The sequence below is a fragment of the Oncorhynchus nerka genome, linkage group LG9a, assembly GCF_034236695.1.
Source record: "Oncorhynchus nerka isolate Pitt River linkage group LG9a, Oner_Uvic_2.0, whole genome shotgun sequence".
Classification (NCBI taxonomy): domain Eukaryota; kingdom Metazoa; phylum Chordata; class Actinopteri; order Salmoniformes; family Salmonidae; genus Oncorhynchus; species Oncorhynchus nerka.
In genome coordinates this window covers 18,124,495-18,412,852 of record NC_088404.1, presented here as the reverse complement: position 1 = coordinate 18,412,852, position 288,358 = coordinate 18,124,495, and the positions used below count along the sequence as shown (strand labels likewise).

The following is a 288,358-nucleotide window of genomic DNA, read 5'->3' as shown; positions in this document are numbered from 1 at the left end:
AGTCCTAGAGGAAAACCTGGTTCAGTCACAAGGTGACAAATTCAACTTTCAGCAGGACAATAATTAGCAAAAATGTCTAAAAACATGTTTTCACTTTGTCATTATGGGGTATTCCAAATAAATCAAATCAAATGTTATTAGTCACATGTGCTGAACACAACAGGTGTAGACCTCACAGTGAAATGCTTACTTATGAGCCCTAACCCTAACCAACAATGCAGCTTACGGATAAGAATTATAAATAAAAGTAACAAGTAATTAAAAAAGCAGCAGTAAAATAACAATGTCGAGACAATATACAGGGGGTACCGGTACAATGTGCGGGGCACCGGCTAGTTGAGCTAATATGTACTGTACATGTAGGTAGAGTTATTAAAGTGACATGCATAGATAACAACATAGAGTAGCAGAGGCGTAAAAGGGGGAGGGGCAATGCAAATAGTCTGGGTAGCCATTTGATTAGGTGTTCAGGAGTCTTATGGCTAGACTTGGTGCTCCGGTACCGCTTGCTGTGCGGTAGCAGAGAGAACAGTCTATGACTAGGGTGGCTGGAGTCATTGACGATTTTAGGGCCTTCCTCTGACACCGCCTGGTATAGAGGTCCTGGATGGCAGGGAGCTTGACCCCAGTGATGTACTGGGCCGTTCGCATTACCCTCTGTAGTGCCTTGCGGTTGGAGGCCTAGCAGGCGCCATACCAGGCAGTGATGCAACCAGTCAGGATGCTCTCGATGGTGCACCTGTAGAACCTTTTGAGGATCTGAGGACCCATGCCAAATCTTTTCAGTCTCTTGAGGTTTTGTTGTGCCATCTTCGCAACTGTCTTGGTGTGCTTGGACCATGTTAGTATGTTGGTGATGTGAACAATAAGGCACTTGAAGCTCTCAACTGCTCCATTGCAACCCCGTCGATAAGAATGTGGGCATGCTCGGTCCTCTTTTTCCTGTAGTCCACAATCATCTCCTTTGTCTTGATCACGTTGAGGGAGAGGTTGTTGTCCTGGCACCACACTGCCAGGTCTCTGACCTCCTCCCTATAGGCTGTCTCGTTGTTGTCGGTGATCAGGCCTACCACTGTTGTGTCATCAGCAAACTTTTGATGCAGTCATGAGTGAACAGGTTGTACAGGAGGGGACTGAGAACGCACCCCTGAGGGGCCCCTGTGTTGAGGATCAGCGTGGCGGATGTGTTGTTACCTACCCTTACCACCTGGAGGCGACCCATCAGGAAGTTCAGGATCCAGTTGCAGAGGGAGGTGTTGAGTCCCAGGGTCCTTAGCTTAGTGATGAGCTTTGAGGGCACTATGGTGTTGCAGCTGAGCTGTAGTCAATGAATAGTATTCTCACATAGGTGTTCCTTTTGTCCAGGTGGGAAAGGGCAGTGTTGAGTGCAATAGATATTGCATCATCTGTGGATCTATTGGGGCGGTATGCAAAATAAGTAAAAAACTAAGTTACAAAAAATGCAAATAAACGAACATAAAACACATTCGGTTGGGCACACGTAAAACATCTGCCTTCTTCTCCGGCGCCATTTTTCCCTTTGTGTGTAGATGGGTTAAAAATATATAATGTAATCTATTTTGAATTCAGACTGTTACACAACAAAATGTCAAGGGACAGGGGCAGGAGGAGATGTTTTTGCCAGCGCTGCAGATGGCTTTATCGGGCGCTAATACAGGACTATTAAAGGCCCAGGGCACTACTTTTGCAAGAAGAAAAATATATATATATATATATTTTTTTTTTGTTGTTGTTATTATTCAGATTTTTCAGGGGGTGCTGCAGAACTCTCAGAACCCTTACTTCCCATGGTGTTGTATAACTACAAAATGCATCATGAAGACACTATCCTCCAAGTTATACATTGAAGATGTATCAACATAAAATATGTTATGAAGCAAGTGTATCAACAGTAGGGATTTCTTCTTTGTTGAGGATTCCAGTTTATGATTCCACCCTGAAAAAAACACTAATATCTCTTTTGGTAACTGATGAAAGATCTTTGAGACATGAAGACATTAATTGAGATTTCGACAACAGGGCTGCAGCAGTGATGAGCATATTCAAATGGGGCTTAAATGAGATGCAAAGAAGAAAATAACATATGTCAGAACATACACTAGGGTCAGACCCCACACTTCTGGAGTTAAGAATAAAGCACTTATCTCAAACCAGACAGGCTTATGTCATCTGCCCTTACATTCAGAGGCTCTAGCATATGATTGTTTGAGGAATGAAAGAGCCATTTTGGCATCGGCGGTGGCGGCCGTGAAAGAGAGCTTCTGTTCTGTACCATGGCCCCATGTTGTCAAAGCCTCCGACAGTCACCAAGGTCAGAGGAATTATGATTAGACGAGCGCTCTGCCTGATGTTTGAAACAACGATATGGCCTGGATGCTCATTGGAGAGGTGCCATGGTTCCATATTCCTGCCTGACCTCCGACCTCTGGATAAAGCGCTCCTTCTTTCTGCGATAATGAAACTGGATAGCTCTGAGGTGAGACATGAATGTTTTGTTAACAGGGGAATATCTGTGTTGTTTTCTTAGAGGTACATCTTGGCTAGATGGAGGTCTTGGTGTGTGAAAGTCTGACCTAGGCCAATCTCTTACAGCTTCACGTGGCTTCATCAGGCCGGGCCCAGGTGCCATAAATGGAATAGGCTATCAACAAAATGGATGCTGTCAAGAAGAAAGGAAATCAATGACAGAGGAAACATCACCAAAAGTCTCAAATTCTCAATGGCGAGTGCAGCATTCAGAATTTTACCAAGGTATTTGCCTATGGTCACCAGGAGTGTGTGTGTGTGTGTGTGTGTGTGTGTGTGTGTGTGTGTGTGTGTGTGTGTGTGTGTGTGTGTGTGTGTGTGTGTGTGTGTGTGTGTGTGTGTGTGTGTGTGTGTGTGTGTGTGTGTGTGTGTGTAAGAACTCACCCTCCCTGTGATGTGTGTGTATGGGAGAACTCACCCTCCCTGTGATGTGTGTGTATGGGAGAACTCACACCCTCCCTGTAATGTGTGTATATGATGCAAGTCACTCACCGTGGACAGAGGCACAGTGTCACTATTCAGGGACAGCAGATCACAGCAGGCCAGTAGGTCTCCCCATCGCTGAGACTGGGACTGGGGATAGTACTAGGAATGAGATCTTCTATTCAAATCCTGCTCAGATATCTTTAACTCTTTTATCCAAAGCGACTAACATTGGTTCATATCATATGAACTTCAATTCAAGATGCTAGGCTATGCAAATCTGAAACATCTCTTACACAAGTCCACACAATTGTGTTTGTCTTGAATGAATGCATAACTCAATTACCAAAATGAAACAATAGAGTGGGCCACCGTCGGCACTCAACATTATACAACCTACCACTATCAATTCCAATAAGATCCCTGTGTTTCAAATGTGCTTTAGTGAGCCACTGAATCATCATATAAGAGAGTTTTTACAATTCAACAAAATATCAGTCGGTCTGCTTGTGTGAGAGTCAGTTATTCCTATGAAGGTACAAAATTAAGCGCCTGACTGGCCTGTAGAAAACAATTAGGCTGCAGTAAAAGACAGAGGCAGCAGGCAGCAGTTAAACATCTCATAGTGGTGTGATTGTCCTTTAGCTGTTCAGACTGCCGTCCCACGAGAACTAATTATCCAGACGAGGCTGTAGCACACACACACATGCACAAACACACACACACACACACATTTACACTTTGCACAGAACCATTGTTCAAACACAGAGTAAAAATGCACTAAACATTTTTGAGGCTAAACACACAGAGGCTATCATCACTCCAATCAGTTTGATTTCAGTTAATCATGTCTATGTGCTCAAGTGTCACTGTGTTCCATAATTATGACACCATTTGAAAAGAGACACCATGTCTGCCTTTTCATTCAGATCTAATAATCTGATTTAAAGTAATGAAAAACACAAGTATTTGCCAAGCGGCTAGTAGGGATCTGAGTAGCATACACCAAAGACTGGTTTAAAAGCTTGGCCCTTCAGAGTTTGAACTAGGCATAAATAGGGATATGGCACAATACAGTGATATAAAATCCACATTTGGTGAATGAGTGAAAAAGATGTATAGTACTTGTCATTTGCTCATTCAGTTTTCATGATGATCAGGCACACAAACAGAATGTTTGTCCTAATGCTAAAATATTGTACTGCAGTGGACTAAATCTGGGTTACACAGAGGGTTTCTGAGTAGTGTTTTTATTTTAAATTATTTTTGTGCTTTATACTTTTCCACAATTTTGTGATATCAATTGGTAGTTACAGTCTTGTTCTATCGCTGCAAATCCCATACGGACTCGGGAGATGCGAAGGTGGAGAGCCCTGAGTCCTCCGAAACACGACCGTGCCAAGCCGCACTCCTTCTTGACACACTGCTCGCTTAATCCGGAAGCCAGCCGCACCAATGTGTCGGAGGAAACACCAGACAACTGGCAACCGAAGTCAGCGTGAATTTGCCCGGCCCACCACAGGAGTCCCCAGAGAACGATGGGACAAGGACATCCCGGTCGGCCAAACCCTTCCCTAACTCGGACAACGCTGGGCCACTGCGATGCAGTGCCTTAGACCGCAATTCTGGGTAGTCCTAGACAAATCTACTTTGAAACAAAAGTATACAACTCACACACAAGGTTATGGGCTTAAAAAATAGAAGACAACTGTATCATGTCAAATGTAGAGTTGAAATGTATTCAATTTTGAGTTTGCATCCCAATATTACACTTTATATGCATCAAAGAAGACTAAAATATAACAAAATCGTTTGACATGGAAACACTAGATTTTCGGCGTAAAAAAAAGAAAATGTTTATTAATTATGAAATTATGAAAAATATGACTAACATTCCACCCATGAGACCACTAGAGGGCGAGTTGGTCATTTGACTGCAGGAAAGCTACAGAGCAAGTTTCGTGAAATGTTCTGTTTAAATCTGCGGTTACGATATGAGTTGCAGTCATGTACGTCAATTCTATTTAATACACAACTGAGATTATGTAAATTATCCACTGGGTTTATATTGGGAAGATAAATGCCACTAGAAAACAAGATGGAAGACATTCCTACATATATGACACAGGGGACTCTAATTGGTAACAGTGACTGACAAATGCTGTACATCAAAATTTCCCAATTACTCAAATACCACCACATAGACCATTAACAAGGACACACAAATGAAGTGTGAATGCAGTATGATACCCGAGATGTGAAGGGCACTTAGCGCAGTATGGGGATGAAGAAGGAGGGAAGGAGATGATTATGCCAGCTGAGTTGAAAACATACAGGATGTCACCCAATCATTGGCAATGGAAGGAGAACAGTGATTTGCAATGCCTTGGCAGCCAGGTAGCACAAAGGGAAGAGAACTCTGACAAGCAAATGTACACCTCGGGGCTATTGCTAAGCTCCTCTGTTGTTGAAATTTGTGTTGACATTGTTTTGTCTGGCTTTCACTTTTACTATTTATTTTACTATTTATTCACTTTTACTATCTGTTCATCTCCATCTTGAGTCTTAAAAAAGTTAAATGGAGAATTTTTGCAATGGTTGCTTTACAAACTTATCACACACATCATCAAGCATACAATTGAAGTCGGAAGTTAACATACACGTTAGCCAAATACATTTAAACTCAGTTTTCACAATTCCTGACATTTAATCCCAGTAAAGGATCACCACTTTATTTTAAGAATGTGAAATGAACAATAGTAGAGAGAAGGATTTATTTCAGCTTTTATTTCTTTCATCACATTCCCAGTGGGTCAGAAGTTTATATACACTCAATTCGAATATGGTAGCATTGTCTTTAAACTATTTAACTTGGGTCAATCGTTTGGGAGCCTTCCACAAGCTTCCCACAATAAGCTGGGTGAATTTTGGCCCATTCCTCCTGACAGAGCTGGTGTAACTGAGTCAGGTTTGTAGGCCTCCTTGCTCGCACACACTTTTTCAGTTCTGCTCACAAATTTTCTATAGGATTGAGGTCAGGGCTTTGTGATGGCCACTCCAATACCTTGACTTTGTTGTCCTTAAGCCATTTTGCCACAACTTTGGAAGGATGCTTGGGGTCATTGTCCATTTGGAAGATTAATTTGCGACCAAGCATTAACATCCTGACTGATGTCTTGAGATGTTGCTTCAATATATCCACATAATTTTCCATCCTCATGATGCCATCTATTTTGTGAAGTGCACCAGTCCCTCCTGCAGCAAAGCACCCCCACAACATGATGCCCCGTGCTTCACAGTTGGAATGGTGTTCTTCGACACAAGCCTCCCCATTTTCCTCCAAACATAACGATGGTCATTATTCCCAAACAGTTTTATTTTTATTTCATCAGACCAGAGGACATTGCTCCAAAAAGTAGGATCTTTGTCCCCATGTGCAGTTGCAAACTGACTTTTTTTATGGCGGTTTTGGAGCAGTGGCTTCTTCCTTGCTGAGCAGCATTTCAGGTTATGTCGATATAGGACTCGTTTTATTGTGGATATAGATACTTTTGTCCCTTTTTACTCCAGCATCTTCACAAGGTCCTTTGCTGTTTTTCTGGGATTGACATGCGCTTTTCGCACCAAAGTACGTTCATCTCTAGGAGACAGAATGCGTCTCCTTCCTGAGTGGCATGATGGCTGTGTGGTCCCATGGTGTTTATACTTGCGTACTATTGTTTGTACAGATGAACGTGCTACCTTCAGGCATTTGGAAATTGCTCCCAAAGATGAACCAGACTTGTAGAGGTCTTGGCTGATTTCTTCATGATTTTCCCATGATGTCAAGCAAAGAGGCACTAAGTTTGACTCAAATTATGTCAATTAGCCTATCAGAAGCTTCTAAAGCCATGACATCATTTTCGGGAATTTTCCTAGCTGTTTAAAGGGCACAGTCAACTTAGGGTGTGTAAACGGCAGGGTAGCCTAGTGGTTATGCTTGGCGTAAAAGCAACACAGCTCATCACCCTGAACACACCATCCCCACTGTCAAACATGGTGGTGGCAGCATCATGGTTTGGGCCTGCTTTTCTTCAGCAGGGACAGAGAAGATGGTTAAAATGGATGGGATGATGGATGGAGCCAAATACAGGACCATTCTGGAAGAAAACCTGATGGAGTCTGCAAAAGACCTGAGACTGAGATGGAGATTTGTCTTCCAACAAGACAATGATCCAAAACATAAAGCAAAATATACAATGGAATGGTTCAAAAATAAACATATCCAGGTGTTAGAATGGCCAAGTCAAAGTCCAGACCTGAATCCAATCGAGAATCTGTGGAAAGAACTGAAAACTGCTGTTCACAAATGCTCTCCATCCAACCTCACTGAGCTCGAGCTGTTTTGCAAGGAGGAATGGGAAAACAATTCAGTCTCTCGATGTGCAAAACTGATAGAGACATACCCCAAGCGACTTACAGCTGTAATCACAGCAAAAGGTGGCGCTACAAAGTATTAACTTAAGGGGGCTGAATAATTTTGCACGCCCAATTTTTCAGTTTTTGATTTGTTAAAAAAGTTTGAAATATCCAATAAATGTCGTTCCACTTCATGATTGTGTCCCACTTGTTGTTGATTCTTCACAAAAAAATACAGTTTTATATCTTTATGTTTGAAGCCTGAAATGTGGCAAAAGGTCGCAAAGTTCAAGTGGGCCGAATACTTTCGCAAGGCACTGTATATACTGTATATATAAAAAATCTCAGTTTACATTGGTGCGTAACGTGCAGAAATGTTTTGATTCCAAAACATCCGGTGATTTTGCAGAAATACTCACAATAAACATTGATAAAAGATGCAAGTGTTATTCACAGAATTAAAGATAAATGTATCCTCTATGCAACCGATGTGTCAGATTTTTTTAACAACTTTACAGAAAAAGAATAATCTGAGAACGGCGCTCAGAACCCAAAGAAATAGCCGCCATTTTGGCGTCAACAGAAGCTACAAAATCACTATAAATATTCACTTACCTTTGAATATCTTCATCAGAAGGCAGTTCCAGGAATCCCAGTTCGACAACAAATGACTGATTTGTTCCATAAAGTTCCAAAAAGCCCATAATTTAGCCACTTGTTGTTAGTTTGTTCAGCCCAGCATTCAATCCTCAAAAAGTACGAGCAATTCCTCCAGACAAAAACTATGTTACAGGTTGTAGAAACAAGTCAAATGATGTATGCAATCCATATTTAGGATGTTTTAAACATTAAACAGCAATAAGGTTCCAACCGGAGAATTTCATTGTCTGAAGAAACGCATTGGAATGCAAGTACACTCTCTCGTGACCGCACGCAACGAGACCGAGGCTTTCTACCAGACCACCCACCTAAAGAGCTATTATGAGCCCCTCCTTCATAGTAGAATCATACAACCAGAATCTAAAGACGGTGACATATTGTGGAAGCCCTAGGAAGTGCATGCTCATCCATATCTAACATGGACATCCAATGGCACTGTTTTCTATATTGAGTTCTCACTTCCTGTTTGGATTTCTTCTCAGGTTTTTGTCTGCCATATGAGTTCTGTTATACTCACAGACATAATTCAAACAGTTTTAGAAACTTCAGAGTGTTTTCTATCCACCAGTAATAATACTATGCATATATTCCCATCTGGGAAAGAGTAGGAGGCCGTTTACTCTGGGCACGCCTTTCATCCAAAAGTGAAAATACTGCCCCCTAGCCTCAACAGGTTTTAAGCAGATGAGACAATACCTACAGTATTAATCAACACAGCATATAAAAGTCCTAATGTATACACAGTCATGTTTGCGAAAGCTCCAAGTTGTCCCACACTAAATCATCGTCACTCAAATGTTCACCATCCCCCAAAACACTCAGTGATGATAGTCTCATGTCAGTAATGGGCAGAGCATAACATTTTTCCTCAATTCAGAAAAGTAAGGGACTTGTGCTCAGAATGTTGTCAATGATTTTATCAGCGTCACCCTCATTGGCTGATGTGCAATAAACAGAGACACTCCCATGAACAACTGTGTGCACCATACAATAAAGGACTAAACAATACTGGTGCAATGACAACATTGTCATGTTGTAGGAGGGTGCGGCCTTTGTGTTAATTTAAAGGAGTGTCATTCTAAGAAAAGGTCAAACATGATTATTTTTTAATACTGGATGCAGAGACATAAACATGGTATCCATGAGTTCATCTGACTCTGGAGAATTAGGTAAAGGGCTTCATTTCCAAAATCCCCAAGTATCCCTTTAAGTCTTTCTTGACTTTCACTTGGCTACTGATCTGACCCAAAATAGTCTGTTCCACCAAGATGAACATTGCTCTAAAAGACCCCTTAAGACTCCATAATTGTATTATATTTATTCAGATAATATTGAGTTAATATTTGTACCTTTCTGGTTACAGAAATTAGCTTTAATGTTTGCCACAGGGTGACTGTGTCACGTTCTGACCTTAGTTCTTTTGTTATGTCTTTGTTTTAGTATGGTCAGGGCGTGAGTTAGGTGGGTAGTCTATGTTGTGGTATGGTTCTCAATCAGAGGCAGGTGTCGTTCGTCGTCTCTGATTGAGAATCATACTTAGGTAGCCTTTTCCCACCTGTGTCGTGTGGGTGATTATTTTCTGTTCAGTGTTTTTTCAGCACCATACAGGACTGTTCGTTTGTCGTTTTATTAGTTTTGTTCAGTGTTCAATTACTTTATTAAAAATATGAACACTTACCACGCTGAGCATTGGTCCTCCTCTTCTTCCACCTACGACGATCGTTACAGACTGAGTGTTGAGTTTCCTGTCACTGAGAAAAGGAAATGTGTATGTTGAACAATGGACACTGTGTATGCATGCCAGTCTCAAGGCTATGAAAAACAGCTGTACAGGCAACTGGCAGAGGGGAGAAGGATGCAAAAAAATTCTACAAAGATAAACAAATGAAAACAAACCTTGTTATAAAAGGCCACAAACAGAGGCCTTTGGTGACAACTTACACAAAATAGTGACTTCAAACTTTGAGGACATCTGCATCACTCTGTCCAACTAAATAATACAGTGTCTGCGTGAGAGTGAGAGTGAGTGAGAAAGAAAGAGAAAGAAAGTGAACACATTTACATTTGAAAATGAATGTATCTTGTTCCCCAGAGATGAACCAATGCCTTGGCATCACAGAGAGATACAGTAGATAGCATTTAGTGTAACTAACACACCATGTCATACTAATCTTTCCTTCCAGACCAGAGAGAAAAGCAGAGACCTCCAGGCTGTAATAGAGGTGCTTCTGCTAAGGAGCTTTAATAACAGCCATTTTATGCTATTAACGGTGTATGTAAGTAACCATGTTAGGTGGTTCTGTTGTTATGTCTGCTACTATGGTTCTCTCTACTACCGTGTCATTTGGTCTACATTTGAAACCCATTGTTGCCATATGAGAGACCATTTTGGGATGGTTAATAATGGACCTGTCAGACATTTTAAAGGTCATTAGAGAAATGCACATTTTGAAAGGCAGACTTTAGACCCCATGACACTATTTGCAGTTGATATCAAAAGAAGGGACAGTATCACCGTATTTTTGTTCACATGTGATAAGACCTAAACCAGAGGTTCCCGACAACTAATATATAATACATCAAATACATATTCAATTTTCGAAGCATGTATGTCAGTTTCGATTGATTTAAAATGTCCATTCATCTAACTCTTCTCACAACTTTGTCAGTGTTTAAAACATGAGATGCCTTAGGTATGAAGAAGGTTGTAACCCTGAGCTTAGCATTTCTAATATAAGTCATCAATAACATAAAGTACCATTTCAATGAAGTGCTTGTTGGCAGTAGCTATCTATTTGTATTGTCAAATGTTTTAGGTTAAAATGCAAAGTGTTGAAAGACTCTGAAACCAGGCACAGATTGCTTTCACTCCAAATGCCTCTATGACTCACAGAGCAGCCTAATGTTGTAATGATCCAAGCTCGGGCACTAATGATTATTATCTAACATGGCCAGAGCTATTGGACACCCACAGACACATTCACAGCCAGCTTTAACATTTATGAGAGATGACAGGAGGACAAAATGAAACAATTTATTCCCATGATGGAAAAACAATCATGGCTTTCATTATACTTAGCTTGCCCTATCTGGCTAATGCTCAGTAGCAAGTCACCAGATGTATTTAAAAAGCTGGGAGACAGCTTGGTGACTGCTGTTGGAATGACTACTATAAAACTCTGCCATCTGTATGTAAATACACCAGATATTCATATTATTTGGTTAATTTAGTAAACCTGGAGAATAATAAGTTGCAGTTAAATGTGGGGTTGATGGGTGTATGAAGAAACATAAAGTATGAAATAAATGATGAGACAAATGAATAGGTCTTACTCAAGATCATTACTTTGCCAAAAGTTTACCTCATAAGTTCATGCAATCTGTGTTCTCAGGCTTAGCTACCTCATACGCAACATGGTGACTGAGTCCCAAATGGCACCCTATTCCCTATACTTTTTACCAAGACCCATAGGTGCCATCTGGACACTGTCTCTCTGTGCAGACACAACATTGCCATAACGCTGAAACGGCATGAATAAGGTAGTAGAGTAATGATGCTAAAGTCAGAGATCATCTGTTTACTGTCCAACTAAACTAGCCAAACGAACCATCCCAAAAACTGGGCCTGTATTGTTCGCTTCACTTCTCTCAGCCCAGGCGTAGAAAACAGAATCATTTTGATTCACTAAATACAAGTAAAAGTCGACAACCAGTTACTTTGAGTGGCAAATAGAAGACTCACTGTATTAAGCACTGGGATTTTCCCCTTCATCAGAAGCATCATGCATCCCTATCATCCTAAACGGATGTCAAGAGCTTGGTGTGCCCGCCTGAATTTCACAGGCACCACAAGAGGCTGGGGAAACACTCAGCTCAATTTAAGTCTCATCCAAAGAGCTTACAACTGTAATTAAATCATTAAATTCTTGTCTACGCTTCACAGAGCGTAGCCAACTTGACTTCCCACCAACCTCATTTTCTATTTGAACAGCAAATAATGATTTTCTGTCAGTCTAATTACAAAGTTCAACATCTGATCATACCCAGCATCCGGAGGGGAATTATCACATGGACCGGTATTAGACCTCATTACCAACTTGAGTGCAAAATTATTACATCTTGTAATTGGATGGTGAGATTTATCAACACAGTAGATCATCAGGCCAGAGCTGCTTCGTGTTCTTTTGTAATCACAGGCATGGTTGAACTGGCTAATCATCCCAACTTGGTTGGAAAAGCAAACTAAGAATTTTGTTAAATTAACCTGTAACCTATAGCTCAGAATGTCAACGGTTATAAGTTTTGTTTTTGCAGTAAGGGCTTAATGCATTGACTGGTTGTTCCAAGCTGTTTAAATGGTGTGTCATACCTTTCACTTGGGTAATCTGTGGTGGAGAATAGAGAGCAGCCTAGAGCAGAGCCACATTTTCTGGGGTTTGTCTCAAATAGATTTAGATTTGAGATTTTATTAGGATCCAATGGCAACAGCTAGTCCTACTGGGGTACAACATTTAACAAAAAATACATGACTGATAAAAGACTTTACAATTTACATACATTTAAAACTCTATTCCCTATATAGTCAGGTTTGGGGAGTAACTGATTACATGTCCTCTGATTACAAAAAAATGTAATCCGTTACATTACCAGCAAAAAATATTGTAATCAGATTACAGATACTATTGAAAAACTATATGATTACTTCTTGGATTACTTTTACATTTAGAAAGAAAGAAAAAAAATTATACATGAAACCTTTGTGTTTTCTCAATGACATTTGCTTCAGCATTGAAAAAAGGCGCACATGTAAGTTTGCTCCACCTGAGCGAGTCTGACCATAAGTCAGAGACCACTATGATAAAACACCAAATACGTTTGATGGATCCTTTTTCACTTCTTCTAATCCTTCATAAATGGAAAGTAATCCAATTACATTACTGAGTTATGTTACTCATTACAATTTTGGACAGCCCACTGGGTACAGGCGTCAATTTAATATCTATTTCACATTGGTTCAACTGAATTTCATTGAAATTACATGGAAACAACGTTGATTCAACCAGCTTGTGCACAGAGGGAGGTAACTAGTAACTGTAACGGATTACATTTAGAAAGCAACTTACCCAACCCTATATATAGTGAACTACTATTGGCCCTGGTCAAAAGTAGTGCACTAAATAGGGAATACACGTAGGGTGCTATTTGGGGAGCAGCATAATAGTGATGTGCTCTGGTCTGGTGAGCACAGGCGAGAGACATTACTGAAAGGTAACTGGCTGTGAAGCTGTGATGGGAGGGAGTATTAGATCTACTGAGTCTAGGGTAAGTCAGCACACAATGCTTTGGTGCAATTGTAGTACCTTGATGGATGCTACTTCAGCAATTCAACAGTCTTTTTAGGAGGGGAGAGACCCTAAAAAGGAATATATAGTGTTTGCTTGATAATTAAATAATATTGTACTATGAACCCCTTCTCAAGATATTAACTTGTTGTAATTCGTACTGATTGTACAGGTTATTTGACTCAGTAAAACATGAATTTGAAGTGTAAATTAGTTGCCACAGGTGATCCTAGCATCCTATATATTGGTATTGCAACTCTTCCAATCAGAAGAGAACAGGTAATGGAGTTGGTGATTGATCCTCACGGTCAGTATTAGTCTCACTAAGAGAATCAATGCAGCTTGAAGACAACACTGACACAAATCAGAAATCCTAAAGGCTTGATGTGTAGCATTATAGGCTTGACTACAAATCCCACAACCCCATATACCATTCCATCCCAAACTCGATGCCTTTCCCCCTGCTCCCTTACCAAATTGAATTGAGTAATATTATAGCTGCAGATGGAACAACTAATATTTATCTGGGTATACTTATCTGGCATCACTACAGACCCTGGTTCGATCCCGGGCTGTATCTCAACAGGCCGTGATCGGGAGTCCCATAGGGCGGTGCACAATTTGCCCAGCATCGTCTGGGTTAGGGGAGGGTTTGGCTGGGGTAGGCAGTCATTGTGAAATAATAATTTGTTCTTAACTGACTTGACTAGTTACAAGGAAGGTTAAATGAAAAAATTAAATAAAAAACATTGGAAGGAGGTGGGGTATTGGCAATTGAATGTCTCACCTAAAAACGAATACCCAGGTGTGAACACTAATGAACTCAGGAAGATATAATGAGGATAGCTATAACAGAAATACAAATATTCCACCCACCCACCCTGATCTCAACTGAAACAGCTTTTTCACATCCTGACAAGAAAAGATGTCAATCTGGCAGGCACTCTAATTTGCCTCTGTCTGGAGTTCCAAGTTCTCCTACTTATTCCAATATTGATCAGGCATAGAGCTGAATCAATCTCCATCTTGTTACAAGACCGATTCCTGTGTAGTACAACGACACTGCAGCCTGTAGTGAGTCACTAGCTGTGCAAAGTGACTTCACCGTTAAATCAATGTCTGTTTGTTACTGATACGAGGTGGGATAGAACATGAAATGACAACAGTGGTAAAGTTATATAAATGAGACAGCTCTAGCACAGGTATCCTGAGTTATTGTGGACACGTTCTCTTTTGCAATGATGGCCCGTGGTTGTGTTTTAAAGAGGGTGAAAGAACTTTTGACCGTGTGTGTGTGTGTGTGTGTGTGTGTGTGTGTACAGTATTGTGTCTGAAATCTCAATTGACCGCTTTAATCAGATGATTACTTAACAGAAACTGAAATGAGACTTTCTCTCAAGCGAGTAAAACATAATAGATGGGATCACACCATGTGATCAGGAGAAAATGCATATCTAATTTCGTTATAAGGTTGATGCTCTCAAAAATTAGAATGTAATTGCTAAAATTAAAAGATGTCTCTGAATCATTCCCAAGAGTTTTATTTTCCTGTTTGCAGAAAAGCTGAATTGGTGTCATCCTGTGGCATCTTTCTTGATGTGCCACATGAAACAATGCTTTTTGTATAATATAAGAATAGATCCTTTCAGAGAGGATAAGATCAAATAAAATACATTTATTTTTAAAGAGGATTTAGGTTGACTCATCATATGGTTTTATGAAAAGATGTTTGATTCTGAACACTAACCCACCTGTTTTGAGTCCCATCTGTTTAGATTTTTTTTAAATTGTTGTTGCCTGTTTTGCATGTTATTTTCACATTAACACATGTGACATATCAGTCTGCAAACAATGTTAAAAACCCCCTCATAGCCTGGTTCCTCTCTAGGTTTCTTCCTAGGTTCCGGCCTTTCTAGGGAATTTTTCAGAGCCAACGTGTTTCTACACCTGCATTGCTTGCTATTTGGGGTTTTAGGCCGGGTTACTGTACAGCACTTTGTGACATCAGCTGATGTAAGAAGGGCTTTATAAATACATTTGATTTTATTTTATTTTTGCTTTCTTGAGTAAGGCAGCTCCCAAATGCAGGTGTTTCAGCCTAGCTCAGTGCTTTCTGTGGTGGTGAGGCAGCCAGTGGAAATACGTAGCGTAGGGGTTGGTACTGTTCTCTAGTTGTGCTGTGTTTGGCTCAGTGTTCTGTCACCCATGGGGACACTACGTCACCGCAAAATCTACGTGGAGAGCTCGAAAAATCAAGCCCCTTGGGTGCTATCATAGATTTACATTAGAAGTGCCCATCCAAGAAGGCTCAAGTTCATTGGCCACAGATAAAATGATTTCAAATCACGTTATATCTACCGTAGATTTGATTGGACTGATGTCAACATCATAGCTTTCATTGTCAGCCTATATGCCCCAATTATTTATCCTACGGTTCTGACTTAGTGTAGAGGGAGTGCACTGTAAGAACGGCCCATGTTCGGAATTCTGTCGCTGTACATTTATAAAGTGCTGAACAAATAGTTATATCTCTACGTCAGTCCTAGCTCGCTCATTGATGTCTTAATAGAAATTATGGCTGGCCTCTTATCCACTTGTTGCCCCTTTATGCCATAGTTGGTACATCTCAATTGTCAGTAGAAACCACATTTGTGTAAGCAAGTCAGCAATACCATAAAAATAATTGTTAAAAAAATAAAATAAACAAGTCAGTCATATCAGCTGTTTACTAAAAGGCAGTAAAATGTGGCTGAATGAACTGTTTTGCTGCCAGACAAGGCTCCGCTGACAGTTTGTGGGCACCGTTTGTCACCGTTATAGTGCAATTAATGTATTGTTTAGTGTTGTGTTGTGCAGTGTGGTGTAGTGTAACTTTGCTGGCATGCATCTAAAAACATTTATTTTTTTGCTGCACCAAGATTTACATGCTAAGATCGCCACTGGTCTTTCTATAAACGAGGGTACTAGTGAGCCTTTCTTGTAGTGGACAACTGTTTGAAGCTGTTACAAAGTCATTAATAATAATTTGCCTTTTTTATTACGTGAATACATTAAGATATAAAAGGGGGGGGCCAAGATACATTCAATATAATGAATTAGTTGAATCAACCCCTATGTTCAAACCCTTTCTCAGTCTTCACAGATTTGTCAAAGAATTGTGTGACATAAACCATTACCTTTCATTTCTGATACTGTTTGTTATATCATATACTAAGCATTTGACAATTGAATTACACATTGAATTTGATCCTGTAAAATTCCTGGATATTGCTGTCAGACTTCTTTTATATGAAGATCTCGAAGTGTACTGTAACCTCACAACATTTCATATCTCCCAGTTACTTTTGAAAACAGTTCTCATGGGCACACATCCAAGATAATGTATGGATTGCAAAATCAAATGCTTCTGAAAGAGCCACTTTTAACAAGATGAATCAAAATAAAATCAATACTGTCATTAACAGGGTTCTTCAATAATTATGCATATAGTTGTTTGATACGCATTTGATGTCTAACTGTTAAGTTACATTGTCACAGTTTTTTCTATCGAAAGAGAGGACCAAAATGCAGCGTGGTTATCTTTATACATCTTTAATAAAGATAATAACGTGAACAATATACAAAAAACAATAAACGTGAAAAACCAAAACAGCCCTATCTGGTGCAACAAACACAGAGACAGGAACAATCACCCACGAAATACCCAAAGAATATTGCTGCCTAAATATGGTTCCCAATCAGAGACAACGATAAACACCTGCCTCTGATTGAGAACCACTCTAGGCAACCATAGACTTTCCTAGACAACTCCACTAACCACAATCCTATTACCTACAAAAAAAATAGACAAAACACACCACTTAAATCACCCATGTCACACCCTGGCCTGACCAAAATAAAGAAAACACAAAATACTAAGGCCAGGGCATGACATACATGGGTAAATTATCGTGCAACATCAACCAAGTCAGGAAATTATTTTCTGAATGACAGTCAACTGATAAAAAGCTGGTGTGATACTGCACGCGACAGCCAAAATGCGAGAATTAACATTTATCTGAAAAATTGACAGAATATTTTGGTGTCTATGTTGTTATGGCGTTCAAGATAATTAGCTTATGTTGTGGACAGCGTAAACTAGTGGGCAGTATGAGCAGAGATTACAATCTGGCAGCGTGGAAGTGGCAGGGATAATGATTTGTAGAGGTCTTGATTATGGAACAGGTTGCATCTGCTCTGACTCCAGCACACCTGTCTCCGCCCACACAATCATACACACACACAGAGAGGGAGGGAGAGATTGTACTGGGGGAGTGGCGGCAGGTTAAGGAGACACAGGATGAGCGGTAGATGGCGTGGCAGGAGCAGATGTGACAATTAGCTGCCTATACCATGCCACAGTGTCAAGATAAAGCAAGATTTCTCCATTTCTGCATATGATTTAGTCTGTATTGACTTATTAATGAACTGCTGTTACTGTAAATGGATAGCTGACTGATATATCCTAGCTACCTAGCTAACCATTGGTAATCTTATTAAATTATGCTATACAGCCAAAACAGTATCTATTGCTAGACTAGAGATTTGCCCTAGCTATAGTTAGTCAGTGGTTTCACATCTAACTAGCTGGACTGAAGCAAGGGTGTGAATAGTAGACATGTAAATATATATTTTCACTGTTTACAGCAGGTCTTCAGCAACCCATAACATTATGATAAGCCTGATAGAGTGCCATGTGTGTCCAGCTTACAACTCTGCACACCCATCAATCCCTCTCAGATCATCAGTGTTGTCACGAACCGGCTCAAAGCCCGTAACAAAGGGAGACAAAGTGGAGATAAGGAGTAGCAATATATATATTTATTAACTAAAGCAACCAAGTATAATATACAATGGTGTGTGTAATCAGTAATCAGTAGTGTAAGTGAGTGTTTTGCATGCATGAATGTGATAATGCAGGGTGTTGAAAGGTGCCAAAGCAAACAAACAAACAAAAGGCCACCAAGAACCACAACACAATCTACAAAAGGTGTCTGCATGGAGAGAGTCTCCTCCATGAATGTGGAAGAGGTCTATTTATCCTGGGAGACACCTGGCCCAGGTGTTTCCCATGTAGCTGACGACCCTCTCAACTCCGCCCACCGGCATCCTAATAAGGAAACAAGAACAAAGACAGAATACGGCAGACAGAGTGGGAGGGTCGTCACATTTCCCCCCCATAAAACCGGGGACCAACAAGGACCCCGGAACAACATACTGGCCTCCCGCGTCCTAAATTGACACAGGCCTCTCCGTCCCAAATTGACACAGGCCTCTGCGTCCCAAATTGACGAGGGGTTAGGTGTTCACACCTCCTGCACCAACCAACCTCCTCCTCCCCAGACCTCAGCAACCTTTGTGCATAGGAAGCAATATTTTAAGAGGAAAGAAGAACACAAGACCAGGAGGGAACAGACAGGAAAGAGAACATGACAACCCGAAACAATGGTCAGTCATGTAAACATTCAGGAACATGGCACAAAAGACCAACAGCTACAAGCTCCAACGAAAAGAACATCAGGGTCCTTCTTAATTTTTACAACTCACAACAATTCATAGTCACTTCCAGCGATTCATAGTAACTTCCAACGATTCATAGATTTCACGTGCCCTACTCGTCAGTGGCACCTGCCAATAGCCTTTTAACAGGTCAAATTTGCTCACAAACTTAGCTGCACCGACTTGATCAACACAGTCCTCCATCCGAGGAAGAGGAAATGAATCTGCTTTGTGACACTTTATCTTACGGTAGTCCGTACAAAAACGGTTTGTTCCATCCGGTTTCCTGATCAAGATACAGGGAGAAGCCCAACTGGAGAAAGAAGGCTCTGCTATCTTACTCTCCAGCATGTACTTGACCTCAGCATCCAGACAACGTAGTTTCTCTGAAGAAACTCTATAGAACCGCTGACGAATGGGGTCAGCACCTCCAATGTCAATATCATGTTCTATTAAGTTTGTACGTGTAGGTGTATCAGAAAACAAACCTGGAAATCTCTGAATCAGACCAACCATCTCTTTCCGCCCATCAACAGGTAGGTGAGTGAGAAGACTGTCTAAAATATCCAGTGTTTCTGAATTTTTCAATCTACCCTGCAATATACAATCGTCAGGACCAGGAACATCTTCCTCCTCATGCACAGATCTAGCACGACAAGAACCCAAGGAAACAACGGTATCAGCCAAAAGAACAGGTTTACCGTCCTCTGTAGAATCCCACTGTTCAGTCTCAGAGGAACGTGCATAATAGGGTTTTAACAGATTTACATGGCACAGCTGGTGTGCTTTCCTCCATTCTGGAGTGGCAACTAGATAATTTTGCTCAGTGTACTGGCGCACCACTGTATATGGACCTTGAAACTTGGCTTGAAAAGGAGAACCAACAATTGGCAGCAGAGCAAGAACCTGGTCACCTGGACTAAAGTGACGAGGCTCAGTTCGGCGATCAAATATGCCCTTCATCCTCTCCTGTGAAGATGATAACTTCTCTTTAGCCATTTCACCAGCGGTGTACAGCCGTCGCCGGAAATCACACATACGATAACAGGGACTGAGGAGGCTCGGGAGACTTCCAGTCATCCTGGAGAACAGATAAAAGTCCACGCCCCCTATGTCCAAACACAAGGTCATTTGGACTGAAACCTGTGCTCTCCTGTGAAACTTCCCTAGCGGCTAACAGTAAACAAGGCAACCCCTCCTCCCAATCCTTATCCATCTCAGTACAATAAGCTCTCAACAAAGACTTAAGTGTTTGATGGAAACGTTCCAGTGCTCCTTGACTTTGCGCGTGATAGGTAGATCCTTGATCACTCTGAATGACCTTTGGGATTCCAAACAATGAGAGAAACTGAGTCAAAGCTTTTAACACCGATTTAGTCGTGATAGATCGGAGAGGATAGGCAGCAGGAAACCTAGTGGTCTGACACATCACAGTGAACAGGTAACTGCTACCCTTTTTAGAATGAGGCAGAGGACCCACACAGTCAATAATCAGATACTCAAAAGGTTGGCTGAGTACAGGAATAGGAAATAATGGTACTGGTTTAATAGCTTGATTAGGCTTACCAGTTAATTGACAGGTGTGACAAGTTTTGATAAAATCAGAAACATCCCTCTTTAATCTAGGCCAAAAGAAATGTCTTAATATGCGATTGTAGGTTTCCTCACCCCCATATGTCCAGCAACGTCGCTGTGAGAAGTTTCCAACACCAACTCATGAAGCTTAACTGGTACAACAACCTGACTAATTGCCTCCCCCAGAAAAACATTATCATGAGACACCCACTTTCTCATCAGGACATCCTCTTGGAAAAAATAGCCATGGGCGACATCTCCCAACTGTTCTATAGGCACAATTTGATCACGCAACTCTTCCAACGTGGGGTCATCCCGTTGCGCATTGATTAGATCTGAGCGGGTTACAGATAACGGGATAGCAGGGAAAACAGTGACATACTTTGTATTATCATTAGTCGGCGCAGTGACCAGTTCGCCACGGCTCATAGAACGTGTCACTGCACACACAGAGAACACCTCTGGGAAACTCTGTACACTCTCATCAGGAATCCCAACAAATGACGGCTTAGTGGAAACCACTGGAGATGGAAACACGACAGGCCATACACGCTCACCAGCCAAGTTATTCCCAAGGATAACATCGATACCCTCAATAGGCAACGAAGGACGCACACCCACAACAACTTCACCCTTCACCAGCCCACAATCCAACATCAGTTTATGCAATGGAACTGACAGAGTGTTCAAACCTATTCCCCTAATTAGAACACTATTCCCCGAATCAGTCTCAGCAGAAAAGGGTAACAGACTCCAACACAAATGATTCAGAGGCACCTGTGTCTCAGGATCTTCACTGGCACAAGGTCTTTACTTCCTAACATAGACACAAAACCTTCCGTAATGAAAGGTAAATAGTCTGGATCAATATGGACTTTCACATTCTCCTGGGCCTGAGGAAATGAGTCATGAATGAACTGATGTGGAACAGGTGCAGCTAACGCAGTAGGCTTAGATTTAGCGTAAGCACCCCTTGACCTGAGAAGTGGACATTCGTTTTTCCAATGACCTGAACCTTGACAGTAGTGACACTCCTGCCCAAAGTCAGCTTTACCATGGGAGTCAGGTTCAACCCTAGTTGAATAGAACTCTGCCCGAGAACCAAAGTATCTCATACGGGGTTCTGCAAAGACACTTTTGTGAGTCAACACATACTAGTCTGCCAAAACTGCAGCTTCAGCAACATTCTTTACTTTCTGTTCATTAATATACGTGGCAATACGATCAGGAATTGTGTCCTTAAATTGCTCTAACATAATCAGATCACACAGCCCTTGGAAAGTCACAACTGCAGAGGCGGAACACCAGCGATTAAACTGTAAAGACAACTGTCGCGCAAACTCAACATGAGTTTGGTTATCATCCCTTTTTAAAGTTCTAAATCGTTGGCGGTAAGCCTCAGGGACCAATTCATAAATCTGTAACACAGCTGTTTTAACTTTATCATAACTGGCACTATCGTGTACACTAAGAGCTGAATATGCTTCCTGCGCTTTACCAGTCAGCACACACTGCAACATTAAAGTGCGGTCAGAATCAGGCCAACTCCTAGCGTCAGCAACCCGCTCAAACAACGAAAAGAATGTCTCGGGGTCCCTTTCATTAAACCGAGGCAATAACCGTAAGTTCCCAACAATATCAAATGTCTCTGGGGCACGACCAAAAGCGGAACTACCCCTAGGTAAATCTGGGTCACCTTCCCAAAACAAACTCTCCCCTGAGATCTTTCCTTCCCTAACCAACTTTATACGTTCTTGTTGCAATTTGATTTTAGCACGCTCCATATCTTGTTTAAATGCCAATTCCTTTTCATATTTTACACGATCATGCTCTAGCTTCTCACGATCATGCTGCCGATCATGCTCCAGCTTCTCACGATCATGCTGCCGATCATGCTCCCTCTTCTCACGATCATGCTCCAGCTGTAACAAAAGCAGTTCTTTCTGCTGTTCAAAAAGAAGGCTACTAGGACTAACCGATGGAATGTCCATTGTAACGTTATGGGGAGACGACAAATCCTCAGCAGAGGCTGGCCCAGTGGTAATTTCAAGAATACCACTCTCCATCAGATTGGCCTTCAATATCAACCTAATAGAATTCTTTAGACGTTTATCACTAATCTCAACCTTGTAGTGTTCCGCGACCTTCAACAGCTGTTCTTTAGTACCTAAAACTAACAATTCCTCTGATGGAGAGCGAATGAACTTATCTACATAAGACGCCATAATCACAAAAAAAAAAATTCTCGCTCTTCCCTTCTGCTGAGCACACCAGACCACAACCCGAGAATTGACAATCACCCTGAGTACCACAGAAGAGAGATGAGATACGGAGCTTCCCCAAAACCTACAATAACTCAACCCTAGTCTTCGTGCAGATTTGCGGCTGTGGCCCCGAGACAACTGCTCAGTCCACAGACACCACACAAAAATAACAAACATTAACCATGCCCAACATATTCCAAAAAATGAAACACGTCGCTAAACCTATCAGGGGAAAAAGGCTATAGCTCCGGGTAGCAAGTTTCACTACCCTACACAATCTCCTACCGAGGTACACAGCCGATTTACTCACCTCCTCAGACTGACTTCCCAACAGAAAGTAGAACAAGAGTTTACAGGCTAGGCAGGGCCTGGAAACTAACCATTATCTCTCTCCAACGCAGCACACAAACCAAACAACAAAGGCAACCAATACTGGGCCTATCAAACTCAACCACAATATGCAAACACGTACCTCCACGGTCTCCCAAACCAGTAGTTCAAAGATCCCGGACCAGCGCCCACTTGTCATGAACCGGCTCAAAGCCCCTAACAAAGGGAGACAACGTGGAGATAAGGAGTAGCAATATATATATTTATTAACTAAAGCAACTAAGTATAATATACAATGGTGTGTGTAATCAGTAATCAGTAGTGTAAGTGAGTGTTTTGCATGCATGAATGTGATAATGCAGGGTGTTGAAAGGTGCCAAAGCAAACAAACAAACAAACAAAAGGCCACCAAGAACCACAACACAATCTACAAAAGGTGTCTGCATGGAGAGAGTCTCCTCCATGAATGTGGAAGAGGTCTATTTATCCTGGGAGACACCTGGCCCAGGTGTTTCCCATGTAGCTGACGACCCTCTCAACTCCGCCCACCGGCATCCTAATAAGGAAACAAGAACAAAGACAGAATACGGCAGACAGAGTGGGAGGGTCGTCACAGTGTCTAGGTGTTGTTTCTGGACAGGCCATGGGTATTATGGTACCGCAGTCAGTCAGGCACCGTCTAAAAATGTTAAAGGGGCAGTGAAGTTAAAAACGTGATTTGCCTATTTTTTTAATGATATATCCACACACACACTATGAGGTAGAGCTTGGACGATATCAGTATTGCGTTGTTTTTTTTCCATGGCAAGAATTTTAACACGAAGCAGACCAAACTCTTTCATCGTTTAAAAACCTGCTGTATGTGAAATATTGTGTGCTAAAGCTTTGAAAATAAATAAATGTGACTCTGGATGACAACATAATGATGTTTGTTTCTAACATTAGGGCTGTTTTTCTAAAGAAGTTAAATCCACTAAGTGTTTTGTTTCATTTCCACGATACTAATGATTATCGTGATACTGGTATCGTCATGGCCCCGCTATGAGGTCGAAATAACACTCTGAAATTGTGAAAATTATGATAATGCCCTTTCTGTGTAAGAGCAGTTTGAGAAAATTGCCTGAAATTTCCGCCTGTGCTGACGGGATGGAAGTTTTGGCACAATGTCACAATGTGATCTGATTTTAATAGACCAATGACTGTTCATCTGGGTAAGGGGGTGGGCTCTAGACCATCCTACCAGCCAATCAGGGCTGTGAATGTAAAATCGTCACATTTGTTTTCCAATGCCCACAAGATCAGACTGAGCATTTCAAGGGCAAAAGGAGGCTCAGGGAAATAAATTGTAAAAAAATAGTTATTTTCATTAAATAATCACACACAGTGATTTATTAGACATACAGTGAATATTTAACATTTAAATTACAAAGACTGCATGGAGGCTTTAATAGCTGCCAAATACTTGCTTCCTATGTCCTTGGGAGAATCTCAATTGCATTTCCTTGATTCCTCACATCCTCTCACAAAACCCACTGGATGAGAAGGTCAGAGGTCCCCTTCCCCTCACCTTCTTATCCAATGGATTTTGAAAAGGAGACGAGTAGAGATGATGAGGAGAGAGGAATCAAGGAAATGTAATTGAGATCCTCCCCATTCCTCACCTCCATCTCAAAGCACATTGGGGGAGAGGAGTGAAGGTTCCTTCTACAATGCACTATCAAAGAGAGGCAAGGAGTGGAGGAATCAAGGACAGAGGAAGCAATAATTCTACAGCTATTTTTCAGCCACAGACTCACACATAATGCATGAAGATTTGTACTGATTATAATTATTATATTTCATTTTTGGTTGTTATTATTATTGTCAATGATTTTGTTGACAGAACCCATTGTATCATGTTATCACTATATTATTATATCAACTATTAAATTATGTTGTTTATCTCTTTCATTCTTAAGGAATGTTTAGTATGGCTATAAATAATAGAGAAGTTGACTAAAGAACAAAAAGACCTGGTAACTAGGCACGACAAAGAAACATTTATTTTATTTGATGAACCTTTATTTAACTAGGCAAGTCAGTTTAGAACACATTCTTACTTACAATGACAGCCTACCAAAAGGCAAAGGCCTCCTGCAGAACAACATGGTAGCAGCACAAATATGGTACAAACATGATTGGGCACAGACAAAGGGCAAGAAAGTAGAAACACATATTACACATATGAAACACATATGAAAGTATGTTGTTCTGTAATGAGCAACCTTACCTAAGGCCTGAAGAGTTGTGTTAGCTCCCCAAGATAATACCTCAACTTTAACTCGGTAGGCTAAAACAATCCTGTGGTGTGCAGGAGAACTGGCTTTCTAGGGGTAGCCTGTCATGATGATTGTACCATCCCATTACCATGCAGCACTAACTACATGTATTTGTAGGGAATTTATTAAATGAGCCTATATCCTGTATTATGTCAAACAAATTAAGCCTGACTTTGAGATATCCTGAGCCTTTATGTTCAGAGTGACCTCTGCACCTTGTCATCTTTTCCCTATGCAGTGCACTACATTTGACCAGACTCCTATGGGCCCCGGTCAAAAGTAGTGCACTATAAAGAGAATAGGGTCTCATTTGGAACACAGCCAAAAGGACAAACCAATTTACTAATGATCAATCGCTGCTCTGTTGACTTCAAATGATGCTGACAGCTAAATGTGCTTCTTTCCAAAGGAATCAAAAGCATGACATGTGTTCCTTTCATTTGGATTCCATTTTGAAGAGCCTGGCTAATAAAATTAGCATCTGATGAATAGTTGTTGTTGGAAGAAAACAGATGTTTATCAGAGGAAGACTCTTTAAAGAAAGATAAAACAAATTAAGCTAACTTTTGGGTGGTTTTGTGGAGCAGATTTGGTCATATTGAGACACTGTAAGGAGTCTGAGAACGGTATAGAAACCACTGTGTTTTGAATGATATTTGTAACTTACCGTAATGATCAAGATAAATGAATCTATGTGTCTGTTGTGGTCAGGAATTAAACGTATATTGAAAAGAAATATCAGCCACCATGCTACGAACCTTAAAAACATATTTGACAGCGGAACATTAGCGTAGGTCTAAGTCATGTTCTAATAATTGGTGCTACACATGTGTAGAGACACAGTGAAACAATCCTAATTTTTCACCTCATCAGAACCACACTCCATTGTCTCGACCAATTTTCAGTCACAAAAGCTAATTTTGATAAGTCTCAGATAAGATAACAGAAGGGGAATTTGTTTTTTTAAACCAGCTTCCCTCAAACCAGAAAATCAACACATTCAAAGAGCATATTTTAGTTGTGGAGCCGTATCGTACTGATACTGGATCAGCCAGGCAATTTATTCATTGTTTGACAAAAATGATTCCGAAATTTGCCAGAGGAGAAAGAGTAATATAATAGAGAGAAAAAACCATAGTATGGAAATGAATTGCAATCAGCCTCATTTTCATATCTAAAATCAGAATATTAGCAAGGTATATAGCCTTTAGCATTGCTCCCTGACCTTGAGCCTATATAACAATACTGTATGTCTCATCAAACCAATACTATACTATGGATCCAATAAAATATATTGTTAAAGCCCACTAGGTGATTTGTACAGCCCTTTTTGGTAATTTAAATTAATTACATACTCATTGATTATCAAATTCAGGAGTGGGGCTTTAAGGGTAAAAATATTCAGAAACTGGTCTCTAACAGCCGTATATTCTGATGATAATTAGTAAGGTCTTCATATCGCATTTCCCCACTGCGTCCAGTGAACATAACTAAGATATACAGCTAAACCAGCGCAGTGACTCTGCCTCATTTTACATTGAGCTGCCAGCATGTGCAACATTATCTTCACATAAAGCTGATAAATCATACACAGTCTAATTCATCATGACATGAGAGGGACAGAAAGAGAGGGGGAGAGAGAAGGAGACAGAGACAGAAAGAGAGATAGACATAGGAGGAGAGAGAGAGGGTTGGAGAGTGAGAGAGAGGACAATGAGAGAAGAACGAGAGAGAAAGAGAGACAGGCAGACAGACAGACAGACAGACAGACAGACAGACAGACAGACAGACAGACAGACAGACAGACAGACAGACAGACAGACAGACAGACAGACAGACAGACAGACAGACAGACAGACAGACAGACAGACAGACAGACAGACAGAGATGTTGAGAAAGAGATGAGCGTATTACTCCGGCTCTCTGAAATGATAATGAATGAGAACCAGGAAGGGGTTTGACTCACATCATAACGTAAATGCTGAAATGTAAATAACGCTGTGATGATCTCTGTGGTGCCATAAGGTTCCTTCATGGGACATTAGCCACCGCTCCTCTAACAGGGCCAGTAGGGCTCACAGGAGACTCATTTATATGTCAATAGACATCTGGGTGGAGTGATAACAAATGGCTATTAACACAGCAGGCTTTAAATATGGCTTCTATGAGCTGGGGTTACAGCTCTGATTGATGTACTGTGAAATGTGTGACCGAAACACAAACAGTAGGTGTAACTCAACTGTATGTGACCAAAGCCAACAGTGCTAATGTTATTGTAACTATGGTATTATGTGACCAAAACGAATAGTACCTCTGTGTAATGTACAGCACCCAATGACACAGGAAGGACAAAAAGATCATCAAGGACAACAACCACCGGAGCCACTGCCTGTTCACCCCGCTACCATCCAGAAGGCGAGGTCAGTGCAGGTGCATCAAAGCTGGGACCGAGAGACTGAAAAACAGCTTCTATCTCCAGGCCATCAGACTGTTAAACAGCCATCGCTAACACAGAGAGGCTGCTGCCTACACACAGACTTGAAAGCATTGGCCACTTTAATAAATGCATCACTAGTCACTTTAATAATGCCACTTTAATAATGTTTACATATCTTGCATTACTCATCTCATATGTATATACTGTATTTTATACCATCTTGCCTGTGTCGCTCTGTCATTGCTCAACCATATATTTTATATGTATATATTCTTAATTCATTCCTTCACTAGATTTGTGTGTATTAGGCAGTTGTTGTGGAATTGTTAGATTACATCATAGATATTGCTGCTCTGTCGGAACTAGAAGCACAAGCATTTCGCTACACTCGCAATAACATTTGCTAACCATGTATATGTGCCCAATAAAATTAGATTCGATTTGATTTGTATGACACGGCTGAAACAGAACAGTGACCACTGTGTGAGCACAGTTAAAAGAAGTGCTGTCATTCTCATTGCTATGTGACAATAGAAGGATAATTCAACCATAGGTGACCACAGCTGGGGGAATAACTATAGCAGATATGATATAAAAAAAAGTTTTAAATAAGTAAAGACAACACCAACAAACAAAACAATGGAAGCTAGCACATATAACAAAACAACATGGAACAGACTAGCATAGCAGAGTGAACGGTCCTGAAGGAGCTCTCGATGGATAGCCTGTCTTCTCTCTTTCTCATCAACGCAGCACAATCCCTTTGTGGCACATTTATTTCTTTATCTAATAGAAAGTAATGATACAGACTGTGTCTCCGGCCCTCTTTGACAGGACCCCAGGCCTCCAGAGGGGAAACACACAAACACAATAAGCATAAATGCATAAATGTCAGGCAGCGCAGCTCTTTTTGGCTGCTGAGAATGATGGCTAGCTTGTTGCTTATCAGAGCCCTATAAATCTCCATGGCTGGGTGAGAGATGGGAACAGTTATCACCTCATGGCAGAGACTATGTGAATGGTGCCTGACAAAGTAGAGCATCTCTTCCAATGATTTATTGTTGGGGGGAGGGGGGGGGGGGGGTATTTAGCAATACAAGAATGAAGGAAATGGGGAAAAATTAAGAAATTAAAGGAATTGTGAAGGAAAGAGATAGGGGTAGAGAGAGGGAAGAGGGGGAATTCTTGGTCTGGAAGTAAACAGAGATGCCCAGAAGTATTCAAGAGTGTTGGAATGGGACAACATGATAAAGTGCAAACTCTTCAAAGTTAGAACGGTATACACTCGTAAATGGCTAATTGTTCAGTTACCTATTGTAATCCAAAGAAGGGTCACCAGCAATACGACTTGCTAATATACCAGGAAACAAATCTGACATGAAGATGACCTGAAACTACATATCATGGGATGGCAGGTTTACTACTTTATCATGAAATTTGAAGAAGCCCCCATTGCTAATTTCAACACTGATATAATGCAGGTACATCTTAGGCAAATTAACTTGGATCAACTGAAATCGTGACTCAATGATTCAAACAAGTATAAAGAAAAGTGTTAACATTTGGAATATCATGGGTAGCTATATCCATTGCCATGATGCAGTTCATAAGCTTGGGCTGGCTGGGTCGACCAGAAAATGATTAGGCCAATACGCCTATATGAGAGCATACTGTAGCCTACTGTGGAAGTTAATATTATATGGTGGCAGTGCTCAGCTCCTGTCACAACACTGACTTACTGAAGCAGCCTTTTCTCAGCTGTCTCCTGGCTGGTGAAGTTATATGGAGGCCTGTGCTCCGGCTCCACCACACTCATCATTGCCACTACAGGGACAGGAACTGACTACGTTGGGGAACACAGTGAAATATAATTAGGACTGTCGCACTCACACAGCACAGAGTCTTCACACTCCATTGATCATTATCTGGCTTCAAATCAACTGAAGCGTTTTAGTTCTGGCAAAAGGAGGAGGGGAGCGCATCACAGACTTATTGCACAGATAAATTATTAATGTGTCGTTATACAGTACATCCAGAGGAAACTAACAGTGATTTCATTTCTATAAATAAGTGGTAGCCAGTAAAGACAGAATACCAAACGGTCTGTTATTCCCTCCAGATAGGGAAGAATTATGCCTGGATGTAAAGGCTACAGTAGCCTAGTTCATTATAGCCTCAAAACAAACACAATGTGTGCTCAGCTCAGTTTGAGAGGGAGAGAGATAGAGAGAGAAGGTAAAAAGGAAGCTGTCACATTCTGCTAATAAAATGGTTGATTTGTTTGTTTTCTCTGCCATCACACCTCAAATGTCACGTCCGGCCAAACACCGGCTTCTCATTAGCTGAGCTAATTAACTTTGCAACTGTCAAACTAACAGACGCTAACGAAACTGACGGCGGGAAAAGAGGCGGTTGAAGGGTGCTTATAACTCAAGAGGCTAACAACAGCTGACACGACGCTCCCTTGGATGCCGGGAAGAAAAAAGGGAAATGTTGACATCAAATCGAGTTATCTCCGAGAGGAAAGGGAGAAAGGTTTGAGGATGGAGAGAGAGGGAGAGATAGACAGAAAGAGAGAAAGAGAGAAAGCAAGCCAAGGCAATCTCATCTTTAATGCTGGGTTATTGGCACCAGGCAGAGTAGGCTTTGTTCCCGCTGTTTGCTCTGGCTTTGAGTCCGTGCCTCTTCACGGTCCCTCTGTCGGAGCCAGTAAAGAGGCTGTGAGTGACTCTCAATCTAATGATGAATAGTGCCCCGGGAAGCAGTGGGAGATTACTCCCCTGAGAACCTGAAAGCCACGGCCGCTGTGATTTATGACATATTTATCTGCCGCTATCTGAGGTGGCTGTCATCGGCCGGGAGAGTGAAGGAGGAGATGAGGGGATGACGGGCCGGGAGAGAATTATGCAGCTATAATTGTCAATCATGGGCAGGATTGAGCGGTGAGCGCTAGCTGTTTTCATAACAGAGGTGCATAAAGCTGTCTCGGAGGGCAGGGGGGGACTCTTAAACGAGAATGATATCCACGTTATATATATTTATATATAGCATTACACTTAGATATCTTCTCCTCCTCAAATTATAATTATATCCACATTATTCTTCACCCAGTCACCCACTGAGGTGATCACTTTAGTGTGTAAGGCCTCTGCCCATGGCAATCTACAGCCCCAACATTTACTATGGAACTGAGCAAATATGTGCAGATCTCATCCAGATGTTCATCATTCATATGTAGTGAGCTAAGTGTTTGGATTGTTTGCTTTTGTCTGCTTCAAGTGGCGCAAAACTCCCCCAAAGTGTCATTTGTCATTTTCCATGTTTGTAAACAGTTAATAGGCTTATATATCTGTATTTTATTTATAGATGCTTCGTAGATCATTTTTGACATTCACTGTACTTACTCTTTCATTTACTTTATATATGAAACCATACAATAAAAATGTTTATATGTCCCCTTTAATTGCACCTCTTAACACAGCTGAATTTCTTTGTCTCAGTCTATTCAGGCATAAATACGGGGATCAAATATTTATGGGATGTGGAAATAAAGCTTTTCAACTCTGAGTAAAAAGTAAATAGCCACATTTATTTGGACAGCCTCCTCCTTGCACTGCTCAGAATGGTTTGGTTGTTCAGTGCGGTAAGCAGCAGCTCAGCTGCCAGAGAGAGTGAGATCCCAGGACTGCCAATGAGCCTGATTACTGTGTGTGCAGTCAAGTAGAAAACTCATTAAACAACGTATAAGCCCCTTAATCAAATCAATAGCCAAAGCAACTCCAAACTGAGTAAAGCCTCAGTCTTTTCTCATTTAATTATGAGTATAAAGTCAGAGCTGGGATGATTTTTGTCTCTTTGGTTTAGCAGTAGGCCTAATGTTCTTGAGCAAAGGTGCATGGTCGTTGAATATTAAATATACAAAAGTAATGGCATTGTTATGACTGGTAACGCCACTTCTGTTTTTGATTTTGTTATTCATTTTGTAGAATTTATTTATGTATGATACAAACTCTAATATGTGTGTTTGAGAGAGTTTCTAAACACACGCTTGCGAACATGTCTCTGTGTGCCTATAGGTGTGTGTGTGTGTGTGTGTGTGTGTGTGTGTGTGTGTGTGTGTGTGTGTGTGTGTGTGTGTGTGTGTGTGTGTCTAGTAAAGTGCTGATGGACTGGGGAACTGGTGCGGGTAATTAACTCACTGAATGTGCAGATGTTTCTGAGGACTCATGGCGTTAGCACGCACGCACGCACGCACGCACGCACGCACACACACACACACACACACACACACACACACACACACACACACACACACACACACACACACACACACACACACACACACACCAGCATCTGCCTAAGCACCTTCCTGAGCATGAGGAGCTCAATCTTTTCCACTTGACAGCAGTGCAAGTGAAGCCATTTAGTGGCAGCTGGTTCGGCATGGCCAGGAGTAGATGGGTTGGAAAACCCTGTGTGCTTTAATTAATTGAGGGGAGATTACATGGTCTTCCAACCATGTAGTTTGTCATCAGAATCCATTACACATTGATATTAGACGTTTCTCCACAGTGTCAACAGCACTTTAGAGGGCAGCTGAAGTTTAAGAAGTGTGAAGGAAGTTTTCTGCTGAGACCTGATTATAGTGGTAAATGGCATTATGCAAAAAAGAGGTCAGTTACAATCTAAATTGTCTTGTCAATTACAGCCATTGTCACAGAATTTGCTGTAAAATAACATAATGTGTTCAGACATATTCTAGCACTTAAATGGAAACAGATGAGTTGAAAAATCCAGATTATCCAAGACCTCTACAAGTATTGTTTAAGTTTGACAAGCATTTCTGAATCTTCACCCTCACCTGAATTGTGGAGAGTTCACTATTCCGCAATGTGATTTAACTTCATAGCTTCCAAAGGTCTCTCCTCATCTCATAGTTAAATCCATAACCACTGTTGTTTACATTGATGACCTGTCAGCTGCAGGCACAATTTAATGACCAGCAAGACTGCACTTATTCTGCACCACTTTACTCAAAGCACTCTTAAAGACCTCTCCTATGGGTTATTATTGTCTCTGTCAATGATAGCATTTTTTATTTGCTACGTTTGTAAATCTCTGACTGCATTGCTGGGGGAGATTGAGTCCGTTTAACATCCACAGTCTGGAGACAGACCTCATAATGGCAGACTGTAAATAAAACATAAAGCTTTCGTTCCAAATGGCTCCCTATTCCCTAAATAGTGCTCTACTTTTGACCTGAGCCCCTTGGGCCTTGGTCAAAAGTAGTGTACAATAAAGGGAATAGGGTGCCATTTGGGATGGAGACCAATTATGAGCTCTCTGAGGTGGAATCTGCCCATTATAATCACATCAAGTGTTTGTTTACTGGAACAATGGGGCAGAATGTTAGAATGTTCCATTACCTTCTGGAACTGAGGAGATAATAATTACAGGTACAGAATCTATCTTCCTCTCTGTTGGTCTTGTTTCTTACACTTGGCACTTCCAAAACGAGGAAGCAAAGATGTCTTTGACTTTATCTCTCTAGAAGCTCCCGACTGTATGGCCTCTTCTAAATCTTCTGAAATACCTCAGTGTCTCTGTGACAGGGAAGAGAGAGAGCCGGGAGAGACAAAGGGGCAAAAGGCGGTTGACAGCAAAAGCATAGTAAATATTTACCATGTGTCTGTTCCTTTTTGAGTATAATTCAAAATAAGCTGTGCTCTTTGACAGTATTTTTCATGGAGGAGCCAATTCAGTAGGGAGCGTTTTAACAATTTCAAAGTTTAAATGTCTACGTTTTTTTACATTTTAATTGCTACACTCATCTACTTAAAACAACATTCAATGATCCCCCAGAGACCGGAATAAAAACATTGTTTTAACAGTGACATTTCTTTCAAGAGTTTTTGAGTTTGAGTTCAGACTCAAAAAGGAATAGTTTACAAATGAAAAAGCACAAGTGACACATTGACTTTATTTTTTACGTTAAAAGGGAAATTATTTATTTTTTAAATGACAAACGATCCATCTTTCTTTTAGTGGAAATTAGAATATGTCAGTCTCAGAATTATCTCATCTGATTAATTTACAATTAATGACATTTAGCAAATGCTGTTATCCATAAATGTGATGATTCATGATTTATGAAACACTGTCAAAACCCCCAACAATGATACCTGATTGAATCTGAATATGTGGGAATAATTTAAAATCAATGTCAATTCATGTTGCCTTCCTCGTCTCTGACGTTTTTTGTCATAATGGGATTATTATTGCATATAAACTTTATTGGACATCTATTAAGAGTAACCTCTATTCTTCTAATAATACCAACGGACATTATTGGCCAATAATCCCTTTGACAAATGAAACAGGATTAGTTGAGATTAACACCTTGGCATTTGTTCTATGAACAACAGCTGCAATATGATAGCTGTGATCACAATGACATTGTTTTGGGTAAAATTACATGTGTATCCCAAAATATGCACTACTGTCTAGACAGTCAACATTTAATTGAAATTCACATGCAGGAGATGTTGGACTTGGATTGATTTTCAGTTTTTCTTTACTGTATAAAGGACTTCGAGCTCAAATAGACAGGGATCCAACGGTGGAGAGGATCGGTGACAAACAATAATAGGACCCATAAAAACACAGGAACCATAAAAACACAGGACCCATAAAAACACAGGACCCATAAAAACACAGGACCCATAAAAACACAGGACCCATAAAAACACAGGACCCGTAAAAACACAGGGCCCATAAAAACACAGGACCCATAAAAACACAGGACCCATAAAAACACAGGACCCATAAAAACACAGGACCCATAAAAACACAGGACCCATAAAAACACAGGAACCATAAAAACACAGGTCTTTGGACCAATATTTAAAGGTATTTGGCCTTGACCATCCTGAGAACCCTGAGTGCCAACAGCATCAAAGATGCTCTCCCGCCAGATCCACCAGTCTAGTCCTAATTACCCCTTAGCCTTCTGCCACCATCTTCCCCACCTGCAGGGTCAGACGAACAGACAACAAACAATACCTCCTCATTCCCTGGTCGTCTGCCAGGGGCGGCGTAAAAATGGAGTAGAGACGTACGGCAGCTGATAAAAAGCATAAGCCAGTGTGAGTGGACTGTGATTGGAGATGAAGGGATAAGAGAGCTACAGATGTATGATCTTAATTTGATCACTCTTTTGTTGCTGGGAATTTTCCTTCACAGCAAGAAATGCAAACTAAATCTATCAACCCCTACCAAAATGTCCATGAATTATAATCCACATAATAATTCACATTTCCTGTTGCTGCAGGATTATTTTCCTGTTGGAGCATACTAGCCCAAATTAAGATCCTACATCTGTATTAATTTGCCCCCTTGAGATATAACTAAGAGGTAAAATGCAGTCCCCCTGTAGTCTAAAATAGAGAGGCGTTGAGTGGTTAAGTGGGTGGTGGTAGTAGGTCTACTGTAGTCTAGGCAGTCACAGCGGTTGAATGTGTGCTAAAGTCAGTGCAAGCCGTTTCATTCTGTCTCTTGCTCTTCAGTAAATCTCAGTTGATTAAACGTTGTTATCGGAGGACAACTGAGTCCCACCGTCATAATTAAAGAATAACAGCGTGCGACATTCTGAGAAGGCAAATGGTGTCATATGCTCTCCAGACCAGCTGCCTGCCAGCGCAAACATCCGACCGACACTTATCTGGTTAGGATTTATTGAGCTAAGGCTGAGCTGAGCTGGGTCCTGGAATCTATGGTTAACTGCCTTATGAAACCAGACAAGCCCCTCTCACATTAAGACTGAGCCCAGGGCTGTTTAAGAACACTACCTCGGTCTGCTGGCGATTAAAGTTCCTCACAGTCATTCATTCATTCACGAGGGATTGGCGGTTATTGTCAGTTCCAGACAATTGGAATTAGGCATGAGATTTAGAATGCATGCAGCAGATTACATTTAACTGATCCATCAGTTAAGTGATGGTATGATGGTGTAATGTGCAAATGGGGATGCAGCTGTTAGTCTGCTATCAATACAGGTCAGGTGTCCTGTACTTTGAAATGGCACACACATACATCCGCAAACAGCAGAGACAACAACACACAACACAACTACAACTCAGACGTCAACAAATCAGTTTGTGAAATTGCTGTGTTAGCTCCAGTTCCTGATATGTAGACCTTGTGATTCCTTCTAAAACAGTAGATTTAGCTAGAACGCATGCATTGGAATCTTTGATTTGGCAAGACCTGCACAGGGGTTTCTGGTGGGTTGTTGTCCCTCCGGGTCTTGTCAGAAATGCCACACTCATACTATACTGCTCAGGTAGAAGACAACAATATTGATGTCCCTGAACTCTAATGAATGTCTCTTGTCTTGTCCTGTCCCAGAAAACAAGATTGACATCACAGAACTCTCCACTCTTAGAAGAAAAGCTTCCAAAAGGTTTCTTCAGCTGTCCCCATAGGAGAACCCTTTTTGGTTCTGCATAGAACACTTTTGGGTTCCATATAGAACCCTATCTGGAAAGAGTCCTACATGGAACCAAAAAGTGTTCTTCAAAGGGTTATCCTATGGGGACTGCCAAATAACCATTTTAGGTTCTAGATAGGAATGAATGTCTCTTGTCTTGTCGTTTTCCCTTGTCAGTAAAGTACAGTGTTTACATTACCATGGGGAATTAGTACCATATCCTAATGGGAATTTGTGTATGCATGTGTTCCTGGCTGTGCAAAGTTGAAAATAAATAAATACATGGAAACCCACCCAGACTGGCCAAGGGTAATTATCAAAGGGAGAATCTCATTCAGTCCGCGACCGACAGATATCTCATCTCATTACATGATCAAACCACATATGGGCCAAAGCCAGCGTTACATAGCCCCACTACGACACTGTAGCCTGAACTTCTAGCCAGCTGGCGTGTTCCTCTGTTCAATTAATGATGTTCAGAGCCGCAGCCTAGCAGGTGAAAATGTGCCGCTACAATTATTCAGACCGACGCTGGAATAACAACCAGGCAGCCCACCAAATGGTGCTGTCAGCCCCCGGGTTTAATTGCCTTGGCACCGGTGCCAGCTATAATCACCTGTCAATGCAAACAACGGCTGCATCTGTTTACACGTCTGTCAGAGGTGCCAGAATGCGCTGGCCTTCGGGACGAGACAGCTTTCACCGAAGATCGCGACCCAGACACAAAAGGTCACGGACCCTCCTGCTTTAGAAGTCATTCACCCAGCAGGAATAAAGGCACTCAGAAGGAAGAGGACCAGTGGTGGTGGATGAGAAATGACGCCCCCGTAAATGTTACGGTGCTCTTGAATGATGAAGTTTTCTTGGATGGAAACATAGAATTCTTGTGAACTATTACAGATGATGTGCAGTTCCTGCACAAGACGTGCCATTTAATGAATAACTTTCTACCCTGATGTGTGATGTGTGTGTGTGTGTGTGTGTGTGTGTGTGTGTGTGTGTGTGTGTGTGTGTGTGTATTCTGGTTGCAGAAGAACCAATATACAGTCTTAGAAAAAAAGGTGCTATCTAGAACCTGAAAGGGTTCATCGGCTGTCCCCATAGGAGAACCCTTTGAAGAACCATTTTTGGTTCCAAAAATAACCCTTTTGGTTTCAGGTAGAACCCTTTTGGGTTCCATATAGAACCCTCTGTGGAAAGGGTTCTACATGGAACCTAAAAGGGTTCTACCTGGAACCAAAAAGGGTCTACCTGGAACAAAAAAGGGTTATTTTTGGAACCAAAAATGGTTCTTCAAAGGGTTCTCCTATGGGGATAGCCGATGAACCCTTTCAGGTTCTAGATAGCACCTTTTTTTCTAAGACTGTATATTGGTTCTGTATATTGAATCATCTGATTCTACCTGGAACAAAAAGGGTTCTCCTATGGGGACACCCGAAAAACCCTTTAGGAACCCTTTTTTCCGAGAGTGTAGGCCCAGCCATCCCAACAGAGTATTTTGACAGCCAGACCCTATCCCCCCTTCAGCCACCAACCCTTCAGCCACCATAGGTCACCCCATCCCTATTCCCCCCAACCCCCAGGTCTGACCCCCACCACTAGGCCCAGCGCCTCCACAGAAATGGCCACTGACAGGAGCAGCTGGGTCTCCCCTCGCCAGATTGATGAATTTTTCATAACGGCTTTCTTTCCCCAAGTCACCGTTCACCTTCAGCATAATTTATTACCTGCTCAGGAGCCTTGAACAGACAATATGCTTGAAGTGAACTGGAACAGTGTGGTGGATTATAACCAGTCCCTAACAACAAAGGCATGTAAATTCTTTACACTGTCATATCTACTGATACTATATATTCTAGCGCATAAACAAAAACTCATCACAAATATATATTTATCTCAACAAGACTTTACTATCAACCAAAGGCTACAGAATCATACTGTTTGCTTGTATGTTGTATCTGAATAACGGGGGCCCTTGTGGTTGTAAAATATATCATTTCCAAGTAAGGATGCATATGGTGGCAGTCTGACAACTCCACACTGACACTACATATACTTAACCTCTCTGCAGCTTTGAGCATACCGACAAGCACTCAACACAGTACATTAACATTAGCATTGACATTGACCTTAACCTCATCTTCCTCACCATTTAAACAGCCTGGTCAATAACCAGCAGTAATTAGTGTTCAGGGCAGACTGGGCTACATCCCACATGGCACCCTATTACCTGTAGTGCACTACTTCTTACCAGAATAGGGAATAGGGTGTAATTTTGGATTCAGACTGGGTCTGCTGCACTGTGCTCAACTGTCTTGGGAGTGTAGTGTCAGACAATGAAGCTTCTCATTAAAGTCATTGGATATGCACACAACAGTCACTTTTTGACTTGGTTATGCAGGCAGGCCCAAGAACATGTTGTCAGTTGCCACACCATCAGGAGATAATTGTGAAAATAGATGATTAGATCGCTTTATTGTGATATCAAAAATCAACATCTTTAATATCAATATAAAACTGCTGCATTTCTACAACTATGTGACTGTATTGTTTACTGGTTAAGTCTCTTGTGGCAGCAGAGAATACTTTGACGATGTTAAAAATCAACTCTTGAAATGTCCCTGTTCCATAAACAGAACAAAAATATTAGATTAGTGACACTTTAATATATACAAGCTATTCTAAGAAACGTCTGTGGTGTCAAATCAAAGATTAATTCATGTGTGTAAACACCACATCAGACACAGCAACGGACACAGTCTGATCCAGTAATCAGTCATTAACAAGAACAGACAGTGCGTGCGTCCCTATGGGCCCTGGTCAAAAGTAGTGCACTATGTAGGGAATAGGGTGCCATTTGGTATGCACACACTTTGACTCATGGACTACTTAAGCAATAGGGTCAGAGTAGGTGAGGTATATGGCCAAAAACCCAGCTAAGGGGCTGATCGTAGGCACCACGCAAAGCCTTATTGATATTATAAACTGGTTACCAACATAATTAGAACAGTAAACAATTAATTTTGCGTCATACCTGTGGTATATTGTCTGATCCAGGACCCAAACATCTCGGTTTATAATAAGTGATAATTAACGTATTGCTAATTTAGAGGGGACATTCATCTTAAACCTAGTTGATATTCCTGGATGTCGGGCCGGGCCAATCGGGCCAATCGGGCCCTGGCTGCAGTTTTGTATTGTATTGTAACAGCTCAGTCAGCCTTGTCTATAAATCACACAAGTCCCTGTGGTGGTCCTCCCACACACACAAGCACAAACGCACATATGCACGCACTCTCACACACACACACACACAAGCCATTGCCAAGCACTCCATCACTATGGCATTTATTCTGTAAAACCACCATGAAAAATGAGTATGCCAACAGACCTCTTCTGCTCTCTCACAGTGATACCCAATAGAAGAGTCCACTAATTGTTCTTTCAGTCCGGGGGGGAAGTGCTATTCATTGGTCTAAACAGCAGGGTTGGCAGAGGTGAAATCACTCCTATGAAGATGGATCTCTCTCTTTCTCTCTGAATGTGTGGCCTAGATTTGATGGAGAGAAGTCCAGTACAGTACAGTGATCTCAAGCTTCTCGTGGCCCAAGTATATGTACTCTTAAAAGAACAATACAACCGAGTTACCATTATGGTACATACATGGCTGACCATTTACCATTTTATCATGACAAAGACAAAGAGCTAAGGGACATCATGTAGGATACTAAACTTCCCTTTGTCACACATATACACTCAAAGGATATTTTCATTGCTAAGTCAATCACGTCATATGACAGAACACACAAAATTATACCAGAGTATTGTTTTTCCTTTACTTTCTATGTGAGTTGAGTGAGGCTACGCAATGACATTAGACAACCTGCAGATGATTGAATTACATTATCTCTTTCCCGAGAATATACTGTCAATATTCTACCCAGACATCAATAAGTTAACCTTCCTTAGTGTACAGAAGCTTCTCCGATACAGTCCACTGAAGCTATCTAAAAACGAATCACTACAATAACACTAAAGTGCATATGTTTATGTTAATATGAAACCAATTTAAAACTAGACTGCTGTAGAAGCGGTGACCCAAAACGTACCTACAAACGTCACGCTCATAGACACCTTTGAAACATGTGTAGCAGGTGTAGCGTGGCAGAGGTGAATGAATATTCAACATTACGACCTATAATAACATAAGGCTGCCATGGCCCTGCGCTGCGCTGCATGAAAACAAACACAACAGAACAGTAACAGGACAGGACAGAAGGCTAAGCCAGAAGAAGTGTGAGTGAGGGAGTACGGCCTCACAGATAGCGGTAACCAAGTGCCACCTAGTGTCACATGGGATTTCTGTGTCTAGGCCTAGTTCTCTTCCCTGCTGTTACTGTAGCCTAGAGTTAATTTTCCAGTTATTTCAAGAGCCATGTTGTTGTATCTAGCTCTGTCTGGTCTGCTTCTCTGACCCTGTTCCTCAAGGATCTAAATACAATAGATGGATAGGGGCGGCAGGTAGCCTAGTGGTTAGAGCGTTGGCCCAGTAACCGAAAGGTTGCTGAATAGAATCCCAGAGCTGACAAGGTAAAAATCGTTCTGCCCCTGAACAAGGCAGTTAACCCACTGTTCCCCGGTAGGACATTGTAAATAAGAATTTGATCTTAACTGACTTGCCTAGTTAAATAAAAAATAGATAGATAGATAGATAGATAGATAGATAGATAGATAGATAGATAGATAGATAGATAGATAGATAGATAGATAGATAGATAGATAGATAGATAGATAGATAGATAGATAGATAGATGTGAATGTAGGACTACAGTATGGATGTGGCATGCCTATAGGGATAACATAACAATAAATGAGCTATACCCGGATAAAGTATGTAAAGTATTCACCCTTTCTTCTGACCTTGTTCACTTTTTTATTTTCACTCGTTTCGTTTCACTAACCTCTCTGGTTTCTAACCGACAACAGGATCTGACCCGCTGCCCCTAGTGACACTCATCTGAATAAATTGAATAGAACCAGAGACAGCTAGGACACATTGGGGGGGAAATCTCCCTATATTACAATGGGGGAGGGAGGGGAAAGGAGGTGCGAAAAAAGTGCCCTTTACATGCTCGTCTGATCATGTGCTTGACAGTTCTGTTTTGCAGTGGAGGGGGTACGGCCTGTTGAACAAAAGGCTGAAAAGCATCATGGAACTCAACGACAGGCCAGCTCTGACAGTCAAACTAACACTGACCTGACATACAGACAGATAGGCAGACATGACTTGCCTTCGCTCCACGGCAGACCAACCGCCAAAACGAAAAAGCACCCTGACCCACTCCAACCCTCCAATAAAGGAGAGATGGGGGGGCAGAGTGGGGGGGGTCAAAGGTTAGGACTTAAGGAGGCAGCCATGAGAGGAGACTGTCATGCCCCAGTGCTCTCTGCGTGGCAGGCCTGGAGAGGAGCATGCAGAGTGAACTCATTCTGTCCAGTCCGGGTCTCATCTCAGCCTTCTAAATTAGCCCCATTGCCAATTCATGAAAGGCAGAGAGCTGACAGTCTGCCTGTCAAATCCCTGGCTGTAAACCAGGGCTCTTTTTCCATCTCAGATTACAAATAGGCCTACATGCAAAGTTTTGGGATTATGTATAGAACAGGACCTGATTGGTGGCCCTGCTGCTTCCATTCACAGAGGGTGGTCAGAGGGAAAGAAATGGTCCCATTTCAGATGAAAAGAAGAAACATACAAAACATGAAAAGGCATAGAAAGAATAGCATCAAACATAATAACATTCATTAACTTCATTATAAAATTCACTAAACATTTAGGCTACAGCATTACTGATCTTGTAGGCCTACGTTAGAGACAGTATAAAAGACAGACACACAATGCATAAGAACATTAACTGAATTAATGTGCAAATAATGCCAATCAGCATTACAAAGTAGGCTACTGTACCAAATACTTTTAGATACTGACTGCACCAAAGATTTTGGAATATATTAATTTGCCTCTTCCTCTCTGACTGTAGGCTACTCGTCCACTCCTGAAACTACATATCCAATGATTATTTTGAAATGCATGCACACATGGGAACAGGAAGAAGGTTGTTTACTAGCAACTATCGCTGAGTGAAATGTTTAGGGAATTGATAGTTAACTGTCCAAATAATTATGTATGTTTTACACTTTGGACAGATATTTTTAAACTTAACAATAGCTAGCTTGCTTAGTCAATCTAAAACTAGCTAATTGATAGCCAAACCTAGCTACCTAGACTGTTTATGAGCTCAGTCTTTTGACCTAGAAAGATAGAAACTGATTAAGCTAGTAGGGAAAGAATAAGATGCACACCTATTCCAGACAGTGATCTAGTAGTTGCATGGTTTTCCTCTGTCCTTCCTAGCTACAACAAGTCACATTTAGCTATTAAAGCAACCAAGTATTACAGTGGGGCAGGCTGTGTCCTTTTAGGATGATGTGTCTTGTTAGTTGTCTTTCATAGATGGGTTGTAACTATAATGTCTCTCAGCCTTTATTTCCAGATTGAACCATGTCTTCATTTGCTGACGAGACGGCGGGCGATGTGCTCGTTAAAGACATCACCCTAAACCTTCCTCAAGTTGGAGTGGGATTACCAGGTTAGTAATGGCTTGAACTTCACCTTACTTTACTTTACCTTATGTTTGTCTCTAAACTGGCGGTAACTTCCTGGCTCTGTTTGCAGAGTCACTGATGGCCCAGAATGTCCGTGCACAGCAGGCGATCTCGCGGGTGAGCAGGGAGGAGCTGGAAGACCGGCTCCTACAGCTCCATGAGGAAAACCTGCTCCACAAACAACACACCCAGAAACAGGAAGACAAAATCAAGAGGTGGGAACTGCACCCCTGCATACACACACAAACAAATACACAATAAAGGTTTCAATCCCAATGCATACCCCTACAGTATCAAACCTTAGAGTCTGAGGATTCTTCATATGTGGATTTCTTAAATATATATATATACATTTTTTTTGTTGGGGGGGGGGGTATTTTTAACCCCTTTTCTCCCCAATTTCATGAAATACAATTGGTAGTTACAGTCCCATCAGGCCCATCGCTGCAACTCCCCTATGGACTCGGGAGAGGTGAAGGTCAATGCATCCTCCGAAACACGACCCTGCCAAGCCGCACTGCTTCTTGACACACTGCTCGCTTAACCCAGAAGCCAGCCACACCAATGTGTTGGAGGAAACACATCCATCTGGCAACCGAAGTCAGCTTGCAGGCGCCCGGCCCGCCACAAGGAGTCGCTAGAGTGAGATGGGACAAGGAAATCCCGGCCGGCCAAACTCTCCCCTTAATCAAGACGATGCTGAGCTAACTGTGCACCGCCTCATTGGTCTCCCGGGCACGGCTGTGACACAGCCTGGGATCGAACCCAGGTCTGTAGTGATGCTTGAAGCACTGCAATACAATGCCTTAGACAACTGCACCACTCGGGAGGCCATATGTGGATTTGTAACCCTTTCTCCTATTCCCATTATATGGATGCTCTAACTTATTTAATTTCACCTTGGCTTTTCACAGGACGGCCACCAAGCTGGTGCACTTAGTGAAGGACTGTTGGCGGGAGGAGCAAGTATTTGCAGGCGTGGTGCATCCAGGGGGCTGGGACATGGAGCTAGAGGATATGATGGAGGAGCTGCAGGAGAAGGTGGACCACTTCGAAAATAAGTGTATGCGTCCAAAATGGTACCCTTATTATTCCCTGTAATAGTGCACTAGTTTTAACTAGAACTCAAGAGTCAAAAGTAGTGCAGGGAATAGGGTGCCATTTGGGACACAGACAGTGTTTCCATGTGTTATCTTCTGGGATTTTAAATGCGCATCTTATCGATTGTATGTTTTGTTTATTTGCAACACCAAATAAAATTGAATTCAAGGTCCAGGAGCTGCAGAATGAGGCCCTGAAGCAGTGTCTGCTGGCCGCCAAACAGCAGCTGCAGACGCAGAGCAAACAAACCACCCCCTACTGCTATGTCCAATTACGTGTCAACACGGGCTGCGGAGGCTGAGGGAGGACACGGTCACACCCCTCACTGCTCCCAGAGGTGAATAGAAATAGAATAGATACTTTATTTTCCATTTGGTTAGAACGGAAATGTATCTTCTGCCTTTTCCGACACCAGAGCTGAGATCCGTAACCTGTATGTACGGTTCTCATCAGCTACACTGTGAAGGATTCAGTGCCTCTGTAGTGTTTTTGCTCCATGTTAGCAACATTCCATCTGTTATAGTAATGCCTTTCTCTCTCTCTCTCTCTCTCTCTCTCTCTCTCTCTCTCTCTCTCAGAGACCAGCTGAGGAGGAAAGAGAGGGGGTTTGAATAATCACTCCTCCACCTGTGAATCAGTAGACCACTGGACAGCGGTAACATATACTACTGGTAAAAAGTTTTAGTCACCTACTCATTCAAGGGTTTTTCTTTATTTTGACTATTTTCACTGGCCTTTACAATCCCCCAACCTCAACAAAATTGAGATGGTTTGGGATGATTCTGACCACTGAGTGAAGGTAAAGTAGGCAACAAGTGCTCAGCCCATATGGGAACTCCTTCAAGACTGTTGGAAAAGCATTCCAGGTGAAGCTGGTTAAGAGAAGCTGGTTGAGAGAAGAGTGTGCAAAACTGTCATCAAGGCAAAGGGTGGCTATTTGAATAATCTCAAATATATTTTTATTCATTTAACACTTTTTTGGTTACTACAAAATTCCATGTGGCTTCACTATTATTCTACAGTGTAGAAAATAGTGAAAATAGAGAAAAAGCCTTGAATGAGTAGGTGTTCTAAAACTTTTGACAGGTAGTGTAGCTTCTCTGTATCCTAACAATATACTCTATTCCAACAACTTCATTGAGCACGTTATTGCAAACATTTTGAAAAAGTTGTAGCAAAAAAATATAAACTCAGCAAAAAAAGAAAGTTCCCTTTTTCAGGACCCTGTCTCGTAAAAATCCAAATAACTTCACAGGTCTTCATTGTAAAGGGTTTAAACACTGTTTCCCATGCTTGTTCAATGAACCATAAACAATTTATGTACATGCACCTGTGGAACGGTCGTCAAGACACTAACAGCTTACAGATGGTAGGCAATTACGGTCACAGTTATGAAAACATAGGACACTAAAGAGGCCTTTATACTGATTCTGAAAAACACCAAAAGAAAGATGCCCAGGGTCCCTGCTCATCTGCGTGAACATGCCTTAGGCATGCTGCAAGGAGGCATGGGGACTGCAGATGTGGCCTGGGCAATAAATTGCAATGTCTGTACTGTGAGACGCCTAAGCGCTACAGGGAGACAGGACGGACAGCTGATCGTCCTCGCAGTGGCAGACCATGGGTAACAACACCTGCACAGGATCAGTACATCTGAACACCACACCTGCGGGACAGGTACAGGATGGCAACAACAACTGCCGAGTTACACCAGGAACGCACAATCCCCCCATCAGTGCTCAGACTGTCCGCAATAGAGAGAGAGGCTGGACTGAGGGCTTGTAGGCCTGTTGTAATGCAGGTCCTCACCAAACATCACCGGAAACAACGTTGGTTTGCCTATGGGCTTTACCCACCATCGCTGAACCAGAAAGGACTGGCAAAAAGTGCTCTTCACTAACAAGTTGTGGTTTTGTCTCACCAGGGGTGATGGTCGGATTCGCATTTATCGTCGAAGGAATGAGCATTACACCGAGGCCTGTACTCTGGAATGGGATCGATTTGGAGGTGGAGGGTCCATCATGGTCTGGGCCGGTGTGTTACAGCATCATCGGACTGAGCTTGTTGTCATTGCAGGCAATCTCAACGCTGTGCGTTACAGGGAAGACATCCTCCTCCCTCATGTGGTACGCTTCCTGCAGGCTCATGCTGACATGACCCTCCAGCATGACAATACTACCAGCCATACTGCTCGTTCTGTGCATGATTTCCTGCAAGACAGGAATGTCAGTGTTCTGCCATGGCCAGCAAAGAGCCCGGATCTCAATCCCATTGAGCAGGTCTGGGACCTGTTAGATCGGAGGGTGAGGGCTAGGGCCATTCCCCCCAGAAATGCACTTGCAGGTGCCTTGGTGGGAGAGTGGGGTAACATCTCACAGCAAGAACTGGCAAATCTGGTGCAGTCCATGAGGAGGAGATTCACTGCAGTACATAATGCAGCTGGTGGCCACACCAGATACTGACTGTTACTTTTGATTTTGACCCCCCTTTGTTCAGGGACACATTAATAAATGTATGTTAGTCACATGTCTGTGGAACTTGTTCAGTTTATGTCTCAGTCGTTGAATTTTGTTATGTTCATACAAATAATTATACATGTTAAGTTTGCTAAAAATAAACGCAGTTGACAGCGAGAGGACGTTTCTTTTTTTTCAGAGTTTATATTGTGGATTGGAAATGATGCAGACAATTACATAGATGGAAGCTAAAGTCTATTTGCAATGTTAAAGCTGATCTACCCCCTCTGTAATTATTTGAAATTGTAAATAACGTACAAAATACACACATACACTATATGGGGAATAGTGAACAAAAGCATACCCCTGTATTGTGTTGTGGTGTCTCCAGGTCTACTATCAAGGACAAGGTGGAGATGATCCGGCTGCAGAAACAGCTAGGTGAGAAGGGCAACGCGTTCACTGTGCTCGAGGGCAGATTCCTACAACTCCAAGAGGTGAAACACAACAGCACGTTACAGGAGACACTAGTTGATTAGCAAATGTTTTGGTCTCCCCAGCGCACTGTAATCAATAGTCGTCATGGAAACTTCAAATAACTTGTTCTTTCGAAAGAACACATACTATTTAAACCCAGTCACCATGGTAATGACCCCTATGTTGTGATTGCAGAGTCAGTAGACCCTGAAGGCCAGTCATGAAGCTGTGATGACCAAGATGGACGAGCTCACGGGCCATCTGAAAGATAAGCAACTGAGGAGTCTTGGCCTGGAGAGCCAACTACAGGCCAACTCATTCTCATAGAGGAGGTAACCTTGCAATAAATTTAGGCTGGTTTCCCAGACACCGGTTAAGCCAAGTCCTCGACTAAAAAAGCACTATCAATGGAGATTCTCCATTGAGCATGCTTTAAAGTCCTGGACTCGGCTTAATCTGTGTCTGGGAAACAGCCCTTTGGTTTAGCCTTTTAGTAGACTCTCTTATCAAGAGCAATTTGATGAGGCTGATACAATCTCAACAACGTAGGGAAACTTTTGGCTAACCTCTTGACTAATTAACTATCCTCTTTTAAAGGAAACACAGTTGCAGGAGCGAATCCATGATCTGGAGAAGGAGAGAGAGCTGCTAAAAGAGAACTGTGATAAACTAATTAACAGGTGAGGGATTTGACTCCACGTTTGTATTTTTCTTTGCATGTTGAAATCCTACATTGAAAACTTTTTTCCGCATGACCATTTTGTGGATTACATTTGGTTTTGTGTTCCCGGTGCTTTCTATGTAATCCGAGAACAGAAATTTGGGACGTTGCTGAAACTACAGTTAGTCCAGCTAGAGGTGGCACTGAAGTCTGACCTGACAGACCAAAACAAGATTCTGGACAAGATCAAAGTTGAAAGAGGTATCTGTCGACCAGGACCTTTGTGTCTTTAAAATTGTTGTGTGTGAATTCAGATTTACACATTTTTTTATTTTCATTTCATGTATTATTTATCTGCCACCCACTTTAACCAACATGTTTATAAATTGTACCCGCAAAACACCAGTCTCAACGTCAACAGAGATATGGCTTTTTCTTTTCAACTCTGCCTAGAAGGCCAGCATCCCGGAGTCGCCTCTTCACTGTTGACATTGAGACTGGTGTTTTGCATGTACTATTTAATTAAGTTGCCAGTTGAGAACTTGTGAGGTGTCTGTTTCTCAAACTAGACACCCTAATGTACTTGTCCTCTTGCTCAGTTATGCACCGGGGCCTCCCACTCCTCTTTCTATTCTGGTTAGAGCCAGTTTGCGCTGTTCTGTGAAGGGAGTAGTACACAGCATTGTACGAGATCTTCAGTTTCTCTGCAATTTCTCGCATGGAATAGCCTTCATTTCTCAGAACAAAAATAGACTGACGAGTTTCAGAAGAAAGTTTTGTTTCTGGACATTTTGAGCCTGTAATCGAACCCACAAATGCTGATGCTCCAGATACTCAACTAGTCTAAAGAAGGCCAGTTTTGTTGCTTCTTTAATCAGAACAACAGTTTTCAGCTGTGCTAACATAATTGCAAAAGGGTTTTCTAATGATCAATTAGCCTTTTAAAATGATAAACTTGGATTAGCTAACACAACGTGCCAGTGGAACGCAGGAGTGATGATTGATGATAATGGGCCTCTGTATGCCTATGTAAATATTCCATGAAAAACCTGCCGTTTCCAGCTACAATAGTCATTTACAACATTAACTATGTCTACAATTTGATGTTATTTTAAATGACAAAAAGAAAATGTGTCTTTCAAAAACAAGGACATTTCTAAGTGACCCCAAACTTTTGAACAGTGGTGTGTGTGTGTGTGTGTGTGTGTGTGTGTGTGTGTGTGTGTGTGTGTGTGTGTGTGTGTGTGTGTGTGTGTGTGTGTGTGTGTGTGAAAAATGTCATCTCTGCCACATGTCAAAATGTGTATAATTGCAGGAAATTAGCTTTAAAATAGCAACATTTTGTCACTGTAGCCTACAGGAGGTTCAATCTGCAAGTGCTTAATTGGCCACGCCCATGGCCAGACCCAACCATGCCATACCACCTAAGCCCCATTTTGATCCAGAAAAAAAACCCTGTAATCATTACGATCGGGGGACCCCATTTGATTTGTAAGTCAATCTCACTCAAATATATTAAAAACTGCATACATTTATTGCCAGCCTATGGAAAAATGTGTGGAATTGCAGTACATTTGCAATTAAGACTGCTGATTTTCCCTCCACCCATGGCAAAATTAGTAGAATTCCAGCAAATTAGTTATACTACTTTAAAATTGTCTCTCCGCCCCATGGCAAAATGTGTAGAATTGTTGGGAATTAACTTAAAAACATATTTTTTTTCTTGTCACTGTCGAGGGGGGTCGCTAAAATGTTTTGTGCTTGAAAATAGAACTTGGTTCTATTTGTGAAGCTTGAAGGTCTGCAAGTCCTGCCTCTCCCATCTCATCATTGGTTTTTAGGAGCATATGCCCTTGTGAGTGATTGAAAGATGAACTGCGGTCCACACTCCAGTCCAGTTGGTGGTGGTAATGTACCTTAGAGTTGTTTGCCAACCACCATATAAAGTCCAAAGAAGAAGAAGAACTCTGAAGGAGGAGAGATTACTAGAAAGTAACTTGGTTTACCCTTTTATCTGTGGATTAATTGTCAGAGTAGAGGAGGACCTTGTGCATTTCAGGCAAAATAACAACCCAATGTTTATATCCTAGGACAAATTAGCTAGCAACCGCAAGATAGCTAGCTAAATTGCCATACGTGTTTGCTTTTAGACCTGTCCCCAAATTAATATAGTTGGTTCACAGTTAGTTTTGATATTTCAACCTGCATGTCCTGATTGCGTCTGGTGTGGGTGGACAAATTCAAGATGCGCGCGATGCCGCACGCTGACGCACGTGTCCGCGAGCGGTCTGGTCAGCATGTTATCCGTCCCCCTCTTTCCATTTCTCCCTCCCCCAAATGCAGAAGAGGCGCCAGCAGCAGAAGATGAGGATCAGACTGAATCGATCCTCTCAGACAGTGATGACTGCATTGTTCCTGGCCAGTCCTCCATGGGATGGAAGGTGGGTAAACCAGGGATACAGGATAGAACCTAGCCTGTTTACCTTGTACAATTCGATGAACCTCAGTCCGTAGAGGATAGGAGTATAGTACCGTTGGATAGGAAGTACTGTATCAAGGTTATTGGGCTCGTTGTGTTTATATCAAGGCCGTTGGATCTTGAGGGTCCAGCATCACAGGAATAAAACAGCAACATCCAGATGAACGCTGTACATCAGCTTTGGAAAGACAAGTTTTTTCTCAACAAGTCTAGTTGCCTTTGTTTGTTTTTATTAGATTTGTATTGTTTATCTTGCCAACGCCATTGTTTGGACGTACCTCAAGTGCTGTAGGTATATCTGCTTCATGCTGAGGTTTGGTACTGATAGCCTTTAACCAGTTTGGCAGATGAGATTTTTTTCTTCTTATTGAAAGCACAAAACAAAACACAGGTGTTCATGAATCATTCACGGTGTGGGTTTGCACTGTAGAGATATGATGTCCTATTTAATATTAGCAGCATTATTGTTGTTGAAGGATAGAAAAGCTTAGAAAGATAGCTAGAAAAATATTTCTCACTGATCATCTGGATGGGAGCAATTGTTCTGCAAGTGAGTTGCTTGTATGTCCCTTTCACATCATCTGCTTAGAATGTTGTTTGACAATTTACTTTGATTATTGTAGAAGTTTATATTTCAGTGTTTTAACCTTTATTTAACTAGGCAAGTCAGTTAAAGAACAAATTCTTATTTTCAATGATGGCCTAGGAACAGTGGGTTACCTGCCTTGTTCAGGGACAGAAAGACAGATTTTTACCTTGTCAGCTCGGGGATTTGATCTTGCAGGTCCACCACTCTAACCACTAGGCTACCTGCCCCTTCAAACATATTAGGAAGTATAAAAAATATTTATTTCTGTGCACTTCTTGCAACAGATTGGACAGCGACAATGGCATTAAGCCAATCAGAGCACAGGAGAGTGGAGCCTTCAGGCAAATGCCAGGCTAGTTAGACAGACATGGTTCCAGCCGTCCATCACCTAAACAATATCTGTTTCTATCTGAGGCGGAGCTGTTGTCTGAAGAAATGGATATCAGAGAAGACTTATATTTCTTTAAGTCTTTCAATGTTTTGACTAGAGCGTGTTGTTTTCTTTTATGCATTTTATAAAATGTTCAATTACTTACTGACATGGGGCCATGACTGTGTGGAATACTTTCGTCATTACTACCCTGGCTGGTAGGTTAAGATTCTATGGTGTGTTCCTATAGACCCATCATCAGCCTACTGAATAGGGATCCACAACAGCAATAATAACCACTATAACCAAAATCCAATCCAAAATCTGAGCGTGTGCGTGTGGAGATCATGTCTCAGACAGTGAGGCCTGAGTCTCGGGCGGCAGCAGACAGCACCGTGGTCAGGCTGTTTGTTGAGTACTCCCTGTTGGACATTCCCTCTGAGGAGACCCCTCTCTCCCTGCCCAAGCCCCCACCTGGCAAGACCAGCCACTACAACTACAGCAACGGTAAGGGATAATGGAGTGTTCACATACACACAGTCACTCACTCATACACTGACTCACTCACTCATACACTGTACAAAACATTAATAACACCTCCCTAATATTGACTTGCACCTCCCTCAGAACAGCCTCAATTCGGCAGGGCATGGACTACAAGGTGACTAAACCATTCCACTGGGATGCTGGCCCAATTTGACACCAATGCTTCCCAGAGTTGTCTAGTTGTCTGAATGTCCTTTGGGTGTTGGACCATTCTTGATACGCATGGAAACTGTTGAGTGTGAAAAACCCAGCAGCGTTGCAGTTCTTGACTCAAACCGGTGCACCTGTGTAACGGCTAGCTAGTTAGCGGTGGTGCGCGCTAAATAGCGGTTCAATCGGTGACGTCACTTGCCCTGCAAGGGCCTCTGCTTTTGTGGAGTGATGGGTAACAATGCTTCGAGGGTGACTGTTGACGTGTGCAGAGACTGTTACATTGATGCTGTTGACCCGGATCACTGGTTGCTGCGGAAAAGGAGGAGGTCAAAAGGGGGGTGAGTGTAACGGATGTGAAACGGCTAGCTAGTTAGCGGTGGTGCGCGCTAAATAGCGTTTCAAATGGTGACATCACTTGCTCTGAGACCTTGAAGTAGTGGTTCCCCTTGCTCTGCAAGGCTTTTGTGGAGCGATGGGTAACGATGCTTCGTGGTTGACTGTTGTTGATGTGAGCAGATTGTCCCTGGTTCCCGCCCGGGTATGGGCGAGGCGACGGTCTAAAGTTACACCTGGCACCTACTACCATACCCCATTCAAAGGCACTTATATATTTTGTCTTGCCCATTCACCCTCTGAATGGCACACAATTGTCTCAAGGCTTAAAAATCCTTCTTAACCTGTCTCTTCCCCTTCATCTACAGTGATTTGAAGTGGATTTAACAAGTGGCATCAATAAGGAATCACCTGAATTCACCTGGTCTGTCAGGTCATTGATAGAGCAGGTGTTCATAATGTTTTGTCCACCCAGTGTAAATATTCTGTTATTGTCCTTGATGGAACCCATGCCAGTGTAGAATTTTAGCTTCCGATTAGGTATCTAGAGAGAAACTGACAGGCTTGATGGAGCAACTCTGAAATGTTTCCTGGGTCAGGTGTGGAGTGTCAGATGTGATTCAGTAAGCCATGCCTTGTTTCTACTGACAGTGATTCATGTGGACATAAAGAATAACAAGACCAGACGGGTGATTCTGAGGGGGGTACTAGATGGACGCAACCCACAAATGGAAAGGTTAGGAAAAAATAGTGTTTTGTACATTACCTGTGCATGCATATAAAAAAATAGACAAAGCTGAGATTTCCCTAGCAAGACTGAAAGTAACAGACAATATTACTGCCAGGTAGAAAAAAAACTAAATCAATAGACCAGATAGTGATGAGCTATGTATTTCTCTGTGGCGTCGCTCTTTTTGGCAGACTGTAGATTTGTGAATATACAGACCGTTGTCTGACAACTGACCTGTTGTGATTGGTCCTGTCTGACTTCTGGTGAGTGGCCTACTTTACGATCCCTAATATCCTGGAGGTGTCCGGGGGTGTCCTCGGATGGGGCCACAGTGTCTCCTGACCCCTCCTGTCTCAGCCTCCAGTATTTATGCTGCAGTAGTTTATGTGTCGGGGGCTAGGGTCAGTTTGTTATATCTGGAGTACTTCTCCTGTCCTATTCGGTGTCCTGTGTGAATTTAAGTGTGCTCTCTATAATTCTCTCTTTCTCTCTTTCTTTCCCTCTCTCGGAGGACCTGAGCCCTTGGACCATGCCTCAGGACTACCTGACATGATGACTCCTTGCTGTCCCCAGTCCACCTGGCCGTGCTGCTGCTCCAGTTTCAACTGTTCTGCATTATTATTATTGGACCATGCTGGTCATTTATGAACATTTGAACATCTTGGCCATGTTCTGTTATAATCTCCACCCGGCACAGCCAGAGGAGGACTGGCGACCCCACATAGCCTGGTTCCTCTCTAGGTTTCTTCCTAGGTTTTGGCCTTTCTAGGGAGTTTTTCCTAGCCACCGTGCTTCTACACCTGCATTGCTTGCTGTTTGGGGTTTTAGGCTGGGTTTCTGTACAGCACTTTGAGATATCAGCTGATGTACGAAGGGCTATATAAATACATTTGATTTGATTTGATTTTGGAGCAACAGCAGGACCTGATTGAGACCAGCCTGAACAGTAAGTATTGTGTGTGTGTAAGTCGCTCTGGATAAGAGCGTCTGCTAAATGACTTAAATGTAAATGTAAATGTAACCTAGGTGTTTATGTCAACTTGTGCAACAGGAAGTAATCTCTCTCTTTTTCTGTGTGTGTGACTCTCTGTCTTCCCTCCTTTTCTTTTACTTCTTCTCCCTTTCTGCTCCTTCTCCCCCTCTTTGTCTGTCTGGGTGTGTAGTTGTCAATGTGCAGGACAGCAGTGTGGTGATGGGTAGTCTGTGTGTGTCTATAGAGGGACTGTAGGCACTACTGTCTATCATGGAGGACCCAGACCATAACCACTCCTCTCTTCTCACTGGAATCAGAGGCAGGGGGTTAAATCACACCACACATTTCACTAGTGCGAAAGACTGCACATCACTGTCTCCTGCATGCCACAAGACTGTGTTGGCTCACTGAGCTAAAGACTAGGTATTAGCTAGCACAAGTCTTCTGGTCTCAGGCAAGGTTACTTATCTCATAAATGTGGTTCACCAAATCACCACTGTAACACTATCAATACATTTTACTGCTGTTTACACATGCAATCATCAATTTACTTATTTATTCTGGAAGCTACAAGAAGTAAAACTTGAAACGTAATGGTGAATATGGTCTATTAACTTATTTTTCTATGTTATGATACTGTTATATATATATATATGTATCAAATCAGTCATTTGCCAGTTATACTGTATTTAGGTACTGCATTGTATTTATATATATTTTTTATAGTTGAAAGGGATTGTTTTATGAGACAACTTGGCACTCAATGTCAATGGCGTAATGTATGAAATTGTGTTTGTTAAACAGTGTGTTTTATAGGGCCCCGTGACATTGGCTTTGATGTTCCCTTATTATAATTTTATAATTAGCACTTTCAAAATCCTGTTTAGGACATTTCAAATCAGGAGTAATGTATGGTTTGTGAAAATGTGTACCTCCAGAACATATTTTAGATCAAGTTTATATCTGAAATTAGGTTGTTTGGTAGAGGTATAGAATGTCCAAAAAAATGTTTTACGTGTGTCTGTATTTTAGGAGTATTAAAGAGTTTAGTTTTAGTTTTTATATTTTCTCCATATTGTATTGGTTTCTATCCATTAGTTTAGTTTTAATGATTGCCAGCACAACCTATATTTGCAAACATTATCCTTTTGGCATATGTCAAGTATTTGGCAGGATTTCATATCGCAAGGTTCACTTGCTCCGATAACATGTGCTCAATGTCCCCTACGACGTTTCCCATGGCAATTGGTGCCCACTCATTTGTCTTATAAAGCCCTTCGATATCAGGCTCATACTCATATTAGAAAATCCTCACATTCTGCTAATGGCCTGTGGTTGAGGGAATTTGGGTGCTTTCATAAATTACCTTAAATTCACTATGAAGTGCCAGAGTGCGCTCTGTGCGTCTAAATTCAGAGCATTTTTCTCTCAGAGTGTTCAGAGAGCACACTAGACGCTCTGGCTGAGGAGTAAGGTTGATCCAAGCATTCTGACCTCACAATGACAGTCAAGCACCCAAGCTAACTGTCAAAAGTTGGCTAACTTGCCAACTACTTCCAGACACTCTGAACATTTTACTCAACCTAGTGTAATATTCATATGTTTAAACAAATGTGGAAAATGGAATCACTTTGCAAAAGTGTGCAGAGCTTACCGTGGAAAAACAGTACACACAGTGAGTGAAGATGAAATGTCAATCAAATAGTCAAACGCTGATGAACTGTTTATTGAATCAGTGACACAGAAAAGTCAAATATCAGAGACAGAGCAAGCCTTTGCTGACGTTGAGATAGGAACACAAGGCACAGAGCTAAAGTTCAAACTAGACACTGGTGCACAAGTAAACATTATTCCTCTGAATAAGTACTGCAGCTTGATATCTGAGTGTGAGCTACAGCCCACCATGCACAGACTGACTGGCTATGGTGGTGAACAGCTCCCAGTAAAAGGCACATGCACTTTCAAATGCAAATACAAGGAAAGTGACATGATGTTGGACTTTTATGTTGTTGACACTAGAGCACCTGCAGTGCTAGGTCTTAAAGCATGTTTAGACATGGACCTCATCAAGATATTTTTTTCAGTGACAGCACCAGTAGAGACAGAAAATGTACTGGAGGAGTTTGCTGATGTTTTTACAGGAATAGGATTATTCCCAGGAGAATGTACCATTCACCTTGACCCAGACGCAACCCCTGTGGTCTACCCACGAGAAAGATTCCCCTTGCTCTCTGTGCCCGTCTGAAGAAAGAGTTGGAGAGCATGGAGCAATCTGACATAGTCACCAAGGTTACAGAACCAACTGACTGGGTAAACACGTTAGTGGTGGTGAAGAAACCACGCACAGGCAAGTTCCGAGTATGCCTCGCCCAAGAGACTTGAACAAGGCTTTCAAACGCCCCCATTATCCTTTACCGACGCTAGATGGCATCACACACAAGTTAGCGGGAGCACACTACTTCAGTGTCATGGACGCTGGATCAGGCTACTGGGCTATCAAGCTCACAGAAGAGTCATCTAAGCTCACAACATTCAACACACCGTTTGGACGCTACAGGTTCCGTCGCCTGCCTTTTGGGATTATCTCAGCCCAAGATGAGTTTCAGCGAAAGATCAACGAAGTGTACGAAGGCCTCGACTGAGTTGTGGCAATTGTGGACGACATCCTTGTCTATGGTCGAACCAAAGAGGAGCACAACCAAAACCTAAGCGCGATGCTGAAAAGGTCCCACGAGAGAGGAGTCCGGCTCAACCCCGATAAGAGCACAGTCGGCGCTACAGAGGTCAGCTACTTCGGACATCTTCTCACAGCGACTGGAATCAAGCCAGATCCACAGAAGATCTCAGCCATAAATGAAATGGAGCCACCAAAGAACTGTGCAAAGCTGGAAACAGTGCTTGGCATGGTCAACTACTTAGCCCAGTTCGCACCCAGCCTCTCCAATGCTAATGCACCTCTGCGTCAACTGCTAAAGCAGTCCAGTGAGTTTCTCTGGGACAAGCAAGACGACATTGCTTTCCAGAATGTGAAAGACTTGATCACGAGAGAACCAGAACCAATTCACACTCTCCAGGAAGTTTCTTACCTATAAGGACAGCAGCCTCAGTGAAGACATGGACATGCAAGTGCACACTGTGTACAGCAACTTACCAGTTAGTGACACAAAACTGAAGGAGATCCAAGCAGAAACAGAAAAGGACTCACAACTCGCACAGCTGGGGAAAGTCATACAGGATGGATGGCCTGAGGAGAGGAGAAATTGCCCTCAGAACATCTCAGAATTCTGGAAACATCACGATGAACTAACACAGATCAACTGAATAATTTTCAAAGGAGAGAAAATCCTCATTCCTACCAGTCTCAGAGAAGAGATTTTGACAAATATCCATGCTGGACACATGGGCATTGAAAAGTGCAAACAGAGAACACGGGACATTTGGTTTTGGCCTGGAATGTGCAAACAAATAGAGGACATTGTTGGTAAATGTGCCATATGTCTTGAACGAAGCCCCTCAAACACCAAAGAGCCAATGTTACTTCACTGTATCCCAGACCGACCCTGGCAGGTCGTGGCAACTGATCTGTTCACCTGGAACAACGAGGACTACATCATAACAGTGGACTACTACAGCAGATACTTCAAACTCGATAAGCTTCACAACACCACATCTGCAGCTGTGATACACAAGCTGAAAGCAACCTTTGCCAGGCATGGTATTGTAGAGACTTTAATATCTGACAAGGGGCCCTGTTACAGATCAAATGAGTTTGAATTCTTCACAAAAGCATGGGAGTTAACAAATGTCACCACAAGCCCACATTCCCTCAAAGTAATGGCCTTGCTGAAAAGTCTGTGCAGATTGCTAGATCACTCATGGACAAAGCAAAAGCAGACAAGAGAGACCCCTACCTCAGTCTCCTTGAATACCGCAACACTCCAGTTGACAACTTCAAATCACCAGCCCAGCTGTTGATGAGCCGCAGGCTTCGCGCAATCCTTCCCAGCACCAACCAGCAGCTGCAACCTGAGGTCAGCTACAAGGAAATGCATGAAAAACATGCACATAGACAAAAACAACAAAAGCGATACTACGACAGGTCAGCTAGACCACTGCCACCACTGATCGACGGAGAGTCAGTTAGAATCCAGGAGCATGGCCTCTGGAAGCCAGCAGTCGTCAGCCAGCCAGCTGACACTGAACGTTCATATCACTTCCGCACTGCAGAAGGAGCGGTGTACCGCCGCAATCGTTGTCACCTACTGAACACAAAAGAACAACACACTGATGAGATGAACTGTTCCCCTGAAAGAGAACGTGATGGACTACACACACACACACAGCACAACATACAACATACTTACCTGCAACACCACAAGAGCTGTTGACTGACACAGAAGCATGCTCAGCATCATATCGCACAAGGTCAGGAAGAGAGGTCAAGCCCAGAGCTGTCCTAGACCTTTGAAATGTCAAAGGGTGTAGGTGGATCACTGCCCTAAAAGAGTTCCAGACTGTAAACTTATTATAGAAAGTTCACTTGAAATGCTTTGGTATTGTATTTGTTTGAAATACTGTGAAAGCGTAGTTGCTGAGAATCCCTTGTTCGAAAAGTAACAGTATGTTACAGTATGTATTGTTTCAGAGTCTATGTTGATTCAGTTGGTGTAGTATGCAATATAAATGGTTACTCACCTTGAGTTCAAACTACAGAGCATGTATTCAAAAGAAACCCTTAGAATATGTAAACATTTTTATTTTGTTTTAAAACAAGGGGTTGTAATATTCATATGTGTAAACATACTGAATTACAATTGGATGCATTTTACCGCCGTATCATACTGTGCTATGACTGGTTAAGACCACCCAGATGGTTAGGTCATGGCCAGTTGATCATGGTTGGAGATACAATAATGTTTTCAACAATGTTTGCTTTCAAAAGCAGCTCAAACAAAGAACATGTAAGAATGAACTATAGCCATTGAATTCTACCATGCAAATATTCACAGGTTTCCATTGTTATGAACGTTCTCAAGCCACCCTCTATCGGAGGCGCCATAGTGGAGCCCTAAAGTCGTGATTAACACAGTAATTCTGGACAAAGGCTAACAAATTTAGTTTAAATTACACTATAGTGCCTGGAAATATGATGACATTGCTAAAGTAGTCTAGTAGTAGTCTAGTTTTTAGTAGGAAACAATTTTGCCAGCATTATTGTGACGTCAAATTTACTTAAGACATGGCAATGTTGTCATTAGCTAGCAAAGTTCGTGAAAAATAGCTCGCAATGCTAACGGTAGCTATCTAAAATTCGGTGTCCTCTTAATCTTATTTAACCTTTCGTTAACTAGGCAAGTCAGTTAAGAATAAATTCTTGTTTACAATGAGGTCCTGCCAAAAGGCAAAGGGCCTCCTGCGAGGACGAGGGCTGGGAGTTAAAAAAATACTAATAATATAGGACAAAACACACATTACGATTTTTTATTTATTTTATTTCACCTTTATTTAACCAGGTAGGCTAGTTGAGAACAAGTTCTCATTTGCAACTGCAACCTGGCCAAGATAAAGCATAGCAATTCGACACATACAACAACACAGAGTTACACATGGAATAAACCAAACATAGTCAACAATACGGTAGAACAAAAGAAAACAAAAAGTCTATATACAGTGAGTGCAAATGAGGTAAGATAAGAGAGTTAAGGCAATAAATAGGCCATGGTGGCAAAGTAATTACAATATAGCAATTAAACACTGGAATGGTAGATGTGCAGAAGATGAATGTCCAAGTAGATACTGGGGTGCAAAGGAGCAAGATAATTATATAAATGCAGTATGGGGATGAGGTAGATACGTAGATGGGCTCATTACAGATGGGCTATGTACAGGTGCAGTGATCTGTGAGCTGCTCTGAGAGCTGGTGATTAAAGCTAGTGAGGGAGATATGAGTCTCCAGCTTCAGTGATTTTTGCAGTTCGTTCCAGTCATTGGCAAAAGAGAACTGGAAGGAAAGATGACCAAAGGAGGAATTGGCTATGGGGGTGACCAGTGAGATATACCTGCTGGAGCGCGTGCTACGAGTGGGTGCTGCTATGGTGACCAGTGAGATGTGATAAGGCGAGGCTTTACCTAGCAGAGACTTGTAGATAAACTGTAGCCAGTTTGGCGACGAGTATGAAGCGAAGACCAACTAACGAGAGCGTACAGGTCACAATGGTGGGTAGCGTATGGGGCTTTGGTGACAAAACAGATGGCACTGTGATAGACTACATCCAGTTTGTTGAGTAGAGTGTTGGAGGCTATTTTATAGATGACATCACCGAAGTCGAGGATCGGTAGGATGGTCAGTTTTACGAGGGTATGTTTTGCAGCATGAGTGAAGGATGCTTTGTTGCGATATAGGAAGCCAATTCTAGATTTAATTTTGAATTGGAGATGCTTAATGTGATTCTGGAAGGAGAGTTTACAGTCTAACCAGACACCTAGGTATTTGTAGTTGTCCACGTATTCTAAGTCAGAGCCGTCCAGAGTAGTGATGCTGGACGGGCGAGCAGGTGCGAGCAGTGATCGGTTGAATAGCATGCATTTAGTTTTACTTGAGTTTAAGAGCAGTTGGAGGCCACAGAAGGAGAGTTGTATGGCATTGAAGCTCGTCTGGAGGTTAGTTAATAACACGGTGTCCAAAGAAGGGCCAGAAGTATACAGAATGGTGTCGTCTGCGTAGAGGTGGATCAGAGAATCACCAGCAGCAAGAGCAACATCATTGATGTATACAGAGAAGAGAGTCGGCCCGAGGATTGAACCCTGTGGCACTCCCATAGGGACTGCCAGAGGTCCGGAAAACAGGCCCTCCGATTTGACTCACTGAACTCTATCAGAGAAGTAGTTGGTGAACCAGGCGAGGCAATCATTTGAGAAACCAAGGCTGTTGAGTCTGCCAATAAGAATGTGGTGATTGACAGAGTCGAAAGCCTTGGCTAGGTTGATGAATACGGCTGCACAGTAATGTCTCTTATCGATGGTGGCTATGATGTCATTTAGGACTTTGAGCATGGCTGAGGTGCACCCATGATCAGCCCTGAAACCAGATAGCATAGCGGAGAAGGTACGGTGGGATTCGAAATGGTCGGTAATCTGTTTGTTAACTTCTTGCGTCGGGCCATCCCGGATCCGGGATCGTGACTACAGCCTCAAGCCCATTACCATAACGCAACGTTAACTATTCATGAAAATCACAAATGAAATGAAATCAATATGCTAGCTCTCAAGCTTAGCCTTTTGTTAACAACACTGTCATCTCAGATTTTCAAAATATGCTTCTCAAACATAGCAAAACAAGCATTTGTGTAACAGTATTGATAGCTAGCGTAGCATTTAGCGTAGCATTTAGCGTTAGCATTCAGCATGCAACATTTTCACAAAAACCAGAAAAGCATTCAAATAAAATCATTTACCTTTGAAGAACTTCGGATGTTTTCAATGAGGAGACTCTCAGATAGCAAATGTTCAGTTTTTCCTGAAAGATTATTTGTTTAGGACAAATCGCTGCATTTTCTGCGTCATGTTTAGCTACGAAAAAAACCTGTATCCAGGATTGTGTAAATCTATCCGCAAGCTCATTAGCATAACACAACGTTAACTATTCATGAAAATCACAAATGAAATGAAATCAATATGCTAGCTCTCAAGCTTAGCCTTTTGTTAACAACACTGTCATCTCAGATTTTCAAAAATATGCTTCTCAACCATAGCAAAACAAGCATTTGTGTAACAGTATTGATAGCTATTGATAGCTAGCGTAGCATTTAGCGTTAGCATTCAGCAGGCAACATTTTCACAAAAACCAGAAAAGCATTCAAATAAAATAATTGACCTTTGAAGAACTTCGGATGTTTTCAATGAGGAGACTCTCAGTTAGATAGCAAATGTTCAGTTTTTCCTGAAAGATTATTTGTTTAGGACAAATCGCTCAGTTTTCTGCGTCACGTTTAGCTATGAAAAAAACCTGTATCCAGGATTGGGTAAATCTATCCGCAAGCTCATTAGCATAACGCAACGTTAACTATTCATGAAAATCGCAAATGAAATGAAATAAATCTATTTGCTCTCAAGCTTAGCCTTTTGTTAACAACACTGTCATCTCAGATTTTCAAAATATGCTTCTCAACCATAGCAAAACAAGCATTTGTGTAACAGTATTGATAGCCTAGCATAGGATTATGCCTGGCATTCAGCATGCAACATTTTCACAAAAACCAGAAAAGCATTCAAATAAAATAATTTACCTTTGAAGAACTTCAGATGTTTTCAATTAGGAGACTCTCAGTTAGATAGCAAATGTTCAGTTTTTACAAAAATATTATTTGTGTTGACAAATCGCTCCGTTTTCTTCATCACGTTTGGGTAAGAAAAAAAACGAAAAGTAAGTCATTAAAACTTTTTTCCAAATTAACTCCATAATATCGACAGAAACATGGCAAACGATGTTTAGAATCAATCCTCAAGGTGTTCTTCACATATCTATCGATGATAAATCCTTCGTGGCAGTTGACTTTCTCTTCTGAAGAAATGGAATGCGCATGGACCTAGAGATTACGCAATAATTTCGACACAGGACACCGGGCGGACACCTGGTAAATGTAGTCTCTTATGGTCAATCTTCCAATGATATGCCTACAAATACGTCACAATGCTGCAGACACCTTGGAGAAACGACAGAAAGGGCAGGCTCATTCCTGGCGCATTCACAGCCATATAAGGAGACATTGGAACACAGTGCCTTCAGAATCTGGGGCATTTCCTGTATGAAACTTCATCTTGGTTTCGCCTGTAGCATTAGTTCTGGGGCACTCACAGATCATATCTTTGCAGTTTTGGAAACGTCAGAGTTTTTTCTTTCCAAAGCTGTCAATTACATGCATAGTCGAGCATCTTTTCGTGACAAAATATCTTGTTTAAAACGGGAACGTTTTTATCCAAAAATTAAAAGAGCGCCCCCTATCTCGAAGAAGTTAACTTGGCTTTCGAAGACCTTAGAAAGACAGGGTAGGATAGATATAGGTCTGTAGCAGTTTGGGTCTAGAGTGTCACCCCCTTTGAAGAGGGGGATGACCGCAGCAGCTTTCCAATCTTTGAGAATCTCAGACGATACGAAATAGAGGTTGAACAGGCTAGAAATAGGGGTTGCAACAATTCCGGCAGATAATTTTAGAAAGAGAGGGTCCAGATTGTCTAGCCCGGCTGATTTGTAGGGGTCCAGATTTTGCAGCTCTTTCAGAACATCAGCTATCTGGATTTGGGTAAAGGAGAAATGGTGGGGACTTTGGCGGGTTGCTGTGAAGGGTGCCAGGCAGTTGACCAGGGTAGGGGTAGCCAGGTGGAAAGCATGGCCAGCCGTAGAGAAATACTTATTGAAATTCTCAATATAGTGGATTTAATCGGTGGTGACAGTGTTTCCTAGCCTCAGAGCAGTGGGCAGCTGAGAGGAGGAGCCCTTGTTCTCCATGGACTTTACAGTGTCCCAGAACTTTTTTGAGTTAGTACTACAGGATGCAAATTTCTGTTTGGAAAAGCTATCCTTAGCTTTCCTAACTGCCTGTGTATATTTGTTCTTAACTTCCCTGAAAAGTTGCATATCACGGGGGCTATTCGATGCTAATGCAGAACGCCACAGGATTTTTTTGTGCTGGTCAAGGGCAGACAGGTCTGGAGTGAACCAAGACTATATCTATTCCTAGTTCTAAAATGTTTGAATGGGGCATGCTTATTTAAGATGGTGAGGAAGGCACTTTTAAAGAATAGCCAGGCATCATCTGCTGACGTAATGAGGTCAATGTCATTCCAGGATACCCCGGCCAGGTCGATTACAAAGGCCTGCTCGCAGAAGTGTTTTAAGGAGTGTTTGACAGTGATGAGGGGTGGTCGTTTGGTTGCAGACCCATTACTGATGCAGGCAATGAGGCAGTGATCGCTGAGATCTTGATTGAAAACAGCAGAGGTGTATTTGGAGGGCGAGTTAGTTAGGATGACATCTATGAGGGTGCCCGTGTTTACGGATTTGGAGTTGTACCTGGTAGGTTCATTGATAATTGGTGTGAGATTGAGGGCATCAAGCTTGGATTGTAGGATGGCCGGGGTGTTAAGCATGTCCCAGTTTAGGTCACCTAGTAGCATGAGCTCAGAAGACAGATGGGGGGCAATCAAATGGTATCAAGGGCACAGCTGGGGCAGAGGGAGGTCTATAGCAAGGTCAGTGAGAGACTTGTTTCTGGAAAGGTGCATTTTTAGAAGTAAAAGCTCAAATTGTTTGGGTACAGACTTGGATAGTAAAACAGAACTATGCAGGCTATCTCTGCAGTAGATGAAACACTGCCCCCTTTGGCAGTTCTAACTTGGCGGAAAATGTTATAGTTAGCGATGGAGATTTCAGGGGTTTTGGTGGTTTTTCAGAACCAGGATTCAGACATGGCTAAGACATCTGGGTTGGCAGAGTGTGCTAAAGCTGTGAGTAAAACAAACTTAGGGAGTAGGCTTCTAATGTTAACATGCATGAAACCAAGGCTTTTACGTTTACAGAAGTCAACAAATGAGAGCACCTGGGGAGTGGGAGTGGAGCTAGGCACTGCAGGACCTGGATTAACCTCTACATCACCAGAGGAGAAGTAGGATAAGGGCATGGCTAAATGCTATACGAACTGGCTGTCTAGCACCTTCGGAACAGAGAGTAAAAGGAGCAGGTTTCTGGGCACGATAGCATAGATTCAAGGCATAGTGTACAGACAAAGGTATGGTAGGATGTGAGTACATTGGAGGTAAACCTAGGCATTTAGTAAGGATGAGAGAGATATAGTCTCTAGAGACGTTTAAACCAGGTGATGTCATCGCATATGTAGGAGGTGGGACAACATGGTTGGTTAAGGCATATTGAGCAGGGCTAGAGGCTCTACAGTGAAATAAGACAGTAATCACTAACCAGGACAGTAATGGACAAGGCATAATGATATTAGAGAGAGGGATGCATAGCCAAGTGAACATATGGGTCCAGTGAGTGGTTGGGCTGACTGGGGACACAGCGATTCAGACAGTTAGCAGGCCAATGCTAACACGCTAACAGTTAGTAGGCCGGGGCTATACAAGCTAGCAGTTAGCAGACCGGGGCTGGCAAGCTAGCAGTTAGCAGACCGGGGCAGGCAAGCTAGCAGTTAGCAGACCGGGGCAGGCGTGCTAGCAGTTAGCAGACCGGGGCAGGCAAGCTAGCAGTTAGCAGACCGGGGCAGGCGTGCTAGCAGTTAGCAGACCGGGCCAGGCAAGCTAGCAGTTAGCAGACCGGGGCTAGCAAGTTAGCCTTTGGGGGGCGTTGCGATGGGGGTAAGTCTGTTTGTGCCTCTTCGTGCGGTGACGTCGTGGAATTAGTAGGTTTCCAAGTAGCTCTAGATAGCTAGCAGGCTTAGCAGGTTAGCAGAATGGGCCTACAGCGGGCGTCACACCTGAGGGGCCTGTTGGAATCCTCGGGCAGATTATGTCGGTATTCCAGTCGTAGAGGATCGGCGGGGTTCCGTGCCCCGTACCGGCAGTAGAAGGGGTCCAGATATTGTAGCCCAGGAGTGGGCTTCGGTGGTAGCATAGGATCCCTGGCCGGGCTAGCTTCAGGCTAATTGGTGCTTTTTCTGGGATGGAAACGCTAGCCAGGAGTGTCACCCGGGATTGCAGTTAGCTAGTTGCGAAGATCCAGATGAAAATGTTCAGAGTTTGCGGTAGGAATCCGAGGATATGGAGAGAGAAATAGATCCGTTATGCTCTGGTTTGAGTCACGTTGATCGAACTGGCGAGAGCTTTCCGAGCTAAAGGTTAGCTGATGACCGCTAGCAATGGTTTGCTAACTGTTAGCTGGTTGGTAGTTAGCTGGCTAGCTTCAGTTGAGAGACTCCAGATACGAAGTAAATAGAAATACTTGAGAAAAAAGCAGATCCACGCCACATTGTGTGAGGCGGGTTGCAGGACAGTATTTAGAAGTTGAGGTTTAGGAAAATATTTTTAAAAGATATGCGAAGAAAAAGATGTTAAAAGATATATACAAGGGACATGACAGGACAAAGACGTCTGACTGCTACGCCATCTTGGAAGAAAAAAGTAAAATGATGAGAGAGACACCACAAAACTATATAAAGAGAGGCCTAAGACAACAACATGTCATGTCTTGCAGCCATGCTAACAAAGCATGGTAGCAACACAACATGACAACAACATGGCAGCAGCACAAAACATGGTACAAAACGTATTGGGCACAGACAACAGCACAAAGGGCAAGAAGGTAGAGACAACAATACATCATGTGAAGCAGCCACAACTGTCAGTAAGTGTCCGTGAGTGAGTCTTTGAATGAAGAGATTGAGCTATAACTGTCCAGTTTGAGTGTTGTTTTGCAGCTCGTTCCATTCGCTAGATGCAGAAAACTGAAAAGAGAAGTGACCCAGGGATGTGTGTGCTTTGGGGACCTTTAACAGAATGTGACTGGCAGAACGGGTGTTGTATGTGGAGGGCTGCAGTAGATGTCTCAGATAGGGGGGAGTGAGGCCTAAGAGGGTTTTATAAATAAGCAACAACCAGTGGGTCTTGCGACGGTATACAGAGATGACCAGTTAATAGAGGAGTATAGAGTGCAGTGATGTGTTGTATAATGAGCATTGGTGGCAAAACTGACGGACGAATGGTAAAGAACATCTAGCCTCTCGAGAGCACCCTTATCCAACGATCTATAAATTACGTCTCGTAATCTATCATGGGTAGGATGGTCATCTGAATCAGGGTTAGTTTGGCAGCTGGGGTGAAAGAGGAACAATTACGATAGAGGAAACCAAGTCTAGATGTAACCATAGCCTGCAACTTTGATATGTGCTGAGAAGCCCAGTATAACGTCTAGCCATACTCCCAAGTACTTGTATGAGGTGACTACCTCAAGCTCTAAACCCTCAGAGGTAGTATTCATACCTGTGGGGAGAGGGGCATTCTTCTTACCAAATCACATGACCTTTGTTTTGGCGGTGTTCAGAACAAGGTTAAGGGCAGAGAAAGCATGTTGGACACTAAGAAAGCTTTGTTGCAGAGCATTTAACACAAAATCCGGGGAGGGGACTGCTGAGTATAAGACTGTATCATCTGCATATAAATGGATGAGATAGCTCAGGCAGTAGGAAGCTATGTTGTTGTTGAGAAGAGCGTAGGGCCTAGGTTCGAGCCTTGGGGTACACCCTTGGTGACAGGCAGTGGCTCAGACAGCAGATGTTCTGACTTTATACACTGCATTCTTTGAGAGAGGTAGTTAGCAAACCAGGCTAAAGACCCCTCAGAGACACCAATACTCCTTAGCCGGCCCATAAGAATGGAATGGTCTACCGTATCAAAAGCTTTGGCCAAGTCAATAGCAGCACAACATTGCTTAGAATCAAGGGCAATGGTGACCTCATTGAAGATCTTTAAGGTTGCAGTGACACATCCATAACCTGAGCGGAAACCAGATTGCATACCAGAGAGAATACATCAGAAATCAGTCAGTTGATTAGTGCCATGTTTTTCCAACATTTTTGATAAACAGGGCAAAATAGAAATAGGCCTATAACAGTTGGGATCAGCTTAATCTCCCCCTCTAAATAAAGGACTGTGGCTGCCTTCCAAGCAATGGGAACCTCCCTAGAGAGGAGAGACGGGCTTGGCGATGATAGGGGCAGCAACCTTTAAGAAGAAAGGGTCTAAATCATCTGACGCAGATGTTTTTTTGGGGTCAAGTTTAAGGAGCTCCTTTAGCACCTCGGACTCAGTGACCACCTGCAGGGAGAAGCTTTGTAACGGGGCAGGAGAAAAAGCGGGAGGAGCTTTGGGGCTAGTCGCATTAGAAGGGGTGGGAGATGAGGAAATGTTTGACGGGCAAGGAGGCCTGGCTGAGTCAAATAGGAATCCTGACTTAAGGAAGTGGTGATTAACAAGCTCAACCATGTGCTCCTTGTCAGTAACAACCACATCATCAACATTCAAGGACATGGACAGCTGTGAGGAGGAGGGTTTATTCTCCAGGTCTTTAACCATTTTCCAGAACTTCTTGGGGTTAGACCCACAGAGAGAGAACTGCTCCTTAAAGTAACTAACTTTGGCCTTCCGGATAGCCTGAGTGCACTTATTTTTCATTTGCCATTCTGAGTATGCGTGTGCTGAGCCCTTCGCCAAATGGAATTCTTGAGGTGGAGTAACTTTATACTGCATCTAAAGTCAATCTGGCTGTATCAAAATGATAGCAAAAAGTAAATGTAAATAATAAAATATACTTAAGTATCAAAAGTAAAAGTATAAATCATTTCAAATTCCTTATATTTAGCAAACCGGACAGCGCCATGTTCTTGTTTTTTTATTTACAGATAGCCAGGGGAACACTCCAACACTCAGACATAATTTACAAATTAAGCATGTGCGTTTAGTGAGTATGCTAGATCAGAGACAGTAGGGATGACCAGGGATGTTATCTTGATATGCGTGTGAATTGGATCATTTTTCTGTCCTGCTAATTAAAATTTAACTTTTGGGTGTCAGGAAATATGTATAGAGAAAATATTATATTATTTTCTTTAGGGATGTAGTAAAGTAAAAGTTGTGAAATATATAGATAGTAAAATACAGATACAGTGGCTTGTGAAAGTACTCACCCCCTTGGCATTTTTGCTATTTTGTTGCCTTACAACCTGGAATTAAAAGGGGGTTTGTATCATTCGATTTACACAACATGCCTACCACTTTGAAGATACAAAATATTTTTTTATTGTGAAACAAACAAGAAATAAGACAAAAAAACGAAACTTGAGCGTGCATAACTATTAACCCCCCAAAGTCAATACTTTGTAGAGCCACCTTTTGCAGCAATTACAGCTGCAAGTCTCTTGGGGTATGTCTCTATAAGCTTGGCATATCTAGCCACTGGGATTTTCTTGTTGCTTTAACAGTATGCTTAGGGTCATTGTCCTACTGGAAGGTGAACCCCCGTCCCAGTATCAAATCTCTGGAAGACTGAAACAGGTTTCCCTCAAGAATTTCCCTGTATTTAGCACCATCCATCATTCCTTCAATTCTGACCATTTACCCAGTCCCTGCCGATGAAAAACATTCCCACAGAATGATGCTGCCACCACCATGCTTCACTGTGAGTATTGTTTTCTCGGGGTGATGAGAGGTGTTGGGTTTGTGCCAGACATAGCGTTTTCCTTGATGGCCAAAAATTTTAGTCTCATCTGACCAGAGTACTTTCTTCCATATGTTTGGGGAGTCTCCCACATGCCTTTTGGCAAACACCAAACATGTTTGCTTCTTATTTTCTTTAAGCAATGGCTTTTTTTCTGGCCACTCCTCCGTAAAGCCCAGCTCTGTGGAGTGTTTGTCTTATTAAAGTGGTCCTATGGACAGATATTCCAATCTCCACAGTGTAACTTTGCAGTTCCTTCAGGGTTATCTTTGGTCTCCTTGTTGCCTCTGATTAATGCCCTCCTTGCCTGGTCCATGAGTTTTGGTGGGTGGCACTCTCTTGGCAGGTTTGCTGTGGTGCCATATTCTTTCCATTTTGTAATAATGGATTTAATGGTGGGATGTTCAAAATGTTGGATATTTTTTTATAATCCAACCCTGATCTTTACTTCTCCACAACTTTGTTCCTGACCTGTTTGGAGAGCTCCTTGGTCTTCATGGTGCCACTTGCTTGGTGGTTCCCCTTGCTTAGTGGTGTTGCAGACTCTGGGGCCTTTCAATATATATATATATATATATATATATACTGAGATCATGTGACAGATCATGTGACACTTAGATTGCACACAGGTGGACTTTATTCATCTAATTATGTGACTTCTGAAGGTAATTGGTTGCCCCAGATCTTATTTAGGGGCTTCATAGCAAAGGGGGTGAATACATATGCACGCACCATTTTTCCGTTATTTTTGTATTCTTTTTTATTTTTTTCACTTCTCCAAATAAAATCCATTTAAATTACAGGTTGTAATGGAACAAAATAGGAAAAAACGCCAAGGGGGATGACTACTTTTGCAAGGCACTGTACCCCAAAAAACAACTTAAGTCATACATATTTTTACTTAAGTACTTTTTTATTTGCCTCCTTTTGAATGGTATTGTATTTCCAAGCAACTGTAATGCACTTTTGATTAAATCTTCATCAGCGCTCATTGACAGTACATTGAGTAGAATGCTCAGTTGGTCATCTGTCCAAAACGAATGTTCAAAAAACCATTGTGACGATACACGTAACCCATGAATTCTGTGCGTTATATGAAAATAATGTAAGCTCTAGAATGCCCTTCAAGCAAATCAGAAACAAGTATTCAACGATGCCATTGTATAAGCTTTGTTACACCATTTGAGAACTTTATCAAAACTCAGGGGCTCCCGAATGGCACAGCGGTCTAAGGCACTGCATCTCAGTGCTAGAGGCATCACTACAGACCCTGGTTTGATTCCAGACTGTATCACAACCGGCTGTGATTGGGAGTCCCATAGAGGTGGTGCACAATTTGCCCAGTGTCACCCGGGTTAGAGTTTGGCCAGGTAGGCCGTCATTGTAAATAAGAATTTGTTCTTAATTGACTTGCCTAGTTAAATACCTTTATTTAAATACAATACAAATTAAAAATGCTTGTCCCTTCCCATGCCACTCATTGCATAGCAATCTAATCTAGTGGGACATCCCTTTGTGCTGATAAACATTGTTGTGTTTTTCAACAATGAGTTGCCTGACAAAATAAGATGCCATTTAATAAATATTAGATGCAGTGTTGATGGAACAAAAGAACCACAAAGGATTTTCACGTTTTACATTGTATAATTTCAATCTGCATATAGCCGCAAGTAGCCCAACCGTCCGCCTGATGGCACTATTACTGCAGATGACAAGCGATGTAAAACGAATAATAGCGACATCTGGCGGCCTATCGGGCTAAAATGCAAGTTGTTACAAAGTTGCTACCAAGTTTCCTGCACAGCACTTGAACGTTGACTGGCAGGCACGTGGGTGGTGGTTGCTACAAAGTTACACCCTATAGTGGCCAGAATGGGACATTTGTCAAAATATCCATCTAAAAAGGAAAGTATCAAAGTTATCAGATGTATTTTGGTATGTAGTGGCTGGCATACGTTGTTGATCGTCGAATGTTGAGTATAAACACCCGAACGCATTTTTTGTGGGAGGAAACCTCCTGTACGCATGATGTTGCATTCACCAAACAACATACCATCCAAAATGTGACGTTGTACTGTACGCTAGCATTTGGCGTAGTCTTCTACGCACGATAGTAACTTTCACTCAAATGACATTTAAATGGCTACACTGTACAGCACTGTATATCGGTGCTCAAAAAGTACGAATAGTAACATTGTTTCCATGTACTTTGTAACAAACCGCGCTTGAGTCGACTCTGCTCTGCAACCTCATTGTTATTTGTACACGAATCTATTTGCCCCGACGTTTTTGACACACATTTGAAATGAACGAGGAGGAAGCCTTTTTGCAGAAAATAAGGCTGGGGTTTGAAGAACTCTGTCGAGCTTTGAATATGGACGTGGAGGCGAGCAACGAAGCATGGAGGAGTTACGAAAGCATAAGAAAAAAATACACATTAGAGGTATGCCTAATTATGTCTGTTGTATTGTATATTGTACAATATATTATAATTGTTCCTATTTTGGCAACCGGTTTAGCAGTAGTTCACGTGTAGTCTGCCTCGCCTCTACCTTATATGACACATATGTTAAGTCGTGACATTTTCTATTTAAAGACGCAGCTTCTAATATGTTTTGTAGATTTGCATAAATATAATCATAAAACGGCATTATTGCTAATATTTGTCTATGGAAAGGGGAGGAGTTTTCCAATGTTGGTCAGGTTTGGAGGCGGACCAATCTCAGGGTCTAGAATAGGACTAGGTTAGGACTAACACTGAGTATGATCAAACGTTTAACATAATTCAGTTTTTAGCCTATTATGTTGTTGAAATGTTCTATAATATATTGTTATAATATAGTCCGCAACCTCTAAATTCAAATGACAGTGTGCATTTTACATTGGCCTAATTAAATAATGTCCGTAGGGATATGCAGTGGTGTGCCTATTTCAAGTTTCAACGTTTTATTGTCACATGCACAGGATACAGCAGGTGTACAGTACAGTGAAATGCTTAACTTGCGAGCTCATTCTCTGCAATGCAGAATAAAGGTAATAATATAGCTCAGAAGAAAAAAACACATGAAATACGAGATAAGAAATAGATGAGGATGCAGTTATATAAAGGTCAGTGCCAGTACCATTAATATAATCTGCAGGGGTACTGGAGTGATTGAGGTAGGTATGAACATGTGAAGTGTGATAAAAGTGACTAGTAGTAGCAGTATAAATACCAATGGCAATAATGATAATCATAATAATTGAACAGGGGTAGAAAGTGGCTGGTAGCAGGATAATTACTAATGGTAATAATCACCACAGCAGCGAATGGTAATAGTAGTCATTATAATCACTATGTGTATATATATTTGTGTACATCTTAATGGTTTATTTTGGTTGCATAAGGTAATATGAAGAAAATAAGAAACCCCTTGAGGGGAGAATTTCCAACATGACAACTCTAGTCCCTGGCCCCATCAGTTCTGACTTACTATTGAGAGAGAACCCTGTGACAGAACAATCATTGAACCTCTCTCACACTCTCGTTCACGCATACACACACACAGGGCAGTGACCTACACTGGCTGGCCTGTGCCATTTATGTGGCCTGTAGAACACCAGTACCAACAGTGGATAAGGGTACTGCAGAGGGAAACTACGTCTCCCTGACCCGAATACTCCGCTGTTCAGAACAAAGGTACGTACGCCCATGCACTTATCTAAATGGTCTGGTTTGCCAAATTCAGATTAAGCGAAATCCTCAACAAAACAGTGTGTTTAATGGAGATTACACACTGAACGTGCCTCTTAATCCAGGACTAAGCTTATTCTGTGTCCAGGAAACTGGCCCTAAAGGTATCCCACATCATACAGTACACAATTTACTGTAGGACCCAAATCCTCATCCAAATTCATCATTGACTTTCATACATGTCTATATGGTATCTTGGCCAGATCTTAGATTCTTGTTCCAGCCTGGTTCTTTGTGCAATAAATTATGTATTAATGTTTAAAAATGCTGAACAAATTACCACACATCAACTAATCATATCTATTTGTTGTAATGTATAATTTAAAGAACAGTAAAATACAGTACTAATGGAATTACCCAAACAGTTGCCCTGTTCTCTGATTCCAGCCTCATTGAGTTCTTCAACAAGATAAAGAAATGGCAGGATATGGCCAGTCTTCCTCGGGACTTCCGCCACAGCACGGAGAAGCTGGAGAGAAATTTCACAGTTTCCGCCGTCATCTTCAAGAAATACGTCCCCATCTTCAAAGCCATCTTTAAGGCGCCCTCGGATGAACCGCCCAGAGTCCACAGGAGCCGCAAACAGAGGTGAGTCAGTTGTTGATACTGTAGATAGATATGAACTTCTGATGCTTTACTATTTTATACTGTAGTTTGGCCACTCTTGAAAAAGCCAAGGGGTTTCTTTCCTGGTGCCAGCCTGATCGCGCAATATCTCTGATCAATGCGGTCATTCTGCTTGACCAGGCTTAAGCATTCTGATTAATCTTATGTATGGATTTATTATGATTTAATTTATGATTGGGCTTATTGAGATTAAATTTATGTATGGATTTATTCTGATTAAATTTATGTATGGACTTATTCTGATTTAGACGCCATCCCTGCACCGTTGCTGAAGTCTTCAACTTCTGCTGGATTCTGTTTGTCCACGCTAAAGGTGAGTACGTCTGTTTTGTTCATTGTAAAATACAGGAGGAGAGGACAGAGGGAAAGGGCTAGGGCTCAGTGGGGTACTTTGAAGGAGAAAAGGCTGGTTTGATTGTATTTGAAGTGTTCGCTGCTTGGTTACAGTCAAAGTATAAGTCAGTGACAAGGGCTAGGTACTCTACACTGGGCATGCCAAGGCCTGCACTGATGTCTTGACATCAGCAGGAGACCAGGTGCAAAGGCAAATACTGTAGATGTGTCCTTTTTATATCTCTTTAATCATTAATAATAACACACAAACACACACAGTCAGATCCTTCAGGGTGTATCCATTATCTTGGCAACATATTGCATTGGGGCAGGTCAGGACTTGCCTGTGTCACAGCCTGGATTTAGCACTGCCAGCAGGCACATGTGTTTATAATAGTTGGCAATACGACAGAGCAGCCTATTTAGCTTGGAAGCCAGTGATTGCTACATTCAGATAGATACATTTGCGGTGACATTTTGGTACGCTAATTGCAGCGAGCAAAATCAATGTTTGAGGCTACCAGCACTACTGCAGTCAATACAAGACCTCAATCCTTCAGATTAATTCTATTCAACAAGCTTTATTGGAATGACCAGATCATTGAGGGGGATTCCATTGTCCGTTGTGTCAAAGCGTCTGTAGAAAAGTCTTTAGAAAAGCACAATAAAATCCTATGTATGATTATGTCTCCTACATTTCTCTGACTTGTCGCTTCTCTCTCTCTCTCCCTCTGCCAGGAAACTTCCCTATGATCAGTGATGACCTAGTGAATTCGTACCATCTCCTTCTGTGTGCTCTGGACCTGGTCTTCTCCAACGCCCTGCTCTGTAATACCAGGAAGGAGCTGCTCAACCCCAACTTCAAAGGTGCACTCCCAGCCCACGCCTATATCCCCTCCATAGGCCTACATCCCCTCCGTAGGCCTATATCCCCTCCGTCGGCCTGTATCCCCTCCGTAGGCCTATATCCCCTTCGTAGGCTTATATCCCCTTTGAGGACCTATATCCCCTTTGTAGGCCTATATCCCCTCCGTAGGCCTATATCCCCTCCCTAGGCCTATATCCCCTCCCTAGGTCTAAATCCCCTTCGTTGGCCTATATCCCCTTCATAGGCCTATATCCCCTTCGTTGGCCTATATCCCCTTCATAGGCCTATATCCCCTTTGTTGGCCTATATCCCCTTCATAGGCCTATATCCCTTCCGTGGGCCTATATCCCCTTCGTTGGCCTATATCCCCTTCATAGGCCTATATCCCCTTCGTTGGCCTATATCCCCTTCATAGGCCTATATCCCTTCCGTGGGCCTAAATCCCTTCCGTGGGCCTAAATCCCCTTCGTTGGCCTATATCCCCTTCATAGGCCTATATCCCCTTCGTTGGCCTATATCCCCTTCATAGGCCTATATCCCTTCCGTGGGCCTAAATCCCCTTCATTGGCCTATATCCCCTTCATAGGCCTATATCCCCTTCGTTGGCCTATATCCCCTTCATAGGCCTATATCCCTTCTGTGGGCCTATATCCCCTTCATAGGCCTATATCCCCTTCATAGGCCTATATCCCCTTCGTTGGCCTATATCCCCTTTGTTGGCCTATATCCCCTTCATAGGCCTATATCCCTTCCGTGGGCCTATATCCCCTTCGTTGGCCTATATCCCCTTCGTTGGCCTATATCCCCTTCATAGGCCTATATCCCTTCCGTGGGCCTAAATCCCCTTCGTTGGCCTATATCCCCTTCATAGGCCTATATCCCCTTCGTTGGCCTATATCCCCTTCATAGGCCTATATCCCTTCTGTGGGCCTATATCCCCTTCGTTGGCCTATATCCCAACAATGCAGAGAGAATGTTTTTTGAAACAGTAGAAAAAAATAGAGGAATAAAAAATACAAAATACACAAGGAATAAATACACATTGAGTAAGAACTTCGCTATTTACACGGGGTACCAGTACCGAGGCAATGTGCAGGGGTACAAGGTAATTGAGGTAGATATGTACATACAGTGCATTCAGAAAGTATTCAGACCTCTTTACTTTTTCCACATTTTGTTACGTTGCAGCCTTATTGTAACATTTTATGAAATTGTTCCCCCCATAATGACAAAGTAAAAACAGGTTTTTGGAAAGGTTGGAAAATGTATGAAAAATTAAAACGAAAATATGACATTTACATTATTATTTGGGGAGTTTCTCCCATTCTTTGGAGATTCTCTCAAGCTCTGTCAGGTTGGATGGGGAGCGTCGCTGCACAGCTATTTTCAGGTCTCTCCAAAGATGTTTGATCGGGTTCAAGTCCGGGCTCTGGCCGCGCCACTCAAGGACATTCAGAGACTTGTCCCGAAGCCACTCCTGCGTTGTCTTGGCAGTGTGCTTAGGGTCTTTGTCCTGTTGGAAGGTGAACCTTCGACATAGTCTGAGGTACTGAGCGCTCTGGAGCAGGTTTTAATCAAGGATCTCTCTTTACTTTGCTTCATTTATCTTTCCCTTGATCCTGACTAGTCTCCCAGTTCCTGCCACGGAAAAACATTCCCACAGCATGATGCTGCCACCACCATGCTTCACCATAGGGTTGGTGCCAGGTTTCCTCCAGACGTGACACTTGGCATTCAGGCCAAAGAGTTCAATCTTGGTTTCATCAGACCAGGGAATATTGTTTCTCATGGCCTGATAGTCTTTAGGTGCCTTTAGGCTAACTCCAAGTGGACTGTCCTGTGTATTTTACTGAGGAGTGGCTTCCATCTGGCTACTCTACCATAAAGGCCTGATTGGAGGAGTGCTGCAGAGATGGTTGTCATGGTTCTCCCATCTCCACAGAGGAACTCAGGAGCTCTGTCAGATTAACCGTCGGGTTCTTGGTCACCTCCCTGACCAAGGCCCATCTCCCCCGATTGCTCAGTTTGGCCGGGCGCCTTGGTGGTTCCAAACTTCTTCCATCTAAGAATGATGGAAGCCACTGTGTTCTTGGGGACCTTCAATGCTGCAGACATTTTTTGGTGGACTTCCCCAGATCTGTGCCTCGACACAATCCTGTTAAGGAGCTCTACGGACAATTCCTTTAACCTTATGGCTTGGTTTTTGCTCTGACATGCACTGTCAACTGTGAGACCTTATATAGACAGGTGTGTGCCTTTTCAAATCATGCCCAATCAATTGAATTTATCACAGGTGGACTTCAATCAAGTTGTAGAAACATCTCAAGGATGATCAATGGAAACAGGATGCACCTGAGCTCAATTTCGAGTCTCATAGCAAAGGGTCTGAATACTTATGTAAATAAGTTATTTCAGTTTTATTTTTTTATGCATTTGCTAAAATTTCTAAAAACTTGTTTTCACTTTGTCATTATGGGTTATTGTGTGTAGATTGATGAGGATTTATTTGTATTATTATTTTTCATTTTTTGAATAAGGCTGTAACATAACAAAATGTGGAAAAAGGGAAGGGGTCTGAATGCTTTCCAAATGCACTGAAGGTAGGGATAAAGTGACTAGGCAACGGGATAGATAATAAACAGGAAATGCAGCATATGTGATGAGTCAAATTTTTGTGAAAAACAGGATCAATGCAGATACTCCATGTAGCTATTGGTTAACTATTTAACTAACTATTTAGCAGTCTTATAGCTTGAGGCAGAAGCTGTTCAGGGTCCTGTTGGTGTTTAGACTTGGTGCATCCGTACTGCTTGCCATGCAGTAGTAGAGAGAACAGTCTATGACTTGGGTGGCTGGAGTCTTTGACAATTTTTAGGGCCTTCCTCTGACACGCCTGGTGTAGAGGTCCTGGGTGGCAGGGATCTTGGCCCCAGTGATGAACTGGGCCGTACACACTAGAGGTCGACCGATTATGATTTTTCAACGCGGATACCGATTATTGGGAGGACCAAAAAAGTCAATACTGATTAATCGGATGATTTTTATATATATATTTGTAATAATGACAATTACAACAATACTGAATGAACACTTTTATTTCTCTCTAAACCATTTGTATTTCATATACCTTTGACTATTGGATGTTCTTATAGGCACTATACTATTGCCGGCCTAATCTCGGGAGTTGATAGACTTGAAGTCATAAACAGCGCTGTGCTTCAAGCCTTGCGAAGAGCTGTTGGCAAACACAGGAAAGTGCTGTTTAAATGAATTCTTACGAGCCTGCTGCTGCCTTCCACCGCTCAGTCAGACAGCTCTATCAAATCATAGACTTAATTATAACATAATAACACACAGAAATACCAGCCTTAGGTCATTAATATGGTCAAATCCGGAAACTATAATTTAGAAAACAAAACGTTTATTCTTTCAGTTTAATACGGAACCGTTCCGTATTTTATCGAATGTGTGGCAACCCTAAGTCTAAATATTGCTGTTACATTGCACAACCTTCAATGTTATGTCATAATTATGTACAATTCTGGCAAATTAATTACGGTCTTTGTCAGTAAGAAATGTCTTCACACAGTTTGCAACGAGCCAGGCAGCCCAAACTGCTGCATAAACCCTGACGCGAATGCGCTTTTGTTAAATCATCAACCGTTTGGCGAAGTAGGTTGTGATTCTATGATAAATTAACAGGCACCGCATTGATTATATGTAACGCAGGACAAGCTAGTTAAACTAGTAATATCATCAACCATGTGTAGTTAACTAGTGATTATGTTAAGATTGATTGTTTTTTATAAGATAAGTTTAATTCTAGCCAGCAACTTACCTTGGCTCCTTGCTGCACTCGTGTAACAGGTGGTCAGCCTGCCAAGCAGTCTCCTCATGGATTGCAATGTAATCGGCGTCCAAAAATGCAGATTACCGATTGTTTTAAAAACTTGAAATCGGCCCTAATTAATCGGCCATGCCGACCTCTAGTATACTCTACCCTGCGTATGTAGAGTATGTTAAATCTATGGTACGTTTGTGTATACAAATATGCATAGTTACTGAAATACCTTATCACGCATCTAATGCAGGAAGCTATTATGTCTCCTCTGATCCACAGGCCTTCCTGAGGACTTCAGTAGTAAGGACTACAAGCCCACTGCAGGGCCTTACTGCTTCATAGAGCAGCTGTGTGAACTGCATGATGGCCTGGTGCTGGAGGCCAAAGGGGTGAAGGAACACTTCTGGAAACCCTTCATCAGTAGGCTCTTTCATAAGAAGGTTAGGCAAACACACACACACACACACATGGGTCACACAGACACACATACAGATGCACTCAAACACACGCACAGGCATGTACACACACACACACATACACACACAGGCGCGCCTCAGTCCTACTTGTATGCTCTGCCTCATCTTGGATATTCTGTGTCCTCAACAGATTCTCAAAGGGAAAGAAGAGAGCTTGACTGGCTTCTTAGATCCTATGAATTTTGGAGACAGTTCGTATGTGTCAATCCTATAAGACTATATTGATAGTCTTTTGAGTGACATTACTCATATATTTGTGTATACATTTGTTTGTGTAGTGTGTCCATAGGCCGTGTGTATGAGGAGCATGTTCTGGCCACTGGAGGTCTGGATGATAGGATATTTTTGGGAGAGGGCACCCCAGGCCCGTGTCTCTGTAAGGGAGCGGAGAACCAGGACGCCTCAGCATACAGACTCTACAACAGTCAGACTGTAAGACACACACACACACATCCGTTACTTGTGTCTTTGAGTCTGAATTCAATCATATGTACAGTAATCCCTGTGTTATGTCTCCTGTGTGTGCACTGTAGGCCTCAGTCCTGAAGGTGTCCACTTTCTTTACGGGTCGTAATTATGTCCAGGACAACAGTCTGTGTATGCCGGTCTCTACTGCCATGCAGAGTGTTGGTCGACTACACAGCCTGCTCACTGGACTGAAGCGCGGCCCCAGCCGGAGACTCAAAGACTTACTGAGGTATTGCACACCATACAAATAATACATTTACAGAGTGACTACGGATACGGAGTTTCTCTATCACAATTTGCCCAGGCAAAAATGACTGATATTTCTGTGCATGAGCAGGATTGTTTTTTATTTAGCTGAGTGCCCACTCCGCTGCCAATGTAGCTGCTGTGCTGAGTGCTGCGCTGCCTCTCCCCCTTCCTTCATCGCCTTTGTCTGGTCGCTGGTGTAGCCTACAAACGTCATGTTGTACCCAAAACTGTTCTCACTATTGCGTTCCCTGTCTCAATAAGCAAAAGCACCATTTCATGTTCCTTTTTCAGGATGGGGTAGGCTACATGCAGCTATTTACATGTTTCACACAAAATACATTATCGACATGTTCGTATAAACTTTGTTGTCAGTATTGCAAACATAAGCACGACACAAACAGGCAGTCTGGCGATTTCATTATCTTCTTAGCTGCTGAGTTACATGCAGCCACAGTTGAAGTCAGAAGTTTAGATACACTTAGGTTGGAGTCATTAAAACTTGTTTTTCAACCACTCCACAAATTTCTTGTTAACAAACTATAGTTTTGGCAAGTAGGTTAGGACATCTACTTTGTGCATGACACAAGTCATTTTTCCAACAATTGTTTACATACAGATTATTTCACTTGTAATTCACTGTATCACAATTCCAGTGGGTCAGAAGTTTACATACACTATGTTGACTGTGCCTTAAACAGCTTGGAAAATTCCCGAAAATGATGTCATGACTTTAGAAGCTTCTGATAGGCTAATTGACATAATTTGAGTCAATTGGAGGTGTACCTGTGGATGTATTTCAAGGCCTACCTTCAAACTCAGTGCCTCTTTGCTTGACATCATGGAGAAATCAAAATAAATCAGCAATGACCTCAGAAAAAAAATGTATAGACCTGTATAGTCTGGTTCATCCTTGGGAGCAATTTTCAAACGCCTGATGGTACCACGTTCATCTGTACAAACAATAGTACGCAAGAATAAACACCATGGGACCACGCAGCCGTCATACCGCTCAGGAAGGAGACGCGTTCTGTCTTCTAGAGATGAACGTACTTTGGTGCGAAAAGTGCAAATCAATCCCAGACAACAGCAAAGGACCTTGTGAAGATGCTGGACGAAACAGGTACAAAATTATCTATATCCACAGTAAAGCAAGTCCTATATCGACATAACCTGAAAGGCTGCTCCGCAAGGAAGAAGCCACTGCTTCAAAACCGCCATAAAAAAGCCAGACTACGGATTGCAGCTGCACATGGGGACAAATATCGTACTTTTTGGAGAAATGTCCTCTGGTCTGATGAAACAAAAATAGAACTGTTTGGCCATATTGACCATCATTGTGTTTGGAGGAAAAAGGGGAGGCTTGCAAGCTGAAGATCACCATCCCAACAGTGAAGCACGGGGGTGGCAGCATCATATTGTGGGGGTGCTTTGCTGCAGGAGGGATTGGTGCACTTCACAAAATAGATGGCATCATGAAGATGGAAAATTATGTGGATATATTGAAGCAATATCTCAGTCAGGAAGTTAATGCTTGGTCGCAAATGGGTCTTCCAAATGGACAATGACCCCAAGCATACTTCCAAAGTGGCATACTTCCAAAATGGCTTAAGGACAACAAAGTCAAGGTATTGGAGTGGCCATCACAAAGCCCTGACCTCAATCCCATAGAAAATTTGTGGGCAGAACTGAAAAGGTGTGTGTGAGCAAGGAGGCCTACAAACCTGACTCAGTTACACCAGCTCTGTCAGGAGGAATGGGTCAAAATTCACCCAACTTATTGTGGGAAGCTTGTGGAAGGCTACCAAAAACGTTTGACCCAAATTAAACAATTTAAAGGCAATGCTACCAAGTACTAATTGAGTGTATGTAAACTTCTGACCCACTGGGAATGTGATGAAAGAAATAAAAGCTGAAATAAAAAATTCTCTCTATTATTATTCTGACATTTCACATTCTTAAATAAAGTGGTGATCCTAACTGACCTAAGACAGGGAATGTTTACTAGGATTAAATGTCAGGAATTGTGAATAACTGAGTTTAAATGTATTTGGCAAAGGTGTATGTAAACTTCCGACTTCAACTGTATATCTGCATATATGGCCTGTGGCATAGCTATGGCTGCTTAGAATGTTCGTCTGCCCAGAGGTGGAACGCAGCAAGACACAGACATGCAGTCTAAACAGCGATTGAATGTTCTCTTTTCATCATCATTGCAAACACTGGCTTGGCTGTGCAGGAGGCAGACAGGCAGTCAAGTAGTGTTGTTTTTTCAGGAACTACGATATAACAGCAGGGGTGTTGTAACAGCTTGGGTGTTGCAAAAGCAGTGGTGTAATAACAGCACTGGTGTTGTAACAGCACTGGTGTTGTAACAGCAGTGGTGTAGTAACAGCAGTGGTGTAGTAACAGCAGTGGTGTTGTAACAGCAGTGGTGTAGTAACAGCAGTGGTGTAGTAACAGCAGTGGTGTTGTAACAGCAGTGGTGTAGTAACAGCAGTGGTGTTGTAACAACATTGGTGTAATAACAGCACTGGTGTTGTAACAGCAGTGGTGTAGTAACAGCAGTGGTGTAGTAACAGCAGTGGTGTTGTAACAGCAGTGGTGTTGTAACAGCAGTGGTGGAGTAACAGCATCGGTGGAGTAACAGCATCGGTGTAGTAACAGCACTGGTATTGTAACAGCACTGGTGTTGTAACAGCACTGGTGTTGTAACAGCAGTGGTGTTGTAACAGCACTGGTGTAGTAACAGCACTGGTGTAGTAACAGCACTGGTGTAGTAACAGCAGTGGTGTAGTAACAGCAGTGGTGTAGTAACAGCTTGGGTGTTGCAAAAGCAGTGGTGTAATAACAGCACTGGTGTTGTAACAGCAGTGGTGTAGTAACAGCAGTGGTGTAGTAACAGCAGTGGTGTAGTAACAGCAGTGGTGTAGTAACAGCAGTGGTGTTGTAACAGCAGTGGTGGAGTAACAGCATCGGTGGAGTAACAGCGCTGGTATTGTAACAGCACTGGTGTTGTAACAGCAGTGGTGTAGTAACAGCAGTGGTGTAGTAACAGCAGTGGTGTAGCAACAGCATTGGTGTTGTAACAGCAGTGGTGTAGTAACAGCAGTGGTGTAGTAACAGCAGTGGTGTAGTAACAGCACTGGTGTAGTAACAGCAGTGGTGTTGTAACAGCAGTGGTGTTGTAACAGCAGTGGTGTTGTAACAGCAGTGGTGTAGCAACAGCATTGGTGTAGCAACAGCAGTGGTGTAGTAACAGCAGTGGTGTAGTAACAGCAGTGGTGTAGTAACAGCAGTGGTGTAGTAACAGCAGTGGTGTAGTAACAGCAGTGGTGTAGTAACAGCACTGGTGTTGTAACAGCACTGGTGTTGTAACAGCAGTGGTGTTGTAACAGCAGTGGTGTAGTAAGAGTACATTCATCTGTGTTGTCTTGTGTTAGGTCGTGTGCCAGAGACCCCAGTGAGGTCATCTCCACTAGGCTGAAGGACATGTGTCAGCTCTTCTGCCAGCACTATGAGGGCAACTGGGAACAGAACGCAGGACTGGGGAAAGACATCGCAGTGTACTTCTGCCTGGCAGAGGCGCTCTACTATAAAACCCTGGAGGCCGTCATTGACCAGGAGAAGAAGAGACTGGGCAACTTGGATCTCTCTGTGAGTCTGCTCTTGTGTTTTTGGCTCACAGATGTGTTTAAATTGATCCATATGTTGAGATATTGCATGTTATGACACCGTTGTCCCTGCCAGTCTTGCTTGTAAAATATGAACAATCAACCCTGTGTTCTGGTGTCTGTCCTTAGGGTATTCTGGAACAGGATGTGTTCCAGCGCTCTCTGCTGGCCTGCTGTCTGGAGATTGTCATCTTCTCCTACCGACCCCCAGGGGACTTCCCACGAATCATACACATTTTCCAGCTCCCTGCATACCACTTTTATAAGGTACATAATTGTACTTATATCTGTATTTGTACTTTATATTTTTATTTTATTTCACCTTTATTTAACCAGGTAGGCTAGTTGAGAACAAGTTCTCAGTTGCAACTGTGACCTGGCCAAGATAAAGCATAGCAATTCGACACATACAACAACACAGAGTAACACGTGGAATAAACAAAACATACAGTCAATAATACAGTAGAAAAAATAAAACAAAAACTCTATATACAGTGAGTGCAAATTAGGTAAGATAAGGGAGTTACGGCAATAAATAGGCCATGGTGGTGATGTAATTACAATATAGCAACTAAACACTGGAATGGTAGATGTGCAAAATATGAATGTGCAAGTAGAGATACTGGGTTGTGAAGGAGCAGGATAAATAAATAAATACAGTATGGGGATGAGGTAGATAGATGGGCTGTTTACAGGTGGGCTATGTAAAGGTGCAGTGATCTGTGAGCTGCACGGACAGCTTGTTCTTAAAGCTAGTGAGGGAGATATGAGTCTCCAGCTTCAGGGATTTTTGCAGTTCGTTCCAGTCATTGGTAAAAGAGAACTGGAAGGAAAGGCGACCAAAGGAGGAATTGGCTTTGGGGGTGACCAGTGAGATATACCTGCTGGAGTGCGTGATACGAGTGGATGCTGCTATGGTGACCAGTGAGCTGGCTTTACCTAGCAGAGACTTGTAGATAACCTGTAGCCAGTGCGTTTGGCGATGAGTATGAAAGCCAACCAACGAGAGCGTACAGGTCGCAGTGGTGGGTAGTGTATGGGGCTTTGGTGACAAAACGGATCGCACTGCGATAGACTGCATCCAATTTGTTGAGTAGAGTGTTGGAGGCTATTTTATAGATGACATCGATAGGATGGTCAGTTTTACGAGGGTATGTTTGGCAGCATGTGTGAAGGATGCTTTGTTGCGATATAGGAAGCCGATTCTAGATTTACTTTTGGATTGGAGATGCTTAATGTGATTCTGGAAGGAGAGTTTACAGTCTAACCAGACACCTAGGTATTTGTAGTTGTCCACGTATTCTAAGTCAGAGCCGTCCAGTGTAGAGGTCGACCGATTAATCGGAATGGCCGATTAATTAGGGCCGATTTCAAGTTTTCATAACAATCAGAAATCGTTTTTTGGCAGCCGATTTGCTGATTTATTTATTTAATTTTTTATACCTTTATTTAACTAGGCAAGTCAGTTTAAGAACACATTCTTACTTTCAATGACGGCCTAGGAACGGTGGGTTAACTGCCTCGTTCAGGGGCAGAACGACAGATTTTCACCTTGTCAGCTCGGAGGATTCAATCTTGCAACCTTACAGTTAACTAGTCCAACGCAATAACGACCTGCCTCTCTCTCGTTGCACTCCACAAGGAGACTGACTGCCTGTTACGCGAATGCAGTAAGCCAAGGTAAGTTGCTAGCTAGCATTAAACTTATCTTATAAAAAACAATCAATCATAATCACTAGTTAACTACACATGTTTGATGATATTACTAGATATTATCTAGCGTGTCCTGCGTTGCATATAATCTGACTGAGCATACAAGCATACAAGTATCTTAGTTTCTGACTGAGCGGTGGTAGGCATTTATTTATTCTATTTCTGCCGCCATTGTCGCAACCCCTATTACCAGCCTGTTCAACCTCTCTTTCATATCGTCTGAGATCCCCAAGGATTGGAAAGCTGCCGCAGTCATCCCCCTCTTCAAAGGGGGAGACACCCTGGACCCAAACTGCTATAGACCTATATCCATCCTGCCCTGCCTATCTAAGGTCTTCGAAAGCCAAGTCAACAAACCGGTCACTGACCATCTCGAATCCCACCGTACCTTCTCCGCTGTGCAATCTGGTTTCCGAGCCGGTCACGGGTGCACCTCAGCCACGCTCAAGGTACTAAACGATATCATAACCGCCATCGATAAAAGACAGTACTGTGCAGCAGTCTTCATCAACCTCGCCAAGGCTTTCGACTCTGTCAATCATCATATTCTTATCGGCAGACTCAATAGCCTCGGTTTCTCGGATGACTGCCTTGCCTGGTTCACCAATTACTTTGCAGACAGAGTTCAGTGTGTCAAATCGGAGGGCATGCTGTCCGGTCCTCTGGCAGTCTCTATGGGGGTGCCACAGGGTTCAATTCTCGGGCCGACTCTTTTCTCTGTATATATCAATGATGTTGCTCTTGCTGCGGGCGATTCCCTGATCCACCTCTACGCAGACGACACCATTCTATATACTTTCGGCCCGTCATTGGACACTGTGCTATCTAACCTCCAAACGAGCTTCAATGCCATACAGCACTCCTTCCGTGGCCTCCAACTGCTCTTAAACGCGAGTAAAACCAAATGCATGCTTTTCAACCGATCGCTGCCTGCACCCGCAAGCCTTCCGACTAGCATCACCACCCTGGATGGTTCCGACCTTGAATATGTGGACATCTATAAGTACCTAGGTGTCTGGCTAGACTGCAAACTCTCCTTCCAGACTCACATCAAACATCTCCAATCGAAAATCAAATCAAGAGTCGGCTTTCTATTCCGCAACAAAGCCTCCTTCACTCACGCCGCCAAGCTTACCTAGTAAAACTGACTATCCTACCGATCCTCGATTTCGGCGATGTCATCTACAAAATGGCTTCCAACACTCTACTCAGCAAACTGGATGCAGTCTATCATAGTGCCATCCGTTTTGTCACCAAAGCACCTTATACCACCCACCACTGCGACTTGTATGCTCTAGTCGGCTGGCCCTCGCTACATATTCGTCGCCAGACCCACTGGCTCCAGGTCATCTACAAGTCCATGCTAGGTAAAGCTCCGCCTTATCTCAGTTCACTGGTCACGATGGCAACACCCATCCGTAGCACACGCTCCAGCAGGTGTATATCACTGATCATCCCTAAAGCCTACACCTCATTTGGCCGCCTTTCGTTCCAGTACTCTGCTGCCTGTGACTGGAACGAACTGCAAAAATCGCTGAAGTTGGAGACTTTTATCTCCCTCACCAACTTCAAACATCAGCTATCCGAGCAGCTAACCGATCGCTGCAGCTGTACATAGTCTATTGGTAAATAGCCCACCCATTTTCACCTACCTCATTCCCATACTGTTTTTATACTGTTTTTATACTGTTTTTTTTATTTTTTTTTATTTACTTTTCCGCTCTTTTGCACACCAATATCTCTACCTGTACATAACCATCTGATCATTTATCACCCCAGTGTTAATCTGCAAAATTGTATTATTCGCCTACCTCCTCATGCCTTTTGCACACATTGTATATAGACTGCCCATTTTTTTTTCTACTGTGTTATTGACTTGTTAATTGTTTACTCCATGTGTAACTCTGTGTTGTCTGTTCACACTGCTATGCTTTATCTTGGCCAGGTCGCAGTTGCAAATGAGAACTTGTTCTCAACTAGCCTACCTGGTTAAATAAAGGTGAAATAAAAAAATAAAAAGGCAGAAGCAGGCGCGTAAACATTCATTCAAACGGCACTTTCGTGCTTTTTGCCAGCAGCTCTTCGTTGTGCGTCAAGCATTGCGCTGTTTATGACGTCAAGCCTATCAACTCCCGAGATGAGGCTGCTGTAACCGAAGTGAAATGGCTAGCTAGTTAGCGCGCGCTAATAGCATTTCAAACTTCACTCGCTCTGAGCCTTGGGGTGGTTGGTTCCCTTGCTCTGCATGGGTAACGTTGCTTCGATGGTGGCTGTTGTCATTGTGTTGCTGGTTCGAGCCCAGGGAGAGACGAGGAGAGGGACGGAAGCTATACTGTTACACTGGCAATACTCAAGTGCCTATAAGAACATCCAATAGTCAAAGGTTAATGAAATACAAATGGTATAGAGGGAAATAGTCCTATAATTCCTATAATAACTACAACCTAAAACTTCTTACCTGGGAATATTGAAGACTCGTGTTAAAAGGAACCACCAGCTTTCATATGTTCTCTAGTTCTGGGCAAGGAACTTAAACATTAGCTTTTTACATGGCACATATTGTACTTTTACTTTCTTCTCCAACACTTTGTTTTTGCATTATTTAAACCAAATTGAACATGTTTCATTATTTACTTGAGGCTACATTGATTTTATTGATGTATTATATTAAGTTAAAATAAGTGTTCGTTCAGTATTGTTGTAATTGTCATTATTACAAATACAAATGTTTTTAAAAATTGGCTGATTAATCGGTATCGGCTTTAATTGGTCCTCCAATAATCGGTATAGGTATCGGCGTTGAAAAATCATAATCGGTCGACCTCTAGTCCAGTGTAGTGATGCTGGACGGCCGGGCGGGTTTGGGCAGTGATCGGTTGAACAGTATGCATTTAGGTTTACTTGCATTTAAGAGCAGTTGGGGGTCACAGAAAGAGAATTGTATGGCATTGAAGCTTGTCTGGAGGTTAGTTAACACAGTGTCCAAAGAGGGGCCAGAAGTATACAGAATGGTGTCGTCTGCGTAGAGGTGGATCAGAGAATCACCAGCAGCAAGAGTGGCATCATTGATGTATACAGAGAAAAGAGTCGGACTGAGAATTGAACCCTGTGGCACCCCCATAGAGACTGCCAAAGGTCCGGACAACAGGCCCTCAGATTTGACACAATGAACTCTATCAGAGAAGTAGTTGGTAAACCAGGCGAGGCAAACGTTTGAGAAACCAAGGCTGTCGAGTCTGCCAATAAGAATGTGGTGATTGACAGATTCGAAAGCCTTGGCCATGTTGATGAATATGGCTGCACAGTAATGTCTCTTATCGATGGCGGTTATGATATTGTTTAGGACCTTGAGCATGGCTGAGGTGCACCCATGACCAGCCCTGAAACCAGATAGCACAGCGGAGAAGGTACGGTGGGATTCAAAATGGTCGGTAATCTGTTAGTTAACTTGGTTTCGAAGACCTTAGAAAGACAGGGTAGGATAGATATAGGTCTGTAGCAGTTTGGGTCTAGTGTCACCCCCTTTGAAGAGGGGGATGACTGCAGCAGCTTTCCAATCTTTGGGAATCTCAGACGATACAAAAAAGAGGTTGAACAGACTAGTAATAGCGGTTGCAACAATTTTGGCAGATAATTTTAGAAAGAGAGGGTCCAGATTGTCTAGCCCAGCTGATTTGTAGGGGTACAGATTTTGCAGCTCTTTCAGAACAGCTATCTGGATTTGGGTGAAGGGGAAATGTTGGGGGCTTGGGCGAGTTGCTGTGGAGGGTGCCTGGCAGTTGACCGGGGTAGGGGGAGCCAGGTGGAAAGCATGGCCAGCCGTGGAGAAATGCTTCTTGAAATTCTCAATTATAGTGGATTTATCGGTGGTAACAGTGTTTCCTAGCCTCAGAGGAGTGGGCACCTGGGAGGAGGTGCTCTTATTCTCCATCGACTTTACAGTGTCCCAGAACTTTTTTGAGTTTGTACAACAGGATGCAAATGTATGTTTGAAAAAGCTATCCTTAGCTTTCCTCACTGCCTGTGTATACTTGTTACTAACTTCCCTGAAAGGTTGCATATCATGGGGGCTATTCGATGCTAATGCAGAACGCCACAGGTCTGGAGTGAACCCTGGAGTGAACCCAAGGACTATATCTATTTCTAGTTCTATATTTTTTGAATGGATCATGCTTATTGGGGCGGCAGGGTAGCCTAGTGGTTAGAGTGTTGGACTAGAAACCGGAAGGTTGCAAGTTCAAACCCCCGAGCTGACAAGGTACAAATCTGTCGTTCTGCCCCTGAACAGGCAGTTAACCCACTGTTCCTAGGCAGTCATTGAAAATAAGAATTTCTTATTTCTTAACTGACTTGCCTGGTTAAGTAAAGGTAAAAAAAAATTTAAACTAGTGAGGAAGGTACTTTAAAAGAATAACCAGGCATCCTCTACTGACGGGATGAGGTCAATGTCATTCCAGGATACCCCGGCCAGGTCGATTAGAAAGGCTTGCTCGCAGAAGTGTTTTAGGGAGCGTTTGACAGTGATGAGGGGTGGTCGTTTGGTCGCAGACACATTACGGATGCAGGCAATGAGGCAGTGATCGCTGAGATCTTGATTGAAAACAGTAGAGGTGTATTTGGAGGGCGAGTTAGTTAGGATGAGATCTATGAGGGTGCCCGTGTTTATGGATTTGGGGTTGTACCTGGTAGGTTCATTGATAATTGGTGTGAGATTGAGGGCATCAAGCTTAGATTGTAGGATGGCTGGGGTGGTCTATAGCAAGCAGCAACGGTGAGAGACTTGTATCTGGAAAGGTGCATTTTTAGAAGTAGAAGCTCGAATTGTTTGGGTACAGATCTGGATAGTAAGACCGAACTCTGCAGGCTATCTTTGCAGTAGATTGCCACACCGCCCCCTTTGGCAGTTCTATCTTGGCGGAAAATATTATAGTTAGGGATGGAGATTTCAGGGTTTTTGGTGGTTTTCCAGAGTCAGGATTCAGACACGGCTAAGACATCCGGGTTGGCAGAGTGTGCTAAAGCAGTGAATAAAACAAACTTAGGGAGTAGGCTTCTAATGTTAACATGCATGAAACCAAGGCTTTTACGGTTATAGAAGTCAACAAATGAGAGCACCTGGGGAGTGGGAGTGGAGCTAGGCACTGCAGGACCTGGATTAACCTCTACATCACCAGAGGAACAGAGGAGAAGTAGGATAAGGGTACGGCTAAAGACTATACGAACTGTCCGTCTAGCACGTTCAGAACAGAGAGTAAAAGGAGCAGGTTTCTGGGCACGAAAGCATAGATTCAAGGCATAGTGTACAGACAAAGGTAAGGTAGGATGTGAGTACATTGGACGTTAACTTAGGCATTGAGTAATGATGAGAGAGATATAGTCTCTAGAGATGTTTAAACCAGGTGATGTCATCGCATATGTAGGAGGTGGAACAACATGGTTGGTTAAGGCATATTGAGCAGGGCTAGAGGCTCTACAGTGAAATAAGACAGTAATCACTAACCAGGACAGTAATGGACGAGCCCTAGCCGGGCTAGCTTCAGGCTAATTGGTGCTTGCTCCGGGATGGAAACGCTAGCCAGGAGTAGTCACCCGGGATTGAGGTTAGCTCGTTGCGAAGATCCAGGTGAAAAGGTTCAGAGTTTGCGGTAGGAATACGGGGATATGGAGAGAAAAATAGATCCATTATGCTGTTTTTTGAGTCACATTGTACAAACTGGCTAGAGTTTTCCGAGCTAAAGGTTAGCTGATGACCGCTAGCAGTGGTTTGCTGACTGATAGCTGGTAGCTAGTTAGCTGGCTAGCTTCAGTTGAGGGATTCCAGATCCAAAGTAAATAGAAATACTTTAGAAAAAAACAGATCCACGGCGCATTGGGTGAGGTGGGTTGCAGGAGAGTATTTAGAAGTTGAGGTTTAGGAAAATATTTTTAAAAGATATGCAAAGAAAATATGTAAAAAGATATACAAGGGACACGATAGGACAAAGACGTCTGCTACGCCATCTTGGAATCATCACACATACTGTATTACATTTACATTTAAGTCATTTAGCAGACGCTCTTATCCAGAGTGTTGACTGTTCTAGTCACAAGTAATTGATGAGACTGTATGTAACCCCTGTCTGAGTGCTTCCATGTGTTTATATATCATATCTGTGTAATGTATCTCAGGTGATCGAGGTGCTGGTGCGGGTGGAGCAGGGTCTGTTCAGGAAGGTGGTGAAGCATCTGAACCAGGTGGAGGAGCAGGTTCTGGAGAGCCTGGCCTGGAGGGGGGGATCCCCGCTGTGGGACAGCGTCAGGGGGGCCAAGAACCAACCACCCTCCTGCCAGGAGGTAAGACATCCACAGTATCCCTCCCAATCCCTCATCACTTCAACAGACAATAAAATTATGCCAAGTCTCACTTCTCACCCACATGCTGAAGCATGTGAACCCAAAGGAATACTGAATTCAATGTCTTGAAAAAGATGGACTGGACTAAAAAAAAAATCTCATTGATGTTCAGGTGATGCCACCACAGCATCTGGAGGATGGGGACGGAGCCGCCCCTCTCACCCCCAGCAACCATGGCACTGACCTGGGCGCCAACTGTGGTGGGAAAGGTTAGTCAGTTAGCTTTCTATTCAGAAAGTCAGTTTGTCATTTAGCTCAAAATCAAATCAAATTTTATTGGTCACATACACATGGTTAGCAAATGTTAATGAGAGTGCAGCAAAATGCTTGTGCTTCTAGTTCCGACAATGCAGCAATAAAAAGTAATCAAACAATTTCCCAACAACTACCTAATACACACAAATCTAGAGGGGTGAATGAGAATATGTACATAAACTCTGCAAAAAAAGTAACGCCCTCTCACTGTCAACTGCGTTTATTTTCAGCAAATTTAACATGCGTAAGTATTTGTATGAACATAACAAGATTCAACAACTGCGACGTAAACTGAACAAGTTCCACAGACATGTGACTTACAGAAATGAAATTATGTGTCCCTGAACAAAGTGGGGTCAAAATCAAAAGTAACAGTCAGTATCTGGTGTGGCCACCACCATTAAGTACTGCAGTGTATCTTCTACTCATGGACTGCACCAGATTTGCCAGTTCTTTCTGTGAGATGTTACCCCATTCTTCCACCAAGGAACCTGCAAGTTCCCGGACATTTCTGGGGGGAAAGGCCCTAGCTCTCAACCTCCGATCCAACAGGTCCCAGACGTGCTCAATGGGATTGAGATCCGGGCTCTTCGCTGGCCATGGCAGAACACTGACATTCCTGTCTTGCAGGAAATCACACACAGAACGAGCAGTATGGCTGGTGGTATTGTCATGCTGGAGGGTCATGTCAGGATGAGCCTGCAGGAAGGCTACCACATGAGGGAGAAGGATGTCTCCCCTGTAACGCACAGCGTTGAGATTGCCTGCAATGACAACAAGCTCAGTCCGATGATGCTGTGACACACCACCCCAGATCATGCCGGACCCTCCAGCTCCAAATCGATCCCACTCCAGAGTACAGACCTCGGTGTAATGCTCATTCCTTTGACGATAAAAGCGAATCCGACCATCATCCCTGGTGAGACAAAACCACAACTTGTTAGTGAAGAGCACTTTTTGCCAGTCCTTTCTGGTCCAGTGACGGTGGGTTTGTGCCCATAGCCGACGTTGTTTCCGCTGATGTCTGGTGAGGAGCTGCCTTACAACAGGCCTACAAGCCCTCAGTCCAGCCTCTCCCAGCCTCTCCCAGCCTATTGCCGTCAGTTTGAGCACTGATGGAGGGATTGTGCGTTCCTGGTGTAACTCTGGCAGTTGTTGTTGCCATCCTATACCTGTCCTGCAGGTGTGATGTTCAGATGTACCGATCCGGTGCAGGTGTTGTTACCCGTTGTCTGCCACTGCGAGGACGATCAGCTGTCCGTCCTGTCTCCCTATAGCGCTGTTTTAGGCGTGTCACAGTACAGACATTGCAATTTATAGTCCTCATGCCTCCTTGCAGCATGCCTAAGGCACGTTCATGCACATGAGCAGGGACCCTGGGCATCTTTCTTTTGGTGTTTTTCAGAGTCAGTAGAAAGGCCTCTTTAGTGTCCTATGTTTTCATAACTGTGACCGTAATTGCCTACCTTCTGTAAGATGTTAGTGTCTTAACAACCGTTCCACAGGTTCATGTTCATTAATTGTTTATGGTTCATTGAACAAGCATGGGAAACATTGTTTAACCTCGCCAACAGCCAGTGAAAGTGCAGGGCGCCAAATTACAAAAAGGCTTTTCGGCGAAAGCGGAACATATCATTATGTTAGGTCAGCAACTAGTCACAGAAAGCCTTCAGCCATTTTCCAACCAAAGAGAGGTGTCACAAAAAGCAGAAATATAGATAGAACAACAGCCTAGTCCACTTGTTGAAACAGCTCTTATTCGACACCCTTCCACAATAGAAGCCTCAAACAACTTTCTAAAGACTGTTGACATCTACTGTAAGCCTTGGGAAGTGCAATCTGGCCCCATAGACACAGCACATTGGATAGGCAATCACTTAAATGAAACCACAAACCTCAGATTTCCCACTTCCTGGTTGGATTTGTCTCAGGTTTTTGCCTGCCAGAGTTCTGTTATACTCACAGACATCATTCAAACAGTTTTAGAAACTTAAGTGTGTTTTCTATCCAATACTACTAATAATATGCATATATTAGCATCTGGGACAGAGTAGCAGGCAGTTTACTCTGGGCACCTTATTCATCCAAGCTACTCAATACTGCCCCCCTGTTACCAAGAAGTTAAACCCTTTACAGTGAAGATCTGTGAAGTTATTTAGATTCTTACGAATTATCTTTGAAAGACAGGGTCCTGAAAAAGGAACATTTCTTTTTTTGCTGAATTTATAAATATATGGTTGAGCCATGGCCAAGCAGCAAAGGCAAGGTGCAATAGATGGTATAAAATACAGTATATTATGTGGGCATGATCATATGTGATATGAATAATGTAAGATATGTAAACATTATTAAAGTGGCATTATTTAAGTGGCATTGTTTAAAGTGACTAGTGATGCATTTATTAGTGGCCAGTGATTGGGTCTCAATGTAGGCAGCAGCCTCTCTTGAGTTAGTGATTGCTGTTTAGCAGTCTGATGGCCTTGAATTTTTCAGTCTCTCGGTCCCAGCTTTGATGCACCTATACTGACATTGCCTTCTGGATGGAAGCGGGGTGAACAGGCAGTGGCTCGGGTGGTTGATGTCCTTGATTATCTTTTTGGCCTTCCTGTGACATCGGGTGCTGTAGGTGTCATGGAGGGCAGGTAGTTTGCCTCCGGTAATGTGTTGTGCAGACCACACCACCCTCTGGAAAGCTTTGCGGTTGAAGGCAGTGCGGTTGCCGTACCAGGCTGTGATACAGCCCGACAGGATGCTCTCAATTGGGTGACAAGCCAAATTTCTTCAGCCTCCTGAGGTTGAAGAGGCGCTGTTGCATCTTCTCCACCATGCTGTCTGTATGGGTGGACCATTTCAGTTTGTTCGTGATGTGTACGCCGAGGAACTTAAAACTTTACACCTTCTCCACTGCCGTCCCTTCGATATGAGTAGGGGGTGCTCCCTCTGCTGTTTCCTGAAGTCCACGTTCATCTTTGTTTTGTTGACGTTGAGTGAGAGGTTGTTTTCCTGACACCACACTCCGGGGGCCCTCACCTCCTCCCTGTAGGCTGTCTCATCGTTGTTGGTAATCAAGCCCACTACTGTTGTGTCGTCTGCAAACATGATGATTGAGTTGGAGGCGTGCATGGTCACGCAGTCATGGGTGAACAGGGAGTACAGGAGGGGGCTGAGCACGCACCCTTGTGGGGCCCCAGTGTTGAGGGTCAGCGAAGTGGAGATGTTGTTCCCTACCTTCACCACCTGGGGCGGCCCGTCAGAAAGTCCAGGACCCAATTGCATAGGGTAGTTTTGAGTCCCAGGGCCACCAGCTTGATGATGAGCTTGGAGGTACTGAGCTCTAGTCAATGAACATCATTCTTACAAAGGTATTCCTCTTGTCTTGTCCAGATGGGATAGGGCAGTGTGCATTGTAATGGCGATTGCATTGTCTCTGGACCTGTTGGGGAGTAATGCAAACCGAAGTGGGTTTAGGGTGGCCGGTAAGGTGGAGGTGAGATGATCCTTGACTAGTCTCTCAAGGCACTTCATGATGACAGAAGTGAGTGCTAGTCATTTAGTTCAGTTATCTTGGCCTTCTTGGGTACAGGAACAATGGTGGCCATCTTGAAGCATGTGGGGACAGCAGCCTGGGATAGGGAGCTTTTGAATATGTCTGTAAACACACTAGCCAGCTGGTCTGCGTGTGCTCTGAGGACGCGGCTAGGGATGCTGTCTGGGCCGGCAGCCTTGCGAGGGTTAACACATTTTAAATATTTTACTCACGTCGGCCACAGAGAAAGAGGGGGGGGGCAGTCCTTGTTAGTGGGCCGCGACGATGGCACTGTATTATCCTCAAAGCGGGCAAAGAAAGTGTTTAGTTTGTCTGGAAGTGTGGCTGGTTTTCTTTTTGTAGTCCGTGATTTCCTGTAGACCCTGCCACATATGTCTCATGTCTGAGCCGTTGAATTGCGACTTCACTTTGTCTCTATACCGACATTTTGCTGTTTTGTATGCATGATCGAGTGTATTACACCCACGCGTAGTGCAATCAATATGCTGATAGAATTTAGGTAGCCTTGTTCTCAAACTTGCTTTGTTAAAATCCCCAGCTACAATAAACGCAGCTTCAGGATATATGGTTACCAGTTTACATAGAGTCCAGTGACGTTCCTTGAGGGCCGTTGTGGTGTCTGCTTGAGGGGGAATGTACACAGCTGTGACGATAATTTACAATAATTCCCTTGGGAGATAAATGGCTGGCATTTGATTGTAAGGAATTCTAGGTAAGTCGCTCTGGATAAGAGCGTCTGCTAAATGACTTAAATGTAAATGTAGGTCTGGTGAGCAGAAGGACTTAAGTTCCTGTATGTTGTTATGATTACACCATGAGTCGTTAATCATGAAGCATACATCCCCGCCCTTCCTCTTCCCAGAGAGGAGTTTACCTCTGTCTGCGTGATGCATGGAGAAGCCCGGTGGCTGAACCGATTCCGACAACATATGCAGAGAGAGCCATGTTTCTGTGAAACAGAGAATGTTACAATCTCTGATGTCTCTCTGGAAGGTAACCTTTGCTCGAATTTCATCTACCTTGTTGTCAAGAGACTGGACATTAGCGAGTAGTATACTCGGGAGCGGTGGGCGATGTGCACGTCCACGGTGCCAGACCAGGAGGCCACTCCGTCTGCCCCTTCTGCAGTGCCTTTGTTTTGGGTCGGCTTCTGGGATTAGGTCCATTGTCCTGGGTGGTGGTCCAATCAGAGGATCCGCTTTGGGAAAGTGGTATTCCTGGTCATAATGTTGGTCAGTTGACGTCGCTCTTATATCGAATAGTTCTTCCCGGCTGTATGTAATTAGACTTCCTGAGATAACAATGTAAGAAGTAATACATAAAAAAACTAAATACTGCATAGTTTCCTAAGGACTCGAAGCGAGGCAACCATCTCTGTTGGCGCCATCTTGCTGCTATTCCCAGCCATCAGTCATCCAGTCAGGCAGTAAATTTATCAGTCTGTTGTGTAATAAATTAAAATAGTCAGTCAGTCAATGGGTTACAGTCAGTTGGTTACTCAGTCAAGTTAACCATGTCTCTCCTCCCTTTCCTCTCCCTCCCAGGTGTGTCCACCTCCACCACCACCATGTTGGACCGCTACAGCTGCCCCACCACGGGCTCGGCCAGGAGACGGCTGTTTGTGGATGTATCCTGCGACGCCCCCTCGGACCCCTCCACCACCAACCTCACTACCAACCTCAGGACCTCCCAGGCCATCCCTGCTGGACAGACTGTGGTCACCATGGCAACGGCCACAGTTACCGCTAACAACGGACAGACGGTCACCATACCTGTGCAAGGTGACATTTGCAGATTAATTACTGTACAGTATGTCATTATGTTTTCTTGTACACCTTATGCCCCTTCAGCCAAATTACTGTGTGACTCCTATATACATTATATAGGGAGATTTCTGACTCCAATGCAGCATGCAGGTTGCTACACTATGATAAATCCTATACAATTATTACATATGATTAATTAGCAATATCATGCCCTCTGACCTTTTTAGGAATAGCCAATGAGAACGGAGGCATTACCTTCATCCCTGTCAAGGTAAGTGTGACGGGACAAGGTACGCTCCAGCCCCTGTCTGCCCAGTCCCTGACTGGCACTTTGACCAGCCAACCACAGACCACCACCCTGAAAAGTCCCACTCTCCAGGGCAGCCACGCCGCCGGCAAGCCAATCGAGAAGCCGGCAGCCCAGGGCCCGTCCAATAACAGGCCTCAGAAAAAGAGTTCCCTCTCGCTGTTCTTCCGCAAGGTAAGGGAACACAAACACCATATTCATCTGGCACGGAATTTAAAGGGATAATTCAGGCATGTTACAAATCTAACTCATCTTTTGGATATGGAGAAAGTTGTTTGGATCTGTCCTAGTAGTCTGTTTCTGCCCTAGCTTTAAGAACGATACAACTATAGCGCTTCATACCATAAATTATAGATTTTTGGTTGAGTTTAAAGACTTAAAGCCACTGTGCTGTGCCAACAGGTGTACCACCTGGCCAGTGTGCGTCTCAGAGACATGTGTGCCAAGCTGGACATCTCTAGTGAGCTGCGGAGGAAGATCTGGACGTGTTTCGAGTACTCTCTGGTGCACTACACAGAGCTCATGATGGACCGACACCTAGACCAGCTCCTCATGTGTGCTGTGTACGTCATGACCAAGGTAGGTTAGAGTGTGTGTGTTGGATGTTTGTATGGGGTGGGGGTTATGGGGGTGTGCGTGTGCATAAGGTACTGTACCATGCAGTTTATGTGTAGCATGCAGATTGTTTGTGTGTCCTCTTCCTAAAGACTTGTATTTGTGTTTCCTTCCGTTGTTAAGGTGACCAAAGAGGACAAGTCCTTCCAGAACATCATGAAGTGTTACCGCTCTCAGCCCCAGGCTAGCAGCAGCGTGAGTAATGTAGTAGGGCCTTATGGCTAGGGTCAGGAGATTTTCCTGACCTGACCAGTAATAACTCCAGGCCCTAGTTTGAGCCTATTGTACTGTGGCAGCGTCATTATTTTTCCCTTATAGACACTGAAGTATTGTCAGTTGGAAGGAATAGTGGCAAAGCTATCATTGGACCACCAGCTGTCTGATTTTGTTTACCAGGTCTACAGGAGTGTGTTGATCTCTGGGAGGAAGAGACGTCACTCAGGAAGCAGTGAGAGAAATGGACAGAGCTCTCCTACAGAGACCAGCCATGAGGGTAGGAACACAAACACACACACACACACTCACACACAAACGCTATTTTCCATCTCCCTTTCTCTCTACGCCCCTTAGGAAGTGGAGACAGCAGCCCCGTACCCATGCGTTCCACCAGCGCCCTACCCACTCCTCAGCCTGGCAGCACCCCATCCACCCCCACCCTGGCCCCCTCCACCTTCCTCTCTACATCCTCATCCCTCCCTCCCTCCCAGCAGCAGGATGATGAAGGGGGAGTGATGGTGGGGGGGAGGGTGGAGGAGCGAGGAGACCTCATCCACTTCTACAACCGGGTCTACATCAAACAGATGCGCCACTTTGCCCTGCGCTACTCGCCCAGCTCATCCTCTGCAGGGGTGAGCGAGAGAGAGAGAGAAAAGAAGGAAGTTATGTTTACAAACTAGCCTCTATTCTGCAAACCTTTCACTTTTTGCATTGTCTTTTGTTTTGAAAACTAACTCTGCTGCGTGTGTTTATCCTTGACAGCTAGAGTCTCCTCCCCTGTGCCTGTACCCCTCCCTGAGGACCAGCTCCCCTCGCAGGGTCCTCCTGTCCCACAACCACTCCATCTATATCTCCCCCCATAAGGCTAGTGACAGCCCCCCCACCGCTACCGCACAGGACAAGATATTCTACTACATCTGCAGCGGCCCAGCCAACGTGAGTCACAAGTACACACACATACATTACTCATGCACACAATGTACACTGGTTCAGCACAGTATTTTTCAAAGCCTTACAGTGGCTAATTGATTAGTTGAATCAGGTGTGTTAATGCTGGGGTAGAACAAAAGCCTACACACCCTATTGTGGAGCTTCAGGACCAGGTTTTGATGGCGTCTCGTACTAGTGTCCTTAATCTAAAAACCCTAACTGTTTCTGGAACCGTACCTGACCTGTGATGATGATGATGATGATGATGATGAACCTCCCTAACCTGTGTCTCTGACCTCTATCTCTTAATGTGCAGCGCCTGGCGGAGATCAACAGTATGATCCGCACCGGGGAGACGCCCACCAAGAAGCGCAGTATGCAGCTGGAGGAGGAGCCATCTCCCAAGAGGTTGTGTCCGGACAACCAGACAGCCCTCTTCCGCAGGCTACAAGACGTGGCCAACGATCGTAGCTCCTCCCACTAAGGTTGAACACACCCCCTTCAGAACACACCACTGACTGAAGTCGGTAGTCACCATACTAGACTGCCATGTTAGAAACAAATAAACTGGCAACATCATCAATTTCAAAATTGATGAGGATACATTTGTTTTTCACAAAGGATAAGATCTTCTAGTCTAAGGTTAGTATGATGGTTTCATTTCAGAGTTATCCTAGTGGTTGGTAGTTAAACATCAGATTTTATGTTACTTCCGTCTATTCTAGCATGGCCAGATTGTGTCCCATGACGCCATATTTTTCTATATACACCGAGTGCACAAAATATTAGGAACACCTCCTAATGTTGAATTGCACCCCCCATTTTGCTCTCAAAACAGTCTCAATTCATTGGGGCATGGACTACAAGGTGTCGAAAGCATTCCAAAGGGATGCTGGCTGATGTTGCCTCCAATGCTCCCCACAGTTGTATCAAGTTGGCTGGATGTCCTTTGGATGGTGGACCATTCTTGATACACACAGGAAACTTGAGAGTGAAAATCCCGGTGGCGTTGCAGTTCTTGACACACTCAAAGTGGTGCGCCTGGCATCTACTACCATAACCCGCTCAAAGGCACTTCAATCCACGTCTCAATTGTCTCAATGCTTAAAAATCCTGCTTTAACCTGTCTCCTCCTCTTCATCAACATTGATTGAAATGGATTTAACATCAATAACGGATCATAGCTTTCACCTGGATTCACCTGGTCAGTCTATGTCATGGAAAGAGCAGGTGTTCTTAATGTTTTGTACACTGTGTATGTCCAGAGTCAAATGAATGTATTTTGTCTAGAATACACAGCAATTACAGAATGGACTGCCATTGGTGTGGAGCTTTGCAAGTTTGTGTATATGGTGGAGAATAATTCAAAATCACATGCATTTTGAAGTGTATTCTATCAGTGTTACTAACTTGCTCATGCCCACAATTTAGCTGTTCAATATACTATGAATGAATTCCTTTCAGTGTTTTGATATTATTCTTGAGAAAAAATCCATCATTACACTCATATTCAGTATGTATTTAGGATTTCATATCTCAGAAGTTTATAAGATTCATTTTTTTATTGAGTTGCGTCAGAATAGAAGAAAGCACTTAACAATGACCATGTTCTTAAAATATTTTGTACTTTGTTTGGCCTTGAGTACATGCAAGCATTACAAATACGTATTTTTAAAGCTTTTGTAACACCAGAGAAGATGACATGGTGTTGTTAACTCTGCCGGGTTTCTTTTCCAAAGTCTTTTGAGCTTAGTTTTATTTTGTTATTTTGTGTACAATTGTTTAGCTAGGCAGGTCAGTTAAGAACAAATTCTTATTTTCTATGACAGCCTAGGAACAGTGGGTTAACTGCCTTGTTCAGGGGCAAAACGACAAATCTTTACTTTGTCAGCTCGGGGATTCAATCTTGCAACCTTTTGGTTACTAGTCCAACACTCTAACCACTAGGCTACCTGCCGCCGTAACATATTTATGCTATTTTTCTAACTTTAGATATGTTAGCAAAAAACAGTAACTTTCCATTTTACCAATGACAATACTTAGTAGTAGAATCACTGACAACAATATTTGTTTTCTGTCTCATGTAGCTTCCATTAATTATAAGGTAATACTTTTAGTATCCAATACATTTTATAATTGTGTTGATAGTCACAATGGCATGTTATCGTTTTGATGATCAGCAACTAAAAAGTCATGGCAAATGTCTTTTGTCTGAACATTGTTGTAAAATAAATAAAAAATAAAGCATATTATTTTATCGTAGGCAGTGTGATTAGTGCCTTTATCCGTTTCTGAAGCAATTAATTTAAGCGATGTAGTACATGTCATTGTTTAAATTGTCTTTCCTTTAAAAATAATCATCCTTTGGAAATAAAAATATCTACTTAGGAACCATACATAAGTGCCCTTAATTCATCACGAGATGTTATGTTTGTGATTGTCAGTAAGCTCACCACTAGATGGTGCTGTATGTATATCCAGTAGTAAAATACTATGGTGAGAAGATCTGAGGTCTTTATAAAGTACAGAATCACTATGTCAGCACCATAGATCAGTGGCTCGTGCCAAATGGGCCATTCAAGTAATCTGTATTGTCTGTAATTGTAGACTTCTATAATGTGTGAGGAGTATACAGGAGGACAGGGATTGTGCTTTATGTGAAAGTCTTTGTTGTTACTTTTCAATTAGGCATTCAACCGTCTCCACATGTACATATGTCAATGTTGTTCCTTCTCTTGTGTTGCTAGTGCTTTTGTCTGGGAATACCACGAGCCAATAGTTTATCAGATCATAATAATAAGCATTTTCTCTACATAACATCTGATTTGTAAGGGGGACAGTCCGACCGCAGCTGTTGAAGATAGCCAGGGCTGAAACCTGACTAGGTCATAAGCAGCAGGGAGCATAGCGATTAAGAGCGTTGGGTCAGTAACCAAAAGGTTGCTGTTTTGAATCCACGAGCTGACTAGGTGAAAATTTGGTCGATGTGCCCTTGAGCAAGGTCAATTAACCCTAATTGCTCCTGTAAGTCGCTCTGGATAAAAATGTCTGCTAAATTACTCAAATGTAAATAAGCAATGTGCCATGATCCCATCTCTTAACTTCAATGGTACAGAATACAAAGCAACCTGTTCCTGCTCTTGACCTGAAATATGTCACGGTTACGATAATCACAACAGGGACAGTGGTGTGTTATGTTGTGACTTTGACAAAGCTCTGTCCACAGCAAAGATACCTTGGGTAAAAGATACATTCAATAAACCCAACTAAAAGGCATTCACACAACAAAATGGGACTATGGCTATGTCACAGATGTAACTAATTGCCTATAATTTAAATTAATTAATTGACTATTTAAGTGGTCATTTGTACTATATTTAACCCTTTGTTCTGTCTTGTTGAGAAAGTGGTGAATGTATTTGACAGACAAAAAAACTACAAGGAAAGCAGACGGCTGCTTCCTGGGCTGCACCACTTCCTGTGCTTTTCACTTATTTTCTTTTGAACCGTTTTATTTGCATGGTTTATTGAATGCTTGTTTCTGAGAATGTGTGAATGTGTTCAGATAATTTCCCCGGCTGAGAGGTGAACAACTGTATAAACCATTCTATTATTTATTAAATGTGTACTCTTTTGTGTTAGCTTCTACTTCATGCTGCTGCTTCAATTTTCCACCTTTTTACATTTGGCAGGATCTGGGCCACTAATGCTGTGTTTACACAGGCAGCCCATTTCTGATATTTTTCCTCTAATTGGTCTTTTAGTGGGCAGATGTGGAGTAGATCCAGTTTTCTCTCAATTGGTGGTTCTGGGGGTGGCTGGAGCAGAATATGTAACTATCTTGTTGGAGACAAAGTGTTGGCTCTTATATAAAGTTGTGATTGGAAAAGAAGCTCATTCATTTCATGGTTTATTGGTCAATTGAGGAGAAATGAGCAACAACAACAACCAAAAAGACTCCTGGGCTGCTTCTCCACCACTGAAGCTGGGTGCTTCCTGAAAGAACACGAAAGCTCTACCTCCCGTGCCTTTGGCTTCTTTTCTAAGATATGTTTTAAGGTTTTTTTCTGGGGTCAGGTAATTAATTGCTCCTACTCAAAAGGTGAACTGTCTAAATGACGCCCAATCATTTATTAAATTAGTACACTTTTTGTTTGCCTTTACTCCATGCTGTCAAGCCTTAACCTGAAACCCACAAGGGAATAGGCCAAGAAACACATGGAGGCGTCAGCTTGAGGCAGATACTAAGAAAACCGGCATAGGGTGGAGCTGGAGAAGACTGCCCAGAACAGAATGTGATGGAGATTTGTCAATGGCCCTATGTACTTCCTGAAGAGTGATAGTAAGACATGATTGGCTCATGGTAAAAAAAGCATCATGCTGTTTTTGCTCCTACTGTACTACTGTGACCTAAACTCAGGCAAGATGTCTCTCTTAATTCTCCATGTCCTTCCAGACCCTTTGGTGTCTTCAAATCAAGTCAGATACCTTTTGGCACTCAAAATGCACCTGCCACTGTGCTACAAAATGTTATTTGCATGAGGTTGTGAGTGTCACAGAGCGACAGCACTCTCATCCTTATATTTTAATGTTGATATTCACCTTTTAAATACATTTGTACATAGCATCGCTCCCTCTATGGATTTGATGTGTCTGTTATACAGATGTAAAAAATAAATATTCCTGTAGCAACTGGATTTTTATGTTTAGTCCATAATGGTGCATAATCAGTGGTTAGGCTATTACCTACAAACTCAACTCTGGACCTCGAACCCAGTTCCACTGCAGTTTTACCTGGGACTCCAGGTGTGTGCCATTAGTTATCAGGTAGAACAGAAAACCAACAGGCTCCAGACCTCGTAGGGCAGGTCTGGGCATCTCCAGTCCTCGGAGGCCTGATTGGTGTCACACTTTTGCCCCAGCCCCAGCTAACACACCTGACTCCATCAACTAATCATGATCTTCAGTTAAAAATGCAATTAGTTTAAATCAGGTATGTATGCTAGGTTGGGGGAGAAGTGTGACACCAATCAGGCCCCCGAGGACTGGAATTGTCCAGGCCTGTCGTAAGGTAGGAGTTTAATACCCCTGGGCTACTATCTGGCCAAAAGTAGCCTACATGAAACGTGCAATACTATTAATATACACTGCTCAAAAAATAAAGGGATCACTAAAATAACACATCCCAGATCTGAATGAATGAAATATTCTTATTAAATACTTTTTTCTTTACATAGTTGAATGTGCTGACAACAAAATCACACAAAAATGATCAATGGAAATCAAATGTATCAACCCATGGAGGTCTGGATTTGGAGTCACTCTCCAAATTAAAGTGGAAAACCACTCTACAGGCTGATCCAACTTTGATGCAATGTCCTTAAAACAAGTCAAAATGAGGCTCAGTAGTGGGTGGCCTCCACGTGCCTGTATGACCTCCCTACAATGCCTGGGCATACTCCTGATGAGGCGGGCGGGCCAGTCCATAGCATCAATGCCTTCCTCTTGCAGGAACTGCTGACACACTCCAGCCACATGAGGTCCAGCATTGTCTTGCATTATGAGGAACCCAGGGCCAACCGCACCAGCATATGGTCTCACAAGGGGTCTGAGGATCTCATCTCGGTACCTAATGGAAGTCAGGTTACCTCTGGCGAGCACATGGAGGGCTGTGCTGCCCCCCAAAGAAATGCCACCCCACACCATGACTGACCCACCGCCAAACCGTTCATGCTGGAGGATGTTGCAGGCAGCAGAACGTTCTCCACGGCGTCTCCAGACTCTGTCACGTCTGTCACATGCTCAGTGTGAACCTGCTTTCATCTGTGAAGAGCCAGTGGCGAATTTGCCAATCTTGGTGTTCTCTGGCAAATGCCAAACGTCCTGCACGGTGTTGGGCTGTAAGCACAACCCCCACCTGTGGACATCGGGCCCTCATACCACCCTCATGGAGTCTGTTTCTGACCGTTTGAGCAGACACATGCACATTTGTGGCCTGCTGGAGGTCATTTTGCAGGGCTCTGGCAGTGCTCCTCCTGCTCCTCCTTGCACAATGGCGGAGGTAGCGGTCATGCTGCTGGGTTGTTGCCCTCCACGTCTCCTGATGTACTGGTCTGTCTCCTGGTAGCGCCCCCATGCTCTGGACACTACGCTGACAGACACAGCAAACCTTCTTGCCACAGCTCGCATTGATGTGCCATCCTGGATGAGCTGCACTACCTGAGCCACTTGTGTGGGTTGTAGACTCCGTCTCATGCTACCACTAGAGTGAAAGCACCGCCAGCATTCAAAAGTGACCAAAACATCAGCCAGGAAGCATAGGAACTGAGAAGTGGTCTGTGGTCACCACCTGCAGAACCACTCCTTTATTGGGGGTGTCTTGCTAATTGCCTATAATTTCCACCTGTTGTCTATTCCATTTGCACAACAGCATGTGAAATTTATTGTTAAACAACACAATGTAACTCCAAGTCAATCACACTTCTGTGAAATCAAACTGTCCACTTAGGAAGCAACACTGATTAAGTGTTCCCTTTATTTTTTTGAGCAAATATAAACATATGTTAGTGTGGGTTTTCAGTGAATTTATGTAAATCAGGAAGCTCATCTGCATTCCCTGACGGGCAGTAAAATTCTCAACAACAAAAGAGTGATCAAATTAAGATCCTACATCATTAGGAATGGCAGCTTAAATAGAAACCCAGCATAGAAAAGAAATCAACATAAAAGACCCATTGCTTGTTGAAATTATTACTAATGCAGTCCATTGTAAAGTACAGTATTACACATTTCAATAACCCTTGGAGAAATTGAAGGGGGAAATGCTAATTGGGTTTAGTGGTAGGATACAGTGCATTTGGAAAGTATTCAGACCCCTTCCCTTTTTTTCACATTTTGTTAAGTTACTTGTTCTAAAATGTATTAAATTGTAGTTTTCCCCCCTCATCAATCTACACACAATACCCCACAATGAAAAAGCGAAATAAGGTTTAGATTGAAGATGAAATATCATATTTACATAAGCATTCAGACCATTTACATACAGCCTTGAGTCTTCTTGGGTATGACGCTAAAAGCTTGGCACACCTGTATTTTGGGAGTTTCTACAATTCTTCTCTGCAAATCCTCTCAAGCTCTGTCAGGTTGGATAGGAACTTTGCTGCACAGAGATGTTCGATCGGGTGCAAGTTCGGGCTCTGGCTGGGCACATTCAAAGACTTGTCCCGAAGCCACTCCTGCTCCTCCTGTACTTTGCTCTGTTCATCTTTCCCTCAATCTCTCAAATCCTGTTTCTCATAGTCTGAGAGTCATTTAGGTGCCTTTTGGCAAACTCCAAGCAGTCTGTCATGTTCATTTTACTGAGGAGTGGTTTCCATCTGGCCACTACCATAAAGGCCTGATTGGTGGAGGGCTGCAGAGATGGCTGTTATTCTGGAAGGTTCTCCCATCTCAACAGAGGAACTCCGGAGCTCTGTCAGAGTGACCATCGGGTTCTTGGTCATCTCCCTGATCAAGGCCCTTCTCCGTGGATTGCTCAGTTTGGCCGGGCGGCCAGCTCTAGGAAGAGTCTTGGTGGTTCCAAACTATTTCCATTTAAGAATGATTGAGGCCACTGGGGGACGTTCAATGCTGCAGACATTTTTAAGTACCCTTCCCCAGATCTGTGCCTCGACACAATCCTGTCTCAGAGCTCCACGGACAATTCCTTCAGGCCTTATGGCTTTGTTTTTGCTCTGACATGCTCTGTCAAATGTGGGACCATATCAAATCAAATTGTGTTAGTCACATGCACCGAATACAACAGGTGTAGATCTTACAGTGAAGAGCCCACAACCAACAATGCAGTTTTAAAAAATACGGACAAGAATAAGAGACAAAAGTAACAAGTAATTAAAGAGAAGCAGTAAAACAACAATAGTGAGACTATATACAGGCGGGTACCGGTTAGTTGAGGTAGTATGTACATGTAGGTAGAGTTATTGACGTAACTATGCATAGATGACAACAACAGAGAGTAGCAACGGTATAAAGAGAGTGGTGGTAATGCAAATAGTCTTGGTAGCCATTTGATTAGATGTTCAGGAGTCTTATGGCTTGGGGATAGAAGCTGTTTAGAAGCCTCTTGGACCTAGACTTGGCGTTCCGGTACCGCTTGCCGTGCGGTAGCAGAGAGAACAGTCTACGACTAGGATGGCTGGAGTCTTTAACAATTTTTAGGGCCTTTCTCTGACACCGCCTGGTATAGAGGACCTGGATGGCAGGAAGCTTGGCCCCAGTGATGTACTGGGCCGTTCGCACTACCCTCTGTAGTGCCTTGCAGTCGGAGGCCGAGGAGTTGCAATAACAGGCAGTGATGCAACCAGTCAGGGTGCTCTTGATGGTGCAGCTGTGGAACCTTTTGAGGATCTGAGGACCCATGACAAATCCTTTCAGTCTCCTGAGGGGGAATAGGTTTTGTCAGGCCCTCTTCACAACTGTCTTGGTATGCTTGGACCATATTAGTGGTCGATGAGAATGGGGGTGTGCTCGGTCCTCTTTTTCCTGTAGTCCACAATCATCTCCTTTGTCTTGGTCACGTTGAGGGATAGGTTGTTGTCCTGGAACCACACGGCCAGGACATCCTCCCTATTGGCTATTTCGACAGTGTCTGTGATCAGGACTACCACTGTTGTGTCATCGGCAAATTTAATTATAGTGTTGGAGTCGAGTCCTGCCTGGCCGTGCAGTCATGAGTGAACACAGGAGTACAGGAGGGGACTGAGCACGCACCTGATTTGAAATCATTTGTCAGCATTCTGTTAGTATTGCCATTAGAGGCCTATCATTCTATTTCTGTTTCATTGGTCTTTTCTGTGCTGACATCATGAGAAAATGACACTGTCCAGACCAGCTGTGTTACAGTGGTCTGGACAGTGTCATATAGTGCACTACCTATGGCCCCTTATCAAAAGTAGTGCACTATATAGGGCATAGGGTACCATTTGGGACGCAACCACTGACTGTACAACAACTGGATTAACTGGTACTGAATATGACTATGAATTCTGTCCGCCAAGCATGGCACGCTGCCCGCCTGGCACATGCTGGTACACCATTGTTCACAAATTATGTCTCAGGGCAGCCGGCTGATATGATAATCGAGAGTAACTGATGAGCCATTGTTTGTGTTTATCTGTGTGTGTGTTTCTGGTTTTACTATCCTTGTGGGGACCAGAAGTCCTTCAAGGATAGTCCCCGCAAGGAAAAAGGCATTTTAGGCCTAAGGGTTACAATTCGGGTAAGATTTTGGGGTTACAGTTAGGATATATATATTTTGTGGTATTCCCAATTTTGTGGTATCCAATTGTTAGTAGTTACTATCTTGTCTCATCGCCACAACTCCCGTACAGGCTCGGGAGAGACGAAGGTCGAAAGCCATGCGTCCTCCAAAACACAACCCAACCAAGCCGCACTGCTTCTTAACACAGCGCGTATCCAACCCGTAAGCCAGCCAATGTGTCTGGCGACCTGGTTATCGTGCACTGCGCGCCACAGGAGTCGCTAGTGCGCGATGCGCAATGAGACAAGGTTATCCCTACTGGCCAAACCCGGACGACGCTAGGCCAATTGTGCGTCGCCCCACAGACCTCCCAGTCGCGGCCGGCTAAGACAGAGCCTGGGCGCAAACCCAGAGTCTCTGGTGGCACAGCTAGCACTGCTATGCAGTGCCCTAGACCACTGCTCCATCCGGGAGGCTTTTGAATGGGTATCAATTGGATAGGATTTTTAATGGGTATCAATTGTTTGGTCCCCACAAGGACAGTAAAACAATGTGTGTGTGTGACTCAGCACTACAAGAACAGATACGATGTACAGTGCATTCGGAAAGCATTCAGACCCCTTCCCTTTTTCCACATATTATATATGTGACCAATAAGATTTGATTTGATAAAAGTTATAAGTCCATAGCCTTGCTGTGTGTACATCAGCCTGCCAGCTTTGGGCCAATTCAGGCCTCAGTCTCACAGTTGATTAATATTTGGTTTCAAAAGTGTCACGCAATGATGCATGGTCCCTCTACCAATGCAAATTAAATCTATTAGGAGGTGAATAGCCTCTAGTGAAGATTGTAATGACTGAGCAGTAGATTTGCATATTTATATTATAGGTTACTGATAAAAGGTATAGCTGCAGATAGTAGGAGATGCATGTGTTTGTCATTCACCTTAACTGAACTGGTATTAACCACTTGCTTGGACAACACAGGATTCTTACTAAGATTTTCAGATGGATCCAGTAGGCTATACCCTATCAGGTTTTAATCATTATTATACAGGCATTATTCACAATGCATGGGTAATGCTGTTATTTACAATAACAGTTTCCTCTACTATGTGTCAAGTTAAAGAGCAGAATAGGGAGTGAATGGGGGGATATATGCTGTATCTCTCTCTCTCTCTCTCTCTCTCCTTCTCTATCCTCTCCTTCCCCGTTCTCCCCCCACTAATCTCAGTGAAGCTCAGGTGATCTCTCTCTTGCTCCTCTTGGGTGGATCAAAACCTTCTGAACGGCAATGTTTCACCTCTCTCACTATCTTCTTCCATGTCCACCCTCACCCCCACCACCCTGCTCAAATCCTTTGTCTCTTCTCTGTGACGCAGACACCACAGCAGCACCCAGCTATTACTATTCAGAAAGCACACTGCTCTCTCACTGAATGAAACACCACACTAGCGCTGTGTCCCAAATGGTACTTGATTCCCTGTGTAGCGTACTTCATAGGGCTCTGGTCAAATGTGGTGCACTATACAGGGACTAGGGTGCCATTTGGGGCGCATCCAACGGTTGTTTTTAGGGTTACCTATCTCTCTCAGCAGGATTGTTAAAGGGCTATCTGTCCCTGTCAATCATCAACTTGAAACATTTTTCTAAAACTCCAAGTAATGCACTATATAGGGAATAGAGTGCAATTTGGGACACATCCCATGTATTGGAGGTCAGAGGCCTGCTGGTCAGAATGAAATACTGTCATCTCTTTTGTACATCAACTGGGTCGAAAAGATACAAGATTACTAGAAAACAAACGCAGTCCAGTAGCCCTAGAGGAATGCAGCCCAGGTGCAGACTCTCCTAGCCACAGGCTACCATAATAATGAATTAAAACATATAAGCAGGGGGCTGCTGTGTGTGACAAAGTGGAGATCAGGTGTTTAGTGAGGATATGAGGTTAAGATGACAGGTGCTGAGTGATATTAGGATAGACAGAGAACTAGCCAACCCTGAGGGAAGGATAACTTATACACCGCTACACCTGATACAATGTCACTCAAAGTAGAGCTTACCCGACTGTATAGGACATACTGAATAAGAAAGGTATTTTGGATGTTGGCTCTCTGTTTTTGGCATATGCCTCAATGCAACATTGAGAGATGAGATATATTGATTGATTTAATACAGGTATGATCAACAGTGAGCTTGTAAAAGGAGAGGGCAGCTTACAGCAGTGAGAGGAGTGAGGACACAAACAATAGTATTACTGACACACCACTAAATCCATATCTACTAATATCACAGACATGGGCTGTTATCCTATGATGAGGGCAATGGTGTGATTCGTTGATAATGGAAGAAGAAATGATCATACAGTATGACTGATGACAGACGCATCAACACAATGCTATTTGTCACTGTTAACTAACTAAATCCACACAATGCGGTTTTATGGATTCAGGCAGTGACTGATAAATACATACCTGTATAAAATCAAGCAGACTTGAAAGATTATGTTAACGTTAAGTGTCAGTTATGAGGCCCCAGCCCTTACTAATGGACGAGAAGAGAAATGTCTGGATGGAAGAACAGCTTCATTTATTAAAGATTTCATACATGAGGTTATTTGTAGAAAAATGCAAAGTGCAGCTAACAGAAAACATTTACAAAAAAGTAGCCCACCAAGTAATTTTAAATAACTGATTATTATTAGTATGGAATCACCCTTCTAGTCATACTTTCAACAAAGTAATACTGTTAAGGCTTCATGAAGCCACAATAAACCTTCATAGACCCTTTATGCCTGTAAAGATGACATTCACGAGTTGCAGTTCATTTGAAGTGAGGCCTATAACTCTATTTAGATAATAACACAATTCTTGTCATGTTCAAATTGAGAGGCTATACAGTACTAGGTGACAGAACTAAGCCAGCTATGAGCGTTGAGCTATCAGAAGGTTGACAAATATGTACCAGGCCTAAGCTGCCTGCTGCCAACCTCGCTCTAGAAACACAGGCATAAACAGTGCCGGCCCGGCCGGGTCACCATGAAACAGTTGACCCATGCAAGTTTATGATCAGAAATTATCTGTGCAATAGGCACGTCAGATAGACACAAAAGCATAAGAACAATGTTGCCAACGCTCTGGTTCGGGGAAGGGGGGTTAGATTTTCACCCTGCCGGAGATTTGGCAGGTCTTCTGTTATTGAATATTTCCATTGTCACTGCAACAAAAGTGTGATGATCACTGTTCAAATGCTTACAAAGGAAATGCCATCTTGCAAACAGCATGCTGACCTCTGCAGTTTTGAAGAGAAATATGCAATGATTAGAAAGGCACGTTTGTTTTCCTGCGATGAGTTTAAAAAGTTCACTGTTGGGTTCATTGTGTGCCGCTTCTGAAACCCCAACCTGCCTTACTCCTCTGTCTGTTCCACTTCAATGTATTCTGAAAAACACTGAAAATATTTAAAAAATCCACTGGAAACCTGGACAGAGATATAATCATTTTGTAATGTATTCTGACACTCCAGTCCAGAGTATTCTATGGTTCTATTGTGGAACGAGTCAACACCAAGGACATTATTCCACTGTGAAGCACATACACTCACTCACTCACACCCACACAAACCATTCATTTGTAAGATTGATATCACCAGAGATATTTTCTGCGGTGTCAGACTCACATTCAGAAGATTATAAAATGTGAACTAGTTAACCAACTGTTTCGACTTTATCTGTTATTTATTGGCAAGTCAAGGGCAAACTCAGTCTGACAATCAATACATATTGTTGAAAACCTTTCAGCTTGCCAGTATCTAATTTCTCAGAAAGAGAACATCAAAATTCTCCAAATTTTAACATGGCTTATGACTTAAGTTATATCTCAAGTGATAACACACTTGAACAAATTGTATTGTGTGTGTGTGTGCGTGTGTGTGTGTCCGCATGCGTGTGACTGATTCATCTCTGTCTCTATCAGATATATATCTTTGAAAAGCTTCAGACCAACTGGCCTTTGTTTAGGGCTCTGCGATGGTTCATTCCAGTTGATTACTCATGTTCTAATGCTAATGACAGAGGGCTGGTTTAAGGTTTCAGCCCTGTCAGCTGGTCAGTGGGACTGTGACATATGTGCAATAGGTTGTGACAGTGGCACAGGGACCATGTCTCTTTCACAGGAGATTTGATATGTGGGATGAATGTGGTTACTGTCAATGGACATATTAGTGGCCATTATTAGTCAGAGGTGTTGTGCATTTCGTTCAGCTTTTCACTGGGCTCCTGCTACAGCCATACAGGCTGCATAGATGACTCAATGGGGTAGTGTTTCACAACCAACGGGAAGTCAGACTGGTGGTGCATTTTATAACAGGTTTACTCCCTAGTGTAGAACAGGAGACAACAGTCCTGGCTCAAATCTACATTTGGTGAGTTATTGTATCAACATGAAGATATTCAAACAGAAAACGTTTCAGAATTTATTGAAAATGTGAAATTAAACTTGCAGCAATGTTTGAAAAACCAAAGCCATAATACGGTCATTGGTCTTCGTTTAAACACTGACAAATTGACAATATGATAGCAAGACAATGTTGAGTCCAGGTGTCAAGATAACCACACATAATATCCCGAGTGACTGACATCGCATTGTCTCCAATTTAACAGTGACACGGTGTAGCACACAACAGGAAAGACAACAAGTCACTTTGAAAATTCATCTGCTTTAGAGCAGCATGTCTGCATTAGCTGTTACCTGGAAAGTGATATGTCATATCAAATGAACACAGAGTATCTTCAGCAGAGGGCATCAGATGCGGGTGTGCAAGCACACACACACACACACCTGAATTCTGAATGTGGTGACCATACACCTCAGGACAGAAACAAGGGCATCTAGAAGGAGCATCTAGAAGGACAATCATTCAAAGCTATATCCCATCTCAATCTCAAAAATGTTAATTTGAGGTGCAGCTTTACCGTTAACCTGTATATCAATTGTTACTGAACAGGGGTATTGCGATAAGTGTCCACAGCATATCATAGAATAGGATTCTACAACCACTGAGGTACAGAAGTTGTGAAATAATATTGTTCTATAATGGCCACTCATTTTCTGAAAACCAATGGCAAAGTGATTTACAATATATTACAGCACCTTAAGTAACAGTTTACAGTTCATCTACATGTACAATATATGTTGCCTCCTTATTTTATGCTGAACATCATTATTACATACTATTCATATGTTGTTGTTTTGAGAAATATCAAACTAACACGAATTACAATAGAACATTGATATTGACACACATAAATGATCTATCCATGTATTTTACAAAGATATGACAAGATACTATATGTTACAAGTTGAATTCCTCTTCAATAACATCAATACTTAAAAAAAAACATAATTACAGATTATAGGCTTTTAATTTGATCACCCTTTTGTTGCTGAGAATTCTCCTGCTCAGCAGGAAACACAAACTTGTAGTGTATTCAAGGTTTTATAAAGCGCTTCTAAAGTTTGTAATTTCCACTTTAAAATGTCAGACTTTTAAAAAACTTTTATTTAATTTATTTAACCTTTATTTAACTAGGCAAGTCAGTTAAAAATCAAAATCACTACATAAAGAGAGACCTAAGACAACAACATAGCATGGCAGCAATACATGACAACACAGCATGGTAGCAACACAACATGACAACAACATGGTAGCAGCACAATATGGCAGCAGCACAGTTTACAAACATAGAGACAACAATACATCACGCAAAGCAGCCACAACTGTTAGTAGGAGTGTCCATGATTGAGTCTGAATGAAAAGATTGAGATAAAACTGTCCAGTTTGAGTGTTTGTTGCAGCTTGTTCCAGTCGCTAGCTGCAGTGAACTGAAAAGACGAGCCACCCAGGGATGTGTGTGTTTTGGGGACCTTTTAACAGTATGTGACTGGCAGAACGGGTGTTGTATATTGAGGATGAGGGCTGCAGTAGATGTCTCAGATAGGGGGGAGTGAGGCCTAAGAGGGTTTTATAAATAAGCATCAACCCTTGCGAAGGGTATACAGAGATGACCAGTTTACAGAAGAGTAAAGAGTGCAGTGATGTGTCCCATAAGGAGCATTGGTGGCAAATCTGATGGCCAAATGGTAAAGAACATCTAGCCGCTCGAAAGCACCCTTACCTGCCGATCTATAAATTATGTCACCGTAATCTAGCATGGGAGGACGGTCATCTGAATCAGGGTTAGTTTGACAGTTTGGGTGAAAGAGGAGAGATTACGATAGAGGAAACCAAGTCTAGATTTAACTTTAGCCTGCAGCTTTGATATGTGCTGAGAGAAGGACATTGTACCATCTATCCATACTCCCAAGTACTTGTATGAGGTGACTACCTCAAAAGCTCTAAACCCTCAGCAGTAGTAATCACACCTTTGGGGAGAGGGGCATTCTTCTTACCAAACCACATGACCTTTGTTTTGGCAGTGTTCAGAACAAGGTTAAGGGCAGAGAAAGCTTGTTCGACACTAAGAAATCTTTGTTGTGGAGCACTTAACACAAAATACGGGGAGGGGACAGCTGAGTATAATACTCTATCATCTGCATATAAATGGATGAGAGAGCTTCCTACTGCCTGAGCTATGTTGTTGATGTAAATTGAGAAGAGTGTGGGGCCTAGGATCGAGCCTTGGGGTACACCCTTGGTGACAGGCAGTGGCTGAGACAGCAGGTGTTCTGACTTTATACACTGCATTCTTTGAGAGAGGTAGTTAGCAAACCAGGCTAAAGACCCCTCAGAGACACAAATACTCCTTAGCCGGCCCACAAGAATTTAATGGTCTACCGTATCAAAAGCTTTGGCCAAGTCAATAGCAGCACAACATTGCTTAGAATCAAGGGCAATGGTGACATCATTGAAGATCTTTAAGGTTGCAGTGACACATCCATAACCTGAGCGGAAACCAGATTGTATACCAGTCAGTTGATTATTGCCAAGTTTTTCCAACACTTTTGATAAACAGGGCAAAATAGAAATTGGCTTATACCAGTTAGGATCAGCTTGATCTCCCCTCTAAATAAAAGACGAATCGTAGCTGCCTTCCAAGCAATGGGAACCTCCACAGAGAGGAGAGGCAGGTTAAAAAGGTCAGAGATAGGCTTGGCGATTATAGGTGCAGCAACCTTAAAGAAGAAAGGGTCTAAACCATCTACACCCAGATGTTTTTTGGGGGTCAAGTTTAAGGAGCTCCTTTAGCACCTTGGACTCAGTGACCGCCTGCAGGCAGAAGCTTTGTCGCGGGGCGGGGGCGAAAAAGAGGGAGGAGCATCGGGGCTAGTCACATTAGAAGGGGTGGGAGATGAGGAAAAGGGCAAGGAGGCATGACTAAGTCAAATATGAATCCTGACTTAATGAAGTGGTGATTAAAAAGCTCAGCCATGTGCTTCTTGTCAGTAACAACCACATCTTCAACTTTAAGAGACATGGGCAGCTGTAAGGAGGAGGGTTTATTCTCCAGGTCTCCAGGTTTTCCAGATCTTCTTGAGGTTAGATCCACAGAGAGAGAACTGCTGCTTAAAGTAACTAACTTTGTCCTTCCGGAAGGCCTGAGTGCACTTATTTCTCATTTGCCTGAAAGAGAGCCAGTCAGCCTGTGTATGCATGTGCCAAACCTTGAGGTGAAGTAACTCCGCAAGATCAAGGTCGAACCAGGGGCTGAACCTGTTTTTAATTCTCATTTTCTGTATAGAGGCGTGTTTGTTAACAATATCACTGAAAATATCAAAAAATAAGGTCCAATCGTCTTCGATAGAGGGGATCAAGCTGATTCTGTACCAGGACAGGTCATGATGGAAGTTTTTTAGCAAGCGTCTATGACAAATTAGGACAGGTCGTTTCACTGAGCAGCCATTACGAACACAGGCTGTAAAACAGTGACCACTAAGGTCATTACAGAAAACACCAAACTGATACCTATCAGGATTATTTGTCAAGATAACATCAAGGAGAGTAGCCTTTTCTGGGTGTTTGGAGTCATACCTTGTGGGATTGATAATAAACTGAGAAAGCTGTAGGGAGTCCCATTTGTACACAACCAGTAGGCTACTGTACACAACCAGTAGGCTACTCTACCCATGTGAATAGGTAATAAAAATTGAGTCCAACTCTAATAAGCACACTGAAAATCAGAGAGACTTTCCTAGCCACTTGACTCCAAATAAGGTTATTATCATTTATATACAAACTCCAAAGAACTCTGTTTATTCCAACATCGCAGTTAATTTCCTCCTAAGATAATATTCAGACTCTTTAATTTGTAATAATTTCCTTCTTCTCTTCTATCAAACGAGTGAAACAGAAGTGAGTCGCTCTTTTGGTATCATCTTTACCAGGCAGCGCAAGAGCAGCATTGTGTTCTGTATGGTGAAATTTGTCCCGACCAACATTTACGCCCCCTATGGGTGAGCTGGCCCCATGCCCCATTGGTCCAGAGAGGTGAGGCCCACCTCCGACTGAGATATCATTGGTCCTCATGGCCAAGTTCTTAGAGAAGGAGTTTGTACAGTGGTTCCAGATAAAAAAGGAGTCTCCATTACTGGACCTAATGTCTGGCCTCTGGGGAGGCTCTGGTAGCTTCACATGATGAGTTCCCATAAACATCAATGGTCCGTCCACAGACAGTCTGCGTCCTCGCCTGGTGGGGGTGCTACACCACATGTGAGTTCCCATGTGGACCTACATGGGGAAGAGAGCAATGGTGAGTCACTCCTTTTATGAAGACAAATGGTTCGATATACTACATTTCTCGTGGACAGAGTACGTAACATAAATGGTATCGTAACATCTGTCAGAAGACTAACAAGCAACAGTTGTTCCGGTGAACTGGTTTTTCACCACTGATTAGTTGGAAAAATCAAGATTTTGCAGGTGTGAGCATCTTTTGAAATTCAGAACGGGAGGGGACATTTGGCCCATAGACTTGAATCGAGTAACTGGCGCAAGATTTCCGTTCTGGGTTTTCGAAATTATATATACTGAATTAATTAAGAAAAAAAAAGCTGCACTTGGCATGATTTTATATCAAGTGTCCATCTCTTTCACAGTTTTCACATTTTGTTTCTTGACAATCTCTCTAAACCCTATCTCATAAGTGTAAAAGTGGAATGTACCTTCAGATTTCCTTTGGTGGTGAATGCCCGACCACAGACAGTGCAGGCAAACGGCTTCTCCCCAGTGTGAGTCCTCTCGTGGATTGCAGGGCACTAGAAGAAGAGAAGGTTTTCCCACAAGTGTGGCAGTAATGCTGCTTGGGAGTCCGTCGAGGTGGCGGAGTGGGAAGCGCTGGGGAGGAAGAGGCAGAGGACGTCCTCAAACGCAAACTGCCTAGAAGATCCCTTGGTACCCCATAGCGGGAACTACCCAGGAATCTGTTCACTTCTGTCTTGATCATTTGGGTGCTCAGAGGATGTACAGAGTTGTCGGGGCATGAGGCAATGCTGGGAGTGGTGGGCTCAAACAACTTGGATGGCAGGTCCCTCATCTGATGTGTTAGCATGTGCTGCTTGAGGTTCCCCTTGGTGGAAAACCCTCTGTTGCAAGCTGTACAAATAAATGGTCTCTCCCTGGTATGGCTTCGATAATGGATGTCCAAGGCACTTTGGCAGGCAAAGGTCTTACCACAAATATCACATTCAGTGTTCTTGAATATGCCTAGTTGTTCACGGAAAGTGTAGACCATGTTAGTGGGATCCTTCAGTGGGTTTAAAGATTTTAGATGGTCAAGGGACACGAGTGGACCAGTGCCAGTGAACTGCAAAAGGTTTGGATTGATATGTGCCTGGGATAAAGCTTTCTGGTACATTTCCTCAAAGCTTGTGGGGCTAGAACATACTGGAACACCCTTGCTTTGGGAAAGAGACTGCTTGTCAACGGTATTCTCAGAAACAGCAAGGCTCCCACCACTTCGATCACCTCCAAGAGATGACGAGTCATAGACCTTCGTCTTAAACCAGTTGACCTGCTTCTCCTCCACTGGCTTATGATAGTTAGTTGTCCTTTCGGGATCAGAGGAGCCTGCTCCTGTACTATCAGATGGAGAGGAAGACATGCTGCCGGACGAGGAGTTATTAAACCTAGACATGCCTGCGATCTCACTGTCATTGAAGTCTAAATCATCAGAAGGGTTCTCCAACTTTTCTAATTTCTTCTCATCTATTGAACCTCCATCAGACTCCATTGACATTGGGTAGTTCTGTTCAGAAAGAGGGGTGTTGGGAATCTGGCAACCCATATGCATACGGATGTGCTGCTGAAGGACAACAGCGTTAGTGAACTTCCTCTGGCAGATAGGGCAGGAGTGGTGGACCCTCAGTGGCGGTGTGGTGCGATGAACCGCATGGTGCGTCTTCAGGTTCCCTTTGGTGGAGAACGCCCGTCCACACACTTTACATCTGAAGGGCCGCTCTCCTGTGTGGGTGCGGTAGTGCATCTTGAGGGCACTCTGACAACTGAGTTTGCGGTTGCAAATGACACACTCATTGGGGTCTGTCACCTTCTTGTCAATGTTCTCAACCAGCTGCTGGAGTTTCAAGGTCTCTGATGTCTGCATGGGATCAAGGACTCCTCCTCTGAAGGGATGTTTGGTCTTGAACTGCTCCAACTTGATGGGATTTGTGCTGATGGAAGTGACATTGACGGATACATAGTCAGCTGATCTTTCTGTTGTGGAGCTCATCTTTGAGCTAAAGGTCAAGGGAGGTATAACGTTGTCTGTTTTCAGATTCATGGTGTGGAACTTTGGGACTTTTCCAGCCTCTATCAAGTCTACGCTCTTTACTGCACTAGATGAATCACGTACAACTGGACTGGAATATGCAGTTATTGAAACAGGCTGCTCCTCTTTCTTGATGAGAAAGGGAAAGTTGGGTGATCCAGTTTGGAGCAACAGGCCTACAGAAGTAGTCAAGGTGGCTAGGGATGGTTTAGTATCCTGCCAGCATGTAACTGTTTTTTCTGGTGGTATAGACATGCCATAAGGGATTCCTGTGCTGGTTGGGATGTTGTCCAGGTGTTCTGGAACAGGGTAAGGGTTCATTTGGGTATGGGGGAACCTCTCTTTGTGCCGCTGGAAGTGTACCTTCAAGTTCCCACGGGTGGAGAAACGATTCCCGCAGATGTTGCACTTGTATGGCCTCTCCCCAGTGTGGGATCGCAAATGGATCTGTAAGGCACTGTCACTCCCAAAAACCTTAGCGCAAAACCTGCATTTATGTTTAAAGAAGGCCTCTTTGGAAGAGCTTTTGGGTTCGAAAGAAGTCACATTGGATGGTTTTCCTTTCCTTTGTCCGGCCAGCGCCTTTAAGGCATTCAGGTCCTGCACAATTGTGCCAATGCTTGGTCCAGCGCTAGAGAGTGTTTGATTGCTGGGTGGTGGCTGAGGTAGATGTGGTGTATTTGATCGGTTTAGCAAGCTACCTGTGCCAAGTGCCGGTGAGTTCCTTATGGTTTGGGCTGAAAAATTGAGTTGAGGGTACAGACCGCTAGCATGAGTGTACTTCTTTCTAGAGTGGGGCTTACTAACTGCTGAAGCTATGTGTTTACGTATACTTTGCAAGGGTTCAGTGCTAGAGTGTACAATACTCCTTCCAAAGGGGCTCTGTGGTAATTGTACTTTTGTTGTTAATCGTTTAAAGTGTCCGATGCTGGCAGACTGGCTGGCGAGACTCTGGGCTAACCCAGCAGCTGCCGCTAGCTGCTGGGAGAGATGGGAACTGAGGGTTGTCAACTGGCTGGCCTGCGTTGATGCTAGACTAACCTGAGGGCAGCTGATGGGTGTTTGTGTCAGTGTCTCTGATACCTCAGACCTCTGGGAAGCAAATAGTAAGACCTGGTGACGAATCTGATCAATCAGCTGCAGCTGGTGAATCTGATGCAGCTGCAAGGCCAGGAGTTGTTCCATCAGAGAAGAGACAGCCATCTTACCGCTGCCACTGCTTCCAGTGTCCGATCGGCTCTGCTGGGGAAACTGGGCCACTGCCACTTTAGTGCTTTCTAGGTTTTCAATGATGACATTGCTGTTGAACCATGAGAATGTCCCCTGATGTTCCAACAGATCGCTGCCAGGTTGAGGTAGTGAAATTGGGAGAACTGAGGTACATGAAACAATGTCAGTCTTGCTGTCAGTACTGCTTTTCCGGCTGCTACTGATGCTACTGGGGCTATCTAGCCGGCAATGGCTATTGTTAGTTCTTGAAACATTCATGGATTCTTCCTTCACTTCTGACTTCTCCTCCGACAGATCGCCGTACTCCTCCATTTCAGAGTTGTTGACTGTTTCGCCTGGTTCCACTGCTTTACGAGGCGACAAGGCTAGATGGAATATTTCAGCAGACGACACTGGATCTTCATTATCATTGACGATCAGGACTAAATGATTGGGAGAGCAATCTCTGACATGTAGTTCCAGATCTGATAGTTCAACAAACGCAGCACAGCATCTGCTGCAGACATGAGTACAAGAGACCAAAATGGGGGGAGTCGCTAAACTGTCATGGGTGCCCCCTGAAACAGACAAGAAGGAGGTAAAGGTTATTTATATATATACAGTACCAGTAAAACATTTGACACACCTACTCATTCAAGGTTTTTTCTTTATTTGTACTATTTTCTACATTGTAGAATAATAGTGAAGACTTCAAAACGATGAAATAACACATATGGAATCATGTAGTAACCTAAAAGTGTTAAACACTTTTTTTTAAAAGTTGCCACCCTTTGCCTTGATGACAGCTTCACACACTTTTGGCATTCTTCATGAGGAATGCTTTGCCAACAGTCTTGAAGGAGTTCCCACATATGCTGAGCACTTGTTGGCTGCTTTTCTTTCACTCTGCGGTCAAACTCATCCCCAACCATCTCAATTGGGTTGAGGTCGGGTGATTGTGGAGGCCAGGTCATCTGATGCAGCACTCCATCACTCTCCTTCTTGGAGGTGTGTTGGGTCTTGGAGGTGTGTTGGGTCATTGTCCTGTTGAAAATCAAATGATAGTCCCACTAAGCACAAACCAGATGGGATGGTGTATCGCTGCAGAATGCTGTGGTAGCCATGCTGGTTAGGTGTGCCTTGAATTCTAAATAAATCCCAGACAGTGTCACCATTAAAGCACCCCCACACCATCAAACCTCCTCCTCCATGCTTCACGGTGGGAGCCACCCATGCGGAGATCATCCGTTCACTTACTCTGCGTCTTACAAAGACTCGGCCGCTGGACTCATCAGACCAAAGGACAGATTTCCACCGGTCTAATGTCCATTGCTTGTGTTTCTTGGCCCAAGGAAGTCTCTTCTTATTATTGGTGTCCTTTTAGTGGTGGTTTCTTTGCAGCAATTTGACCATGAAGGCCTGATTCACACATTCTCCTTTGAACAGTTGATGTTGAGATGTGTCTGTTACTTGAACTCTGTGAAGCATTTATTTGGGCTGCAATTTCTGAGGCTGGTAACTCACTTCATCTTAAAGTAATTATGGACTCTCGTTTCTCTTCAATTATTTGAGCTGTTCTTGCCAAAATATGGACTTGGTCTTTTACAAAATAGGACTATCTTCTGTATACCACCCCTACCTTGTCACAACACAACTGACTGTCTCAAACGCATTAAGAAGGAACGAAATTCCACAAATTAACTTTTAACAAGACACACCTGTTAATTGAAATGCATTCCAGGTGACTACCTCATGAAGCTGGTTGAGAGAATGCCAAGAAGTGTGCAAAGCTGTCATCAAGGCAAAGGGTGGCTACTTTGAAGAATCTCAAATATAAAATATATTTTGATTAGTTTAACACTTTTTTGCTTACTATGTGATTCCATATGTGTTATTTCATAGTTTTGATATCTTCACTATTATTCTACATTGTAGAAAATAGCAAAAATAAAGAAAAACCCTGGAATGAGTAGGTGTGTCCAAACTTTTGACTGGTACTGTATATTTGAGAAATTACATTTACTTTTGATACTTAAGTATATTTAAACCAAATACTTTTAGAGTCAAGTAGGATTTTACTGGGTGACTTTCACTTTTACTTGAGTCATTTTCTATTAAGGTATCTTTACTTTTACTCAAGTATGACAATTGGGTACTTTTTCCACCAATAAATAGTACTGCAATTTCTAAATAAACTAATACGTTAAATGCAATGAATTATTGACTATAAAAAAATATGTATTACCTATTTAGCCAGGAATAGTAGAAAGTGTTAACTCGTAATTTATGACTACATAATTTCTGTTCAATTGAAAGGGGCAGACACACAGATTTCATGTCTGACATGAAAATTGAATTGTGATGACTGTTTTTGAGACATTATTAGTAATAAAATGAAGGCTATGGACAATTAGACTAACAATAATATTTGACATTTAAAAAAAATGAAGCCTCCATTGTCAATCATCACACAATGAAAGAAGTCATCATTTGCAACTTCTGTAAGCCTAAAATTGCCCTAAACATAGTACAGAATTGCACACAACTATTAAATTATCTTCATATCATTTTCAATTGCATCATATGTTCCCTTATAACCATTTAGCCTACAGTTTCGTCCCTAACTTACCAATGCGTTCCGATAAAGCCAAATTATGATCCGACTGTACATGTTGAGGCTTTGCTTGTTTCCTGCGCGACATGATGATGTCCCAGTTCCACACATCAATTCAGACAGAAGCGAAAATGTCAAAAGAAATATGCTTCGGAAGTTCGGAGTTATGGAAGCTGAATCCATTCATACAGTTTGTTGTGTTCAATGAACTCTGTAGTAGTTATTGCCAGCTGACAGAGCGCGCACCACCGTTTTCTCTTTCGTGGAGGAGACGGCACTTGACAGCGCGCGCAGAGTTGACGACGCGCGCGCATTTACAGTGTATGTCAAGGCAATCCGCTGTGGGTAGTGTCCATATTCCAACTGTCCAATCCTTGGAAAAAGTGAATAAACATATTTTGAAATGTAACAAACGTCACCGTTTTATTGAAATGATGTTGATAATACTGAAATGTATATCTTACATTCAATTAAATAACTTGAAACTCGAAAAGCTCATAAGAAGTACTTAAAAATAAGTTATTGTGTTCAAATCAAATGTATTTATATAGCCCTTCGTACATCAGCTGATATCTCAAAGTGCTGTACAGAAACCCAGCCTAAAAACACATGGTGGCTAGGGAAAGTCCCTGGACAGGCTATAACCTAGGAAGAAACCTAGAGAGGAACCAGGCTATGAGGGGTGGCCAGTCCTCTTCTGGCTGTGCCAGGTTGAGATTATAACAGAACATGGCCAAGATGTTCAAATGTTCATAAATGACCAGCATGGTCAAATAATAATAATCACAGTAGTTGTCGAGGGTGCAGCAAGTCAGCACCTCAGGAGTAAATGTCAGTTGGCTTTTCATAGCCGATCATTAAGAGTATCTCTACCACTCCTGCTGTCTCTAGAGAGTTGAAAACAGCAGGTCTGGGAAAGGTAGCACGTCCGGTGAACAGGGCAGGATTCCATAGCCGCAGGCAGAACAGTTGAAACTGGAGCAGCAGCACGGCCAGGTGGACTGGGGACAGCAAGGAGTCCTCATGCCAGGCAGTCTTGAGGCATGGTCATAGGGCTCAGGTCCTCCGGGAGAGAGAAAGAAAGAGAAAGAAAGAAAGAGAGAATTAGAGAGAGCATACTTAAATTCACACAGGACACCGGATAAGACAGGAGAAGTACTCCAGATATAAAAAACTGACCCTAGCCCCCCGACACAAACTACTACAGCATAAATACTGGAGGCTGAGACAGGAGGGGTCAGGAAACACTGTGGCCCCATCCGATGATACCCCCAGACAGGGCAAAACAGGAAGGATATAGCCCCACCCACTTTGCCAAAGCACAGCCCCCACACCACTAGAGGGATATCTTCAACCACCAACTTACCATCCTGAGACAAGGCCGAGTATAGCCCACAAAGATCTCCGCCACGGCACAACCCAAGGGGGGACGCCAACTCAGACAGGAAAATCACATCAGTGACTCAACCCACTCAAGTGACGCACCCCTCCTAGGGACGGCATGAAAGAGCACCAGTAAGCCAGTGACTCAGCCCCTGTAATAGGGTTAGAGGCAGAGAATCCCAGTGGAAAGAGGGGAACCGGCCAGGCAGAGACAGCAAGGGCGGTTCGTTGCTCCAGAGCCTTTCGTTCACCTTCACACTCCTGGGCCAGACTACACTCAATCATATGACCCACTGAAGAGATGAGTCTCCAGTAAAGACTTAAAGGTTGAGACCGAGTCTGCGTCTCTCACATGGGTAGGCAGACCATTCCATAAAAATGGAGCTCTATAGGAGAAAGCCCTGCCTCCAGCTGTTTGCTTAGAAATTCTAGGGACAATTAGGAGGCCTGCGTCTTGTGACCGTAGCGTACGTGTAGGTATGTACGACAGGACCAAATCAGGGAGATAGGTAGGAGCAAGCCCATGTAATGCTTTGTAGGTTAGCAGTAAAACCTTGAAATCAGCCCTTGCCTTAACAAAAAGCCAGTATAGGGAGGCTAGCACTGGAGTAATATGATCACATTTTTGGGGTTCTAGTCAGGATTCTAGCAGCCATATTTAGCACTAACTGAAGTTTATTTAGTTTTTTATCCAGGTAGCCGGAAAGTAGAGAATTGCAGTAGTCTAACCTAGAAGTAACAAAAGCATGGACTCATTTTTCTGCATCATTTTTGGACAAAAAGTTTCTGATTTTTGCAATGTTACGTAGATGGAAGAAAAAAGCTGTCCTTGAAACAGTCTTGATATGTTCGTCAAAAGAGAGATCAGGGTCCAGAGTAACGCCAAGGTCCTTCACAGTTTTATTTGAGACGACTGTACAACCATTAAGATTAATTGTCAGATTCAACAGAAGATCTCTTTGTTTCTTGGGACCTAGAACAAGCATCTCTGTTTTGTCCGAGTTTAAAAGTAGAATGTTTGCAGCCATCCACTTCCTTATGTCTGAAACACAGACTTCTAGCGTGGGCAATTTTGGGGCTTCACTGTGTTTCATTGAAGTGCACAGCTGTGTGTCATCCACATAGCAGTGAAAGTTAACATTATGTTTTCGAATGACATCCCCAAGAGGTAAAACATATATGGAAAACAATAGTGGTCCTAAAACGGAACCTTGAGGAACACCGGAATTTACAGTTGATTTGTCAGAGGACAAACCATTCACAGAGACAAACTGATATCTTTCCGACAGATAAGATCTAAACCAGGCCAGAACTTGTCCGTGTAGACCAATTTGGGTTTCCAATCTCTCCAAAAGAATGTGGTGATCGATCGATGGTATCAAAAGCAGCACTAAGGTCTAGGAGCACGAGGACAGATGCAGAGCCTCGGTCTGATGCCATTAAAAGGTCATTTACCACCTTCACAAGAGCAGTCTCAGTGCTATGATGGGTTCTAAAACCAGACTGAAGCATTTCGTATACATTATTTGTCTTCAGGAAGGCAGTGAGTTGCTGCACAACAGCCTTTTCTAAAAATTTAGAGAGGAATGGAAGATTCGATATAGGCCGATAGTTTTTTATATTTTCTGGGTCAAGGTTTGGCTTTTTCAAGGCAGGCTTTATTACTGCCACTTTTAGTGAGTTTGGTACACATCCGGTGGATAGAGAGACATTTATTATGTTCAACATAGGAGGGCCAAGCACAGGAAGCAGCTCTTTCAGTAGTTTAGTTGGAATAGGGTCCAGCATGCAGCTTGACGGTTTAGAGGCCATGATTATTTTCATCATTGTGTCAAGAGATATAGTACTAAAACACTTGAGTGTCTCTCTTGATCCTAGGTACTGGCAGAGTTGTGCAGACTCAGGACAACTGAGCTTTGAAGGAATATGCAGATTTAAAGAGGAGTCCGTAATTTGCTTTCTAATAATCATGATCTTTTCCTCAAAAAGGATTATGAATTTATTACTGCTGAAGTGAAAGCCATCCTCACTTGGGGAATGTTGCTTTTTAGTTAGCTTTGCGACAGTATTAAAAATACATTTCGGATTGTTCTTATTTTCCTCAATTAAGTTGGAAAAATAGGATGATCGAGCAGCAGTGAGGGCTCTTCGATACTGCACGGTACTGTCTTTCCAAGCTAGTCGGAAGACTTCCAGTTTGGTGTGGCGCCATTTCCGTTCCAATTTTCTGGAAGCTTGCTTCAGAGCTCGGGTATTTTCTGTATACCAGGGAGCTAGTTTCTTATGAGAAATGTTTTTAGTTTTTAGGGGTGCAACTGCATCTAGGGTATTGCGCAAGGTTAAATTGAGTTCCTCAGTTAGGTGGTTAACTGATTTTTGTCCTCTGACGTCCTTGGGTAGGCAGAGGGAGTCTGGAAGGGCATCAAGGAATCTTTGTGTTGTGAATTTATAACAAAACTTTTGATGCTCCTTGGTTGGGGTCTGAACAGATTATTTGTTGCATTTGCAAACGTAATAAAATGGTGGTCCGATAGTCCAGGATTATGAGGAAAAACATTAAGATCCACAACAGTTCACTGTTAAGTGTTTGATATTGTAGTCTGTTTCTAGTATCCAGCATGACTTGAAGTCATCAATGCTGGCCAGCAATGCTATTGGTTACCAAGCTATTGTATCAAAACTGAAAGGGTGGCGGAAGAGAGTGAGTATGAGTGTTTGTACCGATCAGTGTGGGATTGTGTGTAGGCAATCTGCTGGTGCAATGTCACACATCAAAGTCTGTGAGTGTGTGCAATCAATTGGCTGAAACCGTTTCAATGATTATCACACTCATTGGTAACTCATTCATGTTAAAATTATAAGTCTGTTTCCATTTTTTTTGTGTAGCCTACTATTCCCATACATTATCATTAACTGGCACCTTTTTTCAGTGTTCTCATGAACAAAAACATGGATGACCTGAGTCAGTCAACCAACTACCCTAGAGGTTTGGAATTCACCTCCCCCTTTGAAGCTCTATGAACATGACAATTACTGTCCACTGGATCCTTTGAGTCATGTCTGATTCATTTCACAGCTCAAATACACAAATACATATCTGTCTGGTCTGCCTTTTTCACAGGTAGGGGCTGACAGGGAGCGTGCCAGGTGCTCCTTGCCTCATCCTATGACTCACCCACCTGCCGTCATTAGGTATGAAGGGGCCTGATAGCACACAAACATCCCAGGCCCCAGGGCCTTAGCAACAGACTCAGGGGCCAAACGGTTACAGCACAGTGAGTCGTGTAAACAACAAAAAAACAGTTTCTTGCCCACCTTAGCTACCTTCCTGTGACCAACGCTGTGCAGGCTACCTTTGTATGCCCCAGGTACAACTTTGAGCCAGTGTATGAATCAACATTAGAAACAGACAACAATGTCTTGAGTCATTATGCTTTTATGTAAGGATGCATTTTTGGCCTAAGTGCTGAATACTGAGGTAAAAGTTTTAAGTGTAATTTCTTGGTGGTGGTCAACACTGTTCCCTATAGACATCCCTTGAACACCATTACAATTCCCCCTGAAATCTACTTCTAGAGACATTTAATAAACAAATAGGGACAATCATTCATTTTGAAGATTGGATGACTGAAATATTATATTATTTTTGTACATTTCCCCCATATTTCCCCTGCCTCAACTATGACAGGCAGAATCCTTTAGGTTCCATTGCTTTTCAAAAGTTAAGGTTTCTAGTTCTGTCCCCCTTCTCTTCTGAAAGGTGCAGCCGTCAAACCCTAATCTCTTATTGTCTCACAAAGTTTCAGAAGGAAAGTGTCTGAGTTCTTCTTAGGTGGAGTAAAATAACACACACATATATATATATATATATATATATATATATATATATATATATATATATATATATATATTCAATTCAATAATTTATTTTATTTATTTAATAATATATTCAATCATTTGTTCCTTCTCTCCAGCAAACTAAAATCAAATTTTCCTAATTTCCTAAAGAAATTATTGTAAAGCTGAGAGAAAAATGAATGTTTCAAAACATTGATGTCAGATTAGTGATACAAGGTATGTGGTCGACAGAAAGATGTATAAAACCCAGCTTGTTGATTTCATCCTCAATCATTCATTGCTTCATGTTCCTATGCTTTTTGTGCAACAATGCAAGGGATTGTTAGAATGTTTCCTGCTCTCTGCTGATTAAAATGTTAGTTATTTAACCTAATCTGGCCTTGAGGTTTAGAAAGGGAGTTAAATGTGGTTGTGACAGGCTTTTCTTTGGAATATCACCGCATCTGAATGGACAAGAAGCACAAAAGAGATCTGTAAAGGTCTATTTAAACAAAATTGAAAAGACTAAGATGGCAGTCAGAAGGGTCAAAGAGTTAGAAAAAAGTGAGAAAAGATAATAAAAAATATGATCACATAATCCCTCTGAAAAATATTCCACAGGAGCTCTGTTTCCATAGTGATGATGTCATTTGACAGCTGGAGATTGATGCTGACAACACAACAACCTTGGTCAAGTTGGTCTTCCTGTTTATAAAAATACCAAATTGAACCATCTCCCCAACCTAAACACCCAGGGTATTTTGTAGCTCCTCCTAGCATAATGCTCACCAAATTTACAGTTTTGTTTTAAAGGTAAACATGGAGTTTGTGACATAGTAAATCATGCCATTAAAATAAAGGAAGGAAGACAAACAAGACCAAATGCTTCCTTTAAATGACCGGTGGAGTTTATACTATCCTGTCAATCTCTGACAGTCAGGTCTTAAAACCCACCATGTTTACAACACTAAGCCCTAGATACATGCACTCCACAGATATGTGCTCAACTGGAGTAAATTATCGCCCTGCCAGGGAAAAGTACGTCTTTACACAATTTATGAGTGACACACCATTCACATTGCCATGCAGAGCTAGAGCCATATCAAGGCATACATGTTTTAATACACATGACAAACACTAACCTAATTCCCCTATGATAAAAAATGGTCTCTATACATTGATAAACTCCTCATCCAGCTGTGCTACTAGTCAGAAATTTTACTAGCCAAGAAAGCCTTAGATTCGCTCAGCTTGCCGCATATAACTCATCAGACACCACAGCCCTAAGAGACAAGATGGCTTCCCATTGACTGCACTAATTACTTTGACATTTCTCTTAACAGTTGACCATGACATTTTTCATACAGCCCACACTAGAAACTGTTGATAGATTTTTGTTTTGGATTAACACACAATACTCCCATGAATACAGATGGCAAGCACCAACGTGCACATTTATTCTGGTGAAGGCCTTATCCATTAGCAATTGGCCTACAGTGTTCATAAACATCAAATGTATTCAATTTAACACCAATCATTTTCAAAATGGGTCTGACATTTCTGGTTAATAATAAAGGGAATGTTTTAGCACCCAGAGAGACTGGCCAGAGATCAGATTTGATTGATTTCACAGGTTTAACCCCATCAGTTGGCAGAAGCTGATAACTGTCATGTAAAATCATCCCACTCTGACATAACTAATCGATTATTATCATTATTATTATCTCTCAACAGACAGCTAACTCGAGATGAGATGAAGATCTATATCAGATCTTACAGTTTATGTGGGACAAATATAGTTGAAAAAGCTGTTATTGATTATAACTGTTTACATTTGAGTATTGCGCACTGCTCACAACTTATACCCTATTAGTAATAACCCATTACTGATATCTGATTTCAAATGGCAGCTTGCATTAGTAGCTCAGCTGGCAGGCTAACAGTCACAATGAGAGACTCATCTCTCGCAGCTGTCTTTATTGCACACTGTACACACTGGCCTCAGAACAAACAGTGAATTATACTGTCACTGGTACAAACAGAGAGAAATGTATCATCAAATCTAATAATTAAATCCAAAGCATCCCCGGCCTGCTTGATGAAACAATAGACCCTGAAATGCCATTGTTTTCCTCACAAGCATTGATTTATGTGCTTATGGCTGTATTGGACAGACAGACACTGCATCGTTTCATAACGGGATGCTGGTTGGTGTCAGTCTCACAGTTTATACACTGACTGGAACTGTGGCTCATATCTGAGCTGGAGATGGATCTGATGTTACAACCTGGCCCATACTGTTATGAAGGTGAGTGAGGACCCAAAAGCGGTTTAACAAAAACAGAGTCCTTTAATGTCAAAACACAGGGAAGACATAGATCCTCTTCAGATGTATTGAATAGCAAAATAGACAACCCGCAGAGAGGGCGACAAATAAATCATAAAGTCCTTCTGATATTACAGAAAAGTCCCCTTCTTAGCAGCAGAGGAGAATAGCAGGGTTAGCGGCGACAGACTGCTGGTCTCTCTGGGTAGGCGCGGGTTGTAGATGACAGAGGTACCTGATCGCACGTAGCATCAGATGAACAGGCAGATTCCGACAGGACGAGACAAGGGTGAAGCAAACGTGACGATAGTTTGGTTCTGGCATGAGAAACTCAAAACGAGAATCTGACAAAGACAGAAGCAGGAACAGAGAGAGAAATAGAGAACTAATCAGAGGGAAAAAAGGGAACAGGTGGGAAAAGGGTGAACGAGGTAGTTAGAAAAGATCAGGAACAGCTGGGGGAAGGAAAGGAAGAGAAGGTAACCTAATACGACCAGCAGGGGGAAACGAAGTGAAGAGAAAGAACAGGAACAAGACATAACATGACAATACATGACACATACGAAAAATAAAATATTTCAATAAAATATGAATATATTTAAATATATTGGGGAAATATATTTAGCAAATATATAAATAAAATATATGTACATACAGTACCAGTCAAAGGTTCGGACACCTACTCATTCAAGGGATTTTCTTATTTGTACTATTTTCAAATCAAATCAAATCAAATCTTAACAATAGCGAGGCTATATACAGGGGGTACCGGTACAGAGTCAATGTGCGGGGGCACTGGTTAGTCAAGGTAATTGAGGTAATTATGTACAGGTAGGTAGAGTTATTAAAGTGGCTATGCATAGATAATAACAGAGAGTAGCAGCAGTGTTAAAAAGGGGAGTGGGGGGGTGGCAATGCAAATCGTCTGGGTAGCCACACCTACTCATTCCAGAGGTTTTCTTTTTTTTAAACTATTTTCTACATTGTAGAATAACAGTAAAGGCATCAAAACTATGAAATAACACATATGGAATCATGTTATAAAAACCCTCTTAGGCTTCACTCCCCCTATCTGACATATCTACTGCAGCCCTCCACATACAACACCCGTTCTGCCAGTCACATTCTGTTAAAGGTCCCCAAAGCACACACATCTCTGGGTCGCTCCTCTTTTCAGTTCGCTGCATCTAGAGACTGGAACGAGCTGCAACAAACACTCAAACTGGACAATTTTATCTCAATCTCTTCATTCAAAGACTCAATCATGGACCCTCTTACTGACAGTTGTGGCTGCTTTGTGTGATGTATTGTTGTCTCTACCTTCTTGCCCTTTGTGCTGTTGTCTGTGCCCAACAATGTTTGTACCCTGTTTTGTGCTGCTACCATGTTGTTCTGCTGGCATGTTGTGTTGCTACCATGTTGTTGTCATGTTGTGTTGCTACCATGCTGTGTTGTCATGTGTTGCTGCCATGCTATGTTGTCATCTTATAGGTCTCTCTTTATGTAGTGTTGTGTTGTCTCTCTTGTTGTGATGTGTGTTTTGTCTTATATTTTTATTTTATTTACTTTTATTTGTAATCCCAGCCCCCATCCCCACAGGAGGCCTTTTGCCTTTTGGTAGGCCGTCATTGTAAATAAGAATCCGCCGAGTGCTGAAAATCGTCTGTCCTTGGTTGCAACACTCACTACCGAGTTCCAAACTGCATCTGGAAGCACCGTCAGCACAAGAACTGTTCGTTGAGAGCTTTGTGAAATGGGTTTCCATGGCCGAGCAGCCGCACACAAGCCTAAGATCACCATGCACAATGCCAAGCATCGGCTGGAGTGGTGCAAAGCTCACCGCCATTGGACTCTGGAGCAGTGGAAACGCTTTCCCTGGAGTGGTGAATCATGCTTCACCATCTGGCAGTCCGATGGACAAATCTGGGTTTGGCGGATGCCAGGAGAACGCTACCTGCCCCATGCATAATGACAGCTGTAAAGTTTGATGGAGGAGTGCTCGGTACACACATGCATATGGCATGTCCATACAGTATCTGTCTTTGTATTCTCTATATAGAATAGATATGCACTTTTCTTTGTATGATGTAATTCAAAAAATGCACTATGCAAGTGAAGGGTAGAGTGAATGGTATTGTCTACAAAACAATGAAATGGTCCAGACACCGCTGTGCATGTATTCTCTTTTGCAAACAGAACAAATGTGCTGTCCATGTATAAGGTCATGTATAGGGATGTATGTATATATAGCTGTGCTCATTGTTTAATATTCACTCTGCTTTAGCGTATTGAGGTCCTGAAACAAACCTGAAGAAAACAATTTTAACAATACCAGTAGGCTACCCATGATACTGACTGATTGCTGTTTGCAAAATACCCAGGCCAACCTATACTGCAATCCTTTGAATAAGTCTCCACCCAGAGGACATAACTGGTACTATCGGAACTGATAAAAAACCTAACCTGTTTCTGAGTCAAGATCACTTTCTGAGTCAAAATGCAAGTCGAGATCTACTGCTCAGATTTTTTTGGAACATAACTTAAACTTAAGCCTATGCAACATTTACCTATTAAAAACACTACTGTAGCAATTAGGTTTGTGCAGTAGGTTAAAGGCCCAATACATTATCACTGTGTATTGCCTTTGCTTGATTTTTATTTTATTTTTTCACACTGGTAATAGTTGTTGTATTACTTGTGAGGCATACGTTTAAATAATGTGTTTTTTATTTTACTGGGCTGATGGTGCCTGCATCTGATGGTCAGTCTCAGCTGAGGGAGAGAGCAGCAGACTGAGGGTACACTTCTCAACGTCCCTCCGCTCTCCCTTTGTTCCACTAACACTGCCCAAAACGAGACAAGTCTTCCAGCTAATGGCGAAACTCCAGTCGCACCACATTATTTCTGCCTCATGCACAAATTCATGTTATTACTCAGAGAAATATTCCTCAATATTAAAAAAATACCCAAGCCTATTGATACCCTTTCCTACTCATTCATTACAGTTGCAGTGTTGGTAGATGAGTGAGTGGAAGTAGGTAGAACACACATTTTCTGGCTTATATAGTGTTGAAGTGTTGAATAAAAAGTGTTGACAGTGCTGAGTAAGAACTTAAACATGAACTCACTCATTAAAACAGCATCTCTTTGCTGTATTCGTTGACAGTCTCTCTCTGGTCATGGTTTTAAAAGTTTTCAAATCTCACAGTATCAACTTTTTTTTACGCCTGCTACGCTACTGCAGACAAAATCTGAGCAATCCAATTGGCCAGTGGTAGGCCTATAGTGCAGTTGATTTGGTGTCAGTGCTGCAGGGAAGGCGGATTTGTACCTTCAGACACATTAAATGGCTCTAAATCGGAACACTACAACTACCCGGCGCTTAGGGCAGCTGAATCCGGTGCAGCTGCTTTTACGGAAAAAAGTATGAAAATGTGTGTACTCACTAAAGGGGAAGGGAAAGTGCACTCCCTAAAAGGACACTGGATTATTATTTTTTTTAAACTTTGTTTAACTAGGTGTAACGGATGTGAAACGGCTAGCTTAGTTAGCGGTGCGCGCTAAATAGCGTTTCAATCGGTGACGTCACTTGCTCTGAGACCTTGAAGTAGTAGTTCCCCTTGCTCTGTGATGGCTGTGGCTTTTGTGGAGCGATGGGTAACGATGCTTCGTGGGTGACTGTTGTTGATGTGTGCAGAGGGTCCCTGGTTCGCGCCCGGTTATGGGCAAGGGGACGGTCTAAAGTTATCCGGAATTTCGGTTGACTGACGGTCTAAAGTTATCCGGAATTTCGGTTGACTGACGTGCCCAAAGTAGACTGCCTGTTACTCAGGCCCAGAAGCTAGAATATGCATTTGATAGAAAACACTCTGAAGTTTCTAAAACTGTTAAAATAATTTCTGTGAGTATAACAGAACTGATATGGCAGGCGAAAACCCGAGGGAAATCCATCCAGAAATGTTTTTTTGTTTGAGGTCACAGGCCACTTCAATGCTTGCCTATGGGATATACAAATAGATAGGACCCAGATTGCAGTTCCTATGGCTTCCACTAGATGTCAACAGTCTTTAGAAAGGGTTTCAGGCTTGTTTTTTGAAAAATGAGCAAATAGTTGGAAAAACTACAAGGTGTCTCTCATTAGAAATCTAGTCTTGTTGGCGTGTGAATGAGGTGCGCGCTCTTCGTTATTTATCTTCCCTGTTGAACATATTATTCTCCATGTTAAATATTAGTTTATTTAGATATTAGAGTACCTGAGGATAAATTAGACACATCGTTTGACTTTTTTGGACGAACTTTACTGGTAACTCTTTCGATTTTTGTATGCATGTTGAACAAGTGGATTACTGAATCAAGCGCGCCAACTAAACTGACATTTTTGGCATATAAAGGACTTTATCAAACAAAACAACCATTCATTGTGTAGCTGGGACCCTTGGGGTTGCAAAACAGAGGAAAATCTTCAAAAGGTAAGTGATTTATTTAATCGCTATTTGTGATGCCTGTGCTGGTTGAAAAAGTATTTTGTTTTGGGGCGCTGTCCTCAGATGGTATGCTTTCGCTGTAAAGCGTTTTTGAAATCTGACAACGAGGTTGGATTAACAAGAAGTTAAACTTTTAAAGGATGTAGGACACTTGTATTTTCATGAATGTTTAAAATTAGGATGTTTGTATTTTGAACATCGGGCTCTGCAATTTCATCGGATGGTGTCGGAAGGTGTCCCACTAGTGGTTCATGCTCCCAAACAGGTTTTAAGAACAAATTCTTATTTACAATGAGCCCAGTGGGTTAACTGCCTTGTTAAAGGGCAGAATTACAGATTTTTACCTTGTCAGTTCAGGGATTCGAGCTAGCAACCTTTCGGTTACTGGCCCAGCACTCTAACCACTAGGGTCCCTCCCACCCCAAGAGCATCTGCTAAATTACAAAAATGTAAAAATGTAAATGTACCGCCAAAAGGCACGAGACGAAAAAAACATGTTTTTTTAAAACGCAAAGCTTTATCGTTGTTTTTTTTACAGAAATGTTTGGGATTGACTAGAAATGCCTTGGAGATCAACAGATCCCGATCAACCGGTTGGTGACCACTGACATACCCATATACAGTGGGGCAAAAAAGTATTTAGTCAGCCACCAATTGTGCAAGTTCTCCCACTTCAAAAGATGAGAGAGGCCTGTAATTTTCATCATAGGTACACTTCAACTATGACAGACAAAATGAGAGAAAATCATGAAAAAAAATCCAGAAAATCACATTGTAGGATTTTTAATGATTTTATTTGCAAACTATGGTGGAAAATAAGAACTCTCTGTGTTGTCGTTGGTATCAAAGAAAAATGTAATTTGGTCTTTAAGATGTTCACAGAATGTTGGTTCTGTGAGGAGCTGAGGATTCAACCTCCAGACCCTCTCGTTTGGTACGATGTCACCCAATCTCAGGGAAAAGGTGAGTGGACTGTGGTCCGAGATTATAATGTCATGATACCTCACATTACAGGTATAGCATCAACCAAAAAGTAGTCAATTCGAGTATAAACATTGTGAACATGAGAGTAAAAGGAGTATTCCCTACCCGTAGGGTTAGCGATCCTTCATATATCAAATAAGTTCACATTTTTAATGTAGGTATTCAAGAATTCACTTGAATAGGAGGTAGGGGTTTGCCGGGTAGAGGATCTATCCAAATATTGGTCTAGCACACAGTTAAGGTCCCCTTCAATGACCAGGTTAGTATGGGAGATATCTGGAATCAGGGCAAGGACTCTTTAAAAAAAAGAGGGGTTATCAATGTTTGGCCAATAGATATTTCGATATTTAGTTACAGAAGTAGAGTGGATCTCTCCTATTACGATCACATAACGACCCTCTTTATCAGCAATAGTGGTTTTATGTAGAAAGGGAATTCCTTTCCGTATCAGAATCGCTGTGCCTCTCATTTTGGCAGAGAAGTTAGAGTGATACACTTGCCCCACCCACCTACATTTAAGTCTGCTTTGAGAATTATTTTTCAGATGGGTTTCTTGCAAAAATATAATATCAGACGAGAGTGCTTTCAAGTGGGCTAGGACCTGGCCTCTCTTAATTGGATTGTTTAAACCCTTGACATTCCAGGAAGTGAATGTAAGCCCCGCCCTCCTCTCATTTGTAGTGCCTATGGTGGCCTGCATAACATGTAACTCAATAAAAAGGTAAGAAAGCGCACCAAACCATAACGATCAGCATATGTAGCACCTACACCCGAGCAATATCCAACCCACCCCTCCCCCTGCAAGCACCTTTACTTCCCAGCCTGTTCCCCTACTTTTCCCAACATTTACCCCCCCATCAACCCACCTTTAACAGGCGTACACAAATAGGAGAGAAAAAAATAAAAATAATAAACACATTGTCTGGCCGATGCCAAAAAAGCACGGCGCGACCTCGAACTAGGTAAAACAAAAATAAAATCCCAACTATACATTCCCCTCTCACTATCCTAGAACTTCTACTAACATTTGAACTGAGGAGACTCCCGCGAATAAAGTGTTCAATTAGCGTTCTAAGCATCTAAACCTAAACAGATTAAGTTGCAACTTAAACATATTGCGCACTTAAGCATCATCTTGGGTCAATCCCTGAGATAAACAAGATATAATATCAAAAGATTATATTGCTAAGCAATGCCGGTATAAACATAAACCATCAGCAACATAGACAGCAGTACATTTACATATTGTGGGTTAGGAGATCGGAACAAGGATTTTGCTAAATTAAACTTACCCCCCCGATCAACAAAAACAAAACAATTAAAAAGAAAAGAAAAAAATATGTTATATACATACATACATAAATACATACATACATACAAAAAAATACATTTTTTTTATATATATACACTTATACACACACACATACATACATATGCATATATACACATACATACCTATATCTACATACACAAACATTCATACTCCAGAATAATAATATACACTCATTTAAAATATACACATACATAATACTAAAATGCTAAGAGAAAATAATAATAGAGTACAAATAATAATTATATGTACGCACACCTATACAGACACATGCACTACATAGGGTTGGTGGGAATCTAATCGGGAGAGCGGCCCACGGCTATGACAAAGGCAGAACTGCACAAAACATCAACTTGCTAACCAGGTGTCTGCGTCTGCCCCTTCCCAACCATCACCCCCAGTCCCCTGCAAGCAATAAATAAATGGTATGGTAATAAGAATAATGTAAGAATTGAAAAATAATTAACGAAACAAAACAAAAATGGGGGAATGTAAGTATATCCATCCGAAAGTGTCAATGATCAAACCTGGAAGGCCTCCCAAATAGGCATCTCTCTGAACACAGCCGGAATGAAAGTGAACTTAAGTTAAATGAGAGCTCTGACCGCCTCCATTGGTTGTCTCAGCGTCTTACATGTTCGGTAGCCCTTGCTGAGACGTTTAATATGGTTTCACCCGTTATGGTAAAGTATGGATTCGAGTCCATGAGCAGACCGTAACACACAATGACAAGGCACTCTAACCTGTACGGGGGATTGGCGTATATTCCCGGATAAACTTCTCTGTGTCCAAAACCGAGGAGAGCCAAATCTTCTCACCGGAAAGCGGGGTAATTCTTAGTCTTGCAGGGAAGAGCAAGGCTGGGCGAAGGTTTGTCGAGTTTGGTCATTACATTTACATTTAAGTCATTTAGCAGACGCTCTTATCCAGAGCGACTTACAAATTGGTGCGTTCACCTTAAGACATCCAGTGGAACAGCCACTTTACAATAGTGCATCTAAATCTTTTAAGGGGGGTGAGAAGGATTACTTTATCCTATCCTAGGTATTCCTGAAAGAGGTGGGGTTTCAGGTGTCTCCGGAAGGTGGTGATTGACTCCGCTGTCCTGGCGTCGTGAGGGAGTTTGTTCCACCATTGGGGGGCCAGAGCAGCGAACAGTTTTGACTGGGCTGCGCGGGAACTGTACTTCCTCAGTGGTAGGGAGGCGAGCAGGCCAGAGGTGGATGAACGCAGTGCCCTTGTTTGGGTGTAGGGCCTGATCAGAGCCTGGAGGTACTGAGGTGCCGTTCCCCTCACAGCTCCGTAGGCAAGCACCATGGTCTTGTAGCGGATGCGAGCTTCAACTGGAAGCCAGTGGAGAGAGCGGAGGAGCGGGGTGACGTGAGAGAACTTGGGAAGGTTGAACACCAGACGGGCTGCGGCGTTCTGGATGAGTTGTAGGGGTTTAATGGCACAGGCAGGGAGCCCAGCCAACAGCGAGTTGCAGTAATCCAGACGGGAGATGACAAGTGCCTGGATTAGGACCTGCGCTGCTTCCTGTGTGAGGCAGGGTCGTACTCTGCGGATGTTGTAGAGCATGAACCTACAAGAACGGGCCACCGCCTTGATGTTAGTTGAGAACGACAGGGTGTTGTCCAGGATCACGCCAAGGTTCTTAGCGCTCTGGGAGGAGGACACAATGGAGTTGTCAACCGTGATGGCGAGATCATGGAATGGGCAGTCCTTCCCCGGGAGGAAGAGCAGCTCCGTCTTGCCGAGGTTCAGCTTGAGGTGGTGATCCGTCATCCACACTGATATGTCTGCCAGACATGCAGAGATGCGATTCGCCACCTGGTTAGATTTGCCGAAGGGAGGGCAGTTGAGTAGCAACTGTTGGGTAGCAGTTGTCCAATGTTTTACCAGCGCGAGTACTACAGTCAATGGGTTGGTAGAAGTTCTGTGGAATTTTCCTCAAATTTGCGTTGTTAAAATCCTGAGCTACAGTAAATGCGGTCTCAAGATATGTGGTTTCCAGTTTGCATAAAGTCCAGTGTAGTACTTTAAGGGCCGTTGTGGTATCGGCTTGAAGGGGAATACATACGGCTGTGACTATAACCGAAGATAATTCTCTTGGGAGGTAATACGGTCAGCATTTGATTGTGAGGTATTCTAGGTTGGGTGAACAAAAGGACTCTGTATGTTATCACAATTACACCATGAGTGGTTAATCATGAATTATACACCCCCACATTTCTTCTTCCCTGAGAGTTCTTTATTCCTGTCTGCGCGATATACTGAGAACCCAGATGCCATAATGGATGGGGAGAGTACTTCCCGAGAGAGCCATGTTTCCATGAAACAGAGTATGGTGCAAGAAATATGTATACCGCAAAGTTACTTAGGAGCTAGAAGCAGAGCTGCCATATATGTCGGAGCCATCTTACTACCATAAAGGCCTGATTGATGATGTGCTATAGAGATGGTTGTCCTTCTAGAAGGTTCTCCCATCTCCACAGAGGAACTCTGGAGCTCTGTCAGAGTGACCATCGGGTTCTCAGTCACATCTTGGTCACAAACTTCTTCCATTTAAGAATGATGGAGGCCACTGTGTTCTTGGGGACATTCAATGCTGCAGACATTTTTTGGTACCCTTCCCCAGATCTGTGCCTTGACACAATCCTGTCTCGGAGCTCTACTGACAATTCCTTCGACCTCGTGGCTTGGTTTTTGCTCTGACATGCACTGTCAACTGTGGGACCTTATATAAACAGGTATGTGCCTTTCCAAACATGTCCAGTCAGTTAAATTTACCACAGGTGGATTCTAATCAAGTTATAGAAACATCTCAAGGATGATCAATGGAACAGGATGCACCTGAGCTCTATTTCGAGTCTCAGAGCAAAGGGTCTGAATACTTATGTAAATAGGAAGAAATTAGTAGGGATTTATTTGGTCTTTATTTTATTTTCATGGCAGTACAGAATTGAGCAGATCATGATTGATTGTACATTCCAGCACAGTAGGCAGCAGCATGCATTTAAACGATTGTTTGCGGACCGCCATGATATCATAGAAGAAAAAGAGAAGACATGACAGGGGAATTCCTTATAGTGAAGCGACATGCTTTCTTCTGTCCGATGTTTATCAGGTCAGTGCAGATGACAGATACAAGACCAGGAGACAAGGATAGGATGCCTGTTAAGAATATTGAGATTCAGCCATAGTTCACATCAACCATAAACAGACAGAAAAATACAGTACATGTATGGGGAAGTATAGAGATGGTGGTTAGATTGGCCAAACTCATCATTACACACACCCTTCGCACCATCCCCCCAATGCACTACAGTTTCACTTCCCCATTGGTCTCTCTGCTTTCTCTTGCTTCAGTCTTGCGTGTACTACTATATATACACACACTCCCTCTTTCTGTATTTTTTCATTTCTTTTTTCAAACAGGGCATGTCAACAACCTTAGTTATACCGAGTGTGTGTTTGTGTGCGCTTGTTTGTGCAGAGCTAGCAGCTGATTTCGGACTGAGTATTTCAATCATCTTCCCCAGAACTATTACTGTATTACTGTATTACTGTACTATTACAAGCCCGGATGGCGGAGAGGGCAGTGCCACAAGAGAACACAGGGATCAATACAGGGATCCAACAGTCCAATGGTCCATACCCTGAAGCCACAGCTGAGAGCCTGGACCTTGAGGATTCGCATCAACAGGGTAAGAAGCACCTGGGTGCTTTCAGTAATTTTCCTTCAAATGGTACTTTAAATAAGTAGCTAAGCAAAACATGTGTTTGACTCTGCTTGTGTAAACAGTAATATGACATTTTCATTGTGTCTGTCTGCCTGTCTGTCTGTCTACTCTGTACGTAGGCGCGTGTGTGTATGACCTGTGTCCAGGCACCAGTTCATCCTGTATGACCACCAAAGAGCTGCAGCAGCACTGGGGCGCGGTGAAGCACAGACTGAAGCCGGTCAAGCTGTTGTTTGAGATTCCTTCTGCACGCACCATAGCGCAGCACCTGTCCAAATATGTTGTGAGCTCTATTTTATGTACAGCATACAGCAAAGATTGTCAACTGGCGGTCCGCAGTCCAAATTCAATTTATTTGACCCCCTCTCAAAGTTTTCTATGCCCAATTTCTAAAATTGGATCTAGTTTTTGGACATAAAAGGCTGTAAAATGACTAGGAATTCACCTCAAAATGTTCCACTCAGAAATAGAAGCATATGAGATTGTGTACCAATGTAATCAAGGTTGGAAATTATGTTTTTGTCAAACACAATAATCTGTTAAGGCTTGTGTCAATTTGCAGAGTACAAATGATTTATAATTACTGTATGTTCTGCCCCTTGACTATCCGCTCAAGAAAAAAGCAGCGCTGAGTCTAGTTGATGATCCCTGGCATATAGTTTAGGGCATGGAAAAACATACTTTGTGAATTCTTCACCGTAGTTAGTCAGTGTTGCAGGAAAGACAATTCCATATTTTATTGTCTTTTATTGAAAGATAGTCGAGTGAGTTTTAATAATAAAGTTGCAAGATATGAGGTTTTCTAAGTTAGAAGTTTGTCCCAATGTTCCTGTGTTCTCCAGGTGTACCAGATCGTGTTGATCCGGTCAGGCAGCTACGACTCCAAGCGCGTGTCTGTCGAGCGTCGCTATAGCGACTTCATCCATCTCCACCAGCAGCTCCTTGAAGACTTCAGCGAGGAGCTTGAGGAGGTCATACTTCCCCGGAAACTCCTAACTGGAAATTTTAACCCCGAGACCATCTGGGAACGCCGCCTGGCTCTGCGGGACTACCTGGCCCAGCTCTATGCAGTCCGTTGCGTCCGACATTCCCACCACTTCCTGGATTTCTTCACTGAGCCCGAGCAAAGACGAGCACACGGCCTGCTCCGAGCAGGGCAGTTTGGGCCAGCTGTCGCTCTACTAGAGACTGTCCTGGAGCTTCAGGAGAAGATGGGAGGGTGGCAGAGTCCTGTTCTGCTGGTGCCTACGCTGTGTGCCCTCACAGTGTGCCAGAGAGACCTGGAAGAGCCGGAGTCTGCGTTCACCATGGGCCAGAGGGCGCTGCCCACGGTAAGGCGCTATGGGCTGAAGCGCTATAGAGGGCCACTGCTGGAGATGATGGTGGATCTGGGATACCAGTTAGGGCGACCTGTGGCTCAGCTGCAGGAGGAGTTGGTTCAAGTTAGGGATGCAGAGAGGGGACTGGTGTCTTTTCGCTCCCTTAAGGAGTTGGTGGTGCAGGAGTTTACCTAGGCCTGATTCAGTTGAGATAAGCATGCACAACTTTAAATTATCCAATGACATCAATAGGGGTTGTGCAAACACTTCCACTGGGGAGAACATGTCCTTTAAAGTATAGACTTTATTCAGGAATTCTAGACCTAGCCTTCTTTACCAGGGTTGAGCCAATTCCATTTAAATTCAATCAATTCAGGAAGTAGAAATTCCAATTCAAGGGTCTTTTCAATAACATTTATGTTGGAGCACTCTTTTGAACATGTAAATGCAGACTTGTCCCCCTGCCCCACCCAACTGTTTTCTTTCAAAACTGTATTTTAATAATGAAAGATATAACTTACATTTTCCCACTTACACCACCAGGGTCTTAACATATATATAAGTATCAATCAAAAGTGTAGACACAACAACTCATTCAAGGGTTTTTATTTGTACTATTTTCTACATTGTAGAGTAATAGTATATACATCACAACTATGAAATAACACATATGGAATCATAGTACCCCAAAAAAGTGTTAAATCAAAATATATTTTATATTTAAGATTCTTCAAAGTAGCCACCCTTTGCCTTGATGACAGTTTTGAACACTCCTGGCATTCTCTCAACCAGCTACATGAGGAATGCCATTCCAACAGTCTTGAATTAGTTCCTACATATGCCGAGCACTTGTTGGCTGCTTTTTCTTCACTCTGCGGTCCAACTCATCCCAAACCATCTCAATTGGGTTGAGGTTGGGGGATTGTGGAGGCCAGGTCATCTGATCACTGTCCTTCTTGGTCAAATAGCCCTTACACAGCCTGGAAGTGTGTTGGGTCATTGTCCTGTTGAAAATCAAATGATAGTCTCACTAAGTGCAAACCCGATGGGATGGCGTATCACTGCAGAATGCTGTGTTAGCCATGCTGGTTAAGTGTGCCTTCTAAATAAATCACCTACAGTATCACCATCACACCTCCTCCTCCATGCTTCACGGTGGGAGCCACCCATGCGGAAATCATCCATTCACATACTCTGCATCTTACAAAGACTCGGCCGTTGGAACCAAAAATCTCAAATTTGGACTCATCAGACCAAAGGACAGATTTCCACCGGTCTAATGGCTATTGCTTGTCTTTCTTGGACCAAGGAAGTCTCTTCTTATTGGTGTCCTTTAGTAGTGGTTTCTTTGCATCAATTTGACCATGAAGGTCTGATTCACGCAGTCTCATTTGAACAGTTGATGTTGAGATGTGTCTGTTACTTCAACTCTGTGAAGCTGGGCTGCAATCTATTTGGGCTGCAATCTGAGGTGCAGTTAACTTTAATGAACTTATCCTCTGCAGCAGAGGTAATTCTGGGTCTTCCATTCCTGTGGCAGTCCTCATGAGAGCCAGTTTTATCATAGCGCTTGATGGTTTTTGCAACTGCACTTGAAGAAACTTTTGAAATTCTTGACTGACCTTCATGTCTCAAAGTAATAATGGACTGTCGTTTCTCTTCGCTTATTTGAGCTGTTCTTGCCATAATATGGATTGGTCTTTTACCAAATAGGGCAATCTTCTGTATACCATTCCGAACTCAAAAGCATTAACAAAGGAAGAAATCCCACAAATTAACCTGTTAATTGAAATGCATTCTTGGTGACTACCTCATGAAGATGGTTGAAAGAATGCCAAGAGAGTGCAAAGCTGTCATCAAGGCAAAGGGTGGCTACTTTATAAAATATAAAATTCATAAAATATAAAAATATATTTTGATTTGTTTAACACTTTTTTGGTTACTACATGATTCCATATGTTTTATTTCATGGTTTTGATGTCTTCACTATTATTCTACAATGTAGAAAATAGTCAAAATAAAGAAAAACCCTTGAAGGAGTAGGTGTCTTTTGACTGGTACTGTGTGTGTGTACACAGACACACACACTCATATATATTTATATTCATTCATCTACATTCCACCAAAATAGAATTATCTAAATGAAAACTATCAATGTGAATAATATGAAAATACAATTCAATGAAGGAATTGTACATTTCCTGTTGAGAATGAGAAAAACAAAACAAAATGACATTCAACGAAACAAAAAGGTTCAGAGCAATAAAATAAACGTGTTTTCCTATTCCATTTCAAATTGGTTGGAAAGTGACATTTTTTGTTTTGCATGAAATGTTGACTGGTTTAGAATTGGCATAGACATTAGGCAATGGCATCAACATACTGAATAAATATTATTTATCAAATTTAAGCATTTTGTTAAATTAAGATGCATGTTTGTGTCTTGGCTGCCCAATTAAAAACAAATTCAGTGTTGAAATGAATGAGCAGTGAGTACATCAAATACATTTTCAGTGAACAAAACATTGTTTAGTCATCGTTTGTTCTATTCTAATCACATAGAATAAAGAAGTTTGAAGAACTCAATGGTTCAGAGCGGTGGTACTTTACACAATAACAGCTACCGACTGGGAAATGTCATTTATTTCACAACATCCTCTCATTGATCCATATTATCACTTGTAAAAATAACAAGCTACACTACATGACAAAGTATGTGGACACCTGCTCGTCAAACATCTCTTTCCAAAATCATGGGCAATAATATGGTGTTGGTCCCCCTCTACTGCTATAATAAATAGATGTCTCTCTTCTGGGAAGGCTTTCCACTAGATGTTGGAACATTGCTGCAGGGACTTGCTTCCATTCAGCCACAAGCATTAGTGAGGTCGGACACTGATGTTGGGCGATTAGACCTGGCTCGCAGACGGCGTTCCAATTCATCCCAAGGATGTTTGATGGGTTTGAGGTCAGGGCTCTGTGCAGGCCAGTCAAGTTCTTCCACACCAATCTCAACAAACCATTTCTGTATGGACCTCGCTTTGTGCACGAGGGCATTGTCATGCTGAAACAAAGGGCCTTCCCAAAACCGTTGCCACACAAGTTGGAAGCACAGAATCGTCTAGAATGTCATTGCATGCTGTAGCATTAAGATTTCTCTTCACTGGAACTAAGGAGACTAGCCTAAACAATGAAAAACAACCCCAGAACATTAGTCCTTTTCCACCAAACTTTACAGTTGCCACTATGCAATGGGGCTGGGAGCGTTCTCCTGGCATCCGCCAAACCCAGATCTGTCGATCCCACTGCCAGTTGGTGAAGCACGATTCATCACTCCAGAGAACGTGTTTCCACTGCTCCAGAGTCCATTGGCGGCAAGCTTTACAACACTCCAGCCGACGCTTGGCATTGTGATCATAGGCTTGTGTGCGGCTCCTCGGCCATGGAACCCCATTTCATGAAGCTCCCGACGAACAGCTCTTGCGCTGACGTTGCTTCCAGAGGCAGTTTGGAACTCGGTAGTGAGTGTTGCAACCAAGGACAGACGACTTCTACGTGCTACAGCACTTGGCTGTCCTGTTCTGTGAGTTTGTGTGACCTACCAATTCGCGGCTGAGCCGTTGTTGCTCCTAGACATTTCCACTTCACAATAAAAGCACTTACAGTTGACCGGGTCAGCTCTAGCAGGGCAGAAATGTGATGAACTGACTTCTTGTAAAGGTGGCCTCCTATTCCGGTTCCATGATGAAAGTCACTGAGCTCAAGTGAGGCCATTCAACTGCCAATGTTTGTCTATGGTGTCATGACGTTGCCCTCTTTGAGTACAGCGAGCACCATCCCCCGCTCTCTGCTTCTACAACCAGACTGCTGTGGTCAGAGGTCGTAAATTCCTGAGAAGACCTCATGGACACACAGTTATAGAGTAGTTTTTCATGGAGACAAAGGAAATCCTTCCACCTCACAGAACTTGAGGTACAAACAAATTTCATGTTCCAGAGAAAGTGTAAAAGACCGGTGAAGAATACCTAGGATAGGATAAAGTAATCCTTCTCACCCCCCTTAAAAGATTTAGATGCACTATTGTAAAGTGGCTGTTCCACTGGATGTCATAAGGTGAAAGCACCAATTTGTAAGTCGCTCTGGATAAGAGTGTCTGCTAAATGACTTAAATGTAAATGTAAGAATCCAGCTACAAACTGGTGCGTTTGGCACAACTTGGGAAGCTCAAGAGAGACAGTGTGGCCACATTACCATAACACTGTTTATATAATAGCCTCAGATATGAGGTTTACGGCTAATTGTTGAATGAGATGAATGAGTATGATACTGTTTGTATAATTGTGTAATATGATTGTGGACCGTTTAATGAAGAAAAATGCAATTCCCTTTTGATTTTAACTAAATCAGAGGACCGCCCCTGAGCCCAGTTAGGGTCAGACATCCTGGGACATCCCTTTTCTGCCATTCCGAATAAAACCCAACTTTGACAAATTATCACCAGACCAAGCTTACCTTAATTACGAGATGGCTAAAGGTTGTAGAATCTTAACCATACCACGTGGCTAAACTTAAAGACTATTGATACCGACAGAATAAGAACAAGTCTTTGATATTGCTTACTAGTCTGCAGCTAGGAATTCGGCATCATTGAACGCGAAGAACGACCACCGCCTAAACATCCATTCTATAATGAATGTAACTTTAAACTATCCCCTCTAACCAAGACAGAGAGAGGGAGAGACGGACAATTCTACAAAATACATTTCACCAGCGATCAAGACGACACACTGAGCGTAAATATATATATTGATTGCAATTGTTCACATGAGTGAGTGTTCATGTGTAAAGGATTAGCATTTTAATTGTTATAATGAACTCTGTAGTGACTTTTTGGTAAAACCCCCACTCCCCTTTTGTCAAACAAGCCGCCATGCCGGTTTAGCCCACATTCTATCATTTCATGTAACCATATTTACTGTTTATGCATTTATGTGAATTACTTAGTAATAAATAAATAATTTAAGACAATTGACGTATGAAGACTGGGTTCGTGCAGATAACCAACAATTTACGACATTTGGAATGAGACTAACGTGAGGTAAAGTAAATAATTCATTAATCAGAAGACTATGGATCAGATATGAAAATATCTGAAAGGTTATATTGGGAAATTATAACTTTGTAATCTGAATACTTTCCTTGGTGCCCCAACTTCCTAGTTAATTAGTTACATGATTATTCAGTTTAATCGAGTAACTAATTACATAGAATCTTTGATAAAAACAAAGTATTCAGTTTAATGATAGTGAAGACACGACAATGGCGATTGTATGGCTGTGTGCTCAATTTTATACACGTCAGCAACAGATGTAGCTGAAATAACCAAAGCCACTAATTTGAAGGAGTGTCCACATACACTTTATATACAAAAGTATCTTGAAGGTTGGAACAAATGTCTGGATACAACTGAACTGCATACAAAATGTTTTGTGAGGAGAAATTTTGGGAACGTATTAATCGTGGAGAAAGATGTCGAAGAGACTTGCTAACTCCAGGACAAGCAGTGGCCCGGCCCTACCCTTATATGGTGGCATTTCCACAACAGAAAAAGTACCGTCTAAACATTCAGTAACTTTGAAATAAATACAGTTACGAGCAAAATGTGTGTTATATTGTCAATTAACATTATGACAATATATTTGTAATGTCAAAATTAGGCCCATATTCTTTTTATGGATCTGAAAGGATTGGATGAATGAAAGCAACTTGGCAAAAGCTGCACTCAGCCTCTTTAAAAGCTAGGAGGTCCCATCACCATATTGCTTACATCTAGTCCGATCCATTTAGATCTGTGAACGCTAAAGGGCTAAGGCCTAGACAGGAAGAGAAAGCAAAGTGTTGGACACCTTCCAGCCCAGATAAGTTAAGGAAATTGTATGACTATTAGGACACAGCCTGTCTGAGATATTCAGTACAAAATGTGCATCACAACCATCTCTTAAACAGGCATACGGGCTATTGCTAAGCGTTCCATGCATACCCCCTTCACATTATAGATTCATATAAATATACTACAAAAATAAATACAGAAACAAATACAAATCATTTTGTAATAGGCAAAATAGTTGAGTACTGATATTTTCATATTAGGAAGTTTGCAAACTACAGATATTGTCTATTCTACCAGTAGGAACATGAAACTGTTCGCCATTACGCGATTAAACAGTATTGTGAAATAGCCATTGAACAGATCATTACACAAATCATCCCCATTATGCAAGGAAACAGGTCCATTTGGGCTGTAGCAACTCAAGGATGTATTCTGCTGATAGTTGGAGTTGCCACTTAGAACCCACACTTGGCCCAGTCCACAAGAGATGGCAAAACCATATTCATTCAGCTTGTTAAAAAAAAAAAAAAAAAAATACAATCCCTAATCATTGTAATTTTTTCTTCCTTTCCCCACCATTTTGCCTTTTGAAAATCACAAACGAAGGAGTTGCTGAAAAGCTTAAATGTTCAATGACTAGTTGTCAGTGCAAACATTTGACCCAATATAGTAATAATATCCACAGTTTAACCATACATTTTTCCTTGTAATTTCTGCTGTAAAGTTGAATTGCCAGTAAGTAATAGAGACCCAACTAACTGCTAGTCCAATAAACCAGGGTGTACTGCCAATGCTAAAGTTCAGGCTTGACAACCTTCCTCCATATTCATATTACAGAAAGACTATACCCTCAAGACGAGGTCGAAGTCAATCTGCCCTTTCAACTGACAGAAATAGGAGAAATCTCCTTCCAACTTGGCTTAAAAAATATCACTACCAAAAGCCCTGGTAAGATTGCCTCGTTTCTCCCGTTTCAGCGGCAGAGAGTGGAGTTGAGTTCCGTGACATAGCGCCCCCTATCTACAGAGGTCCTGCACTACAGGTTTACATTGGCGCTTTGGCTTGAGTTTCCTCCTCTTGCCAGGACAGCTCTGCTTTCTGTCTCGGTGGCTCCTGCTGTTGCTGCCTGATGACTGTCCTGTTCCTGTGCTTGGCTGTATGTTGGCACTGCTGTTCTGACAAGACATCAAACTCGCTCTGTCCACCTGTTGCCAGGAAAACATATAGGGTAAGATTAACTTTACTGTCCCATTTTTCCTTGGAACAACATTTAGTGTGACATCATAATTTGATGTGTGGTAATTTAACAATTGAACACTAAAACGTGTCTGTTATAGTCACCTACCTTGCACTTGTTCGACTGGCTTACGTGGCTGCTGGAAGAGAAACTTGTATCCCTGTGATTGGTCAATCCAGCACTGGGTGCAGATGAGCCTCGCCTACCCCGCGTCAAGGTCACCGGTTTACAGCAGACTCCGTCTGAATCCTGGAGGGATCATGGCAACCAATCGAGCGAGGGCAAAATATGATTTAACGACAGGCATCTCAATGTTTTAACGCATGAAAGGGTAGATTACCTAAGGGACCTTTCTTTTTATTAACCCTGTTTTCTCCCCAATTTCGTGGTATCCAAGTGGTAGTTAAAGTCTTGTCGCGTACAGACTCAGGAGAGGCGAAGGTCGAGAGCCGTGCGTCCTCCGAAACACAACCCAACCAAGCCGCACTGCTTTTGACAATGCCCACTTAATCCGGGAGCCAGCCGCACCAATGTGTCGGAGGAAACACTGTGCACCTGGCGCCAGGAGTCGCTAGTGCGCGATGGGACAAGGACATCCCTGCCGGCCAAACCCTCCCCTAACCCGGACGGGTCAACCAGACGCAGCCAGCTGCGACAGAGCCTGGACTCTAACCCAGAATCTCTAGTGGCACAGCCTTAGACCACTGCGCCACTCAGAAGGCCCCTAAGGGACCTTTCTGATAGATTAAATATTTTAGAGCTTTAAATCACAGGTGCGAATGAAAGGCCAACACTGGGGCTGTAGTTATCAAGCGTCTCAGATCTACGCGCCAGAGTATCACTTGATACATACAGTGCATTCGTAAAGTATTCAGACCCCTTGACTTTTACCACATTTTGTTATGTTGCAGCCTTGTTCTAAAATGTATTACATCGTTTTTTAAATTTATGTAAATAAGATATTTCCATTTTTTTTTAATACATTTGCAACATTTCTAAAAACCTGTTTTCGCTTTGTCATTATTGTGTGTAGATTGGTGAGGAAAATGTTTTATTTGATCAATTTTAGAATAAGGCAGTAACGTAACAAAATGTGGAAAAAGTCAAGGGGTCTGGATACTTTCAGGGGAGCAAAGTGTGTGGAGAAGAGCAAAGTGTGTGGAGAAGAGCAAAGTGTGTGGAGAAGAGCAAAGTGTGTGGAGAAGAGCAAAGTGTGTGGAGAAGCACAAAGTGTGTGGAGAAGAGCAAAGTGTGTGGAGAAGAGCAAAGTGTGTGGAGAAGAGCAAAGTGTGTGGAGAAGAGCAAAGTGTGTGGAGAAGAGCAAAGTGTGTGGAGAGAACTCTGTTTCACAAGGCACTCACAGCGTCACTGGAGCTAGCTGATGAAGAATGTGGCGAGGAGAATGACGAAGAGGGGGGAGGAGAGGAGGAGCTGGGGGACTCTGCCCCTTCCTCAGAGAGATTGTTGATGCATTCCTCCATCTCCTGAAGCTCCACCAGCAACGTGACATTACCTGTGACATCAAAGGGGAAGGGGAAAAATGTGGGGTTCGACAATTTTATACTGTTTTGATATAGCGCTATAATTGGGCTCTAAAATGTCTCCTCTCCTTACCTTTTAAGGTCAGGGAGTTCAGTGATAGGGCAGCCCACTTCATGGTGATCCAGTCTCTGTATTCAGCAACTTCCTGGGTCACCCGGATGATTCTGCCCAGTATACTGCAAGACACACAATCATTTATATTACTACAAGTTCGAACAGTGGACACAATATTTTTTCCACTTAATATTGTTGAAAATATACAGTGCATTCGGGAAAGTATTCAGACCCCTCAACTTTTTCCACATTTTGTTACCTTACAGCCTTATTCTAAAATGGATACCCCCCCTCCCATCAATCTACTCACAATATCAAAGCAAAATCAGGTTTAGAATTTATTTCGCTAATTTATTATAAATAAAATACTGAAATATGACATTCACCTAAGTATTCAGTACTTTGTTGCAACACCTTTGGCATGGATTACAACCTTGAGTATGTTACAAGCTTGGCACACCTGTATTTGGGTAGTTTCTCCCATTCTTCTCTGCAGATCCTCTGAAGCGGTCAGGTTGGCTGGGGAGCAACGCTGCACAGCTATTTTCAGGTCTCTCCAGAGATGTTTGATAGGGTTCAAGTCAGGCCTCTGTCCTTGAGTGGCCCAGCCATTCAGAGACTTGTCCCGAAGCCATTCCCACGTTGTCTTGGCTGTGTGCTTAGGGCCATTGTCCTGTTGGAAGGTGAAACTTCCTTCATCTTTCCCTCGATCCTGACTAGTCTCCCAGTCTCTGCCGCTGAAAAACATCCCCACAGCATAATGCTGTCACCACCATGCTTCACTGTAGGGATGGTGCCAGGTTTCCTCCAGACATGACACTGGGCATTCAGGCCAAAGAGTTCAGTCTTGGTTTCATCAGACCAGAGAATCTTGTTTCTCATGGTCTGAGAGTCTTTAGGTGCCTTTTACTACAGGCTGTCATGTGCCTTTTACTGTGGAGTGGCTTCCATCTGGCCACTCTACCATAAAGGCCTGATTGGTGGAGTGCTGCAGAGATGGTTGTCCCTCTGGAAGGTTCTCCCATCTCCACGGAGGAACTCTGGAGCTCTTTCAGAGTGACTATCGGGTTATTGGTCACCTCCAGCCAGCTCTAGGAAGAGTCTTGGTGGTTCCAAACTTTCTCCATTTAAGAATGATGGAGGCCACTGTGTTATTGGGGACCTTCAATGCTGCAGAAATGTTTTGGTACCCTTCCCCAGATCTCTGCCTCAACACAATCCTGTCTCGGAGCTCTATGGACAATTCCTTCGATGTCATGGCTTGGTTTTTGCTCTGACATGCACTGTCAACTGTGAGACCTTATATAAACAGGTGTGTGCCTTTCCAAATCATGTCCAATCAATTGAATTTACCACAGGTGGACTTCAATCAAGTTGTAGAAACATCTCAAGGATGAGCAATGGAAACAGGATGCACCTGAGCTCAATATCGAGTCTCATAGCAAAGGGTCTGAATACTTATGTAAATACGTTTTTGTTTATATATATATATATATATATCACACACACATACACACGTGTAGATTGTTGAGGGGAAAACATTTTTTTAAATCCATTTTAGAATAAGGCGTAACAAAATGTGGAAAAAGTCAAGGTGTCTGAATACTTTCCCGAATGCACTGTATTGTTCAAAGTTCCATTCCTGGCAGTCAGCTCCAGCGAACCCATCACTCAGAATTATGTGACTGTAACCCTCCCCATGTGTCCCGGCCCTGCCCAATACCTCTCGCCGTGGTTGTTGAGGTGGTACTTAGCGATGGGCGACACAGCGTGGCTCAGCACCATGAAGGCATATTCAAACACCTGCTTCACCTGCATGGCCCCGTATGAGCTACGGCCCACATCATTACCTGGACAACACAGGACAGACACCAAACTCTCAAGGTCAGGTACAAGCTTAGACTTGGTAGGTGCTTATTGCAGGAGTTCTCAAACGTCATCTCAATAAAACAACTGCATCTGATGTTTTATTTATGGCAGAAGTCAGAAGCACAAGCCACTACATTGAATTAATTTTATTAACCCCATTTTCTCCCCAATTTCATGGTATCTAATTGGTAGTTAGTCTTGTCTCATCGCGTACGGACTCGGGAGAGGTGTAGGTCAGAGATGCATCATATAGGTAGCTAGCTACCATACTGTAACCAGCATATGCAGTAAGGAGTCTTAGACAAACTACAAAGGTGTGAACCCGGGCTCACCTGGCTGCAGTGGGTCTTCAATGTAGAGCAGGGAAGGTCTGTATCCATCCAGCATGCTCTTCTGGACCTCGTCTTTGGAGAGGTAGCAGCCCCCATCCTTGATCCGGATCCCCGTCTTCAGGTAGTTAAAATGGCGGCCGTACAGCTCAAAGAACTCTATGAGTAGGACACCAGTGTTGGCGTTGGGACTGCAGGCGTTCTCCCTGCTATGGAGCTGAAACGCACACACTCTATTGTCTATTACTTGCTTCCATTGTAAGAACACGTAGTAGTAAGAACACTATGCTGCTGGTGACAAATACAATTTGCCCTCGGAGATCAATAAAGTTTATTCAACGGTACAAAATGTATATCTCCTCACTCAACGGTTGAGGAAAGGCCGGACAAATGCATCATATAATCATTTAATTAGAATATTAGATTATACTCTCAATGACAATAATACAAGGATGACGGGCACCGACCCACCTGTAAGAAGCTGACAGCAACAAGGAAGAGGCAGTAGGAACTGATGCCTCCTGTAAACACTTCATTCATGTCTCTTTGTAATAAGAACTGCTTCAGGACTAGCACCAGGTACGGAAGCACAGGATATTTCTGAGGAGAAACAGATGGAGAGAAAACTTTAGAGAACAGTAGTTCACACCAAGAGGATTGTGCCTAAATTCAGATGACACTCAATCATTAGAAAGAAACAGACACATACTACCAGATAAGCTAAATGCCTTCAAATGCTCATTTCGAGGCATGTAACGCTGAACCATGCATGAGAGCACCACCTGTTCCGGACGACTTTCTGATCACGCTCTACGTAGGAGATGTAAGACCTTTAAACAGGTTCATGTTCAAAGCCGCTGAGCCAGATGGATTACCAGGACGGACACGTACTGACCAGCTGGCAAGTGTCTTCACTGACATGATCATCCTCTCCCTGTCCCTGTCTGTAATACCTACATGTTTCAAACAGAACGGCATAGTCCCTGTGCCCAAGAATGCCAAGCTAACCTGTTTAAATGACTAATCGGCACGTAAAACTCACATCTGTAGCCATGAAATGCCTTGGAAGGCTGGTCATGGCTCACATCAACACCATCAGACACCCTGGACCCACTCCAATTCGCATATCGCCCCAACAGATCCCCCAGATGACGTAATCTCTATTGCACTCCACACTGCCCTCTTCCCACCTGGACAAAATTAACATCTATGTGAAAATGCTGTTCATTGACTACAGCTCAACATTCAACACCATAGTGCCCTCCAAGGTCATCACTAAGCTAAGGACCCTGGGACTGAAAACCTCCCTCTGCAACTGGATCCTGGAAATCCTGACATGCCTCCCCCAGGTGGTGAGAGTAGGCAACAACACATCTGCCATGCTGACTCTCAACACCGGGGCCCCTCAAGGGTGCATGCAAAGTTCCCTCATGTACTCCTTGTTCACCCATGACTGAGTGGCCACGCACGACTCCAACACCATCATTAATATTGCTAATGACACGACAGTAGTAGGACTGATCACCGACAACGATGAGACAGCCTTTAGGGAGGTGGTCAGAACCTCTCAACATCAGCAAGACAAAAGGAGCAGATCGTGGACTACAGGAAACGGAGGGCCGAGCACGCCCCCATTCACATTGACGGGGCTTTAGAGGAGCGGGTTGAGAGCTTCAAGTTCCTCGGTGTCTACATCACTAAGGATCTATCATGGTCCACACACACCAACACCAGTCCTGAACAGGGCACGACAATGCCTCATCCCCCTCAGGAGGCTGAAAAGATTTTTGCATGAGCCATCAGATCCTCAAAAGGTTCTACAGCTGCACCATTGATAGCAGTGACTAGCTGCAATACCACTTGGTATGGCAACTGCTTGGCATCCGACCGCAAGGTGTTATAGAGGGTAGTGCGTACGGCCCAGGGTTTCCGTTAAGCGGCTTTTGTCTGATAAAACATTTAAAAGCTGAAGAATACAACTGGCACCGGCAAATTGGAAGAAGAAAAAGTGCTATTGCGAAATAATGCTTTTTAGCCTATTCATTGATGGAAATACATTTAACTGGTCATGCTTATTGGTCTATAGGTTAATTTGCATACTTTTGTAGAATTAAATTGGCACAGATATACAGATAGAGAGCCTTTGAGTGGAGAATCTGTCAGACTGCGCATGAGCCACTGCAGCAACATCTTATGGTGCTTTCAAGACAACTGGGAACTCAGAGAAATAATGACGTCAGTGATATTCAGCTTGTAAAGTCGGAGCTCTGGACAGGGGACCGTGTTCCCGAGTTGGAATTCCGAGTAGGATGAACGACTGGAATTCCAATTTTCCCCAGTCGGCCAAACCCTCCCCTAACCCAGATGAAGTTGGGCCAATTGTGTGCCGCCTCATGGGTCTCCCAGTCGCGGCCGGCCGACACAGCCCTGGAGCGAAATCCGGGTCTGTATTGATGCCTCTAGCACTGCAGCACAGTGCCTTAGACCACTGCGCCACTCGGGAGGCCCGTGCAGTGCCCTTTTGACAACAGTGTTTTCCCCCTAAGTGCATTATGGAATGAACATTCGCATGTAGCCTACTGCCTTGTGCGCATTACTGTACTCATAAATGTGAAGAAACAAATGTTTATCAACATTTTAAGTTAAATGTTCTGACCTCTTGCATCACTCATTGCTTTTTAACAAAAACAAATTATGTAGCCATGGTCTACTGGTTGTATGAATTTAGGATCTATCGTCCCACAACTGTCTCAGAGTATGTTTGGAATAGGCTATTTCTTTCTTGACAAGCTGACCAATTGAATATGTAGCCTAAACTCTTCTACTATAGTAGATTGACATAGGCTAGCGATTTTGCTGTTCGTTACTCGTCTTGTTGGCTGAGGAAAAGTAAACGTGGACAGTTATTCTAACATGTTCAAAGAGCACATCAGAATTCGGTAAGAAGGACAGGACATCGTTGCATCCTCAACTTGCATGTTCTATTAATATGAATTACCATAATCTAAATGTGATCTGTGTCATTCTGAGCACCGTGGGTGGACGCTCTAATCAGGTTACCCACCTAATGCATATGGAGCCGGTAAATCTACATTTTGGCGGTAAAATGTCCGGCACCACCTTTTTCTAACGGAAACTCTGGTACGGCCCAGTACGTCACTGTCAAGGACTCCAGCTACCAAAGTCATACACTGTTCCCTTTCCTACCGCACGGCAAGCGGTAGCGATGCACCAAATCAGGAACCAACAGGACCCTGAACAGATTCTACCCCCAAGCCAGAAGACTGCCAAATATACTGAAAAAAATATATAAAATGCAACAAGTTCAAAGATTTTACTGACTTACAGTTCATATGAGGAAATCAGTCAATTGAAATAATGAAGGCATGCATCCGTTGGTCCCAGATACCTCCGGATCTCGTCAAGGTATTTCTGTGCATTCAAATTGCCATCGTCAAAATTCAATTGTGTTCGTGGACCGTATGTTATTCCTGCCCATACCATAACCTCACCATGTGACACTCTATTCACAACTTTGACATCAGCAAACCGCTCGCCCACACGACGCCATACACGTGGTCTGCGGTTGGGAGGCCGGTTGGATATACTGCCAAATTCTCTAAAATGACATTGGAGGCGGCTTATGGTAGATAAATTAACATGACATTCTCTGATGGACATTCCTGCAGTCAGCAGGCCAATTGCACACTCCCTCAAACATTTAGACATCTGTGTCATTGTGCTGTGTGACAAAAGTGCACATTTTACAGTGGCCTTTTACTGTCCCCAGCACAAGGTGGATCTGTGTAATGATCATGCTGTTTAATCAAGCTTCTTGATATGCCACACCTGTCAAGGGGATGGATTATCTTGGCAAAAGAGAAAACGCTCACTAACAGGGATGTAAACAAATTTGTTTAGAGATAAGCTTTTTGTGTGTATGGAACATTTCTGGGATGTTTTATTTCAGCTCATGAAACATGGAACCAACACTTTACATGTTGCATTTATATTTTTGTTCAGTGTAGTAAGTCCGGGTAGCCATTTGGTTAACAATCGACGTTGACCATTATTGCACTAACTTTTTTGACTCACACACGCTGCTGCTACTGTTTATCTATCCTGTTGCCTAGTCACTTTATTCCTTGTTATATGTACATATGTACCTCAATTACCTCGTACCCCTGCACAACTCAGTACTGGTACCCTTTGTACAGTGCCTTGCAAAAGTATTAATCCCCTTTTCCTATTTTGTTGCATTTACAACCAGTAATTTAAATGGATTTTCATTTGGATTTCATGTAATGGACATACACAAAATAATCCAAATTGGCGAAGTGAAAAAAATTACTTGTTGAATTTTTTTTTAAGTGGTGCGTGCATATGTATTCACCCCCTTTGCTATGAAGCCCCTAAATAATATCTGGTGCAACCAATTACCTTCAGAAGTCACATAATTAGTTAAATAAATTCCACCTGTGTGCAATCTAAGTGTCACATGATCTCAGTAATATATATATATATATACACACACATATACACACACACACACCTACACCTGTTCTGAAAGGCCCCAGAGTCTGCAACACCACTAATCAAGGGGCACCATGAAGGCCAAGGAGCTCTTCAAACAGGTCAGGGACAAAGTTATGGAGAAGTACAGATCAGGGTTGGGTTATAAAAAAATATCAGAAACTTTGAACATCCCAGGGAGCACCATTAAATCCATTATTAAAAAATGGAAAGAACATGGCACCACAACAAACCTGACAAGAGAGGGCCACCCACCAAAACTCACAGACCAGGCATGGAGGGCATTAATCAGAGAGGCAACAAAGATGACCCTGAAGGAGGTGCAAAGCTCCACAGCGGAGATGGAGTATCTGCCCATAGGACCACAGAGCTGGGCTTTACGGAAAAGTGGCCTGGAAAAAGCCATTGCTTAAAGAAAAAAATAAGCAAACATGTTTGGTGTTTGCCAAAAGGCATGTGGGAGACTCCCCAAACATATGGAAGTATGGAAGTACTCTGGTCAGATGAGACTAACATTTAGCTTCTTGGCCATCAAGGAAAACGCCTGGTCTGGCACAAACCCAACACACCTCTCACCACCCCGAGAACACCAAGCATGGTGGTAGCAGCATCATGCTGTGGGGATGTTTTTCCATCAGCAGGGACAGGGAATCTGGTCAGAATTGAAGGAATGATGGATGGCGCTAAATACAGGGATATTCTTGAGGGAAACCTGTTTCAGTCTTCCAGAGATTTGAGACTGGGATAGAGGTTCACCTTCCAGCAGGACAATGACCCTAAGCATACTGCTAAAAGCAACACTCTAGTGGTTTAAGGTGAAACACTAAATGTCTTGGAATTGCCTAGTCAAACCCCAGATCTCAATCCAATTGAGAATCTGTGGTATGACAAAGATTGCTGTACACCAGAGGAACCCATCCAACTTGAAGGAGCTGGAGCAGTTTTGCCTTGAAGAATGGGCAAAAATCCCAGTGGCTAGATGTGCCAGGCTTATGGAGACATACCCCAAGAGACTAATAGGCTGACCACACCGCTCACGTAGAGTGCGCGAGCATTGAAAAATACATTTAGAAATCTATGTTAATCAATTATTGCACCCACACTGCTCACGAGCGTCTGCGTTGCCAAGGGCTAAAATAGAACTCCTTTCTATTTATGACGCAGATCGCTCTGCAAGTCCTGCCTCTCCCATCTCCTCATTGGTTTATAGAAGCAGGTACCCACATGCCATCTCCTCATTGGTTATACCCACGTAGGTGATTTAAAGACAATCTGTGTTGCCAATCGGTGTAGTAATACTATGAAAGTTAGATGCCAATCACCATATAAGTTCAAAGATGAAAAAGCCTGGAAAGAGGAGAGATGACTAGAAATGATTCCGTTGACCGTTTTATGTGTGGATTAATTGTCGGAGTAGAGGACCTTGTGCATCTCAGGTAAAATAACAACTCAATGTTTATATCCCAGGACAAATTAGCTAGCGACAGCAAGCTAGCTAAATAGGACAAATTAGCTAGCAAGCTAACTAGCTAAATTGCCATAAATGTTTAATGCTTTTCGACCTGTTCCCAAATTAATGTAATTGGTTCAGAGTTTGTTTTGATATTTTAACCTGCGTGTCGTGATCGCTTTTGGTGTAGGGGGACAATATAAATGTATGCACAATGGCGCACGCGCGCAGCCGGTTTGGGTTCTGTGTTACAGTTGTAATTGCTGCAAAAGGTGGCTCTACAAATTATCGACTTTGGGGGGGGTGAATCGTTATGCACGCTCAATTTGTTTTTTGTTGTTGTCTTATTTCTTGTTTGTTTCACAATAAATAAATAAAAATTGCATCTTCAAAGTGGTAGGCATGTTGTGCAAATCAAATGATACAAACCCCCCAAAAATCAATTTTAATTCCAGGTTATAAGGCAACAAAATAGGAAAAATGCCAAGGGGGATGAATACTTTCACAAGCCACTGTATATAACCAAGTTATTATTATTATATGTGATTACTTTTCTATTATTTCTTAATTTGTCTCTGCATTGTTGGGAAAGGCCAGTAAGTAAGTATTTTACTAATAGTCTAAACCTTTTCTTTACAAAGCATGTGACAAATAAATACATTTTGATTTGACACACACACAGGGAGCATTGTACCTTTTTATAATCTTTGATGAGGGCAGCAGCTTTGACAGCATTCTTCATGTTGAAACTGATGTCAACTTTGACCTCTGTGAGAGAGTCTGTCAGTTTGATGATTGGCACCTAAAGACCAGACAAGATCAGATTTGACTGGCATAGACACCGATAATTCCCTGTCCAGAATTATGTTCACAACACACACACTTAACAAGGCTTCCCTCCACAGACAGACACACAAAACACACACTACCCATTACCGTGGCCTTGTCCAGCACTTTGACAGAATTCTCCTCCACCACTTTGTGTTTCCTCAGCGCCTCTTCTAACCTCCACAGAGGGAGGGTGTCTCCTTCCCTGAACTTCACAAACACCACCAGGTCAATGTCACTGCAACATCAACACAAAGAATCACATTATATTCCTCCTTGGCGTAAGTTGGTGATAATAAAGGTTATGAATACTTTTTCAGTAAGGGAAAGGACTTGAAATTCAACGACAGGTTACCTAGTGGGTAGATAGAGACCCGTGCTGAAACTTCCAAATACTTGAACCTGCAAAGCAAGTTCACACCATGAGTAATGAGATTTCATATAAAACTCCATGACAACAACGATAAGCTATAAAATTATCATATCAGTATGCATGCGAATAAGAATTACTGCACCATTTCAAATTCAATAAATAACTAGACAAGGAAGTCAATGGCTTTACATCTCCGACTACAGTGAAGGTGATTGACTTACGTCAGCAGTGGGCCAAAGGTCCTTAATGACCCTCTCTATCCTCTCCACCACCTCCCTCCTCATTTTCTCCTCCTCCGGCCGCGGAGACATGTAGGCATAGAAGTCCTGGATCTCCTCATGGAGCCTGCAGAGTAAGAGACACACAGCGTGGTTAGAATGTTGTGTTCTAGAACACGTTTGAAATACTTCAATAGTAATGCAGTCAGGGGTTCCCTGGTAGATTTGACACTTGAAACATGGATTCATTAAATGTATTTTTATCAAGTCTCGAGCTTATTGACAAACAAGTAGGCTAAATACCTATTACATTTAATATTTTCTGTTATAGCAAACTAATCACATAGCACTACAGTGCGTAGACCAGCAGTGGCCTTCAGTCTGCCAGTGTACTATGTAGCCTGTGATTACTGAGCAGGGAGTTACTATAAATACACTAGTGGGTAAGTATGACACTATACTAAAGAGCAGCAGTGTGTATTCCCAGGAGGACATGACATGTGCCAGCCCAGCCAGCTGCTTTTCAATACGTCATTGAGGGTAATAAAGTGCTTTAGAATAACCCTCAATGGTTCATGGGACAAGGCTATCTGCTGCATCACACTAGGCTTTAAATACAGTAGAGGAGGAGATACGGTTCAAATGAATGTTTCTGCATGTACAGGTCTCAGTGCAGTGGTGGGTTTAACTGAAAACTCATAGTATAGGCCCTCAGCAATTGTGATAGTTTTGGGTATAGGCCCCATTTCTGATTCTGAAACTATATAGTATAGCAATAAAATATCTCATTTATGGAGCCCAAACTATTATAAAATCTTACATTGAAAATGTAGGAATACACGCCTTACACTGACTAACACAGGTACCATCATCTTCTCAGTATGTCAAGTAAGAAGGGGTGTGTTGACCAGATGAGGCATTGGAATGTATCAGAGCTGGTCTAGCCTTGTGTGGCGCCAGTTCAGATCTACCTGGTCAGGTTCTGAAGAAGAAAACTAAATGAGAGGATAACACCGTGGACCCCTACTCTTTCAACTCACATGAGCCCAAATGTGTCTAATCACTAGCCTTTTGATAAGACTGCTCATATTCTAACCAACTGCTGCTGAATAGAAATATGAAGTTCAGGGAAAGTCATCTTTATCAATGATGAGCTAGAAAATACATTGCCTGGCTACCCACACTCTTTGCTCCAGCCAAACACTACCCCACACCCACAGACTTTAGATTCTTCTCAAAAGACAGAGCAGTGGAAGAATTTAGTTTGCAGTCTTTACCTGGCCGACTCCCCTCGCTTCACTGGGATTCTCTAACTCTGACCCTTTTACGGGGGCTAAGACACTGGCTTGCTAGTGCTCTCCCATGCCGTCCCTAGGAGTGGTGTATAACGTCTAGCCAGGCTTTTTTCGCTATACTCGACTTGAGTGGGTTGAGTCAATTACATGATCTTCCTGTCCAGACTTGGGTGGGGTTATATCCTGCCACTGTCCCCCAACCCCCCGTCTCAGTCCCCAGTATCTACAGTGCCTTCGGAAAGTATTCAGACCCCTTGACTTTTTCCATTGTTAGGTTACAGCCTTATTCTAAAATTGATTCAAATGGTCATCATTTTTTTGGTACCTTTCCCCAGATCTGTGCCTCGACACAATCCTGTCTTGGAGCTCTATGGACAATGCCTTCGACCTCATGACTTGTTTTTTTTCTCTGACATGCACGGTCAACTGTGGGACCTTATATAGACAGGTGTGTGCCTTTCCAAATCATGCCCAAGCAATTGAATTTACCACAGGTGGACTCCAAGTTGTAGAAAAATCAGGAAGGATGATCAATCAAAACAGGATGCACCTGAGCTCAATTTCGAGTCTCATAGAAAAGGGTCTTGTAATTTGCACACAAAAAAATCTAACAACCTGTTTTCACTTTGTCATCATTGTGTAGTGTGTAGATTGATGAGGATTTTTAATTTAATACATTTTAGAATAAGGCTGTAACGTAACAAAAATGTGGGAAGAGTCAAGGGGTCTAAATACTTTCCAAAGGCACTTTATGCTGCAATAGCCTCTCTCTCTCTCTCAGGACCTGAGCACTAGGACCATGTCTAAGGACCACCTGGCTTTGCGACTCCTTGCTGTCCCAGTCCACCTAGTTGTGCTGCTAATCCAGTTTCTGCTGTTCTGCCTGTGGCTATGGAACCCTGACCTGTTCACTGGACCTGCTACCTTATCCCAGACCTGCTGTCTCGACCTCTGAATGCTCTGCTATGAAAAGCCAACTGACATTTACTCCTGAGGTGCTGACCTGTTGCACCCTCTATAAGCACTTATTATTATTTGACCCTGCTGGTCATCTATGATGAACGATCCAGCCTTAATGGCCATTTACACAATCTCCACCGGCACAGCCAGTAGAGGACTGGCCACCCCTCAGAGTCTGGTTCCTCTCTAGGTTTCTGCCTTTCTTGGGAGTTTTTCCTAGCCACTGTGCTAGTACATCTGCATTGATTGCTCTTTGGGGTTTTGGGCTGGTATTCTGTATGAGCACGTTGTGACGTCTGCTGATGTACAAAGGGCTTCATGAATAAATGTTATTGATTGACTGATTTAGTTTGAGCAGAGAGGAAGGGTCGTCACTAGTTACCACAGCCCAAAAGTAATAAACCCTGCATATGTATACCATTTCTATTATTAAAATGTGATTTTAAACCTAGCCAAAATGCTAACCTTAAATTAAGACCAAAAGGCACATTTGTGTTCACATACATTTTTACGATAAAGCCACATTGGCTACAATGGTCCCATCTGATATTTCCTCCTCGAGACTGCCTTACATTTTTTAGGACATTTATTTTCATCGTTAGAGCGGCCACTAGGGTATCTGGTCAATATAATGGATAATCTGTGGTTTGAGAGGTCACTCAGGCTAGGACAAAAAGACAATGTGGGATCCTTCTGTAAGAGAAATCATCTCATGTTGATCAATTTATCAGGTACAAATCCTTGCCAACACACAGAAGTCCCTCCCTGTGCTCTGTAATAAATCGTCAGCCAGACAGTTCAAACATGACAAGTTAGAGCAGTTATGCTGCCCCGGGCATCCTTCCTTACCCCAAAATCCCTGCAGTGTAGTTTCTGGTTTTCCAAGGCGTGTCCGTGTAACCAACTCTACGGCATCCAGTTTCGTCCACCGTAGAGTTGCAGCCAATACTCAATAAACTGCGGTTAAAACCGAAAGTGCTCGCTCGGTTGTCTCTCCTCCGTCTGTTCCCAAATTCGTATTCTCTCTCTCTTCCTCTCCAGCTACCGAATGCAGTGCCACCCACAATCCCGGCACCACTACTGCCCTTCCCCGCAGGATGCTGGTTGATATTTTCCTCCAATAAATCGGATAGCTGTTCTATTTTATTATCGCCTTTCGGATTAATCGTCCCTTGCATTCTCGCCTCACTGCTGCTCGTGCCACTGTCGGGTACTCCGTCCTGAATCACGTTCCCCGTGACCCCGTTCACCGATACAGTTGTACCAGAACTAATCTTGGTGGTGGGCGTGTTCGAGGTAGAAGAGCCGTGGTTCTTATGATTATTCAAACTCAAATTGCGCAGACCATGAGTCGTTATCCAAATCTTCAACCACGCGCTGCTGGGTTTGGAACCAGGAGAATATTGGATCCACGCACCCGTGCACGGCACGCTCGCTAGGTTTGCGTGACTGGCACTGTCACGATAGAGGTAGCTACACTGAGCTGCTAACGAAAGAGGAGAATTCATTGGTGCGGCTGGCTTCCGGGTTGGATGCGCGCTGTGTTAAGAAGCAGTGCGGCTTGGTTGGGTTGTGTATCCGAGGACGCATGACTTTCAACCTCTGTCTCTCCTGAGCCCGTACGCGAGTTGTAGCGATGAGACAAGATAGTAGCTACTAAAAACAATTGGATACCACGAAATTGGGGAGAAAATGGGGTAAAATTCAAAACAAAAAAAGCAAGAGGAGAATTGACAAGTTATGCGTACAGTATATACAAATCTAATAATGTAGGTAAACAACAGTCTGTATTAACACGACACCAAATTAAATTGTGGAAATACAGACGTGGAGTATTTCTTAAGAACAAAACGTGACAAACTAGTTTTCTCCAGACACTCCATCAATGGCGGAAATGACAGTATTGCTCAAAACAAATATGATGGATATACTGACAAGATGCATGTCTCTTCGCCCTAACAATGGGAGTAGATTTCCACAATGAGGATCGGCGAGATGTCTAGCTCCCGCCTATTTGTAGGATTGGTGGATATGTCATTATTGTTGTCATTTTTTTAAACGGCCTGTATTCAATGGAGACAGACGATATGCTACTAGCATCATTCCATGAATATCCATAGCCATCTCGAGACAACTCCGATATTGTTTTTTACTCAAAGTTGCCGGGATGTCACGTGTCCCACCTATATCAGTCCACTAACAACTTTAAGCATTACGAAAGTAAATTCGATTAAATAATCCTCACGTAGCCAAATAAAACATACATTTTTATTGACCAAATTCGAAACTCCCATTTATGGCCTCCATACAAAAAAGAATTGCGGATCAACGAAAAAAAACTACCTGCTTGAGGGTGGCAGACTTTCCGCCAAATTGGGCCATTCAATTTCAATTTAAGGGCTTTATTGGCATGGGCAACGTATGTTTACATTGCCAAAGCAAGTAAAAAGTGAAATAAACAATAAAACATGTACAGTAAACATTCCACTTACAAAAGTTCCAAAATAAAGACATATAAATGTCATATTATGTGTATATATACAGTGTTGTAAGGATGTGCAAATAGTTAAAGTACGAAAGGGAAAATAAATAAACATAAATATAGGTTGTATTTACAATGGTGTTTGTTCTTCACTGGTTGCCCTTTGTGGCAACAGGTCAAAAATCTTGCTGCTGTGATTGCATACTGTGGTATTTCACTCAATAGATATGGGAGCTAATCAAAATTGTATTATTTTTCGTTTTTTTTTGTGGGTCTGTGTAATCTGAGGGAAATATGTCTCTAATATGGTCATACATTTGGCAGGAGGTTAGGAAGTGCAGCACAGTTTCCACCTCATTTTGTGGGTAGTGTGCACATAGCCTGTCTTCTCTTTGAGAGCCAGGTCTCCCTTAGGTGGCCTTTCTCAATAGCAAGGTTTTGCTCACTGAGTCTGTATATAGTCAAAGATTTCCTTAATTTTGGGTCAGTCACAGTGGTCAAGTATTCTGCCACAGTGTACTCTCTGTTTAGGGCCAAAAAGCATTCTAGTTTCCTCTGTTTTTTGGTCAATTCTTTCCAATGTGTCAAGTAATTATCTTTTTGTTTTCTCATGATTTGGATGGGTCTAATTGTATGGCTGTCCTGTGGCTCTTTGGGGTCTATTTGTGTTTCTGAACAGAGCCCCAGGACCAGCTTGCTTCGGGAGCTCTTCTCCAGGTTTACTTCTCTGTAGGTGATGGCTTTGTTATGGAAGGTTTGGAAATAGTTTCCTTTTGGGTGGTTGTAGAATTTAACAGCTCTTTTCTGGATTTTGATAATTAGCGGGTATTGGCCTAATTCTGCTTTGCATGCCTTATTTGGTGTTTTACGTTGTACACAGGATATTTTAGCAGAATTCTGCATGCAGAGTCTCAATGTGGTGTTTGTCCCATTTTGTGAATTCTTGGTTGGTGAGCGGAACCCAGACCTCACAACCGTAAACAGCAATGGGTTCTTTAACTGTTTCAAGTATTTTTAGCCAGATCCTAATTGGTATATCAAATGTTATGTTCAATTTGATGGCATTGAAGACCCTTCTTGCCTTGTCTCTCAGATCGTTCACAGCTTTGTGGAAGTTAATTGTGGTGCTGATGTTTAGGCCGAGGTATGTATAGTTTTTTTGTGTGCTCTAGGGCAACGGTGTGTAGATGGAATTTGTATTCGTGGTCCTGTGAACTAGACCTTTTTTGGAACACCACTATTTTTGTCTTACTGAGAGTTACTGTCAGAGCCCAGGTCTGACATAATCCGTGCAGAAGGTCTAGGTGCTGCTGTAGGCCCTCCTTGGTTGGGGACAGAAGCACCAGATCATCAGTAAACAGTAGACATTTGACTTCAGATTTGTTGATATATATGTTGAAGAGGGTGGGGTTTAAGCTGCATCCCTGTCTCACCGGTTCTGTGTAAAGAAATGTGTGTTTGTTACCTATTTTAACCAGACACTTGTTTTTTGTGTACATGGATTTAAAATGTTGTATGTTTTTCCCCCAACACCACATTCCATCAATTTATATAGCAGGCCCTCGTGCCAAATTGAGTCGAAAGCTTTTTTGAAATCAACAAAGCATGAAAATACATTGCCTTTGTTTTGGTTTGTTTGTTTGTCAATTAAGGTGTGCAGGGTGAATACGTGGTCTGTTGTATGGTAATTTGGTAAAAAGCCAATTTTACATTTGCTCAGTGCGTTGTTTTCGCTGAGGAAATGCACGAGTCTGCTGTTAATGATAATGCAGTGGATTTTCCCAAGGTTGCTGTTGGTGCATATCCCACGGTGGTTATTGGGGTCAAATTTGTCTCCACTTTTGTGGATTGGGGGGGATCAGTCCTTGGTTCCAAATATTGGGGAAGATGTTAAAGAGTTTAAGTATAGCCAATTGGAATTTCTGGTCTGTATATTTTATCATTTCATTTAAGATATCATCAACGCCACAGGCTTTTTTGAGTTGAAGAGTTTGTATTTTGTCCTGTAGTTCTTACATGTAATTTAATAATCCAGTGGGTTCTGGTAGTTGATTCTAAGATTTGATCATGTATATGTTTGATTTTTGTTATAGAGCCAAAAATAATGGAGAAGTGGTTTATCCATACATCTCTGTTTTGGAAAGATAACTCTTCGTACTGTTGTTTGTTTTGAGTTTTCCGATTTTCCCAGAAGTGCTTAGATTCTATGGATTCTTCAATTACATTGAGCTGACTTCTGATGTGCTGTTCCATCTTTTTCTGTGGTGTATTTCTGTGTTGTTTGAGTGATTCACCATAATGAAGCCGTAGGCTTAGGTTTTCTGGGTCTCTATGTTTTTGATTGGATAGGTTTCTCAATTTCTTTCTTAGGTTTTTGCATTCTTCATCAAACCATTTGTCATTGTTGTTAACTTTCTTAGCTTGTCTGCTTGACATTTTTTCATTTGATAGGGAAGTTGAGCGGTCAAATATACTGTTTAGGTTTTCTACTGCCATTTTGTCCAGGAAATTGTCTAGAAGGGATTGAAATTGTTTTTGTCAAATTGTTTTTTGGTAGATTTCCATACTACTCTCCTTCCATCTATAGCATTTCTTAATATTATTCAGCTCCTTTGGCTTTGATGCCTCATGATTGAGCCATTTCAGGCTCCCGAGTGGCATAGCGTCTAAGGCACTGCATCTCAGTGCTAGAGGCGTCATTACAGACACCCTGGTTTGAATCCAGGCTGTATCACAACCGGCCGTGATTGGGAGTCCCATTGAGCGGCGCATGTTGTCCGGGTTTGGCCGGTGAAGGCCATCATTGTAAATAAGAATTTGTTCTTAACTGACTTGTCTAGTTAAATAAAGGTTAAAAAAAAATTGAAGTTAAAAATAAATCAAATTGAGTGACACTGTTCAAGTAGAGTGTGATTTTGCTGTGATCTGATAGGGTTGTAAGTGGACGGACTGTGAACGCTCTAAAGAGACTCTGGGTTGAGGTCAGTGATAAAGTAGTCTACAGTACTACTGCCAAGAGATGAGCTATATGTGTACCATAGGAGTCCCCTCAAAGCCTACCATTGACTATGTACATACCCAGCGTCCGACAGAGCTGCAGGAGTTGTGACCCGTTTTTGTTGGTTATGTCTGTTGTGTCTTGACCCTGCTGGTCATCTATGAGCATTTGAACATCTTGCCCATGTTCTGTTATAATCTCCACCCGGCACAGCCAGAAGAGGACTGGCCACCGCTCATAGCCTGGTTCCTCTCTAGGTTTCTTCCTAGGTTTTGGTCTTTCTAGGGAGTTTTTCCTAGCCACCGTGCTTCTACACCTGCATTGCTTGCTGTTTGGGGTTTTAGGCTGGGTTTCTGTACAGCACTTTGAGATATCAGCTGAAGTAAGAAGGGCTTTATAAATACATTTGATTTGATTTGATGTTGTCGTAGTTGTGTCTAGGGGGGATTATGGAGGAGGGAATGTTGTCAACTCCAGATAGGTGTTAGTCCCCCTGTGTGCTGAAAGTGTCAGGTTCTTGTCCAGTTCTGGCATTTAGGTCGCCACAGACTAGTACATGTCCCTGGGCCTGGAAATTGTAGGATGGTGAAGCTGTCATCGTTAAAGTATGGGGATTCTATTGGGAGGATGTTCAGGTAATTTCCTTATTAATTTCTAGCCAGATGTAAAATGTTCCTGTTTTGACTAATTTAATAGAGTGGGTTAGGTCTGCTCTATACCAAATTAGAATACTCCCTGAGTCTCTTCCTTGTTTCACACCGAGTAGTTTGGTGGATGGGACTACCAGCTCTCTGTAACCTAGAGGGAAACCAGTGGGTCCGTCTCCTTTATACCATTTTTCTTGTAGGATGACAGTCTGTTTTTCCAATTTCTTTGATGAAGTCTAGGTTTCTGCTCTTTAGGCCAAAGGCAGATGACCTCAGAACTTGTATATTTCAGGATGAGATAGTAAAAGCTTTGTGTTCCAAAGTGTCTAGTGTTGTTTTTGTGTGGTTTAGGCTCGGACTGTCACAGTAGGTGTGAGCAGAGCATGTTGAGCATCTGATACATATCTCTTAGGTCGCAGGATGGGGCTTGGGCGGGTGTAATAATGGGGGTTGGGCCTGTTGCTCTGCTCATGGCCTGGGCATATCTCCTACTGTCATGTTGAGGCCCTTGCCGCAGGGGCGGGGGGCATGAGGTTGGCAGAAGGGGCATAGGTCTAATATGGAGGGGCATAGGTCTAATATGGGGGGGCTATATTGAGTGTGGCCAGGGTCTGCTTGAGGTGGTCTTAGCTGGTTGGGGTGTGGCTGCTGATGCTGTGGTCTGGGTGTAGGTCCTCTTGGCATGGGTTTTCTCAGTGCTCCTCCTTTTCTATGCTATATTTAAGCAATAAAGCACGAAGGGGTGTGGTATATGACCAATATACCACGGCTAAGAGCTGTTCTTAGTCACGACGCAACGCAGAGTGCCTGGTAACAGCCATTAGTTGTGGTATATTGGCCATACACCACAAACCCCGGAGGTGCCTTATTGCTATTATAAACTGCTCATCGACGTAATTAGAGCAGTGAAAATAAATGTTTTGTCATATCCGTGGTATACGGTCTGATATACAACGGCTGTCAGCCAATCAGCATTCAGGGCTCGAACCACCCAATTTATAATGGCAATTACACCATTTTATGTGCATGCTGCCACTTACTATGCGGGATGGAAACAGGATTCCCCCAAAAAACTGAACTACTAAAAAACAACCCCCCAAAAAATTATATAGTACCAGTCAAAACTTTGGACACACACACTCATTCAAGGGCTTTTCATGATTTTTTTTACTATTTTCTACATTGTAGAATAATAGTGAAGACATCAACACTATGAAATAACACATATGGAATCATATAGTAACCAAAGAAATGTTAAACAAATCAAAAAATGTTTCTTCAATGTAGCCACCCTTTGCATTGATGACATCTTTGCATATTTTTGGCATTCTCTCAACCAGCTTCACCTGGAATGTTTTTCCAACAATCTTGGAGTTCCCACATATGCTGAGCACTTGTTGGCTGCTTTTCCTTCACTATGCGGTCAAACTCATCCCTAACCATCTCAATTAGGTAGAGGTCGGGTGATTGCGGAGACCAGGTCATCTGATGCAGCACTCCATCAGTCTCCTTCTTGGTCAAATAGCACTTACACAGCCTGGAGGTGTGTTTTGGGTCATTTTCCTGTTGAAAAAAAATGATAGTCCCACTAAGCACAAACCAGGTGGGATGGCGTATCGCTGCAGAATGCTGTGGTAGTCATGCTGGTTAAGTGTGCCTTGAATTCTAAATGAATCCCTGACAGTGTCACCAGCAAAGCACCCATCACACCTCCTCCATGCTTCACCTTGGGAACCACACGTTCACTGATTCTGTGTCTCACAAAGACACAGCGGTTGGAACCAAATCAGACGAAAGGACAGATTTCCACCTGTCATTGCTCGTGTTTCTTGGTCCAAGCAAGTCTCTTCTGTGTCTGTTACTTGAACTCTGTGAAGCATTTATTTGGGCTGAAATTTCTGAGGCTGGTAACTAGCGCTTGAAGGTTTTTGCGACTGAACTTGAAGAAACTTTCATTCTGGAGTCGTCTCTTCACTGTTGACGTTGAGATTGGTGTTTTGCAGGTACTATTTAATGAAGCTGCCAGTTGAGGACTTGTGAGGCGTCTGTTTCTCAAACTAGACACCCTAATTTGTTTTCTTTTTTTCTCACCTTTATTTAACCAGGTAAGCTAGTTGAGAACAAGTTCTCATTTACAACTGCGACCTGGCCAAGATAAAGCAAAGCAGTGCCACAGAAACAACAACACAGAGTTACACATGGAATAAACAAGCATACAGTCAATAACACAATAGAAAAAAAAGATGGCATGAGGAGGTAAGGCAATAAATAGGCCATGGTAGCAAAATAATTACAATTTAGCAGATTAATATACTGGTCCTTTTGCTCAGTTGTGCACTGGGGCCTCCCACTCCTCTTTCTATTCTGGTTAGAGCCAGTTTGCGCTGTTCTGTGAAGGGAGTAGCACACAGCTTTGTACGAGATCTTCAGTTTCTTGGAAATTTCTTGCATGGAATAGCTTTCATTTCTCAGAACAAGAATAGACTGATGAGTTTCAGAAGAAAGTGATTTATTTCTGGTCATTTTGAGCCTGTAATCGAACCCACAAATGCTGATTCTCCAGATACTCAACTAGTCTAAAGAAGGCCAGTTTTATTGCTTCTTTAATCAGCACAAAAGTTTTCAGCTGTGCTAACATAATTGCAAAAGGGTTTTCTAATGATCAATTTGCCTTTTAAAATTATAAACTTGGATTAGCTAACACAACGTGCCATTGGAATACAGGAGTGATGGTTTCTGATAATGGGCCTATGTAGATATCCCATTAAAAATCAGCCGTTTCCAGCTACAATAGTCATTTAAAACATTAACAATGTCTGCTCTGTATTTCTGATCAATTTGATGTTATTTTAATGGACAAAAAATGTGCCCAAACTTTTGAACGGTAGTGTATATATATATTTTTTTTGTTGTTGTTTTAAATCAAACAGCTCTTCTGTTAAAAATAAATAAATAAAAAAGATCTGATCCCTATATAGGCTCAAGGGGAACCTGGGAGTGTGGGTCTTCTGGCGTCATTACCCCTTGCAAGTCTTCTGTTGTAAAATCCCAAAAACTTTTCTGCTGCAGCCAAAATAATGTCTAGTTTCTTTGACTTCTTTGATACTTCTGCTGTACAGTTTATAACTGTGGCAATGAATGCAACAAATCCACCTTTTTAACACACAGGGTATATTTTGTTTGGCAGCAAACATTTACTACAGGCTGTGGTGTATCCACTACCATCTCTTCACTGGCATCTCTTGTATCCTCAATTATTTTGATTGCCTCCGCATAGGAGATTCAATTGACCGCTCTAACTTTTGCTACCTCAATATCCTTACCCCTTACAGGGCACTCCAGGAACTCAGGATCATGATCCCCACCACAATTGCAACACCGTCGTCCTTCTACACACCGTTCTTCAGTATACTCTGTTCGTCTGCACACACTTGAAACATGGCCAAATCCTTTACAATTCTTACACTGCAATGGTAATTGCTCTTTATCAAAAAACAACAGGACTGACAGACTTTCTTCTTTTTTTCCATTCACCCAGCAGGTCAGACGCTGGGCACCAACCCCACCCGGAATTCTCTTCAGGTATTCAACCTGAACATCCGTCGTCACCCCTGAGATGACTCCTTTGACGGGTGCTCTACTCCAAAGTTCAAAACACAAAACTTCTGTTGTCCGGATTCTTTTGAGGCCCACTGCAATCTTTCTCTGCTCGTCATAAATATAATTAATCAAAATAAGAACACTCCTGGTAACTCTGACAGACTACACTTTATCAAGCGCATACAACATTTTCAACACCTCATAGAGGTTTCCTACATATGCATTCTTACTCAACAACCGCATCCCAACAAGAAGCGATTCATTATCATTTATCCTCCACTCCAATTTTAGACAATTTCCTTTTTGTACCAGTTTTCGATATAACTGTTGTCCATTCAGAACATTTGTCTTCACCAAATGTACTCGACATGCTGTTTCATTCAAACTGATCAACCACCTCTGCCTTCTTCTGGATCCGAACCTTCCTCTTCTTCTCTGCTCAAACGCCACTCTTGGAGGTAGACTGATCAAAAAAAATGGTTATGCATTTTAGCTAACCCTAACCCTTTAACTAACCTTAACCTAATTATCCCGTTCTCCTAAACCTGCTACGAAAAGTCAATTTTGACAAAAGATGTATCCCGTCTAGACAAAACTCAGTAGACTTGAGGTAGGTGCGTTTCCAAAATGTACATTATAGTCATTTAGCAGACTTACAGTTGTGAGTGGATATACTTTTGTGCTTTTTCCCTGTACTGGTCCCCCGTGAAACTCATACCCACAACCCTGGTGCTGCAAGAGCCATACTCTACCAACTGAGCCACACAGGAGTTTAACATCACTGAAGCTGCAGGAAAACAATAAATCTGCTTAAAATATAAACAAAATAGACTTCAGTCAGTATTTTATCTATCTATTACATTTGATGTTAATGAATATTTCCACTACTATTTATTCAAATCTGTTTTTGGCTGTGCCAATACAATTATTTAGGTGGTTAAATATAGTTTTTAAATCAGTAATAATAACCACTGAAATCCACATCCTTCAAGAGTGCTTTCTTCCACTGAAGTTAGTTACCCAGACTTATAACCACAGCTCTAGGATCAGATTACCTATCCCAAATCCTACCCTTTACCGTGAGGGAGTAACATGTAAAAATGATCGTAGAACAGTGTCTAGTGGTAACTTCCTCTCCAATCTGAGCGCTGCAGAGAGATGACTCTTGGATCGATTGGTCGAGTCTGAGTATTATACCACACGGCGTGGAAATGAGCTCGTGGAACTTTTAAGATTCAAAGTCACAGCTTACTGAAAAACAAACCTTATTGCAGTCACCCAGAAGACGGACATATAGTTTAGTGTCAACAGTAACGTTACCAGAATCTCCAATTGAAATGGCGAATGACAACGCGAAACTCTCCAAAAACCTCTTGCGTATGAAGGTAAGAAATGCATGCTAACTACAATAGTTAGTTATCATACTAGCCGCTAGGAATGTTGCCCCTGCTAGTAGGCACGTTGCTAAACCTCAGAGACGGATAGAACTGTTGATGGATGGTAAAAGTGGCATCCAACTAAAACCGTATCCGATCTAGCTAGCTAGCCAAGTAACCTAGCTAACTTGGCTTGAGCAACCAGGCTAGCTTTGTTGGCTAACTTGCTTGGTTTGTCAGCTGGGACATCTTTGTCAACATACTTTTCGTAAATGAACTAGATTAATCTTGTGTTGTGTAGCTAGTTCAGACCTATGGCTATGGGTTCTCTCCAATAACATTTAATTTGTAAGTGATTCATAAGACACCCTGTTGAAGTTACTCAGCAATGTCTCAGCAACTCTGATGCAGTGTAGAAGGTCCTGCACGTCTTGTACTGTACTTCTACAATTGCCATTCTGTCTACTAGTTCATGCAAAGAGGCCTGGATGCAGATACAAAGAAGCAACTGGAAGAAGAGGAGAGGAGGATCATCAGTGATGAGCATTGGTATCTGGACCTGCCAGAACTCAAAGCTAAAGAGTATGACCCCTTTCACTGTCCACCTGCGCATATTGGAGTAATTACATAAGGATGTAGACTAGTTTGAGGACACAGAACTGCCATCCTTTTCTAATGGCCAGCAACATACCATCGGACATTAAAGATAATGACAGTCTTCTCTCTAGTGTCCTCGGCTCAAATGTTGGCATATTTTATATTGTTTTTCCTGTCTTTGGTTAGGAATTTCATCATAGAAGAAAGAAGTTTTGGGCCTTGTGAAGACCTGAAGTATGGACGAATGTCATTCAAGGGGTTCAATACAGAAGTAGAGGTACTTATTCATTTACAATCACACCTTTTAAGGTTTATCAAAGTAAGATTGGATACATTTACATGCGATGTGACTGTTTCATTGGTGTAAATCTATTTTCTCCATCCAGAAACTAATGATCATCATGAATGCTCCAAATGAGGAAGAGTTGGAAGAGGAGGAAATTAGCAGAATGGAGACTGATATCACAGATGAAGACATGGCTAGAAGGTAGGAAACAACTCAAGATTTATTTTGACGTGATTTCAAACTGTTTTGTTACATCGCCGTCTGATTAACTTTTCTCTCTACCTTGTAGGTACGAGAGCTTAGTGGGAAGCATGAAGAAGAAGTTTGCTAAGAAGCGGGAGAGGTCTGCAATTGAGGATGTTAATCAAAACGCAACTGAGACACACACAAAAAAAGCTTTTTTGAAGCCTCAGGACTGAGGGTATGCTTTTTTATTTAAATGAAGTATGTCAGGACTGTACAATGTTTTTATGTGCAACAATTTTTATTTTATTTTTACTGCTGTGTTTTCATGAACCGTAGGTAACTTCCAAAGATGTTAGACATATATTTTAAAGTTGAATGGATGTTATATATCCTCTTTTTAAAAGTACATTTCTTCAAGATGCATTGAGGCTTATGAACACAGGAAATGAAGCCCACATCCTTGTACCATGGACCAGGGTATAGTTTAATTAAAACTGTTACCCAATGTGGTGGCTTGTCTTATTTTGTGAGAAATTTACAAAAACATACTAAATTCAAACAATAACAAGGGTTTTCAATAGCCTTGCTTATGAAGCTGCCAAAAAAGTACAAAGCCAACAGTCACATTTCTCTGCCAACCAAGCATGAGGGAAGATGGAGATACTAATCTATGGAAGCATTCCCGTAAACAACCTTGGGAAAGAATAGCCCGACATCACATATCAGTTATCTCACATATTATCAAGTCTTCGAACCCACTGAGGCTCCTGCCTGGAGCCCAGCTGGCAGACTGCTATTGAACTGAAACAGACTTGTAATAATCATGTCATAGAACCGTGTGGGGCAGAGGCGGTGGAGGCAGGGAATGAGCCAGGCAGACTGGCCAGGGGTGTAGACGGGTCTGGGGGCCACTGACATTAGGGCGTGGCACATGTCATCTAGCACGGGACGCAGGTCCTCTGAGGACATGACGGCCATCTTGGCAAAGCGTGCCTGGAGTGAGGAGATGTAGGCCTCGCCGTAGTCCTTCCGGACATCCTGAGATAGAGAGGTGAAGATCTCCTCTTGGTAACGGCTCCAGTCATCACTGCTACCGAAAATATCTGTGTTTTCAACCAAATGATAGACAAGTCTGTTTGTTGATTAAGTAAATCAAAAGGGGGAAACCAATTTATTGAAAGGTACAGTAGACTTAGCAATACACAAAGTAAACAGCAGTAGAGGGTCAATTTCCTCAACTAAGAGCGCTGAAGAACGGTACTGAACTTCTTCGCTGTCTCAGGTCATAGCATTTTCATTTTAAACTGTCATATAACTGAATAATCATTATTTATTATACATACTTGTCCTGAAGCCTGCAGGTTGAATTGTGGATACATTGACACCCCATCTGGCCAACTCTAATCTCATCACTCCAGAGAAGGTGTTCAGGGCTGCTTTGGATGCTCCATAGGCCACAAACCCAGGAACGGGCACATCACCTGCACAAATAGATTTTAGGTTTATCATCAGGAAAGGGATAGGATTAACCTTGAGCACAGAGTTGCAAGTCAAGCTGGCTACGGATAGAAGATTAGTTATATTTACAGTTTCCTCACCTAATAAAGGCTGTCTGAGTAGTAGTGGGGGTTCTTGGCCAACTGTACTTGCTTTGAAATTGCATTGGTGTCATAAGTGGGATAGTAGCCAGTATAACTTGCGAGTGACTGCTCAAGGTCAATCCTAACCCTTTTGTTTTGACAATAACCAGTCCAGATATGTTACCTGCCATACTGCAGACGTTGACTAGCCTGCCCCTGGAGTGTCGGAGCAGTGGAAGAAACACCTGAGAGACCTCTACTGCAGCAAGGAAGTTCACTGCCAAGCAGTTCCTGTATACTCTCACAGGAAGAATCTCTCCATCTGCCACATAGCCCAGGACTCCCGCATTATTCACAATCCCCCAGAGACCTGAGTCAAAGGGAGTGTGAACTTGAGACATTCCATGTCATGTGCATTATAGCATTATTTTGATCAGAAAAGGATCACTTCTTTGTCCTTATATGTTAAGTTTGGTGTATTTTCCAATGACATCTATTGGTGCTTTTCCACTGAGACTTACCCCCAAACTAGTGCGTCACCTGTGTTTTATGTTAATGTAAGCTCTGTTATGGTGTTTTCATTAGGAGTCTGACACTAAAGACTTGTGGCGGACAGATTAACAACCTCTGCATCATGCAAGACTTTCTTTATGAGAAGGTGTTAAAGTTCAGTTAGCCATTGTTACGTACAGTCAGTGGCCTGTAGCCATGAAGGGATGCATCTGGTCAACAACAATATCCAGATACTCTGTGGCGTTCAAGCGTTGCTTAATTGGTATCAAGGGACCTAGCGTGTGCCAGGAAAACATTCCCTACACCACCGCCACCAGCCTGTACCGTTGACACCAGGTAGGATAGGGCAATGGACTCTGCCATCAGAATGATGCAAGAAGAACCAGGATTCATCATGACCAGGCAATGTTTTTCCACTCCTCAATTTCCCAGTGTTGGTGATCACGTGCCCACTATTGCTGCTGCTTCTTATTTTTAGCTGATAGGAGTGGAACCCAGTGTGGTCGTCTGCTGCAATAGCCCATCATCTGTGACAAGTTGTGCGTTACGAGATGCTGTTCTGCACACCACTGTTGTACTGTACCATTATTTGCCTGTTTGTGGCCCGCGTATAAGCTTGCACAATTCTAGCCTTTCTCCTTTGACCTCACAAAAAATATCTAGTCAGCTAGTTGATGAATGTCGCACCATTCTCATTAAACCCTAGACACTCGTGTGTGAAAAGCCCAGGAGGCTTGCCGTTTGAGATCCTGGATCTGGCGTGCCTGGCACCGACGAATATACCGCGCTCAAAGTCGCTCAGGTCACTTGTTTTGCCCATTGTAATGTTCAATTGAAGAGTAACTGAATGCCTCGATGCCTGTCTGCCTGCTTTATATAGCAAGCAATGGCCATTTGACTTACTGTCTGTAGGATCAAACCATTTTCGTGAACTGGGTGGTCTATCTAATAAACTGGCCACTGAGTGGGCATTGCCTCGGTTCCACGTCAGAGCCAGTTTGCCGGAGCCATGGCCCAGTGAGACAAGGGTGCTGGCACGCATAGATGGAAACAGAAAAGTCTGCCTTTTAGGTTCAACACTGGGGTAAATCCTTAGTGGAAATGCACCTTATGTGTCATCAGTGCCTTATAGTTCTTGTAGTGAACAACACGTTACCTGCGTCCCCAACCTGAGTGCAAATGTAGTGGTGAGCCCGCTCTATCTGCGCAGCGTCTGTCACATCTAGCTGAAGGACTTGTAGCCCCTCAGACCCCAGTCTCTTCAGCTCCACTGCTCCTGGGCTGGTCTCATCCAGAACCCCAGCAAACACAGTCACTCCCAAGTCACTAATCCTTCTCGCTAGGGCATGACCAAAACCTGTATCACAACCTGTTCATGTTGAAGAGAAACAAATAAATGGGACACCAGAGCATACTGTTCCAATGTTCACGTGCACTTCATTCATGAGTACACAAAGCACTCAGCAGTATTGAAACCACATTCAATAACATTGTACAGTCATGATGGGGGGCCCATTAAATCTTCTATGTTATGAATAGACTAGTATCAGTCATGTTTGATTGACAGTGGTTGGTATGATAGTGTCAGTGTATGGCACCCATATACCCACATCACCTACCTGTAATCAGCACAGCTCTTCCATGCATCGTCAGCATGTCCACTCGTCTGCCCAGAACCACATAGCACAACCAGAGGCTGCAGGTCAGAAAGAGCAGACTGCGGTAGCCTGGAAGGGCCAAAAAGCACAGAGGCCCCCCAAGAGCCAAAAGTGCAAAGGTCCAGTATTCCCTATCATGACTCCCTCTCGCCTTAGTTATAATTGCCCCAATGTATAGGGCTGTAACTATTGTATACAGAGAAGAGAAATACCAGAATTCAATGTCAACACTCTCCATTCTATCCACTGGCAGGTTGGTCTTGCTCTTACTATCCTGATATCAGAGGTATCAATATCCTGTCCCCTTGGTTGGATATCCCCTTGGCTCTTTGACATGTGCATATCAAGTGTATCCTCAACTGAAAAACCCAAGCATTATGTCTGTAACCTTTAAAGAAACATTAACCCCACCCCTCGGTCACTGCCAGCCGACACCGCCAATCAACAGTACTGTTACATTAGTACATGTGGAAACAGGCATGGCTCTGAATGAAACCTGTTCTAAACCAGACGTCGGGGGTGTATTCATTAGTTTCTTATTGGACAAGTTTGGGTGAGCCCCTCCTCGTCTTGGCCCATTTGCTAGTTTGGTTTCTGGTGAATACATCCCAGATGTGTGATAACAGCAAAAGCCTACTGTCCTGTTCTTATCATAACATCAGCAGGTGTGTCTGTTCCAGTTCACTCACCACTGATAATGGAGTTATTTATACTCACCTGAGGGTCTATACAAAACTTAATGGCTTGCTATTTTTTTTCCAAAATGTATCTGACGGTGCTGTTACTATTGCTGGGTCGGGGCTAATCTATTTCAAGTATAAAACATGTAATTGAGAAAAAAACTACGCTCCCTAAATTCTCTCATAACATCTAGTCAAGACAAACTCATTAAACCTAAATATTTAAATATCTACTCAAATAACATTTCATATTTAGTTGGTTTGCCATTAAATGATGTAGGCCTTACTTTTAAACAGATAGGACGTTGCTTCAGAAAATCATTCTCATGTGTACGTAGCATATATAACCTAATTTACTCAAAATGAACAAGACACAACCGTGTAGTGACAAATTACATTTATTTGGTAAGTCAGTGTTGACTAGGTTAGCGTGAGGGGGCCTTGTCACCTACAGTAATATCTGCACATTCTAATATTAAGCAAGAGTTTCCCCTCCTCCCAAAAGTGATTGATTCCATTATTAGGTGAGCTGTAATACACATTTAATTATACAGTTAAATCTTACAATTCACTTAAACACTCAAACAGACTGGTGATCACAATTGTAAAGTGCTCTTTTATGCGGGTCAAGGGGCTATAAGTTGGGGCCAGGACTACAATGTGGAATAGTTCAGGCAATAGTATGGTTCCAATAGGGATCAGCCAGGGGGTAAAGGTCAAAGGTCAGCCATGAAGAAGAGAAGGAATTAGGCTGAGTTCTTCTTGAGAAAGTTAATGAGCCCGTTGGTAGAGGAATCGTGAGTGTGGACCTCGGAACTGTCCCTCAGCTCCGGCTCAATGGCCTTGGCCAGCTGTTTGCCCAGCTCAACTCTGAGGGTAGGAAGGAGAATATTACAGATATACAATAAAATATAGGCAAACATATATATTTAGAATTCAATATATGCTTCTCGCTGACACCTACCCCCACTGGTCGTAGCTGTTGATGTTCCAGATGACTCCTTGCACAAAGATCTTGTGCTCGTACATGGCTGGAAAACAGAAAAGAAAACTTAGTACCGGTAAATGTAAATAGAAAACGTAACGTTAAAAAAAAATACAAAACATACAACAAACATCACATCTTCCCAGAGCCACATACTTACACCCCCATCTCCAGCGCCCGCATCACTCTCTGCCACATGGCCTCAAAACGGCCATTTTGTTTCTCTCCACACTTTCAACATTTATATGATAAAGCATTTGACCTTTCCATTTTGTTAAAGACGGAGGACTGGTCGATTTTCTGTTGAGTATTTTTTTTTCCAAGATGATTGACGAGAAAAGTATTGTCCAACCCATCAGGTATCCCACTGCACTCTCACATGTAATATCTTGAAATATGCAGACAGATAGAATTTGAAGATAATTGGCCCTCTTTCTGGGACTCACCCACAAACAGGACCAAGCCTGGCCTGCTGAGGAGTGACGGACTCCATCCTAGCTGGAGGGGTGCTCTCATCTTATCTACCAACATAGACAGGGCTATTAGTCCTCTAGCTCCACAATGAAATAGGGTGCAGGCCAGGCAGCAGGCTGTTAGCCAGCCTGCCAGCTTAGTGGAGTCTGCCACAAGCACAGTCAGTGTAGTCAGCTCAGCTATCCCCATTGAGACCGTGTCTGTGCCTCAACCTAGGTTGGGCAAAACTAAAAACATGGCGGTGTTCGCCTTAGCAATCTCACTAGGATAAAGACCTCCTCCATTCCTGCCATTATTGAAAGAGATCGTGATACCTCACATCTCAAAATAGGGCTACTTAATGTTAGATCCCTTACTTCAAAGGCAGTTATAGTCAATGAACTAATCACTGATCACAATCTTGATGTGATTGGACTGACTGAAACATGGCTTAAGCCTGATGAATTTACTGTGTTAAATGAGGCCTCACCTCCTAGTTACACTTGGGGAACCATATTCCCCATGCATCCCGCAAAGGCGGAGGTGTTGCTAACATTTACAATAGCAAATTTAAATTTACACACACAAAAAAAAATACATTTTCACCTTTTGAGCTTCTAGTCATGAAATCTATGCAGCCTACTCAATCACTTTTTATAGCTACTGTTTACAGGCCTCCTGGGCCAAAAACAGCATTCCTCATTGAGTTCCCACAATTCCTATCGGACCTTGTAGTCATAGCAAATAATATTCAAATTTTTGGTGACTAATATTCGCATGGAAAAGTCCACAGACCCACTCTAAAAGGATTTCGAAGCCATCATCGACTCAGTGGGTTTTGTCCAACATGTCTCTGGACCTACTCACTGTCACAGTCATATTCTGGACCTAGTTTTGTCCCATGGAATAAATGTTGTGGATCTTAATGTTTTTCCTCATAATCCTGGACTATCGGACCACCATTTTATCACGTTTGTATTGTAATTGCAACAAATAATCTGCTCAGACCACAACCAAGGAGCATCAAAAGTCGTGCTATAAATTCACAGACAACACAAAGATTCCTTGATGCCCTTCCAGACTCCCTCTGCCTACTCAAGGACATATAATGTTAACTTTCACTGCTATGCGGATGACACACAGCTGTACATTTCAATGAAACATGATGAAGCCCCAAAATTGCCCTCGCTAGAAGCCTGTATTTCAGACATAAGGAAGTGGATGGCTGCAAAGATTTGGTCCTGTCGTACATACCTACACGTACGCTACGGTCACAAGACGCAGGCCTCCTAATTGTCCCTAGAATTTCTAAGCAAACAGCTGGAGGCAGGGCTTTCTCCTTCCTATAGAGCTCCATTTTTATGGAATGGTCTGCCTACCCATGTGAGAGACGCAGACTCGGTCTCAACCTTTAAGTCTTTACTGAAGACTCATCTCTTCAGTGGGTCATATGATTGAGTGTAGTCTGGCCCAGGAGTGTGAAGGTGAACGGAAAGGCTCTGGAGCAACGAACCGCCCTTGCGGTCTCTGCCTGGCCGGTTCCCCTCTTTCCACTGGGATTCTCTGCCTCTAACCCTATTACAGGGCTGAGTCACTGGCTTACTGGTGCTCTTTCATGCCGTCCCTAGGAGGGGTGCGTCACTTGAGTCACTGATATGATCTTACTTTCTGGGTTGGCGCCCCCCCTTGGGTTGTGCCATGGCGGAGATCTTTGTGGGCTATACTCGGCCTTGTCTCAGGATGGTAAGTTGGTGGTTGAAGATATCCCTCTAGTGGTGTGGGGGCTGTGCTTTGGCAAAGTGGGTGGGGATATATCCTTCCTGTTTGCCCTGTCCGGGGGTATCATCGGCACAGCCAGAAGAGGACTGGCCACCCCTCATAGCATGGTTCCTCTCAAGGTTTCATCCTAGGTTTTGGCCTTTCTAGGGAGTTTTTCCTAGCCACTGTGCTTCTACACCTGCATTGCTTGCCGTTTGGGGTTTTAGGCTGGGTTTCTGTACAACACTTTGAGATATCAGCTGATGTTCGAAGGGCTATATAAATACATTTGATGGATTAAATTTGTGGGATACAGAGATGAGGTAATTGTAAGGTCCCTCAGTCGAGCAGTGAATTTCAAACACAGATTCAACCACAAAGACCAGGGAGGTCTTCTAATGCCTCTCAAAGAAGGGCTCGTATCGGTAAATGGGTGTAAAAAAATAGATTAAAAACAAAAAGCCGACATTGAATATCCCTTTGAGCATTGTAAAGTTATTAATTACACTTTGGATGGTGTATCAATACACCCAGTCACTACAAAAATACAGGTGTCCTTCCTAACTCAGTTGCCAGAGAGGAAGGAAACCGCTCAGGGATTTCACCATAATGCCAAATGGTCACAAACAGTTACATAGTTTAATGCTTGTGATAGAGAAAAACTGAGAAAGGATTAACAACATTGTAGTTACTCCACAATACTAACTAGTGAAAAGGAAGCCTGTACAGAATACAAATACTAAAGCACCTTATACTACCCACCACTGCGACTTGTATGCTCTAGTCGGCTGGCCCTCGCTACATATTCGTCGCCAGACCCACTGGCTCCAGGTCATCTACAAGGCCATGCTAGGCAAAGCTCCGCCTCATCTCAGCTCACTGGTCACGATGGCAACACCCATCCGTAGCACGCGCTCCAGCAGGTGTATCTCATTGATCATCCCTAAAGCCAACACCTCATTCGGCCGCCTTTCGTTCCAGTACTCTGCTGCCTGTGACTGGAACTAATTGCAAAAATCGCTGAAGTTGGAGAATTTTATCTCCCTCACCAACTTTAAACATCAGCTATCTGAGCAGCTAACCGATCGCTGCAGCTGTGCATAATCTATTGGTAAATAGCCCACCCATTTTCACCTACCTCATCCCCACAGTTTTTATTTATTTACTTTTCTGCTCTTTTGCACACCAATATCTCTACCTGTACATGATCATCTGATCATTTATCACTCCAGTGTTAATCTGCAATATTGTAATTATTCGCCTACCTCCTCATTCCTTTTGCACACATTGTATATAGACTCCCCTTTTTTTCTCTACTGTGTTATTGACTTGTTAATTGTTTACTCCATGTGTAACTCTGTGTTGTCTGTTCACACTGCTATGCTTTATCTTGGCCAGGTCGCAGTTGCAAATGAGAACCTGTTCTCAACTAGCCTACCTGGTTAAATAAAGGTGAAATAAAAAATAAATAAAAAATAAAATAAAAATTCTAAAACATGCATCCTGTTTGGAATATGGCACAAAAGTAAAACTGCAAAAAATATGGCTAAGAAATTAACTTTATGTCCTGAATGCTTATGTGGGAGGTGTTTCTGTATATATTCAGAAACTTATCCCGGTCATGCTTAGAGAAGATCTTGTGTCAAGTGTTATTGAAGTGTTGTGGTTGCAGGTTCACTTGGCACATCTTTATTAAAAAAATATATTTTATCTTTATTTAACTAGGCAAGTCAGTTAATTAAGAACAAATTCTTATTTTCAATGACGACCTAGGAGAACAGCCTGTTCAGGGGCAGAACGACAGATTTGTACCTTGTCAGCTCGGGGGTTTGAACTTGCAACCTTCCGGTTACTAGTCCAACGCTCTAACCACTAGGCTACCCTGCCGCCACATCTAAAGACTTTTCCTTTGGGGTGTTGCTATAGGCCACCAAGTGCTAACAGTCAGTATCTAACTAATATGTGTGAAATGCTTGATAGTGTATGTGATGTAAATAGAGAGGTCTACTTCCTTTGGAACCTGAATCTAGACTGTTTTTCATCAAGCTGTCCACTCAAGAGGAAGCTTCTTACTGTAACCAGTGCCTGTAATCTGGTTCAGGTTATTAATCAACCTACCAGGGTGTTTACAAACACTACAGGAACAAGCATCCACATGTATCAATCACATTTTTACTAATACTGTAGAACTTTGTTCTAAAGCTGTATCCGTACCCATTGGATGCAGTTATCACAATATAGTGGCTATATCCAGGAAAGTCAAAGTTCCAACAGCTGGGCCTAAAAGTATAAAAGAGATCATACAAAATATTTTGCTGTGAATCTTATGTGGATGATGTTACACATATTTGTTGGTCTGATGTGACTACTGAGGTGCATCCAGACGCTGCACTTGATGAATTTATGAACATTTCTTCTTCCAATTATTGATAAAAATCCACCTGTTAAGAAAATAACTGTTAGAACTGTTAAGGCTCCATAGATTGATGAAGAATTTAAATAATGTATGGTTGAAAGAGATGGGACAATAGGAGTGGCTATTAAGTCTGGTTGGCTTACTTACTGCAAATTGAGAAATTATGTGACTAAACTCAACAAAAAGAAGAAACTGTATTATGAACCCAAGATCAATGATAAAGAATGATGGGAAAAAAACTTGAGCACTTTAAAGGAAATTATGGGCAGAAAGACAACTTCAACTCCATCTTTCATCGAATCAGATGGATTATTCATCACAAAACCATTTGATGTTGCCAATTACCTTAATGATTATTTAATTGGCAACGTGGGCAAACTTAGGCAGGAAATGCCAACAATGAACAGTGAGCAATTGTATTCATGCATAAAAAAAAACAAATAAAGAAAATTTCGTAAAGTTAGTGTGGGAGAGGTGGGAAAATTATCATTGATCGATAATGACAAACCTCTTGGCATTGACAACTTAGTTGGAAAGCTACGGAGAATGGTAGCTGACTATAGCCACTCCTATCTGTCAAATGTTATATCTGAGCCTAGAGGAAAGTCTTTGTCCTCAGGCCTGGAGGGAAGCCAAAGTAATTCCACTACCAAAGAGTGGTAAAGCGGCCTTTACTGGTTCTAACAGCAGACCTATCAGCTTGCGGTCAGCTCTTATCAAACTGTTGGAAAAAATTGTGTTTGACCAAATACAATGCTATTTCTCTGTAAACAAATAAACAACAGACTTTCAGCATGCTTATAAAGAAGGGGACTTAACATGCACTGCACTGACACAAATGACTGATGATTAGTTGAAATAAATTGATAATAAGATGATTGTGGGAGCTGTACTGTTAGATTTCAGTGCAGCCTTTGATATTATTGGCCATAACCTGTAGTTGAAAAAAACGTAGAGTTTTTCAACCTCTTCAATATCGTGGATTCAGAGCTATCTAATAGAACTCAAAGGGTTCTTTAAATGGAAGCTTCTCGAAATGTCAAACATGTAAAGTGTGGTGTACCGCAGGGCAGCTCTAGGCCCTTTACTCTTTTCTATTTTTACCAAAGGTATTTAATAAAGACAGAAATACTCCTCAGTTTCATCAGCTGTCTGGGTGGCTGATCTCAGACGATCCCGCAGGAGAAGCCGCCGGATGTGGAGGTCCTGGGCTGGTGTGGTCTGCGGATATGAGGCCAGTTGGACGTACTGCTAAATTCTCTAAAACGACCGTGTAGGCATCTTATGGTAGAGAAATTACTATTCAATTCTCTGGCTACAGCTCTGGTTTACATTCCTGCAGTCAGCATGTCTATTGCTCGCTCCCTCAAAACCTGAGACATCTGTGGTATTGTGACAAAATTGCACATTTTAGTGTGGCCTTTTATTGTCCCCATAACAAGGTGAGTCTGTGTCATGATCATGCTGTTTAATCAGCTTCTTGATATTTTACACCTGTCAGGTGGATGGATTATCTTGGCAAAAGAGAAATACTCACGAACAGGGATGTAAACAAATTAATGGCCAAAACTTGAGAGAAATAAGCTTTTTGTGCGTATGTAAAATTTCTGGGATCTTCTATTTCAGCTCATGAAATATGGGACCAACACTTTACGTGTTGCATTTATATTTTTGTTCAGTGTATACAGTGCATTAGGAAAATATTCAGATCTCTTGACTTTTTCCACATTTTATTACGTTCTAAAATGGATTCTATTCCCCCCCCTAGTCAATCTACACACAATACCCCATAATGACAAAGCAGAAACAGGTTGCAAATGTATTAAATATCATAGTATGAATACATAATGATATAATTAAAAAATATAGAGCGTGTGAGCTGAGCAGACATTTAACTGAAAACACAAAAAATAAAGCAAAGTACCTTTTGAACTTTGAGGCGCTATGCCTTTTTCGGCCTTAATTTACCAACAGTCTGTGGATTATGTCATTGTACATACAATGGAGGAAGACTGCCAATTAAATACTGTGGTCAGTTTGTAATACCTTGTAAATGAAAGTATAGTGGCTGGGGGTCTACTTGGGGAGAGTGGGTGCCCCTCTACTCTCACTAATAATCACCATTGAATCTTAACTGTAAATGACAAACAAGGAATAATAATGACTTGACATCCTCTCCTAATCTGTCCAGAACTTTTAATCATTTTATAGCATGTTTGCAAGTCACCAAAATACATTGTAGTATAGTTAAATCCTTCCTTGTTTCACAAGCCAACCTGTCTCCACCTCACCCTCCCAGTTCACTCCCATTTACCCCACCCAAGCTTGTTCCAACCTACCATCCAAGCCAATCACCACCTCCCATCCTTGCCTTCCCAAGCCAATCACCACCTCCCATCTTTGCCCTCCCTTATCCACCCAGGTAAAGTTTATCCCAACCTCCCATTGTTTCCCACCCATTCTTCTTCTCAGACACATTTACACCCATCAATATATTGACTCACTCATCCATTCACATGCAACACATACCCTATGCATTCACTTACCCATTCTCTCCACAGCCCTCCTACACATATTCACCCTCCCATTCACATGCAGACACATACACACCCCTTCACACCCACTCTTTTGTATTGTCTTTTCAGTGTCCATGTAGCTCATTGGTATCAGCTATGTCTATTGTTACTTCCTAGAGAAGTACAGTTGGGGAAAATAGAGTTTAGATTGTATTAGGGGGAGGGTGGCAGGTAGCCTAGTGGTCAGGGCATTGGGCCAGTAACCAAAAAAGGTTGGTAGATCGAATCCCTGAGCTGACAAGGTAAAAATCTGTCGTTCTACCCCTGAACAAAGCAGTTAACCCACTGTTCCTGGCCGTCATTGTAAATTAGAATTTGTTCTTAACTGACTTGCCTAGTTAAATAAAAAAATATTGTCTCAAGTTACAATAAGCTGGTCTTGGGCATCGCTGCATGTAGACTAGTGTAGCCCAGCTTAGTTATCTCAGGGCATTGGGCTCTCTTTCAACTGGAATGGTTTCTTGCAGCCTATTTCGGGCTTCATCGGCACTTGTGAATTCCATCTTTTGTGTTCCTTTCTATACCCACAGCACTGCCGGGAAGCGGAGTTGAGACTCAATTCCTTTTTCCTCCACTGACTGTCTGATTTGAATGAATTGCTTGCGTTTTTTTTCTCAGTTTAGCAGACAGGTCCTGGACGAGTTTAATCTCCTTTCCCCTTGTACCTTCAGAATGTTGACTTTGGTCTGATGGTAATCCTCAAGCTGTGGAACTATGTGAGGTCATTTAGTGTTCTTCCGTTTCACGCCGAGCCGATGGAATCGTTCCAGATCCTTCTGTGATATATCCACGCCAAGCTCCTCTGATATCAGTTTTACCACGTGGCTGGAAAAGTCTCCTTTTTCCTTATCTTCTGGTAAGGACAATATTCTCATGTTGTTTCGTCTCATTCTGTTTTCTTGCTGTTCGCAAACTTGTTTCCGGAAGGCTAATTTCATTGTCTTGTTCATTCATGCGCACACCTTGTATGTCTACAACTATAGAATCTACTTTATTTTCCAGCTAATCTACTTTAACAACTGATTAACAGTTTGTTTGTTTTGGTGTGCATTGAGAGCATTTTAACTAATGTTTTCCTAGACAACCTTTAGCTGTTATTTACTCTCATTTGCATCTCCAAGTTGTTCCTTGTCTTTTCCTCTGAGGGAAGCCATGGCTTGTTTGGGTTGTGTTGCCTAGTCGCTTTACCAACTGATTGGTTCTCTGTTGTACATAACTGACCGCTCACTCTCCCCCAGTTGCTTGGGGATATGTTGATCTATCGACTTTAAATAATTAATTTAAAAACTGTTGTCTGGCTTCTACATATAACCATAGTTTTGGTGGTACAAAATGGAGCTACTCACTCCTCATGTGTCCTATCGGTACTCACATGTGCACCTCTTCCTTAACGATTCTATAAATCAATATTATAAAATACTAAGGTTTTATTCTGGGCAGGGATTGGCTGTTGACATGACAACAGCTACTACAGTACTTACCAACCAGGGCTCCCAGCATGAAGGGTGACAGCTTCTTGAAAACAATGGAGTTGCTGGGCTTATTCCCCTGGAAGACCTTTCGTTGAGGGTAAAATACAGTGTTTAACAATAATTGACCAAACATGCTGTACATCAAAGCATAATCCAGAAACAACACTAACAATCAAATGGTGCATATCTTTTCATCAATAGATTATAGACTGGCCCAGTGGCTGTCTGGTATGTGTGGCAGTTACTGTGTCCCCTATTCCCTTTATAGTGCACTACTTTTGATAAGAGCCTCATGGCCCATAGGGCTCTGGTCAAAAGTAATGCAACTGTGTCTGATGAGTAAATCCACTCACTTTGTGTGGCAGCAGTTGCTCCAGCTCTGCTCCTCCCAGGCCAGTGGCCTCCAGCTCTTTCCTGGCTTCGTCTGAAGTCTTCCCCTTCATCAGGGCCTCCGTCTGGGCCAGGAAGTTGGCCATCAGGATCTATGGAGGTCCAGAGGTATAGTCAAATACATACATATTAATGAACTGTTTTAAATCAAACTCTGTATGTACATTTGACATAATTCTGGGTTTGACTGAGAAAGAATACTAGTCCGAAAAAATTAAATGAATTCAAGTCTGAATAAATTAAGTCAGAGTTGACAGTTTCGATGGTTGAACGATAGAATAGGTTATGTGGCAGAGTGAGGGTGTAAGCGTAGAGGATGTTGGATTAGCCATTAGGGTACTAATACATTTAGGGAGCCATGAGGGTGCACTACCTTGTGGTGGAGGCTGTCCCTGATGGGGTGCTGTGTCTGGGCAGGAATGAGAAAGTCAGCAGGAATCATACGTGTGCCTGGAAGGGTCAACACACAAAAGGTTACATGGAGAGGTCACGTTTTATTTTAATCTCATTTCAGCAGTTATTAGGGAATGATATAATAGCAACTGGTTCATATACTGTAACAGTCTATATTATGAACAAGGGTATGGAGGACAGGACAGGTGTGTGGCAGTTACCTTGGTGGATGAGCTGGTAGAAGGCATGCTGTCCGTTGGTTCCGGGTTCGCCCCAGACGATGGGTCCGGTGTGGTAGTTGACACGAGCTCCATCTTTAGTGATGTACTTCCCGTTGGACTCCATGTCGCCCTGTGGATGAAAGACAGTTAAAGTTGTTGGTTAGACTGAAATGTTTGCTTCATAAATAAAAAAGGGGAAACATTGAAAGGAAGCGGTGTAAGGTAATCTATGATTATGAATCCCTTCTTATATTCTAGTGCACCTGCAAGTCACCCTTAATAGAAAGTGTTTTCCTTCCCTTTGAAGATCTGACAGACTGGATAGGTGTAAGCAAAAGCTTCAGCAAGTTGTCACCATATTACTTACTATCACCTATCCGATTAAATTCAAATTGTCTACTCAACACGATCCTGTCCCTGGTTTCTCTTGTCTAGCCCAAACAGATGCCCCGTCCATACAGCCCAAGCATATGGCCATTCCTGGCTCCTGCCTGCTTGCATTACTCAGAACTAGGTTGAAATACGAAATCATTTCAATTCACTTCAGCTGCGGTTGTTCGGACTTGTCTGTTGAATGGAACCAATATAACATTTCCAAAGTGCAAACCCCACCCACCTGCTTCAACATGCTTGGCGTGCCAAACGCTCAAAGTATTTTAAAGATTTCAAATAGTATTTGAACCCATGTACGGCCGCCTGCCTGACCTGCTGGAAGTATGCAGCGAAGCGGTGCATGTACTGGTCGTAGGGCAGCATGGCATGGGTCTCGGCCTGGAAGAAGTTGATGTACCAGACACCCAGCACGGCAAGCAGAATGGGGACGTTCTGCTCAATGGGGGTGCTGCGGAAATGGTTGTCCTGGGAAGGACAACCCATTCATTGTTAACATATTACCAATTCTAAATGTATTTAGTTTGGGATTATTTTCAATTGCCCCTGAAGGGATAAATAGTTGGGTTGAATTGACACCATGTGAGGGAGAAATGTGCATACCATCCAGTGAGCACCAGCCAGAAGCTGCTCAAAGTTCTCAAACCCTGCATGGTGACAAAAGAGAAAAAAAAAGGTGTTAGGATCAATTCTTAAAGTCAAATCACTAGTAGTATTTATGCTGCTTTCGATGAATTACATTTCAAATTCACATACCAACTTCTTGCATTTGACAAAAAGCGCAAATCTGCAATATACACTACATCCCTAGAGTTCTAATATTGACAAACAGACACACATACATACCTATATGCAGTGCAATGGACAGTCCAATAGCCGACCACAAGGAGTAACGCCCTCCAACCCACTGAGGGAAAGCCAACATAACATCACAGTCACAAAATCAACCACTACAGAGCGGCAAGGTTCCTTTTTCTTACTCAAAACCTTGAAAAGTTATACAAAAACAGACAATGGCCATCACCTCGACAGTGTACTAGTCAAACTATACTGCAATTATACACAGAATCGATGCACCCTTTCTTTAAAAAGACACCAATTCGTCAACATCGGTCATTTCCAACAGATGAGGTTAAAACCAGACTATGGGGGACAGAAGAACGCCGGATTGGCGCACATACAAATCTGTGGATATTCGTCATGATTGTAACAGGCCCACAATGTGGTTGCTAAAATCCGATTTGAATATATTTGGCTATTTTTGCTACATAACATTGAGAAGTAGTCCTTTTTCAGATTAAGAAGTGACTGCTAAATGCTAACTCCGGTTCATATAAGCTGGTAGCATAGAGAAATCGGTGGTGGTAGTCAGTCATTTTGAACTGTAATGCAGTTGATTGGTTTTTATACAAGCATTATACTCTGATTTTTACCTAAACATAGTGTGAAATACACATAAACAATACCCTAAATGTAGGCCAACTTTGCTGGAGAGCAATGAGGAATATTTTGGATCTTTCCCCCACTGCATCTTTCACCAATGTGTTTCAATGGCATTTCCAATGTTTTGATCAAGTTCAAATGACCCCTTTACCGCATGAGTCTATGGTTCAGAATGTAACGTGTCGATACCATATCCACAAATTCATACGCTTAACAGTTGCATTCCAAATGATTTTGAAATAAATACTACACCCAGAATGTGGTCAAAATATCTCCCAGCAGAAAAATAATGCATAAATGCTTTTTATACAAACCATGTCAATTGGCAAAATAAAGCCTCACTTTAGTTCAGATTCATTCAATTATTAAATAGGGGTCAGAGGCTAAGTCAGTGTGCATAGAAGTGTATACTTACATCCCAGAATTCAAACATGTTGTTTGTGTCAATACCAAACGCCTGCACTTTGGGCTGGAAGAGAAGGGAGACAGCAAAAAGAGTAACAGTCAAATTACTTGTGCAATATATCGGTCGGCAGGCAGGTAACAATGTAAGGTGGAAAGTGTCATTCAAAATGGCCACTTACTGCATTGGTGGACAGCGCCACAAAGTGCTTGGCAACAGTAGATTGCTGTGAAGAAGAAAATAGAGTTAGTTGATCCAAATGTGATATGACACTCCAGCTGCGCTTTGGACTGTTCTAAACTGACATGTGTGGCTAAAATGATGTAATGTCCGCAGAGAAAATATTAAAATCATTGGCTGAATTTGCGCTGAACTTATAACGGCATTGGTTACAGACAAAGGTGTCTTGTGATTGGCTGTCAGGAGTCTACTCACGTCATTGGCTGTCTGGAGGAACCAGTCCCTGGCAGACTCAGCGTTGGTGATGGTCTCCTGGGTGGTGAAGGTCTGAAAAAGGACAACAGCGTGACATGAGTCCCAGTGGAAGTAGTACACAGCGTGTGACACTGAAGGAGCATCATTAGCCTGCCACCTTTTCCAGCTTCAAACATGAAATCACACCAGAACACAACAATGTACACACAGATTATTAACCAACATAGCACTGAATGAAACATTGATTTATAGCATTGAATTATTTAAGCATCTAGAGCCCTATGGCTTTAGGATGTGTGTAACCATGGCAACAGGAGGAGGTGTGTGTGTGTGTCGAGTCAGTCTGTCACCTTGGAAGCGATGATGAAGAGGGTGGTTTCAGCATTGAGCTGGGCCAGAGTCTTGGCCATGTGTGTACCGTCAATGTTGGACACGAACCACACGTTGGGGCCACCCTTAGAGTAGGGCTTCAGGGCCTCAGTCACCATGAGAGGACCCTGAGAGGAGGATGCACAACATTACGGTGTTACCATTTCAACTTCCCTCTATCCTGTGTGCAATTCAAATGTAACTGCGTTTTCTGTATCCATTAGGACTTCAGAGCCTGTCAACACGAGCCCTTCGAGAGGATACACAATATTATGACATATGACAGCATGACAAAATTATTTGAATCAAATCCCAGTAACTACAAGTACCATGCCAACAGCTCAAGCATACTCTTTGTTCTGTTGCCTACTGTGCCACCTACAGCATACTGTAGCTTTGCATCAACACCCCAGCAGTGTATTCTCTGCTTATACCAGAGCTTAGCGGCACAGTAATAATTCCTTTATAGCTCACTACTGTAATACCAAAGCAGGGCAGAAAACAGCTGTATTTTGTAGTTTGAAAATAAACAACTTTCCAAATACTCAAGGTAGTAGAAGAAAGTTGAGTTTAAACTAAAAGTCAACTATTTTCTTTGATTTTCAAATACAGGTCTCAGAAAACCCAATCATATTTCAAAGGATTTTGAATACCTCTCAGAAAACCAAATCATATTTTAAGGTATTTTAATATACGAAAGTTATTTGAAACCTAAAAAATATTTGATGGCATCTACATATTTGATGAAGTACCAAAAACTATAACAGTTAGTTGAATCAGTCTAAATATATGACCATAAGCACATAGTTTGGAGGGCTCTTAGATGTTCATCTTTATAGAACCTATAATTAAATACATGAGGGACATGGAATCACCTCAACATTAGAGTAGACCACTTTTGCAGCTTCAAAATGACTAAAATGACTACCTTGAGACAAGGTAATACAGTAACACTTGACATCAAGTTCCTGTACATGTGTAGTAACTCTTTACAATAGCAACATTGTTATTACATAAGTCAAATAAGACAACTCCGCTAATTGCTGTGCAATTACCAAAGTACTATACAACAGCAGTTAGCAGCTAAAAATTTAATAAAATGCAAAAAATATATAAAAAGCGCTGAAGGGGGATAGAAGGAATGTTGCTCCAAAAGAAATTACAGTTTTATTATTACAGAGGCAGAAGAACAGTTTAATGTTAAGTGCTACTGAAAACGCTAACAGTAGAAACATGGCTATGAAGTGTCAAAAGGAAACAAAATATCCCCAAACTGCCGTGTTGAATCAACTACAACCAAGGTAGGTGGAAAATCATGCTAGTTTGTATTCGGAGTAACCCTTGAAATATGGTATAGTGTGTGTTCAAAACAAGAACACTTACCCTCAGATGGACAAAGAGGTGGCTTTCAAACTTTTCAGTGGCATGTTGAAAGTGCCATACAGTAGTTGAGCGTCAACGTATTTATACTTACAGTACCTATAGAAAGTCCACACATCCTTGGATTTCTTCACATTTTATTGTGTTACAAAGTGAGGTTAAAATTGATTTGTCATTTTGTCAATGATCTACCCCCCCCCATCTGTCAATACAGGTTAGAAACCACATTGGCAGCGATTACAGCTGGGAGTCTTCTTGGGTAAGTCTCATAAGAGCTTTGCACACTTGTACTGTGCAATATTTGCCCATTATTATTATTTTTAATTCTTCAAGCTCTGTCAAGTTGGTTGTTGATCATTGCTAGACTGCCATTTTCATGACTTGCTATAGATGTTTATGTACAATCCAGGTGTGCAAAGCTCTTCGAGATTTACCCAGACACTCATATCAAATTTTATTGGTCACATACACATGTTTAGCAGATGTTATTGCAGGTGTTTTGAAATGCTTGTGTTTCTAGCTCCAACAGTGCAGTAAAATCTAACAATTCACAACAATACACATAAACCTAAAAGTTAAAGAATGAAATGAAGGAATATATAAATATTAGGATGAGCTGTAATCGCTACCAGAGGTGATTCTGACATGTACTGACTCAGGGGTGTTTAAATGTCAATGCCACCTTGTAACAAATGTGAAAAAAGGGGGTGTAAACTGTCTATAAGCACTATATCTATACATAATATCATTGATTAATTGGTTTGATTTGATTATGTACCCCTGGGGCAATGACAGTCAGGAGACTGAACATTTACAAAATGTTCAGATAGAAATGTATTGTGTAGATCAAATATGACTTTCATTTTTTATTTGTATTTAACCAGGCAAGCCAGTTAAGAACAAATTCTTATTTACAATGACAGCCTGTCCCAGCCAAACCCTAACCTGGACGACGCTGGGCCAATTGTGCGCCACCCTATGGGACTCCCAATCACGGCCGGTTGTGATACAGCCTGGAATCAAACCAGGGTCTGTAGTGACACCTCTAGCACTGAGATGCAATGCCTTAGAACGCTGCGTCACTCATTCTGGAATAGTATACGAGATTGTGTGTGCTCTATTCATTCTATTTACAGTACATCTTCAACATGCAGTTCCAGATATAGCCCTGTCATAGTTGAAGGCAGCCAATCCAATATTTTCAGAAAAGTAGTAATTTCCTATGATCTGTACTCAAATATTTTGTAGTAGTTGCTCAAATAAGTAGTTGCCTTCTCATATCTGTACTCAAATAGTAAAAATAATATATATCTTTTTTTTCTTTACTATGTTATTGACTTGTTAATTGTTTACTCCATGTGTAACTCTGTGTTGTCTGTTCACACTGCTCTGCTTCATCTTGGCCAGGTCGCAGTTGTAAATGAGAACTTGTTCTCAACTAGCCTACCTGTTAAATAAAGGTGAAATAAATACAAATATTAAAAAATAAAAACAATTCTGTATTCAAATAGTTTTTTTTTTTTAAGTAAAATTTTGTTGGATACGTTTTAAAATCGTAACTATTTGTTCCCGCCAAAAAAATACTTACTTTCCACAAAGCTTAGTTAAAACTATAGTTACCCCAGGTCTGTACCAAAGCCATATACTGTATGGCTCTGTGAGACTATTGAATAGCTCAGAGGATCTGACTCAAATAATGAACATTACAGTTTATAATATTCAGTATGACTCAGTCAAGCATCCAATACAGCTCACACTACAATAGGACAAGTCTACATCTTCATTTGAATTGTTTTAAATAAGTGGGAACAAGAGAAGAAAATAAGAAAAGAGAAAAAAGAAAATAAGCATTGTATGGACTTCCCGGTATTCTTGTCTCCGATTTGGTCCTGCCGCACATACCTAAACGTACGCTACGGTCACAAGACGCAGGCCTCCTTATTACTCAGAGAATTTCTAAGCAAACAGCTGTAGGCAGGGATTTCTCCTATAGAGCTGTTTTTTTTATTGAATGATCTGCCGATCCATGTGAGAGAAGAAAACGCGGTCGCAGGTTCAAATCCCTGAGCCAACTAGATGAATAAAAAAATCTGCCGACGTGCCCTTAAGCAAAGACACTAAACCCTAATTGCGCTTCTAAGTCGCACTGTATAAGAGCATCTGCTAAACTACTAAACTTTTTTTAAGAGGGGTCCTATGAAAGTGAATGGCAAGAAACTGGAGTAACAAACCATCCTTGCTGTCTATGCCTGGCCGGCTCCTACTCGTCACTGGGAGTCTCTGCCTCGGATCCTATTGCAGGGGCTGAATCACTGGCTTGCTCGCTCGCTCTCTCCCATGCCGTCCCTAGGGCGCATTTACTCCTAAGGTGTTGAACTGTAGACCCTGCTGGTCATCTATGAACATTTGAACATCTTGAAGAACAATTTGGTCTAAATGGCCATGTACTCTTATAATCTCCACCCAGCACAGACAGAAGAGGAATGGCTACCCCTCTGAGCCTGGTTCCTCTAGGCTTTTTCCTAGGTTCCTGACTTTCTAGGGAGTTTTTCCCAGCCACTGTGCTTCTACATCTGCATTGCTTGCTCTTTGGGGTTTTAGGCTGAGTATCTGTATAAGCACGTTGTGACAACTGCTGATGTAAAAAGGGCTTTAGAAATTACAATGGATTGAAAATAAGAAAATAGATGTTTGACAAGTCACACTCACCAGGTCAGACCCACCGATCCCAATGTTTACAACATCAGTGATGGCCTTTCCACTGAAGCCCTTCCACTCGCCACTACGCACTTTCTGCAACACACACACAAAAACAAGAGGCACATGTCAGATGTGTGCGTACATCTCAGTTTAAAAACAATGAGAGATAATCTACCTCCCTTTCAAATACTCTTATTTCCAATGGCCATTAACTGACACTGTCAACTACAATACAGTTAATTAACTATATGAATTAATTTATTCACAAATCTTACATTTTTTTGTATAGTGACTGTGTTGCATTTGAATCCATTCAGACCCAATAAAAAAAATATACTGCCAATTTCCCAGACACTGTTGTCCTGGAAACTTCCCCATAGATGCAGAGATGGAACAAATCAAACTTTATATGTTACATGCGCCGAATACAACAAGTGTAGACCTTACCGTGAAATGCTTACTTACAAGCCCGTACCGAGTCAATGTGCGGGGGTACAGGTTAGTTGAGGTAATTTGTACATGTAGGTAGGGGTGAAGTGACTATGCATAGATAATAAACATTGAGTAGCAGCAGTGTGCAAACAAGTGGGTGGGGGGGGGGGGGGGTTCAATGTAATAGTCCGGTGGCCATTTGATTAATTGTTCAGCAGTCTTATGGCTTGGGGGTAGAAGCTGTTATCTCTATGTAAAGATGCCCTTGCATAAATGCTGGGGTAACAGCTGAAACTGGACTCCACTCACATGACAGAAGACCTTCATCTTGTCCAGGACCCTGTTGACCTCGGGCATGACATCCTGGCCATCTACGTTAATGGGAGTGTTGGAGCGGTTACGCAGGGCAATGTGGAGGACGGCACGGCCCTACACGCACGCAGACATGCAGAGACACACAGTTAGGGGAGGGGGAAGAAACTTGAACATTATAACACCCTTATTAATCATGACTAAGATGTTTATTACTTAAAGGGATAGTGCAACATTTTTTTGCCCAAGCCTCTAAGAAATATAGAATATAATCACCTCAATACAATACAAATAGTGATATCAAAATCTGAATACCATTCTTCGCATGTGCAAACATATCGAATGTGTATATATACCTATGTGTATATAACGTGCAGTCTCATTGAGGAAGTGATTGCACAATGTTGTCATTGCGTCATGAGTGGTGTTTGGAGTGGGTGGGAACCACGATTTCCCTGAATGACTTTGCAATAGTGACCACAAAGTGTGCAACAACTGCCCACTCTTTAGAAAAGAGTTATTGTGAGAGTGTCCTACTTTGTCAAATTTCAGAGTAGCCTCCTCTCATCTCGTTGGTAATATAGTGTTATTACAATACAATGATTATATTTGTAAGGTTACCGCAGTATAATCAGAACTTCTCAACTTTAATTTTCTATATCTGCCCGTGTTAAAAAAGTTAAAATGTTCAGGCAAAGTACCACAATAGAGAGAAAAGAACTCAGGTAGTCCTGGTACCTCAGTGAAGTTAATCTTCTCTCCAGAGAACATCTTGTCTCTGGCTTCCTCCACTCCCCTGGACTTGGCCTGCACAAGAAAGATTAAACTTAATGAGAGTTAATTGTTGCAATCATTGAATAGCAGCATTGTTGCTACCATCTGCAATCACTCAATGCCCACAAACAGGTTATTACAACATGCGTAGCATTTGCGACAGCATATACCGGTAGGACTAGAAATGTCTTGATTTGAGCAATCCTTCTTCCTTAAACATAAGAAGGAAGTGTTGGTCTGAATGTAATGTCCGTTTCACCACATTCCCAGGGTACTAGTCTAGCATGATACTCTGGATGAATGAATAGAAGTTGGTGGGCTGGCCAAACTCCAATTACAAGGACATTTTCCATCTCTGTCAAATGTGTTTGTCAACGGTGTACTCTCAGGGGTTCTATTGTTGGGGAATGGACCGGAATTGCTGATGTGACTATAATATGAAGAGACAATTTTAAGTATAAAATGCTACTAGATGCATTGCATTATCAAGATTTCTCACAGTCATCTGGTAGCTAGCACAACAATAATCAGTTGACATGCAGAGGTAGGACTATAAATAGACTTTCACTAAGAGCGAAGAGGCTTAAGGTTGATGAGGGTTGACAGCTGGAGCCATGCCGGCTGTGTGCATGCATGATACGTTCACATCAGTGATGTGCAGTCAGGGCGGGTAGTGCTTAACCTGTGATAATAGAATAAAAAAGCTGTTATGAAAAGTCAAATAAAAAAAGACAATTATATATATATTTTGTGTTAAGGCTTTTTTTTTTTTTTACAATTGTGGTGGTTTCTATGCGCAAAATATAAATTTGCTAAAACTGCATTAAAAAAAACAAGGCGCCAGGGGATTCCTTTCCAGCCATTCAAATCGTTCTCACTTCATCTGACCTCGGCCCAAATTCCTCACTCCTCCCCAACCTGAGCTCAAGCCAGCAGCATACCACCCTGCATCCCACTGCTGGCTTGCTTCTGAAGCTAAGCAGGGTTGGTCTCTGGGTAGAGACCAGATGCTGCTGGAAGTGGTGTTGGAGGACCAGTAAGAGGCACCCTTTCCTCAGGTCAAAAAAAAAATATATATATCCCAAAGCCCCAGGGCAGTGATTGGGGACATTGACCTGTGTAGGGAGCTGTCTTTCAGATGGGATGTTAAACAGGTATCTCTGTGGTCACTAAAGATCCCATGGCACTTAATTGTAAGAGTAGGGGTGTTAACCCTGGTGTCCTGGCTAAATTCCCAATCTGACCCTCATACCATCACCTAATCATCCCCAGCTTACAATTGGCTTGTTCATCCCCTCTCCCCTGTAACCATTCCCCAGGTTGTTGCTGTAATGTGTTCTCAATCAACTTACCTGGGTTAAATCAATAGCATGTCCTTTCTCACTTAGTAGATTTCCATGCCCTCATTTCTAACATGGTAACATGAATAAGGATGTTTAGAAGTTAGTACCCAACACTATTCAGAAGAAATGAGTCTTCCATGAAAGCAATTAAATTCCTTCTCTTGGGCTTTATTTGTGTTGAGGAAACAGCCCCTCTTAAAGGTTTGGATTAATAAGACCATTCCTGGCAAACAAGCAAACCAATAAAGTACCAAACACACTGTTTTGTAGTGGTGTTGGGTTTAAAAAAGGTACATTTTATTAAATCACACTACATATAGAGATGTTTTCTAATATTTTTTGTGAAAAACATACAACTGCCAAATAATTGTATCATTATATGAGTGTTGTCACAACGTTTTAGCCACTAGCCCATTTCTCCAAATGTTCAGGTCTGTAGGATAAGTCTCAATATGAGAATTGCATATTTCAAGACTTGGCATATGAGATACCCGAAGGGTTGGATGATCATTTTCTCGTTCATCAACTGGAAATCAACCCGTCCCTTGTCGCTAAGACGATGGAAAGGTCAAATGCTTTTTATCAAATTTTGTAAGTGCGTGGGCGACGGCGAGAAACCAACTTGTTCAGTTTGAAGCCATGTGGCGGATGAGTGATGATGGCACTGGAGATGGGGGTGGGTCTGGACTGGTGCGATGTAGTTGAAATAGAGAATTGCACCATTACGATACTCCTCTCAGAGAGCTGCCATTTGTTGGACTATTCAAGGAGAAGCATTAGGTTACTAAGAGCAGGATAAACTGAATTACTTTTATGGTGGACTAACTTCACCACACAATTTATTTTCATAATTTTAAAAACCTATTGCCTGATGACTCAAACTGAATTCTTCCACTGCTCTATATTCGCTACATACTTCAGTCTGAGACCACCATAAAGTAAAATCACCAATCAGAGTATCAATGCCAATGACACATTTTCAAAACGCCACTTTACCAGTGTGTGTTCTGGGTATGGCCCAACTCATCGCTTTCTAGGACCAATCAGAACGGTTGGAAAGAGTTTGCGTTCTAGAAACCGTCAGGGAGGTACTCAGATCCAGACTCAATGCGGAGAAGAACCTAACATCTGTGGGCTTGGAGTAGCGTTTGACCTGCGCAAGGAGTTTGGTTAGCCAGGCAACAAAAGCTATTGGTTTTCTAACCAAAGTTGCAAAGAAAAATGTTGTTAAACATTTAATGAACACAAGCGACCAGCTAAATGGATAAAAGAGTGTGGTGGTAGTAGCAGGAACAGCAGCATCTAGTGGGCAAAACATTATACTTTCACAGAGTCAATAATGTAAGCGACTTCAATTATACTTTCACACGAGTCAATAATGTAAGCGACTTCAATGGCTAATTTCTCTAAACACTGGTTGTTGGGGTGACGGGTTCGGGGTCCGCGGGTGGCTTTTGATCATTTTATTAGATTCCTCATGTCTTACTCAATATTAGGAAGAATTATGGTCCAAATCAAATGTCAGGTACTATATTTATTGAGGATTATATGAACCCTAAAAATAAAAAAAATGGCCCATTTAGCTTAATTTCTCAGAAATCAAATTATAATTTCAACAAAATAATGTTTCAGGAATGCCAATCTTATATTTCTAACAGAAACGATTTCAGAACAATCTGAGATGGTGGGTGTCATGGCTTTCTGAATGAATGACCCATGCAGAATAAAATAATGGACATGGGACTCTGCTGTGACTTCTACAGCGCTGTCACAGAGGTTCACCAGACAAATGTACAAGTAAAAACAGGCCTAAATGCATTTTCCTTATCAAATTTGCAGGTTGGGCTTATGTTGATTAATGAGAAAAGACATTACTGAATGCATTTGATTCATCAAGCTAGAATTTCACTTTGATGAGACACTAACGTTTGAACTTTTTCAGTAATTTCTATTGTTGATATGGAAATTGTGTGTAAAAATATTTCACATAATATTGTGTGATTGCGCACGCAGCGCATTGGAAGAATTGCAAATCCATTGTGAAATGCTATGCAGTTTGCGTTGCGAATTATCCAAAGGAAAGCTGTCCATATATTGGTTGTTGGATGGTGAACTTGGACTTAATCTTGGTTTTTAATATACTTAAGTATCAAAAGTAAATGTAATTGCTAAAATATACTTAAGTATCAAAAGTAGAAGTATAAATAATTTCAGATTCCTTATAAAAAATAAAAGTAGACAGCACCATTTTCTTGTCTTTAAAATGTACAGAAAGCTAGGGGCACACTCCAACACCAAGACATTATTTACAAAAGCTGCATTTGAGTTTATTGTGTCCGCCAGACCATAGGCAGTAGGGATGACCACATTTTCTCTTGATAAGTGCGTTAATTTCACAATTTTCCTTTCCTGCTAAGGGATCATTCAAAATGTAGCGAGTAAGACAGCCGTGAAGAGGGCACGACAAAACCTATTCCCTCAGGAGACTGAAAAGATTTGTCATGGGTCCTCAGACCCTCAAAAGGTTCTACAGCTGCACCATCCTGACTGGTTGCATCACTGCCTGGAATTGGCAACGGCTAGCCCACCGACCGCAAGGCACTGCAGAGGGAAGTGCGAACGGCCCAGTACATCACTGGGGCCAAGCTTCCTGCCATCCAGGACCTCAATACCAAGCGGTGTCAGAGGAAGGCCCTAAAAATTGTCAAAGACTCCAGCAACCCTAGTCATAGACTGTTGTCTCTGCTACCGCACAACAAGCGGTACCGGAGCACAAAGTCTTGGTCCAAGAGGCTTCTAAACAGCTTCTACCCCCAAGCCATAAGACTCCCGAACATCTAATCAAATGGCTACCCAGACTATTTGCATTGCCCCCCCTCTTTTATACAGCTGCTACTCTCTGTTGTTATCATCTATGCATAGTCACTTTAATAACTCTGCCTACATGTACATATTACCTCTACTAACGAGTGCCCCCCGGACATCGACTCTGTACCAGTATCCCCCTGTATATAGTCTCGCTATAGTTATTTTACTGCTGCTCTTTAATGACTTATTACTTTTATTCTTATCTATATTTTTTTAACTGCATTGTTGGTTTAGGGGCTCGTAAGTAAGCATTTCACTGTAGGGTCTACACCCGTTGTATTCGGCGCATGTGACTAATACAATTTGATTTGAGAACTTTGGGTTGTCAGGGAAAATGTATGGAGTAAAAAACACATTTTCTTTAGGAATGTAGTGAAGTAAATGTGGTCAAAAATATAAATAGTAGAATAAGGTACAGATACTCAAAAAGAACAACTTAAGTAGTACTTTAAAGTATTTTTATATCACTGTGTATAGGTCCATGACGTAGGTTGGTCATTCCCATTGAGTCAAAACTGAGAGCAAACATCTGTTAGATGTTTGCTATAGTTATGAGAAGACATAACATTGATATGTTTACCATGGCCAGCAGCATCCTCATGACTTCCTCATTGACAAGATTCTTGGAGTAATCAAGCAGGATGTCTCCATCGTCTGTCTCAAGGGTTGTGCTACCAAGGAAAGAGATAACAGAAAAGAAATGTAATCATCTAGAATGATCAAGTAGGGTTTCTAACAAATTCCTTATCATTTCTATGTACAGTGATAAAATGCATCTTCCTGTGTCAATTACATCATTTATTCTGAATTGTAACAAGATTACGTGTTACTGACTGTATGTGTTGCAGTGCTACAGTGTGGCTTGGAGAGACAAGGTACACAATTGTATTACCCCAAGCCACAAGACCACTGAACAATTAATCAAATGGACACTGGATTATTTACATTGACCCCACTCATTTGTTTTGTACGCTGCTACTCGCTGTTTATCATCATCTATGCATAGTCACTTCACCCCTACCTACATGTGCACATTCCCTCAACTAACCTGTACCCCCGCACACTGACTTGGTACCGGTACCCACTGTATATAGCCTCGTTATTGTTATGCAACTTTATTTTAAATATAATAAAAACATTTTTCTTTTTACATTGGTTTATTTGATAAATACTTTCTTAACTCTTCTTGAACTGCACAGTTGGTTGGTTAAGGGCTTGCAAGTAAGCATTTCACGGTAAGGTCTACACTTGTGGTATTCGACGCATGTAACAAATAAAGTTGGATTTGATTACGGAAGATGGTGCAGGTTTTATTGTAGGGGCGTAGCTAGCTAGCCTTGTTGCTTAACGGCTGGCGTACGTGCGACTTCAGACCCCTCCGTTAGAACGTCGTGACAGCAATCTTGATGGTTACATTGTTACAGTACATTTGTCAGTAGTACCTAAAAGATGTCTATAATGGGTTTAGGTCCCTCGTTAGCTAGACTTAAAACGCCTACTGGTAGGCTATGCATGTGCAAAACTGCACGTACATAGCCAACGCCAGCTGCTGAATGAAAGGAAGCGAGCATACAGTTTTAGCTAGTTAGGGCTAACATTACCTAGCAAGCTAACCCAGTTAAATGGGGCCCTACATAAAACGAATATAATTGACAGCTCGATAACAATATAGCTAGTTATAATGTAACTGGGTGTAGTAGAGCGAAATGGAACATGAACAATTCACAAAGCAGATACGAAGCTGTTTTACGACTGGAAAAACAATCGATCACAAACGATGACCTTGTACTGTGTACTCATACAAGTATGAAGCGCTTGCGATTAGCCAGATAACTACATAGCTAAAAGACAAATGACTATTCTTGCTTCCCTGCTTACATTGTAAAGCTTAGTTATGGATTCACATTTGATTGGTACCAAGGTGTACAAAAAAACTCTATTGATGTAGTTAGCTCCGTATTCAATTGTTTGACCTATACCGTTACTGATGCAAGATACCGTGCCAAATGTCTGTATAGTATCGGCTATTGGTCATAATAACAATCGAAAGCTTACTTACCTAAATTTGCTGAATCTATCCTTGTCAGCCTCAAACATGTCCCTCATGTTGAGGTTCCCAGCTTTGGATTTGTACCATTGTTCAAGTTTCTGGAAATGTGGATCACTTGAAAGCCCCATGGTGGCGGTTGAATTGATAATGATCGCGTTAAAACCCCACTTCCGTGCGTGTAGGATGAAAGGGCAATTCAGTGTGAGAGGCTGGGGAATAAGAATGGGCTATGCGGACACGCCTGCTGCCCAAATTGATGACGTAGGTCGCACAGCGAGTCGTGTGGAGACGGACAAATTCAGTTAAATCAGTCGTCTTGATAGCAATGGCGTCTTTTTAGTAGTTGGACAAAGTCTATGGGGGAAATTGTGATTTTGTAAGGTTTTTATATAAACGCCTAAAATAGCGTCTTTGGTAAACACAGGCTTAGGAAATCTTATACCTTTTGTTATATGATCTCATCACCTCACATCCATTTTTGTGAATTTTGAAGAACGTATATTATAATAAAAAAACACAACGCACATAAAGGCTTTATAATTAATTAAGGTCATGTTAACTGACAGCTATTATCTCATAGAACAAAACGCATTCGATCTCTTAAACCTGTGTTAACCTCATACCTTATTTTCGAACTTTATTCCAAACCCCTATTAATTCCACATAAACGTTTCCCATAGAGATGGCAAACCAGAGGTGACTTATTTCCGGGTTTTAGGAATACAAACTGGCAAACTCTGCCGCGTTCAAGTGCTAGCCGGGACTAGAAAGCTCGAAAATGTCAGATTTACTACTTTATTTAATTTTTTATTGCAACAATAATAACAATATTACACATCAATACAGGGACATTTATGTGAATACAATGAAAAATTAAACAATAGAACACCAGGCGAACCCCCTAATTCACAACATAATTTGTATGTGACAAGGCGATGAGACATTCAGAGACATGGCTTCTAATATTTTTTCGGTATTAAAAAAATATGGATTCTGAATCAGAGGAACAAAAAAAACACAAGGCATTTTGTAAAAATTGAATCTTTTGTGCAAGAAGTCATTAACAGGGTAGATGGAAGAAAATATTTTTAAATAAGTTTAACTAACTTTTAACTGGACAATTAACGTAAAAGGAAGTCGCTTTTGACCATAGCATGGGTTGGTCACTTCCATAGCAATATTTTGAATTATAGTCACCAAAAATGACTTCTTTAACTGCCAATCGTATCCACTTATTGTTATTTTTTTAATCCAAAATATTTAAGTAATTCATTTGTAAACTTGGAAAAGAGGCAACAACTGTATAATATAACATGTTCTTAATAAATCCAAGTAAAGGAAGTGAAATTGCTTTGAAAACCTTCATGTATCTCTCTGAGTAATATTGACCTGAAATTTACCAATGAACTCATCAAATGACAAAACTCCCCTGTGCTGTCTAACAAATCACATACAAAATTAATACCCTTGTCAAACCAAACGCCATTTAAAATTGATTTCCTCTATTAATTTAATAACTCTATTGTTCCAAATCAATGTTTTGGGGGGGGGGGGGGGCGACGACGACTTCAAAATCACATTTCATTAGGAATTCAAGTCCACCAAGTTTATTAAACAAACTGTTAGGGATATGATACCACAGATGTAGGATTAGACAGATATAATTTCAACCATTTAATTCTAAAAGCACCCACTAACGACTCAAAATCAATAGCCTGTAAACCTCCACGATCATAATCTTTCACTAATTGAGCTTTCCGAATCTAATCAGTGCTGGAGGCGTCACTGCAGACCCTGGTTCGATTCCAGGCTGTATCACAACCGGTCGTGCCGGGTTATGGTTTGGCCGGGTTAGGCCGTCATTGTAAATAAGCATTTGTTCTTATCTGACTTGCCTAGTTAAATAAAGGTTAAATAAAAATAATTATTTTAAATAAATACAACAAAATAGATCAGTTGGTGAGCACGTGCGAGGTACTGTTGAGCATAAATTGAAATCCTTTTCAAATAATTAGCTTTTTTATTTCACTGGACTGATGATACCTGTATCTGGTGATTTCAAGACAACTGGAAACTCGGTGAATTTTTTAATCAAATCATGGCGTGAGTGATCTTCAGGTCGTAGCTCGAAAAAGATGCCCGAGTTTCCGACTTGGAATTCCGAGTTTGGATGACCATTCAACCTGTTTCTTTCCAATCAGATCACATTTTTCTGAGTTCCCAGTTGTCCTGAACGCACTGAACTCGGATAATTCCCGAGTTGTTTTGAACAAGGCATAATGCCGCGTTCACAATAACTGGGAATTCTGAATAATACGAGGTCCAATCATGATGTCAATGATCTTCAGGTCGGAATGTCGGAGCTCTAGAAAGAGGCCGGAGTTGGAATTTCTAGTTGGATGACCGTTCAAATACATTTTTCCCGTTTTTTTTTCTCCAGAGTTCCCAGTTGTTTCGAATGGGGAATTAGTCTCAGCGGAGGGAGGGAGAGCGCAGCAGAGGGTCCGCCTCTCACGGTCCCGACTCTCTCCTTCCTTTCCTCCAGTGAGACTGACCAGAGAGAGCGGACACTGTCTTCCACCTGATGACGAAACTCCTTATTACAAGAGAAAGTTAAATATTCCTCAATATTAAAACAGACATGAGGAGCTGCTAATAATAATACAAACACAGGGCTATTCATACACTTGGCTACTCATTCATTGCAGCAGGAGTGGAAGGCAGAGTCGGTCTTTTAAGACAAATTAAATGGTTCAAAATGGGAAAACTTTGCCAACCCAGTGCACCAACAGCGCAACACTAATAATGCAGGCAAACTTAAATCTGTTTTTACCTCATTTCTACCAGCAAATCACATCTGCAAACAGAGGAAAAAATAAATAAACTCTAGACCACCTTGACTCCACACAGACATCTACAAAGCTCTCCCTCCCTCCATTTGGAAAATCTGACCATAATTCTATCCTCCTGATTACTGCTTACAAGCCAAAACTAAAGCAGGAAGTACCAGTGACCTGCTCAATACTGAAGTGGTCAGATGACACGGAGGTGGTCGGATGACGCGGATGCTACGCTACAGGACTGTTTTGCTAACACAGACTGAAATATTTTCCGGGATTCATCCAATGGATTTGAGGAGTATACCACTTCAGTCACCGGCTTCATCAATAAGTGCATCGACGACGTCGTCCCCACAGTGACTACATACATATCCCAACCAGAAGCCATTGATTACAGGGAACATCTGCACTGAGCTAAAGGCTAGAACTGATGCTTTCAAGGAGCGGGACACTAATCCGGATGCTTGTAAGAAATCCTGCTATGCCCTCAGACTAATCATCAAACAGGCAAAGCGTCAATACTGGACTAAGAATGAATCCTACTACACCAGCTCTGACGTTCGTCGGATGTGGCAGGGCTTGCAAACTATTAAGGACTACAAAGGGAAACCCACCTGCGAGCTGCCCAGTGACGCGAGACTCCCAGACAGGCGAAAAGCCTTTTATGCTTGCTTCGAGGCAAGCAACACTGAAGCATGCATGAGAGCACCAGCTGTTCCAGACGACTGTGTGATCACGTTCTCCGTAGCCGATGTAAGCAAGACCTTTAAACAGGTCAACATTCACAAGGCCGCGGGGCCAGACGGATCACCAGGACATGTACTCAGAGCATGCGTGGACCAACTGGCAAGTATTTTCACTGATATTTTCAACTTCTCCCTGACCGAGTCTAATATCAACACCATCATCCCGTAAACCCTAGACCCAGTCCAATTCGCATACCGCCCCAACAGATTCACAGATGTCGCAATCTTAATCACACTCCACACTGCCCTTTCCCACCTGGACAAAAGGAACACCTATGTGAGTATTCTCTTCATTGACTACAGCTCAGCATTCAACACCATAGTGCCCACAAAGCTCATCACTAAGCTAAGGACACTGTGACTAAACTTCCTGAATAAATTTCACTGGATCCTGGACTTCCTGACGGGCCGCACCCAGGTGCTAAGTGTAGGCAACAACACATCTGCTACGCTTATCCTCAACATGGGGTCCCCTCCCGTACTCCCCGTTTACCCATGACTGCGTGGCCAAGCACAACTCCAACACCACGAGGCGGCACATTTGGCCTAGCGTCGTCCTGGTTAGGAGAGGGTTTGGCCGGCTGGGATTGCCTAATCCCATCATGCTCTAGCGACTCCTTGTGGCAGGCCAGACACCTGCGAGCTGACAATGGTCACCCGCTGGACTGTGTTTCCTTCAATACATTGGTGCGGCTGGCTTCTGGGTTAAGCCAGCAGTGTGTCAAGAAGCAGTGTGGCTTGGCAGGGTTGTGTTTCGGAGGATGCATGGCTCTCGACCTTCGCCTCTCGAGTCCGTAGGGGAGTTGGAGCGATGGGACAAGACTGTAACAACCAATTGGATATTACGAAATTGGGGAGGTGAAAGGGGTAAAAGTACAAACATTTAAATTTAACAAAAGCTTTCTGACGACACAACGGTGGTAGGCCTGATCACCGACAATTATGAGACAGCCTATAGGGAGGTCGTCAGAGACCTGGCAGTGTGGTGCCAGGACAACAACCTCTCCCTCAACGTTATTACTTATTAAATCTGTCATGGAAATAAATGCATTTCCTGTTACCAAGTCATTTACCTTTTCTATGCCTTTAGTTTTCCATGTGGACCACTTTATCAGTGGATTCTGAAAAGCTATCCAAGGATTGTTCCATAGGGCTGTGTTTTTTAGGGAGTGATATTGGTTATTGTAGAATACTTTCATTTTCTTCCATGTTGTTATAGTGTTCCTAACTATGAAGTTGTTAATGTTCTTAGCTTTATCCTTTGAAGATAGACACATAAACAGATTATGGGGATGAGCATGTGCATCTTTAGTGCATTTAACTATACAGTATGTTGCAAGTAAAAGCCTTGGGTAGCAAGTTGATACAATTACATGTCTGGAAGGTTAAAACCACCCTCAGATTTAGGAAGATGTAAAACTTTACTTTTTATTCTATGAATTTTAATTGCCCATATAAAGTCTGTTATAACTGAGCATACTTCGCTGGGGTAAGAGGTATTCACTTTGGGAGCCATACTATTCTGAAGAGGTTTATTCCACCTGTAAGATTTATGAGATGATTGTTCCATTTAATTAGACCTGCTTTCATATTGTTCAGAACTTGAATAAAATTCTTTATATATTTGTTGTCACTTATTAAGAATCCTTCGTATTTAATATATTTTGTGCCACTTAAAAGGATTGCTGTAGATTGTGAGTTATTCTTTTTATGTTTCTTATTTCCATTATTTTTTTCACGTTCATTTTATATCCTGATATTTTATTTAAGTAGTCTGAAAATATTTTTAGCAAAGGAGGCATTGAGTTTTTAAAATTAGTCAGATATATCAGGAGATCATCTGCAAATAAGTTTAGTTTATATTCATATTTACTCATACCTCTTACATTTGGGTCTTGGAGATTCAATTGCCAGTGAAAACAGGAGGGGGGAGAGGGGACATCCCTGTCTTGTGCCCCTTTCAAAGCAATTTCCTCAGAAAATGTATTATTTGTGTAAATATTTTCTTCAGGACATTAATATAATATCTGTATTAAATGTATTATTTCAGCTGGAAAGTTGAAAGATTTGAAAAAAAGTTGAATACAATTCTATGGGAAAGCCATCCATTCCTGTTGCTTTTCTCTGTGCAAATATTTTTAAAAGTGTGTAATATTTATTTTTGGGTGATCTGTTTTTAGTTATTATTTTTACTTCAGGGTTGTTGACTCTAAGAAGGCAATAGGATCCGTCCAACTGTTGTTTAATTCTGATTTATATACATTTTTATAGAAGCTTTGATTATTTTTATTAAGCGCATTGTTGTTTCTAATTTCCACATTTTTATATATTTATCTTTTAAAATTATAACTGGTGTGTTTTCATTTTATGAGAGCTGCAAGATACACTACATGACCAAAACTATGTGGACCCCTGCTCATCAAACATCTCATTCCAAAATCATGGGCATTAATATGAAGTTGGTCCCCCATTTGCTGCTACAGTATTTACCTGGTTTATTTGCCATTAAGTAGTATGCTTTATTTGAGTTTAGTTTCTCTTCAAAAGTAAAATATTGTATTCCTGCTTAAAGTTCAGAAACGTATTTCTTTACCTTTAATGGGCTTTTTCTAAAACAGTGAATTATTTTTCTTTCATTCGAATTTCCAAATCAGAGTGAACTTTTTCAGAGTATGAGATTATCATTCCTCTAATGTACACCTTAACGGTATCCCAAATTATATCAGGAGTCGGCTTTTCTCTGTCCTCTATGTCTCCATTCGTAATGGTTTTTAAAAATTCATTTACATACAGTATGTATTTTATTAAAAGTGTATTTCTTTAAATATAGCCTACACACAACAGGTTTCAACACACCAGTATTTGAGTAAATGTTTTTTTTTGTGTAAAAAATACATCAAATTATATATATATTTTTTAAAAATGTTGTGGTTGCAACGCTATGGAATACAGTTTTACTGCAATAGAGTGCAAAATTAAGTGCTATTCCCAAAGTTTAGCATGCCTTTCCAGGATGAGTTTTATTTTGAAAAAAAAACAAACAATATCTGTAATCATGCTGCAAGGAGAACGGTAATAAGAGTACGACAATATGAGTCATTATACCCATTAAACCTAGCGATCAAACAAGGAAATGGTTCCAATTGTTTTTCCCACCATAACTTTTTCCCCATAGGGGATTTTAGGAAGACTTTAAAATAAGGGCTGTGTTTCGTGTAGACTTACCCTGGCGTGACATTTTGATAACCATGTAAATCTCTCTCAGACAAGGTGACTTTTATTCAAATCCAACCCTTATTTTTAAGTGTTTATAAAATTCACAATGGGAAAAATTAATGGTGGAAAAATAAGGAGCCATTTCCCTGTTTGACTGCTAGGTTTTATGGATATTATGGACAAATCCACGGTGGGGATCTATAGCCAACGATGTGATAGCCTACATCTCCAAGTATGGGTAGCTGCAGCCCAATATGGCGACCAGAATATGGGCGAGTGTGCATATAGAAAGCAAATCAGCTAATCGGGCAGATTTGTTGCAACTATAAACCGTTTTGCATGGCTGGTTGGGCAGCACTACAAGTCGAAAGGCAGCCAATGCTCTGGTGTGCCTGCGGACTTGAAGTGCTTCCTACTGGTTAAGCACGGTCATTTTTTCCCCCTCTCACATGATTTTATTTTAAGTAGGATAGCAGGCTACACAATAAACAACTAATAACCATCTGGATATCACCTTGATACATACAGTCTACTACTCAATGGTGAGGGCATGGACAGCAACGACAGTGCCCTTCGCTCCTGCTAGACAAGCACTACTATCCGTCAACGCGTGGGCAGTAGTTACCCAACCAATATCAGGGTGACCATCACAGTAAACACAACGCATGAAGCAAAAAAAAAATATCCATCATCAATAATTTAAAATTAAAATAAACAATCGCTTTAAGACTGAAAATGTACAATTATTTTCGTAAAAGTAAGTGAAATACAACTCATACATTCTTTGGTGTAAAAAGTCCTAACTCTCGGGGTATGGTAGCTCAATGTATGGTAGTTGCACTTTAAGAAATGGACGAATGAGCATTATTCCCCCCCACAATCAAAACCCACTAATCCAAGATAGTGTACAGCCTGTCGTTTCCAATGAGAGCAAATTAAATCAGTGGGCAGAACTAGCCAGGTGGGAAGAGCCAAGCACGAGCTAGCGAGATCTTGTTGGCGCGTTCTAACATGTATTTGCGTATTTCCATTAGGGAACGCCTAGTCTATGAAGTGCGTGTGCGCAATAGCTCAATTCTTCATTGCACTCATTCTAAACGACACAGTTTTTGGGAAACTATGTTAAAGATTGCAAAACTAAAAACAGAACTGTATTGAGATCAAATGTTTTGTCAATGAGAAAATGAGCTGAATGTCGGCCAAAATCCATTTCACCCCAATGCCGGCGACTGGGCTTCCTCATCACCATATTTGATAGTGAGTGGAAACGCCAACCGGATGCTTCACATTTATACATCTGGTAAAACCTGGCTTGTTCTGTTGTCTAACCAAAAGCAGAGCGCTATCGACACACCCAATACTTTCCTTTCGACGCCCATACACAAGTCTCTGGATGCAACGGAGGGGGAGAACGGCTCATAATGCCCGGAACGATTTATGGAACGACATCAAATACCAAGAAACCATGTGTTTGAATGCAATTCCACTTCAGTTATTACCACAGGCCGTTCTCCCCAATTAAGGTGCCACCAAGCACATGCAGCTACCCGGTGTGAAGGAACTCACATCGGAAATCGTATTGAACAAGCTTGTCATGTTAGCTTATTGGCATGCCACGGTGACCAAGACTACATATTTCTCCCTCGCCCATCAAAATATTTTATTTGACAAGTTTTATCTAGCGCCATGTTGCGTTTGTTACAAGCTAGCAAACATAAGCTGGGAAGTGCTCAACAGGACAACTGACTGAACCGAATCCACACTTGAGACTCTCAGGGGCGCGATAAACGTCATCAATTAGCCGCACTCCAATTGTGTGCAGTAGTAGGAAATCGTTAGATAACTCCAATGCACCAATGGCAGACCCATGCATTGTCACTCTACTATAAACACCCAACCAGTCCCCTCCCACCACCACCCTCTCCAATGAAAACACCACGGGGTCGTATGGTTTACACACGCTATCTAATTTGTCTTAGCTAGACATACCAAACATTATCGGTTACAGCAGAGGGAGGGAAATAAGAAAGGCACAGGTAACACACGTGGAATTGACCATTTCTATTTGAGGAAGCTGCTAAGGGGGGAAATGATTAAGACAAGCAATGGAATACTCAGCAGGTACGCACACTCAAACCATAAGGAGGAAAAATACAATGTAATGAACAACTTTTATTGTATGCTCTGAATAAAAAAAAAAAAAAAAAGTCCACTGAGGCCCACAGGAGAGATCATCATGCTGGGTTTAGGGACAAAACACGTGGCTGTGACACCAGAGACTGTTAGGAAAAGTAACCCAAATAAACAATAACCTTTACGTCTGTATATTAAAGATCTTGAAGTGCAAACAAACTACCCACAGCACAGACATTTCAGTAAGTTATTGTATCTTCGTTGCTTTGGGTCATGATTTTGCAGCTTCTGATGTGCAGGACCCTCATGCAGTGTTCTGTGCATTTGTTTTGTTACAACCCAACATGAAATGGAGACAAAGGACATTCCCCTGAACTAGGCACATGATCCTATAGGTGCATCTCAACTATTTCCTTGATTCCTTATGTCCTCCCTCTGTCTTCACAAAGCACATTGAAGCATAGGAAGTGTTTTGAGAAAGATGCAAGGAAAGAGAAATCAAGGCAATACAGTTGAGATTCATCCTATCCCACCAGCCATTCTACATTACCACCCTACGTCCTAGACAAGACGCCTCTAAGACACTTGTGAGAATTTGAGCATCCCCCATCCAATTTAACACGTTATTGACTTTTCTGCATGCCTCGATAAGGTGCCAAATTAGTTTTTGGACAGAGTATCTGAACAAATTACAACAGGTGACATGCATGAGTAACATTGCCAAAATAATAGGAAGAGAAAAGACCATTCTATGCTGGACTTAAAACACAACCTAACTAAATTAGACAAGGGTCGTACGTAGATGTTTGGTACTTTTTAAGTTACCTGAAGCTTTCAAAAGTTAAATGGGGGCAGAAGGAAAAACACTTTCCACTACAGTGCCTCAATGCCAGGGAATAACTATCCTTCAATGGAAATTATCAAGACGTTCAAATTTTGCAATGTTGACATTTACATACTTCTGAATAAATCTAGTACATTTTCAAATGAAGGAGCGCCTAGTTCACCAAATAGCACTGTGCAGTTACCATGGTAACATTATTGTAAGTGTCCCCAATAGCACCCTATATTCCCTATAAAGTGCACTACTTTTGACCAGAGCCAAGTAGTTCACTATATAGGGACTAGGGTGACATGTGGGACTCATACATATTGTCATCCAGTTAGCAGAACTGGAATACATCCTCAGTATACACAAATGAACTAAAAGACAACTGTTTATAAAAAGACTTCAATAGTAAAAGTGCAACTGTGTGTACCTTTCTAATACTCAGTCAAAGTTCATTACTTCCCATTAACCAACCTTTGCCCAATTTGTGCCCAATCATTCAAATCCTCCAAAAATAGCTTCAATGTTGCTATGTAACTAATGCCTATTTCGCTAAAACCAAATGGCTATGCACCTCGTTCTAATAGTCTACGTACTCAACTCAGTAATTCTTCTGCCATTATGTAGCTGCAGCAGGCTATCAACCACCATGCAGTGCGATGACAGAGTTAGTGGCATCGAATCAAAAGCTTAGTCAGGACATGGTTTCTCTGTCAGACATCTCAAGTACTAAGCAATGTTGGTGGGTGAAATTATTTCTGTCATTCCTGTTTGAAAGAAATGGAGAATTCAGGATGAGGTTTTAACCAATTCAGAAGCAACTGCCTGGCAAAAAAAAAAAAGAGGTAAAAGTGAATAACCAATATTTTGGGAAGTTCCATAGAAAGGTTACAAACAAAAATGTAACCAATGATAAACTGGGCCATTTGTCAGGAAGAAGCATACTTAGATGGCCTGCTTTAGCTAGCTCTTGTAGATGACGCTAGAAAAATAACTGTAGCAAACAGCAGCATTATACAACTCTAGTCACACAATACCAGGAGCCCTTGAGTACAGGGCAATATACAGAACATTTTAAAATAAAGAAAATGAGTTCTGACTTATGCGCCATTACTGACCTATCCTTCCCTACTCCTAGTTACGCATCCAGAGTTAAACTATATCACAAAACCAGAAGAATAAAGCTAAGTGTTAACATCTAGCACCATCTCTATCCTCCATACACTACAGTGTAGAATGGGAGTAACAGACAATACAGATGATTCCTTCTTGGTTTAAACCAGAATTAACAGAAGACTGATAAAGCCCTAATAAAAACATCTAAAGTAAGAGCTGGAAGTAAATGAAAAACAGAATATTCACAAAAAGTTGAGAATATTTAGCAAAAAACCACAAGCTCTGCCATTTAGAGAAGTGGGATAAATAGATGGACTAGGTATGGTATGTGTAGTATACACGGAAGTAACTGACGGACCCCACTGACTATTTTTCCGCTGAAGTTATAACAGGATATATCCAAACAAATAAACCTTTGTCAGTGCTCCTCAGTTGGAAGGCTCATGTATACAGCCTTCTACACTTAACAGAATATGATCAAATACAAGTTTAGGAGAAAAAAGGAAAAAAAATCCAATTGCAAAAAAAACCCCCAAAAAATACTGATATCCCTCTGAAATATGATACTTATACACAATTAAGCCACCTGGAAATAGTTTTGAAGAGATCATGACATTTGTGTTTGACATATTGCATCATTTCCATTGTTAAAAGATATGGAAAATAAGTTGCATTCAAGCAGTCTAACCCAGTGCTGGTGACAAATATACAGCTAGAACATCTTCATTCCTTTAGTCAAAAGTAGCAACCTAAACTATTTTTAAACATGAGGTGTTGCAACTCTGTTGATCCGTCCTCCAGTTGTTTTACGCGGCCACCTTGTTATCCTTCTGGAAGGCAAAAAATGTGACCCTTAATTTTGATGACTTCACTATTGTTAAAGTTATGTACAAGTGCTTAAAGGTAGTGATGAGGGAAAATAAATCAAATAGTTACATGTCACAATATTATTTTTGGGCTAGTTGGCTATACCTGCACCAAAACTCCAGTATTTTTCCTTCATAGCTTGTTCTCCATCTTTAAATAGGGAGCCAATTTGTTTTCAGCACTTTTATTTCCATGACTGATTAAAACTCATTCTCATGCGCTCTCTGTAGCAGACATATTGTGAGCAATATGTCTGAAACATCAAATCGCAATGAATTCAGTATCAAATCGCAATACATATTCATGAGATTGCAATACACATTGTATTGGCACCTAAGTATCATGACAATATCGTATCTTGAGGTCCCTGGCAAATTCCAACCTTATTAGTTAACAAACATATACATTACCCTGTATTCAAAGTTCTCTGAGAACTCCCGTCCTCCCTGGCTTGTTCTGTTGTATCCTCCCCTGTAGCCGTGGCCTCCTTGGGGGCCGAAGGACCCTCTGCTGGCCGAGCGCCCCCTGCCCCCGCGGAAGCCTATACCGCCCCGCCCACGGTAGCCCCCACGGCCCCGACCCCCACGCAGAGGGATGCCGAACGTCTCCGAATTCATCCGCCTCTCCTCGGCCCAGGTCTGCCTCCGCTCCCTGCCAATGAGAAAATGTTAGATGCTCAGCTGTGGTTGGACGAGGATGATGACAGTTCCTTGCTGAATCCACAATGGACTTGTATAGTACATGGAGTATGTGTATCAACAACACCACATTGTATAGTATCAAAACATTAGCATGGGATAGAATGGATCTGAGAGAAGACAAACCGTGGGAAACCAGAGCCTCCTCCAGATCTTTCTGCAGCTTTCCTGGAAAAGAGAATAGAAGATGGTTATTATCACATATTGGGCATGCCCAAGGGAAAAAAAAATATTGTATTGTTCGTTCTTAATCAAGTACAAGATAAAGGGACAAAGAGGTAACTGCTATAAAAGCTTTGGGATGGATATGGGCAGCTGTAGCCTACCTGCTGTCATCACAGGAGATGTTGTCGAAGAAAGACTTTGACTTGTCATAGTATACGTTAGGCGTTAGGGCCTCTCCCCCTTCATCAGCGTTGCCCTCGCTGTTCAGGGTCTCCACCCCGGAATCGCCCTTATCCTCCCCGTTCACCGCTGCCTTCTCCGGCTTCTCATCTGTAGGATAACATTGAAGGTCAGACACTCATGAAAAATAAAGGAAGTTGCACACTAGAATTTACTCTCAATAATATAAAGGGTAAATCACAAGTCAGACACCTTTCTTCAATATGGGCCATTACATTTTGGCAGGCGCACATCCACATAACTGGATACTATACTAAAATCAGTCTCTTTCACCAAGTGTTGGTGTTGAGTCACGTGACAGGGCCCCCCATTTTTCAACTATTCTCCGGTACCTTTCAGTTTGAGCTTGCTGTGGAACTCTCTGTCAATCTCCTCCTTGTTGAACTGGGCATTGGCACTCTCAAAGTCAAAGTCCTTCTCGAACTTCATTGGCCCGTCTCGGCGCACGTTGAAGTGGCCCCTGCCGCGGTGTCCGCCACCACGACCACGCCTCTGAGGTTGGGGGCAGCCAGCTGGGAAACAGAGACAGAAGAGACAATATTAGCATATAAAACACGTAGCAATCACCAAACAATACAATTAAATAATACCACAAAATGAGTAGAATATTAATAATAAAAGTATGCAGACATTTCCACTGCATCCTAGGCTAGTTGATGAGAGCACAGGCAACTACCCCAGGTATAACCATATACACTCGAAAGAAAAGCACAAATGGCCTGCCTTCCATCAGACTTCAAAATATTATAACCCTGACAGATGTGCTAAATTCCAGCAGCACATAACCATAAAGCGTGAACAGCGTTACCCATCAAAACACACTACAAACCCACACAACATATTATCGCCAACAATTTGGAAAATAGAATAACTTAGAACACAACTTCGACTAAACAGAACAGCCATCTCATTACTTCTATTGACATGAAGAGCATGTCAATCTGTGCACAGCAATGCAGACAGTCGCAAGCAACGGACCATGTAATGTAACCAACTATGTAACCTACTACAGCACACAGGATGTGTACATTAACATGGGCGCGACGGTTTGAGTAGAAGTAACTAGGGCATGCAGAGTCTGAATAGGCGTGGAGCTGAGCTCGGAGGACGGTTAGAGCAGAGGGGGTCAGTTAACCTGCTGGCCGTTGACTGGCATCCCTGCCTTCACCTGGTGCCTGTTGCTCAGACTCTGGTCTGGGTGCTTTCTGGCCCTCTGTGCCTGGAATGGTACGGTCCTTCAGTTTAGAGAGCTCGGATCAACTTTAATAAAGAGATTTAGCCCAACACTATAGACTCCTACCTTAGAAAAAGGCACAATTGGTTCAAATGCAGAACCTCTGGAACAGAACTTTACAATCACGGGCCATTTTAGTTTTTTTACAAATGCTAACTTAGGGGTTGCAGTCCCCAAAATATAAAACACACAGGTAAAGTGTCCGATAGGTCTCACCTGAGGCGCTAAAGACAGAGTGCATAAGCCCTGCAGTGGAAGCCCTATCTACAGCAGTGGTGTGGTGTTGATGAGAGATCGGTGCATTGCGGAGCGCAGGCCAGGCCTGGTTACTGCGGGCTCCACTGACAGTCTCACCGGTCCTCCTGGGTTCACCTCCGTCCTGGATATGGTGGTGGTGCTGCTGGGCCTTCTGGTGGACGGGGCCGGCAGCTGCAGCCGAGGGGGCCGTGCGGCCGGGAGCGGGACTCCTGCGGCCCAAGCCAGGGGCTGGGGGGCCCGATGGGGTGGCCTGGACAACCTGCTCTAGGGTGGGGCTCTTCCTCAGAAGGTCCAGAGAGGGGCTAGTGCGGACTGGTAGAAAAGAGGGGTTGGGGTTACACTGGGATACTCAACACTGCTGAGACAACAATTACTCAGCACTGGCCCGTCAAGAGTCAGATTCACACTACCTTTCAAAAGTTAAGGGTCACTTAGAAATGTCCTGGTTTTTGAAGAGGCGACTCCAGGATGCTGGCCTTCTAGGAAGAGTTCCTCTGTCCAGTGTGTGTTCTTTTGCCCATCTTAATCTTTTATTTTTATTGGCCAGTCTAAGATGTTGCTTTTTCTTTGCAACTCTGCCTAGAAGGCCAGCATTCCAGAGTCGCCTCTTCACTGTTGACATTGAGACTGGGGTTTTGCAGGTACTATTTAATGAAGCTGTCAGTTGAGGACTTGTGGGGCATCAGTTTCTCAAATTAGACACTAATGTACTTGTCCTCTTGCTCAGTTGTGCACCGGGGCCTCCCACTCCTCTTTCTATTCTGGTTAGAGCCAGTTTGCACTGTTCTGTGAAGGGAGTAGTACACAGCATTGTATGAGATCTTCAGTTTCTCTGCAATTTCTCACATGGAATAGCCTTCATTTCTCAGAACAAGAATAGACTGACGAGTTTCAGAAGAAAGTTCTACGTTTCAGGACATTTTGAGCTTGTAATCGAACCCACAAATGCCGATGCTCCAGATACTCAACTAGTCTAAAGAAGGCCAGTTTTATTGCTTCTTTAAATCAGCACCTCAGTTTTCAGCTGTGCTAACATAATTGCAAAAGCATTTTCTAATGATCAATTTGCCTTTTAAAATTATAAACTTGGATTAGCTAACACATCGTGCCATTAGAACACAGGAGTGATGGTTGCTGATAACGGGCCTCTGTACATCTACGTAGATATTTCATTAAAAATCGTCCGTTTCCAAGTGCATATATTTAAAAAACAAGGACATCTGTAAGTAACACCAAAATCTTGAATGGTAGTGTAGTTGACAACAAACCTACATAATACAGTGTGTTGAAGACATACATGTTACGTGTTGTGAAAAGCATGATATGTTATTTGAGAAGACATTCTCGTACTGATCCACATTCTAGTTTTCCAAAGCAGTATAGGTTGACCTCATTGTGCTCTTCACAAGACTATACACAGGCCTAACATACATAAGTGCCACAGTGGTTTCCTTCTTTTACCTTTAGATACAAGGGTAGTAGTGGTACCCAGAGAGCGTGAATCAGTGGGGAGAGCAGCGCCAATAGCACTGCTCTGAGACTGGGGTGCAGCTGAGCTTGTGTCACTCCCAAAGGAGGGGACTGATCTTCCTGTATGGAGAGGAACAGCAGGTGTAGAGTATTTAGGGCAACGGCACAAGGTTGAGAGTCCTCTCTGGATAGTATACGTTCCAAATGGCCTCATTTCATGATTTGGCGAGTTCCTGACCCGTGATCCTGATTGATTAGCATCAGTGTAATAGAGCAGACATGGTGAGTGGTACTGTCTAATTGAGAAACAACATAGTGAGAGTCTATAAAGTGTGTACTATGTCCCTTTTGAATGTGTAATAAGTGTAGTGGAGACGAGGAAAGTGACTGACAATAGTGGAGCCTACAGTCCAACCTTCCTCTGCTCCTGTGGAATGCCCAACCTGATCCTTGGACCACACGAAGACCCGCAACCCTTGGAAAGCATGCAGGACTATGTTCTTTCCTGACAGTTGGCTTAAAACGTAGACTAATATCTACCCGCATTTCACAGGTAGTTGACTCAATGCATAGCATTAGCACACATTTGCAAAATGTGACTGAAACACTTAACATGACCAATTTCATCCTTAGAACACACTTGAAGATGTCGTTCCCATAGCAACGATAAAAAACATTCCCAAACCAGAAACCGTGGATTGATGGCAGCATTCGCGTGAAACTGAAAGCGCGAACCACTGCTTTTAATCAGGGCAAGGTGTCTGGTAATATGTCCGAATATAAACAATGCAGCTATTCCCTCCGCAAGGCTATTAAACAAGCTAAGCGTCAGTACAGAGACAAAGTGGAATCTCAATTCAATGGCTCAGACACAAGAGGCATGTGGCAGGGTCTACAGTCAATCACGGACTACAAGAAGAAACCCAGCCCAGTCACGGACCAGGATGTCTTGCTCCCAGGCAGACTAAATCACTTTTTTGCCCGCTTTGAGGACAATACAGTGCCACTGACACGGCCTGCAACGAAAACATGCGGTCTCTCCTTCACTGCAGCCGAGGTGAGTAAGACATTTAAACGTGTTAACCCTCGCAAGGCTGCAGGCCCAGACGGCATCCCCAGCCGCGCCCTCAGAGCATGCGCAGACCAGCTGGCCGGTGTGTTTACGGACATATTCAATCAATCCCTATACCAGTCTGCTGTTCCCACATGCTTCAAGAGGGCCACCATTGTTCCTGTTCCCAAGAAAGCTAAGGTAACTGAGCTAAACGACTACCGCCCGTAGCACTCACTTCCGTCATCATGAAGTGCTTTGAGAGACTAGTCAAGGACCATATCACCTCCACCCTACCTGACACCCTAGACCCACTCCAATTTGCTTACCGCCCAAATAGGTCCACAGACGATGCAATCTCAACCACACTGCACACTGCCCTAACCCATCTGGACAAGAGGAATACCTATGTGAGAATGCTGTTCATCGACTACAGCTCGGCATTCAACACCATAGTACCCTCCAAGCTCGTCATCAAGCTCGAGACCCTGGGTCTCGACCCCGCCCTGTGCAACTGGGTACTGGACTTCCTGACGGGCCGCCCCAGGTGGTGAGGGTAGGCAACAACATCTCCTCCCCGCTGATCCTCAACACGGGGGCCCCACAAGGGTGCGTTCTGAGCCCTCTCCTGTACTCCCTGTTCACCCACAACTGCGTGGCCACGCACCCCTCCAACTCAATCATCAAGTTTGCGGACGACACAACAGTGGTAGGCTTGATTACCAACAACGACGAGACGGCCTACAGGGAGGAGGTGAGGGCCCTCGGAGTGTGGTGTCAGGAAAATAACCTCACACTCAACGTCAACAAAACTAAGGAGATGATTGTGGACTTCAGGAAACAGCAGAGGGAACACCCCTATCCACATCGATGGATCAGTAGTGGAGAGGGTAGCAAGTTTTAAGTTCCTCGGCATACACATCACAGACAAACTGAATTGGTCCACTCACTCTGACAGCGTCGTGAAGAAGGAGCAGCAGCGCCTCTTCAACCTCAGGAGGCTGAAGAAATTCGGCTTGTCACCAAAAGCACTCACAAACTTCTACAGATGCACAATCGAGAGCATCCTGGCGGGCTGTATCACCGCCTGGTACGGCAACTGCTCCGCCCTCAACCGTAAGGCTCTCCAGAGGGTAGTGAGGTCTGCACAACGCATCACCGGGGGCAAACTACCTGCCCTCCAGGACACCTACACCACCCGATGTTACAGGAAGGCCATAAAGATCATCAAGGACATCAACCACCCGAACCACTGCCTGTTCACCCCGCTATCATCCAGAAGGCGAGGTCAGTACAGGTGCATCAAAGCTGGGACCGAGAGACTGAAAAACAGCTTCTATCTCAAGGCCATCAGACTGTTAAACAGCCACCACTAACATTGAGTGGCTGCTGCCAACACACTGTCATTGACACTGACCCAACTCCAGCCACTTTAATAATGGGAATTGATGGGAAATGATGTAAATATATCACTAGCCACTTTAAACAATGTTACCTTATATAATGTTACTTACCCTACATTATTCATCTCATATGCATATGTATATACTGTACTCTACATCATCGACTGCATCCTTATTAATACATGTATCACTAGCCACTTTAACTATGCCACTTTGTTTACTTTGTCTACATACTCATCTCATATGTATATACTGTACTCGATACCATCTACTGTATGCTGCTCTGTACCATCACTCATTCATATATCCTTATGTACATATTCCTTATCCCCTTACACTGTGTATAAGACAGTAGTTTTGGAATTGTTAGTTAGATTACTTGTTGGTTATCACTGCATTGTCGGAACTAGAAGCACAAGCATTTCGCTACACTCGCATTAACATCTGCTAACCATGTGTATGTGACAAATAAAATTTGATTGATTTGATTTGACATTAGTAAAGTACAACTGATAATAGACCTTGAACACATGTGACATTAACTTAGCTAGCGATCACTTCCTCACCATATCCAGGCCTCGTGCTGCTATGGCTCTTACCAACACCAACGGCGCCAAACTGCGGGGACACCAAGGGGCTGGTGCTGAACTGGTTGTACGGGGGCACCGGGGCTCGGTTGAATAGGCCGTAGGAGCCCACCGACTGAAACGATGCTGATGCGGTAGCAGGAGCAGGCAGAGGGGCCGAGCCCATGGACGACTGGAGAGGAGAAAAAGGGTGATCAAACCAAATATTAGTACACAGCGCAATGGAAAGACAACTATATTGCTTTTGTATAGTGGAATGGCAATGCAAATTGACACTTGGCTGATTGACTTTTATTGAACGCGTCTTTGTTTCACATGGGTGTACTTGGGATATTTAATTTCTTTGGGGTTGGGAGAAGCTGCCCATACCTGGACGATGGCCGGGTCCTGAGGGAGAGAGCATGTTGGCTTGGGCGGCTCACATACAGTCAGGTCCTTAATGTCACTACCTCGAAAGATGATGTACTCAAAGATCTCATCTCGGGGCGGGATGGGCCTATCGGTGGGCCGATCCTCTGTGCCAAAAGAGCGAACTACGGAGGAAAGACAAAACATAGTTAGCATAGGCAGTGACATCAAATTTAAGTTTATTGGTCATGTACACTGATTGCAGGTGAAGGGAAATGCGTGTTTCTAGCACCAACAGTGCAGTAATACAACACTACACACAAATCCTCAAAATAAAACATTTTAAGAAAAATCCGAACTACCAATGTCAGAGTCCAAAATATATACACTGTGTACACAAGAACACCTTCATATTTTTGCTCTAACACACACAGCAGCCAGAAAGTAATGTATATATAAAAAAATATAGTAACTGAAATATCACGTATTCAGACCAGTAATTTGTTGAAGCACCTTTGGCAGCGATTACAGCCTAGAGTCTTCTTGGGTATGACGCTACAAGCTGTTTCTCCTATTCTCCTCCACAGATCAACTCAAGCTGTGTCAGGTTGGATGGGGAGCATCGCTGCACAGCCATTTCAGGTCTCTCCAGAGATATTCATTCGGGAACAAGTCCAGGCACATTCAAGGACATGTTCCGAAGCCACTCCTGCGTCGTCTTCGCTGTGTGCTTAGGGTCTTAGTCCTGTTGGAAGGTGAAACTTCAACCCAGTCTGAGGTCCTGAGCAGGTTTTCATCAAGGCCTCTGTACTTCACTCCACTCATCTTTCCCCTGATTTTGACCAGTCTCCCAATCCCTGCCGCTGAAAAACATCCCCACAGCATGATGCTGCCACCACGCTTCACCGTAGGGATAGTGCCAGGTTTCCTCCAGATGTGACACTTGGCATTTCCTCAGACCAGAATCTTGTTCCTCGCGGTCTGAGAGTCCTTTTTAGGTGCCTTTTGGAAAACTCCAAGCGGGCTGTCATGAGTCTTCAACTGAAGAGTGTCTTTCGTCTGGCCACTCTACCATAAAGGCCTGATTGGTGGAGTGCTGCAGAGATGGTTGTTCTTCTGGAAGGTTCTGCCATCTCCACAGAGGAACTCTGTTAGAGTGACCATCGGGTCTTTAGTCACCTCCATGACTGCTCAGTTTGGCCGGGCAACCAGCTCTAAGAAGAGTCTTAGCTTGGAACCACCATTACCATTACTTCCACAAATCTGTGCCCCGACACGATCCTGTCTCGGAGCCCCATGGACAATTCCTTCGACCCCATGGCTTTATTTTTGCTCTGACATGCACTGTCAACTTTGAGAACTTTACATAGATAGGTATGTACCTTTCCAAATCATGTCCAATCAATTGAATTTACCACAGGTGGACTCCAATCAAGTAGAAATATCTCAAGGATGATCAATGGAAACAGGATACACCGGAGCTCAATTGAGTCTCATAGAAATAGGTGTCCTCCTTTGCGAGGCATTGGAAAACCTCCCTGGTCTTTGTGGTTGAATAATTGTATGTGTGGGGTACAGAGATGAGTTCGACACTCAAAAATCATGTTAAACACTATTATTGCACATAAGGAGTCCATGCAACTTGTGACTTGTTAAGAAAAGTTTCACTCCTGAACTTAAGGCTTGAATGATTGACTCAAGACATTTCAGCATTACATTTTGTATTCATTTGTAAAATTGTCAACAAAAAAAATTATACTTTGACATTATGGGTTAGTGTGTAGGTCAGTAACAAAAACATTTAATCCATTTTAAATTCAGGCTTTAACACAACAAAGGCACTGTAAATAGGGCAGCCATCTAAGGTGCAGGGTAGAGTACAGGTTGGTGACTGGCTAGTAACAGTGACTAAGGTTCATGGCAGGGTACTGGGCGGAGGCTGGTTAGTGGTGACTATTTAAGTTGATGCACCTGTACAGTCTCCACCTAGATGGTGGCGGGGTAAACAGGCCATGGCTCGGGTGGCTGAGGTCCTTGATGATCGTCTTGGCCTTCCTGTGACACAGGGTGCTGTAGATGTCTTGGAGGTCAGGCAGTGTGCCCCCGTTGATGCGTTAGGCTGACCGCACCACCCTCTGGAGAGCCCAGCGATTGCAGATGGTGCAATTGATACAGCCCGAAAGGATGCTCTCAATGGTGCATCTGTGAAAGGGAATGGAGGGCTTCGGGCCAAGCCGAAGCCCTCCATTCCCTGTAGTCCAAGATAGGCTCCTTGTCGTGGTAACGTTGAGGGAGAGGTTGTCCTGGCACCACACTGTCAGGTCTCTGACCTCCTCCCTATAGGCTGTCTCATCATCGTCAGTGATCAGGTTGTGTCGTCAACACAATGATTAAGTTTGCAGGAGTCGTGCACGGCCACTCGCTCAAGCGCGAACAGGGAGTACAGGAAAAGACTGCACATGCACCCCTGAGGGGCCCCAGTGTTGAGGGTCAGCATGGTGTATGTGTTGTTGCCTACCCTCAACACCTTGGGGAGGTCCTTGAGGAAGTCCAGGATCCAGTTGCAGAGGGAGGTGCTTAGTCCCAGGGTCCTTAGCTTAGTGATGAGCTTTGAGGGCACTAAGGTGTTGAAGGCTGAGCTGTAGTCGATGAAAAGCATTCTTACTTTAGGTTTTCCTCTTGTTGGAGGTGGGATAGGGCAGTGTGTAGTATGACGGAGATTGCATCGTGTGTGAAGTATAGTCAGAATAGGAATAGAAAACGTGTGAAGGCGTACACCACACTGTCTGTGTGAATGGACCATTGCAGGTGATGTGCACGCCGAGGAACTTGAAACTTTTCACCCTCTCCACTGCGGACCCTTAGACGTGGATGAGTGTGCTCGCTCTGCCGTCGCCTGAAGTACACAATCAGCTTTTTCGTTTTGTTGACGATGAGGGAGAGGCTATTTTCCTGGCACCACTCCACCAGGGCTCTCACCTACTCCCTGTAGGTTAACTCGTCGTTGTTGATAATCAGGCCATGACGTTGTGTGTTCAGAAAACAGGGAGTACAGGAGGGGGCTGAGCACTGGGGCCCTTGTTGAGGATCAGTGTGGGGGAGGGGTTGTTGCCTACCTTCACCACTTGGGGTCGGCCCATCAGGAAGTCCAGGACCCCGTTGCAGAGGGATGGTTCTCAGCTTAGTGATGAGCTTGGATGGCAGTATGGTGTTAAACACTTGAGCTCTGGTCGATGAACAACATTCTTATAGGCATTTCTCTTGTCCAGGTGGGATAGGGCAATGTGCAGTGGCGATTGTGCCGTCCGAACTGTTGGGGCGGTATGAGAATTGTAGTGGGTGTCGGTTAAGGTGGAGGTGATATGGCCCTTAACTAGCCTCTCGATTTCATGATGACGGAACTGAATGCTATGGGGCGATAATCATTTAGTTACCTTCAAAAGTGCTTTTTGAATGAATGCTTAAGAGCCTGCTGCTGCCTACCATCGCTGTCAGACTGCTCTATCAAATCAGACAAATAATTATAACATAACACACAGAAATACAAGTCTTAGGTCATTAATATGGTCGAATCCGGAAACGATAATTTTGAAAACAAAACGTTTATTATTTCAGTGAAATATGGAACCGTTCCGTATTTGATCTAACGGGTGGCATCCCTAAGTCTAAATATTACTGTCACATTGTACAACCTTCAATGTTATGTCATGATTACGTAAAATTCAGACAAATTAGTTCGCAACGAGCCAGGCGGCCCAAACTGTTGCATATACCCTGACTCTACGTGCAATGAACGCAAGAGAAGTGACCATTTCACTTGGTTAATATTTCCTGCTAACCTGGATTTATTTTAGCTAAATATGCAGGTTTAAAAATATATACTTCTGTGTATTGATTTTAAGAAAGGCATTGATGTTTATGGTTCGGTACATTCGTGCAACGGTTGTGCTTTATTCGCAAATGCGCTTTTGTTAAATCATCCCCAGTCATGCGAAGTTGGCTGTCTTTGTTCGGAAGAAAGTCTTTACAGTTCACAACGAGCCAGGCGGCCCAAACTGCTGCATATACCCTGACTGTTGCAAGAGAAGTGACACAATTTATTTAGTTAAAAGAAATTCATGTTAGCAGGCAATATTAACTAAATATACAGGTTTAAAAATACATACATGTGTATTGATTTTAAGAAAGGCATTGATGTTTATGGTTAGGTACAGGTTGGAGCAACGACGGTCCTTTTTTCGCGAATGCGCACCGCATCGATTACATGCAGATAAACTAGAAATATCAACCATGTGTAGTTAACTAGTGATTATGATTGATTGATTTTTATAAGATAAGTTCAATGCTAGCTAGCAACTTACCTTGGCTTCTTACTGCATTCGCGGTACAGGTAGGCTCCTCGTGGAGTGCAATGAGAGGCAGGTGGTTAGAGCGTTGGACTAGTTAACTGTAAGGTTGCAAGATTGAATCCCGGAGCTGACCAGGTAAAAATCTGTCCTTCTGCCCCTGAACAAGGCAGTTAACCCACCGTTCCTAGGCAGTCATTGAAAATAAGAATGTGTTAGGCCTCCCGGGTGGAGCAGTGGTTAAGAGCACTGTCCTGCGGCGCCAGCTGTGCAATCAGAGTCCCTGGGTTCGCGCCCAGGCTCTGTCGTAACCGGCCGCGACTGGGAGGTCCGTGGGGCGACGCACAATTGGCCTAGCGTCGTCCGGGTTAGGGAGGGCTTGGTCGGTAGGGGTGTCCTTGTCTCACCACGCACCAGCGACTCCTGTGGCGGGCCGGGCGCAGTGTGCGCTAACCAGGTGCACGGTGTTTCCTCCGACACATTGGCTTCCGGGTTGGATGCGCGCTGTGTTAAGAAGCAGTGCGGCTTGGTTGGGTTGTGTATCGGAGGATGCATGACTTTCAACCTTCGTCTCTCCCGAGCCCGTACGGGAGTTGTAGCGATGAGACAAGATAGTAGCTACTAAAAACAATTGGATACCACGAAATTGGGGAGAAAAGGGGGTAAAATAAAAAAAATAAGAATGTGTTAACAGACTTGCCTAGTTAAATAAAAGGTGTAAAAAATATCACAAAAAAATAAAAGGGATCACTAAAATAACAATGAATTAATGAAATATTCTTATTAAATACTTTTTCTTTACATAGTTGATGTGCTGACAACAAAATCACACAAAAATTATCAATGGAAATCAAATTGATCAACGCTGTGGTCTGGTCTGGATTTTGAGTCACACTCAAAATTAAAGTGGAAAACCACACTACAGGCTGATCCAACTTTGATGTAATGTCCTTAAAACAAGTCAAAATGAGGCTCAGTAGTGTGTGTGGCCTCCACATGCCTGTATGGCCTCCCTACAACGCCTGGGCATGCTCCTGATGAGGTGGCGTTTGGTCTCCTGAGGGATCTCCTCCCCGACCTGGACTAAAGCATCCGCCAACTCCTGGACAGTCTGTGGTGCAACGTGACGTTGGTGGATGGGGGGGGAGGGGGTGAGACATGATGTCCCAGATGTGCTCAATTGGATTCAGGTCTGGGGAACGGGCGGGCCAGTTCATAGCATCAATGCCTTCCTCTTGCAGGAACTGCTGACACACTCCAGCCACATGAGGTCTAGTATTGTCTTGCATTAGGAGGAACCCAGGGCCAACCGCACCAGCATATGGTCTCACAAGGGGTCTGAGGATCTCATCTCGGTACCTAATGGCAGTCAGGCTACCTCTGGCGAGCACATGGAGGGCTGTGCGGTCCCCCAAAGAAATGCCACCCCACACCATGACTGACCCACCGCCAAACCGGTCATGCTGGAGGATGTTGCAGGCAGCAGAACGTTCTCCATGGCGTCTCCAGACTGTCACGTGCTCAGTGTGAACCTGCTTTCATCTGCGAAGAACACAGGGCGAATTTGCCAATCTTGGTGTTCTCTGGCAAATGCCAAACGTCCTGCACGGTGTAAAGCTGTAAGCACAACCCCCACCTGTGGACGTCGGGCCCTCATACCACCCTCATGGAGTCTGTTTCTGACCGTTTGAGCAGACACATGCACATTTGTGGCCTGCTGGAGGTCATTTTGCAGGGCTCTGGCAGTGCTCCTCCTGCTCCTCCTTGCACAAAGGCGGAGGTAGCGGTCCTGCTGCTGGGTTGTTGCCATCCTACGGCCTCCTCCACGTCTCCTGATGTACTGGCCTGTCTCCTGGTAGCGCCTCCATGCTCTGGACACTATGCTGACAGAAACAGCAAACCTTCTTGCCACAGCTCGCATTGATGTGCCATCCTGGATGAGCTGCACTACCTGAGCCACTTGTGTGGGTTGTAGACTCCGCCTCATGCTACCACTAGAGTGAAAGCACCGCCAGCATTCAAAAGTGACCAAAACATCTGCCAGGAAGCATGGGAACTGAGAAGGGGTCTGTGGTCCCCACCTGCAGAACCACTCCTTTATTGGGGGTGTCTTGCTAATTGCCTATAATTTCCACCTGTTGTCTATTCCATTTGCACAACAGCATGTGAAATGTATTGTCAATCAGTGTTGCTTCCTAAGTGGACAGTTTTATTTCACAGAAGTGTGATTGACTTGGAGTTACATTGTGTTGTTTAAGTGTTCCCTTTATTTTGTTTTGAGCAGTGTATATATATTTTTTTTAAATCTGCCAAATCGGTGTCCAAAAACACCAATTTCCGATTGTTATGAAAACTTGAAATCGGCCCTAATTAATTGGCCATTCCAATTAATCGGTCGACCTCTAGTTCACACCCTATTAAGCATTAGCCCAAACCCATTTCTTTAAGGGTTGATTCAAGTGTTTTGTCCTAACAGCAGCAGTCAATCACCCAAGCTTACTGGCTAACGTTGGCTAGCTACTTCAAACAGAAATGAGAAAAATGCTCATGGACCATTTTACACACCCTATTGAAATGGATACTTGCATAGTGGAGTCTTGTTAAGACATGTAGCTAGCTAAACAATGAACCATAATCCCAACTCATGACGTTACTACCCTGCATGAAACTGCAGGTAGCTAACCAACCAGGTTCAAATGTTAGCTAGCTAACATTAGGCTATAACTAGAAAGGCAAATGGCTCTGAGATACAAATAATATTACTACACAGATGATACACAATGTTAGCTAGCGAGACAGCTAACTTTAGCTAACTAGCAGTACACTAACTAACAATGGAAACGACTGTCAAAATGAGAAACGTGTCAAATCTGAAAATGTAGCTAGCTGGACTATCATGGATGGATGCTTCTCCCGGTCACGGATGCTATGGTTGCCCTTAGTTTGAAGATGTAATCCGGAGACAGGTGCTTTCTCCATCTCCTTAGCTATCATACTCAAATTCCACTCGAGTTCCACTTATTTCAAAAGTCGGTCATCCAGAATGTGGAGAGCAACACTTCTAGTTCTAAAGACATGTTTGACAGGATTACCTACACATACTGACCAGCTCAAACAGACAGAAGTCTGCTACATAGCAGACCAATCTGAACTCATCTCTCAGCATGTCCAGCCCCCTCATTATCTCAGCCAATCATGGCTAGCTGGAAAGTTGCTGTCTTTTCTGTGGCTAAGCCAACTAGGCTAATAATTTTTTTAAAATGTATTCATATTTACAGATGGCATACAAGTCTGTTATTAAGACACATGAAAGTTCATATTCCAGAAGACATTTCTGGCTAAAAAAAGTTTAAGTTCAAATGGCTCTCCTGTGAAGTGGTGACCTGTGACATATTTCTAGTTTCCTGAAACGAGTCACACTTGTTCGCAAACAAAAGTTGGACATCCTGTGGTTCGCTTACATACAGTACACAGGTTTCTACTAGGATCAGGAAGATTGTTGAGTTACTTAAAATTAGTGGTGCAGTTTTAGTTTTTCAGCCAGGTGAATGTTCAATGACATCAATCACTTTAACCCTCACAACCTGGAAAAACAGACTGAAATACATAGCTAGTCTGATTTTGATCTCAGCTTAGCTACTAACTTGCTGGCACCAGTTTTCCCAGTCACATTCCTCAGAACAGCGCTAAATTAGAGGCTGGCAAATTGCTAAAATCCAGCACAATCACTCCTCAACAAGCTGATGTTGAGTTGCTTGTGAATGTTAGCAATGCAGTTGTCACGCTACGGCACCGTTAGTTCATCATATGGTAAGGTTACATGATACTCTCAGCATGTACTTAAAATAAACATGGTTAGCTTGCCAACTAGAAAACAAGTTACATCACCAGGTAGCTAATGCAGTCCAGGAGCCTAAGCACTTATAAATTCATAACATATTGTATGAATTAGAATTCCTAAAATATCATACGAATTGAAAAAGGATAATTGCAGGACGTAACATATACAATACAAAATGGATGACATAGTCGTACAGTTTTCTGGGACCCGTTTTGTCTCGTGACAAAACTACTGGCTGAAATTATCATTCATGTCTATCTGCAGACTGCGGTTACTACATGCCGCGCACACTACATACCACGCCTACTGCCATTGCATTGAGGCAGCTAGCGCAGTCTCTGGCCCACACTCCAGCACAGCAGGTGGCGGTAATGCACCAATAATGTTGGATGCAAACCGGCAAAAAAAAACACCAAAGAAGAAGTAGGCTGCTAGCTTGCTAGGGGACACCAGTAGTGTCCTTCGTCCCCGTCTGCTGAGCACTGCTTTCAAATAAAATGTTATTTGTCACATGCTTCATAGACAACAGGTGTAGACTAAAAGTGAAATGGTTACTTGCGGGGCCATTTCCAACAACGCAGTTAAATAAGCTTTATTTCTATAAAAAAATATAAATAGTGGAAGGAATAAATACAGTAAATAACAAATAAAATGAGTAATATATGGCTATATATAGGGAGTAGAAAATAACATGACTACATACAGAAAGTATCAGTACCGAGTCGATGTGCAGGGCTACGAGGTAATTGAGGTAGCCGTAGGTAGGGTTAAAGTGACTAGACAACCGGATAGATAAGAAAGTAGCAGCAGCATATGTGCGAGTGTGAAAGTGTGTGTAAGGCGTCAGTATGCATGTTTGTGGGTGGGCGTATGTCGTGTGTGTTGGGGTGTCAATGCAACTGTGTGGGTAGAGTCCAGTGTGTGCAAAGAGTCAGTGCAAAAAGGGTCCATGCAAGTAGCCCGGGGAGCCATTCGATTTGATTTTTAGCAGTGTGGGGGGGGGGCTTTTTAGGGTCCTGTTAGTAAACAATGAGGTGTAATGGGTTCGTACTCAAAAATGTTACATAAAGCTTACATGTTATTCAATGTTTGTTGGTTCCAGACTTGGTGAATTGGTACCTCTTGCTGTGCAATTCTATAAACATTACGGTTAAGGAAGTTGCTAGCTAGCTTAATGTTTGTGGTAATGCGTAGTGGGTGCGGTCCACAGATAGACCACTCCTAAATTATACAAAAGCGCTGGAGCATCCCTTTAAGCATTTACAAATTCTTAACATTTTGTAAGAATTGGAATTTGTTTAACTACTATGAAATGATATTAGGGGCTCCCAGAGTGGCGCAGCGGTCTAGGCACTGCATTTCAGTGATAAAGGAGTCACTACAGACCCTGGTTCGATTCCAGGTTGTACCACAACAGGCCTTGATTGAGAGTCCCATAGTGCGGCGCACAATTGGCCCAACCAGTCATTGTAAATACAATTTTGTTCTTCACTGACTTGCCTAGTTAAATAAAGGTTCAATTAAAAAATATATTTTTTAAATGGATGACGTGGTGCACAATTTTCGGGGACCTGTTTTGGCTCGTGAGCGCTACATTCAAAGCTCCTGCTGCCGGCAGAAATTATAAATCCTTTAAAGCATCACTTTAGTTAGCATGATAGTCACTTAGCTAGCTAGCTTGTTAGCTAACTACACAACTTTTTCAGAACAGAAAGGAAACAATAACAATCCACAAGGTGTGAAGAAATTGCGTTTGTTTAGAGGCATCTCTGTATGTATTTAGTTGGTGCACAACAGTGCTGATACATTATTATTTGCACGAGTTATTTACCTTTTGCAAGTGCGACAGTCGAATTCTCAGTATCAATAGTGTAGAGGATCCCTTCGTAACGAATTTCGGCCTTCGAGATTAGGCTGATTTTGCTCCCGATATAAGGGGTTCCTCCACTCATGGTGTCTTCCCGGTCTTAGATGGCTAAATTGCCAACGATCTCCCTCCCAACTGAACGTTTCTTTGAATAATTTAACTTTGGCTAGCTCTATTTTGTGCTTCTCTGACTTGCTATATTTTTGGTCCTCCACTACAATATGGCTACCTCATTTTCCACCGTCTTTCTAAACACTGGGGCTAACGGGAAATCAAAATCTCGCGCTTTTTCACCAAAGTCTGGAACATGTCTGCTAAATATAAACAATAATTATAAAGCTTTGATTTGCAGATTAGTATGCCAATTTAATTCCTTCTATGTCTATATGATACATGTTTGGAAGCACTACTGTACGGTGTCATGTGGAATGAAAAACGTTGAGGTGCAATATGCAGCTCAAATCTTCATAAACGTAGTATGGTGGCCCTTTCTTGAAATTCTATTTCTACATATGAATCCCACGCGCATGCGTACATTCTAAATTACGATTTGCACAACGGTCTATCATCAAAGATGGCGGGAGCCTCCGACCCACTGGAGGACATGCTCTTCAATGAGGTAGACGAAAAAGCTGTAAGCGACTTAGTAGGCTCTTTGGAATCGCAACTTGTCAGCCAAAAGACTTCGCCCGCCACATATTCTAATATCAAGCGAGAAGGATCTACGGGCGCTGTTAGCCAGTTCTCAGGGAAACTGCGTGATCAAGCGGGGTCTCTGGAGCCGCCACAACAAGGACACCCAAAAGCGGCGTTAAACGCGGAACCCATCGCGAATCAGGCGATGTCCAATAAGATTATCAGCGCTTCCACTTCTTCCATCACTACTGGGGGTGTTTTAAACGCTGGTACTAATCTACAAACATATGGAGCCGCATCTCAAACCATTTCCACCGCACCACCAGGATCGGTAACTTTGCCTGCTCAGTCGACTAGCTTCAACAGAGGGACTATTTTGGGTCCTGCTGGCACATCAGCGGTGACTGTTTCCAATCCAAACATCACAACAACAACAACAACAACTATCAGGACTGCTTCACCTGGTTTACAGAGTTTTAACGGTAACACTGGAGCTCTGAAGTTGGTCAACTCGCCAGCAGCTTCCCAAGTCGGGTCAGGCAGCAGCACTGTTGTAAGTACTGTCAGTGCGGGCAATTCCAATATCATTGTGTCCATGACTTCACAACCTCCTTCTCTGCCAAACTTTACTGGACCTCAACAGTCTGCAGTGGCTACTACTCCCACTATTGCACTGCAAAGACAGCCCAGCCCCATGGCCATTGCCTCACAGAATGGGGTAATAGACCCCAAGGTTTCTGCAGTGGTCACACAGGGTGCAGGTTCCCTAGGGGTCACCACCTCTCAGGTCATGAACCACAGCAACACTCTCATGCACACTAAAATGGTGGCACCCAACCAGCCAGTCTCTGCTGGCCAATCAATAATTCTCGGAGGGTCTCCCCCTCCTGTTGTTGTTAACTCACCAATAAGCCAGCCACAGAGTGTGGCGAGTCCCACTCTCACAGCTGGGGTGAAACCAACTGTTAATGGAGTTGGTCAGCCCACAGTGACCATCGTGAGGCCCCCCGGTGCTCCTGTGATGGCTACCCCCGTACAGCAGCAGAGACCTGGGCTGTTAGCAAGTACAACGAGGACTGCTGCACCACAGCTGGCCGTCAGACCACCACAAAAGACCACCATTCAGTTACCCCCTGGATTTACCATACCACCCGGTAAGGAACCCTACTGATGTTGTAGAACCTTTAGAAACTAGGATCTGACACCCTGGCATGTTTTGACCCATTAGTCATTCAATTAATCATATTCATATAGTATGTAGCCTATAGCATAGTGTGCTATTCACTTTTGCTTAGGCCAAAACCCCCGCAAAAGAGCAACAAAAAAGTAGACCATTTAAAATGTCATATTGAGAAAGATGTGTGACCTGACTGTGTTTCTCCCTCAGGTATGGTGCTGGTGCGTACGGACACGGGACAGCTAGTGATGGTGACTCAGCAGGTTCTAGCCCAGGCCCAGGCTAAGACCCAACAAGGCCAGGCTGCTGTCTCCAACATCTCCCCCCAGCCTGGAATCCCCACCGCTGGGGCCAACATCAGAGTTAGCACTCCCAGCCAGGTACTGTATGGGGGAATCAGGCTAAAGTTGTCTGGAGTGGGCTGGAATGGATTATATCATATTAAACGTCTTTGTCTATCTGAATGGTGTGTGTCTGCCATGTAGTGTCCACATCCACAATCCTCTTGATCGGACCAAGTACAGTCATGCTGTTTGTTTGTGGGTTTGGCATAAGATCGATGCTGCTCAGGTCAGGAATATTCTGGGAGATGATGTTGTACATGATTGTAGAAGAGCTTGTCATGAGACCATAGATTATTGTGCCTGTGGTTAGTAGTCGGGTCTTGGTGCAGCGTCTGCTGCGGCTATAGAGTCCCATTCGTGAGAGGCATTTAACTGCCCCCTGTCTCAACTGAAGGTCTACCCAGATCTTGTAGGGGTGTCCCACTGTTTCTTCCTTTTCACTCTATTCCCCTCTAGTGTTGCGCCAGTGTGATTTCACTTTTAGGAAGTCACAACAAGTTGACCATGTATCCCGGTACTAATCTGTAATGATCTGTAATGATTTTTTTTCATCCAATGTCCCTCTGACCCCATGCTCCCCCTGTTCTCTGCAGGCCCCTGGTACGCCCCAGGCTGTCCGTCTGGCGTCCCCTTTCCAGGCAAGAATGGCCCAGTCCCCCTCTCCCTCTAGCCCTGCTATACAGGTGTGCACTTCATGTCTCCAATCAACGCCTTCTGTCAGAGAACACACACCTAATTATAGTAGCTACTAACTACATCCTCTTAGTAGATTGTTCATTTATTTGTTTGAAATATATTTTACATTTTTCAGCCCTGTTTTTATTTGGTTGTTATTTTAGTTGTTTCATTTATGTCATGTTGTAATAGTGGTTGTTTAGTCTCTCAACTGAGCTGTGTTGTCTTAACAGTTGTGTTGTCTTAACAGTTGTGTTGTCTTAACAGTTGTGTTGTCTTAACAGTTGTGTTGTCTTAACATAACAGTTGTGTTGTCTTAACAGTTGTGTTGTCTTAACATAACAGTTGTGTTGTCTTAACAGTTGTGTTGTCTTAACAGTTGTGTTGTCTTAACAGTTGTGTTGTCTTAACAGTTGTGTTGTCTTAACAGTTGTGTTGTGTTAACAGTTGTGTTGTTTCCACTACTGTATAAAGTTGTAGTTATTTATGCCTATTGTCATTCTCTCCAGAAGGCCATAACCGTGGCACCTGCGGGTGCGTCTGTGTCAGTGAAAATGACCACCCCTCAGAAGGCCCAGTCTGTGATCACAGGGGGCCAGGCCTTGGTCAAGCCTGGTGCTGTACGGCCCACTATCACCCTGAACACTGCAGCAGCCAGTGCCTCTGGAAGCCCTATTGCAACAGTCTCCCAGGTTTGTCAATTGTGTTACTTGTTTTTGTCAACAGGGGTACTTTGCTTCTGACACTTTGCTAGACCTGAACATTGCAGGGTTTACCACCTTTTTTGTTCACTGTGAAGTGTGTTGTGATTTTAAATATTCTTAAAAATAAAGTTTGATTTAATAAAATGTTATAATACCAGAGGTGGTGGTGACATGAGAAGTACATTTGAATGGAAAGTAATCATACCAAATGACCCATTTTCCTCTCTTACAGGAAATGCAGGAGAATGTGAAGAAGTGCAAGAACTTCCTGTCCACCCTGATCAAACTGGCGTCCCACAACTCCCCCTCCCCTGACACATCTAAGAACGTCAAGACCCTGGTGCAGGATCTACTGGTGAGTCAAGACTCTTATAGAGGACAACTATAGTTGGAAATTCTAATGACTAGATGACCTAGTCCTTGTATCATTAACACATGCCTTATGAATGACTTATGGATGTTTATAAATGAAAGTTATTAGAAAGTGTTTTTGTGCTTTCTTTTGTAGTTCTATTGTCAGCAGAGTGAAAAGGTCCATGACATTTCATTATAAAATGATTTTTTAACGGCCTCCTGTCTTTGATTAGGATGCTAAAATCGAGCCTGAGGAATTCACCACGAGTCTGCAAGCTGAGCTGAAATCCTCTCCACAGCCGTACCTCATCCCCTTCCTCAAGGTTAGTTTGTAACCCTCAGCCCCCAGCATTCCTGACCTTTTTTTAGCTTATTGCTATGCAATTTAAATGCAATTACTAAATACTATGGAACAAGTTATTACGACAAGGTTACTAGTGTAATTAGTGTTACTGCACAGGTATAAGAGAAACTTAATGTAAAGTGTAACACTAAATTTCATAGCAGACCTGTTGCAGAATTATACAAAATATAGACAATCAAATCAAATGTATTTATATAGCCCTTCGTACATCAGCTGATATCTCAAAGTGCTGTACAGAAACCCAGCCTAAAACCCCAAACAGCAAGCAATGCAGGTGTAGAAGCGCACGGAATGCAGGTGTAGAAGCAGTCAATTGTTGACGACATTATCCATGTAACCCGGATGTGTTTCCCTCTGTACAGAAAAGCCTCCCTGCCCTGCGGCTGTCCCTTCTCAACAACCAGCAGTCTCTTCTGGCCTCCACCTCCGCTTCTGCCCTGGCCGTCCCTTCCACCTCCACCATCAGGCCCCGGCTCCCCACCACCATCAGCCCTGCCACAGGCATCGTCAGGTCACCTACCACTGCCCTGGTATGACCCTCTGGGATTTAGACACTGGAGAGAAGCTCTGCAGTTTCTAATGGTTCTCTCTATGATGGGCCTAGTATAATTGATTTAAGGCCGTACTAGGTTATGTCTCTATAATAGGCATAGAAACACACACACTTGAAGCCATTCTATGTTGTCTTTTATATTCATTGTGTTGTATTCTGTCTGTTATGTGCCACTTCGCTCAACTACTGTGAGTTCCATTTTCTGTCTTCATGTTCTTATAGCTCCTCTCTTCCCCTTCTCTCTTCCAGGGTGTGAGAAGACCAGGGGTCCAGGGGGTCCAGACCCGCATGCCCATGGTCATCACTCAGAGTATACGACCGCAAGGTACTAGTACTGCATTAGCACCCTCTCTCTTCCATTATGCAGACATATCCTGTCCATACAAGCTCAATTTGACATCCCAGTGCTCTCCATTTATGTTTTTGTTATTGGTGAATGGCAGGAGTTTTCCCCCAGTGGGCACTCGTTTTTCCCACATGATTCAACTTCTCAAGGCCTGCATTGTTACTAGGTCTCTCAGGTGTGATAGGGTTGGGCTCTAACAAAATGTACCAGCAGGGGATGCCCCAGGACCGGAGTTAACCCCTGGTTAAGAGCACTGCACAGAGGCCTATTTACTCACCATGCTATTGAACAGCTTGTAATGATATGTCTTGTTAATTTGTCAGGCGTAGTTACAAGAGGACCCTCTATTATCCCGGGCAGAAGTCCTGTGGGCATTGGTGCCCAGGCCTCTGCCAATCAGAAGAAGCTGAATGAGCCTGGAGGTGGGACGTTCAGGTACGTAATAGGGTGGCAGGTAGCCTAGCAATTAAGAGCCAGTAACTCGAAAGGTCCCTGGTTCGAATCCCTAAGCAGACTAGATGAACAATCTGTCGATGTGCCCTTGAGCAAGGCACTTAACCATATGTGCTCCTGTAACTTGTTCTGGATAGGAGCGTCTGCTAAATGACTAACATGTCAATGTAATATCCTGGTTGGTAGAGGAAAACTATAAACCTATTCAAGGCTCTTGGCATTGTTGGGCCAACAATGTTTACACACACAGTTTTGAGTTATAGTTCAAATCAGAGTTCAATTATTTGTTGCATTGTATTTTTTTCATTTGGTCAGGTTGGTTTTACATCGCCAAATGTCAAACAAACAAAAATCTATTTATGATTTTCATGAAGCATCACTTGTGTGTCCCAATGTTCATAATTCTTTCGCTTTGGACTTCCAACAACATGCGTGAGGAAACAGCTCAATAGCTGCTCTAACTGCAGCGGGAATAGACTATATTCAGTAGACTATATGCCCGGTATAGACCCCGTCTCACCTAATCTGAATCGGATGCGATTATAAATACGCTGCTACTCACAGAATGTTTCAGAGATATCTAGTTATGATGCTGCATGTATTTACCAAATGTTCTCAGTCACACAACCAATAATAGTGCATGACTGGTTATGTTCCTGTGTTTGGCCCAGACTGTTCTCAACTGCAGCGTACCGCACCACAGTATGAATTGAATCGGACTGAGACCATCCTTTTTTAGAGAATCACTGTGTGTTGTTGAATGCTCCCAACGAACCAAACTAAGGGGGTTAACACACCAGAGTTAGACAAAACCACTCCAAACTCATTTGGGGTGTGAAATCCCCCTAAGATACTTTAAAACTTTTCCATCATGGTGTATGTAAACCGATCAACCACAGGATGGCAGTATTTCACAGATTTTGACCCAACGGTAGAGTAGAAACATACTAAAGCTAAATAAACTCCCGTCCCTGATCAGTGTAAATAACTTCATATCCTCTGAGAAATTGACTTGAAATCTACATGGTGTAATGAACCAAGATATTATCAATGTTATCTGGCCAATTCTATGATCACACCCTGATCTGTGTGTACTGTATGTCTTTAGAGATGACGATGACATCAATGACGTGGCGTCCATGGCGGGGGTAAACCTGAACGAGGAAAACGCCCGCATCATGGCCACCAACTCTGAGCTGGTGGGCACCAAGATCCGCTCCTGTAAGGACGAGGCCTTCCTCCCGCCAGGCCTGCTGCACAGACGCATCATGGAGGCTGGTAGGTCATACCAGATGAGAGGCAATTGTTCACTTACCTTCATGGATTTGAAAGGAAATGACTGGTGTAAGACACAAGCTGCTGAAAGTAGTGGAGCTCAGCCCTGATGTCTGTCGATCATCAATAAATGACTGGCCACACCTTGCCATCCCACCCGAGATAATGGCATTGATTGGCTGTCCCAATATAGTGTGCCTTTAACCCCAGCTGATGTCTTTTCTCTCAGCCAAGAGATTTGGGGTGACCGAGGTCCCAGCTGAGACAGTGAACTACATCTCCCATGCTACCCAGGCCAGGCTGAGATCCATGCTGGAGAAAGTGTCCACTATCGCCCAGCACCGCACCGACGGGGGCAAGGTAAGCGCAGGGAGAGTAGGGGTTGTCATGAACAGAAGTACATAAACCGTGAATATGAATAACACATAACGTATGAACAACAACATGAGCAGTACACAAACTACATAAACACCATCGTTCCTGTCCCTTCTGTCTTTCACTCTCCCCTCTCTCCCCTCTCTTTCACTCTCCCTCTCTCCCCTCTCTTTCACTCTCCCTCTCTCCCCTCTCACTCTGCCCTCTTTCACTCTCCCTCTCTCTCTCTCCCTCTCCCCTCTCTTTCACTCTCCCCTCTCTTTCACTCTCCTTCTCTCCCCTCTCTTTCACTCCCCTCTCTTTCACTCTCCCACTCTCCCTCTCTTCACTCTCCCTCTCTCCCTCTCTTTCACTCTCCCATCTCTTTCACTCTCCCCTCTCTTTCACTCTCCCTCTCTCCCCTCTCTTTCACTCTCCCTCTCTCCCCCCTTTCACTCTCCCTCTCTCCCTCTCTTTCACTCTCCCTCTCTCCCCTCTCTTTCACTCTCCCTCTCTCCCCTCTCTTTCACTCTCCCTCTCTCCCCTCTCTTTCACTCTCCCTCTCTCCCCTCTCTTTCACTCTCCTTCTCGCCCCTCTCTTTCACTCTCCCTCTCTCCCCTCTCTTTCACTCTCCTTCTCTCCCCTCTCTTTCACTCTCCTTCTCTCCCCTCTCTTTCACTCTCCTTCTCTCCCCTCTCTTTCACTCTCCTTCTCTCCCCTCTCTTTCACTCTCCTTCTCTCCCCTCTCTTTCACTCTCCTTCTCTCCCCTCTCTTTCACTCTCCTTCTCTCCCCTCTCTTTCACTCTCCTTCTCTCCCCTCTCTTTCACTCTCCCTCTCTCCCCTCTCTTTCACTCTCCTTCTCTCCCATCTATTTCACTCTCCCTCTCTCCCCTCTCTTTCACTCTCCCCTCTCTTTCACTCTCCCTCTCTCCCTTCTCCCTTCCTTCTCTCTGCAGGATGAGGAATGGTATGAGCCATCGACAGACGTCAGGGCCCAGCTCCGCTTTTTTGAGCAGCTGGAAAGGATGGAGAAACAGAGGAAGGACGAACAGGAGAGAGAGGTCCTACTCAAGGCTGCCAAGGTACCTACAGAACAGAGTAGTGTTCAGTAGAGACAGACCACCACCTGACTACATGCTCACTGGCTCTAGGTCATTACCACTTTACTGCATTCCCCCAAATCACAAGTTGAACTCGAAGTGCCCGTTAATAGCTGCACTGTTTTGAGTTGAGCAACACAATTGTGTGTGTGTACACTTGATCTTGGGAAGGATGTGACACCTGAAAACAGAGGTAATTAGTGGAGTTTGAACAGAGCCCACCTTCACTGGGGCGTACTCACACTCAAATCTGAAGATTATCTGCACAGTATGTTTGTTAGCTAATTACTCTTAGGAAAAATATTGCTATCTAGAACCTTAAAGGCTGTCCCCATAGGATAACATTTTGAAGAACCCTTTTGGGTTCCAGGTAGAACCCTTTCTACATAGGATTCTACATGGAACACAAAAGGATGCTGACTGGAACCACAAAGGATTCTGCTATGGGAACAGCCGAATAACCCTTTTTTATAAGAGTGTAGCCAGCCAGTTTTAGTGGAATGATTCCAATAATTTTTCAATTTAACTGCCAATATGCCAACGTTCCATATAACAGCCACAGCAATACACTGGCTGAAATCAGTTAATGATAAGACTTAGACAAGTTGTAAATGCAACAAGTACTGATAACACTCGCAGCTTCCCAAGAAAACAAAAAAATGTAGACATTGATGGACTGTTTGCATATATTTTAGAGGATATTTATATAGAAAATTGGTATAAAACCTGCATGAACTGTATATTTTGAAAATGTTTTATGTTGTAAATAATTCTATTACACTTTCTGATATATCACATGCCTGACTTTTATTTTCCTCCATAAGTAAAAACAGGAAATGCATTATCTACACCTCTGCTGCTGATCATTCCAATTAGGTTGGTTTGGATGTCTCCCGGACAAATGGCTGATATTATGATTCTGGAACTTTGAGGGTTTATGACATTTAGTAATTGAATAGGATCTTTATGGTTATATTATAGTTACTATTATGAGTTGTTGTTCATTCAGGCTGGATGTATCTTACATTTACATTACATTTAAGTCATTTAGCAGACGCTCTTATCCAGAGCGACTTACAAATTGGTGCATTCACCTTATGACATCCAGTGGAACAGTAGTGCATCTAAATCTTTTAAGGGGGGTGAGAGGGATTACTTTATCCTATCCTAGGTATTCCTTAAAGAGGTGGGGTTTCAGGTGTCTCCGGAAGGTGGTGATTGACTCCGCTGTCCTGGCGTCGTGAGGGAGTTTGTTCCACCATTGGGGGGCCAGAGCAGTGAACAGTTTTGACTGGGCTGAGCGGGAACTGTACTTCCTCAGTGGTAGGGAGGCGAGCAGGCCAGAGGTGGATGAACGCAGTGCCCTTGTTTGGGTGTAGGGCCTGATCAGAGCCTGGAGGTACTGAGGTGCCGTTCCCCTCACAGCTCCGTAGGCAAGCACCATGGTCTTGTAGCGGATGCGAGCTTCAACTGGAAGCCAGTGGAGAGAGCGGAGGAGCGGGGTGACGTGAGAGAACTTGGGAAGGTTGAACACCAGACGGGCTGCGGCGTTCTGGATGAGTTGTAGGGGTTTAATGGCACAGGCAGGGAGCCCAGCCAACAGCGAGTTGCAGTAATCCAGACGGGAGATGACAAGTGCATGGATTAGGACCTGCGCCGCTTCCTGTGTGAGGCAGGGTCGTACTCTGCGGATGTTGTAGAGCATGAACCTACAGGAACGGGCCACCGCCTTGATGTTAGTTGAGAACGACAGGGTGTTGTCCAGGATCGCGCTCTGGGAGGAGGACACAATGGAGTTGTCAACCGTGATGGCGAGATCATGGAACGGGCAGTCCTTCCCCGGGGGGAAGAGCAGCTCCGTCTTGCCGAGGTTGAGCTTGAGGTGGTGATCCGTCATCCACACTGATATGTCTGCCAGACATGCAGAGATGCGATTCGCCACCTGGTCATCAGAAGGGGGAAAGGAGAAGATTAATTGTGTGTCGTCTGCATAGCAATGATAGGAGAGACGATGTGAGGTTATGACAGAGCCAAGTGACTTGGTGTATAGCGAGAATAGGAGAGGGCCTAGAACAGAGCCCTGGGGGACACCAGTGGTGGGAGCACGTGGTGTGGAGACGGATTCTCGCCACGCCACCTGGTAGGAGCGACCTGTCAGGTAGGACGCAATCCAAGCGTGGGCCGCGCCGGAGATGCCCAACTCGGAGAGGGTGGAGAGGAGGATCTGATGGTTCACAGTATCGAAGGCAGCCGATAGGTCTAGAAGGATGAGAGCAGAGGAGAGAGAGTTAGCTTTAGCAGTGCGGAGCGCCTCCGTGATACAGAGAAGAGCAGTCTCAGTTGAATGACTAGTCTTGAAACCTGACTGATATGGATCAAGAAGGTCATTCTGAGAGAGATAGCGGGAGAGCTGGCCAAGGACGGCACGTTCAAGAGTTTTGGAGAGAAAAGAAAGAAGGGATACTGGTCTGTAGTTGTTGACATCGGAGGGATCGAGTGTAGGTTTTTTCAGAAGGGGTGCAACTCTCGCTCTCTTGAAGACGGAAGGGACGTAGCCAGCGGTCAGGGATGAGTTGATGAGCGAGGTGAGGTAAGGGAGAAGGTCTCCGGAAATGGTCTGGAGAAGAGAGGAGGGGATAGGGTCAAGCGGGCAGGTTGTTGGGCGGCCGGCCGTCACAAGACGCAAGATTTCATCTGGAGAGAGAGGGAGAAAGAGGTCAGAGCACAGGGTAGGGCAGTGTGAGCAGAACCAGCGGTGTCGTTTGACTTAGCAAACGAGGATCGGATGTCGTCGACCTTCTTTTCAAAATGGTTGACGAAGTCATCTGCAGAGAGGGAGGAGGGGGAGGGGAGGAGGATTCAGGAGGGAGGAGAAGGTGGCAAAGAGCTTCCTAGGGTTAGAGGCAGATGCTTGGAATTTAGAGTGGTAGAAAGTGGCTTTAGCAGCAGAGACAGAAGAGGAAAATGTAGAGAGGAGGGAGTGAAAGGATGCCAGGTCCGCAGGGAGGCGAGTTTTCCTCCATTTCCGCTCGGCTGCCTGGAGCCCTGTTCTGTGAGCTCGCAATGAGTCGTCGAGCCACGGAGCGGGAGGGAGGACCGAGCCGGCCTGGAGGATAGGGGACATAGAGAGTCAAAGGATGCAGAAAGGGAGGAGAGGAGGGTTGAGGAGGCAGAATCAGGAGATAGGTTGGAGAAGGTTTGAGCAGAGGGAAGAGATGATAGGATGGAAGAGGAGAGAGTAGCGGGGGAGAGAGAGCGAAGGTTGGGACGGCGCGATACCATCCGAGTAGGGGCAGTGTGGGAAGTGTTGGATGAGAGCGAGAGGGAAAAGGATACAAGGTAGTGGTCGGAGACTTGGAGGGGAGTTGCAATGAGGTTAGTGGAAGAACAGCATCTAGTAAAGATGAGGTCGAGCGTATTTCCTGCCTTGTGAGTAAGGGGGAAGGTGAGAGGGTGAGGTCAAAAGAGGAGAGGAGTGGAAAAGAAGGAGGCAGAGAGGAATGAGTCAAAGGTAGACGTGGGGAGGTTAAAGTCGCCCAGAACTGTGAGAGGTGAGCCGTCCTCAGGAAAGGAGCTTATCAAGGCATCAAGCTCATTGATGAACTCTCCGAGGGAACCTGGAGGGCGATAAATGATAAGGATGTTAAGCTTGAAAGGGCTGGTAACTGTGACAGCATGGAATTCAAAGGAGGCGATAGACAGATGGGTAAGGGGAGAAAGAGAGAATGACCACTTGGGAGAGATGAGGATCCCGGTGCCACCACCCCGCTGACCAGAAGCTCTCGGGGTGTGCGAGAACACGTGGGCAGACGAAGAGAGAGCAGTAGGAGTAGCAGTGTTGTCTGTGGTGATCCATGTTTCCGTCAGTGCCAAGAAGTCGAGGGACTGGAGGGAGGCATAGGCTGAGATGAACTCTGCCTTGTTGGCCGCAGATCGGCAGTTCCAGAGGCTACCGGAGACCTGGAACTCCACGTGGGTCGTGCGCGCTGGGACCACCAGATTAGGGTGGCGCGGCCACGCGGTGTGGAGCGTTTGTATGGTCTGTGCAGAGAGGAGAGAACAGGGATAGACAGACACATAGTTGACAGGCTACAGAAGAGGCTACGCTAATGCAAAGGAGATTGGAATGACAAGTGGACTACACGTCTCGAGTGTTCAGAAAGTTAAGCTTACGTAGCAAGAATCTTATTGACTAAAATGATTAAAATGATACAGTACTGCTGAAGTAGGCTAGCTGGCAGAGGCTGCGTTGTTGACTATGTAGGCTAGCCGGCAGTGGCTGCGTTGTTGACACTACACTAATCAAGTCGTTCCGTTGAGTGTAATAGTTTCTACTGTGCTGCTATTCGGGGCTAGCTGGCTAGCTAGCAGTGTTGATTACGTTGCGTTAAAAGAACGACAATAGCTGGCTAGCTAACCTAGGAAATCGCTCTAGACTACACAATTATCTTTGATACAAAAGACGGCTATGTAGCTAGCTATGTAGCTAGCTACGATCAAACAAATCAAGCCGTTGTACTGTAATGAAATGAAATGAAAAATGTGATACTACCTGTGGAGCGAAGCGAAATGCGACCGGGTTGTTGAGTGCGGAAGTTCTGTTCGGTAGACGTTGGCTAGCTGTTGGCTAGCTAGCAGTGTCTCCTACGTTAAGGACGACAAATAGCTGGCTAGCTAACCTCGGTAAATTAAGATAATCACTCTAAAACTACACACTCTAAACTACACAATTATCTTGGATACGAAGACAGCAAAGACAACTATGTAGCTAGCTAACACTACACTAATCAAGTCGTTCAGTTGAGTGAAATAGTTGTGCTGCTAATCGGTAGACGGTGGACGTTAGCTAGCTGGCTAGCTGCAGGGCAGATAGCAGTGTAGACTGCGTTAGGACGACGAAATACGATAATTACGCAATTATCTATGATACAAAGACGGCTATGTAGCTAGCTAAGAAGAAATTGCTAAGATTAGACAAATCAAACCGTTGTACTATAATGAAATGTAATGAAATGTAATACTACCTGCGGACCGAGTGCGGATGCGACCGCTCGCTCCAACCCGGAAGTCACAATCTTGTGGTTAAAGGGATAGTTCACCCAAATTACAATATTACATATTGGTTTCCTTACACTGTAATCAGTCTATGCACACGGTATGACAGCAATCAATGCTTTGGTTTAGTTTCCACAGGGAAACTTTATTTTCCCTGGAACTGTTTCCACATGATAACATTTTAGCATTTGTGGCACAAATCCCATTCAAGTCATGGGACCAATATTATGAGCAATTTTCAATCATGTCCAAATCATCCCGAAGTATCTAAAATCAATTGTGAAGCTCAACAAAGTCACTTATATATGATTCTGGACATGATGCGCAAAAAATTATATTGGTCCCATGACTTGAATGGGATTTGTGACACATGCTAAAACGTTAGCATGTGGAAACGGTGCCCTGGAAACTAAACCAAAGCATGAATTTGTCTCATGCCTTATCCATAGACTGCTTACAGTGTAAGGAAACCAATTTGTCATTTTGTCATTTGGATGTACTATGCCTTTTAAACACATTATATTCGGAAAGTATTCAGACCTCTTCACTTTTTTTCAAATTTTGTTACGTTACAGCCATTTTCTAAGATCTATAAAAAATATATATATATTTAATCCTCATGAATTTACACAACACCCCATAATGACAAAGCGAAAACAGGTTTTTAGACAGTTTTGTGAATGTAAATACCGGTACCTAAATACCTTATTTACATAAGTATACAGACCCTTTGCTATGAGATTTGAAATTGAGCTCCGGTGCATCCTGTTTCCATTGATCATCCTTAAGATGTTTCTACAACTTGATTGGAGTCCACCTGTGGTAAATTCAATTGATTGGATATGATTTGGAAGAGAACACACCTGTCTATATATGGAAAAACCAGGCCATCGGGTAGAAGCAATTGTCCGTAGTGCTCCGAGACAGGATTGTGTCGAGGCACAAAACATTTCTGCAGTATTGAAGGTCTCCAAGAACCGTGGCCTCCATCATTCTTAAATGGAAGAAGTTTGGAACCACCAAGACTCTTCCTAGAGCTGGCTGCCCGGCCAAACTGATCAATCGGAGGAGAAGGGATAGGATCAGGGAGGTGACCAAGAACCAGATGGTCACTCTGACAGAGCTCCAGAGTTCCTCTGGAGATGGGAGAACCTTTCAGAAGGACAACCATCTCTGCAGCACTCCACCAATCAGGCCTTTATGGTAGAGTGGCCAGACGGAAGCCCCTCCTCAGTAAAAGGCACATGACAGCCTGCAGTAAAAGGCACCTAAAGACTCTCAGACCATAGGGCCTCCAGGGTGGCGCAGTGGATAAGGGCGCTGTACTGCAGCGCCAGCTGTGCCATCAGAGTCCCTGGGTTCGCACCCAGGCTCTGTCGTAACCGGCTGCGACCGGGAGGTCCGTGGGGCGACGCACAATTGGCCTAGCGTCGTCCGGGTTAGGGAGGGCTTGGTCGGTAGGGATGTCCTTGTCTCATCGCGCACCAGCGACTCCTGTAGCGGGCCGGGCGCAGTGCCGGGCCGGGTTGCCGGGTGCACGGTGTAGCCTCCGACACATTGGTGCGGCTGGCTTCCGGGTTGGATGCGCGCTGTGTTAAGAAGCAGTACGGCTGGTTGGGTTGTGTATCGGAGGACGCATGACATTCAACTTTCGTCTCTCCCGAGCCCGTACGGGAGTTGTAGCGATGAGACAAGATAGTAGCTACTACAATAATTGGATACCACGAAAATTGGGGAGAAAAAGGGGTAAAATTCTAAAAATATATATATATTTTTTAAAGACTCTCAGACCATGAGAAACAAGATTCTCTGGTCTGACGAAACCAAGATTAAACTCTTTGGCCTGAATGCCAAGCGTCAAGTCTGGAGGAAACCTGGCACCATCCCTACGGCGAAGCATAGTGGTGGCAGCATCATGCCGTGGGGATGTATTTCAGTGGCAGGGAATGGGAGACTAGTCAGTATCGAGGAAAAGATGAGCAGAGCAAAATACAGAGATCCTTGATAAAAACCTGCTCCAGAGCACTGAGGACTGAAACGAAGGTTCGCCTGCCAACAGGACAATGACCCTAAGCACACAGCTAAGACAACGCAGGAGTGGCTTTGAGACATGTCTCTGAATGTCCTTGAGTGGCCAGGCCAGAGCCCGAACTTGAACACAATTGAACTTCTCTGGAGAGACCTGAAAATAGCTGTGCAGCGACGCTCCCTATCCAACCTGGCAGAGCTTGAGAGAATCTGCAGAGAAGAATGGGAGAAACTCCCCAAATACAGGTGTGCAAAGCTTGTAGCGTCATACCCAAGATCACTGCCAAAAGGTGCTTCAACAAAGTTCTGAATAAAGGGTCTGAATACTTATGTCAATTTCAATGTTTCATTTTTAATACATTTGTAAAAATAAAAAAAATTGCTTTGTCATTATGGGGTTGTGTGTGTAGATTTTTTTAGGGAAAAAATAATTTGATCAATTTCAGAAAAACATAACTGTAAACATAAAAAAATGTGGAAAAAGTCGAGAGCTATGAATACTTTCCAAAATACACTGTAAATACTATAATAAGCACTGGTTTCAGACTATAGCATTGTCTTAAGCTATTGCCCCGATATCTCTCTCGTAACCGAGTATGCACCTTTTTTGTCTCTCTAACCGGTCTCTCTCTCTACTCTATAGAGTCGCGCCAGACAGGAGGACCCAGAACAAGCTCGGTTGAAGGCGAAAGCTAAGGAGGTAATTGCTTCAATTTTTTTTAAAGCTATTGACATGTTATTAATGTCCATGTACAATATAAAAAACCGATGCAGTCCATTATCAGCTACAGACTGGTATGCAAGAACTTCCCACCAAAATACACACATTCTCCATATAGTCCATATAGTCCTGCTACCTTCCCAACCATGCCACTATTTGAAGCTAGCTCTCCCCGTATTATAGCTCTGCCTTGGGCTACACTGTCTGTCTGGACAGTGCCTCGCCACTACCAGCCAGAGAGCATTATCCATAAAGATCTGGACAGGGGAGCCCAGGTCAGGACATGTTCAATCATTCTGAACAGGGTAGCCTAGTGGTTAGAGCATTGGACTAGTAACCGAAAGGTTGCAAGTTCAAATCCCCGAGCTGACAAGGTACAAAATCTGCCATTCTGCCCCTGAACAGGCAGTTAACCCACTGTTCCTAGGCCGTCATTGAAAATAAGAATTGGTTCTTAACTGATTTTCCTAGTAAAATAAATACAATTATAGTGCATTGTAAAAGTGCATTGTAAAAGTTGCCTAATCAATATTTTGTTTTGCTGAATCATTTGTGTTTGTGCTGGGCTTGGAACAAAGATGTACAAGCCCAGTCGCTCCCCAGGAGGAGGGTTGGTCACCCCTGGTTTAACGCCTAGTGGGCCAAAAACCAAAACACCTCTGGTTTTTATTATCTCTTTCTAATTGGGAACTAATTCAGACTTTGGACATCAGGTGAATGGACTCCCTGTCCAATCAATCGTATTGACTGTATGCTTGTTTATTCCATGTGTAAACTCTGTGTTGTTGTTTGTGTCGCACTGCTTTGCTTTATCTTGGCCAGGTCTCAGTTGTAAATGAGAACTTGTTCTCAACTAGCCTACCTTGGTTAAATAAAGGTGGAAAAAAATCAAAATAAATCTGTGACATTAATAAATCATTACTACTAACAGGTAGAAAGAACCATCAGTCCTTGGGCCCTGCAGGCCTCTGGCCTGTGTGATAGACTAGTTTCAGAAAGTGTGATGAAGTGCCTTTACCACTTCATCAAGCAGGCAGACAGGCAGGCAAGGACCTGACCTGAAGCAACCTTGGCTAGACCGACAGAGCCCCACTCTCTGCCTTGTGACCTCATAATGCCTGAAGATACAGTGCTCCTTTCACACACACGCTAGCCTGTGCCTCACTGTACTTCGTCACCAGGGTGTGTGTCTGAGCGTACCATGTGCAGCACCTCTTTCAATTAGCATTACAGTGTCTTAATGAGGACATCATCGTTGCCTTGAATTATGTCTCCTATTGGTTAGTCTCCTATTGGTTAGTCTCCTATTGATTTGTCTCCTCAACACTTCTTTCCTCCTCTCCCCCCTATTGAACAGATAATAATAGTCTGATAAATGCAGCTCTATATGTAGGCCTATTAGATTGTTGAACTGTCGGTCTTTTCATGGCTCATTATACGGCACCTTCTTGGCGCTGTAACTTTCCCCATTCCAGCTTTTATGCTGCCAATGATAGATCCTGTTCAGGGTGTAAATCAGCCAGGAGAGTAAACATGTCTGTGGCTCTCTCCCTTTCCCCTTTCAGATGCAGCAGGCGGAGCAGGCCCAGATCCGGCAGCGTGAAGCCAACCTCACTGCCCTGGCTGCCATCGGGCCCCGCAAGAAACGCAAGATGGACTCGCCAGGGGGCTCCACATCGGGCACAGAGGTAAGGGTGCTAAAATGTGGCAGTAAGAAAAGGAACACACAAATCGGATATTCAAAGTTGACAGATATCCTCATTCCCCAATGACTTTCACCACCTGACTTTCCATCACATTTTAAGAAAACATTTTTAAGTGGGGATAGCTTCGTTCACTCTACTCTGTCATCAATACACGCCCCCCCCCCCCCCCCCCTTCTATCCAGCAGTGTGAATGTGACCAGAGTTGAGTGAAGGGGGTCAGTAAGGGCCTCTAGGCTTGTTATGGGTGTCTGCACCGCTCTACCCCCTCCAAGCCCCCCCTCCTCTCACCCCCTCAGGGGAGCCATAGATTTCAGCTCTGCAGAAATAAGCCTGAGGGGGAACACAGCCCGGGGCGGCTGCAGCATGGGTGCCTCAGTCACGCCACCTTCCACCCCCACCCACATCCAGCCCAGAGGTATCCCCACAGCGATCCCAGACAAAGGGGGCTCTGTGCGGGGTGAGAGCCACGATTAGGAGAGGGAGGGAATGCAAGCGAGGGAACATTGTAGGGAAGGGGAGGGTGTAATCATGAACTTTGACAGATGCCTCAGCGTGAAAAGAATGGGGAATTACCAAGCCAAATGAACGTCTAGCAAGCTAGTCAGTCAACCAGTTGATAGGTTAGCCAGTCGGTGAGCTAGTCAGGAAGTTGGCTAGTCTTTCAAATCAGTGAGCTGCTTTTGTTGCTAGCTAGTTTGTAATATGGGTATGTTGGACTACAGTCAGTCAGTCAGTTAGTTGATAGTTAGCAAGTCAACAAGGTAGTCCCTTATGGGCTGTTTATTTTTCTACTGTAGCTTAATGAGTTCGAAATGCAGAAAGGTTGCCTGACTCCTTTATTAGCCGTTCCTCATACATACCCAAACGGCCTGAAGGGCTCGTGCCAGGCTGATGTGTCTATATCTCAACCCTGATCACGCCTGCAGATGGGAGCTAAGGGGCCTGCTGGGGCTGCATGGGGCTCCAACCTCAGGGCAGAGTAGTTACAAAGAAGGCAGCTCAGCGACGAGAAGACAACAAGTCGAACAATTATTTGTCATGTTTTTCAAAAAACCCTGATGAAAGCAAAGAGCCAAACCGCATTGGTTTTATCAATAGTTTATCAACTTCCACTGCCCTCTAAGACTTGCTGAATTTCCTATTCACTTCAATGTGCTCCAACTTCCCGTGTGAAAGGGAATCAGTCACAGTTATATCACAAAAGGATCTTTGACCGATTTTAGTCAGAAGAGCAGGGATCTCGTGCTATCCATCATGCTTGATTGGAGTGGGTGATTGTAGCATCTCGTTGGAGACTCCACTGGGTGTGTAACGTTGGGGGCGTTCATTGTGCCAGTATGGAGTACACACCCTTGGGCAGAGGGTGTGTGCGTGTTTTGTGTGCAGGAGGTAACCACGCCTGCAGGCTGTTAAGCTGTATAATGCTCTGATTGTGTTCCTGTATGGACCTGGAGCCTCATTCCTATCCTCTAGTGTCAGCTCTCCCCTCAGGCTCTCAGCACAGAGAAGTAGAATATACACTCAATTTATATAATCGGAACCACCATTGGCTCACAAAACAACCATTACATACAGTGCCTTCAGAGAGTATTCATAGCCCTTGACTTATTCCACATTTTGTTATGTTACAGCCTGAATTGTAAGTGGATGAAATAGGTTTTACACACAATAAAAATGTTTTTAGAAATTTTTGCAAATGCATTGAAAATGTAATTACAAAAAATATTTAATTTACATGAGTATTCCCTGAGTCAATACTTTGTAGACGCACCTTTGGCAGCGATTACAGCTGAGTGTCTTTTGGATAAGTCTCTAAGAGCTTTGCACACCTGGATTATACAGTATTTGCCCATTTATTATTTTATGAAAAAGGGTTGCAATTTCATTGAATTAGGGATAGTTTAACTAAAATATGCCACAAAACCTAAAATTGCCTTATGTGTATCCCACAAAAAAGATTCACTGTTATAAGCTAACTTTTTTTGATGAATTGATGGAAAATTCCCCAAATTTCCAGCCTTCCCATGTAAAATTTCCTGGGAAGTTTCCGACCCTTTGCAAACCTAATTCCAAATAGTCCCAAGTCTTTATTTCAGCATACACCACCACAGGGTTATTGGGTTAGGCACTGAGTTCACTAAGACATGTACAATTTCCTCACCCATTCAAAAAAGCTTTAGGACATTTCAGGAGTATGCAAAACAATGCATCAATTCAAGCCACACTATTTGATACTGGCTGTTTTGAAGTGTTGTTTTTAGGTGGTGTAGAATCTTGAGAAAGCTTTTTCTGCGATTTGGAGCCGTAGGCTAAGGGTGTGACCGTTTCCCTCAGGCTGTGTCCACACCTTGTATGAAACTGTGGTGATGCATACACAAGCCTGGGCTGAATTTAAATTTCTCTAGTTAGTAAAACTGCATTGCTTGTTCCGTGCCTGCATTACTATTGCTTGAGCCTACTTGTTTTGATACACATTGCCAACACAGATATTTTAAGTCAATTAAAACAACCCTAAATCACTTACTAGTAGATGTAACTTTTTTAATGTCGTCCCTTTGTCCTCAGGTTGCTTCGGGTTCAGGGGATGGCTCTTCCACAGCTGCCTCCTCCCGCCAACAGCTCCGTCAGCGGATCACGCGAGTCAACCTCAGGGACTTTATCTTCTGCCTGGAGCAGGAGAGGGCCACATCCAGGTCCTTATTGCTTTATAAAGCTCTCCTGAAGTAGTGAAGTCCCCCAGGGTTCAGTACTCAGTTAATTACACATTCTTACTGTTCTACACAGCTCTCCTGAAGTAGTGGGGGTACCACAAGGTTCAGTACTCAGCCCATTACAAATCCTTACGGTTCTTCACAGCTCTCCTGAAGTATGACGTCCTACAGGGTTTAGTACTCAGCCGGCCCGTTACAAATCCATAAGGGTTCTCTAGTCGACCCAATACAAATCTTTACTGTTCTACACAACTCTCCTGAAGTAGGGCGTCCACAATGATTCTGTACTCGACCTGATGCAAATCCTTACTACTCGATAAGGCTCTCCTAACGTAGGGGTAACACAGGGCTTTGTACTATGCCCATAACACATTTGTGATAAGTAAAGTTTCCCCTTTGCCCCCATCTCTACACATGCCTTCATTCCCATTCTGCATTATCAAATAGCCCCCCCATCTCTACACACACCCTCATTCCCATACCACACTATCATATATCACCCCTTGCATCTGAAGCTAAGCAACCCCACACCACCCTAACGTTGCTCCCAGATCATACTGCCCCTTAGGACAGGTACACTGGCTACTCTTTCACTTGGCCACATCCTTGTTTTTACATCACGTCTAGTCTCATTCGCTAGCTGTGTGCTTTACAACGCTGAGAGCCTAGAAGCTGGCAGGTGGGCACACAACAGCATTTTTTTTAAACCATGACTCCTATGTACCTCGAGATGCCTTGAGTCTCTGTCCCAATTTGTTGCGTCGCTCTCAAACAACCTACAGTAGTAATATTTATGTCGGGGTCCTTGCTATTTAAGCCTAATGATTTGCCACTAAGGATGTTACATCACATCATATTTAGACTTGGACCAACAGGATTGTTTGGTCACCGTGGTCAGGATCTGTGCTCTCCAGGGGCCTTATTTATCAACTGTGCGTACATTTCTTACTAAATTCTGGCATACCTGGAGATTGTAGGATTTCTGGCATACTTGGAGATTGATAAATCCTACAAACTGTCCCATGCAACACATACGCATGTTTTCAGTGATAAATCAGAACAAAATTACATTATATATTTTTAACAAAATGCCCTCATTAGCTGTATGATTTGGAAATGTTGGAACTGGGCCATGTCCTTTTCTAAAAGAAAGCTGAATAGCAAATTTGATTACATTTTTGTAGAGGTGTGGGCAGAATGTTTTAATCTTTTGCAGAGTCTTTTGAAAATAAAAATGCATTCTGCCTATTGCGAGTACCAAACACTGGTCGTGCATTCTGCAAGATTGATTGTCTATTGAACAATTTAAAAGTAAATGTTGCCTACAGCCCACATGAATTGTTGTTCAATATCTTGTTTATCAATACATTGTGTTTCTGAGATTAAATAGGCTATGACATCACACTCCTATCGCACAGCAATACTGTAGACTACCCATACTGTCATAGGTTACCAGCCTATTTGCTTTTGAGCATGGTTGGCTATTGAATGAGCAATTAATAAATGGTAGCCATTATTATAATTCCTGTGCATCAAACACCTCAATTTCCCCCAAAATAACAATCTTTGCTTGCAATACAGTTGATCGACCATTAGAAGTTATACCTACGCATGGTCTGAGATTTACATGGAGATGCACTTCAAATTCAAAATTGATAAATACCAACCTTTGCGGGAAAACTGGCCCACACAAGGTGTAGTAATTTTTCTGTGCGCACACACCTTTGATAAATATGTATGTTTTCCCCAACATATTGAAGAGGAAGGAACCATTTCAAAATGAAAGATAATGTTTGCATATTATGTTCTGGGCAAGTACTGAGTTTGGGGGGAAAAAACAACTCATATTGTAACATGTTTTAAAGGTAGACTCAGCGATATGACATAGATGCAGAAAGTGAACCGCAGTGGGTCAATTTCCTCAACAACTAAGAGCGTTGACGCGTGAGGCTCAACTTCTCCACTGTTTTGGTCCCTCGGCTCCCACGCTTTGAACAGCGTGAAGCGAACCCGTGCACATGGAGCAGATACTGTATGACTGCATCTTGCTCATCTCAATATCTGCTGCTCGTGGCAAGATCATTTCTCTGAGTCTACCTTTTTAATTTACCAAACCATAAGATGAATGTTGCAGAGAATCCTATTGTTTTGATAGTGGTCAGATAAATGTACCAGGAAGAACTGTGATGCCTGCTATTAAAACACAACGTGTATACATACTAGTTCCAGACCTGGATCCAATACTTTCAAATATGAAATATGAGCTCGATTTAGATTGCCTGGTACAACAGAACCCATGGAATAGTACAATTTTTAAATGCAAACGCCAAGCTAAATCAAGCCCACCTTAATTACTTGCAAGTATTTGACCCAGGTTTGGCTGGTATAATGGTACTTTAGGGTTCCTATTACTATTGGCAGAAGAGTGAAACATCTTAAGATTTTTTTTGTGTGTGTGTTATAAAAAATTGTGAGCCAATTCTAATATTCTATTCAATGGTTCATAACATAAACTAATCTCTCCTATTGTAGACGTGAATCTAGATTAATTACCAGGATCCATTTAAAGATATAAGTATCCTTATTCAGATTCAACCTCATCACAGAACACAGGGAGCTGGCTCTCTTATACACTCACTCAGGCTAATCAACAATTTTAATGAAGATGACAATTAACAATGTGGTCATAATATTGAGCACCATTCCTATATAGTTTTCTCAAGACCTGAAATTCCATCCGGAACTTTTTAATCAACTGAAAAGTCCATCACTTGCAGAAGTTTCAGCACCGCTTAACAATATCTATTGAGTGATTGACTTTTAATGCTGATGATCAACATCAAAATGTCAATCTGTCGCGGCGATCTGTCAAGTATTTTTTTATAATGCTAATGGGATACTACTGCTTCCTTATTTTTTGGGGGGTCAAAAGCCCTTTTTCAGTTTGACTTTGAAATGACTGTCCATTAAAGGTTTTTAATGCTTTAAATGTATTTTTTACTGTAACATGCATTTGTTTATATAGTGCATAGTTCTAATTGATAAATGAAATAAAGCTGTGGTGTATGTATATTCAAGTTTAGAGTCTGGGTCTTAAGAACCCAGCTACTGTATTATGTGTTGAAGGACACATTTTTGTGACTATTTATATTTCCTACTGTCTGTGCATTCAAACCTGACGCATTTCAGGTGATGCAATTTTAGTATTGTTTGTACCTTTGCAAAAAAAACAATAATAAAGAAAGTGATTGAAAAGCACAAATATCCTAATTTCTTTGATGGTGTGTGCCAGGTTGAGTTTGTCTTATTGTGGTTTTATTGATCCCGGCAACACAGAACCAAAATGTCCCAGCTATTTGTCTGTCCTCTAGAGATTACGGTCTTATACAAAACGAACAGCAGTCAGAGACAGTTGTCTTTTTGTCAATACGACTTCACAACTGGAAAATTTTGACTTACCGTAAGCAAACACATCCTAAATATTAATTGAAATTGCAGTTATAAAAAAATCTTAATTATGTGCACTTCATCGCTATATTGTCACATACAAAATCTAAATTTTCCTCTAATATATTTATCATGAAAGCGATATATATTTTTAAAAAGACCCCATATTGTCCATTTAACATTTAATTGTACAAATACCTACACATACAGTATATAACCTATTCAGATTGAACAGTGTAGGAAGTTGTCAAGAAATGCAGCAAACACACAGAGCCATGTTCTTCCTGTGGCAGAGCAGGACATGGCCATTTTTGGCTGTGTTTACACAGGCAGCTCAATTCTGATCTTTTGACATTTATTGGTCTTTTGACCAATCAGATCGAATCTTTTTCAATAATTGGGCAAATATCAGAATTGGGCTGCCAGTATAAACGCAGACAATGTCTCTGAACTGGAGGTCATCTGGCATACCAGTAGACCCATCCTTAGGCTTGAACAGGAGTCCCCAGTGAAACCTAAGCTGGACCTGAGCACCATATTACTGGAGCTATTTCCTTGTTCCTGCTAGTTGTCAATAGTCCAGAGGTGACTGACCGTTTCCCTTGGAAACGGCAGCAGAAAGAGTTCCATAGACTATTTGAGTCTCAATAGAATCACAACCTTCTCACATCTCGCTTGCCCAATAAACATTGCCATTGGCACATGATATTCCCAAGCATAAAGAGTCCTCCTTCAGTGTTTTGTGTAGATAGGACCTGGAGATGAGCACTGGGGTTGTTGAACATCTTATCTCAGGGGTCCCTCTGTTCCTCCTGACCTAGTCCAGAGGCTCCTGTTTGATCCGGATAGTGGTGGTGGTGCCGATGGACTGACCCCTGTGGAGCTCGCGACACAAGACGTACTCGCTGAACTGGGAGGAGTCAACTCCGCCACCACACGACGCCCTCATGCTGAAGCCCTTCTGGAACAACCTCTCCAGAACCTACAGGGAGCACAGGACAGACAGACAGAGAGAGGCAGACAGACAGACAGGAGCTTTAGACATTTGACATTAGTTCATCCAAACTATTTGTATAGCACTTTCAATACAGGTAACAAGAGGGTTCACTTCATAAAATAAAAGTACAAACCAAGAAACAAATACAGGAGGAAGGACAATTAAAATCCTTGCAATCATACATTACAAGTATCTTTATAAAAGTGTGTCTTGAACAGGGATTTAAAAACAGGCACTGAATCTATAAGCCTGATCTCCCCTGGAAGACCATTCCAAAGTTCAGGGGCCCTAATTGCAAATGCCTGGTCTCCTTTCATTTTCAACCTAGACTTTGGAATGGTCAACAGTGCCCTGCCAGAGGATCTCAGGCTGCACAGTTATAGTGCGGAGTATGCTATTGTTTGTTATACCCTCTTCCTTATACGTATGACGGATTTGACCTAGAACTACACAGCACCTGAACTTAGTTGAGCCGACAGCACTCAAAGATAAGCTTTGAGTTTAGAACTGGTTCTGCAAAGTGACTGGAGTGAGTCTATCTGCCATGTTACTGAGATTAGTTTGAGTCTTCAGCATTACTGGATGACCTGATCTGCTCTGCAGTGTAACATAACAGAGTTGACCTGAAAGACACCACATAACAGAGTTGACCTGGAAGGAACCACATAACAGAGTTGACCTGAAAGGAACCACATAACAGAGTTGACCTGGAAGGAACCACATCATAACAGAGTTGACCTTGAAGGAACCACATCATAACAGAGTTGACCTGAAAGACACCACATATCAGAGTTGACCTGGAAGGAACCACATCATAACCGAGTTTACCTGGAAGGAACCACATAACAGCGCTGACCTATGGAACTTCATTAGCGTCCATACCTGAACTGAGTTGAGCCTGCAGTAGCCGTTGAGCGGAAAACGGATAACATGTGTGGGGTCCTGGTTCCAGCCGGCGTTCACCGAGTTACACATGACGTCTCCGGTCTCGGGGAAGATCTCCTCAATGAGCACCTTCTCCCCGCTGAGGGCAATTCTCTCACCCAGGTCAGGGGTCACTCGGACCACCAGGCACTCGCAGGGCCGGCTCTTCTGGCCCTCCCGCTCTGTCAGCCAGCGCTCCAGCTCGCGGACCATGGGTGTCAGCTGGTAGTAGCGAGCCTCCTCGTATAGCTGGGGGAAGTCCTGCCATAGTAGAAACAAACACATACTGTTGAAGCAAGGATACATACTGTACACACAACGCACACACAAACGCAAGAAAGCATAGATGCACCGACAAACACACACACTAATGTTCATAAACAAACTGGTATGGGCACAGCCTGGATGTCTGCTAGATGTGGTTATTTGTCAGCCAACTGCTTTGTCATAGTCAGGATAGATAAACGTGTTTAACTTGATAACAACAAAGGATTTAACTAATAGACTGCCTGGAATCAAAGCTAATTTAACGATAATACACACACAGGGTTTGAATTTCAGGATACCCAGAGGTGTTGGGCACTATTGTAATATATAGTGCATTCAAAGTATTAAACATATCAGTAACACTTTACTTGAAGAGAACCTAAAGACGGCAAAACACAATTTCAACTCACACAGACGGCATCCCCAGCCGCGTCCTCAGAGCATGCGCAGACCTGCTGGCTGGTGTGTTTACGGACATATTCAATCCATCCTTATCCCAGTCTGCTGTTCCCACATGCTTCAAGAAAGCCACCATTGTTCCTGTTCCCAAGAAAGCTAAATGACTACCGCCCCGTAGCACTCACTTCCATCATCATGAAGTGCTTTGAGAGACTAGTCAAGGACCATATCACCTCCACCCTACCTGACACCCTAGACCCACTCCAATTTGCCCAATCGGTCCACAGACGACGCAATCGCAATCACACTGCACACTGCCCTAACCCATCTGGACAAGAGGAATACCTATGTAAGAATGCTGTTCATCGATTACAGCTCAGCATTTAACACCATAGTACCCTCCAAACTCGTCATTAAGCTCAAGACCCTGGGTCTAGACCCGCCCTGTGCAACTGGACCCTGGACTTCCTGACGGGCCGCCCCCAGGTGGTGAGGGTAGATAACAACATCCCCAACCCGCTGATCCTCAACACTGGGGCCCCACAAGGGTGCGTTCTCAGCCCTCTCCTGTACTCCCTGTTCACCCACGACTGCGTGGCCATGCACGCCTCCAACTCAATCATCAAGTTGGCAGACGACACTACAGTGGTAGGCTTGATTACCAACAACGACAAGACGGCCTACAGGGAGGAGGTGAGGGCCATCGGAGTGTGGTGTCAGGAAAATAACCTCACACTCAATGTCAACAAAACAAAGGAGATGATCGTGGACTTCAGGAAACAGCAGAGGGAGCAGCCCCCTATCCACATCGACGGGACAGTGGTGGAGCGGGTGGAAAGTTTTAAGTTCCTCGGCGTACACATCACAGACAAACTGAAATGGTCCACCCACACAGACAGCATGGTGAAGGCGGCGCAGCAACGCCTCTTCAACCTCAGGAGGCTTTAGAAATTCGGCTTGTCACCAAAAACACTCACAAACTCCACCCACAACCATAAGGCTCTCCAGAGGGTAGTGAGGTCTGCACAACGCATCACCGGGGCAAACTACCTGCCCTAAAGGACACCTACACCACCCGATGTCACAGGAAGGCCAAAAAGATCATCAAGGACAACAACCACCCGAGCCACTGCCTGTTCACCCCACTATCATCCAGAAGGCGAGGTCAGTACAGGTGCATCAAAGCAGGGACCGAGTGACTGAAAAACAGCTTCTATCTCAAGGCCATCAAACTGTTAAACAGCCACCACTAACATTGAGTGGCTGCTGCCAACATACTGACTCAACTCTAGCCACTTTAATAATGGAAAAATGTATGTATTAAATGTATCACTAGCCACTTTAAACAATGCCACTTTATATAATGTTTACATACCATACATTACTCATCTCATATGTATATACTGTACTCTATACCATCTACTGCATCTTACCTATGCCGTTCGGCCATCACTCATTCATATATTTTTATGTACATATTCTTATTCATTCCTTTACACTTGTGTGTATAAGGTCGTTTTTGTGAAATTGTTAGGTAAGATTACTTGTTAGATATTACTGCATGGTCGGAACTAGAAGCACCAGCATTTCGCTACACTCGCATTAACATCTGCTAACCATGTGTATGTGACAAATAAAATTTGATTTGATTTAAAGTACACACATATTTCCTTCTGTTGAATGTATGTGATGGATTCATTTATACCAAATGTTTATCTCCACACAGAAAACATATATGTACATCTCACCCCCCTTGTCTTTTCCCCTTGCATGCTCAATATTATGATACTATTGCAGCACACACGCACGGCAAGTGGTACCGATGCACCAAGTCTGGAACCAACAGGATCCTGAACAGCTTCTATCCCCCCAGCCATAAGACTGCTAAATAGTTAGTTAAATTGTTAACCAATAGCTACCCGGACTATCTGCATTGACCTTTTTTGCACTAATCTCTTTTGACTCATCACATTTGATTTGACACACACACACACACACACACACACACACACACACACACACACACACACACACACACACACACACACACAGCAGACACTTCTGTTCATAACTACTGCGTGAGAGATAAAGAGAGAGCTGCTTATTTTTCCCTCTACATTTGCTCCAAACTGCTTCTGACATCAGCCATACACAGAGCTGCTACCCCCTCAGGCTCCTCTCTGTATCAAAGCCTGCCTCCTTAGCTCCCCTCCGTTCGTAGGCTTGAAGCGAGGGATAGATGTGTTTTATAAAAGAAGGCTCTATCTGCAGGGCACTTTAGTCATCCTGGGCAAAGCACAGAATAACACAGCTACACTAACTACAGAGAGAGAGAGATGAGTGAGATGCCAGATACACAACCACACACACATATGTAAGCACTCTTGCGCGCACACACACACACACACACACACACACACACACACACACACACACACACACACATCAATTTAGCAAAATACACAGTGTCCCTGCTTCCAGCCATGCAGAATCGACCCCTGTAGGAGCCCAGGGCGAAATGGAGACCTGATTAAAGTGTCAGAAAGCTACAGAGTTTACACACACTGAGAGCTTATAGAGGTACACAGTGATAGAATGAAGATAAAGATGTGTTTCTAGGCACAGCAGGATAATTGTACGACTTTACAGTCATGTTTTCATTTGCCTGACCATCCTGAAATCTCTGTGAGAGATACTATGATTGTAATTGTTTGTATATGTGGAAATGAGGTGCCTCTGGTTCAGAGACTGTGTTAGCCCGCTGAACAACAGCCTAGTCATTAGCTCAAAGAAATAACAAGTCTTCATGGCTATTGCAAGTTACCTTATTACGCGAGCATAGTTCAACCAAACCACCTTTGTTAGACATACAGTACATAATGTCATGTATTTGAGCTGGAAGAGAGCTGTCCTGTAGTGTGTACTGTACCTTGAAGTCCTCTGGGAGCAGTAGTTTGCAGGTCCTGAGGAAGCTGAGAATGTATCTGAATATGTCTCCATCCCTGTCGATGAAGTAGTGCTGCTTCAAACTGTCCAGTACAATCGGCTCTGTTCCATTAAACAGACGACTGATTCTGGAGAACAGAAAAAGTCAATGGTTGAGAGCTCTAAATTCATACTTTGAATCAAGTAGTACTTGAAGTATGTTTAGAGAACTGTAAAACTTGTTTCTAGTGTTTGATCATTACTTACATTGTAGGCAGGAAGTGGGCTACAACTGCATGTTGTTTATTCTAGTATAGAAAATACTAAGGGTTTACTACAACTTCTGAATCACATACTCATAATGGGTTATTCACATTTGTCCTCTCTCTCTCCCTCTCCCACTCCAGAAATCGATGCCAACTGATTTCTATAAGCCCAGTTACTCATCTTTCTACTTCTCTCCTCTCTGCCTGAGGTGGTCCTCTACTCTTCCAGCAGGAGTGTCACCTCACAGCTCCAGGCTGCTCAGCCTTCTCTCTCTCTGCCTTCTCCACTCTTTCTTTGTCCTCCAAAAAGCTATTAAAATCTAGCCTTTCTTTTCTCTCCAGCCTTTTCTCTCTCTTTTTTTTGCTAGATCTCTCAAAAATTATCATGGATACCAAAGTTATTGTTTCAACATGATGTTGTGTGGATTTCTATAAGTATTCTAGTAATGTATCAGTCATAATGCAGTGTCAGTATGAAGCTGTCTATGAACTTGTTGTATCGTTCAATAATATGTCATTTCTCATGAAGAAATATGGTGCCATATGTATCCCGTATTTGTATTTGTATTTATTATGGATCCCCATTAGCCAGCTACTCTTCCTGGGGTCCAGCAAAATTAAGGCAGTTTAATTGCCTTACCTAGACTCTGGGTATTGAGTGAGAGCCTGGCGGTGCCAGATACATCCTGTAATGGCCTTACCTAGACTCTGGGTTTTGAGTGAGAGCCTGGCGGTGTCAGATGCATCCTTTAATGGCCTTACCTAGACTCTGGGTATTTAGTGAGAGCCTGGCGGTGCCAGATGCATCCTGTAATGGCCTTACCTAGACTCTGGGTATTGAGTGAGAGCCTGGCGGTGTCAGATGCATCCTTTAATGGCCTTACCTAGACTCTGGGTATTTAGTGAGAGCCTGGCGGTGCCAGATGCATCCTGTAATGGCCTTACCTAGACTCTGGGTATTTAGTGAGAGTCCCCAGGCTGCTGGTGTACATGTGTCCTCCCACATCAATGTGGACTGGGGCATTGGCTTTAGTCAGCTGGGCCGGTGATGGGATGCCCTGGGCATTCATTGGAGAAACTGGAGAACGACTCATAGACATCCTGGACATACTCCTTCCCTCCTATAGCAACACATGGAAACAGATAGTATTTGTATTAGAAGTGTGTACTGTATCTGCCCTGAGAGTAGTAAAGTGAAAAATAGTGAGATGTCTAATTTTCATTAAAGGCCCAGTGCAGTCAAAAACGTGAATTGACTGTGTTTTATACATACATTTCCACCTTATGAGGTTGAAATAATACTGTTCAATTGTGAAAATGATGCTAATGCCCTTTTAGTGTAAGAGCTGCTTGAAAATACTGCCTACAATTCCAGCCTGTTTTAGTGGGATGGAGTTTTGTCCAGGCTGGTGACAACACCATGGAGTAAATTAGTTAATAGACCAATAAGAAAGACAGTTCCAAACCTCTCTGCCAATAACAGCAAGTTTTCAGTTTTCCCCTCCCCACTCCCAGAGTGTCCTAGTAAAATTCTTGCTTGAGAAATTGCTCTTTGCTAAGAAGCTATTTTTGTTTCTATCTTTACCATTTTAATTTAAAACAATCGCAGTAAGGTACTTAATTGTTACCTAGAAATGCTTTGATATTGAGATAAAAACGGCTGCATTGGACCTTTAAAGTTAGGCGACTGATGAAGTAATGACATGAAGTAGTAGCAAATGAGGTGCAAGACTGTACAGTAGTTTAGACTATAGTAGGGCTAGCAGCCAATCAAACTGTTTCAGAGATACAATAAGCATGAACGTTCCCCAATTAACATGAATACAATATTCATGGGCTGCAGACAGTAGTTGAAGTTTCCCACATTGAGGGAACAGAGGACATTCATGACCCCAGGCCACTGGGAAAAATGCAGCTTCTGGACAAATTGAAACAACCATCCCCCCACCAAGTCTCTCCATTGTACAGAGGTTCTTTGAACCATAAAGGTGAACAGGAGGTGAACTTCATTCAGTGTTTCGCCCAGGGGCAAGATGCCTGGGGCTGCTGAGCAGAACATACTGAGTCCTCATTTCCAGGGTGTTATCTCCTCTGCTTAGCCAGAAACCAGTATTATAAGAAATCGATTTAAAAAGAAAAACATTTCATGTTATAAAACCAAAAGGAAACTACATACATTTCACCCATATTTTCCCCATATTCTGAGATGTAATATTCCTTACTGTATCCATATTATTTCACACATGAATTCAATCAAGAACACATGTATTGAATAGAAAGAGAAACGAATAGCCTATAATAACGTTTTAAAAGCAAGTTTGGGCTTGATATACTCTAGCCTATTCCCCCAAACGCTCTCTCTTCTGACAGCACGGCAATAAACTGGGAATAACACTTTTAGGATGTAATTGGGGATCAGTCACTGAAGTTTGCGTTCTCCTGCGTTTCGGTAAAATATAACAAATATGTCACAATCCACTGGTATCCAAATAGGGCTACCGCCGGTTCACTTTTCTTGGTGTGTGGAGTCCAAACGTTTAAAAACGTTGTGGTTTAATCACGGAAAATATTCACCAACGCAATGATTTTATAGAGTAGCTGTGTCTTTAAGATTCTACTGTAGTGTCAGACAGACTACATGTTCTCCACCAAATAAAACTACAAATGAAACATATTGCGTCCTTACCTGGGAGGACACGGATCCAGAAGACATAGGAAACTCTTCTCCCTTCCGATTTTATCTCTGTTTATGTCAGTTGTGTCGTCGTTTGCTTTATATCCGTCTTTGTCCGAGCCTTGCTTTTTCTGATATGATGAATCCGTCGAGTTTTATGAGAAGAAAGCCAGTCCGTCTCTAAATAAAAGGAGGGCTAGTAGAATTCTTGCCCTGGGCTATTCAAACGCCCGAAGGGCAAGGATTAGTTTACAATAGAGCAGCTTTTTATCTCTCGCCTCAACTCGTTTCAAGATGAAAATGAGATCCCCCGTTTCTTATTTCACAAGTCTATTTGATTTGAAGATTTTACCAAATATATCGTGGTTTATTTCCAACGGAGAGCGGTCTGGTCTGCTGCACGGGTAACGGTGTTCGGTTCAATCTTGCTCCGTATCAGATTAGTGTCATAATTCACTCAACGGATTTACCCGTGTTAATAACTGGCAGTGTGTATTAAAAAAAAACATAAATGTAACTTGTTGATACAATGTCTACTAAAGGAGGCTACGGTCAATATCAATTAAACTATAAAATGATAGGTTCCGCTCAGAACTGTCGCGCAGATCTTCTCTGTCCTGTAGTATTCTCTTCTCTGGCCCCAATCAGAGGTGTCATGCCCATAGGGGGTAATGGGGCACGTGCCCCCTCAGATTTGTCCTGTTTAAAAAATAATACAATTATAATTATATATATATATACACACATATATACACACACACACACACACACATATGAAAACACATATATACATATATATACACACACATATAAATATATAAGATGTGTTTGTTTCTCTGTAATACTACTAGTCACCTATCAATTTTAGGAAGTTGGCTTTAGCCCACATAGGTTCCAAACTTAATTACTATTTATCAAGAAGCCATTTCAGGCTCTCAATCAAATTCGAGTAACTAGCTTGTCTAACTATCTTAGCTGACATGCCTGCTGACATGGTAGACTTTAGAAAAGCAAGCAATAACTAAATGTACTGAATAAGACTTCTTTCAATCCTTTACTCAGATTTGAGCAGAGAAGCATATTTATTTTCTTCTTAAAAAGAACCACCAGTGAGGAGGATTCACAGTTCAATAGGTATGCTTAGATATGCAGAAAAAATGTATTTTTTTAAACATAGAATTAACCACACTCATTACGGCTCTAGATTGCAGGAAAAGCTGTTTCAGGTGTTTGAAAAATGAACAATTGTCCAACTTCTGGACCGGATCACCACCCGGTCATTCTCACGTATTTGTGCCCCATTCGATTTTTTGAGTGCATGACGCCCCTGTCCCCAATAGCTAATATTCTAACATCAAACATCCCCCTGGCATTGAGGCCAAATTACATCTATCGTCATGCATTATGCCATTGCAAAAGGCCCCCTTTCAGGTGCCTCCGGTCAAAAGCACCATTTCAATTATTGTGCACTGTTAGATGGAGATGTTTGCCCCCAGCACTTGCAGGCAGATCCGTTTTACTCCTCAAACACAAGCTCAGTTTGGTACGCTATTGGTAACAAAATATAGGCCAATTTCAAATCTGTTGTAATCCATCAAAATTGGTCACAGCATGATTGATCCATATGGTCACCACTTTGTGTTCCATTGCACACAGCATTGCACAGAGAAATTCCAAATGTTTGATTATTTGTGTACTTGTTTGACATTTCACTGCATTGCTATGAGCTAATGACATAAGCGTTTCGCTGCACCCACTATAACATCTGCTAAACTGTGTACACAACCAATAAACTGATTTGATTTTGATTTGAACAGCTGTGATGTCCCTTTTTGCATGCTTAGAATATTAATACAATTGAGAAAAAATATCTAAACCAATGGGAAATTGCTATACAGTACCAGTAAAAAGTTTGGACACACCTACTCATTCCAGGGTTTTTCTACTATTTTCAACATTGTAGAATAATAGTGAAGACATCTGAACTATGAAATAACACATATGGAATCATGTAGTAACCAAAAAGGGTAGCCACTCGTTGCATTGATGACAGCTTTTCACACTCTTGGCAATTTCTCAACCAGCTTCATGAGGTAGTCACCTGGAATGCATTTCAATTAACGGGTGCCTGGCTAAAAGTTCATTTGTGTAATTTCTTTCTTTCTTAATGCGTTTGAGCCAATCAGTTCTGTTGTGACAATATAGGGGTGGTATACAGAAGATAGCCCTAAGTCAATATTATGGCAAGAACAGCTCAAATAAGCAAAGAGAAACAACAGTCCATTACTTTAAGACATGAAGGTCCCTCAATCTGGAACATTTCAAGAACTTTGAAAGTTTCTTCAAGTGCAGTCACAAAAACCATCAAGCACTATGAAGAAACTGGCTTTATGAGGACCTCCACAGGAAAGGATGACCCAGAGTTACCTCTGCTGCAGAGGATAAGTTCATTAGAGTTACCAGCCTCAGAAATTGCAGCCCAAATAAATGCTTCACAGAGTTCAAGTAACAGACACATCTCAACATCAACTGTTCAGAGAAGACTGCGTGAATCAGCCCTTCATGGTCGAATTGCTGCAAAGAAACCACGACTAAAAGACACCAATAATTAGAAGAATACTTGCTTGGGCCAAGAAACACAGAAACAGTCCAGATGTGAGATTTTTGGTTCCAACCGCCGTGTCTTTGTGAGACGCAGAGCAAGTGAACAGAGGATCTCCGCATGTGTGGTTCCCACCGTGAAGCATGGATGAGGAGGTGTGATGGGGCTTTGCTGGTGACACTGTCAGTGATTTATTTAGAATTCAAGGCACACTTAACCAGCATGGCTACCACAGCATTCTGCAGTGATACGTCATCCCATCTGGTTTGCGCTTAGTGTGGCTATAATTTGTTTTTCAACAGGACAATAACCCAACACACTTCCAGGCTGTGTAAGGGGCTATTTGATCAAGAAGAAAAGTGATTGAATGCTGCATCAGATGACCTGGTCTCCACAATCACCAGACCTCAACCCAATTGAGATGGTTTGGGATGAGTTGGACTGCCAACAAGTGCTCAGCATGTGTGAACTCCTTCAAGACTGTTTGAAAAGCATTCCTCATGAAGCTGGTTGAGAGAATGCCAAGAGTGTGTAAAGCTGTCACAATGGCAAAGGGTGGCTACTTTGAAGAATCTCAAATATAAAATATATTTTGATTTGTTTAACAAGTGTTTTAGTTACAACATGATTCCATATGTCTTATTTCATAGTGTTGATGTTTTCACAATTTTTCTACAATGTAGAAAATAGTACAAATAAAGAAAAACTCTTGAATGAGTAGATGTGTCCAAACTTTTGACTGGTACTGTATACAGCACAGATATAAAGTTTTTCTCAATTGTATTAATATTCTAAGGATGCATGACAAAACATTTTGAGAGCACACAACAAAATAATATCTGGCATAAAAATGAATCTGAAAAATAATCATAGGCTCGCCTAACTGAGCCATTTCAAGCATTGCCCAATGCATTTCCTCTCTTATGAAGCTATGGGTGAGAAGGATGGAATGGACATAAAATACATTGCTTTATTAATTTCCAATGTATTTTTTACATGAAAGTCATGTGTTCTCTTCATCGGTTTAATCAAACTAGGAAATAGAGCAATCCATACACACAACGTCTGTTCGACACCAAGACTCCAGTGTTAAATCCTGCTATTCCATTTGTTTTTGCCCCAGGGTGATGCTGTGCATGTGTCTTACTCTGCATTAGTGCAAACCAACAGAAGGACTTGATTCTGTCTCTGTTCCAAATGGCACCCTATTCTCTTTATAATGCACTACTTCTGACCAGATCCCATAGGGCTTTGATCAAATGTAGTGCACTAGATAGGGAATAGGGTGTCATTTGGGACATACATTTCTCTTTTTACTACTTAAAAGAAACCCTGCAGTTAGTTCAATTAGATGACGTATGAGAAAGATGTTGTGAATTTACAGATTTAAATAGCTGGCAAAGTAACCCCAGGCACTGGCAGTTCATTTTCTTAATTCATGAATTTTATGCTGAATGTCTGATGTGAGAAGGATGTGGAAAGAGAAGAAACAGATCAGTTGTCTTTATGTCCTAAGAGCTGATAGCTCAAATGAAATATATCTTCTCATTTCCTATGCGCCAATACAAGGCAGCAGAGTGCCCCCCTCCAGACACCGGGGGGAGGGGGCCTGCAGCCCCCCAGGACTAGGGGAGTGAGACACGGCTCTATGGTACACGGAACATTTTGAAATGAATTAAAACTGTCATATTTCTGTCACTTCCTTAAACCAGATGTGGAAAAACAACAAATAAATGTTTTGTTGAAGTGGCTTGTTAATCAAGGTAATGGTGCTTGAAAACCCAAACAAAAATATACATGTATATTGGCAGTGTTAAGGCTAGGGGATTTAAATAATTTGTCATACAACACTTCTGCACAGACATGTAGAACAATTGTACATGAACTCTTTACACTTAGTGTCATCATCTGTACTGTAACGAGGCCCATACAATTACCCAGAAAACCTCAAACATATGTTTCAATGTACATTACCAACAGATTCAAATATCATGAACCGTCAGATACATCTAGAAGGCCATATGTGATGAACCAAGATATTATACAGTTATGCCACTCAACTCTTATATATTTTCCCTGTGTTTCTGTATTTTAGAAATATATTGTAACAAGTCTATTGCATGCAAAATACAAAACAAGTAGAAAGAGATATCTTGTTGATTGTTGAGAGGATGTTGTATGTAGGCTGTATGCCAGTAAATAAAAGTGCATTTGACAAAAAGTACATCAGTTTTAACACTATAAAAAGCGTTACGACTAAAAGCTGTATAACCACGGGGCCTCACGAGTGGCGCAGCGGTCTAAGGCACTGCATCGCAGTGCTTGAGGTGTTACTATAGAAACAGGTTCGATCCTAGGCTGTGTCACAGTCGGCCGTGACAGGGGAACCATGAGGCGGCGCACAATTGGTCGCCAGCTTGACGGTGTTTCCTCTGACACATTGGTGCGGCTGGCTTCCGAGTTAAGCGAGCAGTGTGTCAAGAAGCAGTGCGGCTTGGCAGGGTCGTGTTTTGGAGGACGCATGGCTCTCTACCTTCGCCTCTCCCGAGTCCGTAGGGAAGTTTCAGCAATGGGACAAGACTAACTACGAGTTAGATATGATGAATTTGAGAAGAAAAAAAATCTGTACAACCTATGCTCAAAGTAATCACATCAAATCATAATTGTAACCAGACATAAATAAGAAATACATCAGTGTATGTAGTGCTTATTCAAGTCCCGCAAGATTACAATCTCTTCCGTAGTGTTCATATTAATAAATCTCAAATGAATCATCTCAACCTGGCACTCCAGCCAGTACCTCGGTACAGAAAGGGCTTGGGGTAGTTAATCATCAGATAATCCATGTAAACGTAAACGTCATAGACCCCGTCTGTCCATGCTGTTCAAAGTACATCTGAGCAATGGTGGAAGCAGTCCTTTCTGCCTTGACGTTGGCAGGCACCCAATGCTCTGTAGCAGGAAGTTGGCCTCCTCCGTCATGTTCTCAAATTTCCAGATGAAGTCGTAGTGCAGCAGGCAGGGGCTGCAGAGCTGGCTGACCGGCGTCCAGTGGATGTCCATACCCACGGGTTGCCTCACATCCAACAGGTACTGGACAAAATCCCTGAAGGTGACTCCATCGTCAGTCCTCAGGGCGGAGAGTGAGGCATTGGCACGGTACCGGGAGATGATGGGCCGGCCGAACGCTGAGTGGTAGTACCAGTTGGAGCTCTCAAACTTATCGTGGAAGGCCGAAACCAGCCCCTCTAAGGGCTCCCATACGAAGAGGACCTTGGTGTAGGAGCAGAGGCGCTCTGCCACGCCCGCATGGTCATAGGAGTCCAGTCGGCGGAGCTGGTTGGCGAAGTGGGCATCGTTGTGGGCGGTGCACCTCACAGTATTGAAGGCCTGACCTATTATTAATAAAAATACATATGAATAGTTATCTGGGGCTGTATGCATCTAGCACCTCAGAGTAGGAGTTCTGACGTGTTCTGCCTTTTAGATCACAATGAATCAAATTACATGGACAGGGGGACCTCTAGATCAGCCCTGAACATGAATTGCAATGAAATACAATTATACGTGTAAATCACGTACTGTAGTGACATGTACTGTAAATTAAATGAACCACTATAGTTACAATGCCTGTCCTCCACGAAGACACGGAACACCTGAAGGCAGGACACAGGGTGTTCTGTGACACCAGGCTGGTATTTGGAGCAGACTTCCCTCAGCAGGTGGCGGCTGGACACCTGGGTTTGGGCCATGCCCTGTAACCGATGGTACTCCTCACCAATGGGGGAGCCACTAGGGGTTAGAGAACCGCTCTTTAGCAGCAGCTTCCTGTGGCGTTTGGTGACCAGTGACCTGGGGCTCTCAGCTGGGTCTCCGGAGGTTGGAGTGACTGGGTGGGGCGGCCACTGTAATAATGGGGGCTGCCTGGGGCTAGGAATAAGGAAGCTGGGGATAGAGGACATCTCTTCCCCTCGACATTTGATGAGGTATTCCTGATCGGGAGACTGAACTTGAGTTCCTTTACGTTACCACAATCACACCATGAGTAGTTAATCATGAGACATACCCCTCCACCTCTGTGTTTCCCAGAGAGTTCCTTCTTCCTGTCCGCGCGATGAACGAAGAACCATGCTAGCTGTATGGACGGGGACATTATATCCCTAGAAAGCCATGATTCCATAAAAGAGAGTATGTTACAGTCCCTTATGTCTCCCTGGAAGGAGATCCTCATCCTGAGCTTGTCTACTTTATTGTCCAGGGACTGAACGTTAGTGAGTAATATCCTCTGAAGACAGGAACCCTACTTCTCCTCCCTCTTCTCTGGCACCAATGTTTTGGTAGAGCACCCTGGATTAATGGGGTTTCCTCTGTAAGTTCAAACAAAAGATCCAAGTCAGGTGAGTGACCGCCAATCTAATTTCCCAAAGTTATTTGCCTGCAAGTAATAATGCCAGAAAAAAAAAAAACATGGATAGATGGCAGCATTCGAGCAAAACTGAAAATGTGAACCACCACATTTAACCACGGCAAGGTGACTGGGAACATGGACGTGTACACTAAGTGTACATAACATTAAGGACACCTTCCTAATATTGATTTGCAACCCCCCTTTTCTCCAACAGTCTTGAAGGAGTTCCCACATATGCTGAGCACTTGTTGGATGCTGTTCCTTCACTCTACGGTCCAACTCATCACCAATCATCTCAATTAGGTCAGGTGATTGGAGGGGCAAGGCCATCTGATGCAACACTCCATTACTCTCCTTTTTGGTAAAACAGCCCTTTACACAGCCTGGAGGTGTGTTGGGACATTGTCCTGTTGAAAACCGCAAACCAATCAATCAATCAAATGTATTTATAAAGCCCTTCTTACATTTATAAAGCCCTTCTTCTGTACAGAAACCCAGCCTAAAACCCTAAACAGCAAGCAATGCATGTGTAGAAGCACAGTGGCTAGGAAAAACCCTCTAAAAATGCCAGAACCTAGGAAGAACCCGAGCCACCCGAGCCACAGCCTGTTCATCCTGCTACCATCTACAAAGGTGAGTTCAGAACAGGTGCAACAAAGCTGGGACTGTGATACTGTAAACAGCTTCCATCTCCAGGCCATCAGACCGTTAAACACTCACCAATAGCCAGCCTCCGCCCAGTACCCTGACCTGAACCTTAGACACTGTCCCTCTCCGACTATCACCTGGTAGAGTAGCCTGCACTTTTCTATGACTGTACATTGCATTTTAGTTACACTGCTTATACTCACCACATATTTATGGATATACTGGATTATTCTGTCAGTCTAATATATCTACTGCTGTATATTCTTAGTATATTGTGTGTAAATACACAGATTGCATTTGGATTATACTGTTATAGTGCTATTTGGGGCGTTAGCTCATTTAATTTGTGCCGACATTTCTTGATTTCTTCTTGTTTTTTTCCATTCTGATTATTTGTATACTTGATTAACATTTTACTGCATTGTTAGGAGCTAGTAATAAGCATTTCACTGTAATCCACCAACAAACTTGATCTTTACAGAGGATGGATATAGTGGTTGTGCCTCAAGAAACCAATAGATGGAGTCATTACATTATTTTCAGTGAACTGTGCTATCAGAAGCTCAGTGAGCTGAATGTAACCAGGCATCAGATCTGATCCAGTAATCTTACCTTTTGAATTGGCCACCTTGTAGAAACCATGCACTTCACACCTTGACAGAGAGAAAAAAAGTTAGAGTAAGAGAGATTGATAGAATCCTACATTACGTATTACCAAAAGTCCTTTGCTGGTAATCTCTAGCCGAGCTGAAATAGTTACCAAGAGTAGTGTGAGAGTAACAGAAAGATAAAGTGAGGTTACTGTCAGCCACAAAGCACAACACCGCACCTAAACAACACTTAAATGACCATCCACCTATCACGGTTCATCAACACTTTCACTTACTGTACTGTTCTACTGTTGAGTTACGGAGAACAAATTATATTTTTTTCCAATGCAGCCTTGCCAAGTGATATTCTTCCAACTGGGAAATGTGACAATGCATAATAGGAAAGAAATCATTACAGGAGTGGGGATGTCAAAAGTGCCTTTGTCATAACAAATCATATTTATTTGAGCAGAACTGAAAATCAGCCTCAAACAAAGCAAGATTCATTACAGGGGAATACAAGAGTCACTACACAGTTTGACAACAGTCATGGGATGCGCAGAACAGTTTGAAATGTCTCACATTGTGATGATAAATCTGTCATAGAATAACTAATACATTCTTTGCGGAAGAGACAGCCAAGAGAGAGAGGAAAACATCATTAGTCAGCATAATAGATGTTCAAGACATTACATGGATATTAAACATATTGCTTGTGAGAAACACAGTGTACAAAACATTAAGGAGACCTTCCTAATATTGAGTCCCCTCTTTTTGCCCTCAGAACAGCTTCAATTAGTCGGGGCATGGTATTGAAAGCATTCCACATGGATGCTGGCTCAAGCTTCCCACAGTTGGGTCAAGTTGGCTAGATGTCCTTTGGGCAGTGAACCATTCTTGATACACACGGGAAACCGTGTTGCAGTTCTTGACACCAACCGGTGCACCTGGCACCTACTACCACACACCATTCAAAAGGCACTTAAATGTGTGTCTTGGCCACTCACGCTATGAATGGCACACAAACAATTCATGTCTCAATTGTCTCAAAGCTTAAAAATCCTTATTTAACCTGTCTCTTCCCCTTCATCTACACTGATTGAACTGGATTTAGCAAGTGACATCAATAGGGGATCATAACTTTTAACTGGATTCACTTGGTCAGTCTGTCATGGAAAGAGCAGGTGTCCATAATGTTTAAACTAAGGGGTCTAGCCCAAACCATTATTCCTCCTCCACCAAAGTTTTACACTTGGCACTATGCATTGGGGCAGGTAGCGTTCTCCTGGCATCCGCCAAACCATGATTTGTTGATCGGACTGACAGATGGTGAAGCATGATTCATCACTCCAGAGAATACGCATTGCTCCAGAGTCCAATGGCGGCAAGCTTTACACCACTCCAGCCGACGCTTGGCATTGCACATGGTGATCTTAGGCTTGTTTGCAGATACTAGGCCATAGAAACCCATTTAAAGAAGCTCCCGACAAATAGTTATTGTGCTGACGCTGCTTCCAGAGGCAGTTTGGAACTCGGTAGTGAGTGTTGCAAACGAGAACAGATGATTTTTACGCTCTACATGCTTCAGCAATCGAGGCTTCCGTTCTGTGAGCTTGTGTGGCCTACCACTTTGCGGCTGAGCCGTTGTTGCTCCTAGATCTTTCCACTTTACAATAACAGCACTTACAGTTGACCGGGGCAGATCTAGGAGACAAACTGACTTGTTGGAAAGGTGGCATCCTATGTCGGTGCCACGTTGAAAGTCACTGAGCTCTTCCGTAAGTGTTAGTAAGTGTTAGGTGTGTATAAGGGAGGCGAAGTCCGGTGCAGGAGTTCAGAGTGAAATAAGTAGGCGCACTTTAATTCCGTTCCACAAATGACATAATGAACAATCAACGTGCCAAAATAACACGGAAACAATAATAAAGTACAGCGCCAGACAAAACACCATCAAACAATTGCACACAAAGACAAGTAGGGGAACAGAAAACTAAATACATTCAGTATGATTAGGGAATGAAAACCAGGTGTGTATGGAACGAGACAAAACAAATGGAAAGATGAAAAATGGAACGGCGGTGGCTAGAAAGCCGGTGACGTCGATCGCCGAACGCCTCCCGAACAAGGAGAGGAGTCGACTTCGGCGGAAGTTGTGACAGTAAGGCCATTATATTGACAATGTTTGTCTGTGGAGATTGCATCGCTGTGTGCTGCATTTTATACACCTGTCAGCAACGGGTGTGGCTGAAATAGCTGAATCCACTAATTTGAAGGGTTGTCCACATACTTTTGTATATATAGTGCATTTTTCAGTCATAGTTATACAATATTCTATGGGTTATCGCTCGATAGCACTACAGACAGATACAAGAAAACAAATAAATGCAGGGCTGTTCCATTGCTCCACATAACAATGCCAGCCTTGCCTACTCTTTTATAGAGCACACCCAGCTAGCACAAAATGTTCTAAGATGTTTCTTAGAGTTTGGGGAGAACGTGGTTGTCCTATGGTTATTTTGCATACAACCTTCCCACAACTTTCTGGGAATGGTGCAGGTTGCTTGGTTTTGGAACATTCTCAGCACATATGAAACTTACACTGAATGTACAAATGCTAAATTTGTTTAAAATTGCCAATTTGGGGAGGTCAGTGCTGGAGACAAGATGGCAGCCGAAGTTTCAAAGGGTCGGACAAAAATGTATCTGACAAGATTAAGGATAAATTACCTGCTGTGGCAGGTGTGGTGAAGTTGGCAGAGGTTGAGCCTTATCCCAATGATAATAACGTTTATTCTGTCTCAGTTGATGTGAGATTTTGCAGAGAACAGATCCTTGGCTTCTGGTGTGTCCATATGTGGTGTCAGGTTGGGTGGAGAAGAGGTTGGGGACTGTTGAAATGTTGAAAGTAACTCAAAGTGAACTCTTCCGTCCAGAGGGAACAGGCACTCCGAACCACACGCCTAGGGACAAGAACTGTGTCTTGCTTTGCTCTTTGGAGCAGGGCACCATTGAAAGGAATGATAACTTGGGTGGTATTAAGTAGGGATGCACGATATAAATGAATGAAGATATCAGAATCGGACGATATTAGCTAAAAATGCCAACATCGACATTGGCCTGATGCTAGATAAACGCTGATGTGCAAAACCGATGTCAAAGCTGATGTGCATACCTATATAACGAAGGTACGTGACGTAATGATGCCATGTAAAATGTTGCGCTACACGTGCAACACAGCATTCCTAACCTAGCCCACAATGTCTGCTGTGTGGATCGAGCAGTCAACAAGTCCAGCAGTCAATTGAAAGAGTAAGAACATTTCAGCGAGACAACTCAAAGGCGAAATCCATTAACGCCAAGATAAAGGAATTCATTGCCCTTGACAATCAACCATTCTCTGTCATTGGTGATGTTGGCTTTTGCCGACTGTTCGAGCACCAGTACACACTACCAAGTGCACTATTTTTCAGAGGTTGCCCTACCAGAGTTACACAGTACTAGCGTCACTGCTATTAGATTCACGACTGACATTTGGACCAGCGATATCAGCTCCATGTACATGCTGAGTCTGACAGCACAGTGGGTCTTTGAGGATTTCATACTGAAGAATGTCGTATTTCATGCTCATGAATGTGCTGGTTGTCATACTGCTGCTGCTATTTCAACATGTTTGAAACTTGGAAACATGAACACATTAGCTAGCTCCATTCGAACAACTGACTGAAGAAATAAGCTCATCAACTGCGCCTGCAGCAGACGTGATACCCTCTGTCATGGCATTGAAACACCTGCTCAGCAAAATTACCGACACAGGCTGTGAACAAGCGATTCGGTGGCATTCTCTCTTTACTGTGTTGCCACCAAGAACCGCTACTTTGATGCAGACAAGAAACAGGGTTTACATGAAATGTTACATACACAGCTGGACAAGATGGAAACGGACACAGTGACAGTGCGCACCAAGGAAGAGGACACGGACAGACAGAGCTGGACAAGATGGAAACGGACACAGTGACAGTGCACACCAAGGAAGAGGACACGGACAGACACAGCTGGACAAGATGGAAACGGACACAGTGACAGTGCACACCAAGGAAGAGGACACGGACTGACACAGCTGGACAAGATGGAAACGGACACAGTGACAGTGGGCACCGAGGAAGGCCACGGACAGACACAGCTGGACAAGATGGAAACGGACACAGTGACAGTGGGCACCGAGGAAGGCCACGGACAGACACAGCTGGACAAGATGGAAACGGACACAGTGACAGTGCGCACCAAGGAAGGCCACGGACAGACACAGCTGGACAAGATGGAAATGGACACAGTGACAGTGCGCACCAAGGAAGGCCACGGACAGACACAGCTGGACAAGATGGAAACGGACACAGTGACCGTGGGCACCAAGGAAGGCCACGGACAGACGGAGCTGAAACTTCACTGCTTGACATGTATGATGAAATCCTGGTTTGAGAATGAAATGTCTGAACAAATGAACAACGAAACAGCACAGCAGGTAAGTCGACGAAATAGGTTTTGATTATGTTTTACTGGTAATGGGGACATACGTAAATGCCAACAATATAACTTTTTGGTCAGTGTGGTGTGTGTGTGTGTATAACCTTTATTTAACTAGGCAAGTCAGTTAAGAATAAATTATTATTTACAATGACAACCTACCCAGGCCAAACCCAGATGACGCTGGGCCAATTGTGCTCTGCCCTATGGGACTCCCAACCATGGCCGGATGTGATACAGCCAGGATTCGAACCAAGGACTGTAGTGACGCCTCTTGCACTGAGATGCAGTGCCTTAGACCGCTGCATCCATGTGTGTGTGTGTTAACTATTTAACTGTACTAGAATGCTTAAAAGGCCACTAAAAAGTTAAATATTGGTATCATTTTTTGAGGGGGGGGCAAGGAAATATCAGATATCGACCAAAAATGTCATATCGGTGCATCACTAGTATTAAGTGTTGAGGAGGAGCAACTGAAATTGAAGATTCCCGGTGTATGTGATGCCCACCGTTTGGTTCGACGCAGACCCAATGGAGAGCGTGATGAAACAGAGAAGACACTGTCTGTCTTGCTGAGTTTTGATGCGGAGTCTTTACCCAACAAAGTTGGAGTTGTACAGAAGGTGTCCTATGCTGAGGCAGAATCTTCCATTTCAGTTGCTCCTCCTCAACTACTAATGCCACCCAAGTTATTTTTGAGAGGTTTCAGAGATGGACTGACATCCTCTCGAGTCAAGTGTCCTAACTTTATTGTGTGAAGACACCTTCAATAGTCCTATCTGCTATGGTGGGTTTTAAATGATTGGTAGACACACGTTTGTTGTTGAGGTAGAACCTTCTCTATTCCAGAAACAATGGGGATAGGGTTAGGTTACATGATTAGGGTAAAGGTTACCTAATGTGCTAAGTACTTGCGAAGTAGCAGTACATTCACTGCAAACAAGGGCTTAATAAAAGTCATATACAATAGAACCCAGCCCAATTTAAACTACAGTCTGTAATCACCAATCTGCCTGCCCCTCATAACCCAGGTTGAAACTTTGATTTGTATTTTCAAATACTACAGACAAAATGTCACACAGACATAACACTGAACATTTAAAAACACAAGCTGCAAACCAACAATGGATACATACCCAAGGTGTACTGAATTAGCTGTATATAATGGACTAAACAACTAACTATAGGCTACACTCAGACTCATGTTAATTACTGTGAATGCAGAAAACCACGATAGGGTAGACAACTGCCACACCCCATGATCGGGTTTAGCCTTATTTATTACGTCATATAGAAGAGCGACTTATACAACTGGTTGCGGCTCTATTAACCAAAAACACATGGGAGAGTGCACGCACTCCTATCCTTTTCATATGCAGACCAAAATCCCGCTGATCATTTTCTTCTTTGGTATATTGCATTTGCACAATTTAGTGTGCATGCCGCCACCTACTGGATTCCAAAAAACTGTATTTTTGTGAAGGTATCTAAACTTTACTATTTATATTTGTACTTTTTAAAAAACTTTTACTTCACTACATTCCAAAATAAATTATGTGCTTTCTACTCCATACATTTTCCTTGAAAGCCTAAATTCCTCTCAATTTCAGAGGCAGTCGGGAGGACCAGGGATGTTCTCTTGATAATTGTGTGAATGTCGAACTCACTAAACATATGCTTCGTTTGTAAATATTGTCTTAGTGTTGGAGCTTGCCCCTGGTTATCCTTAGATAAAAAATACAAAATAAAATGGTACTGTATGTGTAACAGTATACCTTCCGTCCCTCTCCTCACCCCAACCTGGGCTCGAACCAGGGACCATTTGGACACATCAACAACTGACACCCTCGAAGCATCGTTATCTATCGCTCCACAAAAGCCACAACCCTTGCAGAGCAAGAAAAACAAGTACTTCAAGGTCTCAGAGCAAGTGACGTCACCGATTGATACACTACTAGCGCACCCCGCTAACCATTTCACACAGGTTACACTCACCGACCCTATTTGACCCACTTTTCCACAGCAACTAGTGATCCAGGTCACGGCACCAATGTAACAGTATTGCTTCCGTCCCAACCTCTCCTCGTCCCAACCTGGGTTCGAACCAGGGACCCTCTGTACACACATCAACAACTGACACCCTCGAAGCATTGTTATCTATCGCTCCACAAAAGCCATGGCCCTTGCAGAGCAAGGGAAACAACTACTTCAAGGTCTCAGAGCGAGTGATGTCACCAATTGATACGCTAGCTAGCTAGCCATTTCACACCGGTTACACTGGATACATATGGTTTGCTTAAGATAAGGAATTTGAAATGATTTATACTTTTACTTTTGATACTTAAGTATATTTTAGTAATTACAGTTCCTTTTGATACTACGTATATGTAAAACCAAATACTTTAAAACTTTTACTCAAGTAGGATTGTACTGGGCGAATTTCACTTTTACTTGAGTCATTTTTTTGTCTTTACTTTTACTCAAGTATGACAATTGGGTACTTTTCCACCACTGCAAATGACCAAAATAAATAAATAAACTAAACCAAACTACTTTTCTGTTAAAAACAACAGATCTGATCCCGACACAGCCTCAAGAGGAGCCTGGGAAGGTGGGCCATCTCCCGGCGCCAGTACCCCTTGCAAGTCTTCCGATGTAAACTCCTGATGTTCCAAACCCTTTTCTGCCGCAGCCACAATAATGTCCAGTTTCTTTGACTTCTTTGGCACTTCAGCCTTACAGTTTATAACTGTGGCAATGAACACCCACAAAATAAGCTTTAACACACAGGGTGTCTTTTGACAAGCAGCAAACATTTACTATAGGCTGTGGAGCATCGACTACCATATGTTCACTGGCGTTACTTGTTTTCTCAACCATTTAAATCGCTTCCGCATAGGAGATTTGATTGACCGCTCTAACTTCTGCCACCTCAATCTCCTTCTCCCTTACAGGGCACTCTAAGACCTCATGATCCCCACCACAATTGTAAGTCATCCTTCTACACACCGTTCTTCAGTATACTCCGTCCATCTGCACACACTTGAAACATGGCCAAATACTTTACCATTTTTACACGGCAATGGTTTGGAAACTAAAGCTCTTCCAGTGAATCTTACATAACCAAGTTTCACATGCGTAGGTAGATCTTTATTTAAAAAAACAGAACCGACAGACTCTACTCCTTGAAGCGCCTGCTTCACCACCTTCAACACCTCAAACGCGTCTCTCAGATATGCATCCTTAATCAACAAACAAATTCCAAGAAGTTCCAAATTCCTCCACGCCAATTTGAGATAGTTTCCTTTCTGTTCCATTCTCTGACACTACTGTTGTCCATTCATCTTCACCAACTTTGCTCAACGCACTGCTTGATTCAACCCCCGGCAATCCACTTCCACCATCTTAAATCCCACTCATTTACCATGCCTGTATTTTTATACCAGCTTTTTCGTATATCTGAAAGGGGTAGGGGGTAAAAAACAAACATGGAAAAATAAAAGACATCTAAAGACCTAGTCATGATTCCTGCATTTTCACAAACCCTGCAACCAAATTACAGGTATCCGGTTTGTGTGAATGGTTCTCTGCTTTTTTGCCAACCTGATCTCAGAGCAGTTTGTATTATTCCGTATGTAAATCCTGGACACTCCATTTAGTATGATATGTTACAAATTACAATTTGTGTTATATGTAACAAATTTCAAAATGTACAATATGTTACACATGTTCAAAACGTATAACATGTTAGGAATTTGCAAAATGTATGATATGTTATGATATGTTAGCTAGCTGGCTAACGTTAGCTAGGCTAGGGGTTAGGGTAAAGGTTAAGGTTAAGTTTAGGAGTTAAAGGGTTTTAAGGTTTTAAGGTTTGGGGAAGGGTTATCTAAAAGGGTTAAGGTTATGGTTAGGGGAAGGGTTAAGGTGAGGGCTAGGGGAAGAATTAGCTAACATGCGAATTAGTTGCAAATTAGCTAAGAAAGGAGTAAGTAGTTGCAAAGTTGCTAATTAGCAAAAATTGTCAGTGATGAGATTTGAACTCTCAACGTTTGCTTTGCTAGACGTTACCCATCCACCCTGAGCAACCACACTGCTTTGGATTTTGCCTGTCAATCTGTCTTATGTAACCATACCAAATGTAACATATGGTACTCATTTGTTTCCCGGATTTACGTTTACTGTATTACGTCTAGTCTATGAGACCAGGCTGTTTTTGCAGGTAAATTTAAGTTGTGGCAAAAACAACCAGTTTTGATGTTTTCATCTGATTGTCAAACAATCACTTCAAAGGGCTCCTTTTTTATTAGCGCACATTCATCCCCCAAAAAAGGCATTGGGCGTGGATCAGAAAACCAGTCAGCAGTGGTGTAAAGTACTTCAGTAAAAATACTTTAAAGTACTACTTGAGTATTTTTGGGGGGTATCTGTACATATCTGGTGAGTATGCAGACCATGAAAGAACTGGGACATTTTCAGCTTCCAGGAATGGTGAACGGAGCCTTGTGACATGGGGCCGTGCATTATCATGCTGCAACATGAAGCGATGGCGGCGGATGAATGGCACCATAATGGGCCTCAGGATCTCGTCACGGTATCTCTGTGCATTCAAATTGCCATCGATAAAATACATTTATGTTCGTTGTCTGTAGCTTATGCCTGCTTATGCCATAACCCCACCTTCGCCATGGGGCACTCTTTTCACAACGTTGACATCAGCAAACCGCTCGCCCAAGCAACGCCATACACGTTGGCTGTGGTTGTGAGGCCGGTTGGATGTACTGCCAAATTCTCTAAAACGACATTGGAGGTGGCTTATGGTAGAGAAATTAACATTAAATTATCTGGCAACAGCTCTGGTGGACATTCCTTCAGTCAGCATGCCAATTGCACTCTCCTTCAAAACTTCTGTGCTGTGTGTAATGATCTGTGTATTGATCATGCTGTTTAATCAGCTTCTTGATATGTCACACCTGTCAGGTGGATGGATTATCTTTGTAAAGGAGAAACTAACAGGGATTGTGCACAAATTTGTAGAGAAATCAACTCTTCGTGGGTGTGGAACATTTCAGGGATCTTTTATTTCAGCTCATGAAACATGGGACCAACACTTTACATGTTGTGTTTATATTTTTGTTCTCTATATAACATTTACAATTCAAAGCTAAGGCATTGAAAGGCAAAGGTGAAAGGTTTCACAATAAACTGAAAGAGCACCCATGTCTTTTGTTTGATCTTATCTTTAATTAAAATTAGTGTCCCAATTAGTTTAATGTTGATGCATACATTGTAAAATTTGACTAAATACTGCCTCTATGTAGCTGTTGTAAGATGAAACATAGCCTACTGTGATAGGTGTCAAAAAGGCCTGCTTACATTTCTCCAACCCCAACACTCAGCTGTTTGCCAAAACACTGGCGGGCTGACCGCTTTGTTGTTGTTTTAACGGCGGGTTGCCCCTTAAGCATGAAAAGCTATTATGTTATCTGTTCAAGATGTACATGTTGCATTACGCTATCCGGCAAGTTATTAAATTAACTGGTTTTATTACATTAAATATCTAAAGTTATTACATTTACAAAAGTTATTAGATTAACCGGTGTTATTACACTAACTGCTGTTACAGGCCTCTTGGTTGAACTTCGGTTAACTTGGTAGCTTGTTGGAGTGCATATTCACACACTCATTTGTTTGGACTTATCCTTCTTAACACTCAGGTTTGAGTGTCTCTTTCAGCCCCACCATTTCTTCCCCAGAACTGTTTACTGTACAATAGAAACAAGACATGATGCGGTCAAACAACCTATATTATCCCTATGGGAAATTGGGTTAGTAAGCAAGAGTAACATTACCATTACAGTGAAAAACAGTCAAATACACTCCATTTACAAATAAGTGTCAGTATTTACAGCCATGACAAGAGGTTTGCATTGCCACTCCACAAGTCAAGTCAAATGGTGTTTTGAAAGTCATGAGGGAGTCTTAGTTAACCACCAGATCCCTTCATTAATATATCACCCTGGACCTTTCTCATGGCTACCCATGTATTTCCATGGAAATATAATGTTTAATTGGAAAGTAATAAATATATAGATATTTTTAAATGTAATATACTAACTATTACTCTTCTTAAAAATATGAAACGGTACTACATTTGGTGAAGAGCACGTTATGACTTGTTTAGGACTCGAAACTCAAAGTTTAGAACTTGAGACTTGACTTGATACTTGTCGTTCTTGACTTGAGACTTGACTCGGACTTGCCTGTCTTGACATGGGACTTGACTTGGGACTTGAGTGCTAAGACTTGAGACTTACTTGTAACTTGTAAAAAAATGACTTGGTCCCACCTCTGGTATGTATTAATTTGTGGATGTCCATCTTCCATTTTGTATAACGTTACGAATTACAATTCGTATGATATGTTATGAATTCCATTTCGTATCAGTGGAAGCGGAGGACCCCCCGCAGTGAATTTCATAAAAATGAAAATAGTGAAATAATAAAAAAGGAATCCTTTTTAGATAAAGCTATACTAGATATATTCACGTCACCAAATAATTGATCAAAACCAGTGAAGGCTCTTGAGGAGAGGACGGGTCATAATAATGTCTGGAACGAAGCGAATGGAATGTCATCAAACCATGTGTTTAATGTATTTGATACCATTCCATAAATTCTGTTCCAGCCAATACCACGGGCCCTGTCCTCCCAAATGAAGGTGTCACCAACCTCCTGTGATTGTTTTAAGGTCTATGGTAGCCTCAACAGCACTCTCTGGGGTAGCACCATGATGTAACTGGATGACAGCTTGTTTCCGTCCTGCTCTGGGTACATTGACTTCAATACAAAACCTAGGGGGCTCATGGTTCTCACCCCTTTCCATAGATTTATACAGAAAGTATGACAACTTCTGGACATCCTCCAACCCAACAGAGCTCTTGCAGTATGAACTGACATGTTTTTGATCCATCAAAAGATCAGATAATGAACCTAGTGCTGAAAGCATAAGCTACAGCTAGCTAGTGCACATTTGATTTGCCACTTGTGCATCAATTGTGGTGAGTAGATGACTCAAAGAGAGAGAAAGACAATAGTTGAACAGTTTTGTACAAATTAATTTCTTCAAAAAAGAATGAGAAACGAGAGAGAGAGAGAGAGAGAGAGAGAGAGAGAAAGAGGGAGAGAGAGAGACAGAGAGAGAGAGACAGAGAGAGAGAGACAGAGAGAGAGAGGGAGAGAGAGAGAGAGAGCTAGCTATACATGTTGTATTTGTTCCCCCACTTTCACATTCACTTAACTAGCTAGCAAATGCAGCTTGCTAGTTTAGCTTACTCAAACACCCGGCTCAAACGGAGAGGGATGCTATGTTAGCTAGCTGGCTATGGCTATCCAACACTGGAACTCTTCTAAGTGAAGGTAGCTTTTGGATTTTTAAATGTACTGCCACCAGGGTGCGCCGGTGTAACTGCTTAACCTCTTGCTGTACACTGTACTGCACGGCTGTAGCGAGTTTACTAACGCATTAGTTCTAGTAGCTAGCTATGTTGACTATAACGTTAGGTGACAACGATGTGGGCTGTGTGTAGCGGATCGCAGTTATGTTATGGTTTGGATTGGAAAGTTGTTTTTGCAAGGTCAAAGACGTTTCGTCTATGAGACCAGGCTGAATAGATAGATTTTATTTACACAAATACTAGTGCCACAATGGAGCACATTGGCAGTTAAAGAAAACTAAATTGCAGTGCAGCTTACATAACATAAAGAGAGACCTAGTAATACAACATTTCAATTTGAACAACTACCCTATCTAGTGTCAGTTAAAAAGCCTAACTAATGATGGGATTGGGATTTTTTATTTTTGCCTTATTACTCTACACTGCCCCAGTCTCTCTGTAGTCTGTGTTATATAACTCCATTATATGGGCTCTGTATTAAATGAATGTGTAACTCTTGAAGTGCAGCCATTTTCTTCTTTACAGGTATGACAGCAAAAGTAAGATGTAAGTTTAATGTAAAGTTAAAATAAAGTAATAACAAGCACATCTTATTTTTTTATTTGTCTTTTATTAAGTCAGGGTAACTTGGTCATCATGGCTACGTGTAACAGCAGTGAGAACCCCTCTGGGACCCGAACTGACTTCAGTATTACTCAACCAATATTCCCCCAATTATACAGAGACATAGCAATACTATTATGACAACAGTATTGGAACAATATGAAAGTGTATCGTGGAACTATTATTTTCAATGTTCAAATCCAGCAATAAAAAAGGGCTTCAGTCAAAATGAAAATATAATGCAGAAAAATACAGAGAAATACTTCAATGTAAACACCTCTCCCACTCAATGATGAGCTCTGTACATCATCAGTCATGCATTCACAACAAAAATGTTGATGAAATGAAATATCATAAATAATCATAAATACTGTAAGTAACACTGCCTGTAATGAAGGGGTAGCTCTAGTGGGGACTGGGACAAGTGGCAAACCTGGTGCAGCTATGGTCAGTCAATACTCAATGAATTTAAAAGCAAAGTAAAGCGAGCAATCATACACATAAAATACATATATTAAGACTTACACATTGAATAAAACACATGCAATTACACACATGCAAGACAAGAAAACGACGTAACGTAATTGTTCAAAGCGCTTCAACACCACTCCATCATAATGAGTCACTTCAGAAAACAACTTAAAGTGCAGGATGGCAAAGAAAGAAATAGTATTTTAGTCTACAGGAATCTGTGTATGAGGCTTGCTTCCGGTTGGAGTGAGCCGGTCGCATCCGCGCTTCGGTC

At 42.7% G+C, this 288,358-nt stretch overlaps 10 protein-coding genes and 1 pseudogene across 20 annotated transcripts; 4 read left to right on the top strand and 7 right to left on the bottom strand.

Moving 5' to 3' along the window:
- Window positions 1-42,879: 42,879 nt before the first annotated feature.
- On the top strand, window positions 42,880-51,634 carry rpgrip1l (RPGRIP1 like). Its single transcript, XM_065022137.1, is given in 14 exon segments — window positions 42,880-42,967; window positions 43,054-43,198; window positions 43,898-44,024; window positions 44,254-44,371; window positions 44,374-44,421; window positions 44,424-44,517; window positions 44,588-44,712; window positions 44,715-44,739; window positions 46,932-47,037; window positions 47,213-47,374; window positions 47,615-47,696; window positions 47,808-47,939; window positions 50,022-50,119; window positions 51,473-51,634. Coding segments are annotated over 14 exon segments (1,512 nt in total).
- A 19,237-nt stretch (window positions 51,635-70,871) lies between these two features.
- rbl2 (retinoblastoma-like 2 (p130)) lies at window positions 70,872-102,720 on the top strand. The gene is made up of 21 exons (XM_029667487.2): window positions 70,872-71,514; window positions 72,620-72,750; window positions 73,192-73,392; window positions 73,680-73,744; window positions 74,503-74,631; window positions 78,753-78,913; window positions 79,080-79,144; window positions 79,228-79,381; window positions 79,483-79,646; window positions 83,107-83,320; window positions 83,467-83,604; window positions 91,219-91,383; window positions 91,556-91,652; window positions 96,790-97,026; window positions 97,239-97,492; window positions 97,721-97,897; window positions 98,057-98,128; window positions 98,330-98,426; window positions 98,504-98,781; window positions 98,912-99,085; window positions 99,396-102,720. Exons 1-21 carry the CDS (start codon window positions 71,377-71,379, stop codon window positions 99,561-99,563), a joined length of 3,279 nt encoding a protein of 1,092 aa, XP_029523347.2. The 5' UTR covers window positions 70,872-71,376; the 3' UTR covers window positions 99,564-102,720.
- A 13,878-nt stretch (window positions 102,721-116,598) lies between these two features.
- sall1b (spalt-like transcription factor 1b) lies at window positions 116,599-124,046 on the bottom strand. The gene is given in 4 exon segments (XM_029668886.2): window positions 116,599-117,061; window positions 117,496-117,578; window positions 117,581-120,886; window positions 122,938-124,046. Coding segments are annotated over 4 exon segments (3,888 nt in total). The 5' UTR covers window positions 123,011-124,046; the 3' UTR covers window positions 116,599-116,635.
- A 16,494-nt stretch (window positions 124,047-140,540) lies between these two features.
- LOC115133990 (sorting nexin-20-like) lies at window positions 140,541-175,587 on the top strand. 4 transcript variants are annotated; one of them, XM_029667484.1, is made up of 7 exons: window positions 140,548-140,973; window positions 141,129-141,292; window positions 141,852-142,340; window positions 172,366-172,448; window positions 172,575-172,615; window positions 174,479-174,591; window positions 174,793-174,883. In XM_029667484.1, the coding sequence occupies exons 1-6, from the start codon at window positions 140,853-140,855 to the stop codon at window positions 174,547-174,549; spliced, it is 969 nt and encodes a 322-aa protein (XP_029523344.1). In that variant the 5' UTR covers window positions 140,548-140,852; the 3' UTR covers window positions 174,550-174,591; window positions 174,793-174,883. The 4 variants fall into 4 exon arrangements, with proteins under 4 accessions (XP_029523342.1, XP_029523344.1, XP_029523343.1 ...); XM_029667483.1 differs by having other exon boundaries at window positions 140,549-140,973; window positions 172,572-172,615; XM_029667481.2 differs by lacking the exons at window positions 172,366-172,448; window positions 172,575-172,615 and adding exons at window positions 174,993-175,093; window positions 175,182-175,587 and having other exon boundaries at window positions 140,632-140,973.
- On the bottom strand, window positions 147,731-164,494 carry LOC115133989 (terminal nucleotidyltransferase 4B-like). Its single transcript, XM_029667480.2, has 12 exons — window positions 163,756-164,494; window positions 160,655-160,778; window positions 160,416-160,462; window positions 160,169-160,298; window positions 159,927-160,034; window positions 153,721-153,849; window positions 153,253-153,466; window positions 152,775-152,901; window positions 151,070-151,173; window positions 150,817-150,968; window positions 149,564-149,704; window positions 147,731-149,423 (listed from the first exon to the last, which is right to left on the bottom strand). Exons 1-12 carry the CDS (start codon window positions 164,412-164,414, stop codon window positions 149,235-149,237), a joined length of 2,124 nt encoding a protein of 707 aa, XP_029523340.1. The 5' UTR covers window positions 164,415-164,494; the 3' UTR covers window positions 147,731-149,234.
- Window positions 175,305-179,201, bottom strand: hsd17b2 (hydroxysteroid (17-beta) dehydrogenase 2). 2 transcript variants are annotated; one of them, XM_029667485.2, is made up of 5 exons: window positions 178,791-179,201; window positions 178,328-178,540; window positions 176,843-177,028; window positions 176,422-176,559; window positions 175,305-176,181 (listed from the first exon to the last, which is right to left on the bottom strand). In XM_029667485.2, the coding sequence occupies exons 1-5, from the start codon at window positions 179,065-179,067 to the stop codon at window positions 175,820-175,822; spliced, it is 1,176 nt and encodes a 391-aa protein (XP_029523345.1). In that variant the 5' UTR covers window positions 179,068-179,201; the 3' UTR covers window positions 175,305-175,819. The 2 variants fall into 2 exon arrangements, with proteins under 2 accessions (XP_029523345.1, XP_029523346.1); XM_029667486.2 differs by lacking the exon at window positions 176,843-177,028.
- Window positions 179,202-179,891: 690 nt separating this feature from the next.
- On the bottom strand, window positions 179,892-205,745 carry LOC115133988 (glucose-6-phosphate isomerase-like). Its single transcript, XM_029667479.2, has 18 exons — window positions 205,082-205,745; window positions 203,603-203,693; window positions 198,776-198,844; window positions 198,035-198,154; window positions 197,303-197,386; window positions 193,195-193,341; window positions 192,845-192,916; window positions 192,591-192,635; window positions 192,422-192,475; window positions 191,410-191,470; window positions 191,167-191,210; window positions 190,879-191,031; window positions 190,174-190,303; window positions 189,933-190,009; window positions 189,523-189,651; window positions 189,179-189,254; window positions 180,474-180,540; window positions 179,892-180,379 (listed from the first exon to the last, which is right to left on the bottom strand). Exons 1-18 carry the CDS (start codon window positions 205,198-205,200, stop codon window positions 180,256-180,258), a joined length of 1,662 nt encoding a protein of 553 aa, XP_029523339.2. The 5' UTR covers window positions 205,201-205,745; the 3' UTR covers window positions 179,892-180,255.
- Window positions 205,746-214,026: 8,281 nt separating this feature from the next.
- LOC115133987 (protein LSM14 homolog A-like) lies at window positions 214,027-234,605 on the bottom strand. Of its 6 annotated transcripts, none has more exons than XM_029667473.2 (11): window positions 234,292-234,605; window positions 224,295-224,458; window positions 223,905-224,097; window positions 220,876-221,004; window positions 219,373-219,726; window positions 219,058-219,141; window positions 218,255-218,434; window positions 217,844-218,012; window positions 217,644-217,685; window positions 217,230-217,470; window positions 214,027-216,782 (listed from the first exon to the last, which is right to left on the bottom strand). In XM_029667473.2, the coding sequence occupies exons 1-11, from the start codon at window positions 234,410-234,412 to the stop codon at window positions 216,759-216,761; spliced, it is 1,701 nt and encodes a 566-aa protein (XP_029523333.2). In that variant the 5' UTR covers window positions 234,413-234,605; the 3' UTR covers window positions 214,027-216,758. The 6 variants fall into 6 exon arrangements, with proteins under 6 accessions (XP_029523333.2, XP_029523334.2, XP_029523335.2 ...); XM_029667474.2 differs by having other exon boundaries at window positions 214,027-216,779; XM_029667475.2 differs by having other exon boundaries at window positions 223,938-224,097.
- Window positions 234,606-234,888: 283 nt separating this feature from the next.
- Window positions 234,889-258,183, top strand: LOC115133984 (transcription initiation factor TFIID subunit 4-like). Of its 2 annotated transcripts, none has more exons than XM_029667471.2 (15): window positions 234,889-236,117; window positions 236,351-236,520; window positions 237,078-237,167; window positions 237,672-237,851; window positions 238,096-238,218; window positions 238,451-238,540; window positions 238,944-239,111; window positions 239,384-239,459; window positions 239,804-239,915; window positions 241,042-241,211; window positions 241,438-241,568; window positions 242,522-242,647; window positions 250,392-250,448; window positions 252,035-252,157; window positions 254,741-258,183. In XM_029667471.2, exons 1-15 carry the CDS (start codon window positions 234,902-234,904, stop codon window positions 254,900-254,902), a joined length of 2,994 nt encoding a protein of 997 aa, XP_029523331.1. In that variant the 5' UTR covers window positions 234,889-234,901; the 3' UTR covers window positions 254,903-258,183. The 2 variants fall into 2 exon arrangements, with proteins under 2 accessions (XP_029523331.1, XP_029523330.1); XM_029667470.2 differs by having other exon boundaries at window positions 237,669-237,851.
- LOC115133985 (BTB/POZ domain-containing protein kctd15-like) lies at window positions 256,673-267,421 on the bottom strand. Its single transcript, XM_029667472.2, has 5 exons — window positions 266,798-267,421; window positions 265,057-265,232; window positions 263,850-263,994; window positions 260,213-260,515; window positions 256,673-259,315 (listed from the first exon to the last, which is right to left on the bottom strand). The coding sequence occupies exons 1-5, from the start codon at window positions 266,822-266,824 to the stop codon at window positions 259,151-259,153; spliced, it is 816 nt and encodes a 271-aa protein (XP_029523332.2). The 5' UTR covers window positions 266,825-267,421; the 3' UTR covers window positions 256,673-259,150.
- Window positions 267,422-272,158: 4,737 nt separating this feature from the next.
- On the bottom strand, window positions 272,159-273,532 carry LOC115134693 (carbohydrate sulfotransferase 8-like; annotated as a pseudogene).
- Window positions 273,533-288,358: the final 14,826 nt, after the last annotated feature.

What these genes read in the sequence shown, in the direction of transcription:
- rbl2 (XM_029667487.2), top strand. Translation starts at nt 71,377, where the DNA reads ATGAACGAGGAGGAAGCCTTTTTGCAGAAAATAAGGCTGGGGTTTGAA. An exon ending in GGTCACCATACCTGTGCAAG is followed by an intron (nt 97,027 to 97,238) that starts GTGACATTTGCA and finishes TGACCTTTTTAG; the next exon opens with GAATAGCCAATGAGAACGGA. An exon ending in CTGTGTACGTCATGACCAAG is followed by an intron (nt 97,898 to 98,056) that starts GTAGGTTAGAGT and finishes TCCGTTGTTAAG; the next exon opens with GTGACCAAAGAGGACAAGTC.
- LOC115133990 (XM_029667481.2), top strand. Translation starts at nt 140,853, where the DNA reads ATGGCGGAGAGGGCAGTGCCACAAGAGAACACAGGGATCAATACAGGG. An exon ending in TGAGGATTCGCATCAACAGG is followed by an intron (nt 140,974 to 141,128) that starts GTAAGAAGCACC and finishes CTCTGTACGTAG; the next exon opens with GCGCGTGTGTGTATGACCTG. An exon ending in CCAGAACTCAAAGCTAAAGA is followed by an intron (nt 174,592 to 174,792) that starts GTATGACCCCTT and finishes GTCTTTGGTTAG; the next exon opens with GAATTTCATCATAGAAGAAA.
- LOC115133989 (XM_029667480.2), bottom strand. Translation starts at nt 164,414, where the DNA reads ATGAATTCTCCTCTTTCGTTAGCAGCTCAGTGTAGCTACCTCTATCGT. An exon ending in AAGTGCTGGACAAGGCCACG is followed by an intron (nt 160,035 to 160,168) that starts GTAATGGGTAGT and finishes TCTGGTCTTTAG; the next exon opens with GTGCCAATCATCAAACTGAC. An exon ending in CTCAACAACCACGGCGAGAG is followed by an intron (nt 151,174 to 152,774) that starts GTATTGGGCAGG and finishes TGTGTCTTGCAG; the next exon opens with TATACTGGGCAGAATCATCC.
- hsd17b2 (XM_029667485.2), bottom strand. Translation starts at nt 179,067, where the DNA reads ATGGAGAGTGTTGACATTGAATTCTGGTATTTCTCTTCTCTGTATACA. An exon ending in CAACGTCTGCAGTATGGCAG is followed by an intron (nt 176,560 to 176,842) that starts GTAACATATCTG and finishes CTATTTGTGCAG; the next exon opens with GTGATGTGCCCGTTCCTGGG. An exon ending in ACCTGCAGGCTTCAGGACAA is followed by an intron (nt 176,182 to 176,421) that starts GTATGTATAATA and finishes TTGAAAACACAG; the next exon opens with ATATTTTCGGTAGCAGTGAT.
- LOC115133988 (XM_029667479.2), bottom strand. Translation starts at nt 205,200, where the DNA reads ATGGGGCTTTCAAGTGATCCACATTTCCAGAAACTTGAACAATGGTAC. An exon ending in TCCTCCAGACAGCCAATGAC is followed by an intron (nt 192,636 to 192,844) that starts GTGAGTAGACTC and finishes TCTTCTTCACAG; the next exon opens with CAATCTACTGTTGCCAAGCA. An exon ending in GGGACAGCCTCCACCACAAG is followed by an intron (nt 189,652 to 189,932) that starts GTAGTGCACCCT and finishes GGACCTCCATAG; the next exon opens with ATCCTGATGGCCAACTTCCT.
- LOC115133987 (XM_029667473.2), bottom strand. Translation starts at nt 234,412, where the DNA reads ATGAGTGGAGGAACCCCTTATATCGGGAGCAAAATCAGCCTAATCTCG. An exon ending in TGCCAGTCAACGGCCAGCAG is followed by an intron (nt 218,435 to 219,057) that starts GTTAACTGACCC and finishes TCTGTTTCCCAG; the next exon opens with CTGGCTGCCCCCAACCTCAG. An exon ending in CAGCAAGCTCAAACTGAAAG is followed by an intron (nt 218,013 to 218,254) that starts GTACCGGAGAAT and finishes GTTATCCTACAG; the next exon opens with ATGAGAAGCCGGAGAAGGCA.
- LOC115133984 (XM_029667470.2), top strand. Translation starts at nt 234,902, where the DNA reads ATGGCGGGAGCCTCCGACCCACTGGAGGACATGCTCTTCAATGAGGTA. An exon ending in CCCTGGTGCAGGATCTACTG is followed by an intron (nt 238,219 to 238,450) that starts GTGAGTCAAGAC and finishes GTCTTTGATTAG; the next exon opens with GATGCTAAAATCGAGCCTGA. An exon ending in ACCTCATCCCCTTCCTCAAG is followed by an intron (nt 238,541 to 238,943) that starts GTTAGTTTGTAA and finishes CCCTCTGTACAG; the next exon opens with AAAAGCCTCCCTGCCCTGCG.
- LOC115133985 (XM_029667472.2), bottom strand. Translation starts at nt 266,824, where the DNA reads ATGTCTTCTGGATCCGTGTCCTCCCAG. An exon ending in CTGGATCCGTGTCCTCCCAG is followed by an intron (nt 265,233 to 266,797) that starts GTAAGGACGCAA and finishes GTGTTGCTATAG; the next exon opens with GAGGGAAGGAGTATGTCCAG. An exon ending in GCAGGCTCAACTCAGTTCAG is followed by an intron (nt 259,316 to 260,212) that starts GTATGGACGCTA and finishes TGCTCCCTGTAG; the next exon opens with GTTCTGGAGAGGTTGTTCCA.